This window comes from Watersipora subatra, chromosome 4 (assembly GCF_963576615.1).
Source record: "Watersipora subatra chromosome 4, tzWatSuba1.1, whole genome shotgun sequence".
Lineage (NCBI taxonomy): Eukaryota > Metazoa > Bryozoa > Gymnolaemata > Cheilostomatida > Watersiporidae > Watersipora > Watersipora subatra.
The window spans coordinates 3305465-3593822 of record NC_088711.1 but is presented as its reverse complement, the minus strand read 5'-3'; the positions used below and the strand labels follow the sequence as shown (position 1 = coordinate 3593822).

Sequence of the window (288358 nt, the reverse complement as noted above, 5' to 3'; positions counted from 1 at the left end):
GAAATTTGATTTATACAGCGATACGATGAATAGCACGGGCTAGCCGGGTCACGCGCAAGAATTTTCGCCACGAACATACAAAACAAAAATCGCATGTTGTTTTGTATGTGCGTGGCGAAAATCCTTGAGTGCGTGACTCGGCTAACCCGTGATGAATAGTTTTCCGACGTTGATTCCGTGTTGAATCAACGTCGGAATGTTGAATGTTTAAAACGTCTTAAAAAATGTTGTAATTAAACGTATACGTTGTCTGAGCTACAAAAAACTATTCATCGTTTGACCTAAACACAGAATACGTGTGTACATTCAATAAGTATATATTAAAAAAGCGTGAGTGATATAGAATGTACCGTAAAACCTCGTAAAACTTCTAATTGAACTGCCTCGGAGTGTTGCTCTTAACGAATCCCAGGTAAAGTAAAGTAATCTGCATAAACTTCAAGAAAAAACGGCAAAATTGATGGTGGGTAAAACCCCAAAAGAAAAAAATGTCTTTTCTTTTGAGCATTTCAACAACGATCAAGTTTTGCCAATGTCAATCTGAAAAACGTCCTGGCAATAACATCACCTCAAACAACAAACCAATCTCAAGTGATAGAAAAATCTCTATACTTTTTCATGAAAACGTTTTAAACTTTACATTAGAAGCATTTAATTTGAAACAAGCCATTTGTGCTTTTGATTTATATTATAGTTTGTATATGTACATGTATCTACTAATAAATAAGTAAATATATGGACTTGTGACAGTGCTCTGATAACTTGAATGCTCTGATAATTCGAACACTTTTGCTCGGTCCCTTGAAGTTCGAGTTATCCATGTTTGACTGTATATGGTTTAGTGATGCCAATAAAAAGCTATACGTACAGATAAATAAATACCTCAGTTCTGTTACAATGTTTATTGCTCAAAATATTATCAAGGAAAAGATTGCAGAAAACACTTTTTCAAAATACCAGCTGTTTCTTTTAATACTTAATTAACTAATTAGTCACGAATAACTTGCTCCACAATAATCAACTCAATGGCACTTACATTCAAGTCTGACTTATAAACACCTTAAGATACGAGTTTCTCAACATCCAATAAATATTTGTAGTCGCAATTCAACTACTTTGTACTCAAACGGTCGGTCATTAGTTGTAATAATTTGTTGACAAGTTCTCCGTAAGAACCGTTTTATTCTACTCTTAAATGGATACAAACATTTAAGATAAAATGACTAAAATCTGATAAATGATTGAAACATAAACCTGTTTCCTCTAGCTTATATGACAGTCAGTTATGTAACAACCCATTAACAGCTCATATAAACATGTATGCGCTTTGATTGGTTGAAAGTTAGCTCCCAAGGAGATTAATTTGAAGGGAAAATAAGTTGTTAGTTTTGCAATCAGTTTTTCAGATTCAACAAAATTCTTTGTTTTCACATCTTCAAGGCTGTTGAAATAGCAACAGTTTTCCTTTCTGCTTCTTGGTTGAAACTTGCGTGATTTATATTCTGGGGCATTATAAAAGAATGACAGTACATACCAGTACATACTCCTCGAATCATGTTAACAAATGTGATGACATACATTGGAGTTACAGATAGAGAAAACAAGTAGAAAACATCACAAATATGACGGTTTACTTGAAGTTACGGTGTTGAAAACAAGGCTAGAATAAACACGGCGGGCAGGAAGTGACACAACTGATAACAGTTCAGCAAAGACAAAATATTAAAAGAAAATTTTCCATATGCTAATCAGTAGAATTATTACACAAACGCCAGTGAGGCCAAAAGAGGTTACATTATGCACAGTTCAAATGACTGTTCGCCTTTATAGATATTGCTGTAGAGATTGTGATTAACCTAGGTAACTTATTCACCGCTTGAATGGTAGCTTGTTGTTAGCCCATTTAGAGTGCCATGTTTGTGGGGCAAAAGCACGATCATCACCAAGCAAAATCCTTCATCCCGTTCGTGGATATTGTGTTAACAATATTTATATAATAAATTGAGACCTTGGACAGACTCCTATTAATTATACCTCTGCATTGCACTGTAATGTTGGCATGTACTCGAGTTTCTATATCTGATATGGACATCTCTGCATGGCCAATGGGTGACCCAAGCTTTCTAGAAACACAGGTAATCGTCTCAAATTAACTAAACGAAGGTAAAATCTTTCACTCCATTTTATCAACTGCAAATTGTGTTTATCTCAGTCTTGGTTTACTACAAGCGATATTTGTAAGGAACATAGGAATAGCTGTAGGAAATGTACAAATGAGATAGCTGTATGAAATGTACAAGGGAGATAGCTGTAGGAGATATACAAAGGAGATAGCGGTAGGAGATGTACTAAGGAGATAGCTGTAGGAGATGTACTAAGGAGATAGCTGTAGGAGATGTACAAAAGAGCTTGCTGTAGGAGATGTACAAAGGAGATAGCTGTAGGAGATGTACAAAGGAGATAGCTGTAGGAGATGTACAAAGGAGATAGCTGTAGGAGATGTACAAAAGAGCTTGCTGTAGGAGATGTACAAAGGAGACAGCTGTAGGAGATGTACAAAAGAGCTTGCTGTAGGAGATGTACAAAGGAGATAGCTGTATGAGATGTACAAAAGGAGATAGCTGTATGAGATGTACAAAAGAGCTTGCTGTAGGAGATGTACAAAAGAGCTTGCTGTAGGAGATGTACAAAAAGCGTATGTGTAAGAGATGTGATTGTCGACAGGTTTGTAAAAATTTTAATTTGTGATCGATATAAATGTAAAGTAGTCTCCGGGAGAGTACTTGCTTTTTGAGGCGTGTGAATGCAAATGGCCCTTGCCTAATAAGCTTCTGAGATTGGAGCCTTTTCTCGTCTTCTGTATCCCTACGCGAGGTTCGCTCAGGATCAGTTGCCACTGCCGATAGTCATGCCCACTTTCCATAACGATCCGTCTACCAAGTGGTTTGAGCTAGCTGAAGGTTCTGCTGAATGGCACCAGGTGCCATTGGCTCTGAGCTTTGGGGTCTGGCTAGTTGCTTCGCGGTATTGACCTGTTGCTCCTCTAACTACTTTCGGAGTTCCTTCAACCAAGTTTCAAGTGAATTGAAGCTTTGCCAACTCTAGCTCAGCTTGGACTTCTTGCTTCTCAGCTCTGACCCTATTAATATTAGGGCCTCTGCGCGGCCTGATCGTGGCTGGTGCCTGCCCTAGTTTCTGCGAGCAAGCATGGAACGTTTGAGCTGGCTCTCACTTTGCACTGAAAACTGCCTTTGACGCTCAATTAGGCAAGTATGGTTGGGCCTGGGATGACCCTACAAAGTTTGCTTGGAGCTTAGGGTTGTCTTCTCTTTTGCTTTTTTTATTCAGCAGCTAAGCCCAGTTTTCTGTGGCGTTAAGTGGAGGCTCTTTACTATCCTCTTGTTGGATGGCCAATTGTTCTTCTCTGAGAGCCACGTGAACTTCTTCCAGTTTCTTGTGTGGTTCCGCTACATACTCATGCATTGGCTGTGCCTCCGTAGGTGGTGGGTAAAATCCAACTGGGGCCGCCGACGTAACTCTTGGCTAAGCATCAATAGATTGGCTGTTTCTCCTGTTGCCAAATAGAGTGTACCTTGGGGCACTCTCATCAGCTGAGGGCGCAGAATATCTCACTTTGCCTGGCCTCAGGCCAGTAGCAGTGCTCAAAAGGAGCCGCTCAGCTGTTTGTTGTTACGCTCTACCATACCACTGGCCAGAGGGTGGTAGGGAGTGATATGTGTTTTTTTCTACACGCCATAGCTGGCAAAGCTCGATCACTAGCTGACTTTCGGACTGTGCCCCCTGGTCAGTGTAAATCTGCTCTTGCAGGCCCATATAACATGTTTTCTTGTCCAGTACATTAGCCCCTATTGGAACTGTAGCTTCCGGGAAGGCCAAAATGCTCTGCTATCTGGTGAAGCAGACGGTCAGCACCCAGGTCTACTTGTTTCCTTTAGGGGCTGTTATCATTATTTTCACTAAGTACATGGCTACCTTCTGCTAGGGGTGTTCTGCGTATTTCTGGTGTTTTGCTAAGGATGTCTTGCGTATAGTCTCTGTTTTCAGCCAACGGTTTTCATCCTTCCGTACTTTGCTGCTTGGAAAACCTCATAACTCTTGATCAATCTTTTTACCATGGCTGTCATCATTGGCCAGTACCAGGTCAGTCAGAGTCAGTGGAGCAACCTTTCCATCCCAGAGTAAGCAAGGATGTGAGTTTGCCAAATGGCTGTTTTCCTGATGGCTAGTCGACAGACCACACACCACCGAAGCTGGCCATGGAAGATGTCAAAGCTTCCCTGCTCGGTCGCAGTTGAACAAATAGCCTGATCCTGTGTAGCTGTTGGAATTTTTGGTTTCCCAGCTCCAGCTGATCCTTGGTCAGTTTGTTGCTACATCAGTGGCTTGGGGTATAGTGGCCACTGGCCCTTGGCCAGTTGCCTGCATCTGGGCAAGCTTCTTGTCATCATCACTTAGAGTCATCACCCAAATCATGTCGCAGAATGTCAGGGTGGCCTCAGTTGATCTTGGGTCGATTCCCATGCAATCGACTGCCTCGCAAGCGGTTCCGATGACCCCCCGACATGGCTGTTAAGCCTCTCTCGAGTCTAACTGACAAGGTCTGTTTTTTCAAACCAAGCTCACTCTGAGCCAGTCAACCATTCCTTAGCTGGATTACTTCGCATTGCTGGTAGTCCTCACGGGTCTGTCTGCTGAGTTCATTGGCACCTGGCTATTTGATTTGAGGATTCATGCCTTCTGCACAGCCAATGTAAAAAGGTATGGTTAGTGTAAAGAAAAAACTGTCATTTGTAGAGGTGGAACCAACAGTGCTTCACGGCCTTGACCACGAACAACAGCTCTCTTCGGGTGACGCACTAGTTTCTCTTCGCTAGGGCCAGAGTTTTGCTAAAGAACACGATGACTCCCTCGGTTCAATTTTGTACCTGTGTTAGCACAACACCTACTCTGCAGTTATTAGACTTGATGTCCAGAATTCATGGCTAAATTGAAGCTGAAAAAACCTTTGGAGGAGCTGCTTTTTTCCGCTTTTTCTCACCTCACGTCCACTGTTCTTTATTTTTTGTCAGCCAGTGCAGAGGCTGTACTGTGGTAGCAACGCTCAAAATGTACTGACGGTAGTATCCTACCGTGCCCAGCAAGCCTTGCAGCACCGTGAGCCACCTGAAGGTCGACTATTCTTGGACCACCCTAGTTTTCTCATGGTGAGTAGCCATCCCTTCAACACTAACCACATGGCCCAAGTAATGCGCCTGCAACTGGAATAGCTCACATGGCCAGTTTCAGCTTTGTTTCGGCCCCCTCCAGTCATTGAAACATTTCTTCGAATTGGTGAAGGTGCGTGTCGCTGATGATGATTTTGCTAGCTAGAGCAGCAGCGTTTTCTAATGCAAGCTGTGTAATACACACTCCATCAGCCTCTGGAAAGTGGCCATTGCAAAGGTGAGTCTGAATAGCAGGACCTTCCATTTTCACAGGCTGGAGTGTGTAGCAAACTACCACATCTTTTGTGCATCAGTGTCCGGGGGCACCTGCCAGTAGCCACTGACCAGTTCAAATGTGCTCAAGAAGTTGCTGCCAAAGAAAGCATCAAGGCTTTCATCAATCTGGGAAATGGGGAAAGCATCCTGCGTGGTGACTGCATTTAGTCAACGGTAAGCTGAGGAGCTCCAAGCCCCTCTAGCTAACTCGATGAATTTTTTGCTGAGTAGATCCTAGACTTGTCGCTTTGCCTTGGTTTTCTTTTCTAGTCCAAATCAAAGTGGAGGCTGCCGAATGGACCGGCTCCCCTTTTTTAGTAGAATGGGGGACTCCACATCGGAGGTCTATCCTAAGTCTTAGTCACTGGTGCTGAACAAGGTTTGATAGCGGGCAGTAGTCTCACTAGTCGCTTGGCTTGTCCCAGCTTTGTACAGTTGCTTATGGCTGCCATGAACAGGTTTTTTAGGTAAGCTGGCACCCTTGCCTTTAGCATTTTTGCACTGTAAGAGGTAAAACCTAAGCCAGAAAGAGATGATTTGCCATCAACCTCTACTCTCATGTATGTGCCAACCGTGGTGGCCAGCTCGAAGATCTAAAGGTTGGTGCATGAGGTTCAGGTTTTACATGACTACTCTCTACTTTAGCCTACTTCGATTTAAGCTCGTAGCCAGCATGGGACCCTTTGAGTAACCCTTCATCAACCCTAATGAGTAGTACTTTTGTGTAGTGACCCAACATGGAATGACCATCTCTGTCTGGGTTGGAGCCACAGTATCCCTCACTACTTGCACTTTGCTGAGTAGCAGTCGCATATGTTTATCCATATAGTTCAGGGCCCGACCATTGATGGAAACTACAGGCTGTTAAAACTCTGTAGCGCACTAGTGGGCCAACATAAAGGAATTCTCTAAAATGGCATTTTCACTGATGTGGCTCACCACAAAGACCTCCTCGATCTTTACATCCTGGAACTGTATGGGCAGATGTACGACTCCATAGAATGGCAGTTGGATCCTATTGGCCATGAGACCATGACTGTCACTGTCTTTGAGCAACTTTCTGGTGCTCAGAGCAAGCTTGTAAAACACTTACTTCCTCAGCAATCTCGTGGTACACCCGGTGTCAATCAGGAACCGGATGAATCGCCCTTCTAGCTTCTTGAGGAAGAATTTGCTTGTAGAATGAGACTTATTCAGAGCGTGTGTCCTGATAGATTCCATACCACCTTTGACTTGCAAGGCAAGATTTCCAGAGCTGGACACTCTTGAGTCTGTTGAGGCGGCTTTCTGAAGTGTCTTTTGAGTCCAAAAAGGAGCATAAGGCAAGCCGGTTCTGCCGCTCTTCAAGTCAAGCTTTTGACTATGCATCGACTTACATTCTTTAGTCTTGGATCTGAGAGTGACCTCGTGAGAAACACTTCTTGAGCACGTTTCTGGTGTGTTGGCTCAACCCCCAGAAGCGGCATGAGGCTTGTCAGCTCTGCCGCTTTTAAGACAGGTCGGTGCACAGTCAGAATTGTCTGACTGACAGTCTGGCCCTGCACTACTGCAGTCCTCTTGGTCTGTACATTGTTCACAGACCTGACAGCAGTTAACTGGTGTCTGTCAAGTTTGACTTGAGAAAACTTTGTGCTAGCTTGAAATGCGTCAGTCAACGTGGATTTCGGTGCCGACAACGGTGGATTTGCAAGCGTGCGTGATTCACGGTGCCGCAAAATAGCTTCTTGGCCATGTCTACTCTGTAAAGCGCCGGCAAGTCCCTGTAAACTACTCGGGCTGGAAATTTTGCTTGCCAGGCTTGTTCTTATAGATTAGTGGCTGTGGCGCTCCTCAAGGTACTCAGTTCTTAGCAAGCCTGCATAAGAGGAGAGGCCAAACCAATTTTACAGGGCGTCAAAAATGGTTTCCACCTGGTAAGCTTAACCACAGTTTTCTGTCTCCTTTCTGAGAGCTTCTTTCAGATGGAGCAAGCTGGCAGCTTATGTCTAGCTGTTTGCCTTTGTCACTCCCTAAAATTGACTAATGAAGAAACACATGTATCTAAAGCCGGAGTAGTGAGGTGACTTAAACTGGTGAGCTGGATTCGCGACGCGATCATTATCCTTTCGAGTAACTGGCCAGACAATCTGTACTTCGGTACTAGGTCCTACAACGTCTGGTAGCCATCCTGTTGCCAACTTCTACGAGAATACCTCTCAGACTTTTGGAGATGAGCTTCATGGAAATGCTTCACGATCAAGAGGTAGTCTCGCCTTGGAGCACTCATTTTTTTCCGGTGCTCTCTCTTTACTGTCACTAAGATAGCCTCGATTAGAGCATTCAGAAGTTCACTGCTTTCTGTGGAGTAAAGATCTGCGATCCCACCGCTGTACTAGTGTAAAAGAACTGACCAAGTTTTTTTCTCGTGTTTCACAAAACAAACCACTCGAATGAACGGCAATAAATGTGTATATTTTTTAAATATACATGTATAATACAGTCAAAAGTAGTGCCCATACAAATAACTGCGTAAGACGAGACTTTTAAGTGCTCTGGTTTTTGTCGCTTCTGTGGCTCCTTTCATACTACCGCTACTTGATTGGCTCCCTTTCTCAATGGCATGATCGACTCGGCAGCTGACCCTTGATCGACTGAAAGTATTACCAGCGGTAGTGTCGCCAAGTTGTGGCATCGGTCACCACCTCGGTGTCGGCTCTGGCCCTGGTGATCTTCCACCGCATGCCTAACTATGTGGTTGGTCGTAGCAGCAGAACTAGTCACGCCACATAATAAAGAGGCACTGAGTGAGTCTTGCTAGTAGAGGAGTCTCTATTCAACACTCAAGATCTGGTCTATATACCTGTCCAGATCTTTTGTGCTGCTGGTTTACAGGTTTTTTAACACTAAAAATGTAAACAAGAAATAACCATCTATTTACCGTATTTGCTAGACTTTAAGAAGGATTTGTATAAATTTAAGTTCATTGTGATAGTGAATGGAGCTGCATTTCTAGAACATGATTGACAGTAATAATTTTCATTCTTGTAAATTAAAAGTGTGACGTGTATTATTGAGATTCTGACTAAAACTAGAAAACTGTTGTCTAAATTTCTCACTTATATTGCTTGAAGCAACTGCATCAGAATTTATTAGATGTAAATGATGAAAATTTGCAGCTAAATTTATCTGTTAGTCCGGTAGGTTGATATACTATCAATATGAATAACAGCAAGTCTGTAGAAAGTGTCTTGGGTTCTAGATTTATTTAAGGAAACATCAACCAATAACTAGCTAGATACTTGACCTTGATACGTTTGACACCGATTGATGCATAAGTACTTCTTAGCACATCCAAAGAAATACTAGCTGTTATAACTAGTAAATATATTATTATACAAAAAAGCAACAGAACAAGGCAATGAAAATAAAGTTAATCATTGGTTGGATTGTAGAAAAAGTGCACTTTAGACAATCTGTAAAAATTACTAGTATACATATGATTATGCAACGAGCAACAAAAAAAATTAGGCATTAGTTAAATTGTAAAAAAATTCCCTTCAAACAATTTATAAAATGTGAAAAAAATATATAAAACAGGGAGGATAAAACACCAGTTTGGAAAAACCAACCAGTTACCAATTAATGTTCATTGATTTGAGCAAGATTACAAAGACAATACTGGATAAACTAGGAAATATAAAAAACAAACTGTTTAAAGGAAAAGTTATAAAGCTAACGATCACTTTAGTTTAACTAAATTCACTATTACCCAGACGAAAACTTGAAGTAATAGTATACACTCAAACCTGCAATGGTGATAATGCCTAAAATGATTCCTACAATATTGAAGGTCTTTGCGCTGTTAGAAGCTTCATGTGCAGCAGTTCTATCTCCTGCAACAAATTCAAAGCAATATTTGAGTTTTGTATACCAAATAGTGGAGTCAGGTCAGAAATATGCTAGAATTTCTGCTAACAACTTAAGTTTTTTGCTGTCACCAGCGAGTCATTTGATAGCCTCAAGATTAGAGACAGCGAAAAGTCACCGAATGACGTACAAATATTCCTTACCTAACAGAATGAGGCGGATAGAACTGTTGTGCTTGTAGGTTTGAATAGATAAGATTAGGTATGATTTGGTAAAAGTATATATGAGTTGATAAAAGTAGGTATAAGTTGATAAGAGTAAGTATGAGTTGATAAAAATAGGTATGAGTTGATAAGAGTAGGTATGAGTTGGTAAGAGTTGGTATGAGTTGATAAGAGTAGGTATGAGTTGATAAGAGTAGGTATGAGTTGATAAAAGTAGGTATGAGTTGATAAAAGTAGGTATAAGTTGATCAGAGTAAGTATGAGTTGGTAAAAGTAGGTATGAGTTGATAAGAGTAGGGATGAGTTGATAAAAGTAGGTATGAGTTGGTAAGAGTAGGTATGAGTTGATAAGAGTAGGTATGAGTTGGTAAGAGTTGGTATGAGTTGATAAGAGTAAATATGAGTTGATAAGAGTAGGTATTAGTTGATAAAAGTGGGTATGAGTTGATAAAAGTAGGTATGAGTTGATAAGAGTAGGTATGAATTGGTAAGAGTTGGTATGAGTTGATAAGAGTAGGTATGAGTTGATAAGAGTAGGTATGAGTTGATAAAAGTAGGTATAAGTTGATCAGAGTAAGTATGAGTTGATAAAAGTAGGTATGAGTTGAAAAGAGTAGGTATGAGTTGATAAGAGTAGGTATGAGTTGATAAAAGTAGGTATAAGTTGATAAGAGTAAGTATGAGTTGATAAAAATAGGTATGAGTTGATAAGAGTAGGTATGAGTTGGTAAGAGTTGGTATGAGTTGATAAGAGTAGGTATGAGTTGATAAGAGTAGGTATGAGTTGATAAGAGTAGGTATGAGTTGATAAAAGTAGGTATGAGTTGATAAAAGTAGGTATAAGTTGATCAGAGTAAGTATGAGTTGGTAAAAGTAGGTATGAGTTGATAAGAGTAGGGATGAGTTGATAAAAGTAGGTATGAGTTGGTAAGAGTAGGTATGAGTTGATAAGAGTAGGTATGAGTTGGTAAGAGTTGGTATGAGTTGATAAGAGTAAATATGAGTTGATAAGAGTAGGTATTAGTTGATAAAAGTGGGTATGAGTTGATAAAAGTAGGTATGAGTTGATAAGAGTAGGTATGAATTGGTAAGAGTTGGTATGAGTTGATAAGAGTAGGTATGAGTTGATAAGAGTAGGTATGAGTTGATAAAAGTAGGTATAAGTTGATCAGAGTAAGTATGAGTTGATAAAAGTAGGTATGAGTTGAAAAGAGTAGGTATGAGTTGATAAGAGTAGGTATGAGTTGGTAAGAGTAGGTATGAGTTGGTAAGAGTTGGTATGAGTTGATAAGAGTAGGTATGAGTTGATAAGAGTAGGTATGAGTTGATAAAAGTAGGTATGAGTTGATAAAAGTAGGTATAAGTTGATCAGAGTAAGTATGAGTTGATAAAAGTAGGTATGAGTTGATAAGAGTAGGGATGAGTTGATAAGAGTAGGTATGAGTTGGTAAGAGTAGGTATGAGTTGATAAGAGTAAGCATGAGTTGATAAGAGTAGGTATTAGTTGATAATAGTGGGTATGAGTTGATAAAAGTAGGTATGAGTTGATAAGAGTAGTGATGAGTTGATAAGAGTAGGTATGAGTTGGTAAGAGTAGGGATGAGTTGATAAGAGTAGGTATGAGTTGGTAAGAGTAGGTATGAGTTGATAAGAGTAAGCATGAGTTGATAAGAGTAGGTATTAGTTGATAATAGTGGGTATCAGTTGATAAAAGTAGGTATGAGTTGATAAGAATAGGTATGAACTGAGAAGTGTAGGTATGAGTTGATAAGAGTAAGTTTGAGTTGATAAGAGTAGGTATGAGTTGATAAAAGTGGTTATGAGTTGATAAAAGTAGGTATGAGTTGATAAGAGTAGGTATGAGTTAATAAGAGTAGGTATGAGTTGATAGGAGTAGGTATGAGTTGGTAAGAATAATTATGAGCTGGTAAAACTCGATGTGAGTTATGACAACCATTGTATTGCAAGATCGCACACTTACCCATTCGTATTGCTTCTCTCGCTTGACTTGACTTGCGTATCGCTGCGATGCCAATCCAGAGACAACAAAAGATTGTCGTGAAGATGGACAGAGCTAGATAGTCATTAGGAGGATTTTTCATTGGAGTATATAAGACCTGGTCTGTGGGATAGGCTGGTGCTACTGGCTGTGGTGGATATCCTAGTGTTACTGGTTGTTGTGGATATCCTGGTGCTGCAGGTTGTTGTGGATATCCTGGTGCAACTGGTTCTTGTGGATATCCTGGTGCTACTGGCTGTTGTGGATATCCTGGTGATACTGGTTGTTGTGGATATCCTGGTGCCACTGGCTGTTGTGGGTATCCTGGTGCTACAGGTTGTTGTGGATATCCCTCAGCTGCTGAAAACTCTGAATATCCTGGAGGGCTGAACTGTGTTGGATAACCTTGTTCATCGGCGCCAGCACTTTTTGAATCAACAGGTAAACTCTTTTCCATTGGGTTATAATAAGAATCTGAAAAAAATACAACGATGAAGCGGCATATGCTAGAATATATACCGTCAAACCTGTAATTGGTAGCCACCTCTATTTGAACGCCACCTCTAATTGGACCGCCATCCTTAGAGAAGGATTGAAAAATAGATCGCTACTTACTAGTTGAACGCCACTAGTTAACAGAAATTTGCAGATTTATAGCATATAATTTAATAGCGTCCTTGTGGTTATCTTAACACGGCTTACCAAGGATCGACACTTATAACTCCAGTTCTATTGCACATAAAGAAACTAGTTTTGGCTACAAACTGTAGCAAACATATCGATGAGTGTAATGATATTTTATTCAACAGTATTTAAATATAAAGTTAAGATAAAAATATGTTTTCAAGTTTGAAATAAAATAAAAAATAGAAAGCTCTAACAAGTTGCAAAGCAAGTAAAATGCTACAATATCATCACGTATTAATTGCAAACAATAGATAATAACTGGTAGATATATCTCTCGGCCTTCCAATACTAATTTTATTTAGAGATCTTTGACAAGTTAGAGGTAGGGCATCCAAAAGGTTTTAACGTCGCTCCACCGGAAACAGAGGGCAAAATATAGGCAACATTCGCTTTGCCCAAAAAAGGGCTAAATTTATATTCCCAAAATTCTGACGAGTTATTTGAACAATACACCACCAGCCTTTATTTGAACACCGCCTCCAATTGATCGCCACTACATAAGAAGGGTTGAAAAATAGAGCCCCATGGCGTTCAATTAGAGGTTTTACGCTAAACTCTAACAAACCAAAGAAGGTAAGAATTGTTACATCTCTAATTACGAATAGAAAGTGAGAAGCAAATGAGTCTTGATATTTAGACTGACATGTTTTCTCACCTGTTTGAGCCATTCTTTAGAACAATTATCTAGTGTCTTTTTGGAAGTTTGGAGCAAGAATGACTGCAGTGAAGAAGTCAAGAGTTATATATACTTTCCAAGTTGTTACAATATCTTGTTGCACAACGATGGAATGGCTGTACAGTATCAGACACGAAGGTGACCATTTCCTCCTAGTGATGAATAGTTGACAGCCTGTCTATTCGTAGTAAGTAAACAACTGTATAATTCCTATAAAATGCTACCCCAATGTAAAAATTAACTATCCTCACTAAGCTTTATACAACCTATGAACTAGAACAATATATCTAGCGATTTAAGAGATAACCAGTATTTATTTAAGACATTTATATATATTTTACTGATGCCTATAAAATGTTATACATACAGATAAATAACTACCTCAGTTCTGTTACAATATTTAATGCTCAAAATGTTATTAATGAAGATATTGCAGAAAACACTTTTCAAAATACGAGCAGTTTCTTTTAGTCACTAATAACTTGCTCCACCATAATCAACTCAATAGCAGTTACATTAAAGGCTGACTTATAAACACCTTAAGATACGAGTTTCTCAACATCCAATAAATATTTGTAGTAGCAAATCGACTACTTTGTACTCAATTGGTCAGTCATTAGTTGTAATAATTTGTTACCAAGCTCTCTGCAAGAAGCGTTTCATTCTACTCTTAAATGGGTAAAAACATTTAGGATAAAATGACTAAAATATAACAAATGATCGAAGCATAAACCTGTTTCCTCTAGTTTATATGACAGTCAGTTTTGTAACAACCCATTAACAGCTCATATAAACATGTATGCGCTTTGATTGGTTGAAAGTTAGCTCACAAGGAAATTAATCTGAAGCGAAAATAAGTTGTTAGTTTTGTAATCAGTTTTTCAGAATCAATAAAATTCTTTGCTATCACATCTTCAAGGCTTTTGAAATAGCAACAGGTTTCCTTTCTGCTTCTTGGTTGAAATTTGCTTGTGTACTCTGGGGCATTATAGAAGAATGACAGTACATACGGGTAGGTACTCCTCGGATTCTATTCCCAATGTGACGACATTCCTTGGGAGTTTGATGAGGAAAACAAGTCGTGAATAAAAACGGCGGCAAGGAAGTGATACACCAAAGTTGTGCAAAAGACAAAATATTTAAGAAAATTTTCCATTCCGTATTCAGATATTTCACAATTCAAATGATTGTTGCCTTTATAGATATCTTTGTAGAGACTGTGATTAACCTAGGTAACTTATTCACCGCTTGAATGGCAGCTTGTTAATAGCCAACATAGAGCGCCGTGTTTGTGGGGCAGAAGCCAATCATGAGCAACCAAAACCCTTCATCTTCGTGAGAGTATGTTAACAATATTTATATAATAAATTGAGACCTTGGGCGAACTCCTATTATACCTCTGCATTGCAATGTAATGTTGGCATGTACCCGAATATGTATATCTGATACAGGCCAATGGGTGACCAAAACTTTCTAGCTGTAGAAAATGTACCAAATGAGATAGTTGTAAGCTGTACAAAGGAGATAGTAGTAGGAGATGTACAAAGGATATGGCTGTAGGAGATGTACAAAGGAGATAGCTGTAGGAGATGTACAAAGGAGATAGCTGTAGGAGATGTACAAAGGAGATAGCTGTAGGAGATGTACAAAGGAGGTAGTTGTATGAGATGTACAAAGGAGATAGCTGTATGAGATCTACAAAGGAGATAGCTGTAGGAGATGTACAAAGGAGATAGCTGTATGAGATGTACAAAGGAGATAGCTGTAGGAAATGAACAAAAGAGATAGCTGTAGGAGATGTACTAAGGAGATAGTTGTATGAGATGTACAAAGGAGATAGCTGTATGAGATCTACAAAGGAGATAGCTGTAGGAGATGTACAAAGGAGATAGCTGTATGAGATGTACAGAGGAGATAGCTGTAGGAGATGTACAAAGGAGATAGCTGTATGAGATGTACAAAGGCGACATCTGTAGGAGATGTGCTACGAAGGTAACTGTAGGAGAAATACCAAGGAGATAGCTGTATGAGATGTACAAAGGAGATAGCTGTAGGAGATGTACAAAGGAGGTAGTTGTATGAGATGTACAAAGGAGGTAGTTGTATGAGATGTACAAAGGAGATAGCTGTATGAGATCTACAAAGGAGATAGCTGTAGGAGATGTACAAAGGAGATAGCTGTATGAGATGTACAAAGGAGATAGCTGTAGGAAATGAACAAAAGAGATAGCTGTAGGAGATGTACTAAGGAGATAGTTGTATGAGATGTACAAAGGAGATAGCTGTATGAGATCTACAAAGGAGATAGCTGTAGGAGATGTACAAAGGAGATAGCTGTATGAGATGTACAAAGGAGATAGCTGTAGGAGATGTACAAAGGAGATAGCTGTATGAGATGTACAAAGCAGATAGCTGTTTGAGATGTACAAAGGAGATAGCTGTAGGAGATGTACAAAGGAGATAGCTGTATGAGATGTACAAAGGAGATAGCTGTATGAGATGTACAAAGGAGATAGCTGCAGGAGATGTACAAAGGAGATAGTTGTAGGAGATATACAAAGAAGATAGCTGTAGGAGGTTTACAAAGAAGATAGTTGTAGGAGATGTACAAAGGAGATAGCTGTAGGAGATGTACAAAGGAGATAGCTGTAGGAAATGTACAAAAGAGATAGCTGTATGAGATGTACAAAAGGAGATAGCTGTATGAGATGTACAAAGGAGATAGCTGTATGAGATGTACTAAGGAGATAGCTGTAGGAGATGTACAAAGGAGATAGCTGTAGGAGATGTACAAAGGAGATAGCTGTATGAGATGTACCAAGGAGATAGCTGTAGGAGATGTACTAAGGAGATAGCTGTAGGAGATGTACAAAGGAGATAGCTGTAGGAGATGTACAAAGGAGATAGTTGTAGAAGATGGACAAATGAGATAGTTGTATGAGATGTACAAAGGAGATAGCTGTAGGAGATGTACAAAGGAAATAGTTGTAGAAGATGTACAAATGAGATAGTTGTATGAGATGTACAAAGGAGATAGCTGAAGGAGATGTACCAAAGAGATAGCTGTAGGATATGTACAGAGGAGATAGCTGTAGGAGATGTACAGAGGAGATAGTTGTAGGAGATGTACAGAGGAGATAGCCGTAGGAGATGTACAGTAGAGATAGTTGTAGGATATGTACTAAGGCAGTGGTTCCCAAGGGGGAATTCCCCCCTAGGAGGGAATTTGGCATTTTAAAGGGGGGAATTTTAGTTTTTATAATTTCGCATTTCGCGAATGCACTTTCAAGTCTTAACCAAGTCCTAGATGCATTTTCTGTTCTCATTCCCTTCTATTACATGTGTATTCTGGCTGGGGTAGTAGACCAAGTACCTTTTACTGTACATTCATTGTAATACAGTCTGCATGTAGGTACTGTAAATGTAATAATCTTTGTCAACAATTTGGAAAAATTCCAATAAGCCAGTTTGACCTTAATTAATGACCTTAATAACTAAGGTCAAACTAAGGCTTAGTTTGAAGGTGTGCTGCTCACAGTGCACATATTTTTGGCACAAGGACACACCCACTTATCAACTACTGCATCACATGTGAAAGAAAAAAATCTGTAAGATTCTTTGTACAAGTATAATTACATATATGCTCACATTATTGTTTCCTATTATCGCTCATGTTATGTCTTACTTGCTTTTCTGCAAATAAGTCACATAATCATGCATCTATAGTACTAGATTAAGTAAAAAATATTAATACAGTCCAGATGATTATTATTGTACAAACAGATACTAGGTCGTTTATAATATTTTTCAGCCTCCGCTTTATTTTTACAACTATTAATTAGTGCAAGATGTCAAAGGCAAAGAAACGAACCTACACTGAGTGTTACTTGGATTATGGGTTTTCGTATTTTATGAAAAACGGTCTTCGGCTTCCGCAATGTGTGATATGCCTGAAAACTTTCTCAGATGACTCTATGAGTGTTGCTTCCCTTTCAGTTGAAGCAACACTCGCCAAAAATTCACCCCACACTAGCTGAGAACGACCGGAATTACTTTTAGTCCAAAGAGCGGCAAGTAAAGAGAAGTAGACTTGATGCGAGTGGAGATTTTTATGCTCATAGTAATGCACTTATTACAGCTTCATATGAGGTTTCCTACCGTATTGCTCAGTGTAAAAAGGCACATACAATAGGAGAGACCTTGATCAAGCCATGTATGTTAGACTGCGCATCAATAGTACATGTACTTGGAAAACCAGCTGGGCAAAAGTTTCAAGACTTTCCACCATCCAACAACACTGTGAAGTGAAGCATTGATGATATTGCAGCAAATATTGAAGAGAAAGTAGTTGCTAAGATTAAAGCATCCCTCTTTTAGACCATACAACTTGATGAGTCAACTGATGTTGCCAGTCTTTCCCAGCTATTGGTGTATGATAGATATGTGCATGACACATCCATTAAAGAGGAGTTTCTGTTTTGTCAACCCTTGCTTAAAACAACTTCACCAAGAGATGTGTTAAAAATAGTTGAAAATTTCCTTGAAAAGGCCAAGTTAGGTTAGGAGAAGTTAATAAGTGTATGCACTAATGGAGCACCTGCTATGTTAGGATGTAGATCAGACTTTGTAAAACAGATCAAGCAGAAGAACCCTGATATAGAAGGAGTGCATTGCTTCATTCACCGTGAAGCATTGGCATCAAAAACTCTTCCACAAGCGTTAAAATCAAACTTGGATGTGAGCATAAAAGTTGTGAATTACATCAAAGCATCAGCACTAATTACCAGCTTGTTCTCAGCACTATGTTCTGAAAGAGATGTCATGTTTACAACTTTGTTATTTCATACTGAAGTGAGGTGGTTGTCCAAGGGAAACATGTTAGGCAGGCTCTGAGCTATGCCCGAGATTATGAAATTTCTTGAAAGTAAAGGCCAGCATGAACTTTTAGCAGCCATGAAAGCTGATAACTATGTATTTGAGACTGCGTATCTGGTTGATACATTTGCCTAGCTAAACAAGTTGAACTTGAAGTTACAAAGGAGCAATCATCATTTCTTTGCCTTTCATGACAGCATTGATGCTTTCAAAGCAAAGCTGGTACTGTGGCATACACAAACCTGCACTGGGAACATGGTATCCTTTCCCACACTCACTGAACTATTGGAACACAAAACCTGCTCTTGGTAGTCTAGTGGCAACCATTACTGAACACCTGCCTGATCTCATACAAAACTTGGATGCTACTTCCCTGAGCTACCTTCAGAAAAAAAAGATGCTCAACATCACACGAAATCCATTTCAATGCAGTGTTGAAGAAATTCTAGAGGAGCTACAATAGGAGTTTGTTGAGTTGGTGAACATTTCTGCACTGAAAGCTGATCTCAGATCAATATCTATTGACCAGTTTTGGCTCTCAGCAAGAGAAATTTCTCGACTCATTGCTAAAAAGGCAATAAAGATTCTGATGCCATTTAGCTGCACTTAAAAATCCTTCAGCATTGATGAAAATCCTATGCGAAGTAAGATTTTCATGAATGCTGCACCTTAAAAATGAGAAAAGAAATCGACTTGACCTGGAGAGCGACTTGAGATGTGCATTATAAAAAAACAAGCCTGATTTGTGTAAACTTGCGCAGAGGCATCAGCAGGAGCAGTCTCATTAAAATTCATAATCTCACCCCATGCCCGTGGAGTGAAACGGAATAACAATAATGTTGACGTGATTTATTACTATATATGCTACTCTCAGTTATTTAACAAATAAATACATGTATATATGCTGCTGACCTACATATATATATATGCTGCTGACCTATATATATTTATCTGTGTAGCTCTTTCACTGAATACAATATATAGTACAAGTTCACACTTCACTTTTTCCAAGGGAGAATTTGTATTTGAAAATTTTGCAAAGGGGTAAATGCAAAAATAAGGTTGGGAACCACTGTACTAAGGAGATAGCTGTAGGAGATGTACAAAGGAGATAGCTGTAGGAGATGTACAAAGGAGATAGCTGTAGGAGATGTACAAAAGGAGATATCTGTAGGATATGTACAAAGGAAATAGCTGTATAAGATGTACAAAGGAGATAGCTGTATGAGATTTACAAAGGAGATAGATGTATGAGATGTACAAAGGAGATAGTTGTAGGAGATGTACAAAGGAGATAGCTGTAGGAGATGTACAAAGGAGATAACTGTAGGAGGTGTACAAAGGAGATAGCTGTATGAGATGTACAAAGGAGATAGCTGTAGGAGGTTTACAAAGGAGATAGCTGTATGAGATGTACAAAGGAGATAGCTGTAGGATATGTACAAAGGAGATATCTGTAGGAGATGTACAAAGGAGATAGCTGTATGAGATGTATAAAGGAGATAGCTGTAGGAGATGTACAAAGGAGATAGCTGTAGGAGATGTACCAAAGGAGATAGCTGTAGGAGGTTTACAAAGGAGATAGCTGTATGAAATGTACAAAGGAGATAGTTGTAGGAGATGTACAAAGGAGATAGCTGTAGGAGATGTACCAAAGGAGATAGCTGTAGGAGGTTTACCAAAGGAAATATCTCTAGAACATGTACAAATGAGAAAGCTTTCTCGAGATGCATGAATGAGATAGCTGTATGATATGTATCGAAGATATAACTATAGGATATGTACAAAGAAGATATCTGCAGGAGATATCTTTCATGAGAAGTACAAACATCCTTTAAAATTCTCAGTCTGTCAAAACTAAGGCAGCTTAACAAGTTAGGCTTGTAAAGATCCATATTTTTGTGAGTAATTGAAAAATGCAAACTAGTTTAATGACTGTAATATGGTACCATATGATACCATGTGTAAAAAATTCATCGCAAACTTATTACAGCTCTACAATGAACCAACCACTTATTCAAGTAAAAATTTATACATATTTACAATGTATATGAATAAATATATTAATATACAGTTAAGGGTGTGCGTACAAAAAACTGCATACAGTTAGACTTTCCTGTGCTCCGCTGGCTAATGAACCCTGGCATTTATTCATTGTCTCAGTCAACCTCGTCTTATTGGCATCACTAACAAAACACTCTCTCTGGATGATGTCTTTCTTGATCGCTCAGCAGGCAACTTCTTCAGCTTCACTCATGTCTGTCGAAACCCGGTCAGTGTCGCCGTTTTGGTTGGTTCTCCAGTCAACTTGGTTTCAGTCAAGCAAATGGTCTGAGCCAGCTCGGCAAACTCAATTTGGTTGACTTTCTCTACCCAATCAAGTCGTTTGTAGATCTTGAGGGGTTTCTGACTCAAATGAATGCTCTGCATTTCTTTAAAGCGTATAATCCAAGCTGGCTTTGTCTGATTATTAGAAGGCATGGCGCCAACTACATGTAAATGTAACTCAACACTAGTCTCTCTGCCTTAAACTGAGTCACTTATAGAGAAAACCTTGGCAAGACGCTCCCTTTTCTTCCTGATAGAGGGCCCACTGCTTCATCTGAGTCAAACATGCCTGTGCTCTTACACATGCACTCAGACTCCTCACTCAAGTCTAAAAAGCTCACCATGCATTTGTTCTCTTCTACCTAAAATGGCTCTAACAGGCTCACCATATCTGCAACATTTATAATCTTATCCAACTGAGCCATGTCAAAAGGTTTGTAAAAATGTTAAGTAGTGTTCGATATAAATTAGTCAATGTAAAGTAGACTCTGGGAGAGTACTTACTTTTTGAGGTGTGTGAATGCAAATGGCCCTGGCCTACTAAGCTCCTAAGATTGGAGCCTTTTCTCATCTTCTGTATCCCTACGCGAGGTTCGCTCAGGATCGGTTGCCACTGCCGATAGTCATGCCCACTTTCCATAACGATCCGGCCACCAAGTCGCCTGAGCTAGCTGAAGGTTATGCTGAATGGCACCAGGTGCCATTGGCTCTGAGCTTTGGGGTCTGGCTAGTTGCTTTGTGGTATTGACCTGTTGCTCCTCTAACTACTTTCGGAGTTCCTTCAGCCAAGTTTCAAGTGCCTTGAAGCTTTGCCAACTCTAGCTCAGCTTAGACCTCTTGCTTCTCAGCTCTGACACTTTTAATATTAGGGCCTCTGCGAGGCCTGATCGTGGTTGGTGTCTGTCCTAGTTTCTGCGAGCAAGCATGGAACGTTTGAGCTGGCTCTCAATTTGCACTGAAAACTGCCTTTGACGCTCAATCAGGCAAGTATGATTGAGCCTGGTATGACCCTACAAACTTTGCCTGGAGCTTAGGGTTGTCTACTCTTTTCTTGTTTTATTCAGCAGCTAAGCCCAGCCTTTTGTGGTGTCAAATGGAGGCTCTTTACTATCCTCTTGTTGGATGGCCAATTGTTCTTCTATGAGAGCCGCGTGAACTTCTTCCAGTTTCTTGAGTGGTTCCGCTACATACTCATGCATTGGCTGAGCATCCGTGGGTGATGGGTAAAATCTAACTGGGGCCACAGGCGTAACTCTTGGCCAAGCATCAGTATATTGGCTGTTTCTCCTGTTGCCAAATAGAGTGTACCTTGGTGCACTCTCATCATTTGAGGGCGCAGCATACCCCACTTTTTCTGGCTTCAGGCCAGTTGCAGTGCTCGAAGAGAGCTACTCAGCTGTTTGTTGTTACGGTCTACTATACCACTGGCTAGAGGGTAGTAGTGAGTGGTATGCATTTTTTTCTACACGCCATAGCTGGCAAAGCTCGATCATTAGCTGACTCTTGAACTGTGCCCTTGGTCAGTGTAAATCTGCTCTTGCAGGCCCATATAACAGAAGATTTTCTTGTCTAATGCATTAGCTACTATTGGAACCGTAGTTTCCAGGAAGGCCAAAGCGCTCTGCCATCTGGTGAACCAGTCGGTCAGTACCCAGGTCAACTCGCTCCCTTTAGGTACTGTTAGCATAATTCTCACTAAGTCCACAGCCACCTTCTGCTAGGGGTGTTCTGCGTATAGTGTCTGTTTTCAGCAAGCGGTTTTCATCCTTCCGTGTTTGCTGGTTTGGCAAACCTCGCAACTTTTGATCAATCTTCTTACCGTGGCTGTCATCCTTGGCCAATACCAGGTCAGTCAGAGTTGGCTGAGCGTCTTTCCCATTCCAGAGTAAGCAAGGATGTGAGTTTGCCAAATGGTTGTTTTTCTGATGACCAGCCGGCAGACCACAAACAACCGATTTTGGTTTCTCAGCTCCAGCTGATAATTGGTTAGTTTTTTCGCTACATCAGTGGCTTGGGGTATAGTGGCTACTGGTCCTTGGCCAGTTGCCTGCATCTGGGCAAGCTTCTTGTCATCATCACTTAGAGTCATCACCAAAGTCGTGTCCCAGAGTGTCAGGGTGGCCTCGGTTGGTCTTGAGTCAATTCCCATGCAATCGACTGCCTCGCAAGCGGTTCCGATGACCCCCTGACACGGCTGTTAAGCTTTTCTCGAGTCTAACTGACCAGATCTGGTTTTTCAAACCATGCTCACTCTGAGCCACTCAACCATTTCTCAACTGGATTAGTTTGCATTGCTGGTAGTCTTCACAGGTCGGTCTGCTGAGTCCATTGGCATCCCAGTGATGTAGTCCAAGTCGGTGCTCTCAGATGGACTGAAATTCGTCTAGGATATCTAGCATCTGGCTATCTGATTTGAGATTCATGCCTTTTGCACAGCCAACGTAAATACGTATGGTTAGTGTAGAGAAAAAACTGTCATTTGCAGAGATGGAACCAACAGTGCTTCACGACCTTGACCACAACCAACAGCTCCCTTCGGGTGACACAGTAATTTCTCTTCACTGGTGCCAGAGTTTTGCTAAAGAACACGATGACTTCCTCGGTTCGATTTTGTACCTGTGTTAGCACAGCACTTACTTTGCAATCATTAGAGCTTATGTCCAGAATGCATGGCTAAATTGGAGCTAAAAAAGCCTTTGGAGGAGCTGCTTTTGTCTGCTCTTTCTCACCTCACATCCACTGTTCTTCTTTTCCTGTCAGCCAGTGCAGAGTCTGTGCTGTGGTAGCAAAGCTCAGAATGTATTGTTGGTAGTATTCTACCATAGCCAGCAAGCCTTGCAGCATTCTGAGCCCCTTGAAGGTCGACTATTCTTAGACCATCGTAGTTTTTTCATGGTCAGTAGCCATCCCTTTAACACTAACCACATGACTTAAGTAATGCACCTGTGACTGGAATAGCTCACATGGCCAGTTTCAGCTTTGTTTCGGCCCCCTCCATTCATTGAAACACCTCTTCGAATTAGTGAAGGTGCATGTCGCTGATGATGATGTCACTCAGAGCAGCAGCGTTTTCTAATGCAAGCTGTGTAATACACACTCCAACAGCCTCTGGAAAGTGGCCATTGCAAAGGTGAGTCTGAATAGCAGGACCTTCCACTTCCACAGGCTAGATTGAGTAGCAAACACCCACATCCTTTATGCATCAGTGTCCAGGGACACCTGCCAGTAGCCACTGACCAGTTCCAATGTGCTCAAGAACTTGCTGCCAAAGAAAGCATCAAGGCTTTCATCAATCTGGAAAATGGGGAAAGCATCCTGCTCGATGACTGCATTTAGCCGACGGTAATGGACAATGAAACGCTATTTTCGCTCTTCTTGCAGACCAACACTACTGAGGAGCTCCAAGCACCTCTAGCTAACTTGATGAATTTTTTGCTGAGTAGGTCCTAGACTTGTCGCTTTGCTTTGGTTTTCTTTTCTAGTCCAAATCAAAGTGGAGGCTGCCGAATGGACCGGCTCCTCTTTTTTAGTAGAATAAAGTACTCCACATCAGAGGTCTGTCTCAAGTCTTAGTCACTGGTGCTGAACAACGTCTGATAGCGGGCAGTAGTCTCGCTAGTCGTCTGGCTTGTCCCAGCTTTGCACCGTTGCTTATGGCTGCCACAAACAAGTTCTCTAGGTAGACTGGCACCCCTGCCTTTAGCATTTTTGCACTGTAAGAGGTTAAACCTAAGCCAGAGAAAGATGGTTTGCCATCAACCTCTACTCTCATGTATGTGCCATTCGTGGTGGCCAGCCCGAAGATGTAAAGGTTGGTGCATGAGGTTCAGGTTTTGCATGACTACGCTCTCCTTTAGCCTACTTCAGTTTAAACTCGTAGCCAGCATGGGACCCTTTGAGCAACCCTTCATCAACCCTAATAGGTAGTATTTCTGTGTAGTGACCCGACATGGAATGGCCATCTCTGTCTGGCTTAGAACCACAGTATCCCTCACTACTTGCACTTTGCTGAGTAGCAGTCGCATATGTTTATCCGTATAGTTCAGGGCCCGACCATCGATGGAGACTACAGGCTGTTGAAATTTCGTAGCGCACTAGTGGGCCACCATAAAGGAATTCTCTAAGATGGCATTTTCACTGATGTGGGTCACCACAAAGACCTCCTCGATCTTTTCATCTTGGAACTGTATGGGCAGACGTAAGACTCCTTAGAATGGTGGTTGGGTCCTATTGGCCATGAGACCATGACTGTCACTGTCTTTGAGCAAGTTTCTCGTGTTTTGAACAAGTTTGTAAAACACTTGATTTCTCAGCAATCTCGTGGTACACCCGGTGTCAATCAGGAACTGGATGAATCGCCCTTCTAGCTTCTTGAGGAAAATGTAGCTTGTAGAGTGAGACCTATTCAAAGCATGTGTCCTAATCGATTCCTCACCACCCTTGACTCGCAAGGCAAGATTTTTAAAACTGGACACTCCTTAGTCTGTTGAGGCGGCTTTCTGAAGTGTTTTTTGAGTCCAAAAAGGAGCATAAGGCGAGATGGCCCTGTCACTTTTAAGGCAAGCTTTTGACTATACATTGACTGAGATTCTTTAGTCTTGGTTCTGAGAGTGTCCTCAGGGGAAAACACTTCCTGAGTAGGCTCCTAGTGTGTTGGCTCAACCCCCGGAAGCGGCGGGAGGCTTGTCAGCTCTGCCGCTTTTAAGACAGGTCGGTGCACTGTCAAAATGTTCTGACAGTGCACTTGTCAGGAACCTTTGATCTGGTTTCCGAGTGCCTTCCTGGCAACACAGCCTGGTATGGCTCGATCTGACTCGGGTCATGTTTCCATGTCAGTAACATTCTCTAGGTATCCGAGCTCCAACTCCTTTTGGGCCTCGCAGTAATTCCAAAGAGCAATGGATAGAATCTCCTTCACCAACACCTCGTCTGGTGTGGCTGGGGCAGACTTCCTTTATCTCATCTTTCCATTTGAGCCTTTGAAAGAAATATTCCATCCTTTTTTAGCTGTTTCGAGCTAAAGTCCCTACTAGCAGTTTGTCTCCGAACAGCAGGTATAAGTATCTTTTTCCAAAGTAGGGTGGGTGAGAGGCCTTAGTGCAACCAATAGTTGGCATTATTGTTGCGGCTCTTTGCCGTTTTCCCAGTTGTGTAGGTTATAGTTGGGGCAGCCCTTGCACGTGCTCCTGGCCTCCACACCTTAGCCTCCACACTCTCACACCCTCAGCAAGGGTTTCTTCTTTGCGACCTTCCTAGGCCGGTGGTTCTATTTCTGTAGCTGCCAGACCTGCTTCATAAGTTGCTGTCATAGTAGCACCAGCTGACTGACAGTCTGGCCCTGTATTACTGCAGTCCTCTTGGCCTGTACCTCGTCCACAGATCTGACAGCGGTTAACTGGTGTTTCTCAAGTTTGACTTGAGAAAATTTGTATCCATCTTGAACTGTGTCAGTCAATGTGGATTTTGGTGCCGCCAACAAGAGGCATTGCAGGCGTGAGTGATTCACAGTGCTGCAAAATACCTCACTGGCCATGTCTGCTCTAAAAAGCGCCGACAAGTCTCCTTAAACCACTCGAGCTGGCCGTTTTGCTTGCCAGGCTTGTTCATATAGATTAGTGGCTGCGGCGCTCCTCAAGGTGCTCAGTTCATACCAAGCCTGCGCAAGAGGAGAGGCCAAATAAGTTTACATGGCGTCAAAAATGGTTTCCACCTGGTCAGCTTAACCACAGTTTTCTGCCTCTTTCTGAGAGCTTCTTCCAGGTGGCTCAAGTTGGCAGCTTCTGTCTAGCTGTTTGCCTTTGTCACTTCCTAAAATTGATTAATGAAGAAACACATGTATTCAGAGCCAGAGTAGTGAGGTGACTTAAACTGGTGAGCTGGATTCGGGGCACGATCATTATCCTTTCGAGTAACTGGCCAGACAATCTGTACTTCGGTACAACGTCTGGTAGCCATCCTGTTGCCAACTTCTACGAGAATACCTCTCAGACTTTTGGAGGTGAGCTTCGTGAATACGCTTCGTAATCAAGAGGTAGTCTCGCCTTGGAGCACTCGTTTTTCTGGCGCTCTCTCTTTACTGTCACTAAGATGGCCTTCGTCAAAGCATTCAGAAGTTCACTGCTTTCTGTGGAGTAGAGATCTGCGATTCCATCGCTGCACTAGTGTAAAAGAACTGACCAAGTTTTTTCTCGTGCTTCACAAAACAAACCACTTGAATGTAAGGCAATAAATGTGTATATTTTGTAAATATACACATTTAAATATACATGTATAACACAGTCAGAAGTAGAGTTCATACAAATAACTGCGTAAGACGAGACTTTTAAATGCTCTGGTTTTTGTCGCTTCTGTGGCTCCTTTCATACTACCGCTACTTGATTGGCTCTCCCTCTCAATAGCATGATCGACTTGGCATCCGACCTTTGATCAACCAAATGTATTACCAGCGATCGTGACGCCGAGTTGTGGCATCAGTCGCCTCCTCGGTGTCAGTTATGCATTCGGCTCGGGCCCCGGTGATCTTCCACCACATGCCTAACTATGTGGTTGGTCGTAGCAGCAGAACTAGCCATGCCACATATTAAGGAGGCACTGAGTGACTCTTGCTAGTAGAGAATTCTCTATTCAACACTCAAGATCTGATCTATATACCTGTCCAGATCTTTTGGGCTGCTGGTTTACAGGTTTTTTAACACTAAAAATGTAAACAAGTAATAACCATCTATCTATTTACCGTATTTGCTAGACTTTAAGAAGGATTTGTATAAATTTAAGTTCATTGTGATAGTGAATGGAACTGCATTTCTAGAACATGATTGACAGTAATAATTTTCATTCTTGTAAATTAAAAGTGTGACATGTATTATTGAGATTCTGACTAAAACTAGAAAACTGTTGACTAAATTTATCACTTATATTGCTTAAAGCAACTGCATCAGAATTTATTAGATATAAATGATGAAAATTTGCAGCTACATTTATCTGTTAGTCCGGTAGGTTGATATACTATCAATATGAATAACAGCAAGTCTGTAGAAAGTGTCTTGGGTTCTAGATTTATTTAAGGAAACATCAAACAATAACTAGCTAGATACTTGACCTTGATACATTCATACCGATTGATGCATAAGTACTTCTTAGTACATCCAAAGAACTCTTTGCTGTTATTACTAGTACAAATATGATTATGCAAAAAGCAAAAAAAAATTAGGCATTCCTTATATAGTAAAAAAATGCACTTTGAACAATTTATAAAATGGTGGTATGAGATGTACAAAAGAGATAGTTGTAGGAGATGTACAAAGGAGATAGCTGTAGGAGATGTTCTAAGGAGATAGCTGAATGAGATGTACAAAGGAGATAGCTGTAGGAGATGTACAAAGGAGATAGCTGTAGGAGATGTACAAAGGAGATAGCTGTAGAAGATGTACAGAGGAGATAGCTATAGAAGATGTACAGAGGAGATAGCTGTAGGAGATGTACAAAGGAGATAGCTGTAGGAGATGTACAAAGGAGATAGCTGTAGGAGATGTACAAAGGAGATAGCTGTAGGAGATGTACAAAAGAGATAGCTGTATGAGATGTACAAAAGAGATAGCTGTAGGAGATGTACAAAAGAGATAGCTGTAGGAGATGTACAAAAGAGATAGTTGTAGGAGATGTACTAAGGAGATAGCTGAATGAGATGTACAAAGGGGATAGCTGTAGGAGATATACAAAGGAGATAGCTGTATGAGATGTACAAAGGAGAAAGCTGTAGGAGATGTACTAAAGAGATAGTTGTAGGAGATGTACAAAGGAGATAGCTGTAGAAAAAGTGCACTTGGAACAATCTGTAAAAATGTGAAGAAAAAAAATATATATAAAACAGGTAGAATAAAACACCAGTTTGGAAAAGCCAACCAGTTACCCTAAGTGTTCATTGATTTGAGCAAGATTACACAGACAATACTGGATAAACTAGGAAATATAAAAAACAAACTGTTTAAAGGAAAAGTTATAAAGCTAACGATCACTTTAGTTTAACTAAATTCACTATTACCCAGAGGAAAACTTGAAGTAGTAGTATACACTCAAACCTGCAATAGTGATAATGCCTAAAATGATTCCTACAATATTGAAGGTCTTTGCGCTGTTAGAAGCTTCGTGTGCAGCAGTTCTATCTCCTGCAACAAATTCAAAGCAATATTTGAGTTTTGTATACCAAATAGTGGAGTCAAGTCAGAAATATGCTGGAATCAAAGCAAATAACTTAAATCTTCTTTGCTGTCACCATCGAGTCATTTGATAGCCTCAAGATTAGAGACAGCGAAAAGTCACTGACTGGAGTACAAATATTCCTGACCTAACAAAAAAAAGGTGGGTAGAAGTTGATATGCCTGCAGGTATGAACAGATAGGTGCAGGTATGAGTTAATAAAAATATGTATGAGTTGATAAAATAGGTATGAGTTGATAAGATTAGGTATGAATTCATAAAAGTAGGTATGAGTTGGTAAGAGTAAGTATGAGTTAATAATAGCAGGTATGAGTTGATAAAAGTAGGTATGAGTTGATAAGTGTAGGTATGAGTTGGTAAGAGTAGGTATGATTTGGTAAAAGTAGGTATGAAATGATAAGAGTAGGTCTAAGTTGATAAAAATAGGTACGAGTCGATAAGAGTAGGTATGAGTTGATAAGAGTAGGTATGAGTTGGTAAGAATAGGTATGAGTTGGTAAGAGTAGGTATGAGTTGGTAAGAATAGGTATGAGTTGGTAAGAGTAGGTATGAGTTGATAAGAGTAGGTATGAGTAGATAAGAGTAGGTATGAGTTGATAAAAGTAGGTATGAGTTGATAAGAGTAGGTAGGAATTTATAAGAGTAGGTATGAGTTGATAAAAGTAAGTATGAGTTGATAAGAGTAGGTATTAGTTGATAAGAGTAGGTATGAGTTGATAAGAGTAGGTATGAGTTGATAAGAGTAGGTATGAGTTGATAAGAGTAGGTATGAGTTAATAAGAATAGGTATGAGTTGATAAGAGTAGGTATGAGTTGATAAAAGTAAGTATGAATTGATAAGAGAAGGCATGAGTTGATAAAAGTAGTTATGAGTTGATAAGATTAGGTATGAGCAGGGCAGTATCCACCTGTTTGAAAATGGTACTGCAGGGAGAGTCCAAGAGGGTTACCGAGCGCCCTCTTGGTGGGAGGAGGGGGGTCCGGGGGTACTCCCCCGGGAAAATCTTTAGTATAACTAATCAAAATGATGCAAATCTAGCACACTTGGCTCCTGATGGGGGCACATGTTCTAACAGAAAATTTGACATTATAAACCAGTTTTCTAAATATAAAACTGTTTATTGAGATTGTCTTTAACACTGCTTATTAAAAATATAATGTAAATGGGAGCTGCTAAAGGGGTTGGCCACAGCTAGCATGAGGTAGAATTATCATCGGATACAATGCTGAATGGTGTAGGAGATGAGTAGTCTTCTATGAAATAATTTATTTAAATAATATTGTAGAGTTAAAAAGTAAAATTAGTAGAGCACCATGTTAAAAATAATGTACTTATACTATAGTCTATAATACTGAGCAAGTAGTACCTAGTAGATTTAAGTTTGAGCTATGCATGTTGCATGCATAGGTCAAACTTAATTTATTTCTATGAACAAAATCTTTTGTACATAAGCATTCATTTACATATCTACTACTACAAAAAAACACAACCATGTACAATTGTCTCTGTATGAAATGCTTGAAGCATTCCTTTCGGTAGAGTCCAACGCTATAACGTTGCCGTGCGAGCTACCACAACGATCGTTTTTCTCTGTATATTCTAAGTATTATAAAAGTCTAAAGATTTTACATTACTTCCATCATCTGAATTATTGTTATTCTAATCACACCAAAAAATCACTTACAATCGGAGAATCAAATAATATTTTATTTTACCGTTTTGAAAGTCGAGCCGATGTTGACTGGTATTTCCAGCTTTTATTCTTTTCCAAGGAGGCGCGATTTCATTAGCACAAAGCAACGCCTTTCGGATAATCGTTTCATATCTTAATTTATCGACTATTACCTTGTTGATGATATTTAAAACTCACTAGCATTCGTATCCTTTGTTTAACATTGCGAGACGGCAGCTTTATACTAAAAGCGACGCGAATGCCATTTCTCCACACAACTGATAAACGACATTTTGGCCATTTCCCCAGCCAAAGTGTTAAAATCAAGCAAAAATGACATCAATTCCGGAATGTTGAGCCTCAAAAAATGGTACTGCCATGGCAGTAGCTGCAGTATAGGAGGATACGGCCCTGGGTATGAGTTGGTAAGAGTAGTTATGAGTTGATAAGAGTAGGTATGAGTTGGTAAGAATAACTATGAGCTGGTAAAACTCAATGTGAGTTATGACAACTAGCATAGTATTGTAAGATCCCACACTTACCCATTCGTATTGCTTCTCTCGCTTGACTTGACTTGCGTATCGCTGCGATGCCAATCCAGAGACAGCAGAAGATTGTCGTGAAGATGGACAGAGCTAGATAGTCATTAGGAGGATTTCTCAGTGGAGTATATAACACCTGGTCTGTGGGATAGGCTGTTGCTACTGGCTGTTGTGGATATCCTGGTGTTACTGGTTCTTGTGGATATCCTGGTGCCACTGGCTGTTGTGGATATCCTGGTGCTACAGGTTGTTGTGGATATCCCTCAGCTGCTGAAAACTCTGAATATCCTGGAGGGCTGAACTGTGTTGGATAACCTTGTTCATCGGCGCCAGCACTTTTTGAATCAACAGGTAAACTCTTTTCCATTGGGTTATAATAAGAATCTGAAAAAATACAATGATGAAGCGGCATATGCTAGAATATACACGGCCAAACCTCTAATTGATCGCCACTTCTATTTGAACCGCCATCCTGAGAGAAGGGTTGAAAAATAGATCGCTACTCTCTAATTGATCGCCACCTCTATTTGAACCGCCATCCTGAGAGAAGGGTTGAAAAATAGATCGTTACTCTCTAATTGAACGCCACCTCTATTTGAGGACCACGTTGATTTGATTTTATCTTCAAGAGCCAATGATATCAACTGATCAGTTGAAAAGTTTCCACAAAATCGTATTAATAATGAATCATTCACAACAATAACAATTAATTCGTTCGGTGTCCATTTCTAAAGCTACTCATATTATTTTTGTTAAAACTTTGAAAGCAACACCATAGAAATAATTAATAACTGTCTCAGGCTATTAGTAGTTTCTTGTTTAACGCGGTCTTTCTACTTCGAAGAACATGCATATAAAAAGTGGTCTACTTTTAAGATGGTTCAAAGATTACGTTTAGCGAGCAAAACTTTTACTCGTTGCAGTTGTGCTACGCGTAAAAGTTTTGCTCTGCCAAAAAATCATTTTGACGCTAATATGGACTAGCTCAGCAGTGCAGAAAAAAAATTGAGGTCGGAAGACATTGTGGAATGTATTGAACAACCAGAAGATGTTCGTTCCATCGAAAGCAACAATCAAAACGCAGCTATCCTAGCAATTGATGCAAATATTTTTGTTTTAAAAACGTAAATTTTTATTTCTGCATGTAATATAAGTGTGGTTCATTTATGTCTCTTGTTCATGAATATATATATTTGTTGCATTGGAACGATTATCGTAATTTAGCTTGTAAATTTGCAGATTTATAGTACATGTATACAATTTAATAGCATCCTTGCGGTTATCTTAACACGGCTTACAAAGGATCGACCATCACAACTCCTCTTCTATTGCGCATAAAAAAGTAGTTTTGGCTACAAACTGTAGCAAACATATCGATGAGTGTAATGATATTTTATTCAACAGTATTTAAATATAAAGTTAAGATAAAAATATGCCTTAAAGTTTGGAATAAAATAAAAAATAGAAAGCTGTAACAAGTTGCAAAGCAAGTAAAAGGCTACAATATCATCACGTAATAATTGCAAACAATAGATAATAACTGGTAGATATATCTCTCGGCCTTCCAATACTAATTTTATTTAGAGATCTTTGACAAGTTAGAGGTAGGGCATCCAGAAGGGTTTAACGTCACTCCACCGGAAACAGAGGGCCAAATATAGGCAACTTTCGCGTTGCCCGCAAAAGGGCTAAATTTATATTCCCAAAATTCTGACGAGTTATTTGAACAATACACCGCCAGCCTTTATTTGAACACTGTCCCCAATTGACCGCCACTACATAAGAAGGGTTGAAAAATAGAGCCCCATAGCGTTCAATTAGAGGTTTTACGTTAAACTCTAACAATCCAAAGAAGGTAAGAATTGCTACATCTCTAATTACAAGTAGAAAGAGAGAAGCAAATGAGTCTTGATATTTAGACTGACATGCTTTCTCACCTGTTTGAGCCATTCTTTAGAACAATTATCTAGTGTCTTTTTGGAAGTTTGGAGCAAGAATGACTGCAGTGAAGAAGTCAAGAGTTATATACATGTATATACTTTCCAAATTGTTACACTAGCATGTTGCACAACAGAGCCGGAATGGCTATACAGTGTCAGACACGATGGTGACCACTTCCTTCTAGTGATGAATAGTTGACAGCCTGTCTATTCGTAGTAAGAAAACAACTGTATAATCCTTATAAAATGCTACCCCAGTGTCAGAATCAACTATTCCCACTAAGCTTCATACAACCTACTAGCTGTACCACCCGGCATTGGCAGGGTAATAAAAAAGTCATTGGACAGAAAATTGATTTGTATTTAACATATAACAACATTTCCCATTCTAACTTTCAAACTACATATCATGAGAGAAGTGTGTCGTGTAGTTGAAATAAATTAAGAGAAAAATAAAAACAACTGTAAAGGTTTTAAAACTTTAAAACTTTGTACTATAATAGTAATAATAATAATATAATAATACTTTGTAATAGTGTAATTATATTATGTATTTGAGAGATTTCCAGTATTTATTTAAGACCTCTATATATATTGTACTGATGTCTACAAAAAGTTATACGTACAGATAAATAAATACCTCAGTTCTGCTACAATGTTTATTGCTCAAAATTTTATCAAGGAACTTATTGCAGAAAACATTTTTTCAAAATACAAGCAGTTTTTTTAATACTTAAGAAAACTAAGCAATAACGAATAACTTGCTCCACCATAATCAACTCAATAGCACTTACATTCAAGTCTGACTTATAAACACCTTGAGATACGAGTTTCTCAACATCCAATAAATATTTGTGCTCAAATGGTCGGTCATTAATTGTAATAATTTGTTGCCAATTTTTCCGCAAGAACCGTTTTATTCTACTCTTAAATGGATACAAACATTTAAGATAGAATGAGTAAAATATGATAAATTATTGAAGCATAAACCTGTTTCCTCTAGTTTATATGACAGTCAGTTATGTAACAACCCATTAACAGCTCATATAAACATGTATGTGCTTTGATTGGTTGAAAATTAGTTCACAAGGAGATTGATTTGAAGGGCAAAAAAGTTGTTAATCTTGTAATTTTTTTCAAAATCAATACAACTCTTTGCTATCACATCTTCAAGGCTTTCGAAATAGCACCAGGTTTTCCTTTCTGCTTTTTGGTTGAAATTTGCTCGACGTGGACTCTGGGGCATTATAGAGGAATGACAGTACATAATTCAGTACAGAATAGTAGATCCTATTCACACATATGATGACATTCATTGGAGTTCAATGAGGAAAACAAGCCGTGAATAAAATCAGCAGCCAGGAAGTGACACAACAGACAAAAGTTTAGCAGAGACAAGCTAGTTAAGTAAATTTTCCATTGGCTATTCATGTCATCATATTTCACAATTCAAATGATTGTTCAACTTTGTAGATTTTTGTGAGGAAATTGTGACTAACCAGGGTAATTTATCCACCGCTTGAATGGCAGCTTGTTGTTAGCCAGCTTAAAGTAGCGTATTTGTGGGGTAGAAACACGGTCATGAGCAAGCAAAATCTTTCATCATTTTTGTGATATTACATGTATGTTAACAATATTTATATAATAAATTGAGACCTTGGACGATCTCCAATTACACCTCTGAATTGCACTGTAATGTTGGTATGCACCCGAGTTTCTATATCTGATATGGACATCTCTGAATGGCCAGTGGGTGACCCAAGCATTCTAGAAATAACCGTCTCAAACTAACTAAACGAGGGTAAAATCTTTCATTTTATTTTATCAACTGCAAATTGTGTTTATCTCAGTCTTGGTTTACTACAAGCAATATTTGTAAGGAACATATGAATAGCTGTAGGGAATGTACAAAGGAGATATATGTAGGAGATGTACAAAGGAGATATATGTAGGAGATGTACAAAGGAGATAGCTCTATGAGATGTACAAAGGAGATAGCTGTTTGAGGCGTACAAAGGAGATTGCTGTATGAGATGTACAAAGGAGATAGCTGTATGAGATGTACAAATGAGATAGCTGTATGAGATGTACAAAGGAGATAGCTGTTTGAGATGTACAAAGTAGATAGCTGTAAGAGATGTACAAATGAGATAGCTGTATGAGATGTACAAAGGAGATAGCTGTTTGAGGCCTACAAAGGAGATAGCTCTATGAGATGTACAAAAGAGATAGCTGTTTGAGGCGTACAAAGGATATTGCTGTATGAGATGTACAAAGGAGATAGCTGTATGAGATGTACAAAGGAGATAGCTGAATGAGATGTGCAGAGGAGATAGCTGTTTGAGATGTACAAAGTAGATAGCTGTAAGAGATGTACAAATGAGATAGCTGTAGGAGTTTTACAAAAGAGATAGCTGTAAGAAATATACGAAAGATATAGTTATAAGATATACGTACAAAGGAGATAGTTGTAGGAGATGTACCAAGGAGATAGCTGTAGGAAATATACAAAAGATATGGTTGTAGGAAATGTACAAAAAATATTGTTGTAGTAGACATACAAGGAAGAAAGTTGTAGAAAAAGTGCACTTGAAACAACCTGTAAAAATGTGAAAAAGAAATAAATAATATAAAATAGGAAAGATGAAATACCAAAAAAAAACAATTGGTTCTCCTCAGTGTTTAACACAGACAATACTGGATAAACTAGAAAATATAACAAAACAAACTGCTTTAAAGAAAAATGTATAAAGCTAACGATCACTTTATACCACTGCAATAGCTCTAAGAGATGTACTAAGGAGATAGCGGCATGAAATGTACAAATGAGATAGCTGTAGGAAATGTACAAAAGAGATAGTTGTAGGAAATGTACAAAGGAGAAAGCAGTGGGAGATGTAAAAAGGAGATAGCTGTAGGAGAGGTACAAAGGAGATAGTTGTAGGAGATGTACAAAGGAGATAGCTGTAGGAGATGTACAAAGGAGATAGCTGAAGGAGATATACAAAGGAGATAGCTGTAGGAGATGTACAAAGGAGATAGCTGTAGGAGATGTACAAAGGAGATAGCTGTTTGAGGCGTACAAAGGAGATTGCTGTATGAGATGTACAAAGGAGATAGCTGTATGAGATGTACAAAGGAGATAGCTGTATGAGATGTACAAAGGAGATAGCTGTTTGAGATGTACAAAGTAGATAGCTGTAAGAGATGTACAAATGAGATAGCTGTAGGAGTTTTACAAAAGAGATAGCTGTAAGAAATATACGAAAGATATAGTTATAAGATATACGTACAAAGGAGATAGTTGTAGGAGATGTACCAAGGAGATAGCTGAATGAGATGTGCAGAGGAGATAGCTGTTTGAGATGTACAAAGGAGATAGCTGAATGAGATGTGCAGAGGAGATAGCTGTTTGAGATGTACAAAGTAGATAGCTGTAAGAGATGTACAAATGAGATAGCTGTAGGAGTTTTACAAAAGAGATAGCTGTAAGAAATATACGAAAGATATAGTTATAAGATATACGTACAAAGGAGATAGTTGTAGGAGATGTACCAAGGAGATAGCTGTAGGAAATATACAAAAGATATGGTTGTAGGAAATGTACAAAAAATATTGTTGTAGTAGACATACAAGGAAGAAAGTTGTAGAAAAAGTGCACTTGAAACAACCTGTAAAAATGTGAAAAAGAAATAAATAATATAAAATAGGAAAGATGAAATACCAAAAAAAACAATTGGTTCTCCTCAGTGTTTAACACAGACAATACTGGATAAACTAGAAAATATAACAAAACAAACTGCTTTAAAGAAAAATGTATAAAGCTAACGATCACTTTATACCACTGCAATAGCTCTAAGAGATGTACTAAGGAGATAGCGGCATGAAATGTACAAATGAGATAGCTGTAGGAAATGTACAAAAGAGATAGTTGTAGGAAATGTACAAAGGAGAAAGCAGTGGGAGATGTAAAAAGGAGATAGCTGTAGGAGAGGTACAAAGGAGATAGTTGTAGGAGATGTGCAAAGGAGATAGCTGTATGAGATGTACAAAGGAGATAGCTGTTTGAGATGTACAAAGTAGATAGCTGTAAGAGATGTACAAATGAGATAGCTGTAGGAGTTTTACAAAAGAGATAGCTGTAAGAAATATACGAAAGATATAGTTATAAGATATACGTACAAAGGAGATAGTTGTAGGAGATGTACCAAGGAGATAGCTGAATGAGATGTGCAGAGGAGATAGCTGTTTGAGATGTACAAAGGAGATAGCTGAATGAGATGTGCAGAGGAGATAGCTGTTTGAGATGTACAAAGTAGATAGCTGTAAGAGATGTACAAATGAGATAGCTGTAGGAGTTTTACAAAAGAGATAGCTGTAAGAAATATACGAAAGATATAGTTATAAGATATACGTACAAAGGAGATAGTTGTAGGAGATGTACCAAGGAGATAGCTGTAGGAAATATACAAAAGATATGGTTGTAGGAAATGTACAAAAAATATTGTTGTAGTAGACATACAAGGAAGAAAGTTGTAGAAAAAGTGCACTTGAAACAACCTGTAAAAATGTGAAGGTAACGATCACTTTATACCACTGCAATAGCTCTAAGAGATGTACTAAGGAGATAGCGGCATGAAATGTACAAATGAGATAGCTGTAGGAAATGTACAAAAGAGATAGTTGTAGGAAATGTACAAAGGAGAAAGCAGTGGGAGATGTAAAAAGGAGATAGCTGTAGGAGAGGTACAAAGGAGATAGTTGTAGGAGATGTGCAAAGGAGATAGCTGTAGGAGATGTACAAAAGAGATAGTTGTAGGAAATGTACAAAGGAGAAAGCAGTGGGAGATGTAAAAAGGAGATAGCTGTAGGAGAGGTACAAAGGAGATAGTTGTAGGAGATGTGCAAAGGAGATAGCTGTAGGAGATGTACAAAGGAGATAGCTGAAGGAGATATACAAAGGAGATAGCTGTAGGAGATGTACAAAGGAGATAGCTGTAGGAGATGTACAAGGGAGATAGCTGAAGGAGATATACAAAGGAGATAGCTGTAGGAAATATACAAAGGAGATAGCTGTAAGAGATGTAAAAAGGAGATAGCTGTAGGAGATGTACAAGGGAGATAGCTGAAGGAGATATACAAATGAGATAGCTGTAGGAAATGTACAAAAGAGATAGTTGTAGGAAATGTACAAAGGAGAAAGCAGTGGGAGATGTAAAAAGGAGATAGCTGTAGGAGAGGTACAAAGGAGATAGTTGTAGGAGATGTACAAAGGAGATAGCTGTAGGAGCTATACAAAGGAGATAGCTGAAGGAGATATACAAAGGAGATAGCTGTAGGAGATGTACAAAGGAGATAGCTGTAGGAGATGTACAAGGAAGATAGCTGAAGGAGATTTACAAAGGAGATAGCTGTAGGAAATGTACAAAGGAGATAGCTGTAGGAGATGTACAAAGGAGATAGCTGTAGGAGATGTACAAGGGAGATAGCTGAAGGAGATATACAAAGGAGATAGCTGTAGGAGAAATACCAAGGAGATAGCTGTATGAGATGTACAAAGGAGATATTTGTAGGAGATGTGCTACGAAGGTAACTGTAGGAGAAATACAAAGGAGATAGCTGTATGAGATGTACAAAGGAGATAGTTGTAGGAGATGTACAAAGGAGATAGCTGTAGGAGATGTACAAAGGAAATAGCTGTAGGGGATCTACAAAGGAGATAGCTGTAGGAGATGTACAAAGGAGATAGCTGAAGGAGATATAGAAAGGAGATAGCTGTAGGAGATGTACAAGGGAGATAGCTGAAGGAGAAGTGCTAAGAAGATAACTGTAGGAGAAATACCACGGAGATAGCTGTATGAGATGTACAAAGGAGATAGTTGTAGGAGATCTACAAAGGAGATAGCTGTAGGAGATGTACAAAGGAGATAGCTGAAGGAGATATACAAAGGAGATAGCTGTAAGAGATGTACAAAGGAGATAGCTGTAGGAGATGTACAAAGGCGACATCTGTAGGAGATGTGCTACGAAGGTAACTGTAGGAGAAATACCAAGGAGATAGCTGTATGAGATGTACAAAGGAGATAGTTGTAGGAGATGTACAAAGGAGATAGCTGTAGGAGATGTACAAAGGAAATAGCTGTAGGGGATCTACAAAGGAGATAGCTGTAGGAGATGTACAAAGGAGATAGCTGAAGGAGATATAGAAAGGAGATAGCTGTAGGAGATGTACAAAGGAGATAGCTGTAGGAGATGTACAAAGGCGTCATCTGTAGGAGATGTGCTACGAAGGTAACTGTAGGAGAAATACCAAGGAGATAGCTGTATGAGATGTACAAAGGAGATAGTTGTAGGAGATGTACAAAGGAGATAGCTGTAGGAGATGTACAAAGGCGTCATCTGTAGGAGATGTGCTACGAAGGTAACTGTAGGAGAAATACCAAGGAGATAGCTGTATGAGATGTACAAAGGAGATAGTTGTAGGAGATGTACAAAGGAGATAGCTGTATGAGATGTACAAAGGAGATAGCTGAAGAAGATATACAAAGGAGATAGCTGAAGGAGATATACAAAGGAGATAGCTGTAGGAGATGTACAAATGAGATAGCTGTAGGAGATGTACAAAGGCAACATCTGTAGGAGATGTGCTAAGCAGGTAACTGTAGGAGAAATACTAAGGAGATAGCTGTATGAGATGTACATAGGAGATAGTTGTAGGAGATGTACAAAGGAGATAGCTGTAGGAGATATACAAAGGAGATAGCTGTAGGAAATGTACAGAGAAGATAGCTGTAGGAGATGTACAAAGGAGATAGCTGTAGGAGATGTACAAAGGAGATAGCTTATGAGATGTCACTTCTGAGCAGGTAGTTGTGTCGTCACCCCCCTCATTTTCCTGAGACCGGTCTGAAGAAACATCTGTTGACGTGTTGTTGGGTTTTAAATGTACTCGGTTGCGCCTCATTATTTCACTGCCATTATCTACAAAGTAAGAACGAGGTTGTTTGTGTCGAGCTATTACTGTGGCCGGCAACCAACACCGTTCCTGATTGGTCCTGACATGCACTTTGTCTTTTTCAGTGAGTTGTTGCTGAGCTTCGGATGTAGAGTCATAGTGTTGCTTTTGTTCTACTCAACGTCTTTCTAAAGCAGCATCAATCTTAGGTATGTAGAAGGGGCTTGAGAGACTGGGTTGTTATTGGCAGGTTAGTCTTAAGACAACGGTTAAATAACATTTCTGAGGGACTATATACACTACCAGTGAAAGAAGTTCCCCCTTTATAGTAGCAGAAACATGTGAATGTCATCTCTACTATCTTCACACTTTCTCACACAGTTCTTCATGGTCTGAACAAAACGCTCAGCCATCCCGTTAGATTTTGGACTGGAAGTGATGATGTCAAGCCCCCAATCTTTGGCAAACAAGTGTATCTGTTGATTGTTGAAAGGCATGTTGTCGGCTAGTATAGACCAGGGAACTCCATGAACCGAGAATATTAATTTCGAGGCTTGAACAACATCACTGGCAGTTTGTTCCTGGTTAACCTCAACTCAGCAAAATGGGAATAGCAGTCAACTACTATCAAGTACTGTAGCTGTGAGACTTCAACTCCATGATGTCCATTGCTACATGGTACCATGGTCTTTTGGGAACTTCATGAGGCTGAAGAAGCTCTTTCTATTGTCAGTTGCCAAACCTACAACACGTGGAGCAGCTGGTTACATGTGTCCTAATGTCAAGATTTAACTCTGGCCAATACACAGAACGTCTAGCTCGGACACAGCATTTCTGTACTCCAACATGACTTCAATGTAACAATTCCAGTATAGCTCTGTGCTCCGATGAAAGCATTACAAGTTTTTCACCAACATACAGAAAACCATCATCTTCATATAGCTCATCCAGTACATAACAAAATGGCTAGAGTTCAGCCGATGCTTGGCTTTTCTTTGACCAGTTCCAAACCCTCCATCAAGGCATCTCTTAGCATTGTCATGGTGTTATCCTGAGAATAAGCATGCTTCAGTTTTGCAACCAAGTCATGAGATACTTCTAGACTGTGTACCATGACAACCTGCTCCCCCTCCAGTTAAGATGTTGTAGGATCTTGGGAGCTCAAAAAGGCTTGTGAGAGGGTGTCAGAAATGTGCAGGTTTTTACCAGGAACATACTTGACTTCATCAAGTCATACCGCTGCAGTCTCATCATCAGTCTTTTCAGCCTCGGAGAAGTTTTATGTAGTGGTTTCTTGTGAATAGTTACTAGGGGCTGTGATCTATTTGCACATTGATAAGTCTACCATACAAAAAGTGATTAAAGTATTCACAACCGAACACTATCACCAAAAGTTCCTTGTTAATTTGATGATAGTTTCACTCAGTTTCTGTCAGAGAAGCATAGGATACTAGATGACCATCCTGAAGAAGCATCGCTCCAATTTCACACTGAGAGGCATCCACTTGCGATTCAACTCTTTCGTTAGTATCAAAGTACTTCAACACCGATGCCTGGGTCAGTAGTTGTTTGATGGCAGTGAAAGCTTGGCTTTGCTCAAGACCACAGCACATCATTCTTTAACAGTTCTCTAAAGGGCAAAGTAAGAGTGGATATTGTGAGCAAATAACTTCGCGAGAAATTCAGAGTTCCAAGTAGCCGTTGTACTCCAGCTTTATCAGTAGGATCAGGCACGTTTTCAATTGCTTCAATCTTTGCAGGGTCAGGTCTCAGGCCTGTGCTGGAGACAATATGTCTAAGGTAGGTTACTTCTGATTCGTTAAACTGTATTTTTTCTTTGTTAAAATTCACATTTGCTTGTAGGGCTCTTTCTAGAAGCTTTCTTAGATTTTCATAGTGCTCTGCTTGGTCTTTTCCAGCTACTATAGGATCATCAAAATAAATAGAAACATCAAGATCACCAAACACTTGCTCCACACATTTCTCAAACACTTCTGCAGCTGAGTGTAGACCAAAAGGAAGTCGGAAAAATCTGTATCTCCCAAAAAAGTGTTTAAGGTGGTAAGTAAGTGGTATTCGTCAAGGGTTATAAACTCTCTCAAGGACTCAGATGGATCCTCCACAGAAGCTTAGCTAGGGCTGGAAAGCCAATTCCTCTTGTGAGAACGATTGGAGCTGCTGGAAGCAGGAACAGAAAAAGGAAGAGCAGAAAAAGAGACCTAGCGAGGTTTCCGATAAGTCTTGCTGTTACTCTCAATGACATTTCTGATGGCTACAATGCATTCTTCCTCTATCTCTTGCTGCTCTCGTTCATAATATTTTCTCAGGTCCTCCAGCTTCCTATTGTTCTCTGGAATTATGCGCCCAACCCTCTCATAGGTGGAAATCTCATCAATCGTAACATAAACCCCAGTAGAGCTGTTGTCAGCTCTGTCTGTCTCAGCAGGAAATTCCTCCACACCTCTTACAGCACATTGAACTTCAGTTTCTACGAAGTCATATAGTTTGGAGACAACTCTTGCGGTCTCATCATGTGTAGGGTGTATGTCATCAACCAAGCGGGACCCATTCACTCTCCAACTGTTATCAGTACTCCGTTGGTGGAAGAAGCGGGCGACAGTAGCGGGAGTGCTGGTAGGGTTAGGGTTCCGAATCAGGCGGCTTAGACCGTTGTAGGTCTCACAAACAAATTGCGAAGATTTGGAAGGAGGATAAATCTGCAGAATTATAGCCCTCGGAATGGCCCTGCGCACATCCTTTAGGTATCGCAAAGAAGGCGAAGCCTTTCAGAAGAGGTTTTAGAAATACCATTCTCATGCAAATCTAGAATACCAGACTGAAAAAGCATATACATGTACTTATAAAAAGGACCAACCTTTATTTTTTCACAAGCTGTTCTGGTGATCTCTAGTAGTTTAGCTCCAGGTAAGCATATAACTTTAGCTTCATTAGACATGTGGTCACCCCAGTATTTCACCAAAGAGTTGCTAACAACCAAACAGGACATTCTGTAAATTAGCAAAAAAGCAACAAAAAATATCCGAGAGGCGTAACCTAATTGTCACTAGATACAACAGTTTATTTACGATAGTCTTTGTATCTAAGATTGGGTTTAGAAATTTTACCTGACCTAGTTCTTACAACATTAGTATCATCCAAAACTTCCTCGAACTCGCTATCAGCTTCAGACACAGCCCTTAATTCCTGAGAGTTCCAATTCCCTGGGCAATCTTGATCACAGTCATTATTAGGTGCAGGAGACAGTCTCGTAAGATGTTTCCGGTTTTGTCTCACTATCTGATCCTTTCGTGCTACAAAATATGAATCCGGTTGCTCTGACGAAGAGATTACTGCACCATCAGCCTCATCATTTTCTCTAAACTCTGTCCGCAACCTCCAGAGATGATAACGCCTTAGCATGAGTCCTTCGATCAAAATGTCTCTTCTTCCTATATTTGAACATAAAATCCCTAAACTCGAAAAGGCCTTTCTCTTTTAGAGCATATACAAGAAGTCCGGAAGGAGTGTGTCGACCCAGCAGCGATTCTCCTAGTGAAAACCCACTTTCTAATGGTGTGGCTCAGTATATCATAAATGAATTGAAAAAATCCTCTGACTTCTTCCACAGACATTTTGCGGTCTGAACTGACCTCTCAGCTAAACCATTTCTCTCAGGGTACTTCGGGCTACTTGTTACATGATGAAACCCATATTGGGCTGCAAAGTCACTAAACATTTTAATATTGTAGCAACCCCATTATCCCAAACCTAGTGAAGGCATTTTTTATCTTGGCAATTATCGAGCACAATGTTCTCTCTTTAATCTCAAATACTTTTACCCATTTAGAGTAACAATCGACAAGAAGAACATAATGTTTGCCAAAAAACTCGAACAAGTCTGAGCCAATTTCTCTCCAAAGCTTTTTGGGGAGATTCGTCAGCTTCAGAGGCTGATGGTGAATTTTCTAGTGCTTCAGGCAAGTCTCACAATTTTATACCATTTGCTGTATCTGCTGGTTGATCCCAGTCACCAAATGCATTCTCTAGCCCTTCTGCAGCTTTTCACCAATCCCCGATGACTTTCATGAATCTGAATTAGCATCCCCCTTCTAATAGTTTCAGGAATTACTGATCGATTTTCTTGCAACAGCAATCCATCCTGCACATACAGTTAATTTTTAAACTGGTAGAAACTATCCAACTGAACGAGGAACATCTTTCTTCAATGGCCAACTTGTCTGAGCAATATGCATAACTATTCTACAGGCTGAGTCCGTATAAAGGTCTTTTCAAATTCTATCAAACTCATCACAAGCTACTAGGTCAGATGCCACCAAGTGAAATATGTGAGCTTCTACTTTCTCCTCTCGAGAACAATCTTTAGGGTTAGGATAAGAAGTTAGAGACAAACCATCAGCAATTTTCATACTGGCTCCCGGGCTGTGGAAATTGGAGTAATCATACCTCACCCTCCGGAGTTTGAAGCGTTGTACACGTAGAAGGAGGTCGGAAAGGTTTTTATCTCCCAATAGCGGAACCAGTGGCTTGTGATCAGTTTCAATCTCGAAGAGCCTACCCACTAAATAGAAGTCAAATCTTTGACAAGCCCAAACCACAGCCAATGCTTCCTTCTCTATCTGAGCATGTCTTTTCTCAGTATCTGTCAACATCCTTGATGCATAACAAACTGGCAACCAGTTGAGACCCTCTCTTTGTAGCAATGCAGCTCCTAAAGCATACTGACTTGAATCCGCAGTGACACGATGCTCCATCCTTGCATCGAACTTAACTAACATCGTCTCTATCCATCTAACTAGCCCATGTCTATCTGGACATGTCAGCAGTTTCACGTCAATGGGAACACTGTTTTCTGAAACACCATGGCCCATTGGTGAGCCAATAAAATTTGCATTTCCATGATGGAATTCTTGCTGATATGGCTCACCACACAGACCTCTTCGATCTTCACATTCTGGAGTCATATCGGCAACTGTACTACTCCGTAGAATGACTGCTATGTCCCATCAGCCATGAAGCCATGGCAGTCACTCTTTTCGAGCAGATACCATGCACCCTAAAAAAAACTTGTCAAACATTTGCTTACTCAGCAAGTTTTTGATGCTTTAGTCACAATCGGAAACTGGTTGGATTGTCTTTCTATCTTTTCTGGAAAAGTATATAATGCAACCAATAGTAGTGCACATACAAATAAATAACTGGATAGGATAAGACTTCTAGGTGCTCTGGTCTTCGTCACTTCGGTGGCTCCTCTCATACTCATTGCTACTTGAAGCATGGTCAACTCGGCAGTCGACCTTCGACCAACCAAAAGTATTACTGGCGGTTGTGTCACCTACTGTAACAGGATCAGCTCAAACGTGGTTCAGTAGCTTCCTCGCTGTAGCTTCCTCAGTAGCTTCCTTTCACTACACTCTACTCCCAAAGAGAGGCCCTGGGGGCTGTTCATTCAGTATCGAGAAGAGAGATCAGCTGTGACTAAAGGCGATTCTGTCATTCGCCATACTCCAGGCGCTAAACCTCAGTCTCCACATAGGATATCCACAACAAGCAGTTGTACCAGGAGACAACTGCTACCTCAAAACAACCAGTAGCACCAGAATACCCACAACAGCCATTATCACCAGCCTATCCCACCAGCCTATCCCACTAGCCTATTCACCTGTCATTTGAGCAGCTACATGTATAATACTTCGTGATCAGAAGGTAGTCTCATTTTGAAGCATTTGTTTTCTCCGGCGCTCTATCCTTACTATCACTTGGATAGCCTCGGTCAGAGCATTCAAAAGTTTACTGTTTTCTGTGGAGTTGAGATCTGCGATCCCACTACTGCCGCTAGTGTAAAGGAACTGACTCAGTTTTTCCACTTACTTCCCAAAAACAAACAACTCGGGTGCAAGGCAATAAATGTATATATTTCTCGAATACCAAAAACCTTTACTTGAATGCCATGGCGTTCTAATTTTCTGCTCTTTTGTAGGATTGCGTTTAATCAGAGGTGACACTCAATAAAAGGGTGGCGTTCAACTTTTCAACTAGCTTCTCAGAATTTTGAGATGTTAAATTTCATTTAATGAACAATAAAGTAACAACATAAAATTATAGGACAAAGAAATATGGTACAAGAAATATAATAAAAAACAACATGTTGATTACTGGCAAGTAACAAAACGTTCAAGGTTGAAAATAAATGATACATCGCTATTGCAACAGTTATCATCATTCTCTAGAACTTGCTCACCAGTGTCGAATAGTTGAATGTCAGTTTTATTGTTAATGCCAACATTTGCCCGCGCGTGCTGCATGTATTCCGGTCTAGTCTTAATTGGGTCGTCTGACCTGAAACGATGAATTTTGGTATCTTTATAACCGTCTAGTGCATTGATCAGCCCACATCCCTTCAGCGACTTGACAACTAGCATCTTCGGATTTGTGCCTGCTGGACATGTCTGCTAAAGTTTATAAGTACGTTTGTTCCCATACTGCTCTGAAAAATTTTAACACGCAACTTACGTGGCAGAAGGGTTTTAATTGAATGCCAAGGCCTCAATGTAGTAGGCTCGATCTCTAGGCACCATGATCTAGGTGTGTTTAGTCACATGTTTGTTTATTCATGTGGTTGATATGTAGCCAATGCATTTAATATTGGCCCACAAAATTCAAAGTTCATTTAAATCGCACTGGTCCTTTAATACAATATGCCTAGTTAGGTATTTTTGATTACTCATTAGCATGATGAATATTAAAGTGTCGCTCAAATATAGATAGCCTTCAAATAAAGGTGGCCTTCAAATAAAGGGTAGCGCTCTATTTTTCCACTCTTCTCCTATAGTGGTGTTCAAATAGAGTTGGCCTTCAAATAAAGGTGAGGTTCAAATACAGGTTTTGTGGTATATAACACAGTCAAAAGTAATGCGCATACTAATAACTGAACATGATAAGACTTCCAGGTGCTCTGATTTTTGTCTTTTCTGTGGCTCCTTTTATACTTATCCCTCCTTGATTGGCTTCGCATCTCGGTAGCATGATTGGCTTGGCAGCCGACCTTCGACCAACCAAAAGTATTACCGGCAGTCATGTCGCCTGCTGAGTCGGGGCTTGGCCTGGTTGTGGCGTCCATCATCTCCTTTGGTTGTCGGCTCTGGCGTTGGTGATCTTCCACCGCATGCCTAACTATGTGGTTGGTCGTAGCAGCAGAACTAGTCACGTCATATATTAAGGAGACACTGAGTGAGTTTGCTAGTAGAGGAGTCTCTATTCAACACTCAAGATCTGATCTATTTACCTGTCCAGATCTTTTGTGCTGCTGGTTTAAAGGTTTTTTAACACTAAAAATGTAAACAAGAAATAACCATCTATCTATTTACCGTATTTGCTAGACTTCAAGGATTTGTATAAATGTCATTTCATTGTGATAGTAAATGGAACTGCATTTCTAGCCCATGATCGGCTGTAATAATCTTTATCATTGTAAATTAAAAGTGTGGCATGTATTATTGAGGTTCTGACTAAAACAAGAAAACTGCTGACTAAATTTATCACTTATATTGCTCAAAGCAACTGTATCAGAATTCATTAGATGTAAATGATGAAAAGTTACAGCTACATTTATCTGTTAGTCCAGTAGGTTGATATACTATACTATGAACAACAGCAGAACTGTAGAAAGTATCTTGCGTTTTAGATTTATTTAAGAAAGTATCAAACAATAACTATCCAGATACTTGACCTTGATACAGTGATGCCGATTAATACATTTGATACATTGACGCCAATTGATACGTTTGACACCGATTGATGCATAAGTACTTCTGAGCCCATTCAAAGAACTATTAGCTGTTATAACTAGTAAATATATGATTATGCAAAGAGCAACAGAAAAAAGTTGAGCATTGGTTGGATATTTAAAAAAATGCACTTTAAACAATTTGTAAAAATGTGAAAAAGGAATAAATATATAAAACAAGAAAGATGAAACATCAGCTTAGAAAAACCAACCAGTTATCCTCAGTGTTTATTGATTTGAGCAAGATTACAAAGACAATACTGGGTAAACTAAAAAAACTAAAAAACAAACTGCTTTGAAGGAAAATGTATAAAGCTAACAGTCACGTTAGTTTGACTAAAATCACTAAAATCCAGAAGAAAATTTGAAGTAGTAGTATACACTCAGACCTGCAATGATGATAATGCCTAAAATGATTCCCACAATATTGAAGCTCTTCGCACTGTCGGAAGCTAAGTCTGCACCAATTCTGTCTCCTGCAACAAATGCAAAGCAGTATTTGAATTTTGTATACCAAATAATGGAGTCAGGCCAGAAACATACTGGAATCACAGCTAACAACTTCAGTCTTCTTTGCTGTCACCAGCGAGTCAATTAATAGCCTCAAGATTAGAGACAGCGAAGAGTCACTGACTGGTGTACAAATATTCCTGATATAACAGAAAAAGGTGATTAGGGGCTGTTGTGCTTGTAGGTTTGAATAGATAAGATTAGGTATAATTTGGTAAGAGTATATATGAGTTGATAAAAGTAGGTATAAGTTGATAAGAGTAGGTATGAGTTGATAACAGTAGATATGAATTGATAAGAGTAGGTATGAGTAGATAAGAATAGGTATGAGTAGATAAGAATAGGTATAAGTTGATAAGAGTAGGTATGAATTGATAGGAGTAGGTATGAGTTGGTAAAAGTATGTATGAGTTGATAAGAGTAGGTATGAGTTGGTAAGAGTAGGTATGAATTGATAAGTGTAGGTATGAGTTGATAAGAGTGGGTATGAGTTGATAAGAGTGGGTACAGGTAGATAAGTGTAGGTATGAGTTGATAAGAGTAGGTATGAGTTGATAAGAGTGAGTATGAGTTAATAAAAGTAGGTATGAGTTGGTAAGAGTAGGTATGAATTGATAAGTGTAGGTATGAGTTGATAAGAGTGGGTATGAGTTGATAAGAGTAGGTATGAGCTGATAAGAGTAGGTATGAGTTGATAAGAGTAGGTATGAGTTGATAAGAGTATGTATGAGTTGATAAGAGTAGGTATGAGTTGGTAAGAGTAGGTATGAATTGATAAGTGTAGGTATGAGTTGATAAGAGTGGGTATGAGTTGATAAAAGTAGGTATGAATTGATAAGTGTAGGTATGAGTTGATAAGAGTGGGTATGAGTTGATAAGAGTGGGTTCGAGTAGATAAGTGTAGGTATGAGTTGATAAGAGTGGGTATGAGTTGATAAGAGTAGGTATGAATTGATAAGTGTAGGTATGAGTTGATAAGAGTGGGTATGAGTTGATAAGAGTGGATATGAGTTGATAAAAGTAGGTATGAGTTGGTAAGAGTAGGTATGAATTGATAAGTGTAGGTATGAGTTAAGAAGAGTGGGTATGAGTTGATAAGAGTAGGTATGAGCTGATAAGAGTGGGTATGAGTTGATAAGAGTAGGTATGAGTTGATAAAAATAGGTATGAGTTGATAAGAGTGGGTATGAGCTGATAAGAGTGGGTATGAGTTAATAAGAGTAGGTATGAGTTGATAAGAGTAGGTATGAGTTGGTAAGAGTAGGTATGAATTGATAAGTGTAGGTATGAGTTGATAAGAGTGGGTATGAGTTGATAAGAGTGGGTACGAATAGATAAGTGTTGGTATGAGTTGATAAGAGTGGGTATGAGTTGATAAGAGTAGGTATGAATTGATAAGTGTAGGTATGAGTTGATAAGAGTGGGTATGAGTTGATAAGAGTGGGTATGAGTAGATAAGAGTAGGTATGAGCTGATAAGAGTAGGTATAAGTTGATAGAAGTAGGTATGAGTTGATAAAAGTAGGTATGAGTTGGTAAGAGTAGGTATGAATTGGTAAAAGCAGGTATGAGTTGATAAGAGTAGGTCTGAGTTAATAAGAGTAGGTATGAGTAGATAAGAGTAGGTATGGGTTGATAAAAGTAGGTATGAGTTGATAAGAGTAGGTATGAGTTGGTAAGAATAACTATGAGCTGGTAAAACTCAATGTGAGTTATGACAACCATTGTATTGCAAGATCACACATTTACCCATTCGTATTGCTTCTCTCACTTGACTTGATTTGCGTATTGCTGCGATGCCAATCCAGAGACAGCAGAAGATTGTCGTGAAGATGGACAGAGCTAGATAGTCATTAGGAGGATTTCTCAGTGGAGTATATAACACCTGGTCGGTGGGATAGGCTGATGCTACGGACTGTGGTGGATATCCCGGTGCTACATGTTGTTGTGAATATCCTGGTGCTACAGGTTGTTGTGGATATCCTGGTGCTACAGGTTGTTGTGGATATCCCTCAGCTGCTGAAAACTCTGAATATCCGAGGGGGCTCAACTGTGTTGGATAACCTTGTTCATCGGCGCCAGCACTTTTTGAATCAACTGGTAAACACTTTTCCATTGGGTTATAATAAGAATCTGGAAGAATACAACAATGAAGGAGAACATGCTAGAATATATAAACTCTAACAGACCAAAGAAGGTAAGAATTGCTATGTCTCTAATTAGGCCTACAAATAGAAAGAGAGAAGCAAATGAGTCTTGATATTTAGACTGACATGCTTTCTCACCTGTTTGAGCCATTCTTAGAACTATTATCTAGTGTCTTTATGGAAATTTGGAGCAAGAATGACTGCAGTGAAGAAGTCAAGAGTTATATATATTTGCCAAGTTGTTGCACAACGAAGGAATGGCTGTACAGCATCAGGGACAATGGTGATCAGTTCCTTCTAGTGAATATTACCTAGTTGACGGCTTGTCTTTTTGTAGTAAACAACTGTATAATCCTTATAAAATGCTACCCCAGTGTCAGAATTAACTATTCTCACCATAGATATATTAAACCCTAGATTGGCACTCGTTAGATTAGCCTACGTTAGGGCACTCGTAAGTTGAAGTATTACTGCTTATAAGTTTTACATATTTTCAATAAAATATGCAGTCTCAGATGCACAAACTATGGAAAAATTGAGCAGTTTTTAGTGCTAAGTCAATAGGAGTTAATAGATCAGCTGATTCGCTTTGCACATCACCATGACGTTGCGGCGTGGTGGAATGTCATCATTCCTATAATTAGCATGACGTTGCGTCATGCTAATTATAGGCCTCACTTGTTTTGCTTATTCGCATATCTAGGGTTTACTATATCTATGATAATCACTGCTTTATATAACCTTTGTAATAGGACAGTGTGTTTAAAGATTTAAGAAAATTTTTAGATTTTATGAAAATCTGGAAATACAGGTTTTCATTTATATAACTTATGTAATAGGACATTGTACTTAGATTATGTATTCAAGAAATTTCCAGAGTTTGTTCAAAACATTTATGTATGATTTACTGATGCCTATAAAAAGTTATACGTACAGATAAATAAATATCTCAGTTCTGTTACAATGTTAATTGCTCAAAATGCTATCAAAGAAATTATTGCAGAAAACACAACTTTTTAAAATACAAGCAGTTTTTTTAGTACTTAAAAAAATTAAGTAATAACGAATAACTTGCTTTGCAATAATCAAATCTATAGCACTTGTATATTTAAGTCTGACTTATAACCACCTTAAGAGACGAGTTTCTCAACATCCAATAAATATTTGTAGTCTCAAATCGACTAATTTGTACTCAAACGGTTGGTCATTGGTTGTAATAATTTGTTGCCAAGTTTTCCGCAAGAACCGTTTTATTCTACTCTTAGATGGATACAAACATTTAAGATAAAATGACTAAAATCTGATAAATGATCGAAACATAAACCTGTTTCCTCTAGTTTATTTGACAGTCAGCTATGTAACAACCCAATAACAGCTCATATAAACATGTATGTGCTTTGATTGGTTGAAAATTAGTTCACAAGGACGTTAATCTGAAGGGAAAATAAGTTGTTAGTTTTGTAATGAGTTTTTCAGAATCAATAAAACTCTTTGCTATCACATCTTCAAGGCTTTCGAAAGAGCAGCAGGTTTTCCTTTCTGCTTCTTGGTTGAAATGTGCTTGTGTACTCTGGGGCATTATAGAAGAATGACAGTACATACCAGTACTCACTCTTCGGATCATATTCACATATTCACACGTATGACGACAGTCCTTGAAGTTACGATGTTGAAAACAAGGCTAGAATAAACACGGCGGGCAGGAAGTGACACAACTGATAACAGTTCAGCAAAGACAAAATGTAAAGGAAAATTTTCCATATGCTCATTAGTAGAATTATTACACAAACGCCAGTGAGGCCAAAAGAGGTTACATTATGCACAGTTCAAATGACTGTTCGCCTTTATAGATATCTCTGTAGAGATTGTGATTAACCAAGGTAGCTTATTCACCGCTTGAATGGTAGCTTGTTGTTTGCCTGTTTAGAGCACCATGTTTGTGGGGCAAAAGCACGATCATCACCAAGCAAAATCCTTCATCATTTTCGTGATATTATGTTAGCAATATTTATAGCCTATAATAAATTGAGACCGTGGGCGAACTCCTATTATACCTCTGCATTGCAATGTAATGCTGGCATGTACCTGGATTTCTATATCTGATATGAACATCTTTGAATGGCCTATGAGTGACCCAAGCTTTCTAGAAATAACCGTCTCAAACTAACTAAATGAAGGTATAATCTTTCACTTTATTTTATCAACTGCAAATTGTGTTTATCTCAGTCTTGGTTTACTACAAGCAATATTTGTAAGGAACATATGAATAGCTGTAGGGAATGTACAAAAGGAGATATATGTAGGAGATGTACAAAGGATATAGCTGTAGGAGATGTACAAAGGAGATAGCTGTAGGAGATATACAAAGGAGATAGCTGTATGAGATGTACAAAGGAGATAGCTGTAGGAAATGTACAAAAGGATATAGCTGTAGGAGATGTACAAAGGATATAGCTGTATGAGATGTACAAAGGAGATAGCTGTATAAGATGTACAAAGGAGATAGCTGTAGGGGATGTACAAAGGAGATAGCTGTAGGAAATGTACAAAAGGAGATAGCTGTATGAGATGTACAAAGGAGATAACTGTATGATATGTACAAAGGAGATAGCTGTAGGAGATGTACAAAGGAGATAGCTGTATGAGATGTACAAAGGAGATAGCTGTATGAGATGTACAAAGGAGATATCTGTAGGAGATGTACAAAAGAGATAGCTGTAGGATATGTACAAAGGAGATAGCTGTAGGAGATGTATAAAGGAGATTGCTGTAGGATATGTACAAAGGAGATAGCTGTATGAGATGTACAAAGGAGATAGCTGTATGAGATGTACAAAGGAGATATCTGTAGGAGATGTACAAAATAGATAGCTGTGGGATATGTACAAAGGAGATAGCTGTATGAGATGTACAAAGGAGATAGCTGTATGATATGTACAAAGGAGATTGCTGTATGAGATGTACAAAGGAGATAACTGTATAATATGTACAAAGGAGATTGCTGTAGGAGATGTACAAAGGAGATAGCTGTAGGAGATGTACAAAGGAGATAGTTGTAGAAGATGTACAAAGGAGAAAGTTGTATGAGATGTACAAGGGAGATAGCTGAAGGAGATGTACAAAGAAGATAGCTGTATGAGATGTACAAAGGAGATAGCTGTAGGAAATGTACAAAAGGAGATCGCTGTATGAGATGTACAAAGGAGATAACTGTATGATATGTACAAATGAGATTGCTGTAGGAGATGTACAAAGGATATAGCTGTAGGAGATGTACAAAGGAGATAGTTGTAGGAGATGTACAAAGGAGAAAGTTGTATGAGAGGTACAAGGGAGATAGCTGAAGGAGATGTACAAAGAAGATAGCTGTATGAGGTTTACAAAGGAGATATCTGTAGGAAATGTACAAAGGAGATAGCTGTATGAGATGTACAAAGGAGATAGCTGTATGAGATGTACAAAGGAGATAGCTGTATGAGATGTACAAAGGAGATAGCTGTAAGAAATGTACAAAAGGAGATAGCTGTATGAGATGTACAAAGGATATAACTGTATGATATGTACAAAGGAGATGGCTGTAGGAGATGTACAAAAGAGATAGCTGTATGAAATGTACAAAGGTGACATCTGTAGGAGATGTACAAATAAGGTAACTATATGAGTTGTGCAATGGAGATAGCGGCAAAAAATGTGTAAAAGAGATACCTGTGGGCACGTGCCAAAGAAAATAGCTGCTGGAGATGTACAAAAGAGATAGCTGCAAGAGATGTACAGGGGAGATAGCTGTAGGAGATGTACAGAGGAGATAGCTGTAGGAGATGTACCAAAGGAGATATCTCTAGAACATGTACAAATGAGAAAGCTTTCTCGAGATGTATGAATGAGATAGCTGTAAGATATGTATCGAAGATATAGCTATAGGATATGTGCAAAGAAGATATCTGCAGGAGATATCCCTCATGAGAAGTACAAACATCATTTAAAATTCTCAGTCTGTCAAAACTAAGGCAGCTTAACAAGTTAGGCTTGGAAAGATCCATATTTTTGTGGATAATTTAAAAAATGTAAACTAGTTCAATAACTGTATTACGGTGTGTAGCTGATCATTTTGCACGTTTGATTTGATAACAAGTGTAAAAATGTGTCATATAGTACCTGCTCAGTCCTGGGCCTGGCCCTCTGTTACACTCTCCTCATTAGAGGCCAAAGGAGTCTTTAAATAACACTCCGTAGGAGTGATGACCTAGGCCCAGAGCAGCGGCAGTGAAGCTTTTTGTTTTAGGTATTACAACCCCCTTTGTACCACCTGCCTGTCTGAAAACGTCTGTCACCGTTGATGCAGAATATCGGTCATCACGTTTGCTACCTCATTTCAATGCTGACTATCAGCCATCAGTTGCCGGGCTTTTTTCTCTTGCTAATGGCGTAATAACCAGCTGGCCAGTCGACATCCCAGGATTTGGGTTAGGAATCCGTGAAGGTACCTGTCCCTGACGACAGCCCCTTCTGGCTAAAGCTTCAAAGGCTGGGCTGGTCTCTTTAGAGGCTTGGCTGGTTCTTTTGCAGTCCGAGCTGGCTGATTCTTTGAAGGTGCTGGCGAATGTTCCTGGGGTTCTTTTTGGCCTTTCTTTCCATGCGCTTGTGCCTGTCATTACTGAGTGGCAAATGATCTTTTTAAATTTGGAAGTCAGTCAACTGCGTACTTTCAGGTAATGGAACCACTTAAAGCAGTATACACGCCTCCGCATCGACCATCTCTTACGCATTCTCCTTGCTGCTCTCTGAGCCCACTAGAGTCCGCCATTTTCAAAGAGGCTGTGCTTTCTCAGGGTTAGTAGCCACTCCTTTTTTGCTTACACGTGACCCAGGTAGAGCACTTGTATGTACAGTAAGCCTCCCCACAACATAAGTAGTTCCTTTTCAAGAATGTTTAGGTTGAAGGGATTTTTTGTTATAAGAGCAGTAAAATACATATAACTTGTCTAGTCTATTTAGGATCTATTCAAACTCATCCCATTGGTCATACAAAAAGAAAAACTTGATTTAACTTTTTTGATTGGTGGGCTGTATCGTAACTGCAGTATTATTGGTTTGCATCAACAACTGTTCTCTTTTTTTAACCTTCTCACGGGTTTTATAAACCTTGACTGCAATAATTTTTACAATAAATTGATGGGGAGCGCACATCTTCGACATTCATTTACAACAATTTGCTTACTTTTTTTTAAACAGCGAAGCTCATTCTGCAAAGTAAAAATGATAACAAATATTTTATACATTTGAAATAAAGCATAACAACAAAATATTTATACTACAAAAAGAGTGATACTACCTGTTTGTCATCTATTTGTTGCGAAGGGTCAAGTTTAAAATAAAAGAGAACTTTTGATGATACTCCAACTCGTCATACGTTGATTGGTAGGCCAATGATATAACACTTGCACCAATCGATCACCTTTGTATTTATAAACAGTTGCGCAGCTATCTTATTCTCTGTTCTGTCAACACATTTGACGATATATCATGAAAAAGTCGTAAAAGTTGTGTATATAAATGATATACCGCTATTCGCACGCCATTTTTTGCAATTGGGGTGAGATATATTGACATTCAAATTGAATTTGAGAACTTGCTCGACTTGAAACTGTATGTCATATGGAACCTTTTACCTAGTAGGAAGCACAGACTTAAAATGTATTTTTTACGCTATATGTAATTTACGTTATTGGAGCATCTACTGTAACTGGAAAAGTCTGCATTTGGCTGGCTTGAGCTTGTCCTGCTCTCCTCAGCCGCTGGAGCACCTCCTGCAGGCGTGCGTCAAAATCTGGTGCAATGTCTATGATGTCATCTAAGTAGAGTAGAACATCTGCTAATGAAGGACATGAAGAACCTGCTCCAACAGCCTCTGAAGAGTGGCTGAAGCAGAAGTAGAGAAGAGCCCAAATGGTAGGACCTTTTACTTCCACAAGACAGAGCAAAAGGCAAGTGCTAACTTCTCCTATGCATTGACATCTGAAGGCACTTGCTAGTAGCCATTGATCCACTGATCCAATGTGCTGGAGAACTTGCAGCAGGAGACAACATCAAGGCTATTCTTGATTTTTGGAAGGGGTTAAGCGTCCTGCTCTGTGACATCTTTTAGTCAACGGTAGTCATCACAGAAACGTCTTTTGACAAACACCATAGTAGAACTCCAGGCACCTTCGGTGAGCTCAATGAGTCCCTTACTAAGAAGATCCTGGACCTGGCATTTTTCCTTAGCCTCCTTTTCTAGTTTGAACCAGTGGTTGTGGGATGGGGGCTGATGAATAAGTCCAGTCTTTTACTTAAGCCAAATGTAAATTAAACGTTCCATTTTGGAGGGCCGACCCAAATCTTTTTCTCCCGTGCTGAATGTGGCCTGATAGCTCGTCCGTAGTCTGTCCAATGACTCAGTTTGTCCCGGTTTCTCATGGTTTTTCCTTGCTGCTTGAAACAAGTCCTCCAGGTAGGCTGGCACCTATATCTCCTGTGCTTTGCATTCTGGGCTGTGAAGTCTAAACAGGAAAGAGGCTGTTCCTCATCCATCTGGTGGCCCCCTGCTTTCCTGCAGTGCTGACCTTAGGCTGGCTTAGAGCTTCAGAGGTTTGTCGGTGAGGTTCAGATACCAGATGACTACACTTCCTTTTGGCTCAGGCCAGTTTAAACTTGTAGTTAGCGAAAGAGCCCTTTTGAGCGGCTCTTTATCAACCTCAACAAACAGTAGTTCAGGATACTGATTCAACATAGAATGGCCATTTCTGTCCAAGGTGGTACCATGATGTCTCTCACCACTTTGTTCAATAACAGTTGCCCATGTCTATCTGGACATGTCAATGGTTGCCTGTTGATGAGAAACATTGGCTGTTGAAATTCTATGGCACATTGGTAAACCACAAAAAATTGCATTTCCAAAATGACATCCTCGCTGATGTGGCTCACTACAGAGACCTCCTTGATCTTTACATTACGGAGTCGTTTCAGCAACTGTACTACTACGTAAAATGACTACTCTGTCCCGTCGGCCATGAAGCCATGGCTGTCACTCTCTTCGAGCAAGTCCGGTGCACCCTAAAAAAGCCTGTAAAACCTTTTCTTACTCAGTAAGTTTGTGATGCTTCTAGTGACAATCAGGAGCTGAATGAATTGACTTTCTATTTTACCTAGACAAAAAATATAATACAGTTAAGAGTATTGCACCTACAATTAAATAACTGGATAGGATAAGACTTCTACGCGCTTTGGTCTTCGTGGCTTCGGTGGCTTTTTTCATAATTACCGCCACTTGATTGGCTCCGTTTGCTGGTAGCACAGTCAACTCAGCAGTTGACTTTCGATCGACCAAAAGTATTACTGGCAATTGTATCACCTGCTGAGTCGAGGCTCAGTCTGAACGTGGTTTGGTCACCTCCTCGGTGTTGGCTTGGTGCTCGACTCTGGCCTCAACTATCTTCCACCATAGTCTACTCCCCAAAGGAGGCCCTGGAAACTGTTCATTCAGTGTCAAAAAGAAAGATCAGCTGTGACTAAAGACAATGCTTTCATGCGCCGTACTCCAGGCGCTAGACCTCAGTCTCCACAAACACTCGTTCCTCTTCAGGTAGTTTTCGAGCTCGTCCTAATCTGGCAGTACTGAGCGCTATTTCCCGTCAGTGGCAGCTGTCACTTAATAGCCTGTCTTTTAGCAATCAGTCTAGTCACTTTGAACGTGACTCGGTCTGGGCTAAAAGCTCTTCGATTCATCTACTGGGCAGAGCAGGCGGGCTGCTAGTTGGCTCCTTGCTCTGTCTCTTCATTGTGGCAGGTGGGCTGTCAGCTTTGAAAAGCTGTTTTACAGCACTTCAGGTTATGTTAAGGGTGCTGTAAAACAGCTCATTGACATAGTCTAATCGGTAAGGCGCTGGCAAGTCTGCGTAAACCACTCGAGTTAGCCCTTTCACTTGCTGTTTGTCACTTGCTGTTCTTAGAGGGTAATGGCTGTGGCTCTCCTCAAGGTACTCAGTTTATACCGAGCCTGCCTGGAAAAGATGCCAAACTAAGCTTGCAGCATGTCAAAGATAGCTTCATTCAGTTAGCTTGACCCTATTTTTCTGCCATCTCTCTAAGAGCTCCTCGCAAATGGAGCAGGCTGTTGACTTCCATTTAAATGTTTGCCTCTGTCACTTCCTGGAATCGACTAATGAAGAAACCCATGACTTGCCATGTTGCTAACCCTAATGAAAGTACCTCTCCGACTCTTGGAGACGAGCTGCCCTTTGGGAGACCTGCCAAAAGAGCAGCTCTGAGTTCAGGTTTGAGTTTGAGTTCTGAGTTTGAGCTGTCCTTTGGGCAGCCAAAACACTCCGTGATCAGGAGGTGTTTTCACTTTAGAGCACTTGTTTTTTCCGGTGTTCTCTCCTCACTATCACTAGGATAGGCTCGGTTAAAGCAGCTTTCCCCTTACTATCACTAGGATAGCCTCGATTAGAGCATCCAGAAGTGTACTGCTTTCTGTAGAGTTGGGATCTGCTATCACACCACTGCCACCATTGTAAAAAAACTGACTTATTACTTCCATGTGCTTCACAAAAAACAAACCACTCGAGCGCAAGGCAATAAATGTGTGTTTCTCAATTATTGAAAAACCTTGGTTTGAACGCCATGGCGTTCTGTTTGTCAGCTCTTTTTTAGGATAGTGTTTAATTAGAGGTGGCATTCAATAAAAGGGTGCCGTTCAATTTTTTAATTAGCTTCTCAGAACTATGAAAATGTAAATTTCATTTAACGAATTGCGAACAAAAAAGTAACAACTAGCATAAAATTATAAGGCACGAAATATGATACAAGATATACAATAAAAAATAACATGTTGATTACTGGCAAGTAACAAAATGTTTAACAATGAAAATCAAATGATGCATCGCTATTGCAACAGTTCTCGTCGTTCTCTAGAACTTGTTTATCAATGTCGAATAGTTGGTTGTTATTTTTATTGGTAGTGCCAGGATTTGCCCACGCTTGCTAGAGACATTTTGGTACAGTCTTAATAGGGCGGTCTGACCTGAAACAATGAATTTTGGTATCCTCAGAGCCGTCTAGAGCATTGATCAGCCCACATCACTTACACAACTTGACAATTAAAGACGATTTGACATGTCTGCCAAAGCTGATAGGTTTATATGCTTTGAGAAAGTTTAACACACAGCTAATGTGGTAGAAGCGTTTTAATTGAATGCCCAGGCCTCAATGTAGTAGGCTCGATCTCAATGCATTTAATATTGGCCCACAAAACTCAAAGTTCATCAAAATTGCACCTGTCTTTTAATACAATACGCCTAATTAGGTACCTTTTATTACTCATTAGCATGATGAATATCAAAGTGTCGCTCAAACATAGATGGCCTTCAAATAACGGTGGCCTTCAAATAAAGGGTTGCACCCTATTTTTCAACTCTTCTCCTATGGTGGTGTTTAAATAGAGGTGGCCTTCAAATAAAGGTGGCATTCGAATACAGGTTTTACGGTATATAACACAGTCAAAAGTAGAGCACATACAAATAACTGTACAGGATGAAACTTCCAGGTGCTCTGATTATTGTCGTATCGGTAGCTCCTTTTATACTTATTGCTACTTGACTAGCTCCACCTTTTGGTAAAATTGTCCACTCGGCAGCCGACCTTTAACCAACCGAAAATATTACCGGCAGTCGTATCGTCTACTGAGTCGGGGCTTGGCCCAGTTGTGGCAGCGGTCACCTCCCGATGTCGGCTCTGCATCCGGCTCTGGCCATGATGATCTTCCACCACATGCCTAACTATGTGGTTGGTTATAGCAGCGGAACTAAATACATCACACAATAACAAGGCACTGAGTGAGTCTTGCTCATAGAGGAGCCTCAATTCAACACTCAAGATCTGATCTATATACCTTTCCAGATATTTTGTGCTGCTGGTTTAGAAGTTTTTTAACACGGAAAATGTAACCAAAAAATGTTATAGAGTCATCTATTTACTGTACTTGTTAGACTTAAAGGATTTATATAAATGTAATTTTATTGTGATAGTGAATGGAACTGCATTTCTAGCCCATGATCGGCTGCAATAAATTTTATCATTGTAAATAAAAAGGGTGGCACGTATTATTTACATTTGGACTAAAACAAAAAAACTTCTGACTGAATTTATCATTTATATTGCTCAAAACAACTGCATCAGAATTTATCAGAAGTAAGTGATGAAAATTTGCAGCTACTTTTATCTGTTAGTCCGGTAGGTTGATATACTATCACTATGAACAACAGCAGATCTGTAGAAAGTATCTTGAGTTTTGGATTTATTCAAGGAAAAATCAACCAATAACTATCCAAATACTTGAAATTGATACATTGATGTTGGCATATAAGTAAAGATACATGGAGTCTTCAATTCTGAACCCATTCAAAGAACTACTAGTTGTTATTAACTAGTAAATATATGATTATGCAAAAAGCAATAAAAATAAATTTCAACTGAATTGCAGTAAAATTGCACTTGAAACAATCTGTGAAAAGTTGAATAAGAAATAAATATTTAAGATAAAAAGGATGAAGTACCATATGAACTGAACTCCTCAGAGTTGATTGATTTGAGCTGATTTGAGTTGATTGATTGATTGATTATACAGACTATACTAGATAAACTATAAAATGTAAAAGCAAATGTTTTAAAAAGCATCATATAAAACTTACGTCACTTTAGTTCAACTAATTTCAATAAATCACAGAGTCATATGCGAAGTACAAATATACACTGAGACCTGTAATAGTGATAATACCACAAATAATTCCTACAATATTCAATACCCTTGCAGTTTGGGAAGCTTCGGCTGCAGCAGTTGCATCTCCTACAACAAATTGAAGGCATTATTTGAGTTTTGTATACATGTTAGTAGAATCAGATTAGAGACCTGATAACAGAGTTAGATTAGAGATCTGATAGAAAAGTCAGGTCAAAGACCTGATAACAGAGTCTGGTCAGAAACATGCTGGAATCACACCTAACAACTTGAGTCTTTTTTGCAGTCACTAGAGAGTCATTTAACAGTGCCAAGAATAGAGATAGAAAAAGTCACAGACTGGCCGGCAAATGTTCTTTTCATAATAGGAAATGTGGGTAAGAATGGTCAAGCCTGTAAGAGAACCAACAATATTTGAAAGCTGGTACAACTCAATACAAGTTTGCAACAGCAGGTATGAGTTGATAAATGTAGGTATGAGTTGGTAAGAGTAAGTATGAGTTGATAAGAGTAAGTATGAGTTGATAAGAGTAGGTATTAGTTGATAAAAGTAAGTATGAGTTGATAAGAGTAGATATCAGTTGATAAGGGTAGGTATGAGTCGATAAGAGTGGTATGAGTAGAAGTTGTGCAAGTCCATAGAACAAAAGAGATCAATCTTCTTATTTAAAGTGCTTTCAAAGTATATCTAGTATGTAAATACTTTTATTAAAATACAAACACATCTATTTTCCAGATTTATTGAAAAATTTCACACCTACCCTTTGTTGCTAAGTCTCTCACTTTGGTTGATTTGTAAATTGCTACGATACCAATCCAGAAACAGCAAAAGATTGTCGTGAAGATGGACAGAGCTAGATAGTCATTAGGAGGATTTGTCAGTGGAGTATAAAACACCTGGTTGGTGGGATAGGCTGGTGCTACTGGTTGTTGTGGATATCCTGGTGCAACTGGTGGTTGTGGATATCCTGGTGCTACAGGTTGTTGTGGATATCCTGGTGCAACTGGCTGTTGTGGGTATCCTTGTGCTACAGGTTGTTGTGGATATCCCTCAGCTGCTGAAAACTCTGAATATTCTAGAGCGCTCAACTGTGTTGGATAACCTTGATCATCGGCGCTAGCACTTTTTGAATCAACAGGTAAACTCTTTTCCATTGGGTTATGATGAGAATCTGGAGAAATACAATGATGAAGGGGAACATGCTAGAATATATAAACTCTAACAGACCAAAGAAGGTAAGAATTCCTACGTCTCTAACTCTCTACGTCTCTACGTCTCTAATTACAAATAGAAAGAGAGAAGCAAATGAGTCTTGATATTTAGACTGACATGTTTTTTCACCTGTTTGAGCCATTCTTTAGAACAATTATCTAGTGTCTTTTTGGAAGTTTGGAGCAAGAATGACTGCAGTGAAGGAGTCAAGGGTTATATATGCTTTCCAAGTTGTTACACAACTTTTGAATGGCTGTACAGCATCAGGGACAGGGGGAACCATTTCCTTCTAGTTATCAGTAGCTGACTACCAGCTACATGTTGATTTACGCATTGTCTGAAGTGTACAACTGTATAATCCATATAAAATGCTACCCCAGTGTAAGAATCAACTACTCCCACTAAGCTTTATACAACCTATGAACTAGGACAATATATTTAGAGATTTAAGAGATTTCCAGTATTTATTCAAAACCTTTATATATGATTTACTGATGCCTATAAAAAGCTATACGTACAGATAAATAAATACCCCTGTGCTGTTACAATGTTTATTGCTCAAAATTTTATCAAGGAACTTATTGCAGAAAACACTTTTCAAAATACGAGCAGTTTCTTTTAATACTTAATTAACTAATTAGTCACTAATAACTTGCTCCACAATAATCAACTCAATGGCACTTACATTCAAGTCTGACTTATAAACACCTTAAGATACGAGTTTCTCATCATCCAATATATATTTGTAGTCGCAATTCAACTACTTTGTACTCAATCAGTCAGTCATTAGTTGTAATAATTTGTTGACAAGTTTTCCGTAAGAACCGTTTCATTCTACTCTTAGATGGATACAAGCATTTAGGATAGAAATGACTAAAATATGATAAATGATTGAAGCATAAACCTGTTTCCTCTAGCTTATATGACAGTCAGTTATGTAACAACCCATTAACAGCTCATATAAACATGTATGTGCTTTGATTGGTTGAAAATTAGTTCACAAGGAGATTAATTTGAAGGGAAAATAAGTTGTTAGTTTTGTAATCGCTTGTTCACAATCAATAAAAAATTTTGCTATCACATCTTCAAAACTTGAAAATGTGAAAAATCACATCAGTGAAACTCTTTGCTATCACAACATCCTCAAGACTTTTGAAATAGCAAGGGGTTCTTCTTTCTGCTTCTCGGTTGAAACTTGCTTGATGTGTACTCTGGGGCATTATAGAGGAATGACAGTACATACAAGTAGATACCCCTCGGATCCTATTCCCAATGTGACAACATTCCTTGGGAGTTCAATGAGGAAAACAAGTCGTGAATAAACACGCGTCCAGGAAGTGACACAACTGATAAAAGTTCAGTGGCGACAAAATATTTTTGAAAGATTTTCCATATGCTAATCAGTAGAATTATTACGCAAACACTAGTGATGCCAAAAGGGTTACATATTGCACAGTTCAAATGATTGTTCATGATTAATCACCTTATAGATTTCTGTGAGGAAATTGTGATTAACTAGGATAACTTATCCACTGCTTGAATGGCAGCTTGTTGTTAGCCAACTTAGAGGGCCTTGTTTGTGGGGCAGAAGCATGACCATGAGCATCTACGTGAGAATATGTTTTCATACTCAACTAACCCTCATAACTCACCTGAGCTTCTATCGTTGATATGGGCACCTTTTAAAAGGTGATGCGTGATAGGTGATAGGTTATCCGATCTCTCTAGTTTTCACAATGAGTACAAATGAGGCTTTTGATGAGCAACTTTTCATTACCACCTACTAGAAGTATGGAAACTGCACTAATGCCTGGGAAGATATTTTATCTATTAAACAATATGCTTGCCATCCGGTTCTCTCTCGTTCCGCCGCCGTTTCTCTCCCTCTTTCATCTTGACAAATTATGGACTCTAGCTGATCTAATCCCTGTTTTTGCCATAGGCTTGTTTAGAGACTGTACCAGGAACTGCAATTGCTAATAATAATCATTTATTGATTCATAGTTATTTTGCCCAAACTCTACTGGCCAAAATACACATTTGCTAATTGGCCATTTGTCGAATTTAGAGCCCAAATTTGAAATAAGGAGTTTTGGTCGAAAGTTTAGGTTAATAGCTGAAAGCGCAAACCATTTAGTAGAAAGTAATAATACTTGAAAAAATATTATTAATTATTGTATAATATTAATATCACAATATTAGTATTATAAACTTTACTAGTAAAGACGGGTACTCTATGCATTGTGAAAGTAGTATCCACATTTGTAAACTAATACTTACAAGTTGAAATGTTTTATTTCAACTAATCACTAGTTATGTATGTAGGGCCTAAGCAATGTCTCAAAGATTGAGTATGGTGTCTGCTTAGCTTCTATGTAATCAGAGGCTGTTCTTGTTTTAAGAGGTAATTGAAGGTAATTGAGAGATGTGTAAGTTTTTAAGAGAAAATTCTGAGGTAATTGAACCACGGTTGGGTGTTCTAGACCACCAAACTACTAGAACGCTAAATCGCTAGACCGCCGGACCGCCGGACCGCCGGACCGCCGGACCGCCGGACCGCCGGACCGCCGGACCGCCGGACCGCCGGACCGCCGGACCGCCGGACCGCCGGACCGCCGGACCGCCGGACCGCCGGACCGCCGGACCGCCGGACCGCCGGACCGCCGGACCGCCGGACCGCCGGACCGCCGGACCGCCGGACCGCCGGACCGCCGGACCGCCGGACCGCCGGACCGCCGGACCGCCGGACCGCCGGACCGCCGGACCGCCGGACCGCCGGACCGCCGGACCGCCGGACCGCCGGACCGCCGGACCGCCGGACCGCCGGACCGCCGGACCGCCGGACCGCCGGACCGCCGGACCGCCGGACCGCCGGACCGCCGGACCGCCAGATCGTCAGACCGCTAAACCGCTAGACTACTAGACCACTAGAACTCTTGACTACTATACTACTAGACCCCTCGACCACTAGGGAATTGAACTTTAGGGAATTGAATTTTTAGGGAATAGAACGACAGGCTGGGTATTCTAGACCACCAAACTACTAGAATACTGGACCACCAAACTACGACTGCTCTTATCACTAGTACTGGTTGACTAGACCATCATAGTGACTACTCTGTCTCCGGTCGGTCTCCTGTCGGTCTCTAACCGATATCTAGTCTGTACTCACAGTGAGCCACTAAGCTTAGAAACTTTGAAAGAATAATTGTATGACTTGAGTCAGTTGTAGTTGAGTTGGTTGACTTGAGTTGAGTTGGTCAACTTGAGTCAGACTTGAGTCAGCCTCCTTACCAAACACAGAGCATTATCATCATTTTGATTATCAATTTATTCAGTTGAGTTTCAATTTTACAATATACCACAATACAATATATACAATATACAAGTTACACAGTAACTGTGACCTATTCAGTTAATAACTGTAACTTACTCAGTAACCTTGACTCATTCAGTTATTGGCTATAACTCACTAAGTGAGTTAACATAACTGTAAGTTAGATCTAATTTATAAATGTTTTAATGTTTTATTTACATCATGGATGTTAAAGTTGAAAGGGCGATAAAATAATGAAAAAATAATAAAATAACGTGCATTATTAAATTAAAATTATGCATGATAGCTTGCATAATTTTTTGGTTGTTCTCTCTTTTGGTGTAGCAGCACTGATCTGATGATAATAAATAATAACTTGTTTTCATTGTTTGTACCATTATTTGATACTCAGTACTGCCGGATCTTTTCCAGATTGATACAGGCTACGGTTGTTTTGGCTAGACAAATTTTTGAAGTCAATTATATCCTAAAGAAACAATACGTTGTCAGGCACGCTGCCTAAATTTGACAATCATAAAGCTGGTTCCTTGTATACTTTACTGATACCAGAACATAGTCAGTGTTAAAATAAATTTGTAACTTTAGTATTTTAAATACTGAAAAGATACAGGTACATCCTATACTGTATCGGCACCATATACGGGATACATGTATACACATGTATCCCGTATTGCATAACTGTTAAAAGCAACTTGAACACTACCTGGCAAAGCCATATATACTTGCCTACAAGTTCATGTGTTGTGCAGGCTGCGTGTCACAAACACATCGTAAAATGAATATTATATTAGTATTTAACCTTTTTAGCTGCAGTAGAAGGAAATCCAACTTTATTTGCAATTTGTTATGGAAGACAACTCCAAAAAAGATTCAATCATTAATCAGAAAATCAGTTCGACTTTAACAGTAAAATCCACTTATTTAACAATATTGCAGTGGTTAAATTTACAATTCGACTGCCAATATGACTGAATCGTCCCATTTTACAGTTTTGTGTGTGAGCCAATTAGACTTGAAAGCTGTCTGTCAACAATGTCAGTCATTCTGCCTAAACTTACCGTATCAGATGTTTGTAAGTTTTTAACCTGTTAACTGAATCTATATTCAACTTACTGTTAGTTTAGCTTCATAATATTGTGCTAGCTTTAACAGCTAAACATATGCTATGTTACAATTGCGTACTGTAAAGATACTTTACACACTTTTTATATGCATGCAACTTAATTTTTAAAATTCTTCGACATACGGGTTTAATAATATATACATATACAGCATATTGTGTGTTTCTTTGACTCAAGATTCAAGTCGCTGTGTAAAATTTGGTTTGTTGAAAGCTACCACAACTTTGCATCGGTATGTGCGTTTATTGGTTGCGCAGGCTATAAATAGTAAAACATTTTAGATAGAGTAATTTTAATGTTATGGCTGTATGTATACTTTTTAGGACTTGTAGCAAAATGATAGTGTTATAATACAAGTGTTATTTGTGTGTCAAACTGGTATAGTCCCATATACATGTACTTTCTAATCTTGTGAATTTATTCATCAGCGTGGCTGTAAATCATTTGCCTATGAGTACATGCAAACTCTACGTGTATGATTGTAACTACATAATTAATGCTCAAAAGAGTAATGGCTTGGCCTGGATCGCTATGGCCTGGATCCACTCCTAGATTGATACTATCGCTGTGCCCTGGATCCACTTGCGAATTTCTGTTTACTAATTAGAGAAACTCGGAATTACAGTGTTACAATTTTTTAAGTTTCGCTTTACAAAATCGCCAATCATACGAGCAAAAATACAAATTAATTTCTGATATGTTAATATTCGCCAGCTAATTACATGAAAAACTCCCACATTGATTATCAGTATATGTTTGAATTACCATAAACCTTTCACAATATATGCGATGAAACGATATGAGTTGTGAGGATATTTCGTAGCAGAGAATTACATCGCATAATATAATCGTTCTTACATAAGCCTTGTTGCTCTTCCATGCTACATACAGTATTATACATTTGTATTTGTTGAGTAGTTTGTTATGACATTGGTTTACATTGTAGCTTAGTATCCATTTCTTCTTTTCAAAAGAAGACAAAAAACAAACAGTGAGTAAACTGGTGGCTTATCAAGCGCTTAGTAAACATAAATAATGTAAATCTATAAAAACAGCTCACTTTGAATTAGAAGAGCAACAAGTAATGTGGTGCTAATATTCACCGTCAGCCTTCTATTTGCTACGTTCCTGTCGGGTGCGTGCACAGTTTTTTTATTCTTGTTGTATAATGCACTGTGTGGGATTTGAAAAATTGAAAAAAGTGGGTGCTGTGAGGATCCACATGAACAGTAGCATAACTAGTCATGGCACTGGACCCTGACTAGCAGTTAGTTAATTTATTTAGGCGAAAGAAACTGTTTGGTAGGTTCATTTGATTTCCTTTTATTAGTATGACAGCGGTTGGTGTAGACATGATGCATCAAAAGTGATGTAGAAACCTGGCTTTGTCTTGTTTTTATGAGAATGTTAGTGTAGCTGTGTATGCGTAACCAATAACTGTGTATAAATCATAGTCTTCATCTGCCGGAATTAGGCCTACATTTTGTCATAGGTTCCTTATCTATGGTTGCCAGACGAAGCGTATCAGATTATCCCTTTGAATCATCAACCATCATGGTGGACCATCAACCATTACACGGCTCAGGGCTTTCAGCAACTCTAATCAGCTGTATATGGGAACCATAAGTTTTCCTTTACTTATTTGTTTTTGTAGTCGCTGAGGATAGCGATATTCCTGAATGACATAACTCTGTAGCTCGGGTGAATCAGGATGTAGAAGCTGTTTTGGCTAACTAGACACGTAAACATCTCTCTTGAGATCCTTTGGCTGTGACAATTTTGAATATGTGATTATCATATTATTAGGCGCACGAGACTCATGCATATTTTGCCTCTCTCTGTTTATGTATTGGTGAAATATTCGTAAGCTACTTGTAGTGTGCTTGTGGTTGCTTCTGCAGCTCCGCAAGCGCTTAATAAGTGTGGGATCTTGCTCTGCCATCTGCTGAGCTTAATGAACTTAAGAACTTGAGCGCTTAAGAAGCTTAAGAACTTATTGTTCTTTATTAGGTATGTCTCCAGTTTTAGGATATATACTAACCTTTACAGTACAATTGATGTATTTCTAGCACTCGCGTAATTCATACAGCATCACATATAAACTAATTAGTATCGTGTATAAATCTCTGTTTACCTGAAAGGAGTAGCCTATATGAATATCTTACTCGTGTACTCATCTAAATCTGAAGCCTCGGTTCCATATACGCCGCAAGCACCGGCAACAGCACCGCAAAAGTATCAGCGGTTAAATGTGAACTTACGCAGTAGGTACCGCCGGTAAATGCCGGCAGTAAAACCAAGAGTTCAGAGCTCATAGTACTCCTACCCTCCTATATCATAGTAGTCCTACCCTTATATCTTATAGTACTCTACCCTCCTATCTCATAGTACTCATACCCTCCTATCTTATGGTACTCCAACCCTCCTATCTTATAGTACTCCTACCCTCCTATCTTATAGTACTCTACCCTCCTATCTTATAGTACTCCTACCCTCCTGTTTTATAGTACTCCTACCCGCCTATCTTATAGTACTCCTACCCTCCTATCTTATAGTACTTCTACCCTCTTTTCTCATAGTACTCATTCCCTCCTATCTTATAGTACTCCTACCCTCCTATCTTATAGTACTTCTACCCTCTTTTTTTTATAGTACTCATACCCTCCTATCTTATAGTACTCCTACCTTCCTGTCTTATAGTACTCCTACCCTCCTATCCTATAGTACTCATATCCTCCTATCTTATAGTACTCCTACCCTCCTGTCTTATAGTACTCCTACCCGCCTATCTTATAGTACTCCTACCCTCCTATCTTATAGTACTTCTACACTCCTATCTTATAGTACTCCTACCCTCCTATCTTATAGTACTCCTACCCTCCTATCTTATAGTACTCATACCCTCCTATCTTATAGTACTCCCACCCTCCTATTTTGTAGGAGTGGAAGGCGTTAGTGCTGATCCTAACAGTATACAGCGCATACTTGCATTACCCAATCCGACTAACAGAACACAACTATAGTCATCTCTTGCATCTGTCAATCAACTTGGAAAGCTTTCACCCAGATTAACCAAATGGATCCTTCCCTACAAGCATTACTTAGGAAGAACTCGCCATGGACATGGGACGTTGCGTAAAGACATGCTGAGGTAGATATCAAAGCAGAACTCTAATTCGGCACCATTTTTAGCTGGGTACAGTCCAACAAACCACACTAATGTCATGGATGATGCATCTAATGAAGGTGTAGGAGCCGTATTGTTCCAAATACAAGATGATAGCAGCCAAATCTAGAACTCTTACTGGCACATAGAAGAGTTGGTCGTCAATTGAAAAAGAAGCTCTAGGTATGGCATGGTATGCATAAAATTCGAAGTTTCGACATTCAACATCAACCACAAGACCTTGGTACTAGTATTCAACTCTATAGCCGTTAATGGTCTGATTAGGCGGATTCAGAAACAAAAGTTGAGAACTATGAAATATTCATTTACAGTGGAGCATATCCCAGGCAAAACCAACTACATAGCCTCAGTTTCAGTGATCCTATTCCTACAGTAGAGACTCATGATTGACCCTCAACTTCCCATTCATAATCTTGCTATCTTTGCATACTTTAGATAGTCCATGCTTCAGCCCCAGACAGCAAAACTGTCAGCACTCTGGACTGATGTATCTGACTTTTCACTTAGTGATTTATCCAAAGCTTCAAGTTTGAAGCTTTTTAATAATCCCACGACCAAACACGAGCGAAGCGATTGGTTTGGGAGATTTATGATAAGTGCACATGTGCACACAACTCCCGAAAAATCATCCCTTAACGGCCGTCACCAAACCCTTGTAACGAAATCTTATCAACAAATTTAACTATTTTTGTGTAAAGTCGTTTAAGTATAATAATGATACAAAACGCATATAAACCTATTTAAAAATGTTACCAAGCTTTTGAAAGGTTACCGCAAATTCCTAAAACTAACCCATCTGATCGGATTATACATAAATAGACAGATTTATTTGGCCGAAAATCGTTATTAAAACTTGCTAAGCCTCGCTTTTATCAAAGTTAAGACCGGAAATTAAAACGCCGAGCGACAGAGAATAGATCGATTAAGTCGTGCGAATTTCACGAAAAAAATAACATGCGCATTTCACCAGTCTATAGCATTGTCGAAGTGTCGTAGGTTTCTGTAATTAACGTAGAAGTACTGAAATCGTTTCATTTTTGCCGATTTCAAAGTAACTGACATTTTGGAAACTTTTGAGTAATTTGGTATTCTAACTGATGTCCAATGCAGTGTAAGTAAAAGAAATGACGATGATATTTTTTCTAACGGTTCTTATGAGATTATTACAATAATTAATTATAAGTTTGGATGACTACAGAACAATGACTACGTAGTACAGATTTTATAAAAAGCTATATAAATATCACAACTTCGTGATATTGTTAGCTATGACGTTTTGAAATGTAAACAAAATTGTGCATTAGTTATATATTATTACTAGAAATTCCACTGTCATACAGCCCACGACCAAAGAGATGGCCAGAGATACTGGCAAAAAAATAAAGGGTACTGATGGTTGAGAAATGCAATATTAGCAATCAAATGGCTCTGCAGTGCAATAGGATAACTGCAATGGTAGCTGTAATGTACTGGGTGTGGGTGTTATTATATACAACAATAAGCAATAATGAATGGAAAAGATGTTTATATTTTCCCCCTGCAATAGGAGAAATGCAATATTGGCCAATATTAGAAGTAAAATGCACTGATATTCTTAGAATAATCAATTTTATTAATATAGTAATAATAGAAAAACAATACACAATTTTGATTACATTTCAAAACGTAATAGGTAGCAATATCGAGAAGTGGTATTTATATAGGTTTTTAGAAAATTTATTTAAAAAGTGTTTGGTCATGACAAACAACAACAATGAAAGGAAAATATTACACGTTTATATCTCTCCCTTGCAATAGGAGAAATGCAATGTTGGCCAATATTATAAGTAAAATGCACTGATATTAAAATAACCAATATTGTTAATATAGTAATACAGCAATAATAGAAAACCTATGAGCGTTCATGCGTCTCGAAGATTTCTGCAAACTGCAGCAAAATAAAAGCTGTTATTAAAGTGTTATAAAGCTGTAGGCCTAATTTACTGTAATGTATGTAATTCAACAACAATAAAGAAATATGTTTATTATAACTCTGAAATGCAAAACTAGAAGTAAAATGGCAAGCTACTGTGTACTATACACAGTTTGAAAGTTGGTTGCGTTGAATGTAGAATGGTTTTGATAAGCGATCTTTAACAGAAATTCTAGAATTCTAGAAATTCCACTGTCATACAGCCCACGACCAAAGTGATATTGGAAAAAAGAAAGGGTACTGATGGTTGAGAAATGCAATATTAGCAGTCAAATAGGATAACTGCAATGGTAGCTGTAATGTACTGGGTGTTATTATATACAACAAATAGTAATAATGAAAGGAAAAGATTATATGTTTATATCTCTCCTCCTGCAAAAAAAGAAATGCAATATTGGCCAATATTAGAAGTAAAATGCATTGATATTATTAGAATAACCAATATTATTTATATAGTAATAATAAAAAACCAATGCACAATTTTGTTTACATTTCAAAACGGCATAGATAACAATATCACGAAGTTGTGATATTTATATAGATTTTTAGAAAATCTGTACTACGTAGTCATTGTCCTGTAGTCATCCAAACTTATAATTAATTATTGCAATAATCTCATTAGAACCGTTAGAAAAAATATCATCGTCATGCCTTTACTTACACTGCGTTAGATTTTTAGAAAGTCTGTACTACGTAGTCATTGTTCTGTAGTCGTCCAAACTTATAGTTAGTTATTGTAATAAGAAACGTTAAAAAATATCATCGTCATTTGCTTGCCTTTACTTATACTGCGTTGGACATCAGTTAGAATGGGAAAGTATTTAAATGTGTTGGCAAATGAAAATGAAAAAATTGAAATCAGCAAAAATGAAACGATTTCTGTACTCCTATGTTAATGGCCAAAACCTTCGGCAATTCGACAATGCTATAGACTGGTGAAAAGTGCATGTTATTTTTTCGTGAAATGCGCAAGACATCTCCATACTTCATCGTTCTATTATCTGTCCCTCGGCGTTTTAATTTCCGGTCTTAACTTTTATTAAACCAAGCTTTTCAAGCGTTTTGTGGCGATTTTCGTTGAAATTAATCTGTCTATTTGTGTATAATCCGATCGGATGGGTAAGTTTTAAGATATTATCATAGGTTTACAAAGACTTGGTAACATATTTAAATAGTTTTAAATGTGTTTTGTATCGTTATTATACTTTAACGACTTTAAATTCCGATGCTTAAATTTTTTGATGAAATTTCTTGACGAGGGTTCGTCTCATTTTTGATTAATAATTTTCGTAAGTTGTGTGCGCATGCATTTATCATAAAACTCCCACACTTCCGCTCCGCTCGTGTGGTCGTGGGACTATATTAATAATATTGGTTATTCTAATAATATCAGTGCATTTTACTTCTAATATTGGTCAATATTGCATTTCTCCTATTGCAGAGGGAGAGATAAAAACATATAATATTTTCCTTTCATTATTGCTATTTGTTGTATACAATAACACCCACATCCAGTACATTACAGCTACCATTGCAGTTATCCTATTGCACTGCAGTGCCATTTGACTGCTAATATTGCATTTCTCAACCATCAGTACCCTTTCTTTTTTCCAATATCACTTTGGTCATGGGCTGTATGACAGTGGAATTTCTAGTGCTATAATATTTTTTATTTTCAGTAGGATTTCATCATTCGGCTTCCCGTGGTTAGTAATAATACTTCTGAGATATGTATGTGCGTGTGTCTGGTGTATGCACACCTGCGGTATATCTAAATAGTGTATAATGCGTAGTGTGTGTATAGTTGTATTTGTATGTGTTTTATATCATCACGGATAACGTGTAGAGAAAAAATGCAAAAATATTTGAAAACTTGTGTTAATCATGATGTAGCAGTGTAGCTATATGTCAGCAGACATAAACATTTGTTATTTTATGTTTTGCTGTTTATCTAGTTAGTACATAGAGTTGGCCATGTTCCAAAAGTCTTGCATAAAATACACTTCAATCTCAGCAAGCAGTCATCAGCTATAACATCGTCAAGCTGTTCCTGAGTGTAAGTAATTTTGTTGACCTTTGACCTTGGGCAGCATGAAGGTTAAGAAGCTTATAAATAGTTTTTGATCCATTTGAATAGTTTGTCTCATCAACTTTAGTTTAAATTATAAAACTTAAAGTTTGCAAGTAAGAGAAGTAAGTAAGAGAACTTTAGTAAATGTTTTACTAAAACTAAAAAAAATGGTTGCAATGAGAGGAGCCAGATGGTTTGTCAAAACTCATGCATAGAACTTCTTCCTGTGATATTCAAATAATTTGATCTATCTGATACATTGCTGCGTTACCTTATGCTACAGGTGGTAACTGAGTTGCGGGTGATTAAACATAACATACATTAATTTTAGAACATTTCTAGGCAAAAACGGGAAGCGTTTGGCGTATAAAGGTATTGCATTGTTTCAGTGGCTGTCAACTGATGGTGATAGCATATGCTTGGTAGACACCTCTTAGAAACCTAGGGGAGTTACAAAGGCACTCTGTTGCCTTAAGGTTGGTTTTGAAACTGAATTGTTTTACATCAGTGAGGTCTTTGTTTATAAGGCTTTACTTTTAGAATCAGGATTAGCAGCTCTGCTCACAAACACCTTCCGTACTTCATGAAACCTTCTCTGAATATTCAAGGTGTCTTTGTAAAATAAGTCTATGAATAGCAGAAAAAAATCAGTCCTATAACAACCCCTTTCTCTATAGTAACTCGAATAAATAGTTAAACTGTGATTAATCCATTTATTATATATATTTTTTGTTTATTCTATTTATTGGATTAAGCAATTCTATGATTGATGGCTACACGATTACGACCATGATAAAATTGTGAGTAGTAGATTAAGACTCTAAATTCATACTTTAAAAATAAAAAAATAAAAGTATCAAAATGTTGACAGAAAATAAGTAATATGTCATTCTAAAAGGAATCTTTTATTTTAGTCAATCAAATATACTAGACTGTTTAAACGATATACACTTGAAGCATATAGCTAGTGCATTGATATTATCGAGTGAGACTATAGACATCTGGTGACAATGCACTACTGTTGCAAATATAGTACGAGGAAATAGACAAAGAAGAGGGAGTATATTCCAGTTGCGATTATTCCAACGGTGATGCCAACTACATTCAGCACCCCGGATATGTAGGAAGCTTTAGCTGCTCTGGCATGATCACCTGCAATTATATGGGTAGGAAGCTTTAGCTGCTCTGGCATGATCACCTGCAATTATATATGTAGGAAGCTTTAGCTGCTCTGGCATGATCACCTGCAATTATATGTGTAGGAAGCTTTAGCTGCTCTGGCTGATCACCTGCAATTATATATGTAGGAAGCTTTAGCTGCTCTGGCATGATCCCCTGCAATTATATATGTAGGAAGCTTTAGCTGCTCTGGTATGATCACCTGCAATTATATATGTAGGAAGCTTTAGCTGCTCTGGCATGATCACCTGCAATTATATATGTAGGAAGCTTTAGCTGCTCTGGCATGATCACCCGCAATTATATGTGTATAGGAAGCTTTAGCTGCTCTGGCATGATCACCTGCAATTATATATGTAGGAAGCTTTAGCTGCTCTGGCATGATCACCTGCAATTATTCATTAATGAGAGAAGCAGTTGACTTGCAATGTTTACGCAGAATAGAAAATCAGGTAGTACCTCTGATGGAATGTAAATCGCAAGTCATTTTATTGAAAAGATCAGTTATTCAAAAGATCAGTTATTGAAGAGATCAATTATTGATGAGATCAGTTATTGTAGAGATCAGTTGTTGTAGAGATCATTTGTTGTAGAGATCAGTTATTGAAGTAGAAAGAATATAAACTTATAGTAGTTTGTAGCTCTAAAGAGTAAAGTTATAGTAGGAATAAACGGAATACTTTTTAAATTCCTGGTATCACACTCCCTTTTTCCCGTGCAACAATTCTTGTCTTTAACAGAACAATCTTGTTTCTGATACTAGAATCCTTTTTCCCAACACCCCAATCCTTTTCCTGACACCACAATCCCTTCCCTGACACCACAATCCCTTCCCTGACAGTACAATCCCTTCCCTGACACTAAAATCGTTTCCCTGACACCACGATCTCTTCCCTGACAGTACAATCCTTTCCCTGATACTAAAATCACTTCCCTGACACCACAATCCCTTCCCTGACACCACAATCCCTTCCCTGACAGTACAATCCTTTCCCTGACACTAAAATCATTTCCCTGACACCACGATCTCTTCCCTGACAGTACAATCCCTTCCCTGATACTAAAATCACTTCCCTGACACCACAATCCCTTCCCTGACACCACAACCCATTCCCTGACACCACAAACCCTTCCGTGACACTACAATCTTATTCCTGACTCTAGAACCCCTTATCTAGACTTATACTATTCACAGACCCGAGGGTTTGCTAGCCTGGCTAATGATGCATTTGACAGACACTTTGATAGTATCTACACTAGATTTCGCATACCAACACTTGCTTGGAAACGTTTTGCATTACTCGTGTTACCATAGATAATTATGCCAGTGAACATACCTGTCCTATATCAGCATTACTTTGTTACCATATTTATTCGTTTGATGACATAACGATGCAATATCTAAACTGTTCCTTTTTCTTTAAACACGAATGTTGCTCGGAGTTGGCCCGCTTTTTCACATTAAATAAGCTGTGCGTAACGCATAAAGTTCTAGCCTTCCGCTCTTATAACCCCTTCCTTGTTTCTCTCACAACACACCAAGATCAAAAGTAGTCCATTGGGAAAAGGTGTATTAATGTTTTATCGCTAGTTTCTTTTTTCATACGCATCCGAGTTCAGCGAGATTAGTGTCCGTTGTGAACACAGGGGATGGTAGTTTAGAGGACATAAGGGATCGAGTTGCACATACGAGCCCTCTGAACACCAACCCCTTCTTTAGTAATTTGGGTGTCATTTCATAAACTAATGCACTTTTTATAAGCAACATTTTTTGCAGCTTCTTTAGGAAATTATGTGAATGCATTTCTTTGGCTACCGCATGAAACATCGTTCAGGAAACTGGGAGTATTGCAAGGAAAAGGGAGTGTTCACATTAAAATGGCAAAGATTTATTCTGGTGGAAACAAAACAACATATTATGCGTTTACAAATGGAACTCAATGAAATTGGTTTGGCACTGCAAGAAAATGAAAAAGTTTTAATTTTAACCAAATTTAGCAATTTCAATGCAGGAAGTCTACATTTATAAGTAGGCAGTGCCATGCAAGCTTGCGCAGTTTTCAATTCTGATAGATACCTTGTTCAAAGGGTAAACATGAAAAGAGATTTGCTAAAAGCTATTCACGCAAGAATTCTTTAATGTCACAGAATCATCTGCATGAAACGCATGCATCCAGCGGATGGTGTTTAAGAGGCTGGTTCTCAAAAATCAGACAGAGCTTTGGAAGCCGAATTTTTTTGGCGATTTGGGGAAGGCATGGAGCATATGATTGCAAAATTTAGACGAAATTGGCCAAAAAATTCGAAAATGTGGAAACGCATAGTGTTTACGCAAACTAACACACGCACGCACGTGTATGCATACAAATATATATAGACATTAGCATAAATATTGGGGCATATGAACACACGCACGCACATGTATGCATACAAATAAATATAGACATTAGTATAGATGTTGGGCATATGAACACACACATGCACATGTATGCATACAAATATATATAGACATTAGTATAGATATTGGGGCATATGAACACATGCATGCACATGTATGCATACAAATAAATATAGACATTAGTATAGATATTGGGCATATGAACGCACACACGCACATGTATGCATACAAATATATATAGACATTAGTATACATACTGGGGCATATGAACACATGCACACACATGTATGCATGCAAATATATATAGACATTAGTATACATATTGGGGCATATGAATACACGCACACACATGTATGCATACAAATAAATATAGACATTAGTATACATATTGGGGCATATGAACACATGCACGCATATGTATGCATACAAATATATATAGACATTAGTATAGATATTGGGGCATTTGAACACATGCATGCACATGTATGCATACAAATATATATAGACATTAGTATAGATATTGGGGCATATGAACACACGCACGCACATGTATGCATACAAATATATAGGCACTAGTATTGATATTGGGGCATATGAACACACGCATGCAAATGTATGCATACAAATATATATATATATAGACTTTAGTTTAGATATTGGGGCATATATAAATAGTACACAGTCACTTTGTAGTATTCGGGCTAAGATGGGCGCAGAGGCACAATGCTTTGGTGCACTTTCACCAGTCTACCCAGTATGAAAAACTCCATTTATGGAGTTTTTCATACTGGGTTTTTCATACTGAGTTTTTCATCTATATTAGATTGTGTTGTCATTGATTATAATTCCGTAAAAGATATGTTAAACATATTCTTACACTTCAATAGAATATCTCTATCATTGATATTCCTGAGATGCTGCTATAAAGTTTTAAAATCATATGATTCTCGCCATAGCTAGTGTAGTATGTATGTACGTATGTACGTACATACGTATGTATGTACATACATATGTACATATGTATGTATGTACCTACGTATGTGCATATGTATGTACATATGTACAGTATGTACGTATGTGTGTACGTACACACGCATGTATGTACGTACCTATACATATGTATATATGTACATTTGTATGTATGTATGTACATAAGTATGTACGTACCTACATACTTATGTACATACATACATGTATGTACGTATATGTGCATGTATGTCCTAGCTAGTCGCTAGTTACTACATGTATGCAATTTTAAAATTTGCCTCGACAGATATGTATATTGAGGTATATTAAGCTTAGAGAATAGGTATTTGTATTTATCATGTTTTACTAAACTCTATGAATGACCGTAACCTTTGGTTGGTAGTCGTGAATTTGTTTGACCAGAGCTTCTTTTAAAATGGGTGTGGGTTATCAAATCTATCACAGTTTGGAAGTCCAAAGGCTTGCTAATAAGTTTCAAGGGTTTGTAAAATGAGTCTTGTTGTCTACTCTGCTAGCTAGCTGTCATATCGTCAAAGCACTCACGCTATGACATTTGGCAGACACCTGGATGTTGTCCAACACGATTTCAATAAATGGCATAACTGTATCAAACTTGAAACCAAGAGTCTCATATCATCAATCAGCGACTTTCAATTCATTGCCTCTTTCACTATTAGTTATTCTTTGCTGAGCAATACGCAAGTAGTAAGACAAAACTACAGAAAAGGTGGTTAGACAGTGCTAGCTCATGAGTTGATGAAACAATGATAGAAGCACCTTTTAAATTAGTTTATTTTCTAATTCTAAAATTTCTAATTGAATGAATGTCAATTATATTTTACCTGTTATTATATTTAAGGTTGAAAATATCAAATATTATTATAAAATCTTAAAAGGCAAACTACTTCTGGTGTTGGCCACTAGTCTAGCTGGTGTCAGACCGATCGTGCCAAGAATTTGCTTTTGGTTGGGTGACACACAAAGGCAAGTGCTGTCTGGTGTCCTGAAAGATTTTATATTCCAGAGCTATAGAGTCAACATACTCCTTCCTTTTGTAGATCTCTTAATTGTGAAATTGGATGTAATGTTTACTGGTTAGCAAGTTTCAAAGATGTTCACCAGCATTTAAATAAATTGTGAGAAACTCTGTTCTATACAAGAAGCTGCCTACTTTATGTACTTTTAATGGTTAAACAATGCTAGCAATTTTCATCAAACTAATTCCTCTTATGAACATCAAAATGTTGCTAGGAAAATCAGATTCGTTTTAGTAATCTAGTTTTGGATAGCAGATAAACTTTTATTGCACAATAGTTATTTTTCTTGATTTCAACTGTTTTATTTTATTTTAAGATGATAATTTAATATAGCTTCTAATTGTTCATTCAAGAGTTGTTCATGCCTTGTCTTTTTCTAAAAACACCTCAGGAATCTTTTCGGCAGCAACCAGTCTTGAAAATAATCTGCCTAAAGAATCTCTTGAGTTTTTCGAAATTGGGAGACACTCGCTGGCAAATGTCAAGCAGAAGTTAAACAAAGGAATGAACTGACTCATAAAGATGCTTTATCACACACATCAGCTTTGGTTCCATGTGAATCGGATATTTGTCCTACTTTGAATGTGTTGCTATGAATTTTGGCAACTTTCTCAGTAACAACATGTGAGTGTGAGCACTCTTTCAGTTATTTAAAGAGACTCAATATCTATTTAAGAGTGGCACAATCAAATGAGAGGCTTGATTCTTTAGCTCTTATCAGCAACTATTGCAGTATTAATAGACTGTGATGTCAACAACTTGATAGACATTTTTGCTAAACAGCATCCAAAACAGATGGAGCTTTCCAGCACTCCGCTGCAGTTATGTATAGGACAACTCTACTCTTTTGTATGAATGCTGATTGGCTAATAGAAATGTGTAAATAGGAGTTCATCATATTAGGATGATTAATACAAAGATGATTTGTTGCCTTCTACGATCTAATGAGATAGTGTTTATAGATTTTTGCTGCGTGTTCAATGGAAGGGTTGCCATACCCCCTCTCCCTCGTGTCTCTTTTAACCCTAAACTAAATAAGAGCTACCTTTTTATGAAGTCTGAGCGACTACTAAAGCATCAACTAGCTCAGTCGTCCCTATAGAGAGACATCATAACTTGAATAAGACCTCACCTTCTCGAATGGCTGCTTTCACTTGCGATGATAACACTATCGCTGGTACACCAAGGCAGAAACAGCAGCAAATGGTTGTGAAGATGGAGAGTATTAAGAAGTCGTTCGGAGGATGAGCGGGTTGCTGTTGTACAGTTGCTGGATAAACCACCTGGTAGACAGGGTTGACTGGTACTACCATCGGGTCAAGATATTCCTGAGATGTTGGCTGCTGCTGGTATCCTGTTACCACTGGTTTTTGTGGATGCAGCTGTCGTGAGCCTGCTAGCGGTACATTTTTGTTAAGATATATTGAGGCTGCATAATTTGTTGAAGTAAATGGTAAAGCTTTTTTCTACACAGCTTGATCTCAAGAGTCATGAACAGAATAATGTCAATATGATAAGCATTGGTAAGTTATGAACCAAAAACTTTGTTAAGTGATCATCTGGATACATGCCTGTTGATGATGTGTGATATCATACAGTTGTTTATTGCAATTTGTATAATTCAATACACTTCCATGTTTCGAATATTGGTTCTTACTGCTTCCTGTCAAACATAAAACTGCTAAAATCTAAAAAGATTTTACCTTTTGGAAAAAGGAATGGAATGAAAAAAACAATGGATTTTCCAAGATTTATTTTTCAAAAAATGGATACAATGAAAGATTGATGGATGAGCTAGAATTCAGTTTGCGGACATAAAAACCAGAGTTACAATTTCTACCGTGATCATTGACCGCTTTTATCAGTTTACTATAATAAAATTATGTTTAACATAATTTCAAAATAAAGACATAAAAAGAATAAAACTTTAAAATACAATTAAGCTCAACTAACAGTTACTAACATTGTAAACCGATATCGGTGGCCAACCAAAGTAGGTTAATAAACGGGGGGGGGGGGGGGTCATTAGATCATGAACCCAAATTGGTTTTGACATGACGTCAACTAGAGTTTGTGAATTCTACTAACTTCTTTGATGGTCTAAAAACCAGCCTGCAAATATTTATTTAAAAGAATACCAGCTTCTACTAATAGTATCTATGAAGCATGGAAGCCAAGAGAGTTTAATCAGAAAACTATGATTTACACCATAATTGACTGTTGATATGCTTGAATATTTTGTGCTTACCTGATTGACTCATATTTCAGCTTTCATCAGAAACTCAGTGTCAGGAGTCTAGCTGAGCTAATGTATAGATAGCCCACTTATAGAAGAACTCATGCAGTTCAGCTGTAAAAACTCAAAAACCAGTTGATCAATAACTGTATAACACCTATAAATCGCATTACATGTTCGGTTTGTATATACGACCACTTGAAATGGTCATATAACTGAGTGTCCATTGAGTTTTGCTAAGAAAATTTTGCCTGATAGGCCAATACATACAACACATACCTATTAGTAACCTGATTTCTGTCTACTAGTCCACCTGTTCTCTACTACTCTACTAGCTGTCTACTATTCCACCTGTTCTCTACTACTCTATTAGCTGCCTACTATTCCACTGTTCTCTACTACTCTACTAGCTGTCTACTAGTCCACCTGTTGCCTGCTAGTCTACTAGATGTCTACTAGTTCCCCTTTTGTCTACTACTCTACTAGCTGTCTACTAGTCCACCTTTTGTCTACTACTCTACTAGCTGTCTACTATTCCACCTGTTCTCTACTACTCTACTAGCTGCCTACTATTCCACTGTTCTCTACTACTCTACTAGCTGTCTACTAGTCCACCTGTTGCCTGCTAGTCTACTAGATGTCTACTAGTTCCCCTTTTGTCTACTACTCTACTAGCTGTCTACTAGTCCACCTTTTGTCTACTACTCTACTAGCTGTCTACTATTCCACCTGTTCTCTACTACTCTACTAGCTGCCTACTATTCCACTGTTCTCTACTACTCTACTAGCTGTCTACTAGTCCACCTGTTGCCTGCTAGTCTACTAGATGTCTACTAGTTCCCCTTTTGTCTACTACTCTACTAGCTGTCTACTAGTCCACCTTTTGTCTACTACTCTACTAGCTGTCTACTATTCCACCTGTTCTCTACTACTCTACTAGCTGCCTACTATTCCACTGTTCTCTACTACTATACTCGCTGTTTACCAGTCATTAAGGTTTTGAGAATCCAACTCTTATATTTTGAAAGAAATATAACAGGAAAACAACTTGTTGTACAATTGTTTGCTGCTGATTAATCAATCTATTCATTAAGTAGCATAGTTGTCAGGATTGCTGCCAGACAGGTCTATAATTTCTAGTCATTAGGTACTGATACTGAAGACTTACAAAAAGAAAACTAATTTTGCTGTGGTTGTTACTTCTTGGTCATACCAACAAAGGCAGCACTTCAAAAATTGATAAACATAAAATGTGCTGTCTCTGAAACTGTTTAAGAGCAATGTTGGGAACTTATGGTACGTTAGTGCTATTAATAAACCAGTGCCACGCCATCAAAAGACTTGGCATGAGGACTGTTTTGCAACCAATTGCAAAGAAGTATAGGGATGTTCAGTCAACCATTCCTCAGGCTCATTTTCCATTTATACAGTTTAGCCTACTTCCTTTGAAAACCATGTGCTTTTCTAGCATTTCATTCATAGAGGTATAATCCCACGACCAAACACAAGCGAAGCGATTGTTTGGGAGATTTATGATAAATGCATATGTGCACACAACTCACAAAAATTATCCATTAGCGGCCATGACCAAACCCTTGTACCGAAATCTCATCAACAAATTTAACCATTTTTGTGTAGAGTCATTTAAGTATAATAATGATACAAAACACATATAAACCTATTTAAATATGTTACCATCTTTGAAAAGTTTCTGCAATATCCTAAAACTAACCCATCTGATCGGATTATACATACATAGACAGATTAATTTGGCCTAAAATCGAATTAAAAACTTGATAAGCCTTTTTTAATCAAAATTAAGATCGGCCAACAAAATGGCGATAAGGCCGTGTGACAGAGAGTAGAACAATTAAGTCGTGCGCATTTCACGAGAAAAACATGCACACTTCACCAGTCTAAGGCATTGTCCAATTGCTGAAGGTTTTTGTAATTAACATAGACCATTTGAGGCGTAGACCGATTTACAGGTACAAAAATGTGGTACACAGTTTATCAACCTATGTTTTTTGTCTAATTACCGAAGGTTTCATTAAATTATCTAGAGCATTAGCCAGATTTCTTTACATCTTATCCACAAGCTAGGGCCGAACTATAATGCCCAGTTGTGACAAGAATATTTCTTTATTTTACTCCAGTTTGCGCGAAAATTCCAGACACGCGTGAATGCTAATGCTTGCTTTCTGTTACAGATCGCTGTCAAAACCATTCTACATTCAACACAACCAACTTTCAAACTGTGTATATTACACGTCAGCTTGCCATTTTACTTTTAATATTGCATTTCAGAGATATAATAAACATATTTAATTATCGCTGTTATTAGTTAAATTACGTACAGTAGGTTAGGCCTACAGCTTGAACTAATATTTATTTTATTGTTGTAAAACACAGGTTGGAGATAGTAGTAGATTTCCTTTCATTATTGCTGTTTGTTGTACATAATAACATTCAGTACATTACATCTACCATTACAGCTACCATTGCAGTTATCCTATTGCTCTGCAGTGTCATTTGACTGCTAATATTGCATTTCTCAACCAGCAGTACCCTTTCTTTTCCCAATATCACTCTGGTCGTGGGCTGTATGACAGTGGAATTTCTAGTTGTTACACTAACATGTTGCACAACGAAGGAATGGCTGTAGTGTCCGGGGCGCAAAGTTTTTTTTCCAAACAGGTTTACATACGGCAGTAAAATCTTGGCTCCTGATTGGTTTTAGTAATTGAGTTTTAGTAATCAAAACCTACATCATTACATTAGAAATCAATATTTATAATTAGAAAGGAACACAAAATTCTAAATGACGTAGTAAAAATTATGTTATCATTCAAAAAGTGCTGTTAAAACGTAAGAGGCGCTCACTTAAAACTCATTAATTTAAGCTATTTTGAATAAAATTTTGGAATTTTGTGTTCCTTTCCAATTATAACTATTGACTTTTAATGTAATGATGTAGGTTTTGGTTACTAAAATTCAATTACTAAAACCAATCAAAAGCCAAAAGTTTACCGCCGTATGTAAACCTGTTTGGGAAAAAATTTTTCGCTGGACTATGGTGATCAGTTCCTTCTAGTGATGAATAGTTGGCCTGTCTTTTCGTAGTAAACAACTGTATAATCCTTATAAAATGCTACCCCAGTGTCAGAATTAACTATTCTCACTAAGCTTGATACAACTAGGAACTAGGACAGTGCATTTAGATTATGTATTCAAGAGATTATCAGTATTTATTCAAAACATTTATCCCACGACCAAACACGAGCGAAGCGATTGTTTGGGAAATTTATGATAAATGCATATGTGCACACAACTCACAAAAATTATTCATCATTAGTGCTATTAATAAAACAGTGACATGCCACCGCAGGACTTGGCATGCAACTGTTTTGCAACCAATTGCATAGAAGTATAGGAATGTCCAGTCAACCATTCTTTATGCTCATGTTCGATTTAGGGGTTTAGGCCTATACAGTTTAGCCTACTTCCTTTGAAAACCGTGTGCTTTTCGAGCATTTCATCCATGAGATAAAATTGTATCAAACGCTGGACCGGCAGATTGACATTTCTTTAATAAATTTGATAAATAGACAAACAAAATAATCTTTGCCAATTTGCACACGACTTGACTTCGACTTGACCTCGTTAGAGTCAGGCTACAAGGCCATCTATGAAAAGTTATAGAGATTACAAGCTCATCATTATCTCTATGAACAGAGTTAATCAGGAGATTTATAGAGAATAATCTTAACTGAATTGCTGATTGCTGATTGTATTTAGTCTACAATACAAAGAAAGGGGCAAAAGTAGCCAATAAAATAATGACAACAGTATAGCATGATATAGAATGGTATATCAGTTAATGACACGAGTGCAATTTAAATGTTCACTTTAGAGTGAACCGTAAAATGTCAAGTTTAGCTTTAAACCAACACAACTTTTAATGGAGAGAATAGAGTCTCAGAAAAGCATTGTAATAAAAAAATCAGTTATGAAGGCTTCTGCGACGTGAATGTCATGCAATTAATATATAGATGGAGAATGTAGCCGTACTGTTCATTCCATGGGGTGCTGCAGCTGCCTCACAAAGACTGTGTAATATATTACTACTGAAGCAATTATTGCTATTCCACAAACAATTCCAATGATGTTGATATAGAAGGCAGCTTTTGATTCTCTTCGGGCTTTTGACACATTGCCTGAAATCAAAGGTGCAAGTCTGATATGCAATCATGAAAAGATGAGACATTATAGTCTATTTATAACCATCATACATGCTGTTAACAGGCAACCAGTTAACAACTGTTAACAGGCGAGCAGAAAACCTCTGGTATGGGAAGTGAAAGCGTAGCTCTATAAGGTTGTCCCTAACTACACAAATCTTTAGAAATATACCATTGCTGTACTACAGGGAGTTACACAAAAAAGAATGTACGATGCTCACTATCTTAGTTTGACGTTACTCGTTATAAGTTACTCGTTATAAGTTACTCGTTATAAGTTACTCGTTATAAGTTACTCGTTATAAGTTACTCGTTATAAGTTAATCGTTATAAGTTACTCGTTATAAGTTACTCGTTATAAGTTAATCGTTATAAGTTACTCGTTATAAGTTACTCGTTATAAGTTACTAGTTATAAGTTACTCGTTATAAGTTACTCGTTATAAGTTACTCGTTATAAGTTACTCGTTATAAGTTACTAGTTATAAGTTACTCGTTATAAGTTACTCGTTATAAGTTACTCGTTATAAGTTACTAGTTATAAGTTACTCGTTATAAGTTATAAGTTACTAGTTATAAGTTACTCGTTATAAGTTACTCGTTATAAGTTACTCGTTATAAGTTACTAGTTATAAGTTACTCGTTATAAGTTATAAGTTACTAGTTATAAGTTACTCGTTATAAGTTACTAGTTATAAGTTACTCGTTATAAGTTATAAGTTACTAGTTATAAGTTACTCGTTATAAGTTACTCGTTATAAGTTACTCGTTATAAGTTACTAGTTATAAGTTACTCGTTATAAGTTATAAGTTACTAGTTATAAGTTACTCGTTATAAGTTACTCGTTATAAGTTAAAGCAAAAATGAATTCGAAAACAGATAGGTGATAAAGTTTTAGCCCCATGACAATATTGAATTTGAGTTTAGTAAAATACACACTAAAACTTAGCTTTAAGTATGTGTTTAGTGAACTAAACTCATGTAAGCTAAATTCAACATTGATATTGTACATCTGTCTCGAAAGTAAGTACTCTCCAAGGTACGTATTGCGCTTAGTACATTGTAATGTTACATTTTATTGCAGATTATAACAACTGATAACACTAAAGTTACTGAAGGTAACTATAGCTACTAAGGTTAATATTTTGTTCTGTTACTAATTTGTAAAATGTACAGTATGTAGGGCCTTTATGTATTCAGCAACACACTTTTTTCATGCTATGAAATTTACAAGTTACGTTTGAATGTTTTGTTATGTTTGAAAACTTTTCTTTGTTAATTTATTTGATCTGAACCATATATATATTTTTTACATGTATAAATGTATATAACTGCTGGCTCTCTAAATGAAACTATGCTAAGGCTTTGCGATTTGTCGCGAGATTGAGGATTTGTAAAGTAGTGTTTACCAAAGTGATTTGACAAGTTATAAAAATACAATGCTGAGTTGTTATATAATATTTGATATATATAATATATATTATATATAATATAATATATTATATTATATATAATATATTATATATATTGTTATATATTTAATATTATATATATAACCAGAAACTCCTCTGTCATACAGCCCACAACCAAAGTGATAATGGAAAAAGAAAGGGTACTGATATTTGCAGTCAAATGGCACTGCAGTGCAATAGGAAAACTGCAATGGTAGCCACAATGGTAGCTGTAATGTGCTGGGTGTTATTATGTACAACAAACAGCAATAATGAAAGGAAAAGATTATATGTTTATATCTCTCCCCTGCAATAGGAGAAATGCAATATTGGAAATAAAATGGCAAGCTGCTGTGTAATATACACAGACTGGGGGGGCTGCATAATATTGGTCATAGCAGCCAATATCAAGAAGTTGTGATATTTATCTAGATTTCTGTATTTATATCTAAAAAATTATGCTGAATTTAAAAATCTAAACAGGTTTTAGCTGGTTGTCATAAAAATAGATGCATACCTATAAGAAAATGTAGGCCTATTACTTAATTTTGCAGATATTAAAAACGGCTTTGCAGTACAGCGATATTGGGCACAGCTGCAGTATCATCAACAAAATCTTTAGAAAAATAATAACAGTAACATATTGCACACCATCGGCCACTATATACTTTGATCTTGTAAATTCAAATGATTATTCTTATAACTAAATCATATAATATTCTTATAAAATCGAATAACTATTCTTACAATTAAATATTGTAATAATCTTATAAGAATCGTTAGAAAAATATCATCCTCATTTCATTTACTTTCATTGCTTTGGACATCAGTCGGAATACCAAAGTACTCATTATAAGTGTCCAAAATGTCAGAGTCCGATAGAATCAGCAAAAAAGAAATGATTACTTTTCAGTACTTCTACGTTAATTACAGAAACCTTCGGCCATTAGACAATGCCATAGACTGGTGAAATGTGCACGTTTTTTCGTGAAATTCGCATGACTTAATGGTTCTTCTCTCTGTCATACAGCCTTATCGACGTTTTGTTGGCTGGTCTTAATTTTGATTAAAAAAGGCTTGTCAAGTTTTTATTGTGATTTTAGCCCAAATTAATCTGTCTATCTACTATATAAACGGCAATCGTTGTCTGTGTGTCCGGCTTATAGAGTACCATACTTTTCGGACTATCAACCGCTACTTTTTTCTGATGGTTTGAGCCATGCGGCTTATATAAGGGTATTCTGCGGCTATTATTAGTGCGCCTCTATACATAACCTTTTCATCGTTTTTACACAAAAATCATGTGATCTCTGGTTAGCGTGCCTCTTTACAGTGCCCAACGGTACTGTTCCGTTTTAAACAGCAAAGTTGCTGCCATGGTAAAAAGCACTGTCCTGAATTCTGCGGGATATACAAAGGTGCCTATACAGCTATACAAATGTACTACTTATTAAATAAAATAAATTAATGAGTTATAATTCACATGCAATTAATATTTACTGTCGACGTGTACCGACAAGGTCACGTAAACATTTGTTTCTTGCACTCACTGGAAAAAACGCAGTTCTCACCTACTAAAGTTCCACATCAAAAAGGTAAGTACTTCTTATTCAATGTTGTATTTTCTATGAATTGCCACACTTCCAATACATAACCCTTTCACTTGCATCCATGTACAAATTTAGCTATCGGCCTACTGCCAGCCATTTTGCCGATATTGCTTCATATGTAGGCCTATACAATATCTTTTCAATTTCAAACTCCATCTAGAACATTTGTTTTGGTTATATGTTTAATTTTGCCAACATGTTAACAAGCACTGCTATGCAAAAAATTCATTTTATCTATACTTTGTGCATTTTAACTATCTGTGTAATTTCAAAAATCTGAATCGGCCATAATGTCATCAACATAGTGATTGTTCTCTAACTCAGTGGCGTTTTCAAAACTTACACAAAAATGGTTGTTATCAAGTTGGAAATTCTCAAACAAAGATTTAAAATTAAATTTTAGGCTAATTTTATAGAGAAATTTATGGACAACACTGTCACTACCACAAAAGTCTTAAAGATCGTTGGTTATGTTATCAACGAATAATAAAATTCAATTACTAGCAGTTGCTGGGAAAGTCGCAAAAATGTGTCTACGGCGGTCGACCATAAAAAACCCATAAATGAGTCTACTTCAGTGGAAGGGTTGAAAACGTTGGATTTGCCACTGTTTGTGATAGTAAACATGTTCATCTCCTTCCGCAGCTGAGTTACTTTTACTTTTTTTCCAGCTACGAGTACTACAGAACTACAGCTACTACAGAACTTGCACGGGTGCTGCTACTGCATTTTACCTACTAAATTTCTACAACGAAAAGGTTAGTACTTTTTATTCAATGTTCTATTTTCTATGAATTGCCACATCTTCACTTCTTCAAACATCGGATTTGCAACTGTTCATGATAGTAAGCATGTTCATTTCCTTCCGCAGCTGAGTTGCTTTTACTTTTTTTCCAGCTTTGAGTACTACAGATCTACAGCTACTACAGAACTTGCACTGGCACTCCGAGCGTTGCGATAGGCGACGGTGAGAAGAAAGCGAGCAGCGCATATTACAAAAAAGCGCACCATCTCATTCACTTTTAGAAACGCTTGAAGCAGTAGAATGCCTCTCAAAAAGCCTACTGCCCAAACGCAAGAATAGATTGATTCCCGTAGAGAAAGAGACCGAACTTGCAAAGCAGCAGCTAGAAGTGCAGAAACTGCCAAGCAAACACAGCTACGCTCACAATAAACAGAATAGCAGCTGCTAGAAGTGCAGAAACTGCTGTGCCGACCTGCTGAGCCGACTCAGCAGCGACTCAAACGGCTCAGAGCAGCCGCTACAGCGGCCAGACGTGCAGAAACCTCCGAGCAGATGCAGTGGTGACAAGATCACGATGCACTAGCTACAACAGCTGCTCGGCGAGCTGAACTTTCGTAGCGGATGTAACGGTGACAACAGCAAGATGCACTAACTACAGCAGCTGCTACCAGGCGCGTGTTTGGGCAGAAAACTTCGCACTTGACTATGCCCCTGCAACACAGTATAGGGCCGAATTTTTTTATGGGACGAATGTCCAAAAATGCTCCAGATGTAATGCCTTACGTTGAAAAGGCGAAAGGCCATATATGTAGTTTATATCGTAGATTTTATTGGTAATAAATTTTATCAACACAATCACATTACTGCTGCACGGCTTATATATACCATGTCAAAACACAGGCTATAGACGAAGAGCTGGTGAGTCATGATTAGTGTTTTAAGCATGTAGAAGTCTCAATTCAATAAATGCTGGCGATAGCTTAGCAGTGCAATAGCAAAACATTTTCTAGAATTTCTTAAAATATGTAAAACTTTTCAATACTGCCAGTTTGAAGAACTTCAGTTTGCCTAGCAATGTCAATTTCATTATCAGTTCTGTGTACAAAATTAGGACAACTCCGATTTGAGTGGTTCGAGACTGATGCATTATAGACTAGCTGTAAACACATTGCATATTTTCATTGTTCTCCAACATTATTGACATGTACGACTACATATGTGTATGCAGTCTGATCAGCACAAAAATTTCAGTAGATTGCGTATTTGGAGTTTTTTTACAGTATGAAAGACAACTCTCAATAAAACTATTGCTTTACGTAAATCTGTTCCCAAACCCGGTAATGTAGCTAGTACTATATACTTTGTAGTTAAAGCAATTACCTGTAGTACATGTTTCTGCATCAGAACTCTTAAATATACTTATCTATGATAAATAACCAATGAAATTGGCTCGCGCCCAAGTTTTAATACTATACCACTCATTTATGTAAAATCAGTTACTCGTGTTTGTAACCAGCAACACATTATCCTAAAAACTGTGTATGTAAACTATGATGACCTCATACCTTGCAACAGTGCAGTTTTGACTTCTGTCGATTTGTGAACCGCTACCATTCCGAGCAACAAACAGCAGCATAACATGTTGAGCACTGACAGAGCCATAAAGCTGTTAGGAGGTTTCTCTCTCGACATGTTCCGCATTTGCTGAGATGTGATCACAGAGGAGACAACTCCAGTGGCTGGGAGTTCACTAGCGGAAACAGTGTAAGCTGACCTAGGTGATGACCACTTGGACGTTGATGACATCGAAAGCTCATCAAAATTTCCACAGGCATCTTCAGGAGATTGTGGAGGCAGTTGACCGGATGGTTGTGAGGTCTCATTATAAAGTGCTGAAGGTGACAGGGAATCAACTGCTCGGTATGGTGGTGGAAGTATTTCATCTGCTATGTGATGATCATGGATTGATCTGGAACCAATTTCTTCACTCCCCACAACTGCAAATGATCGGGATTCTATGTTAAAAGAAAGGCAAGCAATCAAGCTATATTCCACCTGGGAGTTGTCATACCAATTACAACTATTTCTGATAGTTTATTGTTACAATAGAAGGTAGAGTAGAGGAATACTCTCATAAAGAGATAGTTTGTCTTCCATCTTGTCTACTTACCACGTACAGTAGAGATTGTCATGAAGAAAGTAGTAGTAAATCTATAACTAAAAATTGTGTAACTGTAATTTTTTCAAATCATGGCCGATCTCTTGTGCTCACTTGATCTGATGGATGCTGGTTTTGAACCTTTTTAAATAGCAATGTCAGCAATGTCAGAACTCGCAGCCACAAGCAATCGTGGCCAACACACAGAAAGACTGAATGCAAATCCTTCATGACTTAGCACGAAGCCGCAGTCTTTGACAGTTTCCGGCCGATTTCCTACTGATTTCCTACACTACATTCTATACTAAGTGCATGTTAGCTGCCCAAATTCATCTATGGATGTCGTTTGTTAAATTTGTCAGCAGAGTTTTATTCTTCTCAAAAAACTCCAAGGACGCCACCAGACAAACTAGACGAGTCTACCGAAATGGAAGAGGTAAAACTGCGACAAAGGAAGCCCTGCTTGTAAGTCCTCCGTGAAAGAAAGCTTATGTATCACGAGAGAATGCTGGGACATATAGTCTGTTTTTCTCTCGTCACCTGCTCTTTTATATGTGCCATCACTTCTTTCAAATTCCTCCCTTCGTCTACTAATTAATTTGCGTAATGTTCACATAAGAGCAGGCGTATATCGCTTTGAGTGGCTGGTGATCGTCGCATAATCTCACATTTATTTCCTTCCCCTTTATTTTCAGCCCTCACCAGCAGTTTGTATCACCTCTAGCTAACCTACTTCATATCCACATACTAGTGAGCAAGTTGACGCTGCTACTACCCATAGCAACGCACTGACTGCACATACCTCATGATAAACCATGTGTTAAACATTCAATATATGTATGTACATTAATGATACACTTTGATGATACACTATGAGTAAATGCTTCAAAATGTACTAACATCATTTAGTTATGGTACTAGTTCCTGCTATTAGTAGATTGGTGAGTGCTACTTAGTTACAGTAGTTTGTCACAACAGACACTAGGCACATATTTAGTATGAGCAGTTTTTAACCTACAAAGTATCCTCAACTAAACTCATCACCTTATACCTGGTAAGCCAGTACTTGGTAAGCTTCCATTACCTGCAGACATTATGCTGGAAGGAGTAGGAGTGCCAGCCAATCACTTGCAATAGAGTGAATAAAAATTTGAATGACTATCAATTTAATGACAGGGATAAGAGGGAAGTAGGATGAAGTGAGAGCCACGCCTACCTCATGCATAGGAGGATGATTCACTCATCAACGCGGATCAGCCGTCACTGAAGCAGAACAACAAGAAGTTAGGCTCTGATGCAATGAGGTCTACTGAACAAACAACTGCAGAGTAAATACCCTACAATTTATAGAGCAGGATTGCATTTCTAGTTTCTACTAGACAATACAGCTTTTGCTCATACTCATTCTGGCAACACAGTTGAAGCTTGCTACAGCCTGTATCTATTTATCTTTCTATGATCTATCTCTCTATTTATCTATCTCTCTATTTATCTCTCTATTTATCTCTCTATCTATCTGGCTCTCTATGATCTATCTCTCTATTTATCTATCTCTCTATTTATCTATCTCTCTATTTATCTATCTCTCTATTTATCTCTCTATCTATCTCTCTATCTCTCTATCTATCTCTCTATCTATCTATCTGTCTCTCTATTTATCTATCTCTCTATCTATCTGTATCTCTATCTATCTCTCTTTTTTTATCTATCTATCTCTCTATCTATCTCTCTATCTATCTGTCTCTCTATCTATCTCTCTATTTGTCTATCTATCTCTCTATTTATCTATCCCTCTATTTATCTCTCTCTATTTCTCTATCTATCTCTCTATCTATCTCTCTATCTATCTGTCTCTCTATCTATCTATCTCTCTATTTGTCTATCTATCTCTCTATTTATCTATCCCTCTATTTATCTCTCTCTATTTCTCTATCTATCTCTCTATCTATTTCTCTATCTATCCATCTCTTTACTTTTCCATCAATATACCAACATCTGAGTGTGTAGTAAGTGTCACCAGCATATTGTGTAGATCTCAGTCTGTGTGTATCTATTTCTGCTGACATCACTAGATGAATACCGTTCTGCCCAGAACTCAAGTTACAATATTTGTCTAATTTGACCTTTCTCTACTTTTCTTTTAAACAGGCTGACTTGTTTAAAACTCTTTAATCTCTCCTTTAAACTGGATTCAGCTCTTTTTTTCTTTCAGTGAGGTGTGTGCCTGCTCCTCTTTGAACGGCGCATGACCTCTTTAGAGTCAGGCTACAAGGCCACGTATGAGATGCTATAGAAATTACCAGCTAATCATTATCTCTATGAATAGAGTTATTCAGGAGATTTATAGAAAAAAATCTTAACTGCATCTATTATTATATTGCTAATTGTTATCCAGAAAAGTATGTTTCTTCTTATATGTACAGCTAGCTTTGCTTGATTAGCAATGTTGCTTGATTACGTCAGGCCTGTATTCCCTGGTTGCAAATTGGGACGGCAAATGTTAGGCGACTAGATATGAACACCTGGGAGTTTGGGGGGCGGTGTAAGCCACCCAACAGGGTTCGAGGTAGGACCCCGAAGCTCTGGACCTTTTAAGCATCAACAACCCTCAAAGTATGCATAAATGCAATCAATTGTAAGCATCAAAATCTACTTAAGTATATTTTTTATGGTTCATGGAAGGCAAAACTTTTTCTTTATTCAGCGAACGATAATAAATTTACGATATAAAACTCATGACACTACAGATTTTTGTAACGTACATTCGCAGAACTAGAGCTATTACTTTTTTATTGTAATGGTTCTTGTTCTGTCAATGTGTCCATGACAAAAATCTTTCACAACTGATTCTGTATCTATTTCAACATCTTTATATATGTATAACATTAGTAGATTATTTAGACAAGCCTGCCCCATAGTGCTCCTCATCAATGTTTTCATTCGACTATGCTATCATAAAGAAAATGCAAGTTTGTGCGTCTTCTTTACACCCTCCACTATAAGCAAAAAGTTCAGTTTCCAAGTCTTAATAAAGTCTCACAAGATCACTCATTTGGCGAGATAAACACGGAGACAATATAGAACACTACTTGCTAGCAAATTAGTTGCTGGAAACTCCAAGTGAATGAGCTTAGACTGCAACCCTTAGTATCTGACCAGCCGCCCCAGGGAATATGGGCCTGGATTACGTAAGCCGTTTGGTCAAGGTAAAAGAAATAAACAAGTTCTGCCTGCAACTTCTGTGTAGCGAGCAATGCATATCATCAGTATATTTGATATAGTCATATGTAATGCGCCTACATCAGTATATTTGATATAGTCATATGTAATGCGCCTACATCAGTATATTTGATATATTCATATGTAATGCGCCTACATCAGTATATTTGATATAGTCATATGTAATGTGCCTACATCAGTATATTTGATATAGTCATATGCAATGTGCCTACATCAGTATATTTGATATAGTCATATGTAATGTGCCTACATCAGTATATTTGATATAGTCATATGTAATGTGCCTACATCAGTATATTTGATATAGTCATATGCAATGTGCCTACATCAGTATATTTGATATAGTCATATGTAATGTGCCTACATTAGTATATTTGATATAGTCATATGTAATGTGCTTACATCAGTATATTTGATATAGTCATATGTAATGTGCCTACATCAGTATATTTGATATAGTCATATGCAATGTGCCTACATCAGTATATTTGATATAGTCATATACAATGTGCCTACATCAGTATATTGAAACAAGTTAGTGTAATACTAGAACTGAGCAACTGTCATATTTAGTTCGAACGTTGAAGTATTTTTGATGATTTCAACATCTCAGTCAACACTATGTAATAAAGTTGAGTGAAGGCAATTAGACTCTATTATAAGCTACCTTAAACGTTATGAAGAACATTCAAAGTCCTTGGTAGTATTCACTATGTTTCTGAAGTATTTATGGCATATTCATGAAAAATGTCCATTCAGAATACCCACACAAAATTCTCATGCATAATACCCATGTATTTAAATACCAATAAAACAATTGCTATCCCTTTTAGCACTAATGAATGAAATATTAAAATGTATATCATTATTACATGTATAAAATACAGTAGTCGTTTTTTCAATAGAGAAGACAACTATAATGTTCACTATTTATTTGTTTTTAGTTTCTAACCAGGGTGCAGCCATTTTACCATTTTGAACAGTTGCTAGATTAAAAATGGTCTTACCTATAAAATTTTAGATAATTCAGACCAGTGGCCATTTGTGCTATAATTGTGTTTGGAGTCTCTAGTTCGAGCGACTTTATTTTCTAACTTGTGACTACTTTGACTGCAGTTCTTATTAAGCTAAAACTTCTAGTAAATTAATTGAATGGATTCATTTGTAGATCTAAAACTTGCGTATTACTTACTTTTACCTCTTAATTCCGTATTTGAACTGTTGATAGACGCAGGCTCAATAAAACTTTGATACACTCTATTGCAGGCAGTTAAAAGGCATTCTAGCACTTTCCAGAATAATGGCTGCAGAAAATCGAAGTTTTCGAGCTATTGTAAGGCACAAAGTGCATGAAAGCATTTTGTGATGAGTGTCTATATCTTAACATAATGTGCACTTGTGTAGTTAATAAAATATTCCCACTTGAGCTGCTCCTACTGTTGCTATAGTCTGTTCTGCCATGCCAACTAAGTGGGGTTCACCAATATCCTAGCAAAACTACTATAACTAAATTTGAAAAGCTTGTTTACTTTTTAGCTTTCTCTTTTCTTCCCTTCTTTACCTTCTTTAGTTTTCTCTTCAAGTTTCTCACCACACTTCTCACCTCCTTCTTTCTATGCTGATCCCTCCTCTATTCCATGCTAATCCCTCCTCCGTTCCATGCTCATCCCTCCTCCTTTCCATGCTATTCCCTCTTCCTTTCCATGCTATTCCCTCCTCTTTTCCATGCTAATCCCTCCTCATTTCCATGCTAATCCTTCATCCTTTCCATGCTATTCCCTCTTCCTTTCCATGTTATTCCCTCCTCCTTTCTATGCTAATCCCAACTCCTTTCCATGTTATTCCTTCCTCTTTTCCATGCTAATTCCTCCTCCTTTCCGTGTAAATCCCTTCTCCTTTCCGTGCTAATCCCTCTTCCTTTCTATGCTATTCTCTTGTCCTTTCCATGCTAATCCTTCCTCCTTTCCGTGTGAATCCCTTCTCCTTTCCATGTTATTCCCTTCTCCTTTTCAAGCTAATTCCTCCTCCTTTCCATGCTATTCCCTCTTCCTTTCCGTGTGAATCCCTTCTCCTTTCCGTGCTAATCCCTCTTCCTTTCTATGCTATTCTCTTGTCCTTTCCATGCTAATCCTTCCTCCTTTCCGTGTGAATCCCTTCTCCTTTCCATGTTATTCCCTTCTCCTTTTCAAGCTAATTCCTCCTCCTTTCCATGCTATTCCCTCTTCCTTTCCGTGTAAATCCCTTCTCCTTTCCGTGCTAATCCCTCTTCCTTTCTATGCTATTCTCTTGTCCTTTCCATGCTAATCCTTCCTCCTTTCCGTGTGAATCCCTTCTCCTTTCCATGTTATTCCCTTCTCCTTTTCAAGCTAATTCCTCCTCCTTTCCATGCTATTCCCTCTTCCTTTCCGTGTGAATCCCTTCTCCTTTCCATGTTATTCCCTTCTCCTTTTCAAGCTAATTCCTCCTCCTTTCCATGCTATTCCCTCTTCCTTTCCGTGTGAATCCCTTCTCCTTTCCATGTTATTCCCTTCTCCTTTTCAAGCTAATTCCTCCTCCTTTCCATGCTATTCCCTCTTCCTTTTCGTGTGAATCCCTTCTCCTTTCTATTGTGCATGATAATCAGAACTAGAGAGGCACTTGCTTGGTTGCTGTCTATACAAGAACTGTATTATGTACCTATATCCAAGGCATACAATGTGCCATAAAACTTGATGAGACAATAATGCAACCACGGTGAATAGGCTGACTAAACATAATGACCAACATAATGGTTTTCTCGGCATGCTAATGAAAACATACAATATGTGGGAACTAAGACACTACAATCCTTTCCTTCTTTGGAAAATAAACACAGTAAATGTAATAGCATTTAATTTCACTCAACTGGCTAATTTAAAATTTGATATACAGCATTGAAAAACCATTCACCATAAATGTCAAGTAAGTATCAGCTAAATCTAATTGCGGCACACCTAAGCTAAAATATGAAGATATAAATGTATAACTGTGTTTATAAACACTACTACTACATGAGCCTCAGTGTGATACAGGATTGCCAAACCTAAGAGGTGGAGCCCTTGACCTTTGAACCAGTGGTTGGGTTTGAGTGCACTTCCCAGCAAACCCACCCCCATGGGATTCAGACTGGCCAGACTGGGCGCAGTTGTGATCGTTAGATTCTACACATCGCTTCGCAAAAGACACATTTCGTCTCACTACACTACCACTTTCAGCATTCTCACATACAATTTCTGACCCTACCCTTCCTGTGACGTAGAACTTTTCATTACCAAAGTTTGCATCTAGTTTGCTTTGTTTTGGTTGTTTTAGATAGACACTGTCACCTACTGTGATTTGGTTTTCGACTGCCCCATTTTTTCCTTCCACATTGAGCTTAGATGACAACTTTTTCAATGCATCATTATCTGCTGCTTTATCATGTAATGTCCTGTCAATGTCAGCACTAGTAGTCTGCACGGAAGGCAGCTTTGTTTTCATGTCTCTACCAAACAGCAGTGTATAAGGTGCAACACCTGTAGACGAGTGGGGTGTTGAGCGGTATGCCATGAGAAACTTTCGCAGCTCAACTGACATATCAAGGTTGTTCAATTTTGCAATTTTTAAAGTTTTCAGTTGTGTTCTATTGGTCCTTTCTATTTCACCATTGGCCTGGGGCCACAGAGGTGTTGTAGACACCCACCGAATTCCACAGTCATGCATATACTTCTGCAAGACATCTGACACAAACTGTGGGCCATTGTCTGTTCTAAGGCTGTCAGGGAACCCGAACCTTGAGAATACTGTATCTAGGAACTCAATAACTTTGTCTGCAGTAGTGGATCTAAGGAATGCGCACTCAAAGTATTTGCTGTGGTAATCAATAACAGCAATCACTGACCTTCCATCAGGTAATGGGCCTAAGAGGTCACAGCTTAGCTGCTGCCATGGCTTGCTAGGAAACTTGCTCATTGACATAGGTTCTGGAGGATCTGGGGCGGACACTTTTACACAGTCAATGCATTTTCTGCAGAACTTTTCTGCCTCATAATCCATTTTAGGCCACCACAGTTTGGATCTCAGTCTTTGTTTTGACTTCACTATGCCTTGATGGCCCTCATGAGCTATTTCAACACACCTAGGTCTAAGGCTTAGCGGCACAACAATCTTGTTATTACGTAGTAGCACACCATCACACACACTCAGCTCTTCTTTGATACTCTAATAGGAGAGCGCACAACTCTTAAAATCACTCTGCTCAACAGCTCTAATAACTGACTGTATCTCTAAACAGTCCTTAGTCGCTGAGGCAATTTCACTCCATGTTAGAGCACATGGTACAGACTCCTAGCAATTATGTGTATGTATTGTTCGGCTACAACTGAGGCTATGCTTTGCTTCCCTATAGGGAAGCAAAGCATAGCCTGCAGAACCAATGCAGAGTACATATATGTACTCTGCATTGGTTGAGATGCTCAGTCTAGACAGGGGGTCGGCAAGATTACATTTTCCTGGTTTGTGGACTACCTTATACCTAAATGACTGCAGCCTTAGTGCCCACCGCTCAATTCTAGGGGTTGGTTTACTCGATGCACTATTAAAAATAAAGTCAAGGGACTTATGGTCAGTCACTAGCTCAAACTCAGTGCCTAACAAATACAGCATGAAATGTTCACATGCCCACACCAATGCTAAGGCCTCTTTCTCCGTTTGACTATATTTCCTTTCTACTGCAGAGAGGCTTCTATGACCGTAACTAACTATCCTCTCAGAGGCACCTTGTGTCTGAATAAGGATAGCACCGAGACCATAGGGACTTGCATCTGCTACAACTCGAGTAGCAGCTTGGGGGTCAAAGTGTGCTAATGTTTGTGCTTGTGACATTGCATTTTTGATGAGCTCAAATGCCTTTTGCTGTTCATTGGTCCATTTGAAGGCCTGGTCTTTGTGTGTTATGCGTCGTAGTGGTTCAGAAATTGTAGCAAGATTTGGCAAAAATCTGCCCACAAAATTTACCAAGCCAAGAAAACTCCTACAGTCTGTCACATTATCTGGTCGCCTAAAGTTGACTATAGACTCAACTTTACTAGGGTCTGCAGAGATACCTGCAGCTGAAACAATAAACCCTAGAAATCTAATAGAAGACATTCGAAAAGCACATTTCTTTCCATTCAGTGTCAGTCCTACTTGTTCTAACCTACAAAGCAGGCTGTACAGTCGTCTATCATGCTCTTCAGCACTAGACCCATATAGAATGATATCATCTGCTAAGTTTTGCACCCCTTCCAAACCTACCAGTGTCTGTCTTATTACATGCTGAAATATCTCAGGGCTAGCATTTGCACCTTGTATTAGACGTTTATATCTAAAAAGACCAAATGGAGTAATGAATGTTGTTATGTCACGTGAGTTAGGGTCAAGCTCAACTTGGTGGAAACCTTGATTGAGATCTAGCTTAGAAAACACTTTCGCACCCTCTAACCCAGCAAGCATTTCCTTAACAGTAGGGACAGGGTGTCTTTCACGAAGGATGGCCTTATTTGCCAGACGCATGTCAATGGTTTGCCTAATCTCACCAGAGTCTTTCATCACACATACAAGTGGGCTCACCCAAGACGTACCCACTCCCTCCACTGGCTCAATGATGTCTTTGGCTAACAAGTTGTCTAAATTCTGTTTAACCTTTTCTCTATATCCAAAAGGTAACCTACGTACAGGCTGTGCTACAGGAGGCACACTATGGTCTACATGAAACTTTACAGAAACATCCTTTAATTTCCCTACACCCTCAAAAACCTTGGGAAATCTATCTACTATATCTTTGTGACAACCACTAACAGCATATACAACATTGTCATTGATAGACAAAATGCCTAAATCTCTAGCTGTTTCATAGCTCAATAAACACATGGTAGCATTGCTAAATACATATAGTTTTGTACTCACTACTCTACCATTAGCAGCACATGCAACATTAGTGTTTATTTCTCCCTTGAGGTCTAGCCTAGTGTTACTTCCATAAGCAAACAGCTCACGGCTAGTAGGAATCAGTGTTGCATCCTTTTGTATCCGATCGTATGTCTTAATGTCTATGATGTTGGCGCAAGCTCCTGAATCGATCAAAAATGTCACAGTCTTTCCGGCTACAGACAGTTGTACTTTTGGCATGCCACTTGAAACTCCAGCTATTTGTTGGCTACACTTTGTCGACGTAGATGCCTCACCAATTGTAAATAGTTGATTCTCCTGAAATTGAGTGTTGCTACATTCGGTTGGAGTTGTCTCCTCACTACCAACTGTACATACTTTCTGTGTTGATGAGCTGTTTGTACAGTATTTCGAGCCCGAGAAATGCCCTCGTCTTTTACAAGTGTTACAAGTTCTACCTCGAGCCTGACAGGATGGGTCACTTCCAATATGGCCTCTGCGGTTGCACCGGAAGCAGATGACATCTTTGTCTTTACTCTGTCGAAGCTGACGATTGGTTGTGTTACCAATCCTGTGTATACCATCGGATAGGATTTCAGTTTTGTCTTTACTTGCTGTGCCACTGCTACCATCAGCATACAACTCTGCCTCTACAGCCATCTTAAGCACTGTGTCTAAGTCAAACTGTTTATCATTAGGTATTCTAACAAGACATGAAGCAATGTGAGAATGGTTGATACCTCTTCGAAACTGTTCGACAAGGTTTTCGCTGAGATTTGTTTTAAAGTCACACCCTCTCGCTGCTTTTCTTAGCCTTACTACATATTCATTTACCTTCTCAACTGGCCTCCTCTCCACTTGCCTAAACTTCTGGCGCTCTAATATAGGATTTGTAGAGCCTCCGTAATGATCTTTGAGAAGTTTTGTCAGTTCATCGAAAGCCATCTCACTAGGCATTCTTGGACTGCACAAGTCCCTCAGTACACCATACGTGCCTGCAGGTAAACCCGCGACCAACACATGCACTTTGTGTTCATCTTTAGTCTTGCTGACAATGAAATAACTGTTTAGCCTTTCTACATAACCATCCACCTCTCCCTCTGAAAATGCTGGAAGCCCTGCCATAGCCATGGTCAGTAAACAGTCTCTATCGCAGATCAGCGGTATGTAATCCAATGGTTTAATCAAAGAGTTAGTTTAATCCTCGTCGTCAATATTGTGCATGATAATCAGAACTAGAGAGGCACTTGCTTGGTTGCTGTCTATACAAGAACTGTATTATGTACCTATATCCAAGGCATACAATGTGCCATAAAACTTGATGAGACAATAATGCAACCACGGTGAATAGGCTGACTAAACATAATGATCAACATAATGGTTTTCTCGGCATGCTAATGAAAACATACAATATGTGGGAACTAAGACACTACACTTTCCATGTTATTCCCTTCTCCTTTTCATGCTAATTCCTCCTCTTTTCCATGCTATTCCCTCCTTTCCATGCTAATCCCTCCTCCTTTCCACGATAATTCTCCCTCCTTTCTATGCTAATCCCTCCTCCTTTCCATGTTATTCCTTCCTCCTTTCTATGCTATTCCTTCCTCCTTTCCATATTATTCCTTCCTCCTTTTCATGCTATTCCCTCCTCCTTTCTATGCTATTCCCTCCTCCTTAGTCGTCTCTCTTGCTCTTGTGTTTTTTTCTTCATTTCTTTTTACCTCTTCCACCTTGCAAACCTCTTCTCTCACCCGACTTTTTTTCTCCCTGCTCCTATTCTTTCTCCCCTTTTTCTCTCTCTCTTTTTTCCTCTCTCTCCCTCTCACCCCCTCTCACCCCTTCTCTCTCCTTCTCTCCTTCTCTCTCTCCTCTTCTTTCCCCTCTCTCCCTCTCTCTGTCTCTCCCCCTCCCTCTCTTATTCTCTCCCTTCTCCTTCTTGCCTCATGTAGATGTACATACATGACAGTCCAATACATTTGGTGACACTTAGCTATTGACACACAAGAAGGTTCTGCTTCAAGTTCTGTCGATAGCTACGCTTATTGTAGTACAGATATTTCTGATTGAGGCAGTCGTGGAAACACAAATTGGTTAAAGCAGCAGATGAAAACCACAGTGCAGTTTAATGAGAGCAAAATGAATTCAGTAAAAACCGGGAGAGATCAAGTAGTTTGGAAGCAGTTATTGGTTTCCCAGAAGCTATATGATGACACAATACGAGATAAGAGTGATGACGAGATACGATGAGATAAAGACACAGAGAAGAGAATAAACTATGGGTTAACCAAGCATTCAGGATAGTTTCCAGGTTTTCTCCTCCAAATAAATCTTCAACAAGTAATGTCAAGGCAGAATCTTGAGGAGCATGTACAAGAATATTTATTAACACTTACATGGTTAGAAGTGATGTTTATGTGGAGTAGATTACAATGTGACCAGCGTTTGAAAACACGCTACAGGATTACATGAATAATAAATAGACATGGGTAGTCGGAAAAGATCAAACAGCCATGAGGAGAGTCTTGAATTAGTTTAATAGAAGCAATCGTCAACAAAGTGACTTGCGGAAATGCCAACAGAATACAATCTTGTGAGACAGGAAAGGGGATGAAAAATAGTTGATCTTTGTCAATAGATCACCAAACATTTATTTAACTCAACTAAGTTGCAATTTCTCAGCTTATTCATCCTGGTGGTAATTGTGGAAGCAACCTACGCTGACACTCTTCTCTGGTCAGCAGTGAATTCAAGAGACAAGAGAAGTTTGTGACTGTCATGATTGTATTATGCCGTTTGTCATATCTCGTTGCTTTTTGTATCACACTGTATATCAAATCATAATAATTTATATTTATTGTATTTGCAAACAGAGTTTGACCTGAAATTGTGCATTCAATTAGTATTCCTCATCAACTGACATGCTTATACTTCTTGATAAGTTTATGTAGACTCTCTGCTCATATGTTTGTATTGTGTGTATACTCTGGTAAGGACATGCATTCTCAGTTAATAGAGGCTTACCTTCTGCTCAAAGGAATGGTAATTTTTAGTGCTGTTACCTATTATCGATTGCCTCATTAATAAAAGGGCAAAAAGGCATATAGTAATTCCATTCATTTGCAAAGTTTATGCAGGCAGCTCCTTATAGATGTCAATGCATTTCAAGACACTGCATAGAAATAGTCAGCTCGTTTGCTATTAATATTTTTACATAACATAATATTTAATAATAAATTATTCACTATGTGTGCGTGTGTGTGTGGGTGCGCGCGTGTGTGTGTGCGTATGCCTGTGTGTGTGCGCCTGTGTGTTTGTGCATGCGTGTGTGCGAGTGCGTGTGTGCCTGTGTGCGTGTGCGCGTGTGTGTGCACGTGTGTGCGCATGTGTGTGTGTGTGTGCATGTGTGTGTGTGCGTGTGTGTGTGTGTGCGCGTGTGTGCGCGTGTGTGTGCGTGTGTGTAAAACGCATAAACGCTATGTGTTTTTACATTTTTGCCCAATTTCATCCAAACTTCCCACGGTTATGCTTCGAACCTTTCGCCAGGTCCCTTAAATATTTTGTTTCGAAAGTCTGTCTGGTTCCTGGAAACCAGTATTTTAAACACCCCCTTGACAGCTAACTGATTGACAATGAAAAATTTCAGGCATTGTCAGATTTACTGTTAGCGCTGAACAAATCTGCTAAAATATGATAACAATAATGACACACCTTCAGGTACGACACAAACTAGTTTGAGGAATTTACAATAACACAATTTTTAGTAATAGATTTACTACTACTTTCCTTATGACAAGTTCTACCGTACGTGGTAAGTAGAAAAGATGAAAGACAAACTCTTTCTTTATGAGAGTGTCTCTCTACTCTATCTGCTATAATTGTAATAATAAACTATCAGATATAGATTTGTAATTGGTATGACAACTCCAAGGTGGAATACAGCTTGATAGTGGTCGCTCTCTAATAAGTTCACTAACAACTTATGACAAGACAGTCGTTGATGAGGGCATAGCAGGTGATTCATTTTCACCCCTTCCTTTCACCTTGTGAACCTCAGCAGCCTGCAGCACTCGACGGTGACAGTTTAGACGTTTTCTCAATATAACCTTGTCAATCTCTTTCATATGCTAATGAAAACACCACTAGAGATTTCCATGAACTTTCAAAATCATCAGAGTCCAGTTGGTCATCACTTATGTCAGCTTACACTATTTCTGCGAGTAAACCTCTTTACACAAGAGTTGTATCTTCCATGATCACAGCTTCTAACAGCTTCATATCTCTATCCATGCTGGTATTTTGTTGTTTTTATTTGGATGATGGTTGTTTACAAGTCAGCAGTAGTCAAAGCAGCACTACTTGAAGGTATGTCTTGTCATTAATTTTTAATATTAATATTAGGCATTGGAATAATTGTAAAAAAGTTAAGAGTTCGAAGTTACTTGCCGAGTCGCAGGTGAATTCATAAAGATATGTTTTTTTTTTATAAATCACATTTAGTGACTAATCTATTAAAGGTAAGTACATGCTGACAAGCATGTACTTACTTTTAATGACATGCTGACAAGCTCACTGCTAAAACGGTAATCCTCTACTCATACAAGTATTCAATGATGCCTGGCGCAATCCAATATAATTATGCTCCTATCCCTTCTTGATGAATTGTCAAAATTAGCAATTTTGTTATCCTAGCATTATATCATAAGAGCTGTTCACCCTTTTCATTGCTAGGCATTTATGATCACGTTTTAGCTGTTTTTATTCTCAGAGAACATATGAAAGGTGCATAGAGAATGAAGGCCTGCACTCTATCTCACCATTGCTGGAATAGCTTATAGTGTCATGTTTGCAACGCCGATAATGATCTGTTAAACACAATATTTAGTAGTAATAATATCGCATTCCCAAGTAATTGCAGAACATTGGAATTAAATAACCTTTCAAAACAAAAAGCTTTTTTATGAGTACAGAGCTTTTATTTTTATAAAGTGGGTTCTTCCTATGGAGTGCAGTGATTATACAGTTTTATTATATAGTTTTAACACAGTTTAATTAATACACTGTAGGCCATTGCACTGCTATTCGCTTTGAATAATTCACCAAGTTAGAGATATCTCAAATCTACTGTCTTAGTATCTTACCTGCAGTGTCCTTCATACCGTACTTACATTAGGTTTTCATTTGCAAACATTCATACCAATGCTTGACTTGGTTTTGTTTTCAACAGTGACTCATGAATTTGTGAAGAAATCTTTTCCACAGTTTTTAGGTATAGTCTGGTCTGAACTCTATTGTTGCATGTGCATCAAGTGGAGATGAGGGAAGATGACTCTTGTTGGAGCAGTGAGTTTGAAATGGCTTATTGGAAGGAGTTGTGAGAAAGAAAGGTGATGGTGTCGAGGGCTCAAGGTAGGAGTTGTGAGAAAGAAAGGTGATGGTGTCAAGGGCTCAAGGAAGGAGTTGTGAGAAAGAAAGGTGATGTAGTCAAGGGCTCGAGGTAGAGATTTACAGCATTTGGTAAGTAGCTCAGGTATTACTAACTGGTTTTGGTGGAAGAGAATGGAGAGTGTAAAAGAGAAAAAATATTGATAAGTTAAATTTGGAGTGAGAAGCTATTTTTTAGAAATTAAAAAGAAGAAAAGTGCGAAAACTGTAGAGGTGATGACACCTACTGTTCTTGAAATGGCAGCTGTCCACTCTCTGCAGTCAAGCTAAACCCGACAGTTCTGGAGCCTTAGATTTAGTAAGTGTGCCTGCAAATAACCACTTAGCTTTTCCTTGTTGATGAAGTCACGGCTTCACTTTAGAGGCACTGCTGATTTGGAGTAGAGCCAGCAGGTGGAGCAGTATACAGTTTCGTTAAAGAAAAAGGGAAGCGAATGGGTGGAACCAGGGTGAAGCGAATAGGTGAGGGATGTATAATTCATCCCGAATAGAAAAATGAAGCTCAGACGTGCCAGAGCAACAAATGAGTCAGCTAAAAATTAGAAGTAAAAATCTCTGCTACAATTAAAAGGGTAATAAATGTAAATGAGTGCGAAAAGGAGCAAGATGTAGCTGTACTTCAATATACTAAACACAAGGAATAGTTGAGTGCAGACAAACAAGTTAGAAGCATACAAGAGACCTTTACAAAATAACTCGTAAATTAAGAAACCGCTCTCTAGTAGTTAGAGGGCTTAACAATACTTGTCACTATCAGCATTCAAAGTTAACCGTTTCAAGGATAATTCATTACAACAGACACTATGGATTGCTGGAGTAACCAACTAAACAGAGCCGTTACAAAGGGTTTGCAGCCTGTGTACGTTGGTTGTTTGCTAGCCTCAGAAACTGAGAATCAGTGACAATACACAATTGAAGTATGCGAGCTGTCATTAGCAGCAACCCGATACATGTAACCATTACATATATAGCAGCAACCAGATACATGTAACCATTACATATATAGCAGCAACCAGATACATGTAACCATTACATATATAGCAGCAACCAGATACATGTAACCATTACATATATAGCAGCAACCAGATACATGTAACCATTACATATATAGCAGCAACCAGATACATGTAACCATTACATATATAACAGCAACCAGATACATGTAACCATTACATATATAGCAGCAACCAGATACATGTAACCATTACATACATGTATATAGCAGCAACCAGATACATGTAACCATTACATATATAACAGTGATACGAGACGTCTAATCTAAACTAGTGTAGCCTGGTTAATAAGACTCCTTAAGCTTGCTGAAAAAATGATCCAAAATTAAAAGCTATCAGCAGCAAGGTCAAGGAATAGCATTCTTCAGTTAATTTTGTACATTCTGTTCGCTGGGCAATATATTAGTATCATTCATATTTGGTTTGTCTTGTGTGTGTGTGGTTTGTCTTGTGTGTGTGTGTGTGTGCGCCCGCGCGTGTGTATAGAAAGAAATGAGATGTAATTAAAAAGCTAGGCATATGCTTGCAAGACATTTTTAATAAACCCATATAATCATATAATATATAATCACATATTAAAGATGGTTACTCTAAAAATACAGGTGAAGCATTAAAGTTTATAAAGGAGTGATATTAAGAAACATAATGAGATGCAGGTTCTCTGGAGTGATATTAAAAATCTATATTTTAATTAATATATAACGTAGTGATCAAAGAACTCTATGAAAATGCATGCGTCATGTAGAAATAAAAGGCAAAAATGTTAGAGAACCCTGAAAAACTGCGCAAGGACAAGTTCTACGAAACACTAATGATTTTGAATGTCAAACACTATAAAACTCAATCATAATTTCAATGAAGTAATTGTCAAACACAAAAGAACAATCGATTGTTAAAAGTGAACTGCGGCAGCACATGATTGTCATTAGAAACTATGGAATACGCTTGAGCCTACAAGCTTGGAAAAAAACTATAAAAATAAAAATACAGAAGTAAAAACAGTAAAATATTAGCGAAAGACTTCGTGTGAACTTGTTACCATCTTGGAGGCAACACAAATGATCAATAATATCCAAATTAAATTAAGCAAGAAAAAATAAATGATAAGGATATAAAAGGATATATAAACACATGAGCTTAAGGTATCTAATTCAACACTTTGGCATTAGTAGAGTTGATGTGCGGGAGAGAATTAGCCTTATGTAAAAAGTCCATAAATAAAACCTTGTTAGTTGAGTATCAGTCATAATTATAGATCAATGCGTTCTTCACACTCATGATGAGCTTTGGTCAACGTTATCTTCACAGCACCATTCTGAAGATGAATGTCATGCTCTTTATAAAAAGCGATAAGTTTTTGTAAATCCTCAAAGCGATCAGCTTCCTGAGCAGTGGTTTCCGGCTTGAGACCCATCCTTCCCTAACAAGATACAGATCATGCAATTTTTCTGCATTCAAGACACAGAACTATACTAGACTGTAGAAAATCATCTACACCTACAGAAGAGTGAGCATTCAGTCAATTTGCATGAGCTGGCCACATGCACGTGCTATGAGCTGGCCACATGCACGTGCTATGAGCTGGCCACATGCACGTGCTATGAGCCATTACGAAATGTGTAAGTTCAACAGTTAAACCAGCTAATAACTACATGCTACAGTCAACAACAGTTAAACCAGCTACTAACTACATGCTACAGTCGACAACAGTTAAACCAGCTACTAACTACATGCTACAGTCGACAACAGTTAAACCAGCTACTAACTACATGCTACAGTCGACAACAGTTAAACCAGCTAATAACTACATGCTACAGTCAACAACAGTACAACCAGCTACTAACTACATGCTACAGTCGACAACAGTTAAACCAGCTAATAACTACATGCTACAGTCAACAACAGTACAACCAGCTACTAACTACATCCTACAGTCAACAACAGTTAAACCAGCAACTAACTACATGCTACAGTCGACAACAGTACAACCAGCTACTAACTACATCCTACAGTCAACAACAGTTAAACCAGCAACTAACTACATGCTACAGTCAACAACAGTACAACCAGCTACTAACTACATGCTACAGTCAACAACAGTACAACCAGCTACTAACTACATGCTACAGTCGACAACAGTACAACCAGCTACTAACTACATGCTACAGTCAACAACAGTACAACCAGCTACTAACTACATCCTACAGTCAACAACAGTTAAACCAGCTAATAACTACATCCTACAGTCAACAACAGTACAACCAGCTACTAACTACATCCTACAGTCAACAACAGTTAAACCAGCAACTAACTACATGCTACAGTCAACAACAGTACAACCAGCTACTAACTACATGCTACAGTCGACAACAGTACAACCAGCTAATAACTACATCCTACAGTCAACAACAGTACAACCAGCTACTAACTACATCCTACAGTCAACAACAGTTAAACCAGCAACTAACTACATGCTACAGTCAACAACAGTACAACCAGCTACTAACTACATCCTACAGTCAACAACAGTTAAACCAGCTAATAACTACATCCTACAGTCAACAACAGTACAACCAGCTACTAACTACATCCTACAGTCAACAACAGTTAAACCAGCAACTAACTACATGCTACAGTCAACAACAGTTCAACCAGCTCCAATGTACTTGCAAATTTAGAACAAACTTGTCTTATAAAATCAAATTAGCATGTATTATATCATTTTAATAACTTAGCGTATCCTAAACAATCAAGTCTACAGTGAGTCATAGTTTTCAGAGGTGCCAGTCTAATCAAGACCACAGTATTAAAACCAATAATGACTAATACTGTACAGAGTACCTAGACCAACCATGACTCATACTGTACAAAGTACCTAGACCAACTAGGACTCATACTGTACAGAGTACCCAGACCAACTATGACTCATACTGTACAGAGTACCTAGACCAACCATGACTCATAGTATACAGAGTACCTAGACTAACTATGACTTATAGAACATCACAAATCACAATTGACTCTTAAGTGGATATTGATTTAATTCTTTATACAGTTTCATAATTGCATTTTAACAATACAATGTGTCATTATCACCATCTATCATCGGTATTATCGTCTCACAACCACACAGAGTTGCATTATGACTCACCTCTATACCCAACAACAAACTGATAAAAGGTGAGTCTACTGCTAGAATCCTTTAAGCACACCTGAGACACATTATAATTGCACGATTAGATGTACTTATCACACAAGTGCAAGTGAGTAATATCTTTCTAGTGAACAATATCAACAGTGAATTGTGGAACAACTAAAGTAATCGATTACAACCAAAGCACCAAATATTTAGAGAGTTCTTTGCTGATGGCCTTGACATAATGACGTGTCATCACATCCAAGACTCTTTATCAGTTAGAATAACAAGCAAGACTGTGATAGACCAAATGTATGCATATTTTAGACAGGAAACCTCTGAGCTGAACACATAGCAATAAGTCATAGCAAGAATTAGAAAGTGACGGCTTATATACTTACATCACGGTACTGGTTGATGTGTAAAGAGTGATGTGATCCGCCATCCCCTGAGAACACTAACACCTAAAATTATCAATATGCAAAACTAGTTTTCATAGTATTAAAAATAGATCTATGATGCCTTTAGACATATTCTACCTTACAATGAGCTAATAAAAACTCAGAAGAATGGCTGATGCGGGTTAGCGAAATTCTCTATGTACCAAACATGAAAATTTAATCTGTCAAGGCTAAAATAGAGTCTATTACACTAGTGTATTCCACAATCTCACACAAAAGAGTCCAAGTTGTTCCTAAAGTGCAAATGTTACAATAAACCTTTTCAGTAAAACTGGAAAAGGAAATCTTAAGGATACTGTTAGATTGCCATCATAAAGCTTAAGTCAAGCTAAATGTGCGCTATCTATTCTAATATAGCTAAAATATTCTAATACAAGTAATGCTTTTGTTTAGCTATTTATTAGATAGCCATAGCTGAGGCTTATATAAACTAGGTCTGGAAGGCAACAGTGCAATAGATACTATGAGAGTGAATAAACCACATTTTGTGTTATTATTCATACAGGAACATAACAGAAGTTATTGGCGACAAGGATGGGATATTCTTGAGCAGTACAACTGAGATTCTTACAAGAATATAACCCGGAACCTATACAGCATTCTCAGTATATTCGAGTATGTCTTCGGAAGTGGATAAGTTAATTGAAGTAATTACAACTCAAAACCAAAAGATGGAAGAACAACAAGAAGCTTATCTGGAAGAAAATAGGAAACTCATGGAACTACTGGTGAAAGGTCAAACCGAGACAGCAGCGAAGATAGCACCATCGGCAGCCTTACCCAAGTTTTCAGAGTATGATCCAGCTACCGGACTATTGACTGATTACATGAATCGATATGACACTTTTGTAGCAGCTCACTCTATACCTGAGGAGAGGAAAGCTAACGTGTTCTTAATTAATCAGTCACCTGTTCTTTACAAACAGATCAGCAACATGGCTAGCCAACTGGAGACCCCAAAACTTATAAAGGAAGTTACCATGGAAGAAATAGATAATTTCTTAAAAGAACAATATGATCCCACACGATTTTTAGTACGCGAGCGTTATAAATTCTGGAGTACTATGAAAAGGAAACCTGGAGAAACTATTCATGAATTAGCGAATAGAATTAGACAGGAAGCGACCACATGTGACTTTTCTAATATTGATGATCCATTAGATGAAGCTATGAGAACACGGTTTGTCTGCTCAGTAAATAATGAAGCAGTTCTCAAAGCACTGTTCAAAGTAAAAGAAACTGAGCTATCTTTTAAAAGAGCTATTGAAATTGCGACAGAAACGAAGGACGCAGCCAAGATAGCCAAAGAAACCGTATATGGAGAGCAACAAAAAGTTAACAAGGTACAACCAGATCATAGAACTAAGACACCACCAGGAACTTCAAACTACAAAGAAGCAAGACAGACAACTTTCAATTGCTAGAGATGCAATAAAACTACACATACTGCTAAGGAATGTCCATACAGATCTGCTACATGTAATTTTTGCCAGAAGTTAGGACATCTAAGAGTTGCCTGCCGAAAAAGAAAAGCAACTACTAATAAAAGGCCTATAGCACAGAAATCTATACCAAAACAACAGCTTAAAACTATTCAAAGAATACATATGGAACAACTTCAAAAGAGTATTGAGATAGAAGAGCAGATCATCGAGATATAGTTAGATACAGGAGCCTGTGACAACTTCATTACTGAGGAAGTCTGGTGTAAACTTGGAAAACCTGTACTCTCTACAACAACGACAAACTACGAATCTGCTTCAAAACATCCTATTGAAGTAATTGGACAGTGCCAGCTGAATACTAAAACCGTAAAGGGAAATCCTATTGCTTTGAACTTTGTAGTTAGCCGGGTTCCAAATCTCAACCTGATAGGATGAGGAGCAATCAAACTATTGGGGATATCAATAGACAACCTGCTCAGCCAACAAACTACTACGACTTGTAAATTAGTAGACCAGGAAACGGCTGACAAAAGTCTACAACAATCTTGCGAGCAACTCTGCAATGAATTTCCTGATCTATTTAACAACGATCTAGGCTGTCTAAAGGATTACGAGCTAGAAATAAAATTCAAGGCAGATGCAAAACCAGTGTTTCACAAACCTCGACCTGTTCCATTTGCTATTCAAGATGAATTAAATCTAGCCTATGAAACTGGAATTCAAAGAGGAATCTGGAAACCAGTACAGTTTAATCAATATGGTACGCCTGTAGTTCCGGTCAGGAAAGCGCAACTTTCCAACAGTCATCAAAGATCGATCAGAGTATGTGGAGACTACTCACAAACAGTCAATCCACATTTAGAGACTCACCGACAGCCTATACCTCTACCCGAAGACCTGATGAACAAGTTAGGAGGAGGATACGGATATACTAAAATTGATCTAGCGGATGCATACAACCAAATCCCCCTGGGACCAAACAGTCAGAAAAAGCTTGCTCTTAGCACTCAAAAAGGAGTACTACTACAGATGAGACTTCCGTTTGGAATCAGTTCAGCACCTGGATATTTTCAGGAGATAATGGAACAATTGACAGCTGATCTACCAGGGGTAGCTGTATATTTAGATGATATACTGGTTAGTGGTACTGATGCTACAAGTCATTTACAGAATTTGCGACAACTACTTGCAAGACTGAATGAGAAAGGTTTACGATGTCGTAAAGAAAAATGCCATTTTGCTCAACCCTCGGTAGAATATCTTGGTCATAACCTTTCAGCAAAAGGAATTTCTAAAGGACTAAAAGCAGATGCTGTTAAACAGATGCCTGCCCCAACTAACATAAACAGTTTACGTTCATTCCTTGGATCAGTACAGTTCTACAGCAAATTCCTACCTAACCTATCAACGATTACAGAACCATTACACCAACTAACTAGAAAAAATGTGCAGTGGAAGTGGAGTGCAGAACAGGAAACCAGTTTTCTTCAGCTAAAGCAACTGCTGACTGCTGACACAGTTCTTACACATTTCAACTCAAAGTTGCCTATAGGAATAGCATGTGATGCTTCCGAAAAAGGAATTGGAGCTGTCTTATTTCACAGATATGAGGATAATAGTGAAAGACCTATTATGCATGCTTCTAAAACATTGACGGCGACCCAAAGAAAATATGGTCAGATTCAAAAAGAGGCACTAGCTATCATATTTGCGTTGAAGAAGTTTCACCAATTTCTCTATGGCAGAAAATTCACCATCATTACGGACCATCGAGCATTGACATCTATGTTTGCACCTAACAAAGGAACTCCTGCACTTGCTGCTAACCGATTAGCAAGATGGGCTCTCTTACTCAGTCAATATGAATATGAAATTGAATATAGAAAGACTAACAAACATGGGAATGCAGATGCTCTTAGTCGGCTACCTGTTGGACCAGATGTTGAGTTTGACAGAGAGGAAGACGATGCTGACGTAGACATTTGCACTATTAAAACTATTGGAGCTCAACTTAACCCTACAGATCCAGGAGTAATAGTCAAGGAATCTTCTAAAGACATTGTTATCTCTACAGTCATGAGATATGCAACAGAAGGATGGCCACATCGAGAGGAAGCGACTCCAGCTACTTCTGAAATCAAAGAATTTAGAAAGTTAGAAAACTCACTATCGGTGTGTAATGGTTGTCTACTCTATGGAAACAGAGTAGTAATTCCTACCAGCTTACAAAAAGAAGTACTGAAGATATTGCATCTCGGACATTTTGGGATACAAAGGATGAAGCAGCTAGCACGCACAGCGGTATACTGGCCTAGAATGGATGCTGACATTGCAGAGACAAGCAAGTTGTGTATATCGTGTGCTGAAAATCAGAGACTACCTTCAAAGTATCCTGTACATCCGTGGATGCTACCAGAGAAACCATGGAGTCGTTTACACTTAGATCATGCTGTCAACTTTATGGGAAGTAACTGGCTAGTTCTCACAGATGCTTACACTAAATATCCTTGCATACACAGGACCAGTTCTACATCGACAAAATCAACTACTGATCTTTTAGAACAAGATTTTTCACACTTTGGCTATCCACACACATTAGTTACAGACAATGCTACTACCTTTAAATCAGAAGAGTTTCAACAGTGGTGCAAAGAAAGAGGAATTACACATTTATCAGGAGCTCCTTATCATCCTGCAACAAATGGAGCTGCTGAGAGAATGGTGCAATCGTTTAAACAAGCTTTGAAAAAGTCTACTCTACCACCTAATGCAGCATTATTACAATTCTTGATGCATTATAGAAGAACACCTTTAGAGACTGGATATTCACCAAGCCAACTGCTACATGGAAGGCAAATCCGATGCAAAATTGACACAATTATTCCATCACCAGCCCATTCGGCTCAAGGAAAACAATCTAAAAATACACAGCTTCTGAACGACACGGTAAACAAGATTCACAGCTATCAAGTTGGAGATCCATGCTATGCGTTATACTGTGGCCCTAGAAGATCTAATCAGCCTCGATGGGTTCCTGCATTAGTGACTAAAGTCTATGGCCAGCGAAGTGTTAATGTTAGAGTATGACCACGCGGACCTACATGGAGGAGACATGTAGAACAACTACAACCTAGATTTAGCACAGAAGAAGACCTACACCCTGGAGATATATATCAAACATCAGATAAAAATAGTGACAGGCTACCTATTCCGGTACCTCCCGAAGAACCAGTGCGTCAACCAAAGAGACCAAATCCTAGACATCCTCTACACAGTGATTATGGACCAGATAATCTACGTAGGTCATCTAGAAGGAGACAGCAAACACAATTTTATCCGTAACGTTTCGTCTGTTCATATTATCTCCAGACTAGTGAGGAGGTGTTAGATTGCCATCATAAAGCTTAAGTCAAGCTAAATTTGCGCTATCTATTCTAATATAGCTAAAATATTCTAATACAAGTAATGCTTTTGTTTAGCTATTTATTAGATAGCCATAGCTGAGGCTTATATAAACTAGGTCTGGAAGGCAACAGTGCAATAGATACTATGAGAGTGAATAAACCACATTTTGTGTTATTATTCATACAGGAACATAACAGATACATACCAAACGACCATCTGTGCCTCTCCTCACCAAAAACATACCCCGAGAGGCTGCCTTTATCACTCTACAATATGTGCATAAGTAGAGCTATCATGGTATAAAGGTTCACCAACAGAGTAGGGATCTGTAGGTGTACACCTTCTTGCTATAGGAGCGCTTCAGTAAACACTGCACCAAACAGACGTATGAATCACATTGCCGATTAACCACTATGTTTCCATGATGCGCAGTGTTTCGGAGTTGCGCTATCTCCGAATCATGAAAACGACGTCTTCGCACTAAAATCACTGCGCACTGATCAGTGCGAAGCCAGTGCAAATTTGCAGCAAGGAAACAGCAACTGCGCAGTGGCTGCGCATAGCTCTCATGCCGTGGAGACGGATTCTTCGAGGGCCATAAACTAGTACAAATGTTATCCCGCTAATCTTGTTTTTTTTTTCTATTCTTCCGATCTTCTTTCACCTATATTTAATTATGGTCGGCACCCACGAGGATGATGAAGTGATTACTTTCCTAGACTTTGTTATCGATGCCAACGCTTTTCGAAAAATAGGTGGCAAGTCCTAAATTAACGTTTAAATAATATATTGCTTAAAAATGCTTATTAAAAATATATTACTTTGTAAAAATTGTGTTAAGGTTTGTAAAACCTTGAGAATGTGTATTGTAAATAAAAGTATAATGATGACAGAATCATAAAAAGACCGTTTCTGACGTGCGCTATCCATGATCGATTCAATTTCTCCAACAGGCGATTCGGTTTATACAAATTCTCTTCTCTGCTAATTTACTGAAAACCACTGCGCAGCATGGAAACGTACAATCCCCTCGACTTTGGAGGGGGCTGCATCGCAGTACTGCGCACCATGAAAACAGTGATTCTATTGCATCATTAAAGAAATATCACCATTTTATCTAATCTATCTAATCACATCTTCTATTCAAGCAAATGAGTCTCCTATCACAATGCTTCATCTACTTTTGACCTTTCCTATTAGGGGTCATCACTGCAAAAAAGGTCTTCCTCTTGGTATGGGCTTTATTGTGATCATCGACTCATGAGATGTGGCACACGAGCAATTGTAGTTGACTGCCCTTCCTAACAAAACCAACGATCTTTCTGTGATTCAAACCACCGATCTACTGATCGTAAACTAGCACCTTAACCATTAACCAAGCCTGCTACTAAAGTAAGACACATTTTTCTACCCACAATCACCATCGGTCTATGAAATACTACCAACAGATATGCTCTATCCAAACATCTGATGTTGTTAGGCACTAATTTCAGCCATGAGTAAACTCTTCTGTGTTGATGGTCTGCCACGTGCAAATGCAGTACCTCAGTATGTTTCAATAAGCAGAAGGGTGAACAAAATCTTGAGACTTTTGGCTGTGATTTGCTGGTAATGATGATCGAGTTTTACTTAACAAGAGCGAAATGAGCACTTAATTGTTTCTAATTAGAAAAATAGAAGGAATGGCTAAAACTGACCTGCTTCCTTCCTCTTTGGCACCGTTCCAGTATATTTTTTCAGACTGCACCCGAGGTTTGACATGCAGAACTGGTTTCTGACCTGGCTTTGGCTTCGTAGGTGGTTTTGGTGGCTCAAAAACATTAGGAATAGGGGCTACGTCTGATGGAACTGAAGTCACTATTTGCCGATTGTGTCGGCCAACCGCAGCTTCCAACTCTTTTCTATTCACAATTGGAGGAGAGCTATAAGAGGCAAGGTAGACCAAGACTACTAGAGTGACTACTACAAGGTTACTAGACTGACAGAATAGGGTGGTAGCAAGGCAACCCAAGTAACACTTCCCGGGAGCATATCTTGGGAAGTATTACGTCCCAAGATATGCTCCGAAATATTCCAAACATATTCCGAAGTTTACGACAAGCAGTCGCACGAGCCAAATCAAACTCAAGAAATTAAACTCATTCTCATCGTTTCCTATTCCATTGTTGTGTGACTATATTTGTCGCATTTTAAATAATGACTCAACCAATTTGATACGAAAAAATGAAGTGAATTCACAAATAACTGGTAGCCCAAATAAAGGTGGGTTCAGTTGTGCGTGATCAAACAAAAATAAGCGTGACCAGTCCCGTTGTTTTTCAAATTTATTGGCTTCAGCTACATAAGCTCAGCTCCAAACCAACATACACCCATGTAGAAAACCTCTCTTAAACTCCGACGTGGTCACCTCTTCAACACGTTGCTAAATATCCTACATGTGCATTCATGTCATGGGCTCACTGTTGCCAGCTCTAGCCGTCATTTGAGAAAGAGACACACGTAATGAGTGAATCCAATTTTATACCATGTTTCACATGTTTAGCAATAAAATAATAGATGTTGTATCAAGACATTCAACGACTGACATTGATAAAATAAAAAACAGAAGCTGTGCAAAATGGGCTAGTAAAACAATACTAATATTCCCACGACCAAACACGAGCGAAGCAATTGTTTGGGAGATTTATGATAAATGCATATGTGCATATAACTCACGAAAATTATTCATCAACGGCCGTTGCAGACCCTTGTACCAAAATCTCATCAACAAATTTAACCATTTTTCAATAGAGTCGTTTAAGTATAATAACGATAAAAAACACATATAAACCTGTTTAAATATGTTACCAAGTCTTTATTATTTGTAGAAAATTTCCTAAACCTTACCCATCTGATCGGATTATACATAAATAGACAGATTAATTCGGCTTGAAATCGTTATTAAAACTTGACAAGCCTTATTTTTATCAAAATTAAGATCAGCAAACAAAACGCCGAGCGACAGAGAATAGAACCACTAAGTAGTGCGCATTTCACACAAAAAAAACATGCACATTTCACCAGTCTATAGCATTGTCCAATTGCCAAAGGTTTCTGTAATTAACGTAGAAGTACTGAAAAGTAATTGTTTCTTTTTTGCTGATTTCAAAGTAACTGACATTTTGAACACTTATGAGTACTTTGGCATTCCAACTGATGTTCAAAGCAGTGAAAGTAAAGGAAATGATGATGATATTTTTCCTAAGCATTCTCATGAGATTATTATAATATTTAATTATAAGAATAATTATTCAATTTTATAAGAATTAATTATAAGAATTAGCATGCGAATTCACAAGATTGAAGTATATAGTGACCGATGTTGGGCAATATGTTACTATTATTATTTTTTCTAAATAGTTTTGTTAAATAGATTTTCTAAAAATCTATATAAATATCACAACTTCTTGATATTGTTAGCTATGACGTTTTGAAATGTAAACAAAATTGTGCATTGGTTTTCTATTATTACTGTATTACTATATTAATAATATTGGTTATTCTAATAATATCAGTGCATTTTACTTCTAATATTGCATTTCACCTATTGCGGAGGAGAGATATAAACATATAATCTTTTCCTTTCATTAATGCTGTTTGTTGTACATAATAACACCCAGTACATTACAGCTACCATTGCAGCTACCATTGCAGTTATCCTATTGCACTGCAGTGCCATTTGACTGCTAATATTGCATTTCTCAACCATCAATACCCTTTCTTTTTTCCAATATCACTTTGGTCATGGGCTGTATGACAGGGGAATTTCTAGTTAAAAACATGCCAGGTTATGTTTTACAAATATTTCATGTAGTTACAAACATTCAGTTACAAATTTCATGTAGTTTGAACAAAAATTATCATGGCTCTGATGCCAACAACAACAATATGAACATATCAGCAGTCTTAGGGAGTGTTTTTGGTGAAGAGCTGTAAAAAGCATACGACATCCTAAACTTTGCGAAACATGAGTTTTGTAAATCAGTCCATGTATAAGGTTCTCCTTCACATAGCTTGATTTCACATTGCCTAAATAATATGAAACAATGTTTCATATCTTCTTTTTCAATTTTAAAATTATGGCTCCGAAAAAGACCAGTGTGACAATGCTTTTCATTAAAATAACAAATAACAGAACAACAAATGGATATATTTAAATCAATTCTTGAAAAATCTTCAGGGAATCACTTAGTAAACAACTGAACGTTATGTAAAAAAAACTGAGTTTAGCAAATGGCTCAACAAATGGCTGATCATGATCATGACCTGATAATGAAAGGCAAAATTCAAAAAATATATATAAACAAATATATAAATAAGTTACAATTATTTTAAGTTCACCTAGTATAAGCTGGACTAGCTCGGTATCTCTTTATCACTCTCTGACCCTGTCTATCTATACACCGTCCATCATAAGACTACACCTCAACTCCATGTCTTTATCACTCTCTGACCCCGTCTATCTATACACCGTCCATCATAAGACTACACCTCAACTCCATGTCTTTATCACTCTCTGACCCCGTCTATCTATACACCGTCCATCATAAGACTGCACCTCAACTCCATGTCTTTTATGTCAATATGAAGTGGCAATAAAAATTATTTTAATGATAAATACTTTATTTTAGTTTCTTACATATTATGTAGTTTTTACAATGAGTGTTTCACACTAGCTTACATAATGTAGAAATTTTAATGTTACCTATACGTAGTTAGCTCAAATATTTATCATCAAGTGTCGGGCGGTAATACAAATGACATGAAACACTATGTCTTATTCGAATACCTGCTGCAACAAATATAGGTTTCAACATCCAGGTAACTATTAGGAATAGATCAGCTTTGTATGCTGAGGTCTGAGGGTAGTTAACAATGTTATATAAAAAAGCCTACACAGTACTGGCAAGAATATGGCATAAAAGAGAAGCTCTTCAATGATGCAAAAATGCTCTTTCATTTCTGCTAAGCGTCTGCTGAGCGTCTGCTGAGCGTCTGCTGAGCGTCTGCTGAGCGTCTCCTGAGCGATGGTCAGCAACTACTGCGGTAGAAAGTCTAGTATTCAACCATAGCTGAGACAAAGATTTAACATTCATTAGAGCAATTACAATTTCTCAGAGTTATTACCCTCACCTTATGCCATGAGGGCGATGAGATGATGGAGTGGGTGGAGGGGAGGGAGTCACTGGCTTGTTGTTATTTTCGTGGGGCACAGGAGGCAACGGAATTCGTTTTGTAGCAATCTGTTGATGTAGTGCTTTGTTATTGTCAAAGTCGATGTAAGACTCGGTAGGTGAGGTGATTGGACTCGCTAGAGTTTTTTTAGGAGGCCTCACAGGGGGCTCACTTACTAGAAGATGAAATAAAATGTGTCACAGATTTGTGTGATGAATACATAAAAGATATATGGCCCGTGAACGAAGAGTCCAGGAAGCAAACACGGCAACCACTGCTACACATCTTTGCATAAAAACATAATTATAGTACTCCTTTCTGTGTTTTCACCGGGAATTGTATGCTCATGTTCAGAGCAACAGTTAGTGTGCCTTATGCTATATATTTAGACCTTTATTATCAGAGAGTCGCTCGCTGAAATAATTTATAGCAAATGAATACTCACTGTCTATGTCTTTAATGGTAGAGTAATCGCTGCAATTACCTGCAAACCAAAAAGAGCAGACTATATACTGAGAAGCTGCAAGGTAAGTTTTAAATCCTACCAGAATTTGAAAGAAAAAAAAATACTCAACCAGACTGACATTAAAACAAATACAAATGTAGACACCAACTTATTTATAAAACGCGCTTCTGCTTTCAAGTATAAACTGCTGAGACAGGCAACTCTGTGACTCCATTAAAGAATAAACTGCAAAACAGCCGCAATCTAATAGTAGTGGTGTTTTTCAATATCTGTAAACATGCTATAGTACAATAGACACAATCATAGAAAGCCATAGTACAATAGACACAGCCTCAACTAGAAAGCCATAGTACAATAGACACAGCCTCAACTAGATATCCATAATACAACAGACATAGCCATAGAATGCCATAGTACAATAGACACAGCCATAGAATGCCATAGTACAATAGACACAATCATAGAAAGCCATAGTACAATAGACACAGCCTCAACTAGAAAGCCATAGTACAATAGACACAGCCTCAACTAGATATCCATAATACAACAGACATAGCCATAGAATGCCATAGTACAATATAGACATAGCCATAGCCTGCAGGCCCTACAGAATTATAAAAATAATATTTTTTAGCGTACGTACTACAAAATTGTCTTTAGAAAGCAGTACGTCAAGGTAAACTAATTTACCACAATTCCTCCTCAACTATTAAACCCTTGGTATCCTGCTACAAAAACAGTTTACGTAAACAAGAAATTTCAAAAGTTGAAATATCTCATCAATGTTGTTGCAAGGCTGGTTCACACTGTATCGCCGCATTTCGGAGTTGTCCTCTCGATGATTATTCATAATCCGCACCGTAAACTTATGGCATCGCTACGGCAACGCAGATATATCGGGAAACATTGCATCTGTCAGACTTTCTCGATATTTTGCCGAGCAACCACGACAGTCCACACAATGTGAGCTACTTCGGCAATGGTTATTGGCTGTCACTGATCGCTTGATTTATATTTCCCTTCACGGCAGTTGAGAACGCTATACCAAAGAGTATTCCACGGATGTAAACATGAATGAATTTGTGATCATGTGAGCAATGTTATCACAGAGAATCACCGATGTACTGCGGGACTAACGACGACATACTGCGATTTAGTGTGAAGCTGCCTTTAGGAAAATGGAGGCTTCTCATAGATACCAATCTTGAGAGGGTCAAACTAAATATATCAGATACTTTTTAATTAATGTTATTTCCTATCAATCTGCATGGCGACAACGCCTTATAACAATTACTTTGCCAAACAAGCTGGGCAGCTGCTTCTGCCTTTGAAAATTTGTTTGATTTTAAGTTTGCTAAACACATGTTAGCTGGTCCAAAACTCTGAGTCATAAAGTGATTTTTGCTTCAAATGGGATAGACATTCACTGACCTGGTACAATGTTTTTGTACCATAAATTTGTGAGATCTGAGATTTTATAATAATTTGGTTGCAAAACTGGAGGATCGGAGATTACTAGAGATTTAATTTTGAGATCTAAGCTTTTCTATCCTTTAAATGCTTGTGATCTAGTGATCCAGTGACCCACAAAACCAGTGATCCAATAGTTATCATTCTTTCGTTAGTTACCAACTGCTCCTGACTATTGGCCACCCATTAATAGTCAACAATTACTCCTAGTCGATAGCCACCCACCACTAGTCACACACTAACAGTGCATATTAATAGTCAACAATTACTCCTAGTCGATAGCCACCCACCACTAGTCACACACTAACAGTGCATATTAATAGTCAACAATTACTCCTAGTCGATAGCCACCCACCACTAGTCACACACTAACAGTGCATATTAATAGTCAACAATTACTCCTAGTCGATAGCCACCCACCACTAGTCACACACTAGCAGTGCATATTAATAGTCAACAATTACTCCTAGTCGATAGCCACCCACCACTAGTCACACACTAACAGTGCATATTAATAGTCAACAATTACTCCTAGTCGATAGCCACCCACCACTAGTCACACACTAACAGTGCATATTTGTCATCAGTTCTAAAGCACTCAACGCGAAGCACCCTATCATGAGACACAGGACAGAACATCGATTGTCACGGTTAGGCACAAGTGGCTGCAGATAAATGCCATCAGTAGTGACAAGAACTGCAGGCAGGTGCCATCAGTAGTGACAAGAACTGCAGGTAAGTGCCATCGGTAATGGCAAGAGCTGCAGGAAGGTGCCAGCAGTAGTGACAAGAGCTGCAGGTAGGTGCCATTACTAGTTACAAAGGCTGCAGGTAAGTGCCATCAGCTGTGATAAGAACTGCAGGAAGGTGCCATCAGTGGTGACAAGAGCTACAGGTAGGTGCCATCACTACACTGGTAAGAGCACGTACAGTTTGTCATGTTTCAAATCTAGAAATCTATATGCCGCATATAAACCTCACCTAAGCATTCTACCTACCAGTACCATAATATTACACGTTGCTAATATTGTCCCACTACTGCAGTCACTATTATACCAACTAGAATGTGAACAAGCAACAAAGCACAGTTGGTCTTTAAGTTTTGAGTCCAGGATGTAACTAAATGTTGTTTGCAAAAGCAACTTTTCATTGTCGCTGACACCAATTGCTGGCAGGCCGCCAGACCGCATACAGAAACTACCAGCATATCTACTGTATATTAGAGAATTGCTCAGATTAGGTTGATGTTTGCAGGAAGAAACCAGACTTGTTGCCACTGTTGACAGCTGCCAACAAGTGTCTGATTAAAGAATACTCACTGTCCACGTCACTGTATGTATCTGAATCTTGGACTTTCAGAAATGACTCCGATGGATATATAGGATCTTCAAGGTTGTCAGAAGCACGAGATGAAGAAGAGTTGCTACAAATAGTCCAACAGAGATACAAAAATAAAAAGCAGTTGTAAATAGAAAGTTGATATTATAGTAAATAGTCATAATATCAACTTTATATTATTTTATTATATATACTATATTATTTTATTATATTCTATAATATTATAGCTAAGAGGCTACTGCTTGAAACACTCAAAGCTCAAACACTTGAGTTTGACAACCTCCTAAATCTGTGGAGCCCACAAAAAATATCTTTAACCTCATCACAAACCTTTAAAAAAATTGGATATATTCTTTCTAGAATACTTCTGTAGTATTTGTCATGCTATACTTTTTTATAGATATTATAACTAGTACCGGTAAGTTAAAATTTGAAAAATGAAAATATTTTTTTTAATTGTATTTTCTTATTACTTTGACTTCTGACAATTGCAACTTCTCTTTTGTGAATGGATTCTAAGCAGCACATGAAATTGCCTGATTACTAAGTAGAGACTCTCCGTCGTTTGTAGTTCACCTCTGATGGGCAACTTGTGCCTTAGCTTCACAGACCATGAAAGCTGCAAGCTAAATTTTCTACCAGCTTTAGCCAGACGCATGGAGAGCAGGCTGATCGCTGTTTAAAGTTACACCGCAATTCATGGCTGACAGATGCGCAGTAAAGAAGCCTTATAGGTGCAAATGGATGCCATGGATTCCTATAAGCTCACAGAAACATTTGACTATAAAACAACTAAGTTGTCACAGATTGAAGTACTTATCAGACTTTGTTTCTTTTATACGTTTTATACATTTTCCTGCATTTATATTCTGAAATTTCCGGAAAAGTGCGATATTGATATTAAAAGTGCTTACAACATCAAATTCATAAAAGTAGGTGCATGCTAGTATTGCAAATATTTTATGAGATGTGCAAATCTTTAATGACTGCAGCAAAGGATATTGCAAAAAATATATATACATTGGTGATGATCAAGTTGTTTCATCTTGTCCTATATTTGCTTCTTCAAAAGTAAAATGAGGTGAAGTAGATTTATCTCTAGTGTAATAACTTTTTTACAAAGATGTTGCCAATTATAGGCTATGGGATTATAGGCTATGGGATTATAGGCTATGGGATTATAGGCTATGGGATTATAGGCTATGGGATTATAGGCTATGGATTATAGGCTATGGGATTATAGGCTATGGGATTATAGGCTATGGGATTATATGCTATGGGATTATAGGCTATGGGATTATAGGCTATGGGATTATAGGCTATGGGATTATAGGCTATGGGATTATAGGCTATGGGATTATAGGCTATGGGATTATAGGCTATGGGATTATAGGCTATGGGATTTCGAGAAGATGAGTGCAATTGTGAGCTCTACGACCATGAGTTGAGTCATGTGCACAAAAGAGAGTTGCGGATAGCCATTAAGATAGCCTGAAGGATTGTAAATACTTTCAATGATACCTTGCATCACATATAAGACGAGAATTGGCTGCCAGGAGTCCAGATCTGATTGCCCTTACCCACACCTGCAATAGAAACTTGAAAGGTCAATATTACAGTGTCTGAAAGGACAATATTACGGTGTCTGAAAGGTCAATATTACAGCGTCTGAAAGGTCAATATTACGGTGTCTGAAAGGTCAATATTACAGTGTCTGAAAGGTCAATATTACGGTGTCTGAAAGGTCAATATTACAGTGTCTGAAAGGTCAATATTACAGTGTCTGAAAGGTCAATATTACAGTGTCTGAAAGGTCAATATTGCGGTGTCTGAAAGGACAATATTACAGTGTCTGAAAGGTCAATATTACAGTGTCTGAAAGGTCAATATTGCGGTGTCTGAAAGGACAATATTACAGTGTCTGAAAGGTCAATATTACAGTGTCTGAAAGGTCAATATTACAGTGTCTGAAAGGTCAATATTACGGTGTCTGAAAGGTCAATATTACAGTGTCTGAAAGGTCAATATTACGGTGTTTGAAAGGACAATATTACAGTGTCTGAAAGGTCAATATTACGGTGTCTGAAAGGTCAATATTACGGTGTCTTAATGGAAACAACTACAGTAATTCTCCTAAAATTGTCAGGGGCATGCGATCAGAACACCTCACACATCACCCAATCGCATACCCTTATGTGTAGAAAATCCACAAGTACAACTAAAAACCAACACATCAGACCTCACATGCATGAGGCAAGGGTTAGTGAGAAACAAAGCAAGCTGTTTGTAAGAAGTACCATCAATGGGAACAGAAGCAGCGAATGAACAAGCTAAGTGAAGAAAGAAAGAACGGGATGGCACACCTACCAGACACTCGGCATCATGGGATGCAGCAAAAAAGTAATTTTTACAGCTGGGATCCCTGCTGGCATGCTCCACAGTGATCGCATTATCTGGAATCTTAGCTTCAGCATCCGGTGAGAGACGCTTCACACTAAAATACCTTGAGGTCTAGTATGTTTTGTAATGATGAGTTAGTCAAATATCATCAATTTTAACCAATTTCAATTTAATATAATATATAATATAATACGCAGTGAATAACTTCAATAGTTATGCTATGACAAAAGCATTTAAAACAAGAAATAGCAAAAAGAGTTGACTGGCTGATTCAATGCTGAGCAAGACAGTTAGAGCATGGGCAGAGATAATAGAGCGATTTTCTTTATAAACATGCTAGAGAGCAACATGCATACTTATGCTCATTCCCTCTAAAACGAGTTAATGATATGAACTCAGCGCCAGATACCAACAAGTAAGCATGGAATAAGGGTATGGATGGAGGAATAAGGGTATGGATGGAGGAATAAGGGTATGGATGGAGAAATGAGGGTATGGATGGAGGAATGAGGGTATGGATGGAGGAATGAGGGTATGGATGGAGGAATAAGGGTATGGATGGAGGAATAAGGGTATGGGTGGAGGAAAAAGGGTATGGATGGAGGAAAAAGGGTATGGATGGAGGAATAAGGGTATGGATGGAGGAGGAATAAGGGAATGAATGGAGGAATAAGGGTATGGATGGAGGAATAAGGGTATGGATAGAGGAATAAGGGTATGGATGGAGGAATGAGGGTATGGATAGAGGAATAAGGGTATGGATGGAGGAGGAATAAGGGTATGGATGGAGAAATAAGGTTATGGATAGAGGAATAAGGGTATGGATGGAGGAATAAGGGTATGGATGGAGGAATAAGGGTATGGATGGAGAAATGAGGGTATGGATGGAGGAATGAGGGTATGGATGGAGGAATAAGGGTATGGATGGAGGAATAAGGGTATGGGTGGAGGAAAAAGGGTATGGATGGAGGAAAAAGGGTATGGATGGAGGAATAAGGGTATGGATGGAGGAGGAATAAGGGAATGAATGGAGGAATAAGGGTATGGATGGAGGAATAAGGGTATGGATAGAGGAATAAGGGTATGGATGGAGGAATGAGGGTATGGATAGAGGAATAAGGGTATGGATGGAGGAGGAATAAGGGTATGGATGGAGAAATAAGGTTATGGATAGAGGAATAAGGGTATGGATGGAGGAATAAGGGTATGGATGGAGGAATAAGGGTAGAAATGGAGGAATAAGGGTATGGATGGAGGAATGAGGGTATGATGGAGGAATACGGGTATGGATGGAGGAATAAGGGTATGGATAGAGGAATAAGGGTATGGATGGAGGAATAAGGGTATGGATGGAGGATTAAAAGTATGAATGGAGGAATAAGGGTATGGATAGAGGAATAAGGGTACGGATGGAGGAATAAGGGTATGGCTGGCGGAATAAGGGTATGAATGGAAGAATATGGGTATGGATAGAGTAATAAGGTTATGGATAGAGGAATAAGGGTATGGATGGAGGAATAAGGGTATGGATGGAGGAATAAGGGTATGGATAAAGGAATAAGGGTATGGATGGAGGAATAAGGGTATGGATGGAGGAATAAGGGTAGAAATGGAGGAATGGGCTCACAACTCAATAAGGATGAAGACAAGGATAAAGACCTTTTCTTACACCAACCGGTGATTCCGAGAGCCTAGGTAAAGCAAAACCAAAATGCACATCAATGATAACCAACCTGACAGCCAACTTATAATACTAGGTCTATACAAAGCAAACTCATCGCTTAAACAATGTACACAATAAGAAAGTATATTGTGTACATATATTACAACCTTTGCTTTTTTTTTACTATATATTATTTGAGTATTTCATCAACTGTGTCCATAACACTAACTGTACTCTGAGCCAGCAACCGTATCACTTATCATTAGTGATAAAATATGACCATATGGCCATGTAGCAAGTATGGTGATTTTGTGTGACCCACATAGCAGTAAAATTTTGACCTAGTAATGAAGGTGGATGTTGAATTGATTTAGTCATGTCAATCGTGGTTGGCCTCACGTCTGCTCCAAAGTGATATGCTCTCATATCAGCACAGTGTGAAAAGCATATTGACACAGCATTTCTACAGTACATATACATGTACAACAGCATATCTGAAAGCTGAATATCATGTCAGCACAGTGTACAGCTGCTTATCAATAATGCTGCCTCAATATACTGCAGCCACTAGTAAACTAGTAAACTAAGGTCATTTGATAAGAATGAATCTAAACCTTCTTGTGGAAAACATTCACGAACAACAGATCTATTATAGATTGTGTACTCTTTATTGTGTGCCTTAGAGATCCGGTGCAAACTACTGGAATGATAAGAACATGAGCTGGCTTGTAGATGAAATGCTCGACTATGGCGTCTCAACACGGAACATATGCCGTGATTAGGTCGAGAAAGAGAGATAGTTAACTTACACATTATAGCCATACAGAGAGAACTTGCCGACCAACTTGCTCGACATATCCGACTGGTAGTAGTAAATAAACTGATCGGTGATGATAACATAAAACCTTTTCCCTACAACATACCAAGTCAGACCTCATAAAGCAAACAAGCGCCTGCTTAATACATCTTAGGAGCTTTTAACTAAGTGGTGTCTGAACGGGAGCCAAGCTTTGCAAACAGTTGAAACGAAGAGCACGCACTCAGGTTGACTATAAACACATGAACGAGTTTTTGAATATTCAGGATGGCAACATCATCCAAGTAAATGTGAGAGTCTCTCACAGTCCAACTCACTCTCCGTGTTTATATCCTTGAACAACAGGAGAGCTGACAACATCCAGTAATCTATAGTGTTTGAATTAGACACTCAGCGATAGCATTCTTATGTAAACAGAAAGCATTTGAAAGTGAAACATTAGAAGTGGGTGTAGTTGTTCTTAAGTGAAGTCCTAATACTCGCATAGATTTGGTTGTAACGGGGCTGAGAAGAAACAATCTGAACATTTAGATTTTATAGAATTACCTAAAACTATACCACTAGAAAGGACTAGTTCATTATACTAGCCTGTCACACCGTAACCATGATAAGCTTTACCCTTATGTAGTTAATATAATGTCACTATAGCTTGGCTGATGTATTCATAATGATAAAAGGAAATGAAAATACGCATATTTGGTTTTTACCGTTTTACTCTACAAACATTTGTATGTGTTAATTTTGCTCACCATCTCTATCAATTATACTTACAGCGAAAATTCATTTTCTCCATTGCTTTTCCTAGTGCTCCAGTGTTTCTTTTTCTTAAATATCCCTGGTATAGTACGTTCTCACTAGATCGGATATCTTTGATACCTGCAAAAGAACAAATGCTATAAGCAAAACTTTTGTTTTAAAGTTATCTTTAACACATTATGCATACCTTAAAAACAACTGTTACTTACTTTGAAGAACAACTGTTACTTACACTAAAGGAAAACTGTTACTTACTTTAAAGAACAACTGTTACTTACACTAAAAGAAACTGTTACTTACTTTAAAGAACAACTGTTAATTACTTGAAAGAACAACTGTTACTTACTTTAAAGAACAACTGTTATTTACTTTAAAGAACAACTGTTACTTACTCTAAAGAACAACTGTTACTTACTTTAAAGAACAACTGTCACTTACTTTAAAGAACAACTGTTACTTACTTTAAAGAACAACTGTTACTTACACTAAAGGAAAACTGTTACTTACTTTAAAGAACAGCTGTTACTTACTTTAAAGAACAACTGTTACTTACTTTAAAGAACAACTGTTACTTACTCTAAAGAACAACTGCTATTTACTCTAAAGAATAACTATTACTTACTTCAAAGAACAACGTTACTCTATTCTGGAGAATAACTGTTAAGCCACTTACTCTTTAGTTTTGAGACTCCAACCATCTCTCTGATTGAATTAGTCACCCTTTTTAGAAACCCAGGCGCTTGTTTGCTGCTTTCTTCACGATAAGCCATCTTGATTCATCAACTTTGAAAATAAAACAAGCATTGACAGTACTCAATTATTGATCCCGTAAATATTCCATTAAAATCAGAGCAAGTGTGGATGAGGGTAACACTTTTTCACAGCAGACCAATGTTATATCATATTGTAGGCCTTCAGAAGTCATCAAAAATTTTATGTTTCCATGGCCCTAAAAATGGAGGCGAAACTTTTATATCTCAAATTAATCTGTCTACAGTACCACGGTAACAGGATATGAACCTCTTTTAAAAAAATGATTCGCAAAAAATATTTTATTTGCATCAATGTTGAGAAGCTTTCTTTAGCGCATTTAGTAGTAGTTATGCAAAGTACTAACATATACTTGTTACTCAGTAATGTGAGTATACTCAGTAATGTTGTTATGCTTTGCATAACGACGTTACTGAGTTCCTGCACAAAACTTTCTTTTTAAAAGAACCTTAGCATAAAGATCGTGTAATCTGGTCAGTCATCGGCGCGTGAGCGAGAAAGTTAAAAGCCTGAAAATTGGAATGACAGTAAATACATAGCCATTAATTCTTGTTTACACAAAACGAACCTATTAGCAAAAATGCTTGAGCACCAATAAATAATTTTCATTATATTATTTTGCTGAATTAAATCATGTAAACAGGATACAGGCCAGATATACTGATAGTTGGCGAATGGTTGCGGTCCCATGAGTTAGCCTATCAGTTCTGACATAAGTTATGTTATAATATTTATAGCTATTATAATTGGAAATATTTAGATGCTATTGGTTGTGGACCTTCTGCTATTGGTTGTTGGCCTTCTGCTATTGGTTGTTGGACTTTTGCTATTGGTTGTGGACCTTCTGTTATTTCTAACTTAGGATAAGATAGTTGGATGTATTGTGGGTTACAAAAAAGCCCAGTCTAGTGATTGTAGTATATTGAGCCAAGATTATTGACCAGCAGCATACTGTGTATGTTGTGCTGACATGGTGTTGTACATGTAGATATACTACACCAATATGCCCTGTACATTGTGCTGATATGAGAGCAAATAATTTTGTAGTAGACATGAGGCTACCCAAGATTCGCATGACAATCTGTTAAACATCCTTTCCATTACCAGGCTAAAACTTGGCTGTTATGTAGGTCACACCAAATCACCATACTCACTACATAATAATATGGTCATATTTTATATTACTTTCTTTTGAAAAACTGTTGACAAATTTTTTTCCAACTAACTTATTATCAACTAAATAAGGTATATAGGATGTGTGTACTATGTACTCTCTCCCATGTTTCACCAATCACTTATGCTTTTCCTATATGAGATTTAATCTTTTCTTAAAGGCTGACTGCAACAAAATTCACATTACAGTTATTTGGTATCAAAAGGTTCACCATGTCTTACTCTGTTGTGTTGTAGGTTCAAAATATGTGAAAATGTGATTACAAGCTCTTAAAAACTCAAAAACGAACAGTTAATAGCAGTCATCACAAAAACTTCGTAGGTTGGAATCTCTCTCCATAACGGCTCAAATGGGATGTAGTTGAACACGATATGCTTCTGTTTACACTTTCATGCAACTTCATTCGTTGAAATATTTTCACAAATATACTTCAGGCATTCAATAAAACCATGTCTATTGTCCTTGCGCGTCTATTTCAACATTAACATAATACTGTCACTTTGAGCACTGATATCTCAAAACTTAGCCTAAAAATTAGTTTAATTTTTTAACCTTAGCTCGAAGGAGTGTATATCATCCTCTGATAAACATAAAGAGCCTGTTGGTCACCTTTGATAGACGAAAAATGCTGCAGAAAGTGTTCGCGCCATTTAGCAGGAAATAGCGGTCACATGATCTGATTACGACTAGATGATTAGACCAAGCTGAAACGAAACTGTAACGTAGCGAGCTTCTATACATGATAAGGGCTTTCTGGTAGAACCCGAAGTGTTTGTCATAAACTAGTGCTATGAGAAGTTTTATATTGAGCCTTTTATTGGTCTTTCGTCAAGTTGAGTACGTCATCAAAATAAAAGGATTCCAACCTACGGCGTTTTCGTGATGACTGCGATTAACTGTTGTTTTTTGAGCTTTCAAAAGCTTGTAATCACATTTCCACATACTTTGCACCTACAACACAGCAGAGTAAAACATGGTGAATCTTTTGATACTAAATAACTGTAATGTGAGTTTTGTTGCAAGTCAACCTTTGACAGGCCTCATCCATTATATGTATTATACAAAAAGGAGCATTTATTTACAACTTGATAGCCAGTAACACACTTTTATTCATCACCAATAGTAAGCAATACCGTACCAGTTTCATCTCTACAATATCGCTTAGGTTTATTTACACCCAATCTAATTTTCCACACAAAATGAAGAAAATCAATTCTGCCTCAATTATAAGAGCAAATATTCATGCCTTCTTAGCCTTCAAGAAATCTAAGCCGAATGTAACCGCCAACAACAACCAATTTAAACTGAGACTGTAGCGGAATTGGCACCAGTCAAAATTTAATGCTTTAGTACTTCTAAGAACAACTTGCTTTCCATCAGCCAACACACCACTACCTTGCGCAGTTAACAGCATTGAGTGGAAATTTTTGCAGGTACTTTATCTGTTGACAATGCGCAAACGCACCATATCGTATAAACTGCTACGCCTGGTTGTGCATCCCACTATTGTTTTTAGAAAGGTTAGAAGGAATAACTTTTCTAACATTATATTTTTCCCATCAGTGAAGCAAATTCATCGAGAGGAAGAAAAAAGAAAATATCACAAGTCTCATTAATGAACAGAGTATCTTTTTAACGAATTTATCATCTCACTATTCTCTGCTGCAGCCAAGAGAGTACACTGAACTTACAGATTTCTACAATACAACCTGTTGGACCCAATAGAGAAGAGCTGAAATTAAATCGTTATAATCTGCTGAAACCATCAGAGTGAGCGGGGCCGAGCACTTGCTGTGATACATGAATGACTACTAAATGTTACTAAAATTAAGTACTCAAATACAGAATTTGATGAAGGATTAACAGCAAATAGGAGTTACGGCGCGCAATATATTATCCATCTAGACTTATTGATCTACGTGTATCTGCAAGATCCGTACCGTGTACAAGCCTAATAATAACGTTGCAAATTGCAGTAACAGTCAGCAAACTGTTTATTTATAAACACTGTCACAGAGCAGTAACCAGTTGTTAGTGTTTTAATCATACCTGCATTTAGCGACACAATAATTGTGTGCCACAGACCTTCAACAAAATGTTTGATACGTGACTTGCCAAATGGAAAATCACCAAGATCTGATGGAATTACAGTAGAAAAACTGATATGCTAATAGACCTGCCAACCACTACGAAAGCACTAGCACTGATTTACAAAGCTTCTCTAAAATCTGGAAAACTTCCTGAACAGTAGAAATATGCCAATGTAGCCCCTGTACATAAAGGGGGAGACCCAGAGTTACCTAATAACTACAGGCCAATATAACTCACAAGCATACCCTGTAAAATGATGGAACACATAGTGTTGCATTATCTAAACAAGACACTTGATGATGCATTTCATCATTGACAACATGGCTTTAGGAGGGGAGTGTCCTGTCAAACTCAGCTCTGTGCCACATACAACGGACTGGCCAAAGCAGCAGACGATGGCCATACCACTCACGCCATCATCAAAAATTTTTCAAAAAGGATTTCAAAAAGGCTTTTGACAAAATTTCACATCTACTGCTCCTTGAAAAACTACAAAGCATACCGGGGATAAACACACAACTCATTAACTGGATCCACGACTTCCTATCTGACAGGTAACAATCTGCAGTACTCAACGTAAAGAGTTCTCAGAAATGTGCTGTAACATCTGGAGTCCCACAGGGCACGGTACTGGGACCTACCCTTTTCTTATGCTACATTAACAATCTACCCGAAAGTTTATTTTGCAATGTTAGCCTTTACGCTGATGACACACTAATTTACCAAGTAGTTAGTAGTTCAGGGAATGCCAAAATATTCCAAAATAACATTAACGAAGTGTACAACTGGTCAAAAAAATTGAAAATGCCATTCAATGAGAAAAAGTGCCAAGCAATATGCTTTGGTACAATGAGCCAGCAGTTTACGTATAACCTAGGAAACTCGCCTCTTGTCTGGACAGAGGACACAAAATATCTAGGTGTGATCATCCAGTCGGATCTGAAATTCAATCAACACATAAAGAGCAAATGTAGTAAAACAAGGAAAATACTGGGGGGAATTAAACATCTGATGTATAGTGCCCCAAAGGAGGCTAAACTGCTCGCATACACAAGTCTATGTAGACCAATTCTAGAATATGCAGATGCAGTCTGGGATCCAACCAATAAAAACACAATCCAATGCATAGAGCTAGTACAAAATGATGCTATACGGTTCATAAATAACATGAGAGGGCGTGGGGAAAGTGTTTCGGAAGCAAGAAACCAACTAGGTATAAAATCACTGGAAGACAGGCAAAAAAGCCACCGACTCAGTCTGCTCATTAGAATTCTTCAAAATGAAAAAAACGGTTTATAGTCCGAACCTCGACTGGTTTGAAAATCGACGAGTTTGTATTTCGACAACGGTTGGCCCAATCTCGACAGCAGTTTTACTATTTTACCATCTACTATTTTCATAGTAAATGAGCGATTTATATGTAAAAGATTTATTTGCGCAAAAATATCTTGTGATCTATTTGATGCAGCACTCCCCAGCTTATGTAGGCTTAACAATATTTTGCCAAACCTAAATATAGAACGAATGCTAAAACAAGTAACAATCATAAATATGGTTGACTGTTATGCTAGCAAAATGTTTTATTTGAAATCTAAACTTCAGTGAGTAGCTTTGATTTTTATTTTTTGAAGTGAGGATACAACTGCAAAAAGACATTTATTATCTGTTGACGATTAAATTATTGTAAAACTGCATCAGCCTTTGTCGATGTTCGGACCAACCTTTGTCTAGATTCGGACCAACCTCTGTCGAGATTGGGACTTGTCTAGGTTCGGACTTGTCGATGTTGGGACTGTTTCCCGAAAAAAACACCATTCCCTCTTTGAAGCATACGATTAAATCAACTAAGACAGAGAAAATATGACAATAACAAGAAGAAAAGCCTCCAGGGAGAACTTAACTCTGTAACAACAAACAAAAATGTCTACGTCAATAGCTTTTTGCCTCGAACAATTCGAGACATCAGAGGGCACACAACCAAAACTCACTAATCCTAAGCATCAGTGTGCTGCTCTCCAAATTATACCCTGACTCAAAACAAACCCAATAAATAGAGGCTTCCCTTTAGATTTAAATTAAATCGCTAGGAAGTTCTACCTCGTCTGAGGTAAGATATTTCCTTCGCGTCAACCAAGCGCTCAACCCCGCGTTCGTCAGTACTGCAGTATTGACATAGCGGAGCATGAAGCGAAACCCGTTTTTAAGAATTCCATTTACTTCCGCCTAGAGTTGAGAATACCTGTACATGTACATTAATGTACGGGAATTATGTTGGGACGGGTATAACTGGAGTATCTCAGAACCTGGTTGCAACCTCAGAACCTCTATGTATACATGCATGTATGCATGCATACATAGAGGTTCTGAGGTTGCAACCAGGTTCTGAGATACTCCAGTTATACCCGTCCATTATGTTGTGGGATAAGACCTGTTCGAGCCCGATTTTGCAGCAGGATTAGGAAACCTTCATCGATAGACCGAGGTTATTTCGTAGCGATCCAGGTTAATGTTTTTCTTAATCAACGCATCGTGGTGCAATCGGTATCTGTCCCTTAGACACTTATACTATTTCATATAATTTTGTTATTTGAACAAAATTAATATAGTGCTTAGGATAGCAAAGAAAGTTGCTATGGCTATTGAGCTATAAGGGATTGTGACAATTGTGAGATAATAGTTTATGGCTATAGTAATCCTTTTGCTTATAACAATTCTGTTTACATCTGAAGCAAGATAGCCATATAGCGCTCTATTGTATTTTCGCCATATACTAAGCTAATATTTATAAAGCTGCTTTTGGTTCCATATAAATACCCACAAAATTTTCAGTTCAAGTTGTGTGTTTCCGTCAGTGAATAAACTACATTACAATCTGCACTACTTCAGGCCTCAATTCTTTACAAGAATACAATAAAAGTAAAACTAATAATTCGTTAAAATTTGATTCGCTCAAAAGTAATACTAAGTTAAGACACTTGAATTTTGCTGTTTCAGCGTTTCTCTTTTGCTTTTCTTTATTACACCAATGATATACAGCCCCCCCCATGTGGGGGCTGTATATCATTGATTACACACGAGAACAGTTTGAGTGATGCGCATCACTAATAAATTTATGTTGCTTTGTAATAGGTATTGTGCCTCAATGCAGCTAACTTTTGATATACTTATTTTAATGTCATTTACGAAGTTATCTAGAGGAGTATCCCACACAGAAGCGACATATTCCAATGTGGTCTACACAGGCTAGTGTGTGCAAGCAGACGAGACTCAGTAGGCCTATGCATATTTGGGAGCATCATATAGATCATGCTGAGTTTATTTTTATCTTTTCATATGTTGTTTTGGATGTGTTTTCCAAGGTTCAAATCTGTTAGTAGGATGACTCCTAGTTTTTTAGCAATCTCAAGTATTTTATCATTCAGCAGATAGTCAACATGGGGCGTTGAAATGGTTTAATTGAATTCTAGAATAAAGCGTTTTTCAACATTGAATAACATAGGCCATGTTTGATCCAATCGCTGCAGCGCATCTATGTGAGCTTGGAATTTATGTATGTCGTCACTGTTAGTGACAACTTGGTAAAGAAGCACGTCATCAGCTAACAAACTAGTGTTGCAATTAATGTAAGTAGGAAAATCATACATATATATCTCTCAAGAATAAAGTATGTCTCAGCACGGAGCCATTAGGGATGCCTGATATTACGGAGAACTCAGCTGATAACAGTCCTCTAATTCTCTCTGTTCATAGTTGAGAAGGTCTTGTACCAAGTTGATCATTTGGTTGCTCATTTGGAGTATATTTGAGAACTTTTGCATTTGAAGCTGGTGTGGCACTTTGTCAAAGGCTTGTGCAAAGTTTAAAACCCAAGTATGAATGGTGTGACATTTATATTCTGAGTTTTACATGAAAGTCTATTTATGTTAGCCCTATTCTTTCTTTTTTTTTCTTTTAGTTTAAAACCTAAAGTTTGAGAATTCTTACTGCATAATGCAAAAAGTAAAAGAGTTACTATTGTTTCATCGCAAAAGCCTACAAAATAAAACATCACAAGTCGATAAACTGACTGGTTGACTGATTTGAACTCTGAGAAGAAAATATGTTCAATCATTTTATAAAACCAATCTATCCTAACCAAAAAAATAAAATATTTACTCTTAACGAATTTGCTGACAATATAAAATCTCCAAGGACATTTTTGAAAAAAGCAGGTTGCTACGTTATAGAGGAATCTTTTAATGTGTGCCAAGTCCGAGAGAACTTTAGAGGCATATAGTATCTCTTATATGGAGCATTCAGAAAAGCTAAGCTGTTTGCATACACAAGTCTGTGCAGACTAATTTTGGATACCCAGATGCTGTGTGGAGTTATTGTGCCAAGAATGTGATGCACACAGTTTAAATGATACAAAATACAGCATACACCGTCCTTGACCTCCAACGTAAATCTCCATGTAAATTCCACTAAAAATAAAGAATTTATGTAAAGTTTTGCTACATATGTGAAAAATTCCAGATAATGTAAAGTGTCAAGTTGATTTAAGTTTGATTTAAATAACAAGAGTCCAATAGCTAGACTTGAAGGTATCATTTTCTCATTTGCCGCACTTGGGAAAGAAAGTGGTATGTAGAAGCATCTATTATATTTTTGACTTTATTTTAGGCATATACAATGTGCTCCACATACGAGGAGGGGGAGATATTGGAACCTCCCAGAGAAGTGCCCAGGTACTTTACACAATTTTCCTGAACTGTCAGTTGTCAATTAACTTTTTTATCGAATATACCTTTAATGGTATTTCTAAAAACCATTATATAGTAGACGCTCCTATAGTGGGAATTCCACATAATGGAAATTCTACATAATGTAAGGATTTATGTAAAGTTTTTGCTTTGAGCAACATAAAAAATTTCATGTAAAGTGTGAAGTTGGCACAAGTTTTCAAATTCGATTTTAACATCTCATTGTTAGCCTTAAAAATATCACTCTCCCTCTTGTCATACTTTAGAGAGAAAACAACGTATATGGTTATCTCCGTATATATATGTACTAGTATTCTGGCAGTCTAGTTCTCCGTGAGAAATCGGGACGTGTGTCGATAAAGCACAGTAATAAGTAGCAGCGCAATTATTCCATGTAGATGTTGGTGTCGGTTTACCGATCTGACTGTCACGAGTTGGAGCCGAAAGCTATCTTTTATCATTACCTCGAGATCCTTTTCAACAAATAGATGGACGGAGAGATAAACACTGCTTTTATTATAGATAAATTATATCTTTGTTTTGCTTTATTTTAGATGTATAAAATATTTTTTATTATTTACGTTTAGCAAAATAGGCTTTGCTGTCTAGAATGAAAGAAAACTTCGAGGTAAATTGACATTGAAAGTGTGTGTTCTCCTTCACTCATCGTAAAATTACTGCGATCATCGAACATGAATCGAGTGAAAGTGATGAAAAAAAGAAGCGAAGTTGTTGATACAAACCAAGAATACTACAGTTAATGTACACTACTGTACAGTCATTTAGCTAAAAAGGTAAGTCTGGTCTTCCGATTGGAAAAACCAAAGAAGTGAGTTTTGGAAGATCTTGGAGCGGATTAGGCAATTTGCATGTATTACACTGTTCCTGTAACGTAAAATTCCTATAACGTAAACTTTTACAAAATGGATTGTTTACATTGCTGCAGCGTCTAATGTATATGGTGTGCGATAGAAGTATTTTTTAGAGTCAAGAGTTGAATGAAGGTTCTCAATGAGATGTTTTGTTGCAGATTTGCAGTTGTTGCAGCATTAATGTTTGAGTTCCACTCATCCCTGCTACCAGCTAGATGGCTAAATACATCTCATGTTGGATGTTTAGCAGCAATAGAATGTATTTTTAGCAGCTTGAATTTAAGTGAAGATTAGGTTGTCCTAGATTAACTAGATAGAAACAATACCAAAGTTGGCCTTTGCTGTTGAAAACCTCTAGGATCACCCAAGTTAATCATTTAGGGGTTGGGCAAGTTGAACTATTATCAAATATAGTTGTTATAATTTACGTACTTTTTTGAATATTTAGAATTGTTTTAAATGGTTGCTGGTTTTTATATCAAGTTATTGGTAATTATTTCAGTGCTAATTTAAAATTAGGGCTAACTGCGTATATTCATTAACACTGATTGTTCGAACTATAGTTTACCACTTCTGTAAATCTATTGTTCTTTGCTTTGTTCTCAGCCGTCCTGGTTGTTTTTTAAGGGTGCAGAAGGTGTGTATGAAGTGCAAGAAAAATTCGCCACAGTTGGTGATACGAGTAAATGATGCCTTTTGTCGGTAAGCTGCAGCGATTACTCCTCAACACTTTTATGTTTTTCAAGTTTTTGCGAGTTCAGCCCATCCTTTGTCTCCTGTTATTATAAATTCACTGTTTTGCTGTTTATATTTCTTAGATGCAAGTCCCTAGTGCAAGTCCTTAGTGCAAGTCTCTAGTGCAAGTCCCTAGTGCAAGTCCCTAGTGCAAGTCTCTAGTGCAAGTCCCTAGTCCAAGTCCCTAGTGCAAGTCCCTAGTCCAAGTCCCTAGTCCAAGTCCCTAGTGCAAGTCCTAGTGCAAGTCCCTAGTGCAAGTCCCTAGTCCAAGTCCTAGTGCAAGTTCCTAGTGCAAGTCCTAGTGCAAGTCCTTAAATGCAAGTCCTTAGATGCAAGTCCCTAGTGCAAGTCCTTAGTGCAAGTCTCTAGTGCAAGTCCCTAGTGCAAGTCCCTAGTGCAAGTCCCTAGTGCAAGTCCCTAGTGCAAGTCTCTAGTGCAAGTCCCTAGTCCAAGTCCCTAGTCCAAGTCCTAGTGCAAGTCCTAGTGCAAGTCCTTAGATGCAAGTCCTTAGATGCAAGTCCCTAGTGCAAGTCCTTAGTGCAAGTCTCTAGTGCAAGTCCCTAGTGCAAGTCCCTAGTGCAAGTCCCTAGTGCAAGTCCCTAGTCCAAGTCCTAGTGCAAGTCCCTAGTCCTAGTGCAAGTCCTTAGATGCAAGTCCCTAGTGCAAGTCCTTAGTGCAAGTCTCTAGTGCAAGTCCCTACTGCAAGTTCCTAGTCCAAGTCCCTAGTGCAAGTCCCTAGTGCAAGTCCCTAGTGCAAGTCCTAGTGCAAGTCCTAGTGCAAGTCCCTAGTGCAAGTCCTAGTGCAAGTCCCTAGTGCAAGTCCTAGTGCAAGTCCTAGTGCAAGTCCCTAGTCCAAGTCCCTAGTGCAAGTCCCTAGTGCAAGTCCCTAGTGCAAGTCCCTAGTCCAAGTCTCTAGTGCAAGTCCGTAGTGCAAGTCCCTAGTGCAAGTCCCTAGTCCAAGTCCTAGTGCAAGTCCTTAGATGCAAGTCCCTAGTGCAAGTCCCTAGTCCAAGTCCTAGTGCAAGTCCCTAGTCCAAGTCCTAGTGCAAGTCCTTAGATGCAAGTCCTTAGATGCAAGTCCCTAGTGCAAGTCCTTAGTGCAAGTCTCTAGTGCAAGTCCCTAGTGCAAGTCCCTAGTGCAAGTCCCTAGTGCAAGTCCCTAGTCCAAGTCCCTAGTCCAAGTCCCTAGTGCAAGTCTTAGTGCAAGTCCCTAGTGCAAGTCCCTAGTGCAAGTCCCTAGTCCAAGTCCTAGTGCAAGTCCCTAGTTCAAGTCCTAGTGCAAGTCCTTAGATGCAAGTCCTTAGATGCAAGTCCCTAGTGCAAGTCCTTAGTGCAAGTCTCTAGTGCAAGTCCCTAGTGCAAGTCCCTAGTGCAAGTCCCTAGTGCAAGTCCCTAGTGCAAGTCCCTAGTCCAAGTCCCTAGTCCAAGTCCCTAGTGCAAGTCCCTAGTCCAAGTCCTAGTGCAAGTCCTTAGATGCAAGTCCTTAGATGCAAGTCCCTAGTGCAAGTCCTTAGTGCAAGTCTCTAGTGCAAGTCCCTAGTGCAAGTCCCTAGTGCAAGTCCCTAGTCCAAGTCCCTAGTGCAAGTCCCTAGTGCAAGTCCTAGTGCAAAACCTAGTGCAAGTCCCTAGGTCAAGTCCTAGTGCAAGTCCCTAGTCCAAGTCCTAGTGCAAGTTCCTAGTCCAAGTCCCTAGTGCAAGTCCCTAGTGCAAGTCCTAGTGCAAGTCCCTAGGTCAAGTCCTAGTGCAAGTCCCTAGTCCAAGTCCTAGTGCAAGTCCCTAGTCCAAGTCCTAGTGCAAGTCCTTAGATGCAAGTCCTTAGATGCAAGTCCCTAGTGCAAGTCCTTAGTGCAAGTCTCTAGTGCAAGTCCCTAGTGCAAGTCCCTAGTGCAAGTCCCTAGTGCAAGTCCTAGTGCAAATCCCTAGTGCAAGTTCCTAGTGCAAGTCCCTAGTGCAAGTCTTAGTGCAAGTCCCTAGTGCAAGTCCCTAGTCCAAGTCTCTAGTGCAAGTCCCTAGTGCAAGTCCCTAGTCCAAGTCTCTAGTGCAAGTCCCTAGTGCAAGTCCCTAGTGCAAGTCTTAGTGCAAGTCCCTAGTGCAAGTCTTAGTGCAAGTCCCTAGCAACTCAGCACTTTATAGGGACTTGTAAATGTCGTTAAGTTCTCCAGATTATTGCTCCGTTCTCCTAAATTAATTTTGATTTTTCTATTTAACTTTTTGCCTTCAATTATTCTCTAGTGATAGTGGCTATGTGACGGCTTTCTTTTAAATTCTTGCATTATTTTGACTCATGATGGATGAGAGAATACAGTGCTGTGTTTCATACACTGTATGGGGCAGTTGAAGAGTACTAGAAGTGTTTTTGTTACAGGGACTGTTTCCTGCAGCATTGCACACACAAGTTCAGGTCTGCTTTCGGCAAGTCAAAGATCATCCGAGATGGAGAGAGAGTATTGATCGCCTTCTCAGGAGGGCCTGCCTCGTCCGCGCTACTACATCTTGTTATGGAGGTATGTGATTCTACAGTTTGTAACGTTGTGGTATGTCAGCAACCCATTGTATATTAGTGCGAGCCCATCCATGAATATCTGTATGCGCGCATTTATGCATGGGCGCATTCGTTTGTGCATGCGTGCGCGCGAGCATTTGTGTTTGGGTGTACTGTCGCGTATGCCTATGAGTATTCGTGTGTCTGCGTATCCGGGTGTCTATGAGTATCTGCGTGTCTCTGAGTATCCGTGTGTCTCTGAATATTCGTGTGTCTATGAGTATCCGTTTGTCTATGATATGAGTATCCGTTTGTCTATGAGTATTCATGTGTCTATGAGTATTCATGTGGCTATGAGTATCCGTGTCTATGAGTATCCGTTTGTCTATGGGTATCTGTATGTCTATGAGTATTCATATGTCTATGAGGATCTGTGCGTCTATGAGTAACTGTGTCTATGAGGATCTGTGAGCCTATGAGTGAGTATCTGTGTTTCTATGCGTAACTGTGTCTATGAGGATCTGTGTGTCTATGAGTAACTGTGTCTATGAGGACCCGTGAGTCTATGGGTATCTGTGTGTCTATGAGTGTTTGTGTGTCTATGATCATCTGCATGCACGCATGTGTTTACGGGTGTACAATGTAGGTGACCCAAATTCATCATAGCCACTCTAATGTTAGCTTTTTAATAGTTTTACAAAATAAAAAGCTGCTTGGAGTTTCTTCATGAAAAGTTATCCTTTTAATTTTAAGTTTGTAGTCAATCAGTTTGGATTATGCTTTATATGTATGCAGTGGCTCAAGCATCTCCAATCATGCAATATCCTAGCTAATGGCAGTGTATGATTCTCACTATTGACTGTTCCGAATACAGGCCATTTTTGAAATACTTCACGGAAGATGATGGCAAACATGATCTATTTTAATAGCAAAGTTTGGATACAGCTGTGAACTCGTTTGTACCTGCATTAGTTGCATTATACCGATACCTATTAGTTTTCTTCATCGTCGCTCTGAAGAGCATTATCATTTATTTGTGCTGAATTGTCTCCTCTTAACAGCCTTTGGTTTTGAGAGGACAACTACCTAAATCATAAGTTTTCGTTGAAGGTTGAATTGCAACAAAATTCACATTACAGTCATTTGGTATCAAAAGATTCACCATGTCTTACTCTGTTGTGTTGTAGGTGCAGAATATATGGAAATGTGATTACAAGCTCTTAAAAGCTCAAAAACGAAAAGCCGCCGTAAATTGGAATCTCTTTATTTCGCTGACGTAGTCATTACAGTTTGGTTAGCGTCTTGTCACGTGATGTTCTCACGTGAATTGAAAGGCCAATAAAAGGCTCAATATAAAACTTCTCGTAGCACTAGTTTATGACAAACACTTCGGGTTTTACTGAAGACCCCGTATCAAATATAGATGCTCGCTACTCTACAGTTTTGTTTTGGCATTATTCAATCGTCAAGTCGTAATCTGATCATGTGACCCAATACTTCGCAAATAATTTTTGCAGCACTTTTCGATTATCACAGATGACCAACAAGCTCGTCATGATTATCAGACAATGATATGCACTCTTTCGAGCTAAGGTTAAAAAGTTTAACGATTTTTCCGGTAAGTTATAAGATATTAGTGCTAAAAGTGACAACATTACAATGACGATAAAATTGACGCGTAAGAACAATTGCCATGGTTTTATTGAATGCGTGAAATATATTTGGGAAAATATTTCGACGAATGAGGTTGCATGAAAGTGTAAACAGAAACCATCTACCACAACTACGTCCCATTTGAGCTGTTTTGGAAAGCGAATCCAAACTGTGTGGCTGCGATGTGTGGCTGTCATGTGGCTGCGATTAACTGTTCGTTTTTGAGCTTTTAAGAGCTTGTAATCACATTTCCACATATTTTGCACCTACAACACAACAGAGTAAAACATGGTGAATCTTATGATACCAAATAACTGTAATATGAATTTTGTTGCAAGTCAACCTTTAACCATTAATAATTGAATTTGTGATTAAAACCAACTCCTGTTAGTATTATTAGATTAATTATTCACAAAGATAAACAAAACTAACTATACCATAATTTCGCAAGGTTTGCCCTAGTGAAACAGTAAAAAAGTTTGCTTAAGCAGTTAGACAAATTGAAAGTTGTCTTCCCTTTTAAATTGGCTTTAACAGTGTTAAAAGAGGCTTATGAAGTGAAAGAGATTGTCTTTTGCTAACCCTGAAATGTGTCGGCAGTAAAGTGACTTTTAACCTCCTACTTTGTGTTGTTAATCGTCGTCTTCATTTCCAATTTTTCACCTACTCACGCACTCGGCTGCTTCTGCTCTAGTTCTTAACTAACACTACAGAACAGTTACTGACGGGCCATTGTCATGGTTGTTGTTGTGTAGTATCACTGCTTTGCTTTGTTGATAGGGCAAGAGTGTGAGAGCTCAAAAGAAATTGAGATTTTTGCCAGGAATTCTTTACATAGACGGTGAGCTGTAGCACTATATTCAATGTCTTACATTGTTTACTCACTCTACATTGGTTTAATGCAATAAGCTCTTATGAATATAGTGAACTTACCTTCGAAGACATGTTAGAGTTGGTTTTTCATCTCCCGAAGCATTGTGCCGATGCAGCTAATAGAGGGCTCTGTAATATGAGGCACGCTCTGTAGATGGATTTACTTCACCCTTTACATTGTAGAAGGTGCAGCTTTAGGATCATCACGCAGCTGTCAGCAGGATGACCTTGAGTTTATTAAAGAAAAGCTTACCATTTCCCAGTATCCATACCACATTGTCAAGCTTGAGCAGGTACACCAAGCTTTCAATCTTTTTTGTTAAATTCGCTCATTAAGTTTGCGTCATGTCAGCTCAATTCAAACCTCTATGAAAAGCTCTTTTAAAGGAATACTTGGAATGATAGTCGGCATTTGAGTCTGTCTTCTGTACCTTCTGTCTAAATTATGTGACTGTCAATACTTATGGTGGCAAATTCTGACTATTTTTTTGAAAAAGTGAACATGCAAGACACGATTTATTTACCAATCATCGCTTTGCATCACCCAACAGATTTCACTTTTTGCAATTTCATACCTCCAACAAATGGCAGCTACCGTGCTCTCGTCTCTATTGCCATACCTCTTTTTTCTAAGAAACTCTAACACTATGGTATTTACTAGATGTGTGTCGATACTAACTCTATGATATTTACTAGATGTGGGTCGATACTAAGTCTATGGTATTTACTAGTTGTGTGTCGATGCTAACACTATGGTATTTGCTAGTTGTGTGTTGATACTAACTCTATGGTATTTGCTAGTTGTGTGTTGATACTAACTCTATGGTATTTGCTAGTTGTGTGTTGATACTAACACTATGGTATTTGTTAGTTGTGTGTGGATACTAACTCTATGGTATTTGCTAGTTGTGTGATGAAATCGTTGGTGACAGAACACCTACAGAAAGGCTGAATCAATTGTTCCATGCTGCGGAGACTGCTACAGCCAAGGAACAGCTCTTATGTACTCTTCGGTAAGGCTTTCCTTGTGCGTGTCATTGAAGTGTAATCTCTGCATCAACCTCACTTATTTATTGTCTCATTGGCCACTGAAGTTTTTGAGATCATCAACATCCAAACTACTCTGATCTAGTTTTCCTATTTCTTATGTGTTACACTTTGTAAAAATCAAAGCGCTCTCCAAAAGCTTCACCAATGATTAGCCAAAGCACCTTATACCATTAACGTGTAATTTGGATTTCTACTAGGCTCTCAAGCTAACCAGTGTGTAGCTAATTCTACCTGGTAGATTTCATTTTTACTCTGTTCATCATTCTATTAGTTTGAAAAGTCAAATGCATTTGCACAGAACACTAGATTTCTGCCCTTTAAACAAGGCTAGAAATTTCAATGGGGAAAAACCTCAATATTTGCTGGTGCGCTGCGTCAGTCTAGTATATACTGTGTTCTATTAGATTCAAAGACCTGATGAAGAGTTTTATTAATTGAAATGTTATTTTGTGGGTTCTCACCTGATGCCATTACTTCCTTTAATGTCCAGTTGTCATTCAGAGATAGATAAGCTGTGAATGAGCTAGAATAACAGAGCACTGACTACAACATTCAGCTACTATCATCAATACAGAACTTTATTGATGATAAGTTGTTTCTTCTTCGTGATGCAAGCTGGTATGCCAGTGAGATATTAGGCAAGGTCAAAGACAAATTTTTAAAGCACTCTTCCTAACTCTTTTTTAAACTCACTTACCTTTGAATACGCAGGCGTGAGATTATGATACAAGTGGCTAAAGCTGAAGGCTATTCCAAGGTCATTGTGGCGGATACGTCTTCTCGGCTTTCTATAGCTTTCCTATCAAACATGGCTATGGGTAAAGGAGCTCATATATCATATGATACAGTAAGTCTATCAGCTCCCACATAGAAAACCTATGCTCTGAAGTGCAGTGATGGCATGTTAACTTGTGGCCAACTGTCAGTAGACACAATGTAGACGCAGTGTTTCTAGCTACTTGTGTATGTTCTGTCAATTTCTGATTATCTGCAGTTCCTATTGAAAGATACCAATGGAGTGATGAGATTAAGGGTCATCACCCAATGGATAGTTTGGATTAAATGATTGCTTCCATTATAATTGGTACATGTATATGCAGCGGTAGCTTGTATAAATGGCTAATGGTGGACATATGTTGTTGTTAGTCTCTACTCGACGATCGAGACAGCTCTGTGTACATCATGCGACCTTTAAAAGACTTTACCGACAAAGAGGTTGCTATGTATAATAGATTCAATGGCATTACTGCTGTCACCAGACTTTCATTTACAACTAAGGTAAGTTATAACCACCAGAGTTTCATTTACAACTAAGGTAAGTTATAACCACCAGAGTTTCATTTACAACTAAGGTAAGTTATAACCACCAGAGTTTCATTTACAACTAAGGTAAGTTATAACCACCAGAGTTTCATTTATAACTAAGGTAAGTTATAACCACCAGAGTTTCATTTACAACTAAGGTAAGTTATAACCACCAGAGTTTTATTTACAACTAAGGTAAGTTATAACCACCAGAGTTTCATTTACAACTAAGGTAAGTTATAATCACCCAAAAGGAAATATAATACTGGCTGTTTAAATACAGAAGATAAATCCACTAAAATTCAACGTAAATAATCCGTTTTAGGAACGTTTATACTATTGGTATTTTACGCTATACGAACAGTAAAATACTTGTAAATTGCCTAATCCATTTCAAGATTGTCGCAAACTCACCCCTTAGTCCTTTCAAATAGGAAAAAACTCAAGCTAAATTTTTAATTAAATAACTGCAATCTCTGTAGTGTTATTTGTTTGTATCCACAACTTTTATCCTTTTTCTTATAACTTTCGCTCGGTTTATGGTCCATGATTACAGTAATTTTATGTTAAGGGGAGCGCAAACCTTCAATGTCTATTTAAATCGATTTTTTCACTTTTATCTCGAGAGCAAGGTCTACGCTGCAAAGAACTAAATATTGTATATGTTTAAAATACAGTAAAACAAAAACATATATTTACTATAGTACGAGCAGTCTGTCTGTTCGTCCATTTTTCCAAAGCCATGGTTGCAGGTTAAGATAAAATATTGATTTCGATGAGACTCCAACTCATGACATTCAGCTGGTAAACCAACACTTTACCAACTACACCGGTTGATCTCTTTATAAGTATTTTTGAATAATTGTGTGCATATTTATTCTCTTTGCTTTATCAGCACATCTGACGATCTCCTATAGCGCACTAGACTGCAAGGTTACTAGTATATATAATAGACATGCCCCTATATGTAGTGTTCTATCCCAAGTGCGGCAAAAAAGAAAGCGATATTTTTAAGGCCAACTACAGGACTCTCATTATTCAAATCGAATTAGAGAACTTATACCGACTCGACGCTTGATGTCATATGGAATTTCTTACATAATACAAAGCAAAAACTTTACATAAATTATTTGCATTAAGTGGAATTTATGTTATCGGAATGTCTACTGTATTAACTGCACACTAGAGTTCTTCCGTCTTTAGTCTTTCAGATCTAGGATAAATTTTACTGCCAGGCACAATGATTCCACATTGCACTTGATAACAAATCATTCGGGTGGCGACACATCCCCGTATGGTGTTGCAATGTCGGCAAAAGCCGTGCCACTCTGATGCTGTCGTGATTCAGAGTCATCAAGCGAAACACTCGTGCGATGCGCCATCTTTGTGCCATGGAAACTGTCTTAGCGACCAATAGCATCGCACTCGTGCCTGCGTATACTATATATCTCCGCATATAAGCTAATCTCACATATATTCTGACCCTAGAAGAATAGTCCTGAAATCAGGTAGTTTATAAAAACTTGCGTATAACCCCGCCTTATAAATTGTAACACACCATATGTATCCATCAGAGCAAAAGGTAGCAGAAATGGAGCGGCTTTTGCATGCTTAATACAAAACTTTTTTGATTGGTGACTAGTTATATAATTAGCATATCGTGTTTCTGCTTAATCAAAAGGAAACAATCATCTGTTTGGATCAATCAATGGAAAACATGTTTGTATCTCATGTTGACCTTAACTTCACTTTTCAAAAGCGCATTTTTATAGCTATTTATTCTTCGTGATGATCAGACTTATTACAACTACATAGAGTTCACAAATTATAAATCACTTGACTTCCGATGACTATCTATTGTGCAATAGTAGTAATGAGTGAGTATTTATCTTTAACAGTAATAATAATGCTGTAAGCTATAGTAATAGTGATAATTCGTCTCACTCGGAACATGCTCAACTTGTCCACCATGATATTATGAATAGGACAGAAAAGTGTCTGAACTCATTCTGCAACATATTAGTGGCCTTTTCATGGCATCAGACGATGTACAATTTTATGCTAATTAGTTTGGTCAGATTTTATGGCAACTTAGACGTGCGCCAATGTTAAATATTTGGTTTTACCATATATTTGGTTTTACCATATATTTGTAACCATTATGGTTGTTTTACTTCTATATATATAAATCGCAAAGTCTGTATGTAGTTCAGTTTGTCCAGCTATTAAAATATTGGAATGAAGAATCCGTATAGCAGAAGATTTGCTCTCAGAAACTCCTGTTTGCCCGGTAAATGCCATACCAATTTAGCTAAGCGAGATTGATGGATTCTTTGGGCGAGATACACGCGTGTTGCTATGTGTGTGAAAATACACTACCACTCTCCGTTAATTCTATGTATTAGTAAGAGTCGTAGATAACTAGCTTACTTAAATTAGCCATTGGCAATGTGCCAGGCTAATGGTAAGTGGCAGGCAACTACATTATAAGCTGGTTCTTAATACCCGTGCAACGCTGGGAATTCTTCTAGTTTATTAATAAAGTTGAGCTAATAGGATTGAGTTGTAGTTGTTGAAGTTAAGTTAGCATAATGTCATTTCATTTGCTTTCAATCAGAGTTACGTTTATATAACCCGGACAGCTAAATTTTGTAAAAACAATTTTGCATTGCATAATTGCCTTATATTTGGGGATATATGGCAGGTCTTGTTTTACTGTTGCCACATATGCATAAATTTTTGTTTTAAAACGCTTTAATATATTTTTTTGACCGTGACCTCTTACAGATACAGCCTTGACATAACCCTCGCACAACCATCACTCTACTCTAGCACCCTATAGAAACATGATCTGCTTGTTGGCCCAGTGTAGTACTTAGGTGCTAGTGCTGGCGCACTCGGGTGTCACTACACTATCATTGTATTTAAATTTAGTGAATCATTCTAAATTTAATAAATAAATAAAATAAATTCTATAGATTGTTTTACCTGAAAGGTTCTTGCAATGGAACATAAAAGCTTTAAAGGTTGACTTGCAACAAAATTCACATTACAGTTATTTGGTATCAAAAGATTCACCATGTCTTACTCTGTTGTGTTGTAGGTGCCAAATATGTGGAAATGTGATTACAAGCTTTTAACAGCTCAAAAACGAAAAGCCGCCATAGATTTGAATCGCTTTATTTCTCTGACGTAATCATGAAATTTGGTTATCGTCTAGTCACGTGATGTTCTCCCGTGAATTGAAAGGGCAATAAAAAGCTCAATATCAAACTTATTGTAGCACTAGTTTATGACAAAACTTCGGTTCTACCGAAGACCCCGTATCAAATATAAATGCTCGCTACTTTACAGTTTTGTTTCGGTTTGGTCTAATCGGCAAGTCATAATCTGATCATGTGACCCAATACTTCGCAAATAATTTCTGCAGCACTTTTCGATTATCACAAATGAACAACAGGCTCGTCATGATTATCAGACAATGATATGTACTCCTTCAAGCTAAGGCTAAAAAATTAAATGAACTTTTACGGTAAGTTATAAGATATCACTGCTAAAAGTGACAGCATTAAAATGATGATAAAATAGACGCGTAAGAACAATAGACATGGTTTTATTGAATGTTTGAAGTATATTTGTGAAATATTTCTACGAATAAGGTTGCACGAAAGTGTAAACGGAAACCATCTAACACAGCCACGTCAGATTTGAGCCGTTTTGGAAAGAGAATCCAAACTACGGCGGTCTCGTGTGGCTGCAATTAACTGTTCGCTTTTGAGCTTTTAAGAGCTTGTAATCACATTCCCACATATTTTGCACCTTCAACACAACAGAGTAAGACATGGTGAATCTTTTCATACCAAATAACTGTAATGTGAATTTTGTTTCAAATCAACCTTTAAATGATTAGCTAATATCAAAAAGTTTTCTTCTAGCTTCATCTGGACATGCATAGAATTTATAATGAAATTGATTAGCCTTCTGGTGGTAGAGGCGTTCTATACACCTGCTAGCATATTCCAGTAGTTTATCCTCTATGTACAAAGTTATATACATCTGCTAGCATATTCCAGTAGTTTATCCTCTATGTAAAAAGTTATATACACCTGCTAGCATATTCCAGTAGTTTATCCTCTATGTACAAAGTTATATACATCTGCTAGCATATTCCAGTTGTCTATCCTCTATGTACAAAGTTATATACACCTGCTAGCATATTCCAGTAGTTTATCCTCTATGTACAAAGTTATATACACCTGCTAGCATATTCCAGTAGTCTATCATCTATGTACAAAGTTTATTTGTTTGGAAATGTTCTTCATATGTTAGAACAATCGTATATTGAAGCAAATATTCTTATAAGGAATAAAGTATTTTGTGTAATTCGTTCTAAAGCTATAATGAATACTTCAGGTAATTGTGGTTTATATAGCATATATCCAATGCATTATATAAACCACATTGTACAAAAAATTATATGGAATAGACTCAATTATTTACAACAAATTAAGCTAATAAAGCAATAATCAATGACAAAAGGCAAAGGTGTAGCCTTGGAGATACCGGCAAGGAACAGTGTACAGGTAGATGTGCTGATAGATATGTAGAGCTAGTCTCAGAACATAGACTATGTGAACTTTATTGTCATGAACTTTATTGGTATATCTTATTTATATTTTTTTTATATCTGATGTCTTTTATATTTCATCTTTAGTTATTTAGTCCGGTCACTCCAGTTTCCATGATCTCAGCCCTCCTCTCTCCTTGTTACTTTCACGTTGTGTCTCACAGCAGCTACTAGACTCCTTTGAGGATTTGCAAATAATCCAAAAATGTTTGTTCATGCTTTTTGGTACAGTCATACCTCGACATACAAGGTTAATGCATTCGTATGTCAAATCTCTTGTATCTCAAAGCAACATTTCATTTGTAAAATAACTAAATATAAATTGATTCATTCCCACCCTTTAAAAAAAGCACCCAAAACTGGATAGTACGATGGAAAAGCGTGTTTTTAATTTTTCTAATTCCCCACCCAGCTCGCAAAGTAACAAATACCCTAACTATTTAGTGGTTATGATCTTCAATAAAATGTAAGATTATGTGCCGCACTGTATGGAATTCTTACCTTTGAGACAGGTGTAGTGGCTAATGGCTGTGTGACAGCAACACATCTGGTACAGCACACTTTTGTGATGCTACTTAATGTAACATGAACTTCAAATTTAACATTAATAAATTTAGCTTACTAAACGCATCCTTCAAAGTAATTTTAATCTTACCCTAAACTTAATTCAAATTTTGTCTTCGTTTTCATTTTTACTATCTTCTGGCTTGGCTATTTTTGCCTCGCTTTCACTTCACCATTTAGTCGGCCTTTCTAAAACTTTTTCAAACTGATCTGACGAAAAAGACTAAGTGACTCGGCTTTTGTACTCGATTACCTACTATAACGGCCGAATCAGGAACTGTCTCGTACGTTCGTATCTCAAATTTGTCCCGTATCTCCAGTTTCTCATATGTTGGGGCACTCGCATGTCAAGGTTTGGCTGTGATTTTAAGGCAAGCTATGCCTTCATTATTTGCCATTACCCGCTGTTTCATCCTCAAAGAAATATGCTCAAAACATTTTGTAACAGACATTCAGAGAAATGAGTTGCAAGTAACCGAGTACAGTAGTCGTCTTCTCTCTTTTGTGCATGATAAGATTAGCTCATGAATCCTGCTGACAGGAGTTATCCCCGTGTCACGGCTCTCTTATTACTACATTTACTGGCCTCTATGTTGCTTCATGGCACCCAACCCTCCTAGTTTATGTCATTCCCAGAATAATTTTCATTGCCTTTGAATAGACAAAAGCAGGAAAACCTTGAAAACAGGGCTGTAAAGCCAGTTTATTTCTGTATATATACATGTAATCAATAGTGCGCTATTATAAAAAAACATACTGTGGTGTGCATAAACTTGGAATCACATTGTTTTGTTCACTCTATATCGAATGGATCTTCCATTTGCTTTCTATTTTCCGCCAATTATGATGCCATGCCAGATATTATATATCAATCTGATCAGCAGAAGATGTGCTTTCAAACAATGCATTGATTGATTTAACACAATCATTTCTGAGTGATTTATATTAATCCTATTAAACAGATTAGCAATTTTATCTGGTCTTGTACATAATCTGGTTATAACAGGTTAGCACAAACCTTCCCAGCTGAGAAAGTTTACTGCTTGTCAAATTTCAAAAAAAGTGAAATATCCTAAATCCCATCATGATGGCATTTCAGTTATGCAATTTGCTGACTGTTGCATATTTAAAGCAGGACACTTGAAGTCTTATTCATTCTCAGTTTAACTTTGAACTCAGTTTGACTTTGAACTTTACCATGCCTAAAGTGTTATCTACAGAGAGAAGAGCCATCATTCTGCACCTTCACAAACAGCAAAAGACCCAAAGACAGATAGCTGCGGAAGTTGGTTGTTCTCAGAAGACAGTCTACACAGCAATCAAGACTTGGACCTCCAATGGCAGTCTTAAACCCACCTACTCTGCTGGACGACCCAAGAAGACGACTATCCGTGAAGATCGGTACCTGGTACGAAGATCCCTCGCTGACAGACATCTGAACAGTACTCAACTTTGTAAGGAGATCAAGGACAACAGAGATATTGAGATTCACCCCAGTACAGTGCGAAGAAGACTGCTTGCAAATGGTTTGAAAGGCTGCAGGGCAAGGCGCAAGCCCTTAGTTTCTGAGAAACAGCGAAAGCGTCATCTAGAGTGGGCTAAAGATAAACGGTTCTGGACAACAGCCCAATGGCAAAGGGTCTTGTTCAGTGATGAGTCAACATTTACCATCCAAAACCACTCTGGAAATTGTTATGTGAGGAGACGACCTGGAGAGGAGTACAGCCCGGCTTGTACGCTACCAACCATCAAGCACCCTACTGGAGTCATGGTATGGGGTTGCATGACAGCTTTTGGTGTGGGAAGACTCTCCATTTGTGAAGGCATGATGAATGGAGACAAATACATTAAGACCATGGAAGATGTCATGCTTCCAAGTGCTCGGAGCCTGTTCACCAGCAACGACCAACCCTGGTACTACCAGGATGACAATGCACCGTGCCAAGAGAGTCAAGGAGTGGATGACCAGAAGTAATGTGAGGGTAATAGACTGGCCAGCACAAAGCCCTGACCTGAATCCTATTGAAATTCTTTGGCAGCGTATTGGTGTGATAGTCGGCAAAAATAAACCAAAGACAAAACGGGAGCTCATAGAGAAGATTATTCATGCTTGGCATCACATCATCACTCCTGAAGAGCTCAGAAAGTTGGTAAACAGCATGCCTCGACGGTGTCAGATGGTGATCAAGAACAAGGGCTGGCCAATAAAATACTAATGCTCAGCTCAAGACACCTTACCAGTCCTTCTGAAGACCAACAATAACCCAACGGCCCTTTTCAGGGCCACCAATTTGTGTAAAAGAGTTTGTTTGTATCCTATTTTATCAATTTTCACTAACAACATTCATAGCCTGCAATAAGTCTGCCTTTCGGTAGATCCACCCCCAGCGATAAAAATCTGAGAATATTTTTGAATATTTGGCATCATCTTGTTCTTCAGAATTTTCCCTTTCAAATGATATATATATTGATGGGGTTGAGGCACTTAACTCTAAAGAATTTCTTAGACAACAGCATATAAACATACATATTTGAAGATTTAACTGGTGATTCCAAGTTTATGCACACCACTGTACATTTATGGTTTTTCTGTAGGATCAGTGAGTTCGGCATATAGCCTTAGTCAAGGGTGCTAACCTTTCATATGTCTGCTATGTCATCAACCTCACCAAGTGGCAGACACTTGAATATTGTTAGAGGCTCATTGCGCTAGTAAACCTCACCCATAGTCTTTCATCATAGTCCTTACAGATTGTCTTTCATCATCTTTAAATATCTTGTATATATAGTTACTCTTGCATGTTTTTTGCCAGCCATAGTTGTGGTAAACATTAGGCTACGTCATCAGGTTTATTGACAACCTGCAGTTTATTATTTTGCAACGATTAATTATTCGTTGAAATTGATTGATTGTTTTTTCAGAGAAATCATTTACATTGGAAATCCTATTATCTGCCCCGATATGGATCATTATGTGGTATTCACAGATCCTTGTTAGCGATAGCCCAGTTTTCACTGCATGTCACTGAGTTATGCTTAGAAAGGTTAAGTAGGCTGCTCGTCTCTGAGAATGGAGCCACACTATTATTTGACTGGCCTCGAAGGAAAGGTTATGTGGTACAACAATCATACAGGCAACACCAAGCGGTCTGCATTCACCGCCCTCATAACTCATCTTTAAATACACACAGATTCTCATCAGTATTAGATATTGTTTTCTTATAAACAGGTAAACACTGATTCATTTCATTTTCATTCAAATCCTAGATATATATTTGTAATGGAATGTATTTTAGTAACATTTTACAATCATATCCAAATTCTATGCACCCTGTTGCAGTAGCTAACAAAATGACGGAAAAGTGAAAATTGCCTTCCTTCGCTCATTGAATCAAAAGAATTCCTTTTTTTTATTTAAAGGAGTTTTTAAGCTTGGTATAACTATTCAAGTGCAGCTCACAATCCACATACATGTGGGTCTATTTTGAGGTAGTTATCTTGCCACAACTCAAACAATTATTGTCTCCCCTGTCAAGTTTTGAGTTGTTTTCAGGCGGTTGCTGGATCAAGCATAAACAAACTGACTGAAGCTTTTATCACTGGACTTCAAGACCAGTTTCCATCGACTGTCAGCACTATCATGAGGTTCGTCTCTCCCTATCTTTCTCCCTATCCGTACTCACTATGTGATTGTGGAAGGAATGAAGCGAGCCTTAGGTGGTCTTGGTAACAGGTGCGATCTGTACGGTATTGCACTTGTTAGCCCGTGGCCCTGTCAAATGCACAAATGGTTGTGCCAGAGCCATAGAAATATGCAGCTTCGACTTGGTTTACTTTTAAATAAAAGGAACCAATTATAAGAAGCGCAAGTGTATCTATGATAGCTGTATGTATTGTTACCAGAATTTACAAGCTTAACATGGCGTTATCACCTGCTTCTAATTGGTAATTGAAAAATTTCACCCAATATTCAGGAAGCAAAGTACAAGTAGTCATAATTTCCTGTTTGTAGCTGATAAATTCCTGATAAATTCTGTAAAATTATGAATAAATATTTTGATATATTTTATACCAATAACTTTTACTATAATAGGCTTTAAATTAGTAATCCTTCAATTTTTGCAGTTAATCGGGACTGACAACTCCCCGTGATAAATTAAAATCTGTGAAATAGAAACTAATAAACTCATTTCTAATAAAGTCAGTTTTTTTATTAATCTCAAGCATTTGCCTCTGTTTCTTAGGTTCATTAGACAATTTAGGGGTTGAGGGCATTTAAGAGACATGATGAAGGGTATCACCAGCGCTTTGCACTTTTACACGTCACAAAATATAACAGGAAAACAGCGAGCCATGATGATCACAATGATGCTCGTGGAGGAATCTCACTGGGTCAGAGTATGAGAGAGATTTACATATTTTATATATTGTAGTTTTTTTATTATTTTAATGATTATTTTTTACTCCCCAAAGTGCTGAAGCCGCGAAAGCTATAATACCAAGTAGAGAGCTATTACTGTACATGTATATTAATACGTAATGGACTAGAATTACGTAATGCAAACTTGCATATTGATCCCAAGCTACTGAAGACCTAGTCAGGTGTTGTTACTGACTAAAATAATCTTCCATTTCAGTGTCTTCCGCTCCATTTGTTATTTGCTATTATTTATATTATATGTATATTATTTATATTATTGCTCTGTATATTATTTATATTATATGTATATTATTTATATTATTGCTCTGTATATTATTTGCTGTCAATTAATGTGTTCTCTTATGCTTGTTAAGTTTAAGCGTAGCTGCGCCTCTGTAAAGGTGCTCATCCGAGTTTGAATGGTCAATCGATTCACTTGAAATTTCTTAATACCAACTTCGGTCATAGCTGCTTTGATATATCTGGTGCAGCAACTCCAAGTAATTACGAAACTCTGATGTAATTGCTGGCATTCGAGGCTGTGTTGCTCTCACGTAATCTCTCCATTCGTTTGTTATTATAACAAATTATAAGGATTTAACATCATTTATACCAAATTAAGTAAATTGCGGTCAAGAAATGGGTGGGAGTGGGTGCTGTCTAGGATCCCAAGATGAGTGTCATGTTAATATGATTATTTAAAGCAGTCCATCCATCCTCTCCTTGTTTAAAGTTATACTTTAGCTGACCTTATTTGTCTCCACTCACAGCGATCGGTGTCCTTGCGTGCAGCTAAGACTGCTGAAGGCTCGAGTTCACTTCTTGACATTCGTTAGGAAAAGGTTTTCGGTCAGCTGAACTAATTCTCTGTAATCTGCTTGTAGTCTGCGCGCGTCATCTCTGCAATCCCACACTGAATGACATATTATGAAACTGACATACTTCACCGCTGCTCTGCGTAAAGATGATGTAGAAACCCTCTAAAATCTGTAGTAAATGTCACAACTGTTATGCTCCGTGAAACTTCAAGGGGTGATTTCGGGAAATTGCTGCCATATTCTGGTTGAACTCAGGCATTGGGATGATTGAGGGCATGTTACAGAATAGCATAAAGTTGAGGAAACATGCTGCGTCGGTAACAGCTAGATCATTTACTCAAAAATACACAACTTTTGGTTGCTTGCTATCGATAACAGATTTTAATAAAAAATTAATGTCATTCTCAGGCTCAGTATGTACGCCAGAGTCAAGCTACTTGATACCAAATATACACTGTTTCCATGCTTTCAAGATATTATTCGTAGGAGTCGTCATTCCTAAGAAGTTATTATAGTTAGGCTTTCAAAAAGTCAGAGAAGATCGCCCGTAACAAAATTTTATAATCTTTAGTTGATTGTCGCTCAATTTAATGTAGGTTCATGATCCAATAAGGTGCCATTACCATTGGTTAATAACCATCAATGGTTGTCAGCCACTGACGGTTATCATCGCAATGGATGTAAAAAGTCCACAACTTTGTTAAAGTTAGTTGTATTCAAATGTTTGATAAATTTCAAATGCAGTTGTTGTCATTGTTTAAATTAAAACAGATTTAAGTTACGCTTGGTTATAGACCTGATATGGATATCAATGATAGGAATTATATTAACTCTTGAATACAAACAAAATATGGTGCACAGCAGCTGAAATATTTGAAGATTAGCGTTTCCAATCATCGGAGGATTCTAAATTATATAAAAATTTGGTGAATAAATTTCATAAAACAGATTCTAACTCTTTGTAGTCTTGCACATGTCATTGTGTCAACTGTTGCTATGAAGGAATAATTGTTGATGTGTGGAAACACTCCGGTTACACGTGGCTGAGTTATTGAAATAATCATGCATCCGTTAGATTGTTTACCAAACAACCAGCAGTATGATGAACTTACTCCTACATAGTGTATATCAGCTATAGTCATGTGACACCTACATAGTGTATATCAGCTATAGTCATGCCTAAAGTAAAATATTAGAAACTTGTATGCAGTCAGCAGTATTTTAATGAGTCATCGCATTAAGGACAGAGCGAGGAGGCAAATCTGAAAGTTGTTTTAACGTAAGTTGGCGAATGGATGACTCACTACTGTGTACAGTTTGTATAGTTGTCTTGTCACTTCTTTTATACAGACGACCCTCACATTTATCCAAGCTTCTTTGTTATATAGCGTGGAATTTAGTTGGCTCTTTATTTACCCATAAAACAGTAGGATTCAGCAAAGGTAGTTTTGACTATGCATCCAAGGTGCTCATAGCTATTGTGACTACGTATTGTCTAGATCAGCCGTCTTGCGTTTTTTGTTGCATTTTTTAATTCTGGCTTTGCATGCGCCATTTTTTGTTGTACAGTTTACATTTTAAAATCTTAAATGATTGCAAACCTTTGCATATGCTTATTCAAGCTAAGACAAAATTTATATTTGACTTTTGTGGCCTGTCTTCCGTGCAAAGATACATTTTATCCACTGTATGAATAATATTTTATATAAACTTGTATATCAAGAGTAGGAAAAAAGGAGCAACCTCACTATTCATAGCGTCGATGGTGTTCTTTATATCCAAATAACTTTGATTAGACCTTTGGTGATCCTAAATGTTGCAATAGAAAAACATGTATATATTCTCTTTTAGAAATAGACAGCAAGAAAGAATAGATTAAGTTCCTTAGCAGTTTGTACTTGAAGAAATCTGAATATATAAAAAGCACCCACAGTTATGTTGATAACTACGGTTTTATGTCTATTATTGCGTTATCTTAAACAGTGTTCTACAAGCAGTATTACAATGCCAATTGCATAGTGTTTTATAGCTAGCCAAGTTTAGGATCTGCCAGCTATATAGCACTAATAACGATTTGTATCTGTAATCAGCCTGCTCCATTGCTTGTAATCATGCGTACAAAACGATTACTCCATATTAAAATAATTTGTACCATATTCAGTGATACAAAAGACACAAACATACCTGCTGTCACTCCTTCTTCACATTGCATGTATATATTAAACATGTTGTTAGACAATAACCACCATTATTTTGGATTTTATAAATACATAATACCAATCATGAAAGTCTAGAGGTTTTAATAAAAAATATTTGAGAAATAATGCTTCTTCATTGTAGTTAGCTAGAATCACAGTTGAACGAAACCATTACTGAAATTTACAGATATGTAACAAAGAGGGATGTTTTAATAAAGGGATTTTTAACTCAGCCAAAAATGGTTTTAAGGAAGCTTTTCAGAATTTATCCTAGAAACTGGGTCATGCCAATTTTTATCATTAGTTTTAGTCAACAAAATCGGAGCTTTTTAAACAAATTTAACGGAAAGGTACTTAGTCTTTGCTTTTGATTGGTTCACTTAACCCTCAAAATTAAACTTAATTCAAATTTATGTTTTCTCTGTAAGGTTTTTTGTACAATATTTTTCTTTTCTGTAGCAAAGTGCTCAAGTTGTTTGTTCTATTTTAAACAAACAAATCATCATAGTGATATGAAAAATAATTACAAAACATTTAAAAGCTTACTAAATCTACAAACCTATTAGTGTTATGCAATATCGCTATAGATACCACATAGGAGTAGTTGATAACTTATATATTGCTGGTTGAAGTAACTTGGAGAGAATGGATTTTCAACGTAGTAGCAAGTTTGCTAGGAGTAAATGAACTCGATATACTTACATAAAGGACAATGGTGCAGATGTTAGCTGTACGCAAAGCATATTCAGTTATCGCACTTTTCTTGAGCAGGCATCAAACGAAAGTGCTTGTTACTAGTAGTAACTCCAACTAACTTATTGTTAAAAATATACAATTTGCATAATGATTTGAGAACTTATGGGGAAGGTGAAGGTCAGAAAATCTGCTGAAATCAAATTACAATCGCTTGCGTGTAAACTGTTTTGTTTAGAGAGCCGTAGTTGTTGCTTTAGATGGATCAATAAGTAATGCACATGTCTCTCCGCAAAAATATAATCTAGGGATCCTTTAACGTCTCTGTGAAAGTAATTAATGTGAAAACCGATCTTTCTGACCTTCCTAAACATTCTTGTTTTCTCTCCAAGACTTGAACACTTTATACAGCTTACAAGTCAACTCTTACTAAAGAGCTAAAGATGTTCAAAACATCGTTTAAGTTTATCTGAATGAGTTCTTCATGGCGCGTGCATACGATAATATTTTCATACACTTTTCTTTTGGAAAAATAGTATTTGAAATACTCGGAACAGTTACAGAGAGAAATACAGTATTCAACTTTTGTGCAATTTCAATAGGTTTATAGTGAATTTTTATTTACGCAGTATAGCCGTAATTTAGCACAGAGGTTTAGATAAATTGTAAATGACTCTCAGTGCACATGTTTGGTTGTTGTATCGTAATACCAGCTTTCATGGTAGCCACTACGATGTGCCCACTACGATTGGTTTATCACATCATAGTTACTATATTTAGACTCATCTTTGGCTATGCAGGCTAAAGTACATGTGGTGTCAAGGTCACACAAGAACCTGTATTCAAGTTGCAACATGAGCGCTATTAATGCGTGTGCATAGTGGAAAATGAATTGCAGCTGTAGGTTTTACCACATTAGACACTAGATGCGTTTAATTTTATGTGAATATACCATAAAACCTCTATTTGAACGCCACCTCTAATAGAACACCATTATCGAAAAAGGATTAAAAAATGCAGCGCTACCCTTTAATTAAACGTCACCTCATTTTGCCTGCCACTTTGACATTCGGTAATCTTTACGAACCCATAATAAAAAGTGATCAGTAGAAAAGTCTCCACAAAATGGTGCTAATAATGACTCGGTTACATCAATAACAATTAATTTTTTCATTGGTTATGTAGTGGTTGCCATGATTTTAGTGACAGTGTACTTGAGAAAATTGATCATCACAATCATCAAAAACATGCTCTTATTTGAAGTCACTAGGGTCTTAATCCGATCAATTGTCTTCAGATTCGTCCATAATGTGGTTTACAGTCTGACCTGACAACTTCAAAGCGTGTTGATGAATGATGAGAATACTCTTCAGGAACACCGTACGATGTAATAGCAGCCATTGTTATGGCGTATTCTAACTTTGAAACGTCAAAAGCATCTTTAAAGCTTCAAAATTGTATGTCTATTTTCTAACTCTAAATGTTTATGGTTTTTTCTTTAAAACTTCGAAAGCAACACCATCGAAGTAATAAATAACTCTATCCCGCTAATATTTTATAATCAAAGTAGTTCCTTGTTTAACTCAGTCTAATATGTCGACGTAAATAAAAAACAGTTTTAAAAAATGTTACAGCCGATGTCGCTCCGCCCAAAAGAAAGTACAAAATATAGGCAACATTAGCATAGCTTCGCTCGTGAAAGGGTTTAATTTATCTTTCCATAATTCTGGCAAGCTAGTCGAAAAATACAGCGCCACCCTTTATTTGAACGTCACCTCTAATAAACTGCCACTAGAGAAGAAGGGTTGAAAAATAAAGTGTCATGTCATTCAAATACCGGTTTTACGATATATAATATGAATAAAATAGTGTACTGCTAAAATGTTGCTAATTTTTTTCTAGATAGCCTGTCCAATTCTGGTAAAAAGATGGTATATATTAGACAAAGCTTACCATAAATATTTCATCAGGGGCTGAACTAAGGGAAACATATGTGAGCCCAAAGTCATATGCGGGGTTCAAGAAGTGTCATATGGACAGTTCATGCTATTTGCGCAGTAAGGCAAATCTTAATCAAAGCCAACCCTACGATTTGCATAGTAGTAATAGATGCACCCTGTTAAATATAAGTTCTGTAAACATGCACTGCGAGCATGTTACTTGTTATAGATGAGTTTTAGGTGTTGCCTGCTCTTAGTACTTGTTGTCACGGTAGTCTCCAGCATCAGTCGCTGCTTTTACACATACTTTGTGTAAATCTACTTATTAATCCTCCCGTTACTTTTCAAATCTACAGATGGTCACTGGCTTTAGGACCACGTTATTCTCGTTGCTCGGTTGGCAATTTTGAGCGAACATTTCAGTCATCAATGTCATCAAGTTTTTGGCTAAGAAATGAGGTCTTCGAAAGGGAACTTGAATATTAGATAACTGACTAAGTCAGTGCTAAAACTAGCTCTCGGATGTGCCTTCTGCAGCAGTAAAAATTGGTTACCATTAAAATGTCCTAAGAAGAGCTTTTACCTTTGTCACAGCATTTAATGTATAACAGTGCATTAAAAAGCTCTTTTCAATGACTATGTGTTGAAAATCATCATTCTAGCATGAGTAGAAAACTTCTCAATATACCTATTGCACTTGCTGTGCCTTCTGATAGGTACTTTTTTTTTAATTTTAACCGATATAACTCTGTTAAGTATCATGGACAATTTAAATTGTCAACATTGAAGGATGCTTGAACAGTAATTCGTAGAAATACAGCATTTTGCGAACGACGTTGCCCTAATTCAGAATGCAAATAGGAATTTTAACAATGGAATTCCAAATCTACATGAAAAATTGAAAATCAAAAAATAGAAACGTAGCTGTAATATTCAGGAATGTTCATTCATTGTGGGCCATATGATATGTGTGCCCACATCAGTTTATGTTTGTGTGGCATATAACAAAGAAATCTGGCATTCAAAGCATTCTTTCTTGCCAATGTTTACAAGGGTTTATGCGAGCTCTAGACAGCTTGCCAGCACCAAATAGGATGTACTTCAGAATTCAGATCTGTATATGTGATCAAATACATTAACACATACAATATAATAATCTACATCTCTCTAATAAGCATGTTCAGTTCTCTGCTATGTCCTAGTGTCTCATCTAACATTCAGCTCATCTTGCTGTGATTGGTTGGTGTTCTTCATAAGCTCTGTTGTTTCTCAGTTTTGAAAATGTCTACAGATATTCAACTCATAAGCATGACTTGAATATTTTTGTCATAGCACAAACAAGAAACAGCAAAAACAGATAACCATGCTACGACAACCATTTTTTACTTCGTCTCCACACAGGTTTACCACAAGCCTGTAAAAAATTTAGTTCATTCCACTAGAGTTTTATTTTGCTTATAAGTGAGTCTCCCTTTCACTTCCATCAGCATCAGCATATAAAGTACATATTCTGTGTACCCAGTATAGCTAAGCTGAATATATTTTGCATTTAATAGAACCAGTGAAAAGCTGATGAACTCAAAACAAGCGACTGATGGAGATGGAGAGACTACCTGCATAGAAGCTTGCAGCGTTTGTAAGGTAAACCTTTGTTCTTCAGACTGCTATTTCCAATCTGCTCCCAGAAAACATGATCATAAGCTAAAATCAAGTAGCCTCGTAATATTTGTATGAAATTATGTACTAAAGGTTTATGCAATGGCAGCCGCTTCTAGCAAAAACTGTAAATATTGCATCAAACTCTGTTATCGGTCTCACACTAGACAGGGACTAAGTTCCCACAAACTGTCCTCTTTGAATATTCTTAAATCTGTAATATTTGGTTGGTAGTGTTAGATACTGGCTAGTGTACTCATTTGAAATTGGAATCGCTCACACCAATGATGAATATATGAATATACATGCATCGTATTTTAAGTCTCCGGGTCGACGCATAGTAATTTTACTAAACACGTATTCTAGTGATATATAGCATAAAGAGGTTTTATGGGAAATCATTTTACATGAATAATGCCCAAGAAAAGCTCAGCACCAGCCTTTTTTTGTTTGTACTGTATTAGAAAGGAAGTTTGATGTTATGAGTGGATATGTTTATATAAACTGAGTGATAGTGTGCCTGTGAATCAGTGAACATTTCCCAAACAGACCTAGGACAGTTTGTAGTCGTGAATACCAGTGATAGGAGCTAATGCGGGGGGGGGGGCAAATGGCTGGCCACTGAGTTGTTACACTCGCTAGACATTACTGCATGATTTGACATTATTCTTGGGTGACTTGGCATATTATAGGCATACTTAATGAATTATTTGTACTTGGTTATAAATGGGGTCATAAAATGTTACCAATGTATGACAAGGCATTACCATTGTGATACGATGTGTTACCATTGTATGACAAGACGTTACCATTGTGTGACGAGGTGTTACCATTGTATGGCAAGGTGGTACCATTGTGCGGCAAGGTGTTATCAGTGTATGACAAGGTGTTACTATTGTGGGGCAAGATATTATCATAGGGTGACGAAGTGTTATCATTGCATGATGAGGTGTTACCATTGTATGACAAAGTGGTACCAGCGTATGACTAGGTGTTAACATTGTATGACAAGGTTAGCATTGTATGAAAAGGTGTTAACATTGTGTGGCAAGATATTGTCATACAGTGAGAAAGTACTATCATTGTATGACAAGGTGTTGTCATTGTATGACAAGGTGTTACCAGTGTATGACTAGGTGGTACCAGTGTATGACTAGGTGTTAACATAGTATGACTAGGTGTTAACATTGTTTGGTTAATAACCAAAACCAAGGTACTATAAGTACCTGCATGCGTTCTATTCACTTTTAAATTACTTAAATTAAAATTGAAAACAGTTATATTTTGCAGGTCTGTATTGTTTTGCTGTATTTGTTGAACCTTTCCAACTGTAGGCTCCGTTAGACACACGAGTGCCCAAATCGTCAGCCCTCATGTCAGTAAGTCATGCTGACATGTTATGTGAGAGACGGCTGCAGGAGAGAGGCTCGGAGTCTGGCAGTATCTGCAGGTACATCCATCTTTACATTCTTGTCAGTGGAAAATATTTTAACGTATGAGTAGAGCTCGTTGTAAAATCACCGCTACACAACCTAATATTTAGCATCGCTGGCATCGACACCAGGACAAGCATGCTGGTGATTTTTTGAAGTGCTGCCTTGCATCTCATTGGCTAACTCCGTTCGTGCCAGATACACTTCTTTCGCTTGTAAAAATTAGTAGAAACAACAAGCTAACAATTGTGTATGTTCCTTTGTGTTTGTTAGTTTGAGATCATTAAAAATGGCCTTGAAGCGTAGCTTTATTAAGGGATATATCGACAGTCTGAGTGCTATTAAAAATATCAACTGCTTACTAATCATCGAGGAAAAAAAACTACCGCTCATGCATGATTGGCTGACATCACGCAAGAAAGAGCGCCTTGTCTCTTTTCACACAATGGTCTCTGAGCCATGGCTTTGGATCCTTGGATTTGTCTTAGCGGACTTCTTGGTGACTCTTTTTTTTTTCTGATGGTAGACATCTAGTATCACCATAACTTAAGTTTTCATCGATTCGGCGTTTCAAATGCAATCTCTCTATTCAAGAGTTCCAAAGTTTCTAAACGGTACAATGTAATGTCTCTCCACTCAAGTTCGTTTGCCTGGGCTTAAAATATGTGGTAGACATCAATGCTTTATGAGTATGATGAATTCAATCTGCACAATTCATAGATGTCTAGCATAGCAATATAACATGGATTCATAAATGTTCGTTAACTATATTAGCTTGCACTAGAAATTCCACTGTCATACAGCCCACGACCAAAGAGATGGCCAGAGATACTGGCAAAAAAATAAAGGGTACTGATGGTTGAGAAATGCAATATTAGCAATCAAATGGCTCTGCAGTGCAATAGGATAACTGCAATGGTAGCTGTAATGTACTGGGTGTGGGTGTTATTATATACAACAATAAGCAATAATGAATGGAAAAGATGTTTATATTTTCCCCCTGCAATAGGAGAAATGCAATATTGGCCAATATTAGAAGTAAAATGCACTGATATTCTTAGAATAATCAATTTTATTAATATAGTAATAAGAGAAAAACAATACACAATTTTGATTACATTTCAAAACGTAATAGGTAGCAATATCGAGAAGTGGTATTTATATAGGTTTTTAGAAAATTTATTTAAAAAGTGTTTGGTCATGACAAACAACAACAATGAAAGGAAAATATTACACGTTTATATCTCTCCCTTGCAATAGGAGAAATGCAATGTTGGCCAATATTATAAGTAAAATGCACTGATATTATTAAAATAACCAATATTGTTAATATAGTAATACAGCAATAATAGAAAACCTATGAGCGTTCATGCGTCTCGAAGATTTCTGCAAACTGCAGCAAAATAAAAGCTGTTATTAAAGTGTTATAAAGCTGTAGGCCTAATTTACTGTAATGTATGTAATTCAACAACAATAAAGAAATATGTTTATTATAACTCTGAAATGCAAAATTAGAAGTAAAATGGCAAGGTACTGTGTACTATACACAGTTTGAAATTTGGTTGCGTTGAATGTAGAATGATTTTGATAAGCGATCTTTAACAGAAAGCGAATAAGAGTATTCACGCGTATAAAACTGTAGCAAAATAAAAAATGTTCTCGTCATGAAGGGGCGTTAAAGTTCGGCCCTAGCTTGTACATAAGTTGTAAAGAATTTCGGTTAACGTTTCAAATAATAAAACCTTCGGTGATTGGACAAAAAACACAGGCTGATAAACTGTGTACCACAATTTCGTACCTGTAAATCGGTCTACGCCTCAAACGGTCTACGTTTATTACAGAAACCTTCGAATAAATTCGATTACAAGTGAAAAATGCCATAGACTGATGAAATGAGCACGGTTTTATCGTGAAATGCGCACTGCTAAATAGTTCTACAATCGGTCGCACGGCTTTATTGGCGTTTCAATTTTCGGTCTTAACTTTTATTAAACCGAGCTTTTCAAGCTATTTGTGGCAATTTTCGTTCAAATTAATCTGTCTATTTGTGTATAATTCGATCAGATGGGTAAGTTTTAAGATATTATCGTTGGTTTACAAAGACTTGGTAACATATTTAAATAGGTTTAAATGTGTTTTGTATCGTTATTATACTTTAACGACTTTAAATTCCGATGCTTAAATTTTTTGATGAAATTTCTTGACAAGGGTTCGTCTCATTGTTGATGAATAATTTTAGTAAGTTGTGTGCGCATGCATTTATCATAAAACTCCCACACTTCCGCTCCGCTCGTGTGGTCGTGGGATTATAACATGGATTCATAGATGGAAGAAATGTGTAGAACTCTCCGGAAGTCATTCTTGAAAGGAGCACTTGTATGAAATTCTTGTCATTGTTTTTATGGGTCATAGTCAGACTCAATGTATATTCAACTTACCGTAAAACCTCTAATTGAACGCCACCTCTATTTGAACGCCACCTCTATTTGAATGCCACCTCCAATTGACCGCCACATTAAGAGTAGTGTTGAAAAACATTGACCACCACTCTCCAATTGAACGCCGCCTTTATTTGACCGCCACTTTGATGACATTATTTAATCTTTACGAGCCCATAATATCAACTGATCAGGAGAAAAGTGTCTACAAAATCGTATTAATAATAAATTGTTTATATCAATTCCAAAGCTTTTTTTTGGTTACAACTTTGAAAGCAACACCATAGAAATAATCAATGACAGTCTCAGGCTAGTAGTAGTTCTCTGTTTTACGCGGTCTTTCTACTTCGAAGTAGCCTACATATATTAAAAACCGGCTTAAATTTATGATAGTAGATGAACATTGAAAGCAACGCCATAGAAATAACTACTAACTATCTCAGGCTAATAGTAGTTCCATGTTTGGCGCGGTTCTAATACTTCAAAGGACATGCATATAAAAACAGGTTTGCAAGTTTTGGACCAAAGTTTACATTTAGCGAGCAAACTTTTACGCGTTGCATTGGTGCTAAAAGCAGCGCGTGAAAGTTTTGCTCTGCCAAAAATTGTTTGGACGTTAATGTCGACTAGTTCAGCAGTGCAGAAGAAGATTTGAGACCAGAAGATGTTGTGGAAGGTATTGGACAACTAGAAGATGTTCATTCCATCAAAAGCAACAATAAGAACGCAGCTATCCGAGCAAACGATGGAAATATTTTTGTTTTAAAAACGTTAATTTTTGTTTCTGCATGTAATATAAATATGGTTCATTTATGTCACTTGTTCATGGATATATATTTGTGTCATTTGATAGATTATCATTATATAACTTATAAATATGCAGATTTATAGCATGTTATTTAATATCATCCTTGCGGCCATTTTAACACACCTTACAATGGATCGATGCTCATAACTCTACTTCTATTGCACATTAAAAACTAGTTTTGACTACAAACCGTAGCAAACATATCAGTGAGTGCAATTTGTTTGTATTCAACAATGTTAAATATAGATATAAAAGGAAAATATCTCTTCAAATTTAAAATGAAACCAAAAATTGAAAGCTCCAACACATTGCAAAGCAGGGCGCAGATTATAATATGATCGCAAATTAATTGCAAGCAATAGATATCAACTGGTAGATATATTTCTTGGCTTGTCAATGCACATGTATTAAGAGATCTTGAACAAGTTGGGCGTAAGCTAGCAGATTTATTGCATCCAAATGGTTTAATTTCGCTCAACCGAAAAGAGAGTGCAAAATATAGGCGACATTCGTATCGCCCGTAATAGGGCTAAATTTATTTTCCGGAAATTCTAACGAGCCATTTGAAAAATAGACCTCTAGCCTCTATTTGAACACCGCCTCCAATTGACCGCCGCTAGAAAGAAAAAGTTGAAAAATAGAACGCCATGGCGTTCAAGTAGAGGTTTTACGGTAACATAACATTATTCGTTATCATGCACTATAAATTGTCCGTCAAACAGTTAGTTGAGTCAGCTGAATTGTCAACTCTTATTATTCCAACCATAACTCACGTTTCAATCACAAGTCATTCTACCTTTTTCATGAATTATATATTACTTCCTCAGTCAACACTCAAGCAGCAGTAAAAACTAGGTATTGAGCAAAATCATAAATATACTTCTGTGACACCCAAGTACCTCAGAATAATTTTATATCTGGCATTAAAATGTTACATGAACCTTTACAATTATTATAACTATTTAAGCAAATGTTTTTATTGTTAGCATTTTATTTAGCATTTTCACTGGGACTTACTCTAGATGTCAACCCCTTTTTTTCCTGACCTTGTGGAAGCATTGAGAAGAGATTCTCTGTTTACCTAAATATATATTATGTAAAATTTTCCATTTGAAATTGCTAATATCATCAGCTGCAATCTCTCTTTAATCTCCCTTTAATTTGTCAATTCATTTTCTCTGCTCATGACTACAGATTCTAAAGGATATTTTGTAGGTATTGAAGCTCAAAAACTTCAGTGTAAATTCAAAGTATTTAGACGAATCTTAGCCATTTTCATTTTATATTTTAGACGTGCAGTTAATTTTTTAGCGCTTGAGTAAATTGTACTAAAATATTTTAAGACTATTTGCTATTAAAATAGCCTTTAGTTTGTGTCCTGTTCAGCTTTAAACTGCTGTTTGCTTCGTGTCATGCAAGATATGACTAACTTGGAAGTAACAGTGCATACAACTTTTTCGTCGCCTGCGCAATCATTTTGGCATGCACCAGATTGCCAGGTTGCACCAAAAGCTTTTCAAAAATTTGTGCTTTTGTATATATAGAACTTTCTGTAGTGCACATGTTCCCTAGCCTTTCATGTAATATTGGCAAAACCACTGCTTGCTGACACCAGATTATTGGCCCTGTTTCAGCTGGTTGTCAAATCATTTTTGTTTTATGCAATATTTTGAGCCAATGCTCTCGTGTGAAAACAAACAAAGGCCACTACAGCCAGTCTTATTTAAGGCATACAGCAATTAAACCAAATGATGTAAAAAAATCATTTTCATAATAGAACACAAGCATAGCTTATAGATCAAATACACACTATGTGATGCTGTATCAATGCATTACTGAAGGCTGTTTCATTAGGGCCTCAAGGGGCTAACAATTTCAGCAACCATCGTTGTTTCTATTCTTTCGCTGTTACGGTTTGAAGAAGTGACAGCACCTGTAATTGATGTTTATAGGTCACCACACCCGGTGAGCTCTCTGTGCTATTCGTGTCGGGGTATGCTTGCTGACATGGTGAGTATCTGGTGCATAACTCACGTTTCAACCTTCCGTAATGTCTGCATTTGATAACTTCCATGTCTGCTCTCTCCTAGCTTCTGTTTCATTCACAACGTACTAGTATCAACTGAAATGGCATGAATAAAAAATACGAAACGTCTAGTATTTTACCTTTCTCTGTATAATCTACAGAAAAAATTACATTTATATCTCATGCTATTCAGATGATAGTTCATTTTAACATCTTTTCCCGTTCATTGGTTTTAATTCCGCCAACGGCTCATACGCTCAGTGATAGATCTCGTATCCTCACTCACACGCTCAGTGATAGGTCTTGTATCCTCACTCACACGCTCAGTGATAGGTCTCGTATCCTCACTCACACGCTCAGTGATAGGTCTCGTATCCTCACTCACACGCTCAGTGATAGGTCTCGTATCCTCACTCACACGCTCAGTGATAGGTCTCGTATCCTCACTCACACGCTCAGTGATAGGTCTCGTATCCTCACTCACACGCTCAGTGATAGGTCTTGTATCCTCACTCACACGCTCAGTGATAGGTCTCGTATCCTCACTCACACACTCAGTGATAGGTCTCATATCCTCACGCAACATGAAGACTATTCGAGTGGAAATAATATTTGTTTAGAGAACATCTCAGGAGTTAGCAGTTTCTTTTAGCCGATGGTCGCTATAATTCTGGTCGATATGGCCGCTGTAGCTTGTGTCGCTATGGCCGCCATAACTCTATGAGAGTGTCACAAGCTACATTTTCCATTGTGATTAATAATCACTCACCGAGTCTCAATCTCACCTTCCATGTAAACGTGACCAATATTCTCCGCTTTTGCTAATTTGTTTTGAGTAAGTGAAATATTTCAATGTTACTTGACGCATTGTTGCTGTTTTTGTCCTTAAAGTCAACATCCTGTACTATGCATATTTTAACCATGATAAGTTGAAAAGAAGGAACTTTTTGCATGATGGATTGTGGGCTTTCACGACGGAGGCTGTGCAAGGGTGCGATGTAATTGTATTTCTCTTACCTTTTCTTATTAAGACATGACATCGATGTGATCTTAGATAACTTTTTCATCCTCTGTAAGGTTGAGCACGTGTACATACATGTACAACTCACTATCTGTACTTAAAGATGCACATGTGCATCTTTAAGTACAGATAGTGAGTTGGTTGAACATGTGTACATGTGCATTTCTAAGTACAGATAGTGAGTTGGTTGAGCATGTGTACATGTGCATCTCTAAGTACAGATAGTGAGTTGGTTGAGCATGTGTACATGTGCTTTTTAATACAGATAGTGAGTTGGTTGAGCATGTGTACATGTGCATCTGTAAGTACAGATAGTGAGTTGGTTGAGCATGTTTACATGTGCATCTCTAAGTACAGATAGTGAGTTGGTTGAGCATGTGTACATGTGCTTTTTAATACAGATAGTGAGTTGGTTGAGCATGTGTACATGTGCATCTGTAAGTACAGATAGTGAGTTGGTTGAGCATGTTTACATGTGCATCTCTAAGTACAGATAGTGAGTTGGTTGAGCATGTGTACATGTGCTTTTTAATACAGATAGTGAGTTGGTTGAGCATGTGTACATGTGCATCTGTAAGTACAGATAGTGAGTTGGTTGAGCATGTGTACATGTGCTTTTTAATAAAGATAGTGAGTTGGTTGAGCATGTGTACATGTGCATCTGTAAGTACAGATAGTGAGTTGGTTGAGCATGTTTACATGTGCATCTCTAAGTACAGATAGTGAGTTGGTTGAGCATGTGTACATGTGCTTTTTAATACAGATAGTGAGTTGGTTGAGCATGTGTACATGTGCATCTGTAAGTACAGATAGTGAGTTGGTTGAACATGTGTACATTATCTGGTTCTAACAAACTAAACACTTTATTTTATAGAAACTCAAATTCATGTCTATTGTAACTCCTGCCTTTGTAAGTACAATTTTCTGTCTCTTATGCCTTTTGTCATCGTTTGTTTGTTTTTTTTTCAGTCAAACACCGAGTTTCTCCCTTCATGTCTGACTAGCACAAATAGGTAAGAATTTACTTCCAGTCTGACTGCTTTAAACATATCAAAGAAGTCAAATCTATCAGATATACTATAGTGCTCAGATATTTAACTTGAGAAATTTCAGATATACATGTATTCTATATGTGCGTTACATTTCATTCAGCCCATAACCAACAGCTGAGCTAAATGGTACTGGATATTTTTAATTATTTTAGCGTAATTAGAAATTTGAATTTATTAGTCGAGTGTAAGCTTCTTAAAGTAACGTGTAATTTGCAGTTGTTGCTTGAGCACATGAATGTTATGTTATCTAACTCTACCTGATGCAACAGACTAGGTTTTCATAATTTGTAAGTGCAGTCTGACTAAAGCTTTCGATCACAACCCAGAAGGCTGTTCAAAATGCAATCTGTTTGAATTTTCAGATGGTTTCCTCCATTACAAATAATGTAAATAGTTTTAGGTCATTTCAAGACTAGAAGATAACTTTTAAATAATTTAAAATTTTTGGCAGCATCTACAAGTATAGTGCAGCAAGTTTATCATAAATATTCTATTAATAGCTTAGGCTGCAAAGTATACTGCTGTCTCTCTAGCAGCGTGTACCCCTGCCTCGTTTTTTTTAATTATTGTATGAATGAATGAAATGAATGTGTTGCGGCTCAGTAAATATAGTCAGTACTTTATAAACTACAATGAACACCTCTGCATATAACTAAATACTGAACATAATGGGAAAAGAGGAATAGGAAAGGAAAGGGGGCAAAGGAGGAAGAGAGCATGTCAGTTGACAACCTGGTCGCATCATCATGTATCCTTAGCTTATTTTAGAGAAGTTCAAATTCTGGTTTCATTTGTAAAGCAAAAAGTCCCAAATTCTTTCACTGAACTCGATTTGTTTAAGATCTGCGACGTTTAAACCCTGAGGGTGGACTGTAGTTTATAGATGAGTTGTTAATAGCTAAGGTATAGAACTAAGGCTAAGGGGTAGAACTAAGGCTAAGGGGTAGAACTAAGGCTAAGGGGTAGAACATTGTAGGGAAATCTAAGGAGACTTATAATTCTCTATGACTAGAGAAGACTTCAGTGTCCATAGATGAGAAGATTTGCATGAGGTCTGGTAGTATAAAAATACATGATGACTACTGTTTGTGGTCTTATAAACATCAACCCTATTAAGGTGATCTGAAATCTTGATTTCATTAACTGTATACGGAATTAGCTTTCTTTCAATTTTATATACATTAAAACAATTTTAAATTTGCCTTCCATCAGTGTACCTTTTTCACTACTGTCTGCACAGTATCTTGTATATAACAGCTATGTTTGTATTTTCATTGCAGATAAAAATGTTAAATTTTGCATTCTTTGTATTCATAATATTTTGACAAGTTTGATGAAACACAGTTTTATCAAACTTGTCCAAATATATGTAAGTGTTTTATGTTTCAGTTTAATAGTCGCAAGCTGATTGAAATCAAATGTAACTGACTTAAACAGAGTCTGTGAATACAGATAACTTTAATAGTCGCGAGCTGATTGAAATCAAATGTAACTGACTTAAACAGAGTCTGTGAATACAGATAACTTTAATAGTCGCAAGCTGATTGACATCAAATGTAACTGACTTAAACAGAGTCTGTGAATACAGATAACTTTAATAGTCGCGAGCTGATTGAAATCAAATGTAACTGACTTAAACAGAGTCTGTGAATACAGATAACTTTAATAGTCGCGAGCTGATTGAAATCAAATGTAACTGACTTAAACAGAGTCTGTGAATACAGATAACTTTTAAAAAACTGCTTTAATAATATTTTATAGTCGAAAGATTGCTATCTAAAGTTAAATAGGAAATTCTGGTGCTGTTATTTGGCTCATTGCCAATAACCAGTTCTGCATGATTAGTACCTACTTGTATTTTATCAATTCTTTTAAATTAAAATTAAAAAAACTTACACCTTGCATTCTTTTTCCCATTTCCGCTCTTGTCTTTAAAAGCCATAACGGTACCCACTGTCATGGCGGTAAAGACAATGGTCACAATTGAATACCAGTTTAAATAAAAGTACTTGTATTTGGATCGATAAAGTTATCACAATATCGATCGCGTATCGTTGAAAGTGACGTGTCAATAATGGCTCCAAGTTTTGGATATACGTAATCGCTCATCCATATATCATCATTCTATGGTAGATGTTTATCAAGTGTGCACCAATGCAAAAGCATTCTCATAGAACTTTATGCTAGGGGTACAGGATTTTGATTGTCATTTACCTCTGCGGTGCTGTTTGCTAATGCGCTTACTCGCGGTCAATAAGCAATTGACGACAAGAGTCTCGACGTTAAAATAATTGTGTATTTAAACTATGAACATTCGTTACTAGAAACTGTCAAAACATCGACAATCAGTTTACTCTGACTTTAATTGCTAAGTTGAACATCATTTTCTTCTCGTTACAAATCCTCTGCTGCTGTAAAATATTGATAATCGTGTATTGCAGTTGAGCCTCTGTCAGCTCGTTGTGTGTTCCAAAATATTTGCACTCAATTTCTTTTTCAATTGTTCCAGAAGCACCAATCTGTGAAAATAAAAATTTTATTTAATTAGTCATACTAACCAAACTGAACTACTCGTAACAGGAAATGGCCATATGTTATTGTTGATGAATCCCAATGTGTTTTTGTAACAATAGTATAGGTATGTAGCCAATGAAACACTGTTGTCATTGCTGATCATTTGACCACAGAATGTCACTTTACCCCAAGTACCCCAACCCAATAGCAAGTACAGTTGGTGCTAACGCCAAAGACGTAGTTTCCAATTATAGATAAAAGAGCAAATCATCTTATTTACTTGTAAAGCTAATACATATGATAATACGTAATATCATAATACATATGAAGCCTTTATGATATCATCAATGTTTTCATTTGAAGAATGAGGATACTCAAAAGTGAAAAGTGCGCATCTGTTTGTGCTGTGTATTATGCATTTCATTGAGCATACTTTTTTGAAAGCAAAAAGTTGTATTTGGTTTAAAAGGCATTATAAACATTTGTTAAGATTTAATAGCAAACCTTTAATCTTATACTAAAGCTACAGTGATTCATCACTCTTGGCGATCAATCATCACTAACTGGCCATCGATGGGGCGCTTACAGATTTCCCATTCGCTTAGCTGATGTTGCTGTATTATATTGAGCATCACTTTCAATCACAATGTGGAAAAGCTTACAGAGTGCTGCTGTGTTTCAGTTAAGGTCACATAGTTGGTGTGTCATGACTTGTCATGACTTGTCATAGGTGAGACAAGTTTGATTGATTGATCACTGTAACACATCAGTTGATCACTGAGCCTATTTATAATATTAAGCAAATGGACATCCAAATTTTAGATTATCGGATGCGACATTTTTAAAATATCTCATTAAGAATGGTTCGAAAAGTATTGCCTTTGTTACGTTTAAATATTTAGTAAACTGAATATACTCACCTTTGGTATAGCTGTTTATTTCAAAAATTTTTAGGGATCTTCATTATGGCGATTTTCGTAAAAGCATTCAAAAATATCCACTACACTGTCTATGTTAATAACCTCTCTCTACACTGTTTATATTGATAATCTTTTATCATTCATGAAAAAAAATTTCTATGTTTAACAATTCTCGTGCATGAGGAAGCATGTTTTGAAACGTGTCAGTGTACTGTTTGGGCCAGTAACCATTGTTCACCATATCACCATACCATTGTCCATTGGCTAGTAACCATGGTTCACCATCTCACCATACTGTTCATTGGCTATTAACCACTGTTCACCATCTCACCATACCACTGTTCATTGGCTATTAACCACTGTTCACCATCTCACCATACCACTGTTCATTGGCTAGTAACCATTGTTCACTATCTCACCATACCACTGTTCATTGGCTAGTAACCACTGTTCACCATCTCACCATACTACTGTTCATTGGCTAGTAACCCCTGTTCACCATCTCACCATACCACTGTTCATTGGCTAGTAACCACTGTTTACTATCTCACCATACCACTGTTCATTGGCTAGTAACTACTGTTCACCATCTCACCATACTACTGTTCATTGGGTAGTAACCACTGTTCACCATCTCACCATCTCACCATACTACTGTTCATTGGGTAGTAACCACTGTTCACCATCTCACCGTACCACTGTTCATTGACTAGTAACCATTGTTCACTATCTCACCATACCACTGTTCATTGGGTAGTAACCACTGTTCACCATCTCACCGTACCACTGTTCATTGGCTATTAACCATTGTTCACCATCTCACCATACTACTGTTCATTGGCTATTAACCATGGTTCACCATCTCACCATACCACTGTTCATTGGCTAGTAACCACTGTTCACCATCTCACCATACTACTGTTCATTGGGTAGTAACCACTGTTCACCATCTCACCATACTACTGTTCATTGGCTAGTAACCACTGTTCACCATCTCACCATACTACTGTTCATTGGCTATTAACCACTGTTCACCATCTCACCATACTACTGTTCATTGGCTATTAACCACTGTTCACCATCTCACCATACCACTGTTCATTGGCTAGTAACCATTGTTCACTATCTCACCATACCACTGTTCATTGGCTAGTAACCACTGTTCACCATCTCACCATACTACTGTTCATTGGCTAGTAACCCCTGTTCACCATCTCACCATACCACTGTTCATTGGCTAGTAACCACTGTTTACTATCTCACCATACCACTGTTCATTGGCTAGTAACTACTGTTCACCATCTCACCATACTACTGTTCATTGGGTAGTAACCACTGTTCACCATCTCACCATCTCACCATACTACTGTTCATTGGGTAGTAACCACTGTTCACCATCTCACCGTACCACTGTTCATTGACTAGTAACCATTGTTCACTATCTCACCATACCACTGTTCATTGGGTAGTAACCACTGTTCACCATCTCACCGTACCACTGTTCATTGGCTATTAACCATTGTTCACCATCTCACCATACTACTGTTCATTGGCTATTAACCATGGTTCACCATCTCACCATACCACTGTTCATTGGCTAGTAACCACTGTTCACCATCTCACCATACTACTGTTCATTGGGTAGTAACCACTGTTCACCATCTCACCATACTACTGTTCATTGGCTAGTAACCACTGTTCACCATCTCAACATACTACTGTTCATTGGCTAGTAACCATTGTTCACCATCTCAACATACTACTGTTCATTGGCTAGTAACCATTGTTCACCATCTCACCATACTACTGTTCATTGGCTATTAACCATGGTTCACCATCTCACCATACTACTGTTCATTGGCTAGTAACCATTGTTCACCATCTCACCATACTACTGTTCATTGGGTAGTAACCACTGTTCCCCATCTCACCGTACCACTGTTCATTGACTAGTAACCATTGTTCACTATCTCACCATACCACTGTTCATTGGGTAGTAACCACTGTTCACCATCTCACCGTACCACTGTTCATTGGCTATTAACCATTGTTCACCATCTCACCATACTACTGTCCATTGGCTAGTAACCATGGTTCACCATCTCACCATACTACTGTTCATTGGCTAGTAACCACTGTTCACCATCTCACCATACTACTGTTCATTGGGTAGTAACCACTGTTCACCATCTCACCGTACCACTGTTCATTGACTAGTAACCATTGTTCACTATCTCACCATACCACTGTTCATTGGGTAGTAACCACTGTTCACCATCTCACCGTACCACTGTTCATTGGCTATTAACCATTGTTCACCATCTCACCATACTACTGTTCATTGGCTATTAACCACTGTTCACCATACCACTGTACCACTGTTCATTGACTAGTAACCATTGTTCACTATCTCACCATACCACTGTTCATTGGGTAGTAACCACTGTTCACCATCTCACCATACTACTGTTCATTGGGTAGTAACCACTGTTCACCATCTCACCGTACCACTGTTCATTGACTAGTAACCATTGTTCACTATCTCACCATACCACTGTTCATTGGGTAGTAACCACTGTTCACCATCTCACCGTACCACTGTTCATTGGCTAGTAACCACTGTTCACCATCTCACCATACCACTGTTCATTGACTAGTAACCATTGTTCACCATCTCACCATACCACTGTTCATTGGGTAGTAACCACTGTTCACCATCTCACCATACTACTGTTCATTGGCTAGTAACCATTGTTCACCATCTCACCATACCACTGTTCATTGACTAGTAACCACTGTTCACCATCTCACCATACTACTGTTCATTGGGTAGTAACCACTGTTCACCATACCACTGTACCACTGTTCATTGACTAGTAACCATTGTTCACTATCTCACCATACCACTGTTCATTGGGTAGTAACCACTGTTCACCATCTCACCGTACCACTGTTCATTGGCTATTAACCATTGTTCACCATCTCACCATACTACTGTTCATTGGCTATTAACCACTGTTCACCATACCACTGTACCACTGTTCATTGACTAGTAACCATTGTTCACTATCTCACCATACTACTGTTCATTGGGTAGTAACCACTGTTCACCATCTCACCGTACCACTGTTCATTGGCTAGTAACCACTGTTCACCATCTCACCATACCACTGTTCATTGACTAGTAACCATTGTTCACCATCTCACCATACCACTGTTCATTGGCTAGTAACCATTGTTCACCATCTCGCCATACTACTGTTCATTGGGTAGTAACCACTGTTCACCATCTCACCGTACCACTGTTCATTGGCTAGTAACCACTGTTCACCATCTCACCATACCACTGTTCATTGACTAGTAACCATTGTTCACCATCTCACCATACCACTGTTCATTGGCTAGTAACCATTGTTCACCATCTCACCATACTACTGTTCATTGGGTAGTAACCACTGTTCACCATCTCACCATACTACTGTTCATTGACTAGTAACCATTGTTCACCATCTCACCATACTACTGTTCATTAGCTAGTAACCACTGTTTACCATCTCACCGTACTACTGTTCATTGGCTAGTAACCACTGTTCACCATCTCACCATACCACTGTTCATTGGCTAGTAACCACTGTTCACCATCTCACCATACCACTGTTCATTGGCTAGTAACCATTGTTCACCATCTCACCATACTACTGTTCATTGGGTAGTAACCACTGTTCACCATCTCACCATACCACTGTTCATTGGCTAGTAACCATTGTTCACCATCTCAACATACCACTGTTCATTGGCTAGTAACCATTGTTCACCATCTCACCATACTACTGTTCATTGGGTAGTAACCACTGTTCACCATCTCACCATACCACTGTTCATTGGCTAGTAACCATTGTTCACTATCTCACCATACCACTGTTCATTGGCTAGTAACCACTGTTCACCATCTCACCATACCACTGTTCATTGGCTAGTAACCACTGTTCACCATCTCACCATACCACTGTTCATTGGCTAGTAACCACTGTTCACCATCTCACCATACCACTGTTCATTGGCTAGTAACCATTGTTCACCATCTCACCATACTACTGTTCATTGACTAGTAACCATTGTTCACCATCTCACCATACTACTGTTCATTGGGTAGTAACCACTGTTCACCATCTCACCATACCACTGTTCATTGGCTAGTAACCATTGTTCACCATCTCAACATACCACTGTTCATTGGCTAGTAACCATTGTTCACCATCTCACCATACTACTGTTCATTGGGTAGTAACCACTGTTCACCATCTCACCATACCACTGTTCATTGGCTAGTAACCACTGTTCACCATCTCACCATACCACTGTTCATTGGCTAGTAACCACTGTTCACCATCTCACCATACCACTGTTCATTGGCTAGTAACCACTGTTCACCATCTCACCATACCACTGTTCATTGACTAGTAACCATTGTTCACCATCTCACCGTACTACTGTTCATTGGCTAGTAACCATGGTTCACCATCTCACCATACTACTGTTCATTGGCTATTAACCACTGTTCACCATCTCACCATACCACTGTTCATTGGCTAGTAACCATTGTTCACCATCTCACCATACTACTGTTCATTGGGTAGTAACCACTGTTCACCATCTCACCATACCACTGTTCATTGGCTAGTAACCATTGTTCACCATCTCACCGTACTACTGTTCATTGGCTAGTAACCACTGTTCACCATCTCAACATACTACTGTTCATTGGCTAGTAACCACTGTTCACCATCTCAACATACTACTGTTCATTGGCTAGTAACCCCTGTTCACTATCTCACCGTACTACTGTTCATTGGCTAGTAACCATTGTTCACCATCTCAACATACTACTGTTCATTGGCTAGTAACCACTGTTCACCATCTCAACATACCACTGTTCATTGGCTAGTAACCACTGTTCACCATCTCACCATACCACTGTTCATTGGCTAGTAACCACTGTTCACTATCTCACCATACTACTGTTCATTGGCTAGTAACCATTGTTCACCATCTCACCATACTACTGTTCATTGGGTAGTAACCACTGTTCACCATCTCACCATACCACTGTTCATTGGCTAGTAACCATTGTTCACCATCTCAACATACCACTGTTCATTGACTAGTAACCATTGTTCACCATCTCACCGTACTACTGTTCATTGGCTAGTAACCATGGTTCACCATCTCACCATACTACTGTTCATTGGCTATTAACCACTGTTCACCATCTCACCATACCACTGTTCATTGGCTAGTAACCATTGTTCACCATCTCACCATACTACTGTTCATTGGGTAGTAACCACTGTTCACCATCTCACCATACCACTGTTCATTGGCTAGTAACCATTGTTCACCATCTCACCGTACCACTGTTCATTGACTAGTAACCATTGTTCACCATCTCACCGTACTACTGTTCATTGGCTAGTAACCATGGTTCACCATCTCACCATACTACTGTTCATTGGCTATTAACCACTGTTCACCATCTCACCATACCACTGTTCATTGGCTAGTAACCATTGTTCACCATCTCAACATACTACTGTTCATTGGCTAGTAACCATTGTTCACCATCTCACCATACTACTGTTCATTGGGTAGTAACCACTGTTCACCATCTCACCATACCACTGTTCATTGGGTAGTAACCACTGTTCACTATCTCACCATACTACTGTTCATTGGCTAGTAACCATTGTTCACTATCTCACCATACCACTGTTCATTGACTAGTAACCATTGTTCACCATCTCACCGTACTACTGTTCATTGGCTAGTAACCATTGTTCACCATCTCAACATACTACTGTTCATTGGCTAGTAACCACTGTTCACCATCTCAACATACTACTGTTCATTGGCTAGTAACCACTGTTCACCATCTCACCATACCACTGTTCATTGGCTAGTAACCATTGTTCACTATCTCACCGTACTACTGTTCATTGGCTAGTAACCATTGTTCACCATCTCAACATACTACTGTTCATTGGCTAGTAACCACTGTTCACCATCTCAACATACTACTGTTCATTGGCTAGTAACCACTGTTCACCATCTCACCATACCACTGTTCATTGGCTAGTAACCATTGTTCACCATCTCACCATACTACTGTTCATTGGGTAGTAACCACTGTTCACCATCTCACCATACCACTGTTCATTGGCTAGTAACCACTGTTCACCATCTCACCATACCACTGTTCATTGACTAGTAACCATTGTTCACCATCTCACCGTACTACTGTTCATTGGCTAGTAACCACTGTTCACCATCTCAACATACTACTGTTCATTGGCTAGTAACCACTGTTCACCATCTCACCATACTACTGTTCATTGACTAGTAACCATTGTTCACCATCTCACCATACTACTGTTCATTAGCTAGTAACCACTGTTTACCATCTCGCCGTACTACTGTTCATTGGCTAGTAACCACTGTTCACCATCTCACCATACCACTGTTCATTGGCTAGTAACCACTGTTCACCATCTCACCATACCACTGTTCATTGGCTAGTAACCATTGTTCACCATCTCACCATACTACTGTTCATTGGGTAGTAACCACTGTTCACCATCTCACCATACCACTGTTCATTGGCTAGTAACCATTGTTCACCATCTCAACATACCACTGTTCATTGGCTAGTAACCATTGTTCACCATCTCACCATACTACTGTTCATTGGGTAGTAACCACTGTTCACCATCTCACCATACCACTGTTCATTGGCTAGTAACCATTGTTCACTATCTCACCATACCACTGTTCATTGGCTAGTAACCACTGTTCACCATCTCACCATACCACTGTTCATTGGCTAGTAACCACTGTTCACCATCTCACCATACCACTGTTCATTGGCTAGTAACCACTGTTCACCATCTCACCATACCACTGTTCATTGGCTAGTAACCATTGTTCACCATCTCACCATACTACTGTTCATTGACTAGTAACCATTGTTCACCATCTCACCATACTACTGTTCATTGGGTAGTAACCACTGTTCACCATCTCACCATACCACTGTTCATTGGCTAGTAACCATTGTTCACCATCTCAACATACCACTGTTCATTGGCTAGTAACCATTGTTCACCATCTCACCATACTACTGTTCATTGGGTAGTAACCACTGTTCACCATCTCACCATACCACTGTTCATTGGCTAGTAACCACTGTTCACCATCTCACCATACCACTGTTCATTGGCTAGTAACCACTGTTCACCATCTCACCATACCACTGTTCATTGGCTAGTAACCACTGTTCACCATCTCACCATACCACTGTTCATTGACTAGTAACCATTGTTCACCATCTCACCGTACTACTGTTCATTGGCTAGTAACCATGGTTCACCATCTCACCATACTACTGTTCATTGGCTATTAACCACTGTTCACCATCTCACCATACCACTGTTCATTGGCTAGTAACCATTGTTCACCATCTCACCATACTACTGTTCATTGGGTAGTAACCACTGTTCACCATCTCACCATACCACTGTTCATTGGCTAGTAACCATTGTTCACCATCTCACCGTACTACTGTTCATTGGCTAGTAACCACTGTTCACCATCTCAACATACTACTGTTCATTGGCTAGTAACCACTGTTCACCATCTCAACATACTACTGTTCATTGGCTAGTAACCCCTGTTCACTATCTCACCGTACTACTGTTCATTGGCTAGTAACCATTGTTCACCATCTCAACATACTACTGTTCATTGGCTAGTAACCACTGTTCACCATCTCAACATACCACTGTTCATTGGCTAGTAACCACTGTTCACCATCTCACCATACCACTGTTCATTGGCTAGTAACCACTGTTCACTATCTCACCATACTACTGTTCATTGGCTAGTAACCATTGTTCACCATCTCACCATACTACTGTTCATTGGGTAGTAACCACTGTTCACCATCTCACCATACCACTGTTCATTGGCTAGTAACCATTGTTCACCATCTCAACATACCACTGTTCATTGACTAGTAACCATTGTTCACCATCTCACCGTACTACTGTTCATTGGCTAGTAACCATGGTTCACCATCTCACCATACTACTGTTCATTGGCTATTAACCACTGTTCACCATCTCACCATACCACTGTTCATTGGCTAGTAACCATTGTTCACCATCTCACCATACTACTGTTCATTGGGTAGTAACCACTGTTCACCATCTCACCATACCACTGTTCATTGGCTAGTAACCATTGTTCACCATCTCACCGTACCACTGTTCATTGACTAGTAACCATTGTTCACCATCTCACCGTACTACTGTTCATTGGCTAGTAACCATGGTTCACCATCTCACCATACTACTGTTCATTGGCTATTAACCACTGTTCACCATCTCACCATACCACTGTTCATTGGCTAGTAACCATTGTTCACCATCTCAACATACTACTGTTCATTGGCTAGTAACCATTGTTCACCATCTCACCATACTACTGTTCATTGGGTAGTAACCACTGTTCACCATCTCACCATACCACTGTTCATTGGGTAGTAACCACTGTTCACTATCTCACCATACTACTGTTCATTGGCTAGTAACCATTGTTCACTATCTCACCATACCACTGTTCATTGACTAGTAACCATTGTTCACCATCTCACCGTACTACTGTTCATTGGCTAGTAACCATTGTTCACCATCTCAACATACTACTGTTCATTGGCTAGTAACCACTGTTCACCATCTCAACATACTACTGTTCATTGGCTAGTAACCACTGTTCACCATCTCACCATACCACTGTTCATTGGCTAGTAACCACTGTTCACCATCTCACCATACCACTGTTCATTGACTAGTAACCATTGTTCACCATCTCACCGTACTACTGTTCATTGGCTAGTAACCACTGTTCACCATCTCAACATACTACTGTTCATTGGCTAGTAACCACTGTTCACCATCTCACCATACCACTGTTCATTGGCTAGTAACCACTGTTCACCATCTCAACATACTACTGTTCATTGGCTAGTAACCATTGTTCACCATCTCACCATACTACTGTTCATTGGGTAGTAACCACTGTTCACCATCTCACCATACCACTGTTCATTGGCTAGTAACCACTGTTCACTATCTCACCATACCATTGTTCATTGGCTAGTAACCATTGTTCACCATCTCACCATACTACTGTTCATTGGGTAGTAACCACTGTTCACCATCTCACCATACCACTGTTCATTGGCTAGTAACCACTGTTCACCATCTCACCATACCACTGTTCATTGACTAGTAACCATTGTTCACCATCTCACCGTACTACTGTTCATTGGCTAGTAACCATGGTTCACCATCTCACCATACTACTGTTCATTGGCTATTAACCACTGTTCACCATCTCACCATACCACTGTTCATTGGCTAGTAACCACTGTTCACCATCTCAACATACTACTGTTCATTGGCTAGTAACCCCTGTTCACTATCTCACCGTACTACTGTTCATTGGCTAGTAACCATTGTTCACCATCTCACCGTACTACTGTTCATTGGCTAGTAACCACTATTCACCATCTCAACATACTACTGTTCATTGGCTAGTAACCACTGTTCACCATCTCAACATACTACTGTTCATTGGCTAGTAACCCCTGTTCACTATCTCACCGTACTACTGTTCATTGGCTAGTAACCACTGTTCACCATCTCACCATACCACTGTTCATTAGCTAGTAACCACTGTTCACCATCTCAACATACTACTGTTCATTGGCTAGTAACCACTGTTCACCATCTCACCATACCACTGTTCATTGACTAGTAACCATTGTTCACCATCTCACCGTACTACTGTTCATTGGCTAGTAACCATGGTTCACCATCTCACCATACTACTGTTCATTGGCTATTAACCACTGTTCACCATCTCACCATACCACTGTTCATTGGCTAGTAACCATTGTTCACCATCTCACCATACTACTGTTCATTGGGTAGTAACCACTGTTCACCATCTCACCATACCACTGTTCATTGACTATTAACCATTGTTCACTATCTCACCATACTACTGTTCATTGGCTAGTAACCACTGTTCACCATCTCACCATACCACTGTTCATTGACTAGTAACCATTGTTCACCATCTCACCGTACTACTGTTCATTGGCTAGTAACCATTGTTCACCATCTCACCATACTACTGTTCCTTGGGTAGTAACCACTGTTCACCATCTCACCATACTACTGTTCATTGGCTAGTAACCACTGTTCACTATCTCACCGTACTACTGTTCATTGGCTAGTAACCATTGTTCACCATCTCACCGTACTACTGTTCATTGGCTAGTAACCACTGTTCACCATCTCAACATACTACTGTTCATTGGCTAGTAACCACTGTTCACCATCTCAACATACTACTGTTCATTGGCTAGTAACCCCTGTTCACTATCTCACCGTACTACTGTTCATTGGCTAGTAACCATTGTTCACCATCTCACCATACCACTGTTCATTGACTAGTAACCATTGTTCACCATCTCAACATACTACTGTTCATTGGCTAGTAACCACTGTTCACCATCTCAACATACTACTGTTCATTGGCTAGTAACCACTGTTCACCATCTCAACATACCACTGTTCATTGGCTAGTAACCATTGTTCACCATCTCACCATACCACTGTTCATTGGCTAGTAACCACTGTTCACTATCTCACCATACCACTGTTCATTGGGTAGTAACCACTGTTCACCATCTCAACATACTACTGTTCATTGGCTAGTAACCCCTGTCCACTATCTCACCATACTACTGTTCATTGGCTAGTAACCACTGTTTACTATCTCACCATACCACATTTTAAATACCGCTTGGTGACATAAATGATGAAAAGAGAGACTTTTATTGGTACTTTATGAGGGTTCAAAATTGATAACTGTTTTATTAGCTAAAAAATTTTCTCTCATTTTTCAAGCTTTTCTATTTCCTAGCCAATCATTAGATGTTCACTTTCTATCATTTTGCATAGAAAGTAAAAGTTTTAGCAAGTATATCTGACATTTTTCGAAACAGTTTTCTAAGTAAAAGTTCAAAAGCTGGTAAGATTTAAAAATATAATTTACAAATAAAAAACTAAGTTAGTTAAGTTGATATCAAACATATATCCAGTATGTTAGAGTAAGTTATACACATATTTCTGTCACTCCTTTTTTTTATTGAACCTGCACACTTCCATTCCTACGTCTCTAACATAAAGTAACAATAAAAATCTTTTTAGATTATTGATTTAGTTCTCACATATAATTTACGGTTTTACATTAAATTTTCACTTATTCATGATCTGTTTGTTTTAATTTATGCAAACACACTTCAAAGATTTGTTTGGTGACTTTGGTGCTATAACTAAACTAAAACTAAACTATTACAAATTAAAGAATGCCTTTGTTCCCTCTGAGCGGATTAACTTCATATGTGAAGATTTGACTGCGTTGTGTATAGCCAAGAATAAGCAAGAATGACTGTCAGCAGTCAATGTCTGGAGCGGTAGATTCCTGATAGCTAGTCATATCGTAGTATACATAGTATCTTTAGTAACTAGAATGTTTGTCTTTAGTTATTATCATCTCTTGAACAGGCTAATTATTTAACTGAGGTGCTTTTTACAGCTGCACATTCAACACTTGCAAGTGATTCCCTTTGAGAGAAAATAGTTTTGGAATCTCCAAAATTCAAGCTTATTTCTTCAGTAAAAGGCATGTTGCCCACAAGACACTTCAACAACGTGGCCTATCAGCCCCACAACTAAAATTGCTGGAAAGATAACAGTGTGAACACGCTTACACCTCAATTCGTTGTTTGTATATTGTTATTTTACCTTAAAGGTTGACTCGCAACAAAATTCACATTACAGTTATTTGGTATCAAAAGATTCACCATGTCTTACTCTGTTGTGTTGTAGGTGCAAAATATGTGGGAATGTGATTACAAGCTCTTAAAAGCTAAAAAACGAACAGTTAATCGCAGCCACACGAGACCGCCGTAGTTTGGATTCTCTTTCCAAAACGGCTCAAATGTGACATAGTTGTAGATGGCATCTGTTTAAACTTTCAAGCAACCTCATTCGTCGAAATATTTTCACAAATATACTTCACGCATTCAATAAAACCATGTCTATTGTTTTTACGCGTCTGTTTTATCGTCATTGTAATGCTGTCACTTTTAGCACTGATATCTTATAACTTACCGTAAAAAATCGTTAAACTTTTTAACCTTAGCTCGAAGGAGTATCTATCATTGTCTGATAATAATTACGAGCCTGTTGGTCACCTGTGATAATTGAAAATCGCTGCAGAAATTATTTGCGAAGTATTGGGTCTTATGATCAGATTACGACTTGACGATTAGACCAAGTCGAAACAAAACTGTAAAGTAGCGAGCATCTATATTTGATACGGGGTCTTCGGTAAAACCCGAAGTGTTTGTCATAAACTAGTGCTACGATAAGTTTGATATTGAGCCTTTTATTGGCCTTTCAATTCACGTGAGAACATCACGTGACAAAACAATAACCAAATTTAATGACTACGTGTGAGAAATAAACAGGTTCCAATCTACGGCGGCTTTTCGTTTTTCAGCTTTTAAGAGCTTGTAATCACATCTCCACATGTTTTGCACCTACAACACAACAGAGTAAGACATGGTGAATCTTTTGATACCAAATAACTGTAATGTGAATTTTGTTGTAAGTCAACCTTTAAGCATTCGTTTTTTATTGTGTACCCATACACGACCACCTTTATCTTGGACTAGCCGAATGCCTGGCGTTGCACTGATAATAGAATAGTTACCTAATGTATGCGAATAACTTACCTGTGAAGCTAGGTCTTTACTAAAATTTTTACTAAAACAATACCCGTGTTTTGGGCCCGCTTAACAATCGTTACGCGTAACGGTTAACAGTGCTAGTTATTAACCCCAAGCAAGAGCTTTAAGCATGAGTATCTTAACCAATATAATGACTATTTGCCCAATAAATCCATTGTATTCTGTGTAGCTTAATGGTTACATTCTAGATTTACCTGGAGTTCTGGTTAACCTCTAGATCTGGAGGTCCCGACATCTAAACCAGAGCTGTGCAGATTTTTATTGCTAGATTTTAATTGCTATAACTGGACACACGGTTTAACAAAAAGACAAACACCGAGATTTATACATATATATGTATAGATTATGATGGGATTTCCTATTTCTGTCAGGATGGCTATGAGGAGTGCTATAGAAGACAGTTTGCTCTGACAGATACAGGCTGAAAGGAACACAAAGTAGGAGATGTCTATCTTCAGCCTTAGTTCTTGTTGAAGTTCTGTTCCAGTCACACGGAGTATGCTTGCTTGTATAGCTGTTTCTATATTTGTATTTATATACTGTTACATTCTTTTTATTTTGAACAATATTAAAGTTGGTTTTGAGACATTTGGCTCGTAACTTTTTATATAGACGGAAATTTAGGACTTTGTTCACCTTACTCACTCAACTAGGTTCGAACCCATGGGTCTAGTGTCTCGAGTAAATCCTATCTCTTAACCTCATCACGTAGCAATCAGCTACTGTTTGTTACATATACATGCATATGTTCAGTTGTATTCATTTTGCTATGCTGATAATGATAGTGTATGGAAAGCTATTATTATATATCAAAATATATAATGGAAGTATAGCAAGCAGTGTTACAGCAAGGATGGTGTGTCACAATCTTACACACATACTGTATACAGAAGGGTATTCTTTGGGTAAAATTAGCACCTTTTGTTACTGAACAGAAGGAGACAGTGTGTCCCTTTGAGCTAGTAAGTTGAATTTAAAGTTATAGGTATACATTTTGTCAGTTTAACCACTAAATCAGATAAGAACTTAATTCAGAAAGATGTAAGAAGTCTAACAACATTACGTTCTAGAATATGAGATCATATACACAAACTGAAAGTTAGATGAATGGCTCTACACTAACTTGTGGCACTCAATCACGCGCATTGTGGTTCAATCCTAGTTCATTGAACTTCTTTTTAAAAATTGTTTTATTTTATTGGATATTTTATTGGACTAGATTTTATTCGAGCTTATCGCAGATGAACTGACCTAAAAGTTGCCGTCATAACTCGTAAGGGTTGCACGTGTTCAGTTTTTATATTAACTTAAAAGGTTTTTATACTCTCAAGTTAAAGGAGAATACAGGAACGGAGATGGTTTTGCATATCTAGATAAACACATTGCAAAATATTTTTATAATTGTGTATGAAGCTCTTTATGATCTCCATTCGTAAGTTTTGGGGTTTTGATAAGCATAGGCTGTTCCACTGTGCTGATCTCAGCAGATAGCTGTGTACCTATTTGTTTCACTCTTGCATCAGCAAATGATGTCTTCCTTTGCTGATCTTACCGCTCAAACCATAGACCTACTGTACTCTGATACAACAGTAAGTTTGTCTATAGTAAAGTAGCAACTAATGGTTGCCTGGGGGACAACCTGAGCTTGTCATAAACAGGTGTCAGCAAGCTGCCTTATTCTCTTGAAAACAGTCAAGGCAACTAAGACTGTCTATGTTTGTGGCTTGCGTTTACTGATGCACTAGCCGAGTGCGTGGCGTTTGCACGGGAAATAGAATAATTGCCTAATGAATTTGAGTAACTTACCTGGAAAGCTAGATCTTTTCTAAAATCTTTACTAAAACAATACCTGTGTTTTGGGCCAGCTTTACAATCGTTACGTGTAACGGTCAACAGTGCTAGTTATTAACCCCAAGCAAGTGCTTTAAGCATGAGTATTGTAACCAATGTAATGACTATTTTCCCAAAAAACCATTGTATTCTGTGTAGCTTAATGGTTAAGTTCGCCCCTTCAGATCTGGAGGTTGTGAGATCAAAGCCAGTGCTGTGTGGATTGTTCATTGCTAGATTTTAATTGCTATAATTGGTCACAAAGTTTAACAAAAAGACAAACACAAATGTTATTGTCCATCTGTGATAAAATTTAGAGTGAACCTACGCAAACACTGTTTTAGATCTAAGTGTATTTCGTATCTTAATCACCTTTTTACCAAGCAATATGATTTTTATTGTTTTTATTTTATGTATTTTTCAGTCAGCATCAGTTTTCATGAGCATATATACAAACATTTTATTTCTTTTACTGTGTCAAAATACACACACTTATTATTATTTCTTAGTACTGAAATTTATATATATATATATATATATATATATAGAGTTGCCATTTATTCCATAAAGCTGTATGCGAATGTTTAAGTGATTTCCGGAGTCCGCTGAACTAGATTCACTCTCTCAACAGGAAGGATATGATATCCAGCAGACAAGAACAGGTCGGGACTTGCTAGCATTTCCATCCTGTTGCAGTGGCTGGCCGATAGATAGGTTTGTCTATCCTTACACTGTAGATGCCACCACAGTACATCATCGATATAGTGAAGTGCTTTCACAGATGTTTTTGTTTCTGTTTGGGTGTTCAGCTCGCCCTTCCCATTTGCAAGGGGGAGGGAGTTTTCACTTTTTTTTCGCAGCAAGCAAGGTCTATGCTGCAAAGATAAAAAACAAAAAGAAATATATTGTTTATGACCAAAGTAAAAGAAAAATATATCTTTAATATAATAGGGGTGGTGTCTGCCTTGCCATTCGTCCAAAACTAGGGCTAGAGGTTAGGATAAAACATGGGAAGAGATAAAAATAAAACATCACTTTCAACGAGATTCCAACTCATGACATTCAGCTGGTAGACCAACACTCTTAACACCTGCACCAATCAACAGCCTTTACATATTTCTGAATAATTGTGCAGCTAACGTTTCTCTTTGCTTTATAGGCACACCTCATAATCTTTCATGACACGCTAGACTACCAGGGTACTAAAACATATAGATAATAGAAATACCCCTATTCGTTGTTTTCCCTCCCAAGAGAGGCAAGAATGAAAACGATATTTTCAATACTAACTAAGGGATTCTCATGATTCAAATCGAATTCGAGAACTTATACCGACTTGATGTTTTATTTTATATGGAATTTCTAATGTAATACAAAGCAAAACTTAACATAATCTCTGTACATTAAGCAAAATTTGTGTAAAAAGAAGTTTACATTACTGGAGTGTCTACTGCATTCCCGGTAGTAGATCACGCAGTCTGACCTAATCACAATGAGCCACCAGTTTAGTTGATTTATGATTTGTAAGGTAATGATTTGCCTTGTATAAGCAAACCAACCAGGAACTAGGCGTACGCTTGTGCATCCTGTATCTTTACCGTGCTATAGTGTACTATCCCTACGCCAGTGCTCGCTTTGTGTTTTCATTACGCAAGACTAGATTGTTATGGCCTAGTGGAAGGTTGATAACTCCAAAAAAATTTTGCAAGTTTTCTTTAGGTAAAAGGCTCATAGCTACAGGGTTGATCGTAATCATGGGACACCCGGTAATTTTCATGACATTTTTCATTTATGACATAAACTCATTTCTTGATTATTTTAGACTGTACATAATGTACATATTTAAGAAGCAAGTTTTGTAGACATTCTGTCTGCCACCAACAGTATTTTCAAGAAATATAATCTATTTATTGTACACCTATTTTATCCTATTTTGTGATTGACAGTAACGGCTGGCCAACTAAATATTAAAGCACTGCTAATACTCTAAAGGTCATCAATTTACTTTTCTATACTTGCATGTATACATGATTATGTTCAAAAACCAAATTAAATTTGGCCACTTTTGTTGACGAATATAAATTTAGTTTTTATTGAAATATTTTCTGTAATGTGCAGATACTGCTATATTACATTAAAATCAAGGTAAAAAGGTAAATATTAGTTGATATTTAATAATATTCATGTGTGGAACATCCTTAGCTTTCCATTGATACGCTTATTGCCATAATTCATCTAATATTCACTTAACAAACTAGGACACACCAAAGACACCAGCACTTGTCAAGATATAATGAATATATTTGTCAATCCAATAAGGTATACAAGAAGAAATATTCATATAAAGGAGAGCACTATATTTGTATCCTTTCGTTATCGTACGCTTTAGGGCGCCTAAATAGAGGCGCAGTTACCCTCCATATAGCTTGGCTCCGCCTACCTTCGTATAGCTTGGCTCCGCCTACCTTTTAGGATCGGCTTGTCCTTATTCAGCTGGGTTGGTCGCTTGTCCAGCCGATTTGGTTTTGATCTAGCTGTCTCGGTCCTTTATGTCAGCTGGTTCTTTTGTGGGGCAGCCTGTTTCTCTCAAACTACCAAACTATGCAAAAAGCCAAATTATATTTTAAAAACTAAATTTTACCGTCAATAATGAAAACAGATGTATCTCCTTAAAGTCTCTTTCAGTTGAAAGATGGAATCTTAGACTCACCAATATGTAAATGCTTACATGTAGGCGCTGATGCAGAGACGCAGTGTGAACTACATGTAAGTATAAATTTTATATTTCATGCGCTTTTTTTAATTTTTTTCACGACGTTCCTTTCCATTGTCAAAAAAAACTTCATTGCTTCTAGGGACTCCAAGTCATCTGTTACAATTTCTGTATAGTCAAGTATTTGCTGAAATTGTATCATATGTTGTACAACACATATGTTAAGGCAATTGTAAGGTGAAGGCCGACTGTATCATCGGTTGCTACGCTGGACTCGAGAGTGAACCAACTGTCGTTTTTTTATATTGTCATATTTTTGAAAAAATACTTCAACCGATTTTTATCAAGTTCATCTATACCCCCGACTCTTTTGCTAAAGAGGTAGCAGTATTACTGACTAACAGAAACTAATTGGCTCGGAATTTTTTAGTTATTTCGTCACATCGTTATTAACTGAGCACTAAACAAATAAAATGGAGGCTGTCAGTTTTTGATGGAGCGTAGGCTAATATACCAAATTAGTACTTTCCAATGTTACTGTTGTAAGCGCCTAGATCACACACTGATGCCCTTAGCAACTCTCTTGCTGTGCTAAACTCCTGTTGGGATGAAGAACACCACGCATCGTCATATGAGTTTATTACAGCCCTGAGCTAATAGAATATACAGAGTACAGATACACTGTATATGTTTACATTTTTTGGTAAAGAAGTTGCTAGTAGCATAGGACAAATATCATGTAGAGAAACTTGGAAAAGAGATCATTGCTAGAGCGGGTGGTACCTTTTGTGTGAATAAATCTGTCTGGAGAGAATGATGAAGAGTTGTACGAAAAATGATTTTGAAATAAAAAAAGCGGTTTCCATAATAGTTCTGAAGTAAATCTGGTTAAAGAAAATTAATGTTAGTTTTGTTTACAGATTTGTTATCTAGTCTTATCCCCTACTCACTCCGACAGTATTTGTTATCTACCCTTGTTGTCTACTCATTCCGACAGTATTTGTTATTTACCCTTGTTGTCTACTCACTCTGACAGTGCTTGTTATCTACCCTTGTTGTCTACTCACTCCGACAGTGCTTGTTATCTACCCTTGTTATCTGTCTGATAGCTGTATACACATGTTTTGGGAGGTGTATGGTTGTGTGCAAGTTCAGCCTTTTTGCATTGACTTGCTAATGTTATCTCGGCTCATCTCAGCTAGTCTACTCTATATGCATTGATTGGTGTGTTTCCTGTTTTTAGCTGCATCGAGTGACCATGGAAACTTACAACCACTGGTCACTATTGCTGGTATAACTTACTGATAAGGAAAGAAGCTGGCTTCTCATAGCAACTGGGTAGGGCGACACTTACCTTGGTCAAAACTTGATTTAAGGAGACTCATTAAAACATAGACAGTTCTCTATTCACTGATCATATTTATCTTCACTACGCTGAGCAGTTGCTAGCCAATTAAGAGATGGTGGAGGTGTTACGAAAAGAGAATTGTGGTAATGGGAAGGGCTGTCACAGTGCACTGTCATGCATGCTCTGGCAGTTTGCTGTCATCATTTGACAACTTTTCACACTTGCTTGCAAAATTGAACTGGTTTAGTTGGCTCATCACAAAATTTATTTTAGTCTATTATGACAATTGTAACTTTATGTTGATTTGCCAAAACATAAGGTGGTATTTGTGATACGCCTCTTGGCTCTCAGCTCAGCTGTCACAGTCCGGTTGCAACTAGTTTCTAGTTCAAAATACATATTTGTAAGTTTGTCAACTTTTCTTACTATGGTAAATATGGTGCTGCAGAAATAAACATTAGCTCCTCAAAAGTAACAAGCATCTGTCTTTGCTGCCGGAGGCCTGTTTATAGTTTAAACAGAGATTTTGGGTTTTTTATGGCCAGTGCTTCAGGGGTTTTTAAAAAGCCAATAAATTTTTGTCCCATTTGTGAGCCTATGACAAAACCAAGTTATTTAACTCTCAAAATGTCAATAGAGTTGGGTAAATGCATCCTCAAAGCTTACTAAAACTTTCTGAATGGCAACCCTTTTCGTTGGCAAACTCCTAAACAACCTAATATAAAACAGCAAAACAAAGAGCTTCTCTCCTGTCATAACCCAGGCTGTGCGTTCCAAAGTTCAATATTCAGAGCGTAGGTAAAAATTTGCATAAAGATGACAGTTCAAATACGCTATTTTCTGTTGAAACCCATGAAAGTATCATAACATCAGCAAGGAACACGATGCAGTTCATAAATATGCATACTTTTGCTAAATTTGCTGAAGAATGACTGAAACACATACTGTAAATACCTGCCTGCATAGCTCACACGCATCATTATTATCATCACTGTTATTACACTTGGTGTTATTACCATTATTATTAACAATACCATTACTATTATCTTCAAAATTATTATTATTATTACATGATTTACATTAATATAGCATAAACTATTATTAAATAACACAGAAAATTTATGCTCGCGAGCATAAATTTTCATTTTAAGGACACCTGGTAAGTATTTTTAAGTTGAGAGTTGTCTGTTCTTTAAATAAATTGTCACTTCATTGAGTGGATCATGGTTACTTTGGAACTCCCATGAGAGTAAGCAGGCTCTTGGATGCTTATAGATGTTTACGGATGGTTATAGAGGATATATGGATGTTCATGAATGTTGGTGAATGTCTATGGCTGTCTATGGAATCGTGTCCAACAGCTTTTTAAGACGAATTGGTCAGTTTTGTAGCACATTCTTTTCAACTATAACTACATTATGGTATTATTGTTTTTGGCTATCAAAAAAAGTTCAGACAATCTAATGATATGGATATTGAAGAAGATGAAATAAGTTGCAGCTCTTAAAAGCGCATGTAGAAGAGTAGCATGAGTTCTGCTTTTGAATTGGGACACATTTTTCTTTTGTGATAAAATAAAATCAGAGCAGTTTCAAGTGGGATGGGAATAGATAGAGTGATGGGAATAGATAGAATGACGGGAATAGATAGAGTGACGGGAATAGATAGAGTGACGGGAATAGATAGAGTGACGGGAATAGATAGAGTGACGGGAATAGATAGAGTGACGGGAATAGATAGAGTGACGGGAATAGATAGAGTGACGGGAATAGATAGAGTGACGGGAATAGATAGAGTGACGGGAATAGATAGAGTGACGGGAATAAATAGAGTGATGGGAATAGATAGAGTGATGGGAATAGATAGAGTGGTGGGAATAGATAGAGTGATGGGAATAGATAGAGTGATGGGAATAGATAGAGTGATGGGAATAGATAGAGTGATGGGAATAGATAGAATGATGGGAATAGATAGAGTGATGGGAATAGATAGAGTGATGGGAATAGATAGAGTGATGGGAATAGATAGAGTGACGGGAATAGATAGAGTGACGGGAATAGATAGAGTGACGGGAATAGATAGAGTGACGGGAATAGATAGAGTGATGAGAATAGATAAAGTGATGGGAATAGATAGAGTGATGAAGAATAGATAGAGTGATGTGAATAGATAGAGTGATGAAGAATAGATAGAATGATGGGAATAGATAGAGTGATGAAGAATTAATAGAGTGATGGGAATAGATAGAGTGATGGGAATAGATAGAGTGATGGGAATAGATAGAGTGATGAAGAATAGATAGAGTGATGTGAATAGATAGAGTGATGAAGAATAGATAGAATGATGGGAATAGATAGAGTGATGAAGAATTAATAGAGTGATGGGAATAGATAGAGTGATGGGAATAGATAGAGTGATGAAGATTTAATAGAGTGATGGGAATAGATAGAGTGATGAAGATTTAATAGAGTGATGGGAATAGATAGAGTGATGGGAATAGATAGAGTGATGGGAATAGATAGAGTGATGAAGAATGTTGGACAGACAGTTTTTATGAGCAAAAACTAAAATAAACTTAAAATATTAGTTGAAAGTGTAATAGAAGAATCATGGCTAAACATCTATAACCTCGCATTTACATAATTCTCTAAAGAGGCTTTTTTGGAAGAGATGAAAAAGTGTATGTTATGTCTGAGATTAAAACAGTTTTATAAATTAGTACAACTGCAAATGCGAAAAACTCAATAAAGTTATTAATTATGGAGGATGTAAAGTGTGTAGAATACAGACCTACCAAGGAAGAGTTAAATTCATTTGAATGCTATTTGTGTTCATAGCTGTTGTATTTTCAGCTGTATAATAATTACTACGTACAGCAATTATGTGGAGATTGGAGTACGGCTGTCAGAACAAACCTAAAACCATAATAATGTATATAAATGCTGACGGTAGGTTAGACAACATTAGCTTTTATTTCCAGATTATTGAACATTTTATGAAACGTGTACAAATCATAAAAAAAGAATAATAATATAAACCTTTTGAAAACAGCCGGCTAGGAGATGTTCAGCTTAAGAGTCTGAGTTTGTTATTACAGTATATGGTTTTATTTTTTAACGAAAATTGAGACAAGCGTGTTCTTGCTTGGGTGATCCATGATCAACATCTTTTTACCCAAAATTATACATTCATCTTTTTTCTATTATGGTGACAGTTGAATTTTGTCGGGTTATTATATTCTAAATCAGCTGAGAAAACAATAATATTTCATAGTCTTGTCTGTCTTAATTAAATACTGATGGCTATGAATTACTAGCCGCTACTCCAGTATCAGTTTGGCACTCGTCTGCTACTTGTCTGTTAATTGGTTTTTGAAGACTTGAACCCCTTTTACGATGTACACAATAGATAGATAGGCCCTACGTACACAATGACGGATGATGGATAATAATATTGGTTCAGAAAACATGCATGTTGATGAGAGTCAAAAACTCGTAACAGATATTATAGTTACACATAGAAGAAACTCCCCACTTATTGACATACAGGCTATATATAGGCTATGAACATATATGTTAAATAACAAATAGGCTATGAAGCTCATAAACCAGCACTACATATTGTATATTATGTATTACGCACTGAATATTATTTAAAACACATTGCACATTATACAGTACTCATTATGCCTTACACGTTATACATTACATGTTTGTCAGTATGTATCAGGAATTACACATTATACAGTACACACTACGCATTACACATTATGCAATACACATTAGGCAATACACACTATGAATAAATTATAAAATAAAATAATATTTTTATCCCAACAGACTGGCGCAGTACTAGTGCTGTCAGTCTAAGCAGGTGTCATGTTTAAATAAGGCGAAGAGATGTTCACAGCCTGGAAACACTCTAAGGTGTTGCCATGAAGTATCCCCATTAACTGTATGTAGGCCTACTCGCTGTCATTACAAAATGCAAATGTGGAGCTCTTTAACACTTGTCTGAAATCAATAGTGTGATTTCACACGTCAGCATAGCAGTTTTAAAGCGTAAGCAATGAACCTACATTCTTTAGTTGATGAGGTCGCTGAGCAAACCATCAACAAGGAGAACATAAGCAAGCCAAGCGACTCATATCGTCTGCTGTAAACAGCGACCCATATCGTCTGCTGTAAACAGCGGCCCATATCGTCTGCTGTAAACAGCTCTACAGAATAGTTGCCGATAAAGAGACAGTATTATTGAAAATTCTAAACATTCACGCAGGCCTTATGCCTAGTTATACATTTTCAGCTTACCAAAATAAACAAAAAGTAGTGAATATATATTACATATATATTCACTACTTTTTGTATTGAATATGCATATATAATATATATATATATATATATATATATGTATATTAAATACAAATAATATGTAACAAAAATTTCTAAAAAGTTTTATATATTATTATATATGTTATTAAATACAATTGTTCTAGATATGACTAGGACTATTTAGAGAAACGATATAAAACAGCGCTCTTAGCATCTTAAAGGTTTCATACATTCCTTTGAGCTCAGACTGACCAATGTAAAAAGTACATGAAATGCTAAAAACTGAGAAAACAAATATAAAAAAATTTTTTGATCACTCTGTAATATTTGTTTAGAGCATCAAGTATAGTTTGACTGCAGCAAAAGTTCTAAAAAACATTTTAAATTGTACAATAAGATGTAGAACTCAACTGCTTGAATTGAGCTTTGACCTTAGAAGGTCAAACAGACATTCCTTTACCTGTTCGCAATTTTCAGTGTTGAAGGTTTTGTCGAGTGATTTAAGCGTTAAAGGAGGCACACGCGACTGAAATTTTTGTGAACAAGACAACTGTTGCTGCCAGCGCCATGTTATTTTGGTACACGGTTATTTAGCTGTGAGTTTATCTGCTAGAATATGAAGAATGTTTAATAAGCCCCGATTAGAGTTGCCAATAATCTAAGGCTTGTCGCAAAGCTCTAACACCCTCAGGTTAGAGCAATAATCAATAATCAATAATAAGCAGGCCAAGGTGTCTGTGGGTGAGAGCTATGCCCTGGCTGTACTATTTAGAACAGATTTTTCTAAAACCATTTCATCAATAAAATGGTTGCCAGAAAATTTTTATTATTTTTAAAAACTTTAAATTATAAAAAAATTTTGTTTTATCAATATTCAAACAATCAAGATAAATAAAAAATATATGTCATGGAGAAAACAATACACGGTGCTGACCTGTTATAAATACAAATAAATGTAGGGTGAAAAAGGTGTTATTTCTCAAACAGCATGGTAAAAGAGGGCAGTTTCTTGTTGCACGAACTTGAATTAGGTTAGCAGTGTATCATACTATCATTGCTTGATAGACTCCAATCCGTAGTTAAGCCATCACAAGATGAGATCCATTTCTGTGAATTAGTTACACAGATTAGGTAGTGAAGGCAGTGGAAGCATTTGTAAAAGGAACTCTGTGAAATACCAAGGTATGGTTCGTGTGTACTCAGTAGGTCATTGTTTATCATTTGACACTTTTGTGTATCTTATTTACAATTATGTATCAATCACTTTTTGAGACACGTTTCAAAACATGGAAAACAAACTTAAAATTAATGTAAAATTCGTTTTTTGTCTTTTTTTAGGATGTTGTGACAGTTGTTGATACGTTATTACCATTTTAGCGCTATTTATAGTAGTGATCGAATCGCATTTCAGTAGTAAACCAAGTGAAGGAAAATGCTGAATAACCCTATTGGAAGTGATCAGACAGTAGAAACAAGACACACAAGAAACTTTTGAAGTGCCTATAAAGCGAAATATTGTAAATAAATTTTTATAATTTATTTAATACTGTATTCACTAATAATAAAATACAGCTGCTATTTTTTCGACCTATCAATGTCCTTTTTATGACCAAAAATATTAAGTTTTTATTTTAAATTGTGTCTGCTTTTTCTCAAGCCATTTTAGTTGTTTATAAATTCTAACTAGTAGTTTTAGAACAATATCAAAATCAAGCAAAAAAATATTATTTCAAATCAATAAATGACAACACTTGTTGATCTTAGCGTAAGGCTTTTGATTTTTTGTTGCAACACCGATAAAATTTGGCGACATTTAGTTCATTATTATAATATAGGTGCTTTCTTGTAATTATTTTGTAAAGAGCCATGCTTTGATGACTTGCAAGAGAGTGGCAACTTTTGTAAAGTATTTAGGAAAATATACCAATTCAAATGGATCATTCTGACCAAGGCAGGCAGCGATTTATTTTTAATGAACGATTTTGCTTTTTATATTTTTGCTAAATATGAATCATTGATTGCTGAAGACACGCATGTTAGGTGAAGCGGCTTTGTTTGTAAAAGTTCATTTGAAATCAATAATTGTTTACAAGCTTTGTTTATTTTTCTTTCAGTAGGATAATCAATGCTATTTCCATAGAACATATGGGATTCACAGTCGCGAATGTGCGTCAGAGGATTACTGCTCCTGCATAACAATGATCAAGCTGATCAGAAATATGTATGTCTCGGCGTAGGAGGCTTATTTAAAGACAGTGTTTATTCTTCCTGATTTGCTACGATGTTCCCTATTCTCACCTCGGTCTATATTCATTAATGCGAGTCATTCCTCCTGAACGTTCCAGAGTGTGCCCAAGCATGCATTGTTTCAAATGGGACTGAGTTGTCTTTGAGCTGGTTGAAAGGTAGAACAACTATAAATAACGACAAGACATTGCCAATTGTAAAAAGCATTGTCCAACATTATATTCATTTAGTTATGAAGAACGAAAAAATATCCTTTCAAGGTCTTAACCCTTTGACCAGGTATAAGCCCCCCAAAAACAACCGAAACTCATGTAATTTATTTTCGAAAATTCAATAAAATCGATATTTTATGAACATGCATAGCTCAAATCTTAAACTTATTTCTATGAACATAAATTTTTGTACATATGCATTCATTCACATATGTACTACTCAAAAAAATGCAACCATGAGCAATTGTCCCTGTATAAAATGCTTGGAAGCATTTTTTTTCGGTAGAGTCAAACGCTATAACATAGCCGTGCGAGCCACCATAACGATCGTTTTCTCTGTATATTGCAAGTATATTAAAAGACCAAAAAAGTTTACATTACTTCTATCATTTGAATTATTTTTATTCTGATCAGACAAAAAATCACCAATGATCACAGGATCAAGAAATCTTTTATTTTACCGTTTAGAAAGTCGAGCCGATGTTGACTGGTTTTTCCAACTTTTATTCTTTTCCAAGGAGGCGCGATTTGTTTAGCTTTTAGCACAAAGCAACGCCTCTCAGACAATCATTTCATATTGTAAATCATCGACCGATATCTTGTTGATGATATTTAAAACTTACTAGTCTTCATATCCTTTGTTTAACGCTCTTAGGCGACAGCTTTATAAACGTCTACCGAAATAGACATAAATGTCGTTTCCCCACGCAACCGATAAACGACATTCTGGTCATTTCCCCTGCCAAAGGGTTAATAATTACATTATTAGCAAATATATCTTACATAGAAAAAATAGAAATATTCAGACATGAAATGTGATAAAATAAATTTTACATTCACGCACACCAAATGCATAAATTACAAAATTATTTCTACAGACTATGTTTCTAATATTCAACGAAAAGAACAAATGAAAAGTTATCTTTTTGCTGCTTTGCATAATAAAAAACTTTCGTCATAAGTTAGTTTTTGTAGTAAGGTAGGATGGCGAGCTCAACCTCTACAGAACCGACCAGAGTATTTCCAGATTAGGTGTATCCATTTTAAATAGTTTTAAGAAGTTCATAGCTAGCTTCTGTAGACTCCCCTATATAACAAATTGTTTCCTCCTACTAGTTAACCCTAGCGGATGGGAATGTCTACTCAAACTCTAGGCTCTCCTACCAGAGACCTGGGAGTCGAAGCATTTGCCTCAAGATCTTAGCTGTTCTCAATAGTGCACTTTTAGCCGTTTCCAATTTCACACTTGTCTGCAACTGACTTGTGTTGACTATTACTGGTATTTGAGCAAGTCACATTCGATGTGTAGAGTTATTGAACCCAGTAGGTGACCTACTCCATTGACTACTGGAGTTACAGTTGTTCTTAAATATATATAGAAAATTGTTTCTTCAGCCCGGCTACCCCAAGTGGGCAGTAACATCTGCTCAAGCTTGGGTCCCCTACATATATAGGATTTTTAAATGGTAGTTCTACTGGCTAATTCGTTCTATGCTTATTCAGGCTGCTGTGACATAAAATGTGTCAAGGTCGCCTTGCGTAACATCTATTGTCCACATTCCAAAGTATGCAAATGCCAATTTAGCGAGTTGCAGAGAAATTACTTTTTGTGGGAATTGTATGACTATTGCTTGTTCAACACATTACTTCAGTAATATTTATGAGTAGAATGCACTAGTGGGAGATATAAATCACAAGGGAAAACCCATCTGCCTTTACAGTCAAGCAGAAAGCAAGCTCCTTGAGGTGGTATAAAAACAACGATCATGTTATATGACGTTGGATTTAATGCGTTTTATTCTGTCACCCTTCACCCTCGTCAACTTCAAGGGCATGGGATTATTTATGTGCCTTGCTTCATTCATTTGTGCGTATTGTACTGGTTAATGTATTGATTGGCTCATCACGTGATTAGACAACCAATGGGAAGGAGTCATTCAAACAGGCTTGGACTATATACACCGCGAGGAGAAAGAAAATAGTTAAAATGAATGGGCATGTTGGATAAACAGGAGACAGCAAAGATTCTTACTATAGTACATTGGATAGGGTCAAGAGCTCTCAGGATAGTTTTATACATGCATATACAGCAGAGGCCTGCATAGTAAGTGCTTTACATTTCCTAGCATTATGTATTGTTGTCACCAAGCATCTTTCTTTATTTTCTCTTCCCACTGTTCTAATGGTTTATTTGACTTGATACACAAAGTGTGGGCTAGGGAGAGCACATTGCTGGAAGGTATAGGCAAGCGATACGTCTGCACACAGCTCATTTTTGCCAGTCAGTAGCAATAAAAGGGCTAATTTGTTTTTAAAAAATTGTGTACCGTTTAGAGGTTTTCTTCTTCGTTTATTTGTATAACCTTATATAACGCAAGCGTTTGAGTGGAGATTTTCAGTATAAAAGGCTTTCAATGGATGGAGTGTGATTGGTTTTGTCGATTGTCTTCAATCGAGCTGACAATGGAAGTTTCTCGCTCTATCTATATATGTCACACCTGGCATATCATCCAATGACAGCCCCTTCTCTAACTGCTGAAGCCTACTTTTTCTACCTTCGTGATTTCAGGTTTTCTAAGCTCCAATGCAAATCAAGAACTTGTTTTACGACGACACAATGGACTGCTACCGGACGGCTGGTGCAGATTCATACGCAGCGGACATTCCAGAGCTGATGGCCTCAAATATGGAGTTGCTTCAGCAGGAAGATCATATGAAGGAGCCGACCTCGTACCAGCCACTAACATCCGCACACATGCTTATGGACGGCTATCGAAGCATTTCCCAGGATAACTATACGAGCAGTGGCTCCCCAGACACCTTTAGCAACACTTCGCAGGAGAATTATGCCAAAAGTTCGCAAAATTACGGAACAGCCGCCCATCAACTACAAGAATATGTCCAAAAGTTTCCCGTTTGCTCTCCCATCGACTCAAATATTTCTAACCTCGATTGGTTACAGCCAATACCGCCCCAGCCACAGCACCATCCTCTCACTCCCGAATCTGTTGGAATTTCTATTGCAAACAACGATCAATCCGTCCACAATCAAAGTTTGACAGCTAAAATGCTAAGTTTACCAAATAGTGTGCAGATCTCAGGGGGTAGTATTAACTACGTAAACATGCCAAGCAGCACGCAACAGGTTTACGCATCATCCACAAAATGCTCACCCGCTTCACAGCCAGCTGACTGCGCTGACAGCGGTTATCGAGCTCGAAGTGATAGCAGCAGCAGTTATGTTCTTTCACCAAACTCGACCCCTTCATCAACCATAGCTGAAAACCCATTCCCCAAACCGGCGTACTCCTACAGTTGCTTAATCGCTCTCGCGCTAAAGAACAGCCAAAATGGAAGTCTACCAGTCGCTGAGATCTACAGCTTCATGATGAGGCATTTTCCATACTTCAAAACTGCTCCGGATGGCTGGAAGGTGAGTGTGAAAAACTACTGGCTCAGCCCAGCTGGTCACCTTTTAAAGGTTACAGGTTTCTATCGGCCCCTTTTTTATTTCCCTCTGCTTCGGCCTTAATGCTGATATCTGATGCCATTTCATAGGATTCATCACACAATATCAGATAACCAAACCGCAATTGAGATAATCAAGTCCCAGCGCTATTATAGTGCTCCCAGCCTTTCTCAGATTAACCTCCTAGTTATTCCTCAAATGGCAGCCCCTTGTGAGAGCGGGCCTTGCATGAGTTGGGACTAGCAGCAGTGGCAACCTGCCAACACTCTTGCTCCACTAGGCCCAATTTATTGTATGGGGCCCGGCTTAAGTTTGCAGTGGATTCTTGTGGTTTGTGGAGCCTTTATTGTTGCTCTAATTACATAGGATTGCAAAGGCCTCCTATTATTTGGCATCAGCTGTCTAACCTCTGTCTGTTTATCGGCGAAGCTGTTGTGTAAACTGGCAAAGGAAACCAATATCCCCCTTAGTACCCCTTAGCGGGCTCAGGGGAGGTTTCTAGAACAAATTGAAATTGTGCTATTAGGAAGAACTACCTGAGAACATACTCAAAAATATAGTTGCTTCCCTGTGGAGACATTCAAGAGGAAATGTTTAGGAATGCTTCTAAATAGTAGGACCAAAGAGGATATGTGGGGTTATATAACCAGTAAATAGCTTATAAGAGGGGGGGTAGTGGGAAGCGATGGTCTTCCAAACTACTGGTTCTACAGCTCAAAAGCCTGCAATTACTTGGCATTCATTTATAGTTTTGTTTGCAAGCTTCACATTTCTAATTATTTGCAAAGTCGTAGTTTTTACTGAGCATTACCAAGGTTTCTTTGGTGGCAAACTAAGTAAGCTCTATAACCTTGTAGAATTCTGTGAGGCACAACCTTTCATTGAACAAGTGCTTCGAAAAAATAGAGAATCCAAACGCAGATGGAACAAATTCACGCAAAGGTTGCCTTTGGGCTCTGAATCCAGCAAAGGCTAAAAAGATGGATGAAGAAATTTATAAATGGAACAAGAAAGATCCATTATCTATTAAACGGGCCATGACACATCCAGGTAGGCTTCTTTCCCTCTAGTTTTAACAAGAGTGACAGCAGCAGTATTCTTCTTTTAGTCACATTCTAAGTCACAGAAAGTACATTTCATTGCTCTTTGACAGAAATGCTTGAGATGCTCTCCAAAGGTCAAGAGCCATTCTCACCACGAAATGGCATAAAGCGTCTGGCAAGTCATGGCAGACCGCTGCCAGCCTGCAATCCCCTCCAACATCAGACGCTGCACCAGCCTATGCATCCGCACTCCTCACCCAGCCACTCTCCTAAGATGAGGTGAGTTTCCCAGTTCAGTCAGGCAATCAACCCTCTGCCCTGTAACTTCCTGACAGAACTCCAATAGGCAGAATCAAAGGGCAAGACTTTCTTATCGTGTTTTAGAGCTGTAGAAAGCACAGCCACTCCAGCAATTGTAAGTACATGCACTGCCTCTGTCCTGCCACCCTCTATAACCATGGCACATCACATTCCTTGCCCTCCTGGACAGCAAGTGATGAGCAATGCGGAGAGACCTCACGATATGTATGGTGTCAACAGTGGGCAGCATCTTACACTCGATGCGTCTCTCTCAGACATACCTATTCAGGTAAATAGAAATGAAGAGAGAATAGAGCGAGATATATTAATGTACTAAAAAAATTTTAATTACAGCGATCGTGTGCGAATCAAGGACATTTTAGTTGAAGTTATTTGGTTAACGTCAAGGCCTTCTAATCGTTTGTCTTGCATGTAGTATTGCGCATGTAGTTACTGCAGTTTATATTTATTAGATGAGACGTTGCCTAACCGCGAGCTCTTGCGATATATCAGTGCCAAATCACTCAGATATATATAGAGTGAGCGGCCATGTCATTCTGGCTCACGCCTCACTGAACAAATCTCATCATTAGAATAAAAATATGGTGGTAGGTCATAGATCAGTGAAAATTATGTCAACAACGAATACGGCATTCATTAAAAGGTGTTGCAAAGGAGGAGCAGTAACATGTTGCGCAAGGCTTGAGACACAGTTTTGCTCGGATTTGCTCACGGCAACGTCATAGGTTTTAATGGCCTGCTATTAAGGATACAGAGAGAGAGAGATAGCACTGCGCTATTAGTGTAGCTCCTCTGTAAGCATCAGACGTCAAGAATCTGGTAATTAGAGGCTGCAAGAAATATTCTCATTACCTAGCTGTAGAAATCTACAGAGATGGCTAAATCTTAATAACGTGTAACACCATCTGGTGTGAAATGATAGTTCCTTAGATAAAAGCTTTTAAAAGCGTTTTGCCTGTTTTTGTCTCCGTTCATACAAATAGAAAAATTATTTTGGTGCTGAAAATTATAGAACAAACATAGTGGCAGCCCCAGACAGGTGCTTGTCACCTCGTTTTACTAGTCTAGTACTTGCTATTTGGACAGCAAACGGCTGCTGCTTTGTTTACAACGTTTCTTTCTATGAGATATCTAGCTGAATTATTGATCTGCCGGCACGACGCAATTTATTACCCGGACTCGGAGCTGAGGACCCAGTGTCTAGAATGTTCTGTCCAAATGTATTCACTTTGCTTACTCAACCCTCATTGTTATTGGTCGCATGAGTAGAGCTCGCGATCTTACAATATTAGCTACCTTTTTATCCCTTTGTCTCCAGCACATAAGACAAGCTGCGCTCAGAAAAATCTTTGCATTATCTTTGTGCAAGGCTTGTGATTTCCCATGGCTCGTTCAGCTTATTGTTGTTGACCGGGTGCACTCGCTGCTCACAACGACCAGTGCCAGCAAGTACACGGCATTATATTCTTCTAGAAATCATGTTGACTTTCATTTCTGTCATATACTTTATCTTAGACACACCGATAGCCTCGGTGACCTTGTTAAAGTAAATACATATCGTTAGTCAAAATAGTAGTGTGTCAGCAATGCGCTGCCTTTAAGCTTGCTGCACTTATTACATCAGGCCTCCGTGAATCACCCTCTCTTGAAATTGCATATTGCAATGGCTGCTGAGATAACATCACCTAGGACATTTATAGCCTGTGTACTATTTATGTTTTGTTGCACTTGTGCATTATCGACCAGTTCCTTCGGCAGGCTCAGTATGCAGTGTCTTGTAGTATTAATATACGTGCGTAACGAAAGGCACTGCGTAATATAACGCTGACATCTATTGTATCTTGTGTCACACCTCAACCTCATTGGCTCATCTCCTTCTAATTTAATCTCGCTGCCTTCCTTCGTAACAATCCCACATGTATTGATTTCTCTTACAGAAAGATTGTCAACAAAACAACGGGGCAACTGACCAACAATAAGTCTAGCCTGGGTCGATAGCAGTTTTTGTCACTATGTGATGTTTAGAATGATACATTAGGCAGGCTGTAGAGCCTATGGCCAATCTCTAAACAATTCATTATAGTAGGCAGTCTTTGCTCTTCTGGTTTAATTAGGCATATATGGGATAAATTAGGGTCATACTGGAGGTCTAGCAGATTCCTGTCTCACAAAAGCCACTCACTCTCCTTCTCGTGCATTCACAATAATAGATAGTCATTTCTTGTTGTTCTTATACTAAACTATTTCAGTTTATTTGATGTTTCTTTCCTCAACCTTTCTCTCTCACGTCACTCCTGTACCTGTACGCAATCCTAATAAAGTTAATGTATATAGACTCTCTAGACTCGCTGATCGCTATGGTTGTATCTATTGTAAAGTGTGATAACTTACTCCAAAGAACAATGCCCTCGAAGATCAAAGCAAATGATCAGCAGCGTTCTAAAAAGAACTTTACATCTAACATAGAAAGTTAGATTCATGACTGAAGTGACCTCACCCACTAACTTATATTGTAGAGCGGGATGTTTGATGACCTGCCTGCTGAACTCCTTGACTACCAGTATACATATAGCCCGACAGCATTTCTTCTTTCACCAAAAAAGACTTCTCCTCCTCTCAGTCCAACAGGTTAGTTGGGTTTGCTCCATACCTATCATCCCTCTTCCAGTCAAGCCCTTAACCCAAAACGTGATGTCACAGCATCATACAGATAGGCGAAGAATTACCTCAGGGAGATCAGTCTTCCTTCAAACGCTTCAAACTATAATCAATGCATTGATGTTAAAGTCACCTCACTTACTGGAATTGTTTTTGCTTCAAATTTCAAAGATCGTTGTATTTACTTTTATTTTTTGCTATACTTTTTTCCAATCAATATTTATATATTGAAGTTATCCTCTTTTCTGGTCGCATGAACAAACAACTTCAAATAGAAATAAAAGCATTTTGATTGATTATTTTATGAGTATGATTACAATGGCACTTAATAACAACTTATATATCTTACTATAAAATCACCTAACAAAATGTATATTAATTACGACAGCTGAAAGTTACAAAACAAGCTCACACCTTTCATTACCAAACTTACAAGTTCTTTGAATTCTCACAGGTCAGCATACCAGCGAGCTGCCGGCCGGTGTGAATAACATACCTAGAGGAATGCTGATATCTTTGGGTCAAAACTAGTTGACAACCATCATATATCTTACGCGAAAAAGAAAGATAGCAGTGGCTGGGTTGTGAGTCTTTCTGCGAGTGGGTACTCACACTACTTCCGTGGTTGTGAATGATATAGTAATATATTGTTGATTGTTATTTATTAATGTATCATATATGATTTCATCTGCACCGATTGTAACAAGTAAAGAAGTTTTCTTATTACACATTTTTAATTTGTTATGATTGGTTATATAGTATTACATATTTGTACAATGCTATCCTCTTTACTTCCATTCTGCTGGCATGAATTACGTTTGGCCATTTTGTTAAAGAGAGTCAGCTGACCAAGCCTTTGCCTGGCAGACGTATTTAATGTTAAAAACTTCTTTTCTATTGTTTTGACAGATTTGTATAATTTGACCAAATTAGCTATTATTCATGATTTTCTTTATAAAAATCTAATCCCTTTACAATGTTTGTCTAATGCCTGTTTTAAGGTGCTCCTCAATTTTTCCTACAATATCCAAGCCATTAATTTACTTCCCCCATGCCTATTGAGTGAGAACTATTCCAAGTTGCAATAGTTTTTTTTTCTATGCTGTTGTCAAGCCTACCTTGCTGCGTTATGATCTCGCATTGTTAGCATAAATAATACGCAAAATTGTTTGTAACGTCTTGCTAATACCTTTAGTCTAGGAGAATTACGCAAATGTTGTCTTTTATTTTAAAGCTGGTCTAGTGAAGCTCTTGCTGCAAATTTGTATGCAACGATGTGATTGCAATCAGTACATGCATATTGAAAATGTCTCATTGATGGCACCGCTTCAGACCCACTTACAGTGTGATGTATTTTGAGCATGCAAATAAATTCCAAAGCTAAATTAGAGGTCTCCAGAGTATGGTCTAGTTTCCTGTACAGCAGTTTAAAATGTAAACTGGTTCTGACATTAACAAGCAATCAGAACTTTGTTGTGTATAAATTGAATTATATAACGTTCTTTTATTAGCCTTGATTCAATGTTGTTATGCTTGCTAAAGCGAGCGTGCAGCTCGGGCTGATTGTTCTCCCCCTTAATCTCTAGATGTACAGTTATAACCTAAGGCTATATTAGATATTTGTTGTCATTCATTCTGTGATTATTTAGAAAAAGTAGAATGTATTATTTATCAGTTATTCGTGGTTTGGTCACCCTTTAGTACTGTATCAGTCACAAATGATTGCTTTCTCTCGTTTGCATGTAAATTTTATTCCTTCATATTTTTGCAATGAGATTTAAACAATATAATAACAATTATTGAAATCATCAAAATTCCCTTATTATTTCATGTAGTTTGCTCAGGACAGCAGGCTATGACAGCAGGCTTAGAAACTAAAGACACAAGGAAGGCTTCCTAGTGACTTGTATCTACTTGTCTAGAATGATTTGTTTTGAGCTGCCTCTCAAGTTCAAAAGTGCTCAACAATCTCTCTAAAATTATAACATTCAATCGTAATTATGATGAACTTCTGAAATAACCATTGATAGCTAACTTCAGTGTGATTCATGTGATCTAAGGACGGGAGGAGAGACACAGCCCTCCTCATTTTTATGTTCTATTTATAGAACATGATGCTTATAGCCTTAGGGCTCAGCTTCTGTTGTAACACAAAAGAAAACCTTTCACCAGGATACTAATACCATTAGCCAATCCCTGTCTAGGATATTAGCCAATCATCATACAGGATATTAGTAAATGACGAAATAATAGGTCTGATGTTGAATACTTTATGGTCGCCTGTTTGCCACGACTAAAGTCCGCATAGCGGGTAAGATTAATAAGGTTATTAACACAAATAAGAGATAATCAGTTACTAGTAACTAGTCACTAGTTACAGTTACTGATTATTTGTGACTAGTGACATGCTTCAGTGTTGGATTCCAGCCATCTACATATCATGAATAACAAACCATTTCATGTCATAAAACATATTTCCTGGAATACTGCAAGCAAATGAGCTTCATGACGAATCAGCTCATCTAGATTTTGAATACAAATTAAAAACTTGTGGCGCAGTGAATAACTTAAAGATTTTCTGCTTATATAACCGTGTAGCACATCACAAAATTTTAGCTCAGCGAATGAAAAAATACGAAATGTATCGAATTATTCGAAAAGATATGCAAAAGTTTGTAAATGAACTTCTAGCAAAAATACTTTAACTTTACAACACAAAATAATCACACTCCTACCAAGGTTGGATAACTCCAATGAACCAAATATTGTGGAAGTAATATTGTGGTACATTATTGTATCTAACGATCTAACGATAAATAGTTCTCATCTTATGAATAACAGAGTTTCATGACTCTCCGATTCTCTCTAAGTACCGCCATGGACACTGCAGCCGATATGACTTTCCTGTCTTCACATCCTTTGTATGGATATTAATCTTGCTCTGGTCAGCCCACCCCTCTCCAACCACCACCTGCCAAACAAACAAATAAGATGTAGAGTTCTTGTTTCTCATCGCAGAATCACCTGCTGTTGCAGGTCTAGTGCGACACTACCTCTCTATTGAGTAACTTCTGCTCCATGATCTGTGTCACAAATGACAGCTTTTTCTTGTTTGCTTGTAAATTATATGATTTTATGTTTTTGCAATGAGATTTAAACAATACAATAGCAATCATTCAAATTACTAAATAAATTATTTTATTGTTTCAAGTAGTTTGTTTAGGGCAGCAGGCTATATGTCATAAAAACTAAAAACACCATCAGCATTTGCCGGTGACTTGTATTTACTTGTCTAGAAAGATTTGTTTCAAACTGTTTATGAAGTATAAAGGCAGTTACTCAACCATCTAGCAATGTAGAATGTACAGCAAAAGTTAAGGCTGGTTGATTCAACACAGACCGTGTAGTTTACACGATCACCACAAATTCTTTAGTCAAGCAGCAATGAATGGGATCATACTCTGGCACTTGACTCCACTAAAAGTGGCTAGGAATCAGCTCAAAATATACCTGATATCTGAGAAGTTTCACTTCGGAGTTGTCATCACTGAGGTAGATGGGTTTGACTATTTTATAGATTAGTTGGCCATCTGCCACGGCCATGACGTATCGACTGCGGAAGAAGCCTGTGTATCCGGAAGAGCTGCCTGACCACCACTCGGCATCACTTGTGTCTTTTAAAGAGATTCTATCACCAGATCTGAACAGAAACACGACTCTTAGGAAGACTATTAGGTCCGTGATGCTGGGTCAGTTGCTCCAAGCACAGTGTTATATAGACATTTTATAGCTGATAAGTTAGCGATAGACATGCATAGACATGTGCATTTGTTTACAGGTTCAATTTATGTTCTAAGTTTATCCGTGTGCAGCATAGATATAATAAACCTTACTATATCTATACTGTGCTGATTTAACGATTTCTAACTAATAACAATTAATGGTTGCCTGCGTTGGATCAAAAAATGGAGTGGACATTTATCGAGGTTAGAGGTTTCAGTAAAGTTTTTATAACAACAAATATTGCACAAAATAATTGACAATCAGAAAGAAAATTCTAGATTTGAATTGATTGATTGAGATTCTAGAAATGAAAGAAACAAATTTAAAGAAGTTGATCAGCTTTTAAAAGACAATAAAATGATCAAGAGTGCGACCAACCTTAAGTTCAAGTCTCCGATGTCATTAGCATCGATATCGATGAGAGCGATAACGGTGTCTCCCGCATGGTAACCCTAATAAAATAGTAATAACTACAATAAATGTTTGTGATTTTATCTGCTTCTTTTTTTAATATAACTAATATTAGTATCACTAGTCCAATACAACTGCTACTGGTACTGTATTTAATATATCTACTAAATTTACTTAACTATATTTTTTGTCTCATGGTCTAATTTACTTTAAACGGTTTTAAACTTTATTTACATTAAGTTACATCTATGGCATTAAGTTACATCTATGGCATTAAGTTACATCTATGGCATTAAGCAGTGTAAATATGTGTTAATACAGTGTTAACATCTATCTATCTAGGTATTGATACCAAAATTCGAGTATCAGACAGAGCAGGTATTAAAATGCTGCTGCCAACAAACGGAATGTGGATATGAAATGTGCAAGATTAAAAATAATAATTAACCTTAAATACAGCAATTGGAGTTTAATGAACAAGAATCTAAAACTGAGTTTGAGCAGCCAATTAGCTAGTTAAACTGCTACAAATTTTCATTCACTCTACTACGGCGAAGTTTGCAAAATGAAGTTTGCAAAGTGAACTAAATGAAGTTTGCGAAACTGTACGACTATGTCTCTCCACAGAACAGTAATCAGAAATACCTCTGAGTCGTTAGCAGCAGAGGAAGAGAGCGGCGGTTTGCCTCTTGAACCACGCGGACTGTTAGAGTGAGATGAGTGAACGGAGGGGTTGCTGTCATTCAGAAGAGAGCCGCCATCTTGTTCCTCTGCAGATAACCCTCTTCTTTGTAAGCTCATTATATGCCGACGTCTTGACATCTCTGGTGTCAAGTTTGCGCCTAAGATCATGGCAGTTCATTTATCATACTGCGTAAAAATTATTCTTTTTAAAAGACTGCGAAAGTTAATTACGATTATTGTGTATGTACAGTAAAATATCATTAAAATTAGACTGTAAAAGTTGTTTTTTCTACGCAAAGAGATGACAACTCTAATAAATGAGCCAAACCTGGCTTCTTATTGCTGCCGAGAGAAAAAAAAGAAAAAGTTACACTATATCTCTGTTGTTTAAGATGAGACTGGTTAATGCATTAGAAGCAACAGACTGTTTGATAAGAAAAAACATCCACTTCCTTTCAGCCTTTGGAAGTTGATAACTTGACGACTCTTCTCTTTTGTAGCTATTACAGATATAGTAGACTTATCATCTCTTGACTTTACTATATACATGGTCATAGAGTTATCATCTCTTGATTATATACATAGTCATAGACTTATTATCTATTGACTACATACAAGATCATAGAGTTATCATCTATTGGCTACATACATGGTCATAGACCTTGTATTTATTGACTATATACATAGACTTATCAATTGAACTACTCTCCCACCGACTGTGTGCGTGAAACAGCATATAAAATTCACGGCATGACCAAAAGTACAGCTACTACCTCATTTCCTTCCTACTCATTCACAAATCCCTTACACTGAGCAGTTTGAGCCTGAACAACTCCGTTCATCAGGTTACAATCAAAAATTATTCTTGAACAAGTTAGACTGGGAGCAGTCGCCGAAAGTTTACAGGAACATATTAATCATTGCATGAACTAATTAAGGCTAATTTCTGCAGTTTTCCATCACCAATATGTATGTAGGTGTGAGATTAATTCATTACTGAGAAGTAAAGATGGCAGAACCTCCCGCTATGCGAGTAGGAGAGGTAAATAGCTCTATTTATTACATCTTCCGACAAGTGACTGCAACTATATTCTAATCTATTGAATATCTCTACCAATTAGTCTACTAATCTCTTCCAAAGTTCTATTTCTCTTATTAAATTTTCTCTAATAGACTAAGAAACATGAAACGTTTCTTTTTTCACTCGAGTAGCCATCCTTGAGGAAAAACCTTTTTCTCCAAATTAGCAGCTTTGACAGCTGACACCTTCAACAAGTGAAAAGTTATTGGCCGATCAAGCTAGCATGGACTCAACCTAGAAGTGTTTTGCAATGTCGATGACGTGTTGAAAAATAGCCAGTGAAAAGCTCTATAATCAGCTAATAATGAAGAAACAAAAGTAACAACAATTAAACGGCAGTAAAAGAGATAATGGTACAGATATAAGCACAGATAAGAGAGGTACAGATAGCAGTCATTAATATATCTTAATGTATCAGGGTCCAGTCAACCCTGAGTCTCTTCATTTTATATCAATATAATTACCATTTACATAAAATATATTTAATATGTTTTGTTTTGCTTCTTTCACTGTATGGTTTTACTACTAATATTTCATAATATTTATGCGGATTATAACCATAAATTAAATGCTGGGGGCTAATCATAATGCTGCATGATTGTTTATTACAATTTAATCGCAGATTAATTTACACCGATACTTTAATTTTTAAAACATCAGTTTTTTAGTAACTTCTTCTAAAATATTTTTCAAAGATTGTATCAATTTGTCAGGTTCCCGTATTAGACATAAGACACTCAGGTTATTTAGCCATGATGTAGGAAGGCTCAGAGTAGTGCAAACATTCCCTCAGATGAGATAAAAGTTACTTGCCTGGAGACTACCCGGAGACTACCCGGAGACTTCCCGGAGCTGCCCGAAGACTACCCGGAGACTGCCCGGAGCTGCCCGGAGACCATCAGGAGACTACCCGGAGACTACCCGGAGACTACCCGGAGACTGCCCGGAGACTGTCCGGAGACTACCAGGAGACGACCCGGAGACTACCCAGAGACTGCCCGGAGACTACCCGGAGACTATTAGGAGACTACCTACAGGCTACTGATAGGCTGGCTACAGACTACCTGGAATGCAAGTGTTGTTAGTGTAGGAGCTGCTCTTTCTTTTGGTGCTCTGATCGACCTGCTTTGGAGCATCCGGAGTGTCAAGAGAGAAGCTCTTCATCCTCCTGTTCAGCATCTGCTTCGGCCTCACGCTGGTCATTGCTGGCTGATAGCTTGATATGGCTATCAACAGGAATGGCAGAAAAGCTTGGTAAGAGATTCGCAGGCCAAGATCTTATCAAACCTATCTATGCACGCATGGTAAAATGCAGAGTGTGTGCTTTTAAGAAATAATATCGCGTTTACTATTAGCGCTAAACCTAATATATAACTTGTACAGGCTTAATCTCAACATGAGAAGCATTGAACATGCGTGTGAGTACACATACATGTAACAGTTTGCATCCATTTGTGAGTGAAAATAATAGAGGTTTATGGATCAATTTACTGATAGAAAGCATAGACGGATGAAAAGGTGGCATTCCAAAGAGCTGATCAACTTACCTTTTATAGGAAAGCAATATAGAGGTTAATGATGACACCAGTAGTTTATGGTGCTTGTCAGGCGCTCTTCCTTTTATTAAATGAAATATTGGAGGAGGCTGAGAGAGCTAGGAATACCTGACAGCATCCTACGCCTTTCAACTAATTTGTATATCATAAAATCTCCACACAGGCCTCATTCGCGCTGACTCACTCGTAATACTCAAGTACTAGATAGTCATGTACTGACTGAGCCCTGCTGCCAAAATCAGTCTCTCATGGGCATCAATCTGGCAGCATTTTTATTATAGGTTCCATTAAAGAAATTGTGGCCAAACAGCCTTTGGTCACTCACGAGCAAAAGAATTATTTACCATAACTTTGTTGGCCGATAGTGATCCGCATCCTTTCTACCCTACTTGTGGTAACTTGGGCTTACCTGGACTCGAAGACCTTGAGCTGCCACTTCTACCAGAACTTGCTGTATTCTGTCGGGGGAGACTTCTCATGCTGCTCACCCCTGAGCTTTCTCCGTCTCCTCCTCCTCGCAGCATGGACGCCCCTTTGAGCAGGTTGTACACAGGGTCCGCATTTGCTAAAGAATATATAATAAAGGTAGAGCTATGTCTCTCCTCCTTTGTACTGTTGGTGAGAGGTAAGGCTAGTCAAGGTCGCTAGTAGCTCATAGTTCTGAGTTGAAATTCCTAATACATGTATTTTGGTTTCTCTCTCCACTATTAGTCGATCAAAGAGAACATATTTTACTATACCATAAAAAATTATGCTCTAGCAGTTGTTGTTGTTGTTGCTAAATGATATTAATTATTATTCGACATAAATGTACTTGGTCATAATTTAGAGTCAGCATGACCAGAAGGTCAGCAGAAGGTCAACAGTAGGTCAACAGGAAAAACAAAGCAATCAGCGTTAAAATTGCCTGTTTATATACCCTGGCAGCGGAATTAATGCCACAGCACTGACCTACCAGACTCCCAGCTCACTGCCGGAGGTTGACCTGAGAATAACCTCAGCGGAACTGTAATAGCGGAATTGGAAAGGTGAGGCATATGGACACTGACACAATTATTGGCATAGCAGATTATCCAACTGATATCTTGCAGCGATAGACTGACCATATCAATTATAGTTTGCATGTACTGTATGGTATTGTAGAACACATTAACAGTGTATGATAGCATACTTCCTATCTGTCAGTTTGTGCCTTTTCTCCAAAGTCCTATACCGCATTAGTACTAAGGCTATGCTTCTAGCAAAATTCTCGGAAGCATCTGTGTAGGATGTGGGAAATTCGTGTTAGCCAAAAAGCTTTGTTCCACCTACTCTTCAAATATGAAGATTCAATTCTATTGAAGGTGCAAGATTATTAAATGGCCCACACATGTATGTGTCATTCTATTGAAGGTGCAAGGTTATTAAATGGCCCACACATGTATGTGTCATTCTATTGAAGGTGCAAGGTTATTAAATGGCCCACACATGTATGTGTCATTGAATGCTGAGCTGTGTTTTTAGATATTTGCTGTTTAAAATACTCAAATCGTATCTCTAATCTGCCTGACCATTCATTACATTCCTACTTCTCTAATCTGCCTGACCATTCATTACATTCCTACTTCTCTAAAAAACTACTACACCTTATACCAGACACCAACACTTTGCCAATTTAAATTATAGAACAGAATTATGCAAAAAGAGCTTTTTCTTTCAATTCACATAATTTACTTTGCTATATTTTTGTTTTCGTCTCACAGTCTAATTTGTTTAACCGAAGTTGGCCGGTATAAATAAAATTCATATCTATCTACATTTATATTTGATTCTATTGTTGGACTATTCTATTGTTATACTATTGTAGAACAATAGTATAACAATAAAGGAACTATGGTTATAAAAATGCCCAATGATATCAGTAGCAGAGTAGACTCTAGAGTCTAGACTAACCCATTGTTAATCCTAGCATATCAGGGCTACAGCGTTACAAGGCTTCATAACCCGTTACTGTATATGATAGATAACCAACCTTCTGATAATAGGCAGGCCTGCCGACCAGCTATTCCATTTTATAAACACTTACGAAATCGCCTACTTTACACATGAAAGACAGATGAAAAACTCTGCGATTATATAATTAGCTATAAATAGAATCACATGACTTGTCTAGCCTCAACATCAAGAACTCCTACTACAAATGCCCTCTCATGATCTCAAATTAATCGTATCTTTTTCCAGAGATGTAAAAAGTATGAGATAAAAGCTATCGGTCATCAAAGTAAGGTCATTGCTGATTGCCGTTGACCACTTTTTAATAAGATTTTTACTGATGGTATAACGGTCGAAGAGTCGATTATTGATGATCTAGGCTTACAGGCGAGCGGGAACAAGCTTCAAGAACATTCTAGAACATTCAAGAAGTATATATTTTAACCATTCAAGCAGTTTAAACCATTTTCGGGCAGCGCTGCTCATACACGTCAGTAACCGCCTCCATCTACTCTGTTGTATTCTTCATGCATTAACTTATTTGTTATAGGAGCTACTTTTACGTGGAGTTGCCTCCTCATGTACCTAACAAATTTTAAAAAACTGCATACTTCGAAAAAAACAACTGCTAGTTAGTTCTTTATTTTAGCATTTCATAGGAAAAATGTAGTACAACTGTTTTTAAAAAGTGAAACCCCTTTGACATTGCTAGTTTTCTATATCCTATTTTATGGAGGCCATAGAGCCAACCTAACAAAACTTTTTGAAGAGGTTAGATAGGGTCACCCAAACTCACCAAGTCGTGTCGATGATGATGATCAGGCATGTTAATATGACGGACGCAAGGTCACATTCATATTAAGCACGTAGGAACCACACAGTCAGACAAAACCATGAGTGTGAGGTGAGACAGAAATGCTTACCTTCATCCACCTGTTCGTCAGCGCCTTCTGGCCCGATGTCTATTCCTGCATCATGAACTGTTCCAGATAAGCCATTTCCCTGAGAGACCTTCAGGTAGTCACAGCAAACAGACAGGCTTAGATAGTGTTCAGAACTAATGACAGCAAGCGGTCAAGTATTATTATTACTATTAGTATTATTGTTGATATCATTACTGCTACTATTATTATTGCTTGTATGCACAGTTTATTGGCTAGCTGATTCTTTGAGCTAAATATCGAGTTAGAAAATCTAACCAAAGATTTCCGGTGTTTCTATTTAAATTATACCATCAGCCTAACAGTACAGCAAATTATATACATCTGATATCTTTCTTTTCAACGTCTAATCCATACAGCCCGAGCTTTATTACATGTCGGTCATTGCTTGATTTCTCTGCTCTTGCTCTCTTATAATTCACTCAATCTGTTATTATCATTTGTCTGTGTGCGCTGATAATATCGCTTTTACCTATCCAAGGTCACCAGATTACTATTTGTTTATATGTTATACTTTTGTTATTCATTGCATTTGTTATTATTGGTGTTTTATATCTTTATTCTTACTACCCGGTTTTACTAGGTTGGAATAGTTGGAGTGATCAGTATGATGTTAGCTGATTCTAGCTTAGCCATCTCCTGAGTAACTCTAAATCTCTTCCCATTGGCTTCCAGTAATCCCATTCAGTCAAAAATTCTTATTATATTATTATTATTATTGATATTATTATTGATATTATTATTACTATTATTATTACTATTATTATTACTATTATTATTACTATTATTATTGTTACAATTGTTATTATTGATATTATTATTATTACTATTATTATTATTACTATTATTGTTATAATTACTATTATTGATATTATTATTAATATTATTGTTATAATTATTACTATTGATATTATTATTGATATTATTATTATTATTATTGATATTATTAATGTTGTAAAAGCTTTTCTTCACAGTCGTGTGGTGGTAGGTGACTGGTTGTAGTCCATGTTGAGTCCGGGTCTTAACAAAAGGCCAAAGGATCCAACATCTTCCTCAACTCCACTAAGAGAGGACCTTCCTCAAAGTGTGAGCTGTTCCTAAGATGGCTGTCTTCTGTATAGTCTCAAAAGACATGGTATTATTATTGTTATTATTACTATTATTATTGTTAATATTACTATTATTAGTGTTATCATTATTAATATCATTATTATTATTGTAAACAGATGTAACGTAAGGGTCTAGAGCACCTGACCAGAGAAAAACAGTTGCATTTGATCCCTAAACAGACCAAGCGTGGTGACAAGAAGGACATCAGAACTGCTGTCTGGTACTGGATGATGGGACTGGCTTAGCTATATAAGAGCATGAGTTGTGGGGAATTATTTATATATCATGAACTTATTCACTTGTTTTGCTAATCACTTTTATTTTATTTTCTTTTATCTTATGACAAAACACTATAAATTATCAATCTGTTAATAATCTAAATAATTATTCATCAGTTTATGTACATCAACCTTACGAGTGACCTACCTTACTTGCATTGTCGTCTTTCCGTCTGGCAGCTTTCTTTGCAAACTTTTTCCACATAGTTTTAATGCCTCCTTCAAATTTTGTGGGTTTTCCTCTTCTCAGTTCAGATGGCTCCGAATCAAGTTGGCTATCAGGGGTCAGTGATTTTATCTAAAACATTGTGCTGCTAGTAAGGAGGAGTAAACCAACCCTTCTGTTATGAGTTAGCCTTGTTGACACACATTACGAGCAGCTGTTGATCATAAGCTACACACCGACACACCAATGGCATAAATGATAGAAATTAAGCTATGTTCTTAGCGCAGGGTGTTATTTTGGTTATTGAGTAAATTTTAGAAGATTTTAGGGTTTAAAAATAAAAAGCTACTTTGATCGACCATTTCTCACAGAAAATGAGATTTTAAGTTAACAGATAACCTCTGCAAGGATCTTTAAGAATTAGGTAAGTTGAATTAATATTAATTAAATTATTTTTTAGTGATTCATTTTGCAGATTACCAGAATACCCATTTACTCTTTGTTACAGGCTTTGAAGTTTTTACCGTGCAATGGCTAATTCAGCAAGTTTCACGTCCTCGTATGCTATAAATTCAGTTTGTTTTATATAGTTATTTTTTGTATAAACATAGTATTTTGGAAAATTAGTATTTGAATTTTTTTAATTTTTTTGACAGCATTGTTTTTATGCAGCCTTTCTAAATTTTCTTACGATAGGAAAAAAGAGATGTTTATATGATACTACTCAAGTTCATAAGCATTGTATAATGATGTTTGTATAGGAGTTGGCAGCGATTACAGAAAGAGTACTTTCTAAGTGCTCTTACAGCACTCTGCAAACATTTCCTCCTGATGAGTCGACTGCGTGTATTCATAGGATTCCTGGCTATTCATAGGATCCCTGGCTATAAGTCTCTGCTATTACGACAATAATCATATTATTATGTTTACATCTAAATTAAAGGCTGACTGCAGTTCATTAATGTCATCATTGTGCTGCCAGCCTGCGCACCAACTCAGGTGGTTACAGGAAATAACCTCTTCTATATGAAAATTATCCTAATAAATTTCTTGCTGCTCTGTCACACATGCTGTTACTCGAGGTTGTGGCAAGCGGAGAAAATCTGCCTGACCAACCATTACATCTTTGTGGCATGTAACGGAAAACATCCTCTTAGTGATGATTATTGATGACAATAAAAAGTTATACGTACTGTACATGTACATTACCAATTCTTTAGGAAACCCACTACATTCTATACCAGAAACCAACACCTTGTCAGTTTAATCATAAAACAGCGTTATGTGAAAAGAGCTTTTTATTCCAATACGCATAATTTTACTTTACTGTTATATTTTATGTTTTTTGTTTCATGGTCTAATGTACTTCAAACGACATTGATAATTGGCATTGACATTGACGGGTGATAATAAAGTGAATATTTATTTATCTATGTATCTATGTCTGGTGGCAGTAGACTAAATTACATAGCAGTGAGTTCTACTAATTGTCATCGCTAGCTGCTCCCTTATCAGATAGGCAAAAGAAATAACCACAAATTTTCTCCCAAACCATTTCTCTGCGCCTATTGCTTTAAGCTTTCTAAATTGAATCTGTACTGTTAAGTAGAAAAGGCTTTGAAGACTTTACAATTAGCATAATGATACCCCCGCTTTTTAAATTTTGAGATTCTCTGTAAAGGACGTAGTAGCCTAAAGCAACAAAACTGATTGTCAGCAAGAAATGGCAGGCTGTCCTTACTTGAGTGCCTATCACGCAATGTGATATCTTAGCCTGGTGAAGTTGAGCCCCTAAGTTGCAGATTTCTAGTTGGTTGTTGTAGAGTTGATCAAAGTTGTTCGACTCTAACAACCTACAATAAAGGAAAAACTCACACTACTCGTTGTAAATACCTCAGACTTCATTCGTCTAAGCTGCCTCCTGTTTTTTGTCTTCTCTGAATCATTGACGGAGGAAGAGCGGTCAACATCTGCCTTATCGTTCTTTTCTTCATTAGAAATCAACCGAGAGTCAAGAAGCCGTTTAGCTTCACCATTGCTAAGTTTTTTACTTTTTCTTCGAGTATTTTGCACTGGCTTGGTCGCCGTTTTATGATACTGCGATAACTTGGCAAGCATTTTGTAATCATCGTCAATTTCATTATTACTGTCGAGTATAGATATAGACGACATGTCGAATATTCATCAGGATATGCTTGTGAGTGAAGTTAGCTACTGCTCTCCGCCGCATCGAGCCAAGGAGTGAGGATATAGAGCGCTTTTAACTAATCAGCTCACAGCAGTAACTAATTATAAATCATGCTGATGAGAGGCTAATTGAGAGGAAAACCCACATCCATTCATAGCTCTTTAGAGATGTTATGTCAAAGGATAATACATAATTAGATACTATTTGATTAAATTGCAAAACGGAATCAGTCGGTAATAGCACACGAATCTCACTTCGATTGATGTACCTCGTATACTCTTTCATTCTATATTAGTAGCTCTATGGGCTCTATGTAGCTCTATGGTACTGATGTGTTTAGTGCCTGCATTTGATAGCCTCAGCACCAGCAACAAGTTCAAATAGTTTACATGGAGCCTCCTTGCTTCACTTCATCTCATTGCCTAATTTGCTACGATGAGCTCAGTTTTTAATACGATGAGCTCAGTTTTTAATACGATTAGCTCAGTTTTTAATACGATTAGCTCATCATTTTGATGTTTTTCCATCATTTAAGATGTGACTACATGAAATTCTATAAAAAAATATCAGAAAGTATTGATATTTTCTTATTATTTAAGATATTTTTTGTTGTTTCAACTTTCAGGTAATCTGACTGCCAGGATGTTTCAAAACTAAAATCGACAAAACTGGATCGTGGTTAAAATGTTCAGAAAAAAAGACGCGCTAAGAGTTCTCTCAAAATTACATCAAAAAACATGCTTCCTGTTTTTCCCTCTCGTTATTGAAATCTGCCATTCGCTCAAGTTGCAGGGTTACACGTCTCTAGTGACATATTTTATTTTGTACTTGCTTCTGATTGTTGGAATAAAACATCAAATATAGTCTCAGATACACTGCTACATATTCTCAAATGGTTTAGGATACGTTGGTTAGCACTCGTCGCATTGCTTTTCTCTAAGTGCTGTGAAAACATATGAGTTTGCGATGCTGATGGGCTAAAGATGAGATCGTATATTTATCCCTTATAAACAGGAAGCGCAACTACTGAGATCATTCTGAAAAATCTGTGCATAACTTTTCTGAGCATTTTAACTGCTATCAAGTTTTGTGGATTTTAATCTGGAAACATTGTGACAGTCAAATCACCCCAAACAACAATGTAAAATGTCAATTTCTGTAGTCACCACTTTATTTACCAATGTTATAGTAAAACAGCACAAAAGTCTTGGATAGGCAAAACACCCCTACCTAGTGGTTGAAGGTTAGTTGATAAACTCTGCAAAGGTATTGACCTTGCTGATCTTGATGAGCACGCTGCCTTAAAGTTAACAATTATTTAGAAACTGTGTGAGTTTGCCTCGCTTACATTTGAAAACTAGAGGCTTACTATACACGATGTTTTTATCTATAACACATTCGCTACGCTAGAAATGTTTGTTGAAAAGAAAAGAGGTAAGTACGGTCGGTCTTAAGCAATACGGTAGGAGGGCAATAAATATTACTCAAGCAGCTCTCAAGTTGAACAGTTTCTTTTGATGTATTTTACAGAAGATTTGGCAGCTTTTAATAAATCAATTTAGACGCCTCTAACAGTATCTTTTATGGCAGAGCAGCTACCATGCTGTAAGCATTTTATTCACAACTACTAACTTCGCAGGCCTGCATGTTGATGAGATGATGCCTGGCCAATGTATGTTATAAGATAAAAATAAACGTAATTATAGCAAGGCAGTGTTATGGCAACTGTTGTGTATCAGCTATTTTATGTTATCTCTTTCTACAATCATCTACCTTTATCAGCGTTTATAGCTCATAATTGCACTCAGTTAGATATCTTTGTTTATTTTATTAGAGCAATAAATAATAATAATTACGCAGAGGATTCTCTTTATCCAATAATTTATCTCTGAAAGTAATATCTATAAGCTAACATCTCAACATGCTGCCAGAGCAGCTTCCCACCTGTATACACAAGTAAACCGCTCGAGGGCATAAGATAGTCAGACCTCTTATCATCTGCACTTTCGTCGAAATACTTTCAAACACATCATCTACATGTGTAGATTACATCTTTCACTGGAGTAATCTACACATGTAACTATTTTATAACAGCTTAAGCACCATGTTTTCTTTGCGCAATATTATATCAACTGCTTTTGGAGTCCTACAATAGCAAACCAAGTAGCTACATGCGCAGAGCTAAGCCTATAACAAAAGCCTTAAATTTTAGAGTTAACATTGTTTGGTAATAATTATAAGATTTTGGAGCAGAGAAAACTTATATAAAAATAATATTGCCTATGCATGACACTGTTATATCTCTCGCTCATTGGCCAAAGTGGACCAATGCGATTTGATGCACAAAGTGATTGAACAGACCATTATTTGAGGAGCAGAGCATTTGCCGCAGCCCCAACAGCCTGTGTACCATGAAAATACTGGCAATTCTTAATTGCTGCATACCTGGCAATGAATCTATATAAAGAGTAATTTTAATGGGCTGGCAGCCAAGTTCTGCTGCTAGGATTAGTGTTCAAAGCTCAATATTTGTTTGATATGTTTACAAGAAACCCTTAAAACAACATTCTTTTTCCTGATGTAAAAATGCATTTGAGGTCCGCAGCTATTCAGGAGAAGACAAACGCAAGTGGCCCCTAAGCCTCATACATGCTGGTAGTTTCAGTTATAACATAATTGACTTTCTTACATCAAGTAAGAAAAATCTTTACTTGAAGAAGTGCTTTAGAAATTCTTTAAAAGTTTCCATTTAGCGTGTAGAACCAAGTATACAAGTTTCTATTTATAGCTCCGATTATACCGCGAGATGCGACACAACGCCTATAGTGTTGGCTACCAAGTTCTGCAGTGTAACAAATATCAGTTTAAACAGATGATAATTTAAAAAGATTTTTTGTTATAGCCTCTAAACGGATGTACTTAGTTTTAGACTAAAGATGAGATATCCAGACACCCTGATATACTGATGGCAGACTCAATACCTACATACATGTAGTTACACTCAGACTATAGATGAGGTCCCCAGACACACTGATGGTAGACTCAGCACCTACGCAGATGTAGTTACAATCAGAATTAAAGTGAGGTCCCCAGCTACACACTGGTGGTCGATAGATTTTCCGCCACTTGTTTTGTTGATAAACAAATCATTAGGCATGTTCTACATGTGCTAAGGCCGAGGCAGGTTATGTTCAAGCACAGCATGATGTATATGCTAGATGGAATCTGTTGTTCCTCAGATAAATCGGGTAGTTTACTTCATCCATTAGAGTTAAACTACATACTGGTAACTCACTCAGTTTTCATGGCCAGCCTTGTTATACGAGGTAAAGCGGTGGGCAACGCTTTCTGAACAATTACGGCAGTATTTTCATATCTCAAAAGCAGAATGAGTGTCATCAGAATAATGTATCTCATAGCCGCTTTCACACCCTGAAGGTAAAAAGCTGAAAGAAGCTCTTACCTGTTAGATGTGAAAGAGTCTATTAAACAAGAACGATAAGAAGATTGTTTATAGCTGTAACCATGAGCCGAGAAACAAGAAGCCAACATCGATTGTTGAAATACACATCACAAGATGAAGGGGTTAAACAAGTGCATCATTAAGGCAATGCGAGAACGCAACTCTAGTGTTCTTGCAGATGAACGAACAACACTACAAACCATACGCTATTGCTTACTAGTGACTAAACACCTTGTTGCACAGACACTTCTGGGCAAAAAAGACGCACCAGTGATAAACTTATCAGAGATATATGAGCTCTTCTTCAAGTTAAAAGTGATTCACAGCAGAAGTGCACAGATTTTCTCGCAACTATCCATAAGTTCAAACATCTCACAGATAAGTCCCTAAATTTATTTGCCATGCAAACAACTCACTGACCTCTCTTTCGAATTCTCCAAGCTGAGAACTGACTCACTCAGTTGACTGATGACTTCCTCAAGCTCATCCTTCTTCCAGCGTAATTGAGTCAACTTTGCCTCTGTTGATTCATTAACTAGGTCATTGAAGATGACTTCGGCCTTTTTCAAACACTGTAAGAGAGTTGAAAAAAATGGAAGAGAGTGGAAGAGCAGAGTCAAACAAACATGGAAGCCAAACTCTCTCAAGCATTGCCCATCGATATATATAACTCATGTGTCAGTTTTAAGAGAGTTTAATAGACATAAAAATAAAAGTCACCAACATAAGCATCAATCTTTTTTATTTTTTTCACCAAAGTTACAGTGGCTATGCGCTAACAGACTGTTCCTAACAAGTCTGTAGAGAAGATAACTCCAATAATCATAAAAATGAAGGATAATTATAGTTGAGCGTTTAGCTAAGTGAGCAAAAAGCCTAGTCAAGCACAGCAAGAGTTACCTTTTTGCTTGAGTGCATTATTTCATGAGGTCTATATAGCAAGTCTATGTAGCGAGTCTATGTAGCAAGTCTACGTAGCGAGTCTATGTAGCAAGTCTATGTAGCAAGTCTATGTAGCGAGTCTTTGTAGCAAGTCTATGTAGGAAGTCTATGTAGCGAGTCTATGTAGCAAGTCTATATAGTGAGTCTATGTAGCGAGTCTATGTAGCAAGTCTATGTAGCAAGTCTATGTAGCAAGTCTTTGTAGCAAGTCTGTGTTGGAGAGGATGAGAATATAGATAGAGAATAATTGTAGCCTATGAACAGGCAGACCACTTCTTACTATTGTCTAGAGAAGCGCTACACATACTGCTATTTGCCCAATCATACCTTTATCATTATTACTATTATTATCATTATCATTAGAGTTTTTCTTCAAAGTCATGTGGTGTAGGTGACTGGTTTTAGTTCATGTTGAGTCCGGGTCTTAACAAAAGGCCAAAAGATCTAACATCTTCCTCAATTCTACTAAGAGAGAACCTTCCTCAATATGTGAGCTGTTCTTAACATGGCTGTCTTCTGTATAGTCTCAAAAAACATGTTTACTCCTACTTCGGCTAAGTATGCTATATGCCTCATTGATATTGTTCCGAGTGCACCAATTACTATTGGTATCACCTCGGTCTTCACCTTCCACAGTCTGTTTATCTCGAACCCAAGCTCTTTGTATTTACCAATCTTCTCAACCTCCTTCTGTACTACAGTTGTGTCTCCAGGTGTTGCTATGTCTATGACTTGACACTGTTTGGTTTCTTTGTTTATTAGTATCAGGTCTGGTCTTCTAGCTTCAATAACCTTGTCTGTCTGCACATTGAAGTCCCATAGCAGCTTCACTTTCTCATTCTCCAATACAGCTTCTGCACGGTGGTTGTACCATTTTTCTGTGTGGGTCAACTCATGTTTCTTGCATATGCTCCAGTGCACTACACTTGCTACTTTGTCATGCCACCTTTTAAAATTCTGTCTGTGCGATCTTACTGCATTCGCTGACTATGTAGGACACTGTTTCATCTTTCTGCTTGCACAATCTGCATTTCAGATCGCTTGTTGACTTTTCTATTTTGGCCTTTCTATAGTTGGTTCTTAATGCTTGATACTGGGCAGCAATGATCAGGCTTTCAGTCTCTCATTTAAAACATCCCCTCTCCACCCATCGCCATGTCTCCTTTGCTGCTTGATCCTCTGTCTGTCTTAGATGTTGTCCATTCATTGGCTTATCATGCCAGTTTCGCTTTCGTTCAGTTTTCTGATGGTTTCTATACTCTTGTCTTCCATCTTAACTGTTGGTATTTATGATCTTACACACTCTTCTTGTTATAAATTCGACTGGGCTGCCTTCTGTGTACTTTTTCAGACTGACTTTCGTATTTCACAGTCTCCTCTACTCTCATTAATCCTCTTTCTCCTTGGTCCCTTTCAACATATACTCTATCTACATCAGATCTTGGATGAAGACCTATAGAAGTTAGTGTAACTCAGCCTTCATCCACTGAATAATCCATGCTTCGTATCTGTACAAAGACACAGCACATGTAATGATAGGGGTAATGAGATTTCCAGCAGCCAGCTTTGATTTCAGCACTTTCATGAGCCTGTGAGTGTATTCCTTCTTGATCTTAGCTTTCATTTCAAATTGTTTTATGTCGTCTGCCTCCATAACTCCTAAATATTTGTAGCGTTTATTATCTTCTAGTTCATGGATTTCTGTTTCATTTGGTAGCATGATATTTCCTCTGCCAGTTAGTTTCCCTCTCCTCCTATCATGTTGATGGTAACACACTTAGTTAATCCAAACTCTATACCAATGTCATCGCTGAAGATTCTCATTGTGTGTATCAGTGTCTCAATCGCGTTCTTGTTCTTTCCATACAGTTTCAGGTCGTCCATATACAGTAGATGGTTAACTACACATTTGTTTTTGAGATGATATACCGGTTTAACTTTGCGCAGTACAGTTGTGAGGGTTAACATTGATATCACAAACATCAAAGGAGAAAGACTGTCTCCCTGGAAAATACCTTGGCTGATCAATACTTGTCCTAGTTCTTTCCCTCCACTTTCTAGCTCTGTTTTCCATTGTTTCATACCTGCTGTCATGAACCTCTTGATGTTTTTAGAGATCCCTAACATATCCATTACTTTCATTATCCATGAGTGGGGAAACCATATCATACGCGTTTCTGTAGTCAATCCATCCCATTACCAGGTTGGTTTTTCTTGCTTTCTGTCTTTTATAACACAACTGTCTATTATCAATTGATCTTTAGTTCCTTAACTTTTCCTTCCACAGCCTTACTGTTCCCATGGTAGTAGTTCATTTCTCTCCAGGTGTTAGTAAATGCTGTCCGAGATCATTGCAGTCAGTACTTTGTACATTATTGGCAGGCAGGTTATCGGTCTATAGTTTGATGGTATGTGGCCTTTGCTTGCATTTTTAGGAATTAACACCATTCTTCCTGTTGTCATCCATGATGTTGGGTTGCCTCTCTTGATAATCTCATTCATTTGATTCACAATTCTTGTGTGAAGAGCTGTGAAGTTCTTGACCCAGTAGCCCTGTACTCCATCCGGTCCAGCGGCTTTCCATGGTGATAATCTCCTAAGGATTCTTTTTAATCCCACTACATTGATCTCCATATCAGTTTGTTTCTCTAAATCTTTGTAGTCATTCTCAGCCTCCTTGATCTATTTGGCATCTTTTTATGAGTGTGCGGCTGTGCCCATATGTTACTCCAGAACACCAGAGCAGCATCAGGCTCAGGCGGTGGTATCTGTTCCTGTCGTTTACCTTCTAGGCTTTGATTGAATCATTTCTGGTATGTTTCAAATAGATGGTTCATATGAAACTGATTCACTCTGTCAGAATATCTCTTAATCTTTGCTGCTGTGGATGTCACTTTCTGTTTAAGTTCCTCGTTCACTCGATCTATTCCTTTTTTCTTCAGGCAACAACCTTGCTCCATTTCTCTTGTGATGAATTGCCTCACTTCTTTGATGTTATTCATCTTTGCTAGATATTTACGTGTTTCCTCCAATTTTCTTTCTAGTCTCATTTTCCATGCCGGTGTGTGGGTTCTCCTGCCACCGGTTTTCTGTCCTTTCTGTAATCTTTCTATTACCAGCTGTGCTCCTGCATATATCAAGTCGTTTGTACCTCCAATATCAGTGGTGTCAATAAATCCGATCACCTGATTAATTATTCCTGTTTCCTTCCTGATCTTATCTTTCGGTATCTTCTTCAATTTTGGCATCTTTCACTTTTGCTCCAGTTCCTCAATGATGTCTTTGAGGCGATTGATTATCTCTTTTTGTTCCTCACTTGCCCTTGGTCTCTCAATTGGTGTCTCTATTATCTTCACAGTGATTTCGCTCTCCATCACTTCTTCGGCTGTATCAACATGTTCATTTACATTGTTCTGAATCACAGCGTTTGGTGGTGTCACTGTTACTCTCTGTCTTATCTGTTCCATCTCCAAGTCGGACATCAGCCCGTTTCTTTTGATGACTCTGACTTGATCTGCTATCCTTTGATCTGTTTTACTAAACAATCCTTTATCTTTCCATATCTGATGCATCCTTTTCATGTATCCTCTCTTCTCTGGTTGACTTTGGTAGTAAAATTCCATTGCACTGATGTTGTTTATTCGTGTCCATCCTCTCCTCTTCTCATTGGTATTACTTGTCCCAGTAGCAGATTGACGACCGCTCTCTGCCTAGGGTGGCACAGGTGAGCTGCCGGGCAAGAGTTGACTGGCTTGTCCTGTCCGCTCAGCGTCGTAGGGGTTTCTTTCTGTTTGTGTATTCATCACGGGTATGAGTGGTGATTTGTAAAGGGTTTTCTCCTATAGCCTTAATCATTTTCCAATGCTACAAAGCAATAGGGTTTGTGTGGGGTTAACTCCATTAGCCTTTGGTTGAAACATGAACCTAACCCAAAAGGCAGCAGGCACTACTATGAGTTTCTATAAAAGCCTTCTCACAGTGGCGGGTCCAGTTAAGCGTCGGGCACCAAGCCGATATTAGTGGATCTTTACCAAGGTCAATCCACTACCGGCGCTAATCATAATAACAATAACAACAACAATAATAATAATTATTATTATTATTTTTATTATTATTTTTATTATGAGAAATGAAGACATTCAGTCTTACAAGTGATAGTCACGCCTACAGTGATGGTCATTCTCAAGATGACAGACCCACAATGGTAATAAGACTCGCAGTGATAGTTATACACAGTGATAGTTCTACCTAGTAATCGTTATACACAGTGATAGTTATACACAGTGATAGTTATACATAGTGATAGTTTTATAAAGTGATAGTTATACATAGTAATAGTTATACACAGTGATAGTTATACACAGTGATAGTTATATATAGTGATAGTTATACATAGTGATAGTTATACATAATGATAGTTATACATAGTGATAGTTATACATAGTGATAGTTTTATAAAGTGATAGTTATACATAGTAATAGTTATACACAGTGATAGTTATACACAGTGATAGTTATACACAGTGATAGTTGATACACAGTGATAGTTATACACAGTGATAGTTATACATAGTAATAGTTATACACAGTGATAGTTATACACAGTGATAGCTATACATAGTGATAGCTATACATAGTGATAGTTATACATAGTGATAGTTATGCATAGTGATAGTTATACATAGTGACAGTTATACACAGTGATTGTTGATACACAGTGATAAACAGTTTCCCACCCACATTCAATCATTATAGTATTACAAATGCGGTTGTGAAATATGCTTTTAAAGTGATACATCTGGTGATGAACATTAATTTATCTTTTTTATTATACGATTAATATTACAATATTTCACCATTGCAATATTCATCTCACAGTTTGGCCTGCGATTTATGTGTAGTGTTAGCTGCATTTTGCATCTCAACTTTTACCTATTTTTTATGCCATTCACTTGTAATTTTATTAGTTCATTTTAAAGCCTTCTGCAATCCACAGCTATGAGCAACTTACCTTCACTTCAAAAGAATTGTCAAGAATAGCTACAAAGACATGCGGTTTAGGCATGAAGCTGGCAGCATCCGGAGAAGAATCCTTCTGCAGCGGCTTCACAAAGTTGTGTACGTCTCCAGCAGGACTGACTTGTTTGAAAAGACGGAATAGTCCATCGTACCTGTTTGCTTGGTCGTGAGCCTTCAACATTATCATGATATAGATTTATATAGATGATATGACAGCACTTGACCTTCGGGTGTTGCAATGGTTTGCTATACAACTACAGCACTGCTGACATCTTGACATGCATGACTATAATCTACACACCTGCTAGGTAGGGCTTTAAATAATGATTTGACTGAACATCAATATTCATTCAATAAGATTCCTCATTCGTTTATATAAATATACACACAATATTTCCTATTTGAGGAAAATGACTCTGGCAAACCACACAACGACATAAGAACCTTTTCCTTTGTAAATAACGAAACGCTCTTGCGTGCTAAATGTGCTTCTCTATTTGCTTTGTTATACTAAAATTATATAGTTCATAGACTTTACCTTGGACACAAGGAAAAGAGACAGGTTCTTCATGGTAGAGTTCATGGCATTACAAGTTTCACTGTGAACATCTCCTAGTTCCTGTGAGTACAAATAATAACACCTTTTATCAATCTACCTCTAGTACCCTTATCAACTCATCTCTTGTACCCACGATCAACTCATCTTTTGTACCCACGATCAACTCATCTCCTCTACCCACTATCAACTCATCTTTTGTACCCACGATCAACTCATCTCTAGTACCCACTATCAACTCATCTCTAGTCCCCACTATCAACTCATCTTTTGTACCCACTATCAACTCATCTTTTGTACCCACTATCAACTCATCTTTTGTACCCATGATCAACTCATCTCCTGTACCCACTATCAACTCATCTCTAGTATCCACTATCAACTCATCTCTTGTACCCACTATCAACTCATCTCTTGTACCCACTATCAACTCATATTTTGTACCCATGATCAACTCATCTCTAGTACCCACTATCAACTCATCTCTAGTCCCCACTATCAACTCATCTTTTGTACCCACGATCAACTCATCTTTTGTACCCACGATCAACTCATCTCTTGTACCCACTATCAACTCATCTCTAGTACCCACTATCAACTCATCTCTTGTACCCACTATCAACTCATCTTTTGTACCCACTATCAACTCATCTCTAGTACCCACTATCAACTCATCTCTTGTACCCACGATCAACGCATCTCTATTACCGATTATGATCTCGTGTCAAATACTCAACGAAATGCTTGACTGAAACAAATCCTTTTTTAAATAAAATATAATAGAACACCACAGCTTCTTTATGATTGATGTCAGTATTGTAAGTTCTGGTGCTCTGCGATCATGAGTGCATGAGTAAATGTACTACATTCTCAATTTCGTTATCTACAAAATATCTGATCTAACTATTTCTGCATCTGATTGCACTAACACCAAGACTGTAGTTTTATCACAGCCATTCAGCGTGCTTAGATTAGATCCCATCTGATTGGAGACCTTGACCTATAGGCAGTTTATGCTATGAATTACTTACATCATAGATCCAAGGCAATGCTGATGAGTGGTACTCCTCTATTAGTTTGTTTGTACTCTTCAGCTGTAGCACATAATTATTATGGGCATTCGCACAGGATTGGAATGCTCGATCTTTCCTCTCACTTCCGTCTACCATGTAATGCTGATGATGCATTTTATATGCCTACAACAATATATACATATATACATACGTGTATATATATGAATATATATACACATATGTAGCATCTATATATAAATCTCAGTTTGTCATCGTCTGTCATTATCTGTCTGTCCTGCTATAGCTATTAAAATCTTGAAATGAAACGCTCATTTCTTGCTGGATTAGAACTCCTGAAGATTGCAACCACAAGTTCTTAACCGCTCATCTAATCGCTAAGCTACGCTGTTCTTGGACTTGTATCACTCTTGCTACCTACCGCATACCTTTTTCTCTATTGCACACGCTAAAGCCCACAGGGTTACGATGCCCCTGTTATCAAATATTTTTCGCTTAGTTCTATGAAACTCAATGTTTTTTGTCCTCGCAATACTAGGGCGAGTTTGTTTTCTCTCCATACGATACCAACAAAAATTTATCTCAAGATTAAAACTTGGTGATTGTTGTGCTAATTACGACAAAGAAACGAAAATTTTGAAATGTTATTTACCAAAATACAACCCAAATACAAAATGTACCTCTTACAACACCAGAAAGAGGTATAGGCTACGTTGCTTGCCATCTCAGTTCAGCGTTATCCGTTATAGCAAAAAGGGATCGGCAAACAGATGAGTGATAAAATTTTAGTGTACAGTTTGAAGTTTACTAAAATACATACTAAAACTTCCTTTCCTCACCTTTAAGTATGTGTTTTAGTAAGTTAAATTCATTCAAGTTACATTCAGCTTTTATGTTTGTTTGTCTCAAAGGTAAGAACTCTCCAAGGTACGTACTGCTCGTAGTACATTGTAATGTTACATTTTCTTGCAGATCATAACCACAAAATGCACATAAGTTATTGTAGGTACCAATAGTTAAGAGGGTTAACATATTGTTTTGCTACTATTTTTTAATAATGATGATTTTGATGATTTTTACCAGGCAGTGATTGTATTAGATAATTATTATGGGTTTTTATACCACTCTATACGATATTTTCACCTTATGATGCCAGAACTGAAACAAACTAAAACCATATCGTTGTATACCAAATATTTTTCATTGTAATCATAGCAAAACAGACTATATGTAGCTATTACTTGCTAACGATTTCATATTTACATTTAAACACTTTTACAGTTTTATTTGTTTGTCCTGATTCATTTCAACAAAACACTTTTTTCATAATAAGAAATTTAAAAGTTAAAGCTGTTTAAAAAATTCTAAAAATCTTTACAGTTGTTTTATTTTTTCTCTTAATTCATTTGAACTGCACAAAAACACTTTTTCCATGATATTATGTTTAAAAGTTAGAATGGTAAATGCTGTGTGCGTTAAATAAAAATAAATGTTCTGTCCAAAGACTTTTTTATTACCCGGGCAATGCCGGGCATTCAGTTCTGCTCTATTAAGAATGCTTTTCACTCAGTTGCGACTCTGCTTCTCATCACGTCATATCTCTCAGTTAAGCCACAACCCTTACTCATGGTCTCAACTTACAAACTTTCTAACAAAGCTTTGATTCTATATTTAAAATATTTTTCAAAATAAATCATTTGAAATTTTTGGAAAGTAAGGAAGGCTGAAAAGACTGATAAGAATTTGACATGAAAATAAACAAAAACAAAAAATATAAAAACATTTTTAGTAAGTTAGTTTAAACTATCCCTCGTCTTTATCCCCCCATATCACTATCAGCTTCACCCTAGAACTTGCGTATCACTGAGCCTGCACTCTGCTCGTCTCTAAAGTCAAATAACAATGGAAACCTTTGTCATATATTATTACTTCATCTATTAAGTTTTTTACAATTTTTACATAATGTTCGCAAATAGTTTTATATAATACTGCTGTTTTAATGCTATGTGAATTTACCTGCAGCATTTATTATGAACTAATCATGAGTTTTTGGGCGGTGAAAAGAATTAAACTAATTACAATGTCTTCTTATGAGAATATTCATTCCAACTTACAACAGCTTCAACATACTGACAGATCTTAGAGCAACTTAACAATTAAACTCGAGGTTTGACTGTATATGTTGCATTTATATGATCTTGAAGCTGATTAATATTGCCGTAAATAAACACAGTAAATAAATACAATAAAAATAAAGTAACTTAAACTAAACAGTTATAAATATTTGTAAACAGAAGTCAAACAATCCCTCGACAAAAGCTACAAGAACACACAGACATGTAGAGTTATAAACACACAGACATGTAGAGTTATAAACATACAGACATGTAGAGTTATGAACACGCAGATATGTAGAGTTATAAACACACAGACATGTAGAGTTATGAACACGCAGACATGTAGAGTTATAAACACACAGACATGTAGAGTTATGAACACGCAGACATGTAGAGTTATAAACACACAGACATGTAGAGTTATAAGCACAGACATGTAGAGTTATAAACACACAGACATGTAGAGTTAGAACCACATAGACATGTAGAGTTATAAACACACAGACATGTAGAGTTATGACCACACGAACTAAGAGATCACATATCTATGTATCTTACGTGTGTTTCATCTCTGAGCTCCACCCGCAGCTGCAACAAAGGAAAGGCATATATACATATATACATTGCTGCCGACATGTATATATCGCTGTCTGCTTTAGAGTACGGTATTAAACGTTAGAAGTCACCAGTGAGTCAGCTAATGTATTTTGTATATTGGAACAGCCAAAATTATATTTATAGCGTATAATGAAGCATCTCTGGCTGTTCTTGAATAGTTTGTTCAAAAAAACTTGACTGAAGCAACTGGCGACAACAATAAAGCGCAAGCTACAAATTGACTCTCTGTGTCTTTTGAACTCAGAGGCTTATGTTCGTGTGAGTTAAAGTTGGCTACTTTGTATTTTGCATAGAGTGATACATAGATTGACGCATAAATTATTATACAAATACAATTTTGTGGTACAATTTAGATTAGTTAATAGTTATTTACCTTATGTAACATCTCTTCTGATTGGTCGAGGGCAACGTCTAACCTTTTTCTGAACTTATACATCTCATTCATATGCAAGGTTTTACACTGAACCACTTCTGCCAGTCGACTGCATTTAGACTTTTTTAGTTTTCCCGACAATTCACCATAGCTCTAAAACATATCAAATTAACAAACTCTACACTAATCATAGCAAAAGGCTTTTACACCTCTTTTATTGTTAATATTGAGACGACTAGGCTACATTTCAAACATCGGATTATATACATGTAATATAGAACTAGGGCTCTCCAATCAATCTATAATACGATAGAGCCAACTGATAAGGACGAGAGCCAAACTTTTGTCTCATTCACCCTAACCTTATTGGCATGTGATACAACTTATCAACAAGTTATATCTATTCTATATAATCCCTACACTTTCTTTTTTTTAAACTATGTTTTTAATTGCATATTATGAGAAGCATATTGTTTGGAGATGATGTTGACGCCAAATAAAGTTTACAAAAAAGTTTGATCAAACATTTCTGAGCCTAACAAAACATTTGTTGATTTAGAAGTCTGAGAAAGACAGTGTAGCTGTGCAATCAGTGTTCAAGTATTCTGATGCTGTAATACACTCAATGAAATATCCTTGACCTTTGAGGATGGTCAGCAGTTAGTGAGTGTGTGGATGATTAAATCTTCTTTATAGCTCTGTTGGATTTACTTCAAACTAAAAACATCACAACAAGGACAGCATGTTTACTGTTAATAAAGCAAGCATAAACCTTTACATAAAAACATAACCCGGTGTTGAATGTTGTGCTTAGTAATCGTCTCCCTTAAGCACAATAAATTTGTAATATATGGCTTGTCTAGCATTTTGGGGTGTGCAAAACTGATTCTATTATAATGAGCCCCGCTGAAAGTGACTGAGTTTCTCTGAGAAGATCTCTACTCGACACTTGTTCACCTACCAGGCTGTCTGTTATGACCTCAGAGAGTACCGCCTCCCAGGCTGCCAACATTGAGCTCTGCCCTTGCGCTGCTCTACAGAAATGGCATAAGACGCTGAGGTAACGATTTCCATGACACAAGAGTTAAGAAAGGTTATTTTCAACTGACTGTTATTAGAGCTTTCAAAGGAAAATGTTACAAACTCTGGCTAGCCTTCTTTCTCAGATGGATTAGTTATTGATATCACAGCCACAAGACAAATTCCTAATTCTTAATCATGCCAAGTTTAGTTCTTGTTTATAAGTTTGCTGCTGAAACTCAAAGGTTAACATGGTTATGCTTGCAGGTCAAACTCCTGTCAAACTCGTGCAGTTTGCTGAAAATAGTACAACAATGAAGAGCGCAAATTATTGGAGGATTTGTACAATGTACTGTGGTACTTGTACTGTGGCACTTGTACTATGGTACTTTTACTGTGGTACTTGTACTATGGTATTTGTACTATGGTACTTGCACCATTCCACTTGTACTATGCTACTGAACTCCTGCTCAGTTTAACACGTCAACACCTGTGGTTGACCAATCAGTTTCTGAAACTAGCCCAGAAACAGCAGCAATTGTTTGCATTCGGTTATAGCAAATGGTAGATGCGCGCCAATATGGGTCCCTAGCTACACCCATAGTCCCATACCCTCCTTCAAACTGTGCCAGAGAAGCCAGTTAATGTTTTATGACAGCTGCTGACACAGCCAGCAATGCATAGTGGTATTTGAACTTAAACTCCCCACTCAGACAATTTTGTAGAAGAGGAATGAGTTCCAACTTTAAGCATATCTTGATTTAGGGAATCCTAGCTTCTTGAAATGTTTTGAAAATTTAGGAAGCAACAAGATTAGGCTGCCACCAGTTAGAGTGTCCGAAAGAGATCTGTCAGTGACACCTTGCATCCATCCGGTGGTGCTTCAATTAGCCAGTTTGAAACACGATCTTGGAACCAATCTCTATAGTCAATGTGTCTGAGTAGAGAGCACCTACCACAACCTGCTCCCTATGGTCAATTTGCCTGAGTAAAGAGTCACTACCGCAGCCTGCCCTTTATGGTCAATGTGTCTGAGTAAAGAGCAACTACCACAACCTGCCCTCTATGATCACTGTGTCTGAGTAGAGAGCAACTACCACAACCTGCCATATATAGACAATGTGTCTGAGTAGAGAGCACCTACCACAACCTGCCCTCTATGTTCACTGTGTCTAAGTAGAGAGCCCCTACCACAACCTGCCATCTATAGACAATGTGTGTGAGTAGAGAGCAACTACCACAACCTGCCATCTATAGACAATGTGTCTGAGTAGAGAGCACCTACCCTTCATTCTCATTAGTGCAGTCGAATGTTTTCTGTTTGTAGATAGAAGCAAGTTCCTGCAGCTTGTTGGAGAAGGTCTCATACAGCAGTGCATACTCACTAACAAAGTCACTGACTAAAACATATAATAACAGCAATAACATATGAACAACTGAAAGAGGACTTCTGTGGTTTATCTGCTTATGTTCTACCAACTTACTTCAGCATCAGCTATCAGATTCCCTCTGGCAGCCGCAGTCAACTATTGTCCAGTATTCATTAACTAGTCTGGTTTAACGACTTGTATAGCACGCACTGTGAAAACATATTTAGCACCAACTACTGGCTAACGTTAAGTACTAACTAACCACTGGTATATGTCAAGCATCTGCCACAAGCTTATATCAAGGGCCTGTCACAAGCTCTTATCAGGCACCTGCCACCAGCTTTTGTTGAGTACCGATTACCACCCTGTATTGCGTCTAATTAAAAGACCATGACTAACTGTCGCAGGTGCTTGTTGACAATCCAGTTTCATAGTTTATCTCAGTCATATTCTTGTCGTATATCAGGCAGTGATATCTTTGAACATGAATTTATTACTTGAATTTAGTATTCATTGTTTTCTAACGTTGAAATTAACAAACACACTTGAAAATTTTACTTTCGACAATTGGCAACTGTTAAAGTAAGACTTGCGAAACAGATGGCTGGACTGCATAGTAGTCACGTAATACTTTGCCAGCACGAACAATTACTAGCATCTCCTTGGCTGAAGGTTTGTAAATAGTTTAGCTTGAGGTTACAATGAGTATGATTGGGTCTATTGATTGTGTTTAATTATTTACTTAGCCAACAGTGAACTATTATCCTCAAAAAATACACAATTACGCCATGACAGAATTATTTAAGCTTCTTGTTTTAACTCAAACAAATTTGTCTGCTACTCAAGTTTCATGAATTAGTTGGGGAGTCACAACTCTCACGAGTTACAAATCATCGAAGTTACAAATCATAGAAGTTACAAACCATAGAAGCTACAAACCATAGAAGCTACAAATCATAGAAGTAACAAATCATAGAAGTTACAAACCATAGAAATTACAAATCATCGCAGATACAAATCATAAAAGTTACAAGTCATAGAGGTTACAACTCATTGAAGTAACAAATCATAAAAGTTACAAATCATTGACGTTACAAATCATAGAATTATCGAAGGATAGAAATTACAAATCATAGAAGTTACAAACCATAGAAGTTATAAATCATATAAGTTACAAATCACAAAAGATATAAATCATCGATGTTACAAAACATAAAAGTTACAAGTCATAGAATTATCAAAGGATGGAAATTACAACTCCTACAAGTCACAATTCCTGCAAATCATACAAGGTACACAAGTTAGAAAGTGTACTTCCTGATTGCTTCTGCGAGCACTAAACAGATTAGTGATCATAAGAAAACATTTAAGAACAAAGAGATTTTATAAAGCATTGTCAAACAATCGTATCATAGAATACAGGTAATTCATGTGAGTCAAATGTGCATTTCCTTAGCAATGGTATGGAATGACGCCACAAAAATTCAAAGCAAACAGACTCAGTGATGTTATGAGATATCTAACATTGACTGGAGGTATGTGATAGTTGATCCCTCAGGCCTAGTCATGCCCATAAAATTGGAGTTGTCCACTATATGTCGGCTTTAAAATAATGATAAATGTAAATATTGATTACAATTGCAGGTTATACTGTTTACTAATACCTTAAATGAAGACACATACCCAGCGATGTCTCTGTGACGCGTACATTGTAATCTTAATGTGATTTTTTATAACTTTGAAATATACAATTTGAGTATCACACGCTTTCCTAAAGAATAGCTGAAAATCTAAAAGCACACCTAGTCTAGATTCACTTGGTCAACAATGTAAACTTTTTTTACAAAAAACAATAAAATGAGACATTTTATTGTAAGAATTGTTGAACATTTAAAATGAGGTTTGCTGAAAATTTTTAAAACAGTGTTTGTAACATCTATGTTATAAAAAAGCGGTCTAAAAAGTAACGAGAATTTTTTTATTTTTGTTGTGTGAGAGTTGTCATATCTTGTCAAAAGAAAGAAAAACGACTAATATGGGCGCAATGTGCGCTGTATTGTCAAGGGTTTAAGACACAATTCTTTTAGCATTGGTATCCTAGTTTATAACATAAATAGAAATAGTAGAAAAGTTAGGCTTATAGGCTTTAGAAGCTATGGACCACTAGCTTATCTGGCTCTTGGTTCTGAGTCTATTCTAACAGTAAGTCCTCTGCCATGGGACGGAAGATAAGTAGGTATTTTAGCTTCTTATGTAACTGCACTTAGCTCGAGCAGATTGTGTGCATAACAACTCAATGACTAAACAAGTTCTGAGTGGACCGGTTGCGAGCTGTCATTACGCCATTATTTTCTTCGGAGACAAATGCTTGCATTATCTACAATATGCTACCACTGAAAGCACTTATTCAAAGCAGCAACCAAGTACCTATCGCCTTGTCTTTATGTCTAACCTTAATTCTCTAGCAATACTCACTTATGGTGGCTAACTGCATGATTCGTTGAAGGTGCTCCTTGACTTTCTCTTGGTCACCGGAAATGAGATCTGTATATGATAATTGATACCTGTCATCAGCCATCGGTGTCACAGATGTTCCTAGAGGCTTTAGAATAGATTCGCAATTTGGACTTGTCTTTGGTGTAGATTCAGGAATCTTGTGTCTTCTTTGGCTAATCTGCAAGCAGGGAATGTTCATCTAGATTTTACCAATCTAAACTGGGGTACGTCTCGTCTGTCCAAGCGCTCATGATAATACTAGAGATAAGGGGGTGGCCGCCGGAGTAGAGATAAGGGGGTGGCTGCCGGAGTAGAGATAAGGGGGTGGCTGCCGGAGTAGAGATAAGGGGGTGGCCGCCGGAGTTAGTGCACTTATTTCTTTCTATTAGCCTCAAGACTCGTTTACTCCATTTTCTAACCTCTGGAAAGTCGTTAAAAGTAATAATAAATATTTGCTCAGAGTAAATTCACATTTATGTCATTGACTCTAATGACTTGGATGCTATTACGATTGTCTTTGGCTTTGGCATGCTCTCTCATTCAGTCATTGACATCAGCCAGCTAATTCACATCTTTTCCTAACATGAACGGTTGCGTATGTCGGCATGATCAATATTAGATATCAGCAGTTTATCTCATTGACATCAAAACTGTGCGGTAATGATAGAAGCCAGCTAATAATTGCTTGGGCTTGCAGCAGCGTCAGCATGTATTTAGCGGATCGCGACAGTAATGACTAAGTCTAATTTACATCCACACTGACACACCCTAAATAGAGTTTTAACCAATCAAATTTGCCTAATAAAGTATGTGAGGGTCAGTAGTCGCTTCTTTAACCAATAAAATTGCTGAAAACCTTCACAGCTTTGCGCATATTTCAAGTCCGTTTCAACTTACAACTTTAAAAAAGTACTAGAAGATTGAACAAGCCAAATATTCAGTCTTCTATTGATTCAACAATATTTTAACATTTATTTTAAATGACAAGAACTGATGCCGATAAGCAGGTTTGTTAGCGGCAGCATTGCTGACAAATCACTCTCTTTAAATTGGTAAATCGATGATGTAAACAAGTTCTAATAAAGAGCTCATATTATAGAGGCTTGACCTCTTTGCAAAGTATCATCATAGAACTACTCATAGAGTAAACACAGTCAATTATAGTCTATTCAAAATAGAATCATGGCACAAGTTAGCTGTTGCTACAAATATAGAGACAGCACTTATGAAGATGATGATGTCTTAGTAGCTATCATCTCCTTCAGTTTATATTCTAGTCCGTTATGATTATTATTATTATTGTATTCTAGTTCATCAGGATCTGAATCAGGCAAGTGAGTACTTCCACATAACTTAATTGGAAATACTCAGCATGAGCAACCGACCACAGGAAGATGTTCCTTGTATTCACATTATTCAGTATAACAATAGAGGTAATGTCAGTGATGATAGCAAAGAAACAGGAAAGGGTTTGTAGGGTGGAGAGTAGCAGGACAGCACAGCAAGAGTAAGTTCGTTTCTGTCGGCAATGTCTAATATGGTAGAATACCATGAAAAAATATATGCTGCATAGTCCAACCTTGGATGTTCAATGCTGTTGCTATAAATAATATCCAGTTTAATTTGTCACGGTGGTGTGGTGTGATCTAGTGGTGGTGTGGTGGTGGTGGTCTGGTGGTGGTGTGGTGGTGTGGTGGTGTGGCGGTGTGGTCGTGTGGTGGTGTGGTGGTGGTGTGGTGATGGTCTGGTGGTGGTGGTCTGGTGGTGGTCTGGTGGTGGTCTGGTGGTGGTCTGGTGGTGGTCTGGTGGTGGTCTGGTGGTGGTCTGGTGAATGTTTAGACAAGGTGCAAGGAGAGGTAACATTAAGAAGGGTCGCACACAAAGAGTATTATGACAGCCAAGGGCTATCAATAGAGTATGAAGATTGAAGAAGAGTGGTGAGCACCTACTTTAGGACCCAAACGTCTGATAGATATAGTTTGTTCCTACGAAGGAGAGGTCAACAGGAGAAGAAAACCAAAGAAATGTGTGGAGACAGCGTGCTTTAAGCACATTTGAGTTCATTGCAGAGCCAAATGAAGAATGATGAAAATAGAGGTAAGGCAGCGTATGCAAACGTTATGGAAAAGGTAAATTAAGAGATGCTGCCTGCTAAAATAACAGAACGCAAAATTTAAGAAATTTAATCATCATAGTAATAATAAAAGCAGTTATAAAAATAACATCCGAGTTCTGTCACTGTTTGGCTATTTTCAGATTTTATTCAGCTGGAAGTCTGAAAAGCTCACCAGCCATTTTGTGCTTTTAGATTGACTTTTTTTAATAAACTTTTAAACAAACCCTGTACTTTTATTGGGCAAACTTTAATTGCACAAAACATCTCTGCTACTAGCCGCTCTTTCAAAAGAAGCAAAGAAATGTCATGTTTAAGTACAATAAGATTGTAAGTGCAATAAGTGGTTAAGATTCTGAGAAAGCCTGTAATTGTCTGCACATGCTGAGGCCTGATATGGATAATAACTCATTCAACAATGGGAGGATACAGTCCAGCTTATGACGAACAGCTGCCCCTCCACTCACCAGTAGCGAATGGAAATCTACAATTAGGACAATTATCTACAAATTTAAAGACAGCTCGTAACCAAATTGGTTAGTGAGTCACTGCAGCCCAAGCCATTGATGAAAACCTCAGCTCCAACATGTCTCGCTACTGTTCGCATGAAACTCAGTCTTAAGAGAGTATATGATCATATTAAAATACTGCTAGCAATATGACTGATGGTTTCCCTTAACACTTCTAGGCACCCCTATTCTAAGAATTCCTTTCTTCATTTACCTCCTCTTCCTGGGTGTGGCCATTAAGGTGACATGTACATTTTCATTTTAAAAAATAAACAGAGAGAAGCCTTCATAGGCACCTTACCGTAATAATATATCCATTAGCGAGAGCATAAAAGAGTATGTCCTACGCGCTACAACTGCGAAAATGGGAGTTGCACAAATTTATGTTATCCGCAGACATATCAGTAGATGCCTCTTGTTGGCTGAATTCAATAGTTTTTAGGGAGTCTTCCATAGGACTGTGTACCTAAGGGTTTTGGTGTTACACTGTGTTTCGTCCTTAATAAACCAGCCACTACCTTAATATTCTACTCTAGTCAAGTGCTGCTGCATTTCACATGATTTCAAGATGATGAATCTTCAGAAGGTTTGTGTTGAAGAGCCTCACTAGTCATGTTGACAGAGAGGGGGCCCACCCAGCCCGAGTGGACAGACACAAAAAGTCTGTGTTGATGCGCTACTTACCAAGAAGCCAAGGTCAATGCTGGAAGCACGCAGAGTTCGTCGGCATCTGTCAGACCTAGGGCGATTGATAGTGACCTTTACCTCCTTTCCATTGTGTGCTGACGGTACCAACTCTTCCTCTAAAGGCAACAGGCCATAACTGCTGCACCGCTCACCTGCAAAAATTGATGCTTTATGTGAACGCTGCCGCACGCTTCAACTTAATTGATTTTTCCCATGATACCCAAGCAGTTTATTGGCTACCCCAGACTCAATTTATAAAATATTTATCATTGGTGGATAGGAACGGGACAGTTGAACCTATTAGGTGAAGCGTAGTCCCTGGTCAGCATGATGATTAGTTGAGCTGCAGATCCCAGAGGGCGGTAAGCATTGTGTCAATAGCGTAACAGTGACGCGAGTCTTTCATTTTATTTCATTCAAAAAGTTGCTCACGACCGCAACTTTACAACTTCTGTCCTCAAAAAATGTGATGGCTCCACATAATCAGTGACTACAGTACCCTGTTGACTACAGTGCCCCAGTTACTGCAGTACCCTGATGACTACAGTACCCCAGTGACTGCAGATTACTAGTGACTACAGTACCCTGATGACTACAGTATCCCAGTGACTGCATTGTACCAGTGATGACAGTGCACCAGTGACTACAGTGTACTAGTGACTACAGTACCCCAATGACTACAGTATCCCAGTGACTGCAGTGCACTAATAACTACAGTGTACCTGCGACTACAGTACACTAGCGACTACAGTGTACTAGTGACTCATGGTAATCTGCTGTGAATTGCAACCTTGTTTTTGCTGCTGAATACAACAGAGTTGTTCACACTATGCAAGGTATATAGTTAAGGCATAAACTATACAGTCTAAAGGTTTTTTCTTAGTAGTAGTCTAGGTAAAACACAAACAGGTAAAACACAAAGCATGCCTTCTTAGATTTCTCAGTTGCGTGCTTGTCTGTATATCTCTTCTACTATACTTTAAAACCAATTCTTTTTTGTTTTCATCAAATTTTCAAGTCAATTTGCTGTTTTAAACAATATTTAGTTTCGTGAGCCTGTAGACAGTTTTGTTTGGCAACACGTTTCTTTACTTTGAGGCAAGAGAGAAACTTCCATCTACACATGTCATTACCAGGCTATCAGCATTGTAACATTTCAACATGACTGAGTTCAGCATGTTTTCTCATAGAAAGGAATTGTAGATGTACCAAGTTGTATTATTATAAACTTCTTGACAGTTAACGCTACCACAACGTGAGCCACATTTAGCTGTTCCTTTTAAACTATTTGTCTAGGAGCCATTTCTCCTTTACATTGTATTTATAGTATTAATTCAGGCATATCTTTAACATTATAGTAATAATTCAATAAACCAATATATAATCTCTGTGCTAATGAGCTAATTTAGACATGCACAATAGGGTCAGTCAGCGCAATGGGTCCTCCATCTATCAGTTTGGTATCTGTCTATAATATACTAGATGTCTATGATATACTAAAGGTCTGTGTAATACTAGTCTATGATATACTAGAGGTCTGTGATATACCACAGGTCTGTGATATACTAGAGGTCTATGATCTACTAGAGGTCCGTGATATACTAGAGGTCTATGATCTACTAGAGGTCTATGATATACTAGAGGTCTATGATATACTAGAGGTCTATGATATACTACAGGTCTGTGATATACTAGAGGTCTATGATCTACTAGAAGTCTATGATATACTAGAGGTCTATGATATACTCCTTTATAATGTTGAGAGAAGTAAATGTTGACTTTCATCAGCCGAGGTTCCCTCACGTTTTTTATAGCTAAGAGACATTCAACTGTTGACCACAACGACCATACAGGCTGTTACATGTACCTCCTAAAGGCACCATCACTAATTAACAAGTAGTGGCAGCACATGAGTTTGCTGAAGCAATAGGTCAAGCACCTTAGTAAATTCAAAGGCAGCGGAATTGATAGACGACTGCAATCACACAATAAAACCTACCGTAATCCTAAAGTGAGAATCACTTCAGTTCATTTGTATGTAGAGAAAGAGAGACAACAATCTTTTATTCTTTCTCCGTGGTAGTCTTAATTTTTCGATCTTTGATCATTCCAAGTTAATCTTACAAAGTTTCTTTTTGATGCCCAAAATAATGGGTAATGTTCCAATATGCCGGCTAATCTTTTGGTAGAAGAAAAAGTATGATATGTTTAAATATGATTTACCAAATTACCACAAATAGCATCAGTTTATCGCAAAAGTTCAAAGTGTTCCCAATTATATCACGGTGGTTGTTATAGAGCTAATTATAAGAAGTTATTTACCCCTTGCTAAGGGAGAACCTATCGATGTATGTTACACCTCAGCACGCATACAAACCTACACTAGAGTAACACAACACAGCGCAGATGAATATTTTACCGATGAACTAATAGTGTCCTGAGTTGAACGCTTAAATTTGTGTCCAATAAATGTTTGAACATATCGACAGAGATGAGGTAAGCCTCATAAGCTGCTGTTATGAGTCATGATGACTAACTCCAGCACACAGTTAAGAAGAACAGAGTAGAGTCAACATATATCAGTGATTAAGTATCAGATAATTGATAGATTATTTTGCAATGACTTCGATAGAAATAAGTTCATATAAACCTTGAAGACAATACCATATGATTCCGTGCTGTAAGTTCGGTAGGGGCGTCGGCTGCAGGTTCCATCCAATTTTAAAAACCTATCGCACTCCATGACTAGACGATGAAGCTCTTGTAGCTGGTAGAAACAGGCAAGTGAGAGCAACAAGAGTTTAAGCGTTCAACAGATATGGTGATGTAGATAAATCGGAACGATTCTTTTATCTAGCGTTATTACATTAGCTTAATATGATTATATCATGACATTTTATCGGCAAGCAAGGATGTTATATAACTTAATAAAACAGCTCAAAGCCAGAGCCACACTTGTTTTTGCCTGCCAGCTGCATCTACGCCTCCAGAAAGTTCAGCACTCGTTTCATAAACAAAATTGAGTAATGGAATACTGAAGCCGAGAAGTTAAACTCCAGATTTTTCCCATGAGCTTAGCTACGAGTCGACAGCGAGGCTACAAACCTAGAGTGTCAGCCACTCGCTGAGTGGATAACTTGCTGTATACCAAAGAAAAGGTGGATGAGCTGACAGATGAATCCTTATAAGTTGGTAGGCATCAGTGGTTGTTTGCAGACTATCATATTTTGCAGATCTCAAACTGAATACAAATTTTGATAAAGTCTAACATTTCTATGTTTTCAATTTTTGGATTTGAAAGATTTTTTATTTTTTAAGGCCTTTTTTCTAACATAAATATATAAAGCACGCTTAGGAAATGAATTTTACGCCAAAAGGATTAATATATATATACATGTATTATATAAACTAGTAATAGTTATGTAAAATAGTTGTACTTAACTTGCAGCTACTGAGTGTCTCATGACTTCTTCTGTCAAGAAACTGCAAATTTCTTGTAGAGCTCTTTTATTTTAGTATTACTTTACTGTATTATTTTATAATATAGTATAACCCTAGTTGTAATTAAAATGTATTATATAAACTATATAAAATATATATTATACATAATATATTAAAAATATAATACATGTATCTATTATATATGTGTGTGCGCGCGCGTGTGCGTGTGTGGGCAGCATGTGCGTGCAACGTGTGCATGTCTGTCTGCAAGTGAAGTTTCCATTTCATGTGACACCAAGGCATCAATTCTCATGGCATTTAATTAAACTAATAAACAAAGGTGCACACCTACTGAACTTTTTCTTACTTAATTATTGCATCTTAAAGACCTGCAAAGTTAGGGAGGCAACACCCTTGTCTTCTACCACTGTGTGTTCTAAGTATACCACATGTATTTTATCTGTGCATGTTGGATATGTGCAATATGTAAAGGGAACAGGATTGATTACTGGAGCTAAACAATCATTAAAAGAGTGAGTCACTCACCCTGAAGAGGCTGTTGGGGTGAAGCAGGAAGGTCAGATTCAAGAATTGCCACAGTTACCAATGTTTATGGTGACTAGAGTGTCAGAGGCTAGTTGCAACTGCCACTTGATAAAATTGATTTTTGTACGGAAGGCGTGGAAGTCCGGACATTTGCGCGGTGAATGCAAATTCTGTCAACTCGTGATAACAAAATGTTTCACCGGCTCTAAACTCAATTGGTTTCTACGTGCGGGGATGTGGAGTCTAAATGGGTATTGATACATGAATGGTGACTAGCCAGGTTCCTGGTAAACGATTATCATAAATAGTAATGATACGCTGTCCATGTCGCTAGAGAGATAGCAACTCTATGAAACAAGGGGATGTGACTAAAGACAACAAAGGTATACAAGAGGCCCCATAATTTATAAATAATATTGCGCAGCCGCGAGTCTCTACTAACCTTACCCTTATTTCCTAATGTGACAGTGTGAGACAGCGTGTCTCATCATAATAAGTGGGCTGACTATCACTACTCTATTTTTTCTATTTCCCATCTCTATTAGCATATATATTATATTCTGTAGATACGTTGTACGTTTTACTGGAACTCCGTGTTGTGATAAAAATAGAGTTCACTCGGTCTACTGCCATCAGAACTGTACTCTTAGCCTAATTAAAGGTGCACACTGTATATACCCTATAGAAACCTACAGACACTAAGCGCAATTCTCATTCGCCTTAAAATTACAGGCGTCTTTGCTGTGTATAATGTAATGCGACATGTGATGTACATGTATAACTAAAAATGAGGGTCATAAAAGCTGATATACACTAGCGTATTGTCAACTCTTACAAGCTCCTGATTTAACTTATAGAACTCAATTATTAGGCTTTAAAACTATGCCAGTGGTTCACACGGAGCTCCTTTAGAACATGCATCTGTTATCAAGGCTATAATCTCATTCAGACTAGTTTCTAAGATCATCTTTAGCCTGGAGGCTGGCGATAGGTGGCCTCAGACAACCCTTTCTTATATAAAAACACTTGAATCATAGGCAAAGCATTAGATGAAGACCTGAGCAAAGGTACAGTCAAGCATGGATAACTCGCCCACGGATAGCTCGAACACATGGTTAACTCGAACGGTTTCTTTGGTCCGTTCCCACGTAATGATAAATCGCTATAGATAACTCGACCTCAACTCTGTTAACTTGAACAGTTTTTTGCCCAACGGCTACCGAGACAGTTGTTATCGCTTTAGAAAATCACTTTATTCCAAGTCATAGAGGTAAACCTCAACTTTTCGTAAATCATAGGCGTCGTTATTACCACCGTCGGCAAAACATTTTTGTCAACGACTTTACTAAAGGTTTGGTGAATTTTGATTTATACCAAACATTCGCTTAGCGAATCGCCGTTTGGAAGCATGGAAAAGTGAGGTGACCTTTGCATAAACTTCAAGAAAAATCGGCAAAATTGATCTCGGTTAAAATGCTCAAAAGAAAAAGATGTCTTTTCTTCTGAGCATTTCAACAACGATCAAGTTTTGCCAATTTTAATCTAAAAAACGTCCTGGCAATAACATCACCTCAAACAACAAAACAATCTCAAGTCATAAAAAAATCTCCTATACTTTTTGATAAAAAAGTTTTAAACTTTACATTAGAAGCATTTAATTTGAAACAAGCCATTTATGCTTTTGATTTCTATTATAGTTTGTACGCTCTAATAACTTGAACACTTTCGCTCGGTCCCGTAAAGTTCGAGTTATCCATGTTTGACTGTATATCACAGGGTCCACAATAAAAACGCCATGAAATCCTGTTTGAGTAAATTATTCAGATGCAGCTTATGCCACACTTCTTGTTGGTTTATGGACGACCGAGAGTTTTTTAATAATTATTTACTAATAGTTTGAGTTCAACTTTATGGTTATTTAGTTTTCTTTCTAGTTAAGAATAAGCTATATTCAAATTTTGTCAATGCTGTTTAGGGTGAAAGGCTGTACTCGGCTATGGAGTGGCTTAGATGTGCTGTTTACATTATGTATTCTTATTTTACATATAGAACATAGCAGTATATTGATTATTTTTACCAGTGCCCTGGCTGTTCAGTGAGCAGTAATAGATCATCAGGTGTAATAGGTAAGAGCACTATTATTCCGTATGTAATAAGTGCCTCTTATATAAATAAATAAAAATAAGTATATAAATTATGGTGTCTCTTGTATACCTTTTTGTATACCTAGACTGAAAGTCTCCAACTCACTCAGTATGTTTAATAATACTTCTACCTTCCTGGTAGGATATACCAAATTACGAGTAGGCTTATGAAAGCAAACATTTCAGCTCAATTTACAATCAATGCTTAAGTCATAATTTGTCTTAATTATCTTAAATATTATAAGACTAAAGCAGGACTGAGTAGAAAGTTTCAAGCAAAAGCGTAACCATGGAGACTGCACTATTACAGGAAACTGAAGATTTGAAGATGTACAGAAACCAGCAGCTAGTTTATCGATTGTAGTTGTATTGAGAGTTGTATAGAGCCATGACAAAACCAGTCATCCATTTCTCCTACACAGACATAGAATCACAACTCTAATCGTATACCATAATAACATTATTTTCAGATTTCCTTTGAGAATAAATATGGTGTTTTGGCCGCCCCCTACTAGTACAAAATACCCCAAGAGCATACGTAACACCTCTTTAGTGAGAACAAAGCAGAGGAAAAAGCATTTATCATGGCTTTCAGGTTGATGAAGTTTCCTGAGCTACTGGCTTAACTCAGGTCAAGTGTTGTTGCCTAGCAACATAAACAGCTTGCTGGAACTAGCTAGCAGCAAAATTGAAAAAAATTTATTGATGAAAATTGAGGGAAATCGTGCAAATATGAGATGAATCCAAGTGTGGTCTCATTCAGTGTGTCGCCTTGTATGAGACTGTGTGAGTTTTTGTTAGCAATGTTCATTTGAACAGCTAGCAGCTCAGTACCGTAGAATGTCACGGCAAGGCCTAACAGAACATTGTATGACAGAGGAGACTTATCAGCTACCAGCCACAGCAAATTTAATAAAATACTGGTTCAAGTTATGAATTATCTTCTCATGAACACCAGAAACCCTCATGTAGCGTGTTAAATATGACCAATCATATAACAGAGCATGTAAACCAATTACTCACAATGTTTCTTTGTCTTCAAAAAGTCTGGCTAGATGTTGATTTGATTTGTGCTGCACCAGCATATGGTATGTATAAGATTGATTGGAATGTAGATAAACAAGAAAGACTACAAACTGCAGCGCATGTTCTTAATTACATGTACTATCACAGATCTGCAGGAAGAAAGGGAAACAAGTGCGTTACGCAGCATTAACTGTTCCTTGCTCGAGATGTTCGTTGAAAAAGACCTTTTATTTATTTGTAAGTAGACTGAGTCTCCCTCTCCCCTCCTCTTCCCTTGGCCTCAAATCCACCCCTGTCAAGCAGCCAGTTACACGGTGTTGCTTTATGCTGAGATGTGTACAAGTTAGCAAGAGATAAAGAGTTCTCCATCACTGATATGTTTGTGTCGAGGAACTGCGCAGTCCCAGCCCTTACATGGATGGTAGTAAATGTTGCTAAAAAAAGGTCATCTAATCAACTAGGCTACCCGCGTGTCTGCTGTTTTTCCTGAGTAGCATTGAAACATACGGATCAGTCAGTGTCTACTGTCTGCCTGGTCGCTTACAAATTAATAGCATATTACTGATTGGATGTGAGTGATTACGGGTGTCTGAATCACCACCCTCAACTAAACAACTTAAGGGCTATCTGAATGAAAAGAAAAAATTCTAGCTGCCTTTGAAAAAGCTCGTGTCTGTCATCAACTAATTAAGAGAATTGTTTCTAGGAAACTATTGTGAAGAGACAGTATATAGATACTCCACAAGGGCAACCATCTCCCTTATAAAATAGGGAACTATAAGGACAAACACAGTGTATTATGATATGTGTGTGTCCTTCGTCCTCTGTACTTGTAGTCAGGCATCATTGTGAATAAGTGTAGTAGTAATGTAGCGAGTTACAAGTCTAAAAGACAACCTCCTCTAGTCTTTACATTAAACCTAGTCTCAGGATACTTACCAATACTTGCCATGCTCCAAGTTTTGAGACGTCTCGCTAAGATACATTAAAAATATTTACCTTGAGAAGATATCAGAGATGCTTGGGCTGCCATACCACTTGCTGCCTGTTTTGCCAGAGTCTCATGACATACTGAAGGTAGGAAAGGTTAGACTTTAACTTTAGCGGGTCCAGAGGGATGCAAAGGAATATGTCATTCATGATGGTTAACATACAACAGTTCGGTGTAGTATCTCATCAGTGATTTGATGACATGCAAATCATTAATGACCCGCTTTGAGTATTCCTATTGGAGCCTTCAAATGGACTAGTAATTGGAATGGCCTCTACCAGTTCACTGCAGCTGCTCTTCACAGTAATGTTAGAGACTGCATAGATATGAAAATAATACCCAATATTTGGAGTTCCTAATGTAAGTATTACAAGATATCTCTTGAGACATTCTCTCATTAATGGGGCAACTCCCATGTGTGTAGCTGGGCACATTAACAGGACAACTCCCATGTGTGTCTAGCTGAGCAGACGTGTATAGAATGACGTGAGAAGAGAGCTGTTTAGAGATAATACTTTATAATAAGCTTTAGAATGCTCATTATTTCAAAATTCTATTCATATTTGAGGGCTGACAGGAAATCCTAATTTGGAAGCAATGAACTACAAACAAAGCAATTAGATTTGTACCATGAAAGAAGCAAGTTTATATATATAAGATAAAAGAGGTTTTAAACAACTGTCAAATACAAAGCGTTGACATAATAAAGCAGTAATTCTTAAACAACTTTGGTTGAAATGCAGAAAAATAACCGTAAAACGCAAACCCACCTCATCTCCTTGATGAGGTTATCAAATACACTTTATCTCATAGACAAGTTGGATAACAAACACCTGTCTGTTAACAAAACAAACTGTTAACCAGACAGCAAGTAATGTGAGATGTTTAGCATTATGGCTGAGTTTTGCTTCAAACAACCTGCGAAATTAATTGTATAGGAATAGAATATGGAGTTGTCAAACTTGTTGCATTGGAAAGACAATTCTGTAAGCATAACAAACACTTTTACAGGGTTGTTGTCGTTCTTGTATCACTATTTTCAAAATGTCCCCTTTCAGGTAACAATGACAATTTCTTTCAAAAAATACCTTCATCTCGACTTATCACCAGATATGCTGCCCAGAAGCTACCCTGATATTGATAGAGGCAGCAGCTGCCGTGCGAACTGTCTCTCTAACAGATACCATCAGGTTTTTCGCATTTTCCAGTAACATCTCTGTAGCTTCTGCATCTTCTGTTAAACCTGTAACAAAGATCATAGAGTCACAGCTAAAGTCCATTTCTTGTAGGAAAGATGTAGCAAGCTCATGCAGTGATAACACTAAATAAGTTATCTCCCCCTATCACAGTGATACATAACTCTATGACTCAGAATATGGCGCCAATTGGAGCAAGGCTCTAGCCAATAATGGGATGAACTTTTAAAAATATGTGTAATGTATAAATGTATATACTTACCCTATTGTACTTACCCTGATGTACTTACCCTAATTAACATAAAACTTAATATTTGTGCAAAAGAGATTACCTGTTAAGGAATGAAACACAGATAGCGAGTAAATTTCTATCTCAGGTAAATTTCTATCTTTATTTATTACTATTTATTATTTTATTTGTTTTACATATTATTATTTAATATTTTTTTAACTTGTTCTATGTAACTTACCAGCAGAATTACCGAGAGTGGCTGCCTTAACAGTGCATAGCATTTTCAACTGAGCAGCAAATGTAGGAATTCTCTCACAAAATTTCATCAACATCTGCAAAGAAAACTCACTTTAGTCATTTCGTGATAACCAAAACAAGCTGTCACAAAGTGTTGTGAATTTTCACTGCATCATAAAAGGACAAAAGAGTATTATCAAAGATGTCTATTGGAGAGACAGTTGTCTCATTGAGTACTTACAGTTTGTGTACGCTGGTCTGTACACTCACTCGCCAGTTGCTTGGTGAGGCGAGACACAATCTGGCATGCTCTCACCACATCTTTGGATATCCTCAGAAGTTCCTCACGACTAAATCCTTCTTCTCTATAGGTATAGAAATGACTGCTAACATATACTTTCTGTTTGCAAATTCAAAACAAAAGTTGACAAAGTTGCAGGTTAAAGTAGTGCATAAAATTTCTTCGTGAATTGTTTCGCCTGGGATTTGTTTTGATGCTATATGATATATTATGTCTATGAAACAGTCATCCTATATCATTATCAAATGATTTTAATATTTATAACATAAGCTAGTAATTAATTTTAAAAATAGCATTTAGACTCAAACAGACGAACCAAGAAGAACATTTCTGAATGGCTCAAGATAATTTCTAAAACCTTCTGAACATGTTGCAGTGGTGACCATCTGCACTTTACGTGATCAACTCAGAAGTTTTATTAGTGACTGTTTGGGGCAACTGCACATAGCATGCATATACCATTATGGGTTTTGCCAATGTATCATCGAGTAATATTATATTGTTTGAACATACAGAAACTGTTGAGTTACACTAAAGTTGCAATTAGAGAGTTGTGTCGCCTTTACTGTGCATATAGTGGTCAACAATAAATCACTAGAGGTGTAGTCTAAAGCAAATGAAAACGGGAAATATTCAGCTCACTAGGTTGATAGTCCTGGTGAGCTGGTTAGTTACCTGGCTCGATAATTAGGTTATTTGGCCATACAAGTCAGCCCACAGATAATCATTACCAACTTCTCTAGTTAGTTGGGTTAGCCACCTACTCTAATAGTTAGGTTACCTGGCTAGTTGAGTCAGCTTGCAGACAATCATAGCTAATTTCCTCGCTGCCTGTACCAAGTCCTTGTCCGCGCTCTCCCAGCTCGGCAGCTCGTTTGGCAGTTTCAACTTGAAAAACAACACCAGCTGAAATAACTAGTTGTGAACTTGACTAAACACAAAAAGAGTGGCACAACTCCAGTAAAAGTTCAGCAGACTTGCTATATTTTATAAACTAGAACATGACTGAAATAGTTTGGTATTGCTTCAGTTGATTGCAAAGTTTTGAGTCGCCTATCTATATAACATATAATCGATAGCTAAAAAAGTACAAAGTCAAGGGTAAAAGTCAAGAACAAAGACCTTGTCGAACAACTACCATCTAATATGCAGATCAAAAACCGTCTAGATAAAAAGCTGAGCAAAGAGTTCATCGCTATTTACATTATACCTTCCAAGGCTCTGATTTGTAAATTGGTATTGAGACGGGATCTGCAGGCTCCCGATTAATAGAGCTAGCTAGGTTCACAGGCTCAATTGGAGAAATGGTTGTTCGAGATGTATATGCTCTGCTATCTAAAAAAATAAGATAATCTACATTTCAAACTGACATTGCTGCCACAGATTCTGATGAGTTGGCAGAACAAATAAGTTATAGTTATCTGCTCTTGAATTATGCCAGTAAATGTGATTAAAAAAGCTCGTAACAATATACAGTACAATTGGAAGAATAACTGTTTGCTGCTGAGTCACCTACACATCATTGCTGGCACACAGTCAGCACCTATATAAACAGTCTAATGACAAATGACACTGAACTCTATTTTTACGAGTAGGAAACTACACCTTTCTGTTTCTGGTAAGTTCTCAGCTCAGCTGCAGACAAGAATAAAGATCGGAGTTGTTCCACCTTATACAGCCAGGCTCTCTTTAGTTTGGAGAAGTGATCCTTAAACACGTCATTGTAGGGGTTACTATGTAGCAGCTTAGCCGCCCATACTACTTGTGGCATCAGCGCTGACAGCTGAAACATTCCAATAGACTCATTGCTCCAGACCCACCAAGGTCTATTACTAGTCCTAGCAACATATGCAAAAACACACTATGAAGTTCTACATCTAAATTGTGGTTTATGTTAGAGAAGCTGCCTATTTTAGCATCTTTTTATCATATCAAACTTAGTTGAAACATTTAACTAAAATAATGTTGTACTGCATCAAAACAGTAGAGCATTTCAACCATTTTTAGCTCTTGTTTACTCATCCAACAAATCTATTTTACTCCTCTGCAATGCTAGTAAATTATCAACTATTAAAACACATTTGTTCAACTCATTGGATAATTCCTGATTTCTCTCTTTTTACTTTTTTGTTCTTTTTCTGTTGTCACGTAACAAAAACATCATTTTCTTGGTGATTACCAATGTCAATAAAAAGTTGTATATACATTTTATTGCTCGGCATCATTGCTTGATCACAGCTAAAATTTCAGTAATGAATGCCAAGTTCTACATCCTAATGAAAGCCTTGAGAGTTGAAGCTTAGCAGCTATTTAAAAAAATAACTTATAAAAATAATTTCTTTGAATGCTACTCTACAAGGTGCACAGGCTAGATGTTCTCCGAGCAAACCTGAGTTGATAGGTAGTGAATGAGCTCAGCTCTACTTAGACTGGGAACCATGCCATGCTTACAGCACCTCTCCATGTTGACTACTATGTGTCTTGACAATTCCTCAAAAGCAACTCTCTTTTCTATGAATGCCACCTTTCTTTGAGGTTTGACTGCAAAAGTAAAATCAGAGTTACAGGCTAGGATAGCCTGCAAGAGGTAAATTTCAAACTATAACTTTTGACCTTGACTGGCAAAATAGCCTGAAAACCTGAAGCCAAAGTGAGAACCAAAACAGCTATCAATAAAGAATGTTGAAAAGTGAGCCAAAGCATAAGGTGTTTTCCAATCAAATAATTCATGACAATATCTAATAGTTTCAAACTTTGATGTACAAAGTTAATTCATTTCCATTGTTGGTTGTATGTTGATACAATTATGAACAAGATAAGAATAAATTAAGAATACATTGTATTCTGTTTAAATCTTTCTTAAACCCTAAACAACAATAAACTTGAAAAATACTCCAATTAAATAAATGTAGTATTATAACAATTGCGTTATATAAAACTACATGTAAGAACGCAAATAATGTAAGAGTAAGTGTTCAATAGTAGTGAGAGTAAGTGTACAATAGTAGCGAGAGTAAGTGTGCCATGGTAGCGAGAGTAAGTGTACAATGGTAAAGAGAGTAAATGTACAATGGTAGCGAGAGTAAGTGTACAATGGTGGTGAGAGTAAGTGTGCAATGGTAGTGAGAGTAAGTGTGCCGTGGTAGTGAGAGTAAGTGTACAATGGTAGCGAGAGTAAGTGTGCAATGGTAGTGAGAGTAAGTGTACAATGGTAGTGAGAGTAAGTGTGCCGTGGTAGTGAGAGTAAGTGTGCAATGGTAGTGAGAGTTAGTGTGCCATGGTAGTGAGAGTAAATGTGCAATGGTAGTGAGAGTAAGTGTACAATGGTAGCGAGAGTAAGTGTGCCATGGTAGCGAGAGTAAATGTGCAATGGTAGTGAGAGTAAGTGTGCTATGGTAGTGAGAGTAAGTGTACAATGGTAGTGAGAGTAAGTGTACAATGGTAGCGAGAGTAAGTGTGCCATGGTAGTGAGAGTAAGTGTGCTATGGTAGTAAGAGTAAGTGTACAATGGTAGTGAGAGTAAGTGTTCATTGGTAGTGAGAGTAAGTGTTCAATGGTAGCGAGAGTAAGTGTGCCATGGTAGCGAGAGTAAATGTGCAATGGTAGCGAGAGTAAGTGTGCAATGGTAGTGAGAGTAAGTGTTCATTGGTAGTGAGAGTAAGTGTTCAATGGTAGTGAGAGTAAGTGTGCAATGGTAGTGAGAGTAAGTGTGCAATGATAGTGAGAGTAAGTGTACAATGGTAGTGAGAGTAAGTGTTCATTGGTAGTGAGAGTAAGTGTGCAATGGTAGTGAGAGTAAGTGTACAATGGTAGTGAGAGTAAGTGTACAATGGTAGCGAGAGTAAGTGTGCCATGGTAGCGAGAGTAAATGTGCAATGGTAGTGAGAGTAAGTGTGCTATGGTAGTGAGAGTAAGTGTACAATGGTAGTGAGAGTAAGTGTACAATGGTAGTGAGAGTAAGTGTACAATGGTAGTAAGAGTAAGTGTGCAATGGTAGTGAGAGTAAGTGTACAATGGTAGTGAGAGTAAGTGTACAATGGTAGTAAGAGTAAGTGTTCAATGGTAGTGAGAGTAAGTGTACAATGGTAGTAAGAGTAAGTGTGCAATGGTAGTGAGAGTAAGTGTACAATGGTAGTGAGAGTAAGTGTACAATGGTAGTAAGAGTAAGTGTTCAATGGTAGTGAGAGTAAGTGTACAATGGTAGTAAGAGTAAGTGTACAATGGTAGTGAGAGTAAGTGTACAATGGTAGTGAGAGTAAGTGTGCAATGGTAATGAGAGTAAGTGTACAATGGTAGTAAGAGTAAGTGTACAATGGTAGTGAGAGTAAGTGTACAATGGTAGCGAGAGTAAGTGTGCAATGGTAGTGAGAGTAAGTGTGCAATAGTAGTGAGAGTAAGTGCACAATGGTAGTGAGAGTAAGTGTACAATGGTAGTAAGAGTAAGTGTTCAATGGTAGTGAGAGTAAGTGTACAATGGTAGTAAGAGTAAGTGTACAATGGTAGTGAGAGTAAGTGTACAATGGTAGTGAGAGTAAGTGTACAATGGTAGTGAGAGTAAGTGTGCAATGGTAGTGAGAGTAAGTGTACAATGGTAGTGAGAGTAAGTGTACAATGGTAGTGAGAGTAAGTGTACAATGGTAGTAAGAGTAAGTGTTCAATGGTAGGGAGAGTAAGTGTACAATGGTAGTGAGAGTAAGTGTTCAATGGTAGTGAGAGTAAGTGTACAATGGTAGTGAGAGTAAGTGTACAATGGTAGTGAGAGTAAGTGTGCCATGGTAGCGAGAGTAAGTGTGCAATGGTAGTGAGAGTAAGTGTACAATGGTAGTGAGAGTAAGTGTGCCATGGTAGTGAGAGTAAGTGTGCAATGGTAGTGAGAGTAAGTGTGCCATGGTAGTGAGAGTAAGTGTACAATGGTAGTAAGAGTAAGTGTACAATGGTAGTGAGAGTAAGTGTACAATGGTAGTGAGAGTAAGTGTACAATGGTAGTGAGAGTAAGTGTGCAATGGTAGTGAGAGTAAGTGTACAATGGTAGTGAGAGTAAGTGTACAATGGTAGTGAAAGTAAGTGTACAATGGTAGTAAGAGTAAGTGTTCAATGGTAGGGAGAGTAAGTGTACAATGGTAGTGAGAGTAAGTGTTCAATGGTAGTGAGAGTAAGTGTACAATGGTAGTGAGAGTAAGTGTACAATGGTAGTGAGAGTAAGTGTGCCATGGTAGCGAGAGTAAGTGTGCAATGGTAGTGAGAGTAAGTGTACAATGGTAGTGAGAGTAAGTGTGCCATGGTAGTGAGAGTAAGTGTGCAATGGTAATGAGAGTAAGTGTGCCATGGTAGTGAGAGTAAGTGTGCAATGGTAGCGAGAGTAAGTGTGCCATGGTAGTGAGAGTAAGTGTGCTATGGTAGTGAGAGTAAGTGTGCAATGGTAGTGAGAGTAAGTGTTCAATGGTAGTGAGAGTAAGTGTACAATGGTAGTGAGAGTAAGTGTACAATGGTAGCGAGAGTAAGTGTGCCATGGTAGTGAGAGTAAGTGTGCAATGGTAGCGAGAGTAAGTGTGCCATGGTAGTGAGAGTAAGTGTGCTATGGTAGTGAGAGTAAGTGTGCCATGGTAGTGAGAGTAAGTGTGCTATGGTAGTGAGAGTAAGTGTGCAATGGTAGTGAGAGTAAGTGTACAATGGTAGCGAGAGTAAGTGTGCCATGGTAGTGAGAGTAAGTGTGCTATGGTAGTGAGAGTAAGTGTGCAATGGTAGTGAGAGTAAGTGTACAATGGTAGCGAGAGTAAGTGTGCAATGGTAATGAGAGTAAGTGTACAATGGTAGTAAGAGTAAGTGTGCAATGGTAGTGAGAGTAAGTGTACAATGGTAGCGAGAGTAAGTGTGCAATGGTAATGAGAGTAAGTGTACAATGGTAGTAAGAGTAAGTGTACAATGGTAGTGAGAGTAAGTGTGCCATGGTAGCGAGAGTAAGTGTGCAATGGTAGTGAGAGTAAGTGTGCAATAGTAGTGAGAGTAAGTGCACAATGGTAGTGAGAGTAAGTGTTCAATGGTAGGGAGAGTAAGTGTACAATGGTAGCGAGAGTAAGTGTGCAATGGTAGCGAGAGTAAGTGTACAATGGTAGTAAGAGTAAGTGTACAATGGTAGCGAGAGTAAGTGTACAATGGTAGTAAGAGTAAGTGTTCAATGGTAGTGAGAGTAAGTGTACAATGGTAGTGAGAGTAAGTGTACAATGGTAGCGAGAGTAAGTGTGCCATGGTAGTGAGAGTAAGTGTGCAATGGTAGCGAGAGTAAGTGTGCCATGGTAGTGAGAGTAAGTGTGCTATGGTAGTAAGAGTAAGTGTTCAATGGTAGTGAGAGTAAGTGTACAATGGTAGTAAGAGTAAGTGTACAATGGTAGTGAGAGTAAGTGTACAATGGTAGTGAGAGTAAGTGTACAATGGTAGTGAGAGTAAGTGTACAATGGTAGTAAGAGTAAGTGTTCAATGGTAGTGAGAGTAAGTGTACAATGGTAGTAAGAGTAAGTGTACAATGGTAGTGAGAGTAAGTGTACAATGGTAGTGAGAGTAAGTGTACAATGGTAGTAAGAGTAAGTGTTCAATGGTAGTGAGAGTAAGTGTACAATGGTAGTAAGAGTAAGTGTGCAATGGTAGTGAGAGTAAGTGTACAATGGTAGTGAGAGTAAGTGTGCCATGGTAGCGAGAGTAAGTGTGCAATGGTAGTGAGAGTAAGTGTGCAATAGTAGTGAGAGTAAGTGCACAATGGTAGTGAGAGTAAGTGTTCAATGGTAGGGAGAGTAAGTGTACAATGGTAGCGAGAGTAAGTGTGCAATGGTAGCGAGAGTAAGTGTACAATGGTAGTAAGAGTAAGTGTACAATGGTAGCGAGAGTAAGTGTACAATGGTAGTAAGAGTAAGTGTTCAATGGTAGTGAGAGTAAGTGTACAATGGTAGTGAGAGTAAGTGTACAATGGTAGCGAGAGTAAGTGTGCCATGGTAGTGAGAGTAAGTGTGCAATGGTAGCGAGAGTAAGTGTGCCATGGTAGTGAGAGTAAGTGTGCTATGGTAGTGAGAGTAAGTGTGCAATGGTAGTGAGAGTAAGTGTACAATGGTAGCGAGAGTAAGTGTGCAATGGTAATGAGAGTAAGTGTACAATGGTAGTAAGAGTAAGTGTACAATGGTAGTGAGAGTAAGTGTACAATGGTAGCGAGAGTAAGTGTGCAATGGTAGTGAGAGTAAGTGTGCAATAGTAGTGAGAGTAAGTGCACAATGGTAGTGAGAGTAAGTGTTCAATGGTAGGGAGAGTAAGTGTACAATGGTAGTGAGAGTAAGTGTTCAATGGTAGTGAGAGTAAGTGTACAATGGTAGTGAGAGTAAGTGTACAATGGTAGTGAGAGTAAGTGTGCCATGGTAGCGAGAGTAAGTGTGCAATGGTAGTGAGAGTAAGTGTACAATGGTGGTGAGAGTAAGTGTGCCATGGTAGCGAGAGTAAGTGTGCAATGGTAGTGAGAGTAAGTGTACAATGGTAGTGAGAGTAAGTGTACAATGGTAGCGAGAGTAAGTGTGCAATGGTAATGAGAGTAAGTGTGCAATGGTAGTGAGAGTAAGTGCACAATGGTAGTGAGAGTAAGTGTGCAATGGTAGTGAGAGTAAGTGCACAATGGTAGTGAGAGTAAGTGTGCAATGGTAGTGAGAGTAAGTGTACAATGGTAGTGAGAGTAAGTGTGCCATGGTAGCGAGAGTAAGTGTGCAATGGTAGTGAGAGTAAGTGTGCAATGGTAGTGAGAGTAAGTGTGCAATGGTAGTGAGAGTAAGTGTGCAATGGTAGTGAGAGTAAGTGTGCAATGGTAGTGAGAGTAAGTGTGCAATGGTAGTGAGAGTAAGTGTGCCATGGTAGCGAGAGTAAATGTGCAATGGTAGTGAGAGTAAGTGTACAATGGTAGTGAGAGTAAGTGTACAATGGTAGTGAGAGTAAGTGCACAATGGTAGTGAGAGTAAGTGTACAATGGTAGTGAGAGTAAGTGCACAATGGTAGTGAGAGTAAGTGTACAATGGTAGTGAGAGTAAGTGCACAATGGTAGTGAGAGTAAGTGTACAATGGTAGTGAGAGTAAGTGTGCCATGGTAGCGAGAGTAAGTGTACAATGGTAGCGAGAGTAAGTGTGCAATGGTAGTGAGAGTAAGTGTGCAATGGTAGTGAGAGTAAATGTGCAATGGTAGTGAGAGTAAGTGTGCAATGGTAGTGAGAGTAAGTGTGCCATGGTAGCGAGAGTAAGTGTACAATGGTAGTGAGAGTAAGTGTGCAATGGTAGTAAGAGTAAGTGTGCAATGGTAGTGAGAGTAAGTGTGCAATGGTAGCGAGAGTAAGTGTACAATGGTAGGGAGAGTAAGTGTACAATGGTAGTGAGAGTAAGTGTACAATGGTAGTGAGAGTAAGTGTACAATGGTAGTAAGAGTAAGTGTGCAATGGTAGTGAGAGTAAGTGTGCCATGGTAGCGAGAGTAAGTGTGCAATGGTAGTGAGAGTAAGTGTACAATGGTAGTGAGAGTAAGTGTGCCATGGTAGCGAGAGTAAGTGTACAATGGTAGTAAGAGTAAGTGTGCAATGGTAGCAAGAGTAAGTGTGCAATGGTAGTGAGAGTAAGTGTACAATGGTAGTGAGAGTAAGTGTGCCATGGTAGCGAGAGTAAGTGTACAATGGTAGCGAGAGTAAGTGTGCAATGGTAGTGAGAGTAAGTGTGCAATGGTAGTGAGAGTAAGTGTACAATGGTAGTGAGAGTAAGTGTGCAATGGTAGTGAGAGTAAGTGTGCAATGGTAGTAAGAGTAAGTGTGCAATGGTAGTGAGAGTAAGTGTGCAATGGTAGCGAGAGTAAGTGTACAATGGTAGGGAGAGTAAGTGTACAATGGTAGTGAGAGTAAGTGTACAATGGTAGTGAGAGTAAGTGTACAATGGTAGTGAGAGTAAGTGCACAATGGTAGTGAGAGTAAGTGTGCCATGGTAGCGAGAGTAAGTGTACAATGGTAGTGAGAGTAAGTGTACAATGGTAGTGAGAGTAAGTGTACAATGGTAGTGAGAGTAAGTGTGCCATGGTAGCGAGAGTAAGTGTGCAATGGTAGTGAGAGTAAGTGTGCAATGGTAGTGAGAGTAAGTGTGCAATGGTAGCGAGAGTAAGTGTACAATGGTAGGGAGAGTAAGTGTGCAATGGTAGTGAGAGTAAGTGTGCAATGGTAGCGAGAGTAAGTGTACAATGGTAGGGAGAGTAAGTGTACAATGGTAGTGAGAGTAAGTGTACAATAGTAGTGAGAGTAAGTGTGCCATGGTAGCGAGAGTAAGTGTACAATGGTAGGGAGAGTAAGTGTGCAATGGTAGTGAGAGTAAGTGTGCAATGGTAGCAAGAGTAAGTGTGCAATGGTAGTGAGAGTAAGTGTGCAATGGTAGTGAGAGTAAGTGTACAATGGTAGTGAGAGTAAGTGTACAATGGTAGTGAGAGTAAGTGTACAATGGTAGTAAGAGTAAGTGTGCAATGGTAGTGAGAGTAAGTGTACAATGGTAGTAAGAGTAAGTGTGCAATGGTAGTGAGAGTAAGTGTACAATGGTAGTGAGAGTAAGTGTGCCATGGTAGCGAGAGTAAGTGTGCAATGGTAGTGAGAGTAAGTGTGCAATGGTAGTGAGAGTAAGTGTGCAATGGTAGTGAGAGTAAGTGTACAATGGTAGTAAGAGTAAGTGTGCAATGGTAGTGAGAGTAAGTGTACAATGGTAGTAAGAGTAAGTGTGCAATGGTAGTGAGAGTAAGTGTACAATGGTAGTGAGAGTGAGTGTACAATGGTAGTGAGAGTAAGTGTACAATGGTAGTAAGAGTAAGTGTGCAATGGTAGTGAGAGTAAGTGTACAATGGTAGTGAGAGTAAGTGTGCCATGGTAGCGAGAGTAAGTGTGCAATGGTAGTGAGAGTAAGTGTGCAATGGTAGTGAGAGTAAGTGTGCAATGGTAGTGAGAGTAAGTGTGCAATGGTAGTGAGAGTAAGTGTGCAATGGTAGTGAGAGTAAGTGTGCAATGGTAGTGAGAGTAAGTGTGCCATGGTAGCGAGAGTAAATGTGCAATGGTAGTGAGAGTAAGTGTACAATGGTAGTGAGAGTAAGTGTACAATGGTAGTGAGAGTAAGTGCACAATGGTAGTGAGAGTAAGTGTACAATGGTAGTGAGAGTAAGTGCACAATGGTAGTGAGAGTAAGTGTACAATGGTAGTGAGAGTAAGTGCACAATGGTAGTGAGAGTAAGTGTACAATGGTAGTGAGAGTAAGTGTGCCATGGTAGCGAGAGTAAGTGTACAATGGTAGCGAGAGTAAGTGTGCAATGGTAGTGAGAGTAAGTGTGCAATGGTAGTGAGAGTAAATGTGCAATGGTAGTGAGAGTAAGTGTGCAATGGTAGTGAGAGTAAGTGTGCCATGGTAGCGAGAGTAAGTGTACAATGGTAGTGAGAGTAAGTGTGCAATGGTAGTAAGAGTAAGTGTGCAATGGTAGTGAGAGTAAGTGTGCAATGGTAGCGAGAGTAAGTGTACAATGGTAGGGAGAGTAAGTGTACAATGGTAGTGAGAGTAAGTGTACAATGGTAGTGAGAGTAAGTGTACAATGGTAGTAAGAGTAAGTGTACAATGGTAGCGAGAGTAAGTGTACAATGGTAGTGAGAGTAAGTGTGCAATGGTAGTGAGAGTAAGTGTGCAATGGTAGCGAGAGTAAGTGTGCAATGGTAGGGAGAGTAAGTGTACAATGGTAGTAAGAGTAAGTGTGCAATGGTAGTGAGAGTAAGTGTGCCATGGTAGCGAGAGTAAGTGTGCAATGGTAGTGAGAGTAAGTGTACAATGGTAGTGAGAGTAAGTGTGCCATGGTAGCGAGAGTAAGTGTACAATGGTGGTAAGAGTAAGTGTGCAATGGTAGTGAGAGTAAGTGTACAATGGTAGTGAGAGTAAGTGTGCCATGGTAGCGAGAGTAAGTGTACAATGGTAGTAAGAGTAAGTGTGCAATGGTAGTGAGAGTAAGTGTGCAATGGTAGCGAGAGTAAGTGTACAATGGTAGTGAGAGTAAGTGTGCAATGGTAGTGAGAGTAAGTGTGCCATGGTAGTGAGAGTAAGTGTACACTGGTAGTGAGAGTAAGTGTACAATGGTAGTGAGAGTAAGTGTGCAATGGTAGCAAGAGTAAGTGTGCCATGGTAGTGAGAGTAAGTGTACACTGGTAGAGAGAGTAAGTGTGCCATGGTAGTGAGAGTAAGTGTGCAATGGTAGCGAGAGTAAGTGTGCAATGGTAGCAAGAGTAAGTGTGCCATGGTAGTGAGAGTAAGTGTACACTGGTAGTGAGAGTAAGTGTACAATGGTAGTGAGAGTAAGTGTGCAATGGTAGCAAGAGTAAGTGTGCCATGGTAGTGAGAGTAAGTGTACACTGGTAGAGAGAGTAAGTGTGCAATGGTAGTGAGAGTAAGTGTGCAATGGTAGTGAGAGTAAGTGTGCCATGGTAGTGAGAGTAAGTGTACAATGGTAGTGAGAGTAAGTGTGCAATGGTAGCAAGAGTAAGTGTGCCATGGTAGTGAGAGTAAGTGTACACTGGTAGTGAGAGTAAGTGTGCAATGGTAGTGAGAGTAAGTGTGCAATGGTAGCAAGAGTAAGTGTGCAATGGTAGTGAGAGTAAGTGTGCCATGGTAGTGAGAGTAAGTGTACAATGGTAGTGAGAGTAAGTGTGCAATGGTAGCGAGAGTAAGTGTGCCATGGTAGTGAGAGTAAGTGTACAATGGTAGAGAGAGTAAGTGTGCAATGGTAGCAAGAGTAAGTGTGCAATGGTAGTGAGAGTAAGTGTGCCATGGTAGTGAGAGTAAGTGTACAATGGTAGTGAGAGTAAGTGTGCAATGGTAGCAAGAGTAAGTGTGCAATGGTAGTGAGAGTAAGTGTGCCATGGTAGTGAGAGTAAGTGTGCAATGGTAGTGAGAGTAAGTGTGCAATGGTAGTGAGAGTAAGTGTGCCATGGTAGTGAGAGTAAGTGTACAATGGTAGTGAGAGTAAGTGTGCAATGGTAGCGAGAGTAAGTGTGCCATGGTAGTGAGAGTAAGTGTACAATGGTAGAGAGAGTAAGTGTGCCATGGTAGCGAGCGTAAGTGTACACTGGTAGTGAGAGTAAGTGTGCAATGGTAGCGAGAGTAAGTGTGCCATGGTAGTGAGAGTAAGTGTACAATAGTAGTGAGAGTAAGTGTACAATGGTAGCGAGAGTAAGTCTGCAATGGTAGTGAGAGTAAGTGTACAATGGTAGAAAGAGTAAGTGTTCAATGGTAGTGAGAGTAAGTGTGCAACAGAAATACTTGATACAATGTAAACTAGCTAGTTTTTTAATTAACTTAATTTATGTATTTTCTAACAGGTGTACATTTAATTTTTAACTTTTACACGTTTTTCACTTTTATTTACAACACTAAAATTTTGAGAAATTCTAAACATTCTATGCTGAAAATAACTTCATACCTCTAAATGGATATTCGCTCTAATTTTATTATGTTTATGTTGAATGTCAGAGAATAACTAAGTAGAGGTGATTATAAGTCAAGGTCTGGCTACTGAATATTTGTAAACAATTTAGACATAAGCTATGTATTTCTAATAGTATACCATCAATTGTCCTAGCTCAGGGGTTATAGGTGAATGTATAGGATGAGCTAGAATAAACAAAGACAGATAATTCCAAACATTTGACACAACATTTAGGCTTTAATAAGTGTTGTAGCCAAAAATAGACCTGAACCTTATATGGCTGAACCATATTAATAAACAGCTCTAAAGGGTTCACTGTCTGCCTTGCTACTCACAATGGGCTATGAGGGCAGCTTTCTCCAGCAGCTCTATGGGCAGATCCGAGTTTGAGAAATCATCGAGTGTCTGTAAAACGCAGACCAGAGCATGATCACTTGAGTGGCTGCGTGCCACAATACTGATAGAGGCATTACACAGTCAACTTTTAGTTGCTTTTCCTCTTAGAGCCATTACAGTGGTTGGGTTGGCTCATACATAATTGTGATGAGGTGTCCTCTTTGCCACTAAAAGTATCTTTTCTGTCTGATAGACTTTCTGTGTTGAAAACTCTGTTTTCAGCATATGATATTGGTGTTTAAAAAGGAAGACAATTCCTAGCTGGTGGGTTAATTCAAGTAACATGATATAAAGGTACTGCAACTGCATGTCGGTGCAAGTTATCCCGTTTAATTCATGACAAGACATAAAGAATCTTTTAGCTAGTATGACTTTTAGTTTGTTAAGAGAGGGTAACTGCAAGTTAATTGATTAGGACTACTCAATGATAGACGCTAACTATACATATCAAAAATATTCTCAAGCACGAATTGAATGTAATCAAATATCAACTTCCACGTTTTCTCATTCCAAGCCCTTGTTTCCATTGTTGGATGTACAGCAGCATTACTGAGGTAGCCTTGGGCCAATCAGACGTACAGCTTGATTCTTCGCAACCACTGAAGAAAATTTTGTTGTTGTACACTGCATTAGGGTGTATCTTAAAAGCTCACTAGTGACAACGTAGAACTTCCTGTTGCAGCTATGCTAAGCCATAGACTACATTTATGCTGTAATGAGATCTCAAAAAAAATTTGGAATAGAAGTGAAACTACATGTTCTGAGTTAACAAAAGCGTTCATGAGAGTTACGAGCTGCAAGACAAGTTGTTTTTCTATGTTATTCTCAATCGATAGACTATTTATGTCACAATATGAGCCTATTTTGGACTGAAAAATGACTGCGATAGTGAGCCTAAACCAAAAACAATTTACAAGTGTGCTTGAGATCAGCAGGAATACAATTGTTTTTAAAAGATATTGTATATAAGCAGTGGAATGCTTAGTATCATAATGTTGTTGAAAAGTAAAAAATCAGATGAAAGATTTAGAATCCTTCTCTATGTAACTGCAAAACACACACCATACTTGTCTCATTCAGAAAATTTATTTAAAATATTTTGCTTTGTTAATGCTCGGCACAGCTGACAACGATTGGTTACACAGCTAGTTTCTGATGAAAGCTTCCACAATTAGTCACATAGTAGGCCAGCCTTGAGTAAAGTGAGTAGAGGTATGTCAACCAATCAAGATTTCATTATAAATACTGTCAGAGAAGTCACTACTAAAGAAGTAAGGAAGGGAACGGTAACACGCAATAAGGCAAATTAGCATTCATTGTCTGTAATACAAAGCAAACACATTGTTGATAGAACCCTGATGATAGATCTAACAAGCCTACAGATAGATAGCCTACAGCCAGGTTGATACTCCTACCTAGTCTACTTGTTTAGCTTTAGCATGTGTAAAAATGGTTGCCTATTTAAAGGGAGGGGTTCAAACAATGAAGCTAGCACAGGCTACCTTTCTGGAGAGTGTTTCTATCATTCTATCACGGAGGTGGGACAACTGCTGAGACATCTGTGCTTTGGCTGTGACGCCTCGAGATGTTTTACCCTGTAATGAGGTCAAAAAGCTGCACAGCTATATTGAGTGCTATAAATAATAAAGGATGTGGTGTTTTACCCAATGGTTTTACAACCTCAAAGCACCTGCTATGAACGTGTCATACATACAATGTAAATGAGGAGTTGCATCAACAGAGTTTATCATAGCAGGTACTCGCATCTGCTGAGTTAACACAGTTTGCATCAGCCAATTGACCAATAGTAGGTCTCATTTCAGTTATTCATATCATGATGAGACCAAGAATTCTATTGGTCAACAAAAATAAAGTTGCGGAGTATAAAGAAAATCCCGATGAAATAGAGGTGGACCACAGACATTGTATGCGCTAATCACCAACCACCAACCCCCAACCCCTCATAATAACAAGGTTATATATTGAATACTGCAGGTAAATCTCTAGGTACAAGCAGTGCTTGCTCCTTGTAATTAGTTTTACATAATTATAGGTATGTGTGCCGATTGTATGCAGCAACAACAGCATATAGAGAGAATGTTCATTGCTAGGGATTGATTTTGCATTTAACTAACAGGGCACAGGCAGCAGCAGATAAAGTAGGGGACATACCTGGCCCTTGCTATGGAGGTCTCTGAATAACTCGCCAGTCACTTCAGCATCGCTGCAGATAGACATGAGCTCTCCCTTGTCTAAACCATCATTTAAAGTGCTGGTTAGCTGACGCCCATCCTTGATGCATGTTCGTATAGCCTCTAAACCTTCAAAGGAAATTCAGGAGAGAATATTAAGGGACACGAATCGACTCGTAACCAAACAAAAGCTGTGAGTATTTTGATACTGAAGCTATAGATGTAGGACTCAATAGCTAAAGAAACATTTTATCCCTTAAAAAATAATTAAAACACAGGAGGATGTCTTTTTACTACACCTAGTAACCAGAGAATGTGTTTATAAAGGGTGTGTACGCAGGCCAGTGTCTTAGGGTGCTCATATGTTTGTCAGTTAGTAACGATACATGTGCATCAGCTAACAATTGGACCGATTATGCCAAAAGCTTGCTCTTCCGATAAATGCTAAAAACATTTTGAATGATTAAAAATGTTTTTAAAAATCGGTCAAACTGTAGTTTGCACTTTTTTAATTTACCAATGCCTGTTCAGTTCTGACAACCAATCAGAGCAGACTGTGCAATTCCATTTTTTCATGCAGAACAATTAGCGTGAGCTAATAAGCGATAGGTTATGGAGAGGTATGTGTACTCGTAATACCAATTGACAGTGTAGATCAGTCGACTTGCTCATTTGAGAAGTAAATTGTTAGTTACCAAAATCAGCCAAAAGTCAATAACGGATCACTGGCTGGTATACAGGATAAGTGTACGCAGTACAATAATCTACACAAAATTGTTATTTTTAATAATACCTGTAATGGATGTATGTCAGCTATTAACATGAACCACGGGAAAAAGTGTAAACTAAAAGTTTATTCAGTTTTAATAACTTTTTTAAACTTAATTCACTCATTACTAAAAAATAAGCTAGCCAAGCACTAGTGATGTGAAAGCATTCTACGCAAACTTCAACATATTAAATCTATGCCAATGCCAGGAGCTGCATGTATCAATCACATCGATGCCTGTATCAGGCCCAACTTGCAGCAAGTGTCAAGCACATCGATGCCTGTATCAGGCCCAACATTGCAGCAAGTGTCAAGCACATCGATGCCTGTATCAGGCCCAACTTGCAGCAAGTGTCAAGCACATCGATGCCTGTATCAGGCCCAACATTGTAGCATGTGTCAAACACATAGATGCCTTCACTAGTGCCAAACATCGGTGTATGTAGCCACTACTCAAAAGAAGAATCTCCAACACTCGATGTTATCATCAAGCAAGTCAAAGATAGGTTACATATGAATATATACTCCTAGTATACATGTAAGTATAATTAGAGACAACTTATATTGTAAACCATATCTAATGCTTTATTTTCTTACAATCGCTTACACAAGTTTTTCTTATCTGCTGTCTCCACGCTAAATAAGCTAAAAATAAAGTAAGGTTGTGCAGGAATAGTGGTGTTGGCTAGAATAAAAACTCACCTACGTTGCTGAGGACAGACGACTCTCCACGGAGCCACTCCAAAGCAGTGCCAAAACTGTCACTCTGTAGACAGTATTCATAACATGTACTTTTGATATTTTATTAGTCAAAGCTTATTTCAATCTTTAAGTAGTTTGCTGAAAACCAAACGATACGTTTTACTTGTCTCCAATAGTACTGCCATCTAGGCTTGCTTCCATTGACCAAAGGCTTGCGCCATTCGAGATGTAAACATATTATGCCATGGCACTCCATTATACAGCCAGCAATCGGTTGACACTTGAAGAAAATCATTGTGAAGACAGTTTATGTAAGATCAATACGTTAACTCTTACAGAAAATATAATAGATTTATGCACGATTTTTGTTCCACAAAAACTCAAATCAGAAAAAAAGTATTACGAGACGAAGCTCACTCTGTAGCTGTTCAAGAATATTCTAGAACTCATGAGCAATATGGGATGTTATGTTGATTGGGCAAGCCAAAGACTGAATAGGCTGGTTTCTATAAGTGAAAAATGCTCCTCAACTATTTTACTATGCGCCCACCCGCAGAGAGTCAACTTCTGGCGGAGGTTTTCCATTCTTAAAGAGCTGGAGCAAGAGTCCAAAGTCTCTCAGAGTCTCCAATAGTTGTTGTTTAAAACAGTCCCGATTCTGAGCAGCAAGACAGCGATTACTCTCATTGGCTGTTGCGAGATGCGCTTCTATGCTGCTGTTGAGGAGTGGACTTATCTCCCCCATGCGCTCAAGGCATCTAAAAGTTTTACTTACTAAGATATTTGTGGAAACACTGATTACTGAGAGTTATATTTTACAATTGTAGAGTCACTTACGATTCACCAAACTCTGTAAACATCAACAATACATACAAATGGCTGCAGCAGAACACCTACTTAAATTGAAAGATATTTTTTGCAACACAACCTCTGATGCTGCTTCCAACTCACTGAGTTATGCTGCCTCAAAATCTCATTCATATACAATACAATGAACCATTTCAACTTTGCGGAGCTATACACACAATAGAATTGTCTTCTTTTTCTCAGCTTTTCTCTGTTCCATTTCTTCATTTTTGATTGAGTCCATTGAAACCGCATTTGTTTTTATACAGTGATGACGAATGGTGGTCGGAAATATGTCATTAAAATTACACTAGTAAGTGAGTGCTAAGACTTGAGAAGGAATATATCTGCAATGGAACACCTACACAGAGAAAAAAAATTATTGTAATTTGATTTAGCCAGGCTTAAGATTTAATAATATGTTGATAATGATCTAAAAGTCACTGTTACCCATAAAACATATCCATACTGATTGAAGAATGATTTGATAATGATAATTAATGGAAAATTAATCAAGAACTGGAGTAACTAGTGAGTCTATCCTACATTCAACTGACAACTCAAACTTCAATCACAACTGATCATTCTTAAATCAGTGAAGCAAAATGAAAAAATCAATCGTATGACACTGAAGATTGATTTGATAATGATCACTACTTAATTGTTGACAGCCGAGACTATCAAAATTCAATATATACTTCCTCATGAATCTGTTTTAAATCATTGTTGAAATAAATCAAATTTGAGACAGTTGCCATTTAATATTGATTCCACAATCCACAGCAGTTTAGACCAAGAGTTGTTCCCACTTGCATTTGGTTATACATATCCCTACCACTACTTCTATTACTACTACTACTACTACTACTACTACTAGTGCTGCTACTACTACTACACAATGAAATTCTATCCCCCAATAATAAATGAATCGACCATTCTCTGGTCCACCTCTTGTCGGTACTCATTTTGTTATGTGTCAGAGTTAGCCAGGGTCTTTGGGTGCGTGAGCCAGACCCTGGCCATGTCAGTACATACAGTGATGACAAATGGTGGTCGGAAATATGTCATTAAAATTACACTATCAAGTGAGTACTAAGACTTGAGAAGGAATATATCTGCAATAGAACACCTAGCAAAGTTCTGCCTAAGTGTTTCTCGATAGACAATAAGGTTACAACCCTCCCGATTGGTGTATCATGTCTACGAAAATATATCAGCTTTATAATTTTATACTTGAAAACCAATGATTATTTATTGATGAGTATTAATGCGATAGACAGCCTTAGAATTGTAACAATTTGGGAAAACTATCATATTCTATACAAAATCCAAAGAGCCCAAAACAATGGGCTATGAAGGAGGAAATAACTCCTTTCAGTGGTTTTCAACTTAAACTTTTACTCAGACCCAAAAGGTCCTTTCGCACTCATATTCTTGATGGTGCCACAGTAGATTAGAGAGTAGGTTCAACCTTGAGCGAGATGTACTGACTGAAGCATTGCTACAGGGAGACAAATAAAGTATTTGGAGTATTAACATGTGCCTTTGAAAAAATCATGCAATGACAACGCTTAAAAAAGAATGTAAACAAAAATAATACCTACAGAATGACATAAACCCTACATGACCCCAACTAGTACTTCTGTGCCCAAAGCCTCCATCTACTAGTGTGTCTACCTCTCTACCTGAGCAACAGGTCCTTTAGTCTCCTGTTGGTGAAATCGCTGCTCACCTCCAGTGTCCCTGACCTCATGTTCTCTATTCTACTAGCCAGCACCTAATGGATAAACACAGGTATTATTATGAGGACAATACTAGCCTCATTTCAGGTCAAGAAGTTGCTCAGCTGAACCTTGGCTGAAATCTCGTAAACAACCACAGTAGAAACTTTCTGCAGATGGACAAAATGAAATTGAAAACATTTGAACTGTTTTTTATCTAACCTGACAGTAAGAATGGCAAAGCATTGAGTTACAATTCAACTGAATGAATTTACAAATCCCAGATTTAATATAGGAATAACAATTCTCGTAAGTGAGATATTTTCCAAGCAAATTTCTGACAGCCAACGCTGGCTAGGAAGGGGTGAGTACGGGCGGGCGTGAGAGCAAATTAAGGTTTGGTAACATCTTCAGGAGCCCCATACAGATAGTGAAAAACATCTTCTCCATTGCCTAGCACTCTCTTGCGCTTCAGGGTCTTTCACAAGAAATGCTTGATTCATTGGAAGCATGGAGCCAGTACCATCACTACTCATGAAGCAATACCATTTACAGCAGAAACCCTTCTCACCTTATCAAACTTGGCCAGCTCCTCCGCTTTAGAAATGGTGGGGCAAACATTGGTGTACTGAGCAGTTTGACGGCTGAGCTCTATTAGATCATCAACAGTGTGGACTAGTCTGTAGCCCACCTGAAAATAGATAGCATCCTTAGGCCCAAATAATGCTAAAACGAAACACTAGTTCTGAGAGACTCATTGAACAGATGTAATATACATGTACTTGCCCTAAAATATTCAACATTCTATATGAATGTTGAATGATTATAGGGCAATATAATATACTAGGACTATATTAACCAGTCCTAGCATAGCTTTTAGAAAAAGTCTTGTTAGACTGTTGGTTTATATGCATTGAATGGGTAGTGAATGCTAGGAAAAAGAAACCATCCTTTAACCAATGAGCATTGAATGCATGCCTGGCAGGGGACCAAAATCAACACAGGATTCGTTCAGAATGCATCTTATACGTAGCATTTAATCAATTAACTTTGTTAAAAATTAGCTGTGTGTCTGTGAGGTGAAGGTGAATTAGTGAACAAGATAGCCTGAGCACTCGCCATTAAGAAGACAGGTTATATTGAGTTCTGAAAACGGGTAAAGAGAACAGCGCTTGGAATCTAATCATAAACATGGTAAACAAAAATGCTGCAACTCAATCAGCTTTGCTGTGTTGTCACTGACATTCCATCTGCGAAAGTAATACAACTACTGGACTCTGTAGCTTTGTACAACAGCTCACAAAACTACCACAGCACACAGCATTTATCAACAGAAGATATAGCAGTAATTGGCTCTTGGCTTTGCTAGACACTAAGGTAGAAAAATATAATACTGTGTACATAAGCAAAACAATTAAAATATAGATTAAATGAATAGTTGCATTATAAAATTCATGGACATCTGACTTCCCTCACAAGCGTTGTATTGTAGTGTTTAATATTAGAAACATTGTACTGTTGTATTTTTAATATCGGATTTGCATGGCTTTCAAGTTACCAAGCAACTTTTTCAACAATGTACATGGGTTAATGCTAGAGCTGGCATCACTAATTATTACAAGGGCATAGGTTGGGGCAGGAGAGGTGCCAGCCATAATATAGAATCATAATTCGAGTACTTACAAAAAGCTGATCTCCAACTATCCACATGCCAAATTCATCAATTTTGGGAGATCTTGGAGAGCTTGCTGAGCTAGTTAGGGAGCTACAGCCACTCCCCCTCAGTTGTGACCAACCTATAAGATAAAATGTTGGGCTATATATTACATGCTTAGCAACCATAAGTGGTATGAAGTGGAACACAACCCTTGTGAAATGGGTGGCCCTCAAGGGTCGAAGGATGACACAGGATATCGTGAGGAGGCGTTATTTATACTAGAAAGCATATAGAAGCGACTGCCATATTGATGGTACATGACAGAAAAGAAACTGCAGACATACAGAAACTATTTATTATATCTTATTTTAGGTTTAAATTTGTCAAGTCTAAAGTATCTGAAGTTTGTATAAATTTTGTAATTGTTATGAGTTTTTCCCCTGTTTTGTAAAATTGTATGAGAAACTTCGGTATATTCCGCGTGCTTACAACACCCACCAATAAGATCGCTAGAATTTGAACTAGTAAAAGGCAAAGGAGATCGAGCTATCTCATCAACAGAAGATATTTAAGGAGGCAGACTTCCAGTGGCCAGTAGAACATATTTGACCTACGTAGCGGCATCATATTCTCACGTACTAGCCTTGCATATCGGTTAGTTGAAGTTATATTCCCTCATGAGGCGACAACTCTAGACCCTGGGTCCTAAAACTAGTTGAGCCCTTGTGCATCGGCTCTTCTCCAGCCTAGACTAGCGTGCCTGCAGCACGAAAAACTTTGCACGCAGAATCACAAGCTAAAATTACAAGTTCAATAATGTGTTTTATAATGTGTATCTATATTTAAAGGACTCGCTGTTGCGAATATCGTTTTTACTTATATCTTGATACTGTGAATATTATGGATCCGTATATGTAACCTCCTTGGTCCGTAACAACGCTGAATGTTTATGGACTAGGCAAACTATTAAATTCTTCTCATCCCATTACGCTCACTAGTTGGATAATAAGCGTATGCTGATAGTGTTGTTAACGTCTGTGACCATAACACGTGCTTTTCAGGTACACATATTGTAAGTCAAACCAGTATAATAGCAAAAATTAGCTTGATCTGAAAACACAAAAACATTTAAGGAATATTACATAACATTTAGTAATATGTGTGTTGAACAGGCTCTTCTCATGTTGCATCAAATACAAATAAAGAGATGCAATACTAATTTTCAAATGACAGCTAAATATATAGTGAATTATTAACAACTTGCTTATATGCTGGCAGTATAGCACTTACTCATGTCCTTATATCCTTGAGAGAAGACGACTTCATGAGTAGTTTATAAGTAGACCCTTCAGAGTATGTCAACTGAAAAGAACCTCTCCAAGGCAGCCCTGAACATGTGAGCTAAAAAGAGCTCTGCGAGGCAGCACTGAGTATGTGAGCTGCTCGGGTGTTATGAGATGATATGTATAAAGCATGGCATGCAGTGATGCCGTTTACACTAGAATCAAAAGGGAGATGTAATCTGCAAGGCAAACACAAGGAGGCTCACTTTTGATTATAGAAAGTAAAGTTGTGATTCCTTCGCTGCTGAACAGGGTGTAGAGTTTCAATCAGCCTTTGTCACAGTGCAGATGCAAGCCTGATCAAGTGCTCGCTTTCAGAAGCTCTCAGCAGACTGCTATATATTTGGTGTTCTTTTTACCTCCTCGGCATCCGGCAGCTGAACTAGAGGCATTATTTGAGAATATGTGTTTTTTAGATGTAAAACTATGGTTGAAGCAAGTGCATGCATTTGAAGAGAAACTGTTACCGCATATAAATATAGCAACCTACGAGTGGCTAAAAATATATCTATTCAAATGCATGGAACAAAATGTTGCTGCGATGCAGAATGTATAATGTAGCAGTATTCAGTCTAGTGGTCTGAGTCGTTATATTTAGCAAGTGCTGGTTCAGCATCATAGTATTTGGACATGTAAGTAAATGGCTCACGGTGGATACTTGGAGGCACGCAGTGACCCACTATCGCACACAGACACGTACAACTCACATAGACATCGGTCAAACCTTATTCAGATGTACCCAGCTATTATTTATCAGCATTTCAAATGCTTCGCTGTAGCTAACTTTTCTCTTGACTTTTTTAGTTTTTTATTAATTCGTATACAATTAATATTTTTGAAGTTTCATACTTTCTTTGAGCAGTTATAGTTCAAGGATAATCATAGAACTGCAGCTGTTGCTTATCGCTGAGGAGCGGAAATATTAGGATGTATTGTCGGAGGTCTTTTCGTTCATTGATTAAAATCATTTTAAAAATACATAAACAAACAGAGCTATTGTAAAATAGATGTCTATGACTGATAGAGATATGTAGAAATAACTTGATCAGAAAGGGTTGAAAGGAGAAGTGTAGTGCATTTCAGCATATCAAGATGTGCAGTGGAGATAAGCTGAAGGTGAAGCTAGGAAGTCTCTGTACTTATATTATCTACTCAGATGTTTCTGTTGTGGGAATAAGGCTATAAACTGGTAAGTTGTATTTCTTTTGTGGGAATAAGGTTATAAACCCTGGTAAGTTGTATTTCTGTAGTGGGAGTAAGGCTATAGTCCCTGGTAAGTTGTATTTCTGTTCTTGGATAAGGCTATACACTCTGGTAAGTTGTATGTATGAGTCAACAGGACTGAACTATAGAGCCTAAAATGAACAAAAAAAACAGAAGCAATAATACTCGCAAAATATTATTTGGCAATAGGAACAGTATTAGCATTAGAACTCCTAGTAGAAATGCATTACTAATCAAACTATATAAGAGTAATTGTGTTTACTTTTTCTTTAAGCTTTAGGGCCTTTTGAACTTGTAATATTATGTTGTTTGTATAATATTGAGATTTCCATCAACAATCTACATGGCAAAAAAGCTTATAATTTTGAGAAGAATAAATTTGATAATTTGAATATATAAGTGTCACCTTTGATGTTTGCTAACTGCGCTGACATGCTGTTTCTGAATCTTCCGGGATTCATCGGAGGGAGCTTTCACAGTCCTAACTCTAGCCTATTTAATAGCCTTTATGTAAGCTTTTGACAACTTCGAAGATATAATCAAAATTACCTGACATAAATGGCAAACAACGCAGCTTTTTAATGAATTATGTATCTGTGTAATTTACTTAAATGTACTCTCAAACAAACGTTTCAAGTTTCATACTTTCATTAATGCTTAGTAAAGTTAAGTGAACACTTTCTGAGTAAAGTTGTAAAGTTTGTTAAAATATTTAGCTAGTTGATCCAGCAGAAGAGCAGTAGTTACACCAACAAGGGCAAGAGTTACCAGTTTCATCATTATAATTTACAACATTATAATTCAAATGTTTCTTCCTGCTTGTCTACTAATAGGAAAAGCTGTGATTTACAGATCACAGCTTTTCTTGCTTGTAGGAAAAGCTGCTGATCAGCTGTTTTGCCAGTTGTGATCTACAGATGATGTAGATGTAGCTAATGATGTAGATGTAGCTGGTGATGTAACAAATCATTACTAATGATTATATACATATCAAATGATTAAAGCTGTGGTCTACAGGTCACAGCTTTAATCATTTTTAATCATTTAAATGTGTTTGTTGCTACATCTAGATCTAAATGGAAAAAATGGTTAACTCTGCACTGCAAACATTCTATATACATGTATAGGTATCTGCTTGTGTGGCTAGATATGAAAGTAACAGTTTGAGGTGAGGCACAGAAAACAAGGATTGAAATCGTACCAAGTGCGTTACGAATACGTACTAATTTTCGTTTTGCTGTAGGAAACATGAGTGGTCTGTTGATGCCTATTTTATATGCCTATTTTGTATGATTACCAAGGGATTACCGAGTCCATGTGGCCCCCGATTGTTTATCTTTGGCGGAGTTGTTTGCTCAGTTAAAACAAGCTCGCATCGAGTAGACGACTGCATTTATATCGTTGGCAAGTCCAGTAAGAATCAAAAATTCATTCGAGTCGGTAAATTATGTCAACCCAAAATTCACGACTTGTGTACAAGCCACAACGCGTCACCCTTTGAATGTTCTTGACTAGATACATGTATGTAGAACCAGTACTATTTACAAGGTTTCGGTTGTCGATCGGCATGGCCGAGCGTGTAGTTGTCCCACATGTATATTACAGCTCTAGAACCCATACTTATTTGTATATCTGCTGATTCATACAGGATTTAAATTTATTTATATCGGTTGAAGTTAAGAACTAGCCTATATCAACATACAAAAAAGCAAATAACCTTGTCTATCTGCAACATATTTATGGTTTTGTTTAGCGAATATTTTGGTCGTTGGGTAGATACGTTAAAACAAAATGAACCGTCAAAGTATTGAAAGTAATGAAATGCTTATGAGCTGTTTCGTATAGTTGACCAGCTTGTGATGGAATTATTTACCATCAAATAAGCTGAGCTATTTGAACCAAACTGCTTTGCACCGTAAATACATGCTAGTACTAAAAAGAAAGGTTGTTACAACTATTAACGTTTTATTGAGAAGAGAATTCACGTAACAAGTCCATTTTGCGCAGTTTTACTTATCATTTTGATCTGAAAAACTGCCTTAGCAGCTTGTTGCAATATATCTGGATTCCCCTTGAGCTGCTTAGTTTAGAAAGCAATAACTTTTCAGCACACTGTAATATTGGTAGGGCTGGCCTAAACTAGTAGAATATGACCTGTTCAATGCAAAGTAGTGATTGGTGATAGAAGCTAATCTTTTTGTAAATATCCCGCAACTCCGAAATGCTTTTCACGTTCGTTGGCAGCTTTTAATATTTCTGTATTACTTGCTAGTTTAGTGATTATTTGTCATAAGCTAACAGAAGTTTGGTCTAAAATCTAGAGATGTCTTGATTTAAAATACACCAGCCAAGCCAGATATAGCTCTGGCTTACCGATTCTTATTGTAGACTAACCTGATTCAGATACCGATCTAGATATTTTGTGCTGCATGGATGTTTATTTTATTACAAAAAATATAAATGTACTATTTGTTTGTATTTATATATGAAACTAGGAGAATGCCCGGCATTGCCAAAGTAATAAAAAAGTCTATGGACAGAAAATTGATTTTTATTTAACATATAACAATATTTGCCATTCAAACTTTCAATCTACATATCACGAGAAAAGTTTTTTGTGTAATTGAAATAAATTGAAAGAAAAAATAAAAACAACTGTAAAGGTTTTCAAACATTGTCAAACAACTAACTTTTAAACTTCATATCATGAGGAAAATGTTTTGTGCAGGTCAAATAAATTTAAAAAAAATAAAACAACTATAAAAAGGTTTGAATGTAAATGTGAAATAATTCGCAAGTAATAGCTAAATTATGATACAATAAAAGATGATTCGGTAATGATACAATTAATATGAACTGAAAAAACAAAATAAAAATCCTGAATATGTTGAATTGATAATAACAATTCTTGCATAGAAGTGTGTGTGTGCGTGCGTGTGTGTATAAAAGGTTACTGTTCCACCAGAAGCTATCTATCCAAACGACGATACTGGTACCTCTCGATACTTGTACAAATGTAAAAATGAGATATCGTACTGTCTTTGTCTGACCGAACAGTGAGAGAATGTAGAGGCTCTTCCTACGGAGATAATACAATGATCAGCGTGAAAAGAATCGGCCTTGACTGCGATTTAGCAATTGAGCCTTACGAAAAACCGAAAATAGAAGTTCAAGAAAATACGAAAAAGCATCGTATTTCATAAAGTTAATAGAATTTATAGAGTTTCAAATAATACGTCATTTAGCGTGTGTATACACTATACAGTATATAATAATGTCTTTGATCAATATGCCTTGTATAGCTCAGTGGTAGAGCGCGTGGATTTAAAACTTGCGGTTGCAATCTCCGTTAGTTCAAATCCGTCAAATTGCGAAATTTTAATTCCAAGAATTTAATAGCTATTGCTGAACATACACAAAATCAGTCATTTCTCATAAATCATCAGAAACTATTTTAAAATAGTCCCAAACTTTACTTCTTAAACTTTTTCTGATTTCGCTGCAAAAATAAAAAGTTTCTGCAAAAATTCTTAGTTTTTGCAAAAATTAAAAATTTTTGCAAAAATAAAATGTTAAAATAGGGTGCTAAAAAGAACAAATATGAAAGGATAAATGAATGAACACTTGGTACCAGCAAAATCAGCGTTCAGCATCTTCATTCTCAATCGAATATTTACCAATGAATCATTTAGTAGCGTGGTTGTTTTGTCCATCAGAAGATTGTTTGAGTTTTTTTAGCTTAAGCTACATGTTTGAATAGCTGTTTGGTAGCTTGTATTGTTTGTAGAACCAATTGGTTCCAGTGTTGTCACTCAAATCATTCCAGCATCTTGTTCAGGAGTGCCATCGAGATGGTTTTTTTTAGTTTGCAATGTCACTACTTACAGCAGGTAGAAAGCAGCACAGATTGTAATTTTTTTGTGAGTTTCAGCGCATCAGTTTTTTCATATTCATGGGGTCATCCAACTATTGCTACACATTCTTTTCAACAACAACCATCCATTCCAATCTACAGTGGTGCTAGTCCATGGCCTGCCAGTTCAAAGTTTATTTTGTTTATGGATTACCATAGGTTAGTAGTGTGGTCTTGAGGTCAGTCTACAAGCCAATCAGGTATGCTGCTTGTGTCAATTTAGTATCAATGTTCTTTTGCCATTTCAAGGGTTTTTTATCATAAAAAGTTATGCATACAGATTTTGCATATCTATTTTCTGTACATGTGGTTTGTGGGCGTTTGTCATCAAGTCTTTAACATTTTTTGGCACTTACTAAGTAATTTAAACATAGAAACAAAAAGATAATTATTAAAAACTATACACTGAGAGATACCAGCATATGACGAGTTGGCAGAATGATATTTGGGCCCACTTCAGATTGGATAACCCTATAGCACAGAAGATCGATAAGTCATTTACTAATCGCATGGCATTCACCACTGTGCTGTTTTCATAACCTTTCATAGCCCTCTTTTAGAACTTGTTAGCACTCTATGTTATACCACACCCTATGAGGCGTCATTGCAAATATTTTTTTATATTCATGTACCATATTAAAGCTACACAGGATATACTCCAGTCATAAAGATGTTTACTGGTTACTTGGATGTAGTTTAGCAAGTAACGCAATAGTCAGTGAAATTGTGTCACTTTACAAAAATGTACAGCAAACAGACTGTTCTTAATGACATCCTGTAACTAATTATACTAATTGTCATAATGATTTGAAGTGTTCTGTTATTCTTGGTGGAGCTTGGGCTACCTATCAAGTATGATAATAGTAGCAGGTTGATCATGAAGCAAAGCTTAGTTAGTTGCATGTACATGTATCTATTTTAAAGATTTAATTGAATTTCTATATTACATCTGACAAGTCCAAGACCCATTAGTTTTATGGGTCCACGAACATTAAATGCTTATTCTTTCTAAAAAGATGGTTAACATTTCAAAGCGACATCAGTCCATCGTTTGACAGACTCTTACATGTTATAGAAAATGCAAAATCTCAGACTAGGTCAAGACTTAATCTCCAAAAGTGACAGAACAGGTCACATATAATATTATGATATATTGTACATCGAATTCCAATGTAACATCCCACTCAATGTCCAACAGTTGATTGATGAGCAATTGTGACTTTGAATTTGTCGATAAAAAAGAAAAAACCCACTGAAAAGGAAAACTACAAGTTCATGACTCCTTCATTGTGAGTAAAACTCTATAACACCTGACAGACATCTGGTAGCATTATTGCGTAGTATAATTTGTTGAACACCAGACCACTTCCCCATTAAAATCTTGTGCTCTAGATTAGTGATTGGTTGACATTACAAGCTACACATGCTGTACAATATAATACATTACAAGCTACGCATGCTGTACAATATAATACATTACAAGCTACGCATGCTGTACAATATAATACATTACAAGCTACACATGCTGTACAATATAATACATTACAAGCTACACATGCTGTACAATATAATACATTACAAGCTACACATGCTGTACAATATAATACATTACAAGCTACACATGCTGTACAATATAATACATTACAAGCTACACATGCTGTACAATATAATACATTTCAAGCAAGTTATTTGTATCAAAATTTATTTGGATTAGCGGTCTTATGTTTTTCATTTTGCAGAAGGGATGGAGCTGGAACTGGGCGATTTTGAAGGCCTCGTTGACACCAGCACATCAAGCGCAGAAGTGACTTGTGCTCACGACTTGGCGAAGGTAAAGGAGTGTGAAGTCAAGGTGAGTCAAGCGGAGTTGTGACCAAGTATCACTGTTACATGGCCTACTCAACGACGAGTTGGTTTGGCACGAATCATGTGAGAATAAGATTTTTTAAATGATCTTGAAACAAGCTGACATCTGGCTTGTATCAAGCAGACGAGCCAGGTGGTGACTAGTAGGCTGACAACAAGAGTCGTCTGCTTGACTTTAGCTTACAAGAAAGTTTTTTCTATGACATTTTTGTTCAAAACTTTCATCGAAAGACAGTAATTGAAAGTAGGTGTAAAAATAACGGTGCTATGGTATTGCGATAGAAAGAAGTCGCAATGCTAGCCTGCATGCTTAACAGTAGTAGGAACTAGGTAATTTGGTTCACTTACAATGTATTATTAGCTCATGCCTTGCAGGATTCTGTAGATTACTTTGCCTTCCTAGAGCTCTGGTCGCTGGCACAACCATGAGCATGCTTGTAACAGTGGTAATAATGTTTAGTGTACTTCTCAAAATATAGCGTGTCTTATTGCTGGCTACTGAAGGCTTGACTGAACTGTCAAGGTTTGGCTACATAGCAACAGAACAGACGGCTCCTAACAGTGTGTATCTCAACCGAAGCTAGAAAAGTTTGTACGAAGTGGCTGAACAGGTTCAAACTCAAAAAAATTAATGTTGTTGTAGCTATTTCGTACCCTATTATCACATGATCACACTGATGAATTCTGAATCATGGTTGAATTAACCGTTTGTGAAGAAGTGTAATTATTGGATTCGCTAGTAATAGGTTGTCCATTCAAATTGAATTTCAATTGTGTCTGGTCTGACTAAAGTGAGCTTGACTGAAGCTGTTCAGTTGTAAGCTTTTAGACTTGAGTTTTTCTAAGTACTTCTCTCTGATCGGTTACCATGTGTCTGCTCCTGTATAATCTCTCGATTATGGTAAGGTACTTGGCTAATAGCAGCCTTTCTGGATGATCAGGCATGTTCAATACTGACAGTTGTACAAATTATAAGACTGCTCAGCACCCTTAGCCCTTTCTGATTATCTTATATTGGAGGAGTTTTTCTCCTGATTTTAGGATGCTACAAGGAAATTATATTTGCAGTGGTTTCTGTGCAACTCACAATCATCTGATGCTGACGAAGATGAGATAAAGTTTCAAGCTGATTTTTACTTCTATAGGAAAAAGTACAGCTCTGCTCTTCAGTTGTATCACAAATTGATGACATGTAGGTGATTAACTAGCAGTCTAAGATAGTCGGCTGCATGATGATGGAGATTGTATTTGTTATTGACCTGCATTGTTGCTGGTTTATGAGCGTGCCAATTGATCACAAACTATCCCATGGGAAAATTACTCCTGATTAACGTAAAGTTGTCTGTTCTGTTATCACCTACCCTAGGACACTTATATTTCGCTAGTATTTAGTTTCGTGAGTAGCACACAGAGTAAAATTTCGCTGCAACTTAATTTCGCGGCTCTGATGAGTGCGAAAATATAGTGGTGTGAAAATAAATCCAGTGGAAAAAACATTACATTCCTCAGGTCCAGTTCACTAATAAGAAAAAAATTCAATTTGGGAATAGTTCGTATTTGTAAACCACAGGTTGAAATGTATGGGTGAGATCGACAATTCCATTTGATCACTTGCTGCCATTTGTTTCTTAGACTATCAATGACGTCTAGGTCCTTCCCGCCGTGACTTTCACACTCGAATCCCAAGAAGAAGAAAATAGATAGGTAACAACCAACTTCACAACCAAAACTGTATAACCCTTACGCTGCCATAAACGCATTTATGCGTTTTCTAGGGGCCACTGACATAAACGCATTTTCTGACTTTCTCAGCAATTGTCTGGTAACCTGATTTTATTATTTGTTGACCACATAACCCACGGTCTTTAAGTGTTTTATGAAATTGACTGTGTTGTCCGAAGATTTCTCTATAAAATCAGCCTAAAACAACGAAGCAAATTTAAACTTTTGTTTGAGAATTTCTAATCTAAAAACGAACATTTTTCTGTGAGTTCATTAACTACCCCGCGCGAGTCATAAAACAGGTAATTAGTTGTTGATGACATAACAGACAATTTAGATTTTTGTGATTATACAGATAATTAAAGTAGAACTTGAAAAATACTGTATACATATCATGAAGCAATATCGGCAATTTCGGTAAAATGGCTGGCACTAGGCCGGTAACGAATTTGTACATGATTGGCAGTGAAAGAGATAATGTGGTTGGACCTGATGAGGGTTGATATTGTTTTTGGATAGTAATAAAATTCATCACTGCAATAATTATTCTTCAATTTTACGACTTCACCTACCAGACTTTCATCCTCATCAGTTACAAATTCGGTGACTAAACTGATATTGCTTTGCCATGCTGCTCAGTTCGTGTATTAGCTATAATGAGTTTACCAGAAAATTCCCATTTATCCTAACCACAGACGAAAGTTGCCTGCATTTCTAATATTACGATTTTATTGTGGATATCAACGAACAAAGCTATTTAACTTAGCGTTTTCGCTCGTTCGTTATGATAGTTTAGTTTCGCTCATTAAATTTTCGCGAGAAGATTACACCGCGAAAACGCGAAAGTTAGATGCCGCGAATACATAAGTGTCCTAGGGTATACAAAATGCATAGACTGTCTCGCTGTCACACCTCCTTTAGATAGTTGCCTGTGATTTGTAACATTGCATAACCTTGGCTAAAATAACCCCAAAGATGAATGAATGAAAGCTTCAAATCAGTGATTATACTATGTGAGGTCAGGGTATTTATTCACAGATATTTTTCTCAGCTTTTCTCCTGTTCCAACTCTCTCTAGTTTTTTCAGAGTTCATAA

At 37.8% G+C, this 288358-nt stretch overlaps 11 protein-coding genes and 1 pseudogene across 19 annotated transcripts in view; 5 read left to right on the top strand and 7 right to left on the bottom strand.

The window, feature by feature from the left end:
• Positions 1-8724: 8724 nt before the first annotated feature.
• LOC137393275 (proline-rich transmembrane protein 1-like) lies at positions 8725-13071 on the bottom strand. The gene is made up of 3 exons (XM_068079755.1): positions 12913-13071; positions 11553-12044; positions 8725-9373 (listed from the first exon to the last, which is right to left on the bottom strand). The coding sequence occupies exons 1-3, from the start codon at positions 12923-12925 to the stop codon at positions 9246-9248; spliced, it is 633 nt and encodes a 210-aa protein (XP_067935856.1). The 5' UTR covers positions 12926-13071; the 3' UTR covers positions 8725-9245.
• A 3710-nt stretch (positions 13072-16781) lies between these two features.
• Positions 16782-17249, top strand: LOC137395240 (zinc finger BED domain-containing protein 5-like; annotated as a pseudogene).
• Positions 17250-27223: 9974 nt separating this feature from the next.
• Positions 27224-32642, bottom strand: LOC137393276 (proline-rich transmembrane protein 1-like). Its single transcript, XM_068079756.1, has 3 exons — positions 32506-32642; positions 30569-30952; positions 27224-28301 (listed from the first exon to the last, which is right to left on the bottom strand). Exons 1-3 carry the CDS (start codon positions 32516-32518, stop codon positions 28174-28176), a joined length of 525 nt encoding a protein of 174 aa, XP_067935857.1. The 5' UTR covers positions 32519-32642; the 3' UTR covers positions 27224-28173.
• A 14508-nt stretch (positions 32643-47150) lies between these two features.
• Positions 47151-62150, bottom strand: LOC137393530 (proline-rich transmembrane protein 1-like). 3 transcript variants are annotated; one of them, XM_068080116.1, is made up of 3 exons: positions 62040-62150; positions 49526-49909; positions 47151-47743 (listed from the first exon to the last, which is right to left on the bottom strand). In XM_068080116.1, the coding sequence occupies exons 1-3, from the start codon at positions 62050-62052 to the stop codon at positions 47613-47615; spliced, it is 528 nt and encodes a 175-aa protein (XP_067936217.1). In that variant the 5' UTR covers positions 62053-62150; the 3' UTR covers positions 47151-47612. The 3 variants fall into 3 exon arrangements, with proteins under 3 accessions (XP_067936217.1, XP_067936216.1, XP_067936214.1); XM_068080115.1 differs by lacking the exon at positions 62040-62150 and adding an exon at positions 50062-50199; XM_068080113.1 differs by lacking the exons at positions 47151-47743; positions 49526-49909 and adding exons at positions 60240-60805; positions 61459-61869 and having other exon boundaries at positions 62040-62130.
• A 12141-nt stretch (positions 62151-74291) lies between these two features.
• Positions 74292-81538, bottom strand: LOC137394643 (proline rich transmembrane protein 1B-like). 3 transcript variants are annotated; one of them, XM_068081397.1, is made up of 3 exons: positions 81448-81538; positions 80332-80592; positions 74292-74750 (listed from the first exon to the last, which is right to left on the bottom strand). In XM_068081397.1, the coding sequence occupies exons 1-3, from the start codon at positions 81458-81460 to the stop codon at positions 74614-74616; spliced, it is 411 nt and encodes a 136-aa protein (XP_067937498.1). In that variant the 5' UTR covers positions 81461-81538; the 3' UTR covers positions 74292-74613. The 3 variants fall into 3 exon arrangements, with proteins under 3 accessions (XP_067937498.1, XP_067937497.1, XP_067937499.1); XM_068081396.1 differs by having other exon boundaries at positions 80332-80595; positions 81448-81477; XM_068081398.1 differs by having other exon boundaries at positions 74607-74796; positions 80332-80595; positions 81448-81477.
• A 3671-nt stretch (positions 81539-85209) lies between these two features.
• Positions 85210-92809, bottom strand: LOC137394701 (proline-rich transmembrane protein 1-like). 2 transcript variants are annotated; one of them, XM_068081469.1, is made up of 3 exons: positions 92725-92809; positions 91048-91479; positions 85210-85652 (listed from the first exon to the last, which is right to left on the bottom strand). In XM_068081469.1, exons 1-3 carry the CDS (start codon positions 92732-92734, stop codon positions 85510-85512), a joined length of 585 nt encoding a protein of 194 aa, XP_067937570.1. In that variant the 5' UTR covers positions 92735-92809; the 3' UTR covers positions 85210-85509. The 2 variants fall into 2 exon arrangements, with proteins under 2 accessions (XP_067937570.1, XP_067937569.1); XM_068081468.1 differs by having other exon boundaries at positions 92692-92805.
• Positions 92810-107849: 15040 nt separating this feature from the next.
• LOC137393766 (uncharacterized) lies at positions 107850-136039 on the bottom strand. Of its 2 annotated transcripts, none has more exons than XM_068080455.1 (13): positions 135965-136039; positions 130505-130614; positions 129847-129951; positions 129068-129170; positions 126563-126689; positions 125717-125781; positions 124177-124280; positions 121367-121405; positions 120880-121096; positions 117405-117629; positions 115913-115973; positions 110798-110860; positions 107850-108680 (listed from the first exon to the last, which is right to left on the bottom strand). In XM_068080455.1, exons 2-13 carry the CDS (start codon positions 130599-130601, stop codon positions 108510-108512), a joined length of 1377 nt encoding a protein of 458 aa, XP_067936556.1. In that variant the 5' UTR covers positions 130602-130614; positions 135965-136039; the 3' UTR covers positions 107850-108509. The 2 variants fall into 2 exon arrangements, with proteins under 2 accessions (XP_067936556.1, XP_067936557.1); XM_068080456.1 differs by having other exon boundaries at positions 135911-136015.
• A 360-nt stretch (positions 136040-136399) lies between these two features.
• On the top strand, positions 136400-190471 carry LOC137394585 (cytoplasmic tRNA 2-thiolation protein 2-A-like). 2 transcript variants are annotated; one of them, XM_068081317.1, is made up of 15 exons: positions 136411-136532; positions 138530-138594; positions 140109-140183; positions 142582-142720; positions 145132-145192; positions 145408-145517; positions 146131-146237; positions 146986-147121; positions 147421-147552; positions 156324-156415; positions 164396-164480; positions 165830-165945; positions 171127-171184; positions 173191-173234; positions 190022-190471. In XM_068081317.1, the coding sequence occupies exons 2-15, from the start codon at positions 138539-138541 to the stop codon at positions 190059-190061; spliced, it is 1251 nt and encodes a 416-aa protein (XP_067937418.1). In that variant the 5' UTR covers positions 136411-136532; positions 138530-138538; the 3' UTR covers positions 190062-190471. The 2 variants fall into 2 exon arrangements, with proteins under 2 accessions (XP_067937419.1, XP_067937418.1); XM_068081318.1 differs by lacking the exon at positions 147421-147552 and having other exon boundaries at positions 136400-136532.
• Positions 190472-197141: 6670 nt separating this feature from the next.
• LOC137393835 (major royal jelly protein 5-like) lies at positions 197142-197696 on the top strand. Its single transcript, XM_068080543.1, has one exon. The coding sequence runs from the start codon at positions 197142-197144 to the stop codon at positions 197694-197696; it is 555 nt and encodes a 184-aa protein (XP_067936644.1).
• A 6627-nt stretch (positions 197697-204323) lies between these two features.
• Positions 204324-211621, top strand: LOC137392873 (forkhead box protein N4-like). The gene is made up of 7 exons (XM_068079219.1): positions 204324-204435; positions 204901-205764; positions 206658-206850; positions 206954-207122; positions 207228-207432; positions 209681-209792; positions 210277-211621. Exons 2-7 carry the CDS (start codon positions 204916-204918, stop codon positions 210351-210353), a joined length of 1605 nt encoding a protein of 534 aa, XP_067935320.1. The 5' UTR covers positions 204324-204435; positions 204901-204915; the 3' UTR covers positions 210354-211621.
• A 485-nt stretch (positions 211622-212106) lies between these two features.
• LOC137393834 (uncharacterized) lies at positions 212107-231644 on the bottom strand. The gene is made up of 12 exons (XM_068080542.1): positions 231249-231644; positions 230842-231078; positions 227875-228026; positions 223545-223656; positions 221786-221935; positions 220232-220319; positions 217747-217902; positions 216846-217007; positions 214662-214858; positions 213984-214057; positions 213333-213522; positions 212107-212793 (listed from the first exon to the last, which is right to left on the bottom strand). The coding sequence occupies exons 1-12, from the start codon at positions 231642-231644 to the stop codon at positions 212668-212670; spliced, it is 2040 nt and encodes a 679-aa protein (XP_067936643.1). The 3' UTR covers positions 212107-212667.
• Positions 231645-285413: 53769 nt separating this feature from the next.
• The window catches only part of LOC137394727 (uncharacterized), a 6835-nt gene continuing 3890 nt past the window's right edge, over positions 285414-288358 (top strand). The window contains exons 1-2 of one of the 2 annotated variants that reach the window (XM_068081491.1): positions 285414-285526; positions 286609-286732. In XM_068081491.1, the coding sequence (XP_067937592.1) occupies positions 285419-285526; positions 286609-286732 (232 nt within the window). In that variant the 5' untranslated portion in view covers positions 285414-285418. Of the gene's footprint in view, positions 285527-286581; positions 286733-288358 lie in introns of both variants that reach the window. The other variant, XM_068081490.1, reaches the window with a different exon arrangement.

Bases quoted from the DNA above. Each gene is read 5' to 3' on its own strand.
- LOC137393835 (XM_068080543.1), top strand. From the start codon at position 197,142: ATGGGAATAGATAGAGTGATGGGAATAGATAGAATGACGGGAATAGAT.
- LOC137393834 (XM_068080542.1), bottom strand. From the start codon at position 231,644: ATGCCAAAATTGAAGAAGATACCGAAAGATAAGATCAGGAAGGAAACA. The intron at 220,320-221,785 runs GTAGGTCACTCG...GACTACCTGAAG, and splicing joins AAGACGACAATGCAAGTAAG to GTCTCTCAGGGAAATGGCTT. The intron at 214,058-214,661 runs GTATTTCTGATT...CTATTTTATTAG, and splicing joins CTGCTGCTAACGACTCAGAG to GGTTACCATGCGGGAGACAC.
- LOC137394585 (XM_068081317.1), top strand. From the start codon at position 138,539: ATGTGCTCCACATACGAGGAGGGGGAGATATTGGAACCTCCCAGAGAA. The intron at 142,721-145,131 runs GTATGTGATTCT...CTTTGTTGATAG, and splicing joins TACTACATCTTGTTATGGAG to GGCAAGAGTGTGAGAGCTCA. The intron at 165,946-171,126 runs GTACATCCATCT...TGATGTTTATAG, and splicing joins GAGTCTGGCAGTATCTGCAG to GTCACCACACCCGGTGAGCT.
- LOC137393530 (XM_068080113.1), bottom strand. The intron at 60,806-61,458 runs GTAGGTGTGAAA...AATTTGTTGTAG, and splicing joins GAGAGACTTAGCAACAAAGG to GAGATGCAACTGCTGCAGCC.
- LOC137393275 (XM_068079755.1), bottom strand. The intron at 9,374-11,552 runs GTAAGTGTGCGA...AATTTGTTGCAG, and splicing joins GAGAGAAGCAATACGAATGG to GAGATAGAACTGCTGCACAT.
- LOC137393766 (XM_068080455.1), bottom strand. From the start codon at position 130,601: ATGGCTTATCGTGAAGAAAGCAGCAAACAAGCGCCTGGGTTTCTAAAA. The intron at 125,782-126,562 runs GTAGGTGTGCCA...TTTCTATTGCAG, and splicing joins CCCATGATGCCGAGTGTCTG to GTGTGGGTAAGGGCAATCAG. The intron at 117,630-120,879 runs GTGAGGGTAATA...TGCCTCTTATAG, and splicing joins CATCGCCCTCATGGCATAAG to CTCTCCTCCAATTGTGAATA.
- LOC137392873 (XM_068079219.1), top strand. From the start codon at position 204,916: ATGCAAATCAAGAACTTGTTTTACGACGACACAATGGACTGCTACCGG. The intron at 207,433-209,680 runs GTAAATAGAAAT...CTTATATTGTAG, and splicing joins TCTCAGACATACCTATTCAG to AGCGGGATGTTTGATGACCT. The intron at 209,793-210,276 runs GTTAGTTGGGTT...GAATTCTCACAG, and splicing joins TCCTCCTCTCAGTCCAACAG to GTCAGCATACCAGCGAGCTG.
- LOC137394643 (XM_068081396.1), bottom strand. The intron at 74,751-80,331 runs GTGAGGTCTTAT...ATATAATTGCAG, and splicing joins GAAAGCAGCCATTCGAGAAG to GTGATCATGCCAGAGCAGCT.
- LOC137393276 (XM_068079756.1), bottom strand. The intron at 28,302-30,568 runs GTAAGTGTGGGA...AATTTGTTGCAG, and splicing joins GAGAGAAGCAATACGAATGG to GAGATAGAACTGCTGCACAC.
- LOC137394701 (XM_068081468.1), bottom strand. From the start codon at position 92,734: ATGTCTGCAGGTAATGGAAGCTTACCAAGTACTGGCTTACCAG. The intron at 91,480-92,691 runs GTATAAGGTGAT...GATCATTTGCAG, and splicing joins ACCAAGTACTGGCTTACCAG to TTGTGGGGAGTGAAGAAATT. The intron at 85,653-91,047 runs GTATGAGGTCAT...CTTTGATTTCAG, and splicing joins CAAAACTGCACTGTTGCAAG to GCAATGTGTCAAAAGCCCGA.